Raw genomic sequence first — 288,358 nt, 5'->3', positions numbered from 1 at the left:
TAGAGAAATCTCAATCCAACAATTTAATGAAGCACCTTAAACTCCTGGAAAGAGAGCAACAAGCCAAACCCCAAGCCAATAGATGGAAGCAAATAATTAAAATGAAATCAGAATTGAATGCCTTAGAGTCTAAAAGACCATAGAAGGAATCAACAAAACAAAGAGTTGGTTCTTTGAAAAAATTCACAAAATCGATAGAACCCTAGGAAATCTGACCAAAAACCAGTACACCCAAATAAACAAAATCAGAGGCAAAACTGGAAACATTACCACAGAAACAACCAAGATTCAGAATATAATAAGAGAATATTTTGCAAACCTATATGCTAATACATCTGAAAAGCTGGAAGAAATGGATGAATTACTAGCAAAAAATGATATGCTCAAACTTAACCAAGAAGATTTAAACCTACTAAACAGACCCATATCCAGCAATGAAATGGAAACTGCAATAGGAGATCTCCCAGCCAAGAAAAGCCCAAGTCCAGGCAGATTCACAGCAGAATTCTACAAGGCCTTCAGAACAGAATTCACACCAATATTCCTCAAACTCTTCAACAAAATTGAATGTGAAAGCTTGATACCAAACACACTCTACGATGGCAGTATAACCCTTATCCCAAAACGAGGCAGGGACTCATCAAAGAAAGAGAACTTTAGACCCATTTCTTTGATGAACATCAATGCAAAACTTCTCAACAAATTTCTGACCAATCGACTTCAATAAGTCATCAAAAAAGTCATATACTATGACCAAACTGGATTCATTCCAGGGATGCAAAACTGTTCAATATATACCAGTCAATTAATATAATTCACCACATCAGTAGGAGTAAGGTCAAGAATCACATAATTTTTTCTTTAGATGTGGAAAAAGCATTTGATAAAATCCAGCACCCATTTATGATGAAAGCTTGAGAGAAACTAGGATTCCAGTGAACATTCCTGAATATAATAAAGGCTGTCTATGACAAACCCACAGCAAGCATTATTCTTAATGGTGAAAGGTTAAAGCCATTTCCTTAAAATCAGGAGCAAGACAAGTATGTCTACTCTCTCTACTCCTCTTCAACATAGTACTAGAATTCCTAGCCAGAGCAATAAGGCAAGAGGAAGATATAAAGGGGATCCAAAAAGGAAATGAAGTTAAACTCTCTCCCTTTGCAGATGAAATGATCCTGTATTTAAAGAACCCTGTAGATCCTACTCCCAAGTTACTTGAACTGATCTGAAACTTTGGCAAAGTAGCAGGATATAAAATAAATCCTCAAAAATCAATGGCTTTTCTATATGCCAACAATGGAAAGAGTAAGGCTAAAATCAGAAAGGCAACTCCTCATGCAATAGCCTCAAAAAACATAAAATACTTAGAAATAACATTAACCAAGGAAGTGAAAGACCTCTATGATGAGAACTTTAAAAACCTGAAAAAGGAAATTAAGCCAGAACTAAGGAAATGGAAAAACCTCCCATGCTCCTGGGTTGGGAGGATTAACCTTGTAAAAAGGCAATATTGCCAAAGGCTATCTACAAATTCAATGCAATACTCACCAATATCTGTTCCAATTTCTGAGCTGCTTCCTCAACATTCTTCTAATCTTTCTATTAAAATATTTGTGTGTGTGTGTGTGTGTGTGTGTGTGTGTGTGTGTGTGTGTGTGTGTATGTCAATCCTGGGGCTTGAACTCAGGGCACTGTTTCAGTTGTTAATCAAGGAACCTTCACCCTATAATTCTTCTTGGTTGGTCAGATATGCCTGGATATATTGCCTTGTTTGGAAGTTGGGAGTACTAGCTCTGAAGTGTTCTGGACATTCACTACCTTTTTGAATCCTACTTGCCAGGCTCTGTGTTTCTGTATTTCAGAGGAAAATTCCCAGGCTTCTGCTAAGATTGAGGTAGGAGTGGGGCAATGATCTTGTGTGCTTGAAGGGTCCAGTGTTCGACTTTCAACTTTTCTCTCAGTCACCTAATTTTAGGCCTCTCCTGTCACACTAGTTTCATACATAGCTAGTGGTATCAGTTCTAATCTATAGGAGATCCAAAGGTTATGATCAAGAATATCATATTTGGGCTGGGGATATAGCCTAGTGGCAAGAGTGCCTGCCTCAGATACACGAGGCCCTAGGTTCGATTCCCCAGCACCACATATACAGAAAAAAAAACGGCCAGAAGCGGCGCTGTGGCTCAAGTGGCAGAGTGCTAGCCTTGAGCGGGAAGAAGCCAGGGACAGTGCTCAGGCCCTGAGTCCAAGGCCCAGGACTGGCCAAAAAAAAAAAAAAAAAAAAAAAAAAGAATATCATATTTAACATCCATCTAGCCCAGATCTGCTTTTCCAACATTTAGTTTTTTGCTTGGCCTCTTGTCTAGCATTCCTGTCTTCAAGAGTTGGTACATTTTGAAAACAATCTTCATTGTAGTGGTTTGAGGAGGGAGAAAGAACTAGAAAGCTGCATTTGATCTGCCATCTTAACCCCTCCTCCCCCCAGAATGTTGGCTCTTCCCACTAAGTGCCATTGGTGCCTTCCACTCATTGGACAAACCAAATGCCCCAACTACATTCACAAAGTCGTTGGGTACATGTGGAGTTTTAGTGTCTGGTGGAAGACACTCAGGTCCTTTAAAATGATGCTGCTCAAAATTGCTACACAGGTGGGGTATCCAACTCATTATGGGCCCCTCAGAACCTTCAAATTCTAAAGAGTTTCTGATCCAACTTGGGCTGAACACAGCAATGCCTGCAAGAATTAGAAATTTTGCCTAAATCTATGCTTCTAGGCCAGAAATTAACCCCCAAATCTATTCAATTAAACTCAGTAGTGATATATTGAGTATGTTTTATGTACATTATTGGACTTAATGCTATGGAGAAGAAAAAAATGGTCCTTCAAAGAGCTTAGGGTCCAGGTGGAATGAATGAGATGAATGCATCAAATAGTAGGAAGCAATATGAGTAAAAACACAATTTTTTTCTTCCACTTATAATACCTGTTGAAATTTCTTCATAACTGCTCCTATGGCTCCTTTACAGCCTTCGGTCTTAAATGAAAGTACCCTAAGGCTAAAGAATACATCCATCCCTGTTTTGACAAAGAGAAAGAATAATTTTGATTGACTTAGCCCCCATCAGGACCCAGGCCATGATCAGGAGTGAATCTGTTTCACTAAATGTCAATTTTTATGACACTCAGAATCTCCCTACACATTTCAAAAGGCTTTAATTGCTTTTGCTTACGATTCAAGCTTTAGAATTACCCTGTCACTTAAAAAACTCCAAAGGGTACTGGTTGATCATGTCTGTAATCACAGCTACTCAGGAGGCTAAAATCTGAGGATCACAGTTCAAAGCCAATCCAAGCAGGAAAAATCGAATAATAATTTGAGGCTACAACTCCATTACAGTGTCATCACTTCTACACTGGAGGAGAGAAAACAAAGGCGCAGAAAGTCTAGGTCACTTCTTCAAAATAACTCTGTGATCAAAACCAAGTCATTTAACCTTATTTGTATTATAGAAATTTAATGCCATCAAAAAGTTTGCAAACTTAGTGTTTTATATAAGCTGAGCATATACATGTCCCAAGTTATGTGAGCACGTTTATACATCTCAAATAGTGTGATATCTATTCCTCTATGCTGAAATGCTGTGAGTCAGTGAATGAGTGGGGTGTGTGTGTGTGTGTGTGTGTGTGTGTGTGTGTGTGTGTGACAGAATAGCTTTTCCTGACTTACTTGTGGTCCTAAGTGGCCTTAGGGAAAGACAGAAGTAGCTCATTTGACATATGAATTAGATGTGATCCCCAAGGGTAGAATATCTGAGCATACTTAATAGGAAGTCAGCCTAAAGTCACATGAGCTCTGCCTCTCAGTCAAGTGAGCCTGAATTATCTCTCCTGCCCTGCCCTGGTAGAGATTCCTCTAATTGCCTTTCTAGCATCATTCTACTCATGCACAGCCTCTTCCCAAGACACGCCCAATATCAGCAAAGCCTTTCTCCACTCTCTGAGTAGGCCAGATATCGAAGACCTTATTCCCCAGGGGTCCCCACCTCCAGTGATTATTAGAAAAGAGAATGTAGTTTATTTACTGTGCCTAGCCCACTCCACAATCCCACAACTGCTAAAGGCAAATGTTTCCTAGAGAAAAGCTATTTTTTACTTGGCCTTTTTACCTCTGTCTTTTTGTCATTCCTTCTACAGGTAAGTCTGAAGCTGGTACAAATAGTGTCCATCATATCTGCAAAGTATTCCATGCATCCCTACATTCTTTATACACTCATTCATTGTTCACCAAACATCCCTGTACATAGCTAAGAGCCCTGGCCCTCTGGAAACACACAGATCAAGGAGGTGCTAAATAATTGGGTGCAATACCAGAAGGCACTATTTCCTAAAGCTGATATCCAATGTCCTTGTTTGTGGCAGGTAAGCAGTCAGGAAAAACTCCACAGAAGAGAGGTGCTGAGGCTGTTCCCTCGTCCCAGTTGGGCAACAGGAAGAGCACATTTCAGGAAGAGTAGAAAGCAGAACAATGGCAAGGCACATAGGCCACATAGTATCGCTGTCACTACACATTTGAAGCTGGGCTGTAAGTCTATGCAAGTTGGCAGAGGCCAAGTCATGAAGGCTTGAAATGGGAGTCCTTGAAACATGTTGATTTTCTTAATTTGTGTTTTCTTTTTTTTTTTTTTTTTTTTTTTTGCCAGTCCTGGGCCTTGGACTCAGGGCCTGAGCACTGACCCTGGCTTCTTCCCGCTCAAGGCTAGCACTCTGCCACTTGAGCCACAGCGCCGCTTCTGGCCGTTTTCTGTATACGTGGTGCTGGGGAATCGAACCTAGGGCCTCGTGTATCCGAGGCAGGCACTCTTGCCACTAGGCTATATCCCCAGTCCTTGTGTTTTCTTTTTAATTGATGGATAAAATTTTACATATCAAGTATGACATTACATAGTAGAATATGTATTCTTCTGTGGAGTGGCTAACTTGAGCTAATTCACATATATACCACCTTATTTTGTGGCAAGAACACTTGAAATATGTTCTCTAAGTGATTTTCAAGAATATAGTTTGTTTAAAAGAGGGATAGATGAGGATGCTGAAAGGAGTAAAATTTATCAAGATATACTTTATTACTGTATTCAAAAACTGCTTTGTTAAGCAACTCTGTTGTACAGCTACTTAAAGATTATAAAAAAAAAAAAATAAGGGCTGGGAATATGGCCTAGTGGCAAGAGTGCTTGCCTTGTATACATGAAGCCCTGGGTTCGATTCCTCAGTACCACATATATAGAAAAGGCCAGAAGTGGCGCTGTGGCTCAAGTGGCAGAGTACTAGCCTTGAGCAAAAAGAAGCCAGAGACAATGCTCAGGCCCTGAGTCCAAGCCCCAGAACTGGCAAAAAAACAAAACAAAAACAAAAAACCGTAAACTCGGGGTAGAAACGTGGTTTGTGGTAGAATGCCTGTCTAGCGAGCATAAGGCAAGTTAAACCTAAGTATTGTTTAAAAATAATAATAAATCCTGGGCTGGGAATATGGCCTAGTGGAAGAGTGCTTGCCTCATATACATGAAGCCCTACGTTCGATTCCTCAGCACCACATATATAGAAAAAGCCAGAAGTGATGCTGTGGTTCAAGAGGTAGAGTGCTAGCCTTGAGCAAAAAGAAGCCAGGGACAGTGCTCAGGCCCTGAGTTCAAGCCGCAGGACTGGCAAATAAAATAAAATAAACCCTTTGATCTTTAAAAAAAAAGATTATAAAAAAATAATACAATATGTGGCTATTGTTTATAGTTGCCATGCTGTACAATAGATTTCCTGTTCTTACTCTTTCTAACTAAAATTCTGTACCCTTGACTAACCTCTGAGGTATTTTGAACCAGGAAAAATAACACAATCAGATCTTGTGTCTGAAGTAGACATAGAACTAATGAAGGTGAAGAGCAGGGAAGATTTAGGGCCAGAATAGGCAGGCTAGGATGGAATGTGACCTCTGGAAATGACTGTGCAAGAGGAGGACATTAAGGAGAATTTTATGAGGTAGAACTCATAGATGAGGGGAGGGGAGACTTTCTTTCAGGAACACACAGATGAAAATACAGGAAGGTAAGTGGATTCAGAGGAAGGAAGGACCTGAGTGGAGTTTAGTGATGCTGTAGGCCATGAGAGTGGAGCCACCCAGGAAGAGTGGGGTCAAGGGTTCAGTCCAAGATTGTGTTAATATGAACACATGTGGGAGTCACACCCATAAAGATATGAAGGCAGAAATTGCAGAAAGCAATGACAAATTTCCCCAGGGAGAATGTGTGGAGGAAAGATAAAAAAAATGGACCAGGATGGAGTTCTGGGAACACACAAAGATGTCATCTACAGAGTCTGAGGCAAACAATAAACATGGCCAGCTTCTCCTTTGGATTCTTACATTGTTTCTTCACATGCAACATAGGTGTGGGACAAATCAGACCAGTAAAACCTTGGCCCTTAATATAGTGAAGAATCTAGTATATGTATACAGTCAAAAATTATAGTACATTAGGAGCTGGGGATGTAGCTCAGCGGTGAAGTATATGCTTGATGTGTGCAAGGCTCTGGGTTTGAGTCCCAGCATCAGAAAATAAAAGTGTACATTTTTTAGCTTCCTTTGTTCAAATCAAGGGATAGCATGTTTGCCCTGCAGCTATGTGTGCTATTTGCTTATCTATCTGTTTGGGCCCATTGCATTATTGTGCAAAGGTAGCATGAGAGAAAGACATACGGAAGGACTGGTCCCCTCCTCTAGAAATGCAGACTGGGAATGAATTAAGCTAAATGACACAGTTTCCATGCAAAAACAACTGAAGGCAGAATAGAGATCTTAGAGACATATGAAGAGAGATATTTCCCCCTCTTCGTTATAATAGTATTGTGTGTATGTGTACACAACTAACAGAACACATTTAAAACCCAATCCCACCATGTGATGACCTATAATATATGCAGATATGATAACTTATTTAAATCTTGATTTCTAATGAGGGAGCAAGTAACAAGTTAAACAAGAAATGTACTCACTGCCTTACATATGAAACTGTAACCCCTCTGTACTTCACTTTGACAATAAAGGACAAAAATGGAAAAAAAAATCTTGATTTCTAATACAGACTTTTCCATTTGTAAGAACCTCAAGAATAGATGTAATCTGATTATAGGTCATGATAACTGGTTTCATGTACAGAGTGGTTATTGTAAAAAGCTAGACAGAATGGAAATGTTCTTTATCTTGATTTCAGTAGTAGTTACATGGGGGATACATATGCAGAAATTCTCCAGGTTGCACATTGAGACTTGGGCATTTTAATATATGTAAATTCTGCATCTATAATGGGTGATCTAAAACAAACTAAACATAACAAATATTCTTACACATATACAAACACACACAAGCCAGATGGATACATCATTAGACCTATGTTGAAGGAAAGTGAAAAATGAAAGGAAGGAAAATGCAATCACAAGACTAACCCACAGGAAAGCCAAGAAAGATGCAGGACTGAAGGACTCAGTGGTGTCCTAGAGCTGATGTCATGATAAAAGGGAGGGACAGGATGAGAAAGTCAGACTCTGTGATCAGGGTGGGGTGATAGCAGAGTGAAGTAAACCTGCTCAGTGGCCAAATCCAAGGTGAAGCCTTTGATGGGAAAGACTAGATGAGAAGGAGACGAGGATCATTAACACTCAAGAAGTCTACAAGGGAATGGAACATTAGAAGCATTCCTTATGTGGCCCCTGAAGATCCTCAAGAAGATAGTAGGAGGAAGACCACAATATTTCTGGGGAAATGGCCAAAGAGGTGAATAAGAGCTGGAAATGATAGCAAACCACTAAAGTGATTTCTGACTGCTTTTGGTTTTATTTTGTTTTTTGTCAGTCCTGGGGCTATAAATCAGGGCCTGGGCACTGTCTCTGGCTTCTTTTTGCTCAAGGCTAGCACTCTACCACTTGAGCCACAGTGCCACTTCCAGCTTTTTCTATTATATGTGGTGCTGAGGAATCAAAGCCAGGGCTTCTCGTATACGAGGCGAGCACTTTACCACTAGACCATATTCCCAGCCTTCTGACTGCTTTTTGATATTAGTGAAGTGGGAAAATGAAGTAACTGGTGTACAGTAGAGAAATGGAGTCTATGTCTAAAAAGTTTAAAAGTTATGTTCTTGAAAGGGAAAGAAAAATTATTGGTTTAGGTCACTTCTTAGCTTCCATGCTATCCAGCCTTAACAACTAAGACTGTTCCCCACTTTACCCTATTAGGACTACCTAAAAGCAGTGTCTCTCATACCACCTGGGATACCATGAGTGTTTAGTGAATGGAAGGAAGAAAGCAAAGAAGACATTAAGGAAGGAACTAAATGCTAAAAAGAAAACCTTCTTGTAAAAAAAAAAAAATTACAAACTGGTACCACTAAACCATGTAAGAGTAGGATATGTAGGGCCTGAAAAGTTTTAATGCTATGAAAAAGTTTTAATGCTTACATAGTTAAGATCTATAGTTTAAGCCTTTCAATTGAAAGGCTATTCCAAAAATGATGTTTTAAATTTTTTAAACTTCTCTGTTTATTAGTTGGGTAGGCAACTAAGAGATGGACTGGCCAACTGTTAAGTGATGAGATGATCAGAAGGAAGTCACTATAGTGACAGATTGAAATGAGAATGAGAGCCAATTGGTGATTGTATTATATTCAATGTCATCAATTGTGGGTGGAGTACCCCAACTTCTACTGTAACAAGTAGAGTGGTGATCTAAAACATGATATCCTCATCTATCCTCTTTCTATCATCACACCCAACCTTGGCAAAGATTATTCCTCAAAGTTTGCAAGTGAACCAGGTGGAATCTGGAATCAACACATGTCCAGGCAAGAAGCAGAAGCTCAGTCAACCTGCAAGCATTTCTTCTAGGAACTTAGATCACTACTCAGAAATGGCTGTCTGGTTCAAACAAGGGGCAGGGTTGAGCAAGGCAAAGACTGAATCTTCCAGGAGTCTGGCTGGTAGAAACCTGTCCACCCCAATATGGTTTTGTACCATTTCTGGTTCTGCCCCTTCCTTAGTAATTCGTATCCCACTATCTTTCTCTTATGGGTCTCAAGAGGGCAGATTCTAATAAATAAAAGAATTAGAGACTAAACTAGTCCATTTAATTCTATCTGTTTAAGGAGTTGTGTAAAGAATACAAGTAGTTAGGAGATCCAGAGATGTGACTAACAGACACAGTAGCCCTGGTTAAGCAGCTCCAACGTTGCGCCTTTGAGAGTAACTTAGGAATCTTCCCTTTCAAAGCTACAGCTACAGACACCTAAACTCCACCCCAACCCCTATGAGCTGTGATTTCTGTAAGTACCCAATAACTTTTATTTATTAATTATCATTAGCATAAATTAATTGTGCAAAGGATTTCACTGATATTTTTATATATGAATATAATGTACTTTGATCGAATTCATTCCCTTTATATCATGAATTCATTCCCTTTATGTCATAAGTATCTGTTTTTGCAAAGGCACTGCATATGATTCATAGGAACATTAAAATTTGGGAGCTATGGAGTGAAAACTACATATGGTTCTCCATTTTTCGTTTTTTGTTGTTGTTGTTGTTTTTGGAATTACAGTCATTAATGTAACTGCCATTATTCCTATCTGTTTTTTTTTAATGTTTTTAGAGGGTTTTTTTTATGGTCATGGGGCTTGAATTCGGTCCTGGGTGTTCTCCCTGAGCTCTTTCACTCAAGGCTAGCACCCTACCACTTTGAGCCACAGTGCTACCTCCAGTTTTCTGGTGGTTAACTAGAGTTAAGAGTCTCATGGACTTTCCTACCCAGGCTGGTTTCAAACCATGATCCTCAGATCTCAGCCTCCTGAGTAGTTGGATTACAAGCATGAGCCACCAGTACCTGGCATATTCCTATCAGTTTGTTACAGTAAGGAGAAAAAAAAACATAGTTAAAATATAATTTATTGTCCTGTGGTAGCAATTTGACTGGAAATTAATTAAATTTGTGGGGTTTCTTTGAATTTTGGCCTTCTCATCTGAAAACTGAAATAATAATAACTTCATAGGGTTGTTAGAAGAATTGCTTCATGGAACAAATGAAGATTAAGTCATCACAAAATGGCAAATAGTTCCACCCCTGAGCAGTTACAACCATAGGGATATGGAATGGTTTTACATGGGCAAGGCTTTCATGGTTTTGCTCAGTGAATAATCTTGTTACATCACTGAATTTACAATGGTTGCCTCCACTCAACAGCCAATGATCCCAGTGAAAACTGAAGTAAGATAAGAATACTCAGAACTATTGTAAGCATTGAACAATCAAGATGTTCCATTGGTAATGAGATAAGTATCACAAAAGAGGCCAAAAAGGATATGAGAACAGTGTCTGCTTTCAGAAATTCCAGATGATGGGGGCTAGAGTGGAGCTGAGAGATCTATAGTCTTGAAAGAGAAGATCCTCTATCATTTTGAGAAATGGGAATTCTTATCAAAACCAACATAATTCCCTGCCAAGAGTTCTAACTAAGGTTCCATTTGTATACAGTACAGTGTCTTACATTAACCACCAAGCCTATAGTCACATCAAGAAGTATTCATGAATATAAATAGGATAGTTTAGCAAAGCAAGCAGTATGATATACACAGAATGTGGAAGCTTTCTTCATTATAATGAAAAATTTTAAGAGCAAAAATTGTATATATAACAGAGAAATATTCTATTCCAAATGTGCATCAAAATGTAAAATACACAAGAATTAACCTAGAGGGAAAGACAGACAAACAGAATATCTGTATATGTGTCCATCCATCCATCCATCCATCCATCCATCTATCTACATATACATACACATAAATGTAATATATACAGATCCTATAATTTAGTCCTGGGACTGGAGCTCAAGGTATAGTGCTGTTGCTGAGCTTTTGTTTTGCTCTAGGCTAGCACTTTGCCACTTGAGCCACAGCTCCACTGCTGGCTTTTTGGTAGCTAACTGGAGAGTAGTCTCATAGACTTCCTGGCCCAGACTGGCTTTGAAGCATGATCCTCAGATCTCAGCTTCGTCAGTAGCTAGGATTACAATCATGAGCCACCGGGACCTGGCTAACCTTTGTTTTTAAAATATACATGCTTATGTGTTTGTTTTTTGTTTTGTTTTGGCCAGTCCTGGGCCTTGGACTCAGGGCCTGAGCACTGTCCCTGGCTTCCTTTTTGCTCAAGGCTAGCAAGCACTCTGCCACTTGAGCCACAGCGCCACTTCTGGCCGTTTTCTGTATATGTGGTGCTGGGGAATCGAACCCAGGGCCTCATGTATATGAGGCAAGCTCTCTCACCACTAGGCCATATCCCCAGCCCCGCTTATGTGTTTTTTAAACACAATTTTTTAAAAAAAGAAAGAGCCTTGGTATAAAAAAATTGATTGAAATAGGTAAAACACTTGAGAAACAGACATTGATTTATTAAATGAGCAAGTCAGCTTTATTAAGCTACCAATCATTCTATAATAATTTCCATATCTCATGAAAATCTCAATTAAAAAACTTAAAATATTTTCTGAAATTTGAAAGAAAATCCCAAAGTTAATGAGATGAAAAATGAGAAAAAAGTAATAACAAAGAAGGCAGCTTCAGTGCCAGACAGTAAGATATATTTTAAAGCTTCAATAACTTAATATTAAGATTATGTGAATACAAAAAATGGAATAGACAGTCAAGAAACTGACAAGTATAGATAAGTAGTCATCATATAATGGAAGTTCTATCTCAAATAGGGATTGTTTAATATATAATGTTGGGTTAGAAAAGTATTGAGATTTTTTAAATTGGTGTTTTGCCTTCCTCTACCAAAATTAATTCAATGTGGATTGCATAATCAAATATCTAAAAATGAAAAACAAACAACCCCCTGGATGAAATGTGGTGAATATTTCCCTAGTTCTGGAATAAGAAAAGAATATATACATATATATGTATATAGACATATATATTACATTGTAGAAGAAACTCTAAGGAAAAAATTGATAAATTTAATTTGCAGACTTTTGAGGGTCAAAAACCAAATATTATACATAGTACTGAGAAAAACAGGGGAAAATATTTGTTGCATAAATGACAAAGGGTAAAAACCCTTCCTATATAGAGATCATCATGTCACTGCATATATTCATGTACCTATCTATGAACCCACACTGATTTATTTAATATTTCTGTGTGGCAGGCAGCTGAAGTGTTTTGTATAGGTTAAATAATTTAATCTTTACAAGCAGCCCTCTGGGTAGACATGATTCTTCATTTTACAGGTAAATAAATCTAAGGCACAGAATGGCTACATAACTTGCCTAGTACTACACTGCTATTCAGAATGCAGCCATAATATTCAATGCATATTCTAGGAAATTTAAAACTTTGAGAGGAGGTATTACTAGGGAAGAGGGGAAATGATGAAATGGGTGGCATTGATCAAAATGCATTATATTAATAATCTGATTTATTGAATGATAACTCCTTTGTACAATTACTTAAAGATTTTATATATGTATGTATATAATATACATATATATGTATGCATATAACATACATATATGTATGTATATCAAGACAGAGAGGGAAGGAAAGAGAGCAGGAGGGAGAGAGAGAAGTACACTGGGAGTTAGCCTCTGCCTCTAGGCTGATAAGTATTTTGTTTGTTGCCATTGAGTTAGTGGGGTTTATATGTCAACAATTGAAATAGGATGATTTGCTTGTGCCTTTACTGTGGCCTGGTTTGTGGTCCATTGGATAAATGCCCAGGAGTGGAATTGCCAGGTCTTAGGGAAGCTCTATGTTTATTCCTTTAAGGAATCTCCATACTGCTTTCCAGAGTGGTTGAACAAGTTTAAATTCCCACCAACAGTATAATATGGTTCCTGTTTGGCCACATCCCTACCAGCATTTATTAGTTTTCCTGGTAATGACCATTCTAACTGGAGTGAGGTAGAATCTCAATGTTGTTTTGATTTGCACTTTTTTTTGTGGCCAGAGATGTTAAACGCTTCTTCATGTGTCTATTGGCCATTTTTTTCTGCCTCTGAGAAGTCTTTCTTTAGGTCTTTAGCCCATTTATTGATTGGGTTGTTGAGGTTTTGAGCATTTTTTTTTGGGGGGGGGGCGTAACTTTCTGAGCTCTAAGTATATTTTACATGAGTCCCTTGTCTGATGTATAGCTAGCACAGCCAAGAGATGGAATCAATCTAGATGTTCCTCAGTGGACAAATGGATCAAGAAAATGTGATTGAAATATATAATTTAATTCTACTTATCCATCAAAAAATGATACTGTACCATTTGTAAGGAAATGGAAAGATCTGGAAAGTATTATAGTAAGCAAAGTAAGCCAGAGCCAAAGAATTATAGGCTGCATGGTTTCCCTCATTTGTGGAAACTAGAATGGTCCTATAAATCTATAAGTAAACACACTGAATGACTATAATAAATCAATAGCACTTGGACATGATAAATTTTATAGTGCTCTAGTCATTACCATATAGAGGACAAAGGAGGCTATGCATAGGAGTGTGCACAAAGTCTCAATTGCTATGGACAGATGATCATGTAAAATAATATTCTATGAAATAAACTCCAAGAAAAGGAAATAAGAGACATTTTACTCGCCATTGTTGCTGTTTTAGTTCTCGTTCCCTTTTGTCTTGTTTGTTTGTATTTGGAAGGGTAGAGGAAAGAAACATAAAAATTGGAACAAGGATGAACAAATACAACAGTGATACTCACTAGACACTATATGAAAGATGAACTGAATATCTTATGGGTGGGGACGGGAGGGAAAGGATGGGAGAGAGCAATGGAAGGAGAGCCATGGTTCAAAAAGAATTATACTGATTGTACCTGATTCGTGTAACTGTAGCACCTCTGTATATCAACTATACAAATACAATTTTTAAAACCTACAAAAATAAAAATAAACAGCTTGGATCTAGTGGCTCACATCTGTAATCCTAGCTACTCTTATCTTTAATCAACCAGCAAAATACTAGAAGTGGAGTTGTGGCTCAAGTGGTAGAATACCATCCTTGAGTAAAGAAGCTAAGGATGAGCAAGGACCTAAGTTCAAGCCCCAGCACCAGCAGAAATAAAGAAGAAGGAAGAAAGGAAGGAAAAGGAGAAAGAAAAGAAAGAAAGAGAGAGAGAGAAAGAGAGAGAGAGAGGAAAGAAGCAAGTAAATTGTCAAATTGAAATACATGTAAACATATTCAGACTCATGATTAAAGAAATACTATATTAGACATGAAATACCACATATAGCCTATCTGACCTATATTTACCAATCTGACAAAGATTTATAAAATGTCAGTGCACAGTCTTGGCCACAGTTCTGAGACATGGATGTTGCCATTCACAGCCTGTGGAAAAACAAACTGGTGGCACCTTCATGAAGGGCAAGGTGGCAAAGCTGACCGAAGCCTTAAAATGAAAGGTTGTGGGGCTGGGGATATGGGCTAGTGGCAAGAGTGCTTGCCTCCTATACATGAGGCCCTGGGTTTGATTCCTCAGCACCACATATACAGAAAATGGCCAGAAGTGGCGCTGTGGCTCAAGTGGCAGAGTGCTAGCCTTGAGCAAAAAAGAAGCCAGGGACAGTGCTGGGGCCCGGAGTTCACGCCTAGGACTGGCCAAAAAAACAAACAAAAAAACAAAACAAAACAAAACAAACAAAATGAAAGGTTGTGTAACCCTGTAGAGTTGCTTCTAGGAATGTATTCTGAAGAAAGTGTCTCTTTAATTATAGAAAAGATGGAAATAATCTCTGTTTATAAAGCTGAGGTGTATATATATATGCTGTTGAACGTATATTTTGACATGAATAGTAAGTGGTTAATATATCATCAGATTTTAAAGTGTATGGGACAGGAAGTACAGTATGATAGGCCTAGAAAGGCTGGGAGAAGACAGACAGACAGACAGAAAGATGATAGACTAAAATGATAATCATAGTGTAGTAGAATTAAGGGTATCATAGGGTAGTAGAATTAAGACTAGTTTTTCCCTTGGGCTTTTCAGTGTTTTCCAATTTTTCCCTATTGAGCATGTTCTGTAAATAGGGACAACGACACTCATTCTTAAGAAAATGAAGTAAGAAGCATGTTTGCAGACAAGAATAGAATTTGGTGTTAGATTGCCCCAGAAGAAAGAGATCTGAGCAGAACAGGGCTGTGTATATTAAGGGAGGATCATTTCTCAGTAACAAGAGTCAGGCAACAAGCTTCTCTAGTCAGGCAGTTGGCAAATACTGTGCAAACAGCTTTGAAAGAGTTCAAAAAGAGAGTATAAGAATGATTCCCTTTACTTGGGAGCCTGCTTATCTCCATCCTGTCCAGCATAGCATAAGAATTTGGCAGCATAAACTTAGTAATGCCAGTTGAAAGATCTGAGTCAAAGCAAGGAAGGAAAGAAGAGCATTCTCCTAATTATCCTTAGGCAAGGAGGAATGGGAAGTGGGGATCCTCACTCTACTAGAAATCATCAGTAACATGTTATACATAACTGTGTTGGTATTGACTGTACGATAAATTGTGTCAAGCTCAAATGCAATCACTCCTGCAGTCTGAACTGCTCTTTCACATTATCTTTGGGGGTTAGAAGAAGTTTCTGTCCTATCAGACTTCACATCACAATTCTGGTGACTGAATTGGTGGACTTTTGCAGTGTGCTATAACAGTTAATTTTTCTATCTTGAAGTCCTAAAAAACAAAGTCTGCTACCATGATGTCAACACTCACAAATCAGGTGGTAGTTGCTGGTGGCTAGTGCTTCAGATTGGAGTTAGAAATAGGACAGGACATACAAAGTATTTCAGTAATGACAAAACAAGCCAGCATCTTCCAATTCTATACCAGTATAAAATTGTGTCATATTGTATCATATGAAAAGAAAACCAGGACTCAAGGCTCTAGAGAGAAAAATTATGTATCATAGAGGAGGATTCTATTAACTTGAAGAAGCCAGGATAGAAGCTTGAGTGTTAGATTATGGTTAGGTTTTAGAAGAGTATTAGGTTATGAATAGTCACTGGTTATCTTTCCTTAACCATAATAGGACAAAAGAGGAAACTATCTTAATGAAGTAAAGTAAGAACCTTCTGACTCAAAGGTTTTCTGAAGATGGCCAATGAGCTCTCCTTCCCCCAGAAACATTTGAAGGGCTTAAGGGCAGGAGGATACTCAACCCTCTTCCCTTGAGTAGCTGAGAGGAAAGCTCCCAGTGATAAAGATATGTGTTCATAATGTTATGGGGGGGTGGGAATTGATGCTGCATTTCCATAAATAGTAAAGGAAGACTTATTTTTAGATTCTTAGCTATTGTCGCTCAGTGTTGACTTGTACCTAATAAATCTCCACTACCAACCACTCCACACCACAGACACATTTTTTCTTTATTTTTACACAGGTATTTTACTACTGACTTGGAGGCATAAAAGCTATTTAAGTAAGGTACTCTCAGCTGCTGCTCCATCACTTACTTGGCAGACTAAGAATGACTAGTCACACCTGCACACCTCCCTACTAAACCAGACACAGCTTACACTGGGCAAATCCTGTCTCTGCAGCAACTGTTCCTAAGCTACTGCAGAATAAAGAAAGACTTCAAGAAGGGGGAGAGTTGATTCATCATTTCTTCAGATGTACATAAAAGTGTGTGTGTGTGTGTGTGTGTGTGTGTGTGAGTGAGTGTGTGTGTGTCTAACATTCAGACTAGAAGAGAGTCAGGTTAAAGACAACTTAGGGAAACCTATAATAGAACAAAGAGATCAGAAAGCAGACAAAGGCCTAAGACCTAAAACTCAATTTGTTTCTTTCCATAAAATTACTTTTGACTCCAGCATAATTTTTCTTCATCCTAATTACTAGGCACCGGTTGCTTTGTTTTTTGTTTCTAAGCCACATAAAGTTCTGTTTATTTAAATGACTTCTTTGTGAGGCAGGAGTGGGAATGTCATGTGCCCTTAATCCACTACTCAAGAGGCTGCAACAGGAGGATCACAAGTTGTAGGCCAGTCTGGGGCTATATAAATGTTACAAAAATAGCCAGGCAAAGTTGTTCAGGTCTGTAATCTCAGCTTCTTGGGAAGCTGAGTGTGGGAAGATTGAGGTCCAAGGGTAGTCGGGGAAAAATTTTTTGTAAGATTCCATCTTATCATAAGAAGATGATTTTTTCCAAGTCCTTCCATTTCCTTACAAATGGGGCAATGTCATTCTTTCTGATAGAGGCATAAAATTCCATTGTGTATATGTACCACATTTTCCTGATCCATTTGTCTACTGAAGGGCATCTGGGTTGGTTCCATATTTTAGCTCTGACAAATTGTGCTGCAATGAATGTTGTTGTGCTGGTGGCTTTAGTGTGTTCTTGTTTGTGGTCTTTTGGGTAGATGCCCAAAAGTGGGGCTGCTGGATCCTAGGAGAGCTCTATGTTTAGCCTTCTGAGGAATCTCCATACTGCTTTCCAGAGTGGCTGAACCAGTTTAAATTCCCACCAACAATGAAGTAGGGTTCCCTTTTGGCCACATCCCCTCCAACATTTATTATTGTTAGTTTTCTTGATATAGAACATTCTTACTGGGGTGAGATGGAATCTCAATGTTGTTTTGTTAGTATGTTTGGTTTTTTTTACAGTCCTGGGTCTTGAACTCAGGACCTAAGCACTGTCCCTGGCTTCTTTTTCTCAAGGCTAGCACTCTGCCACTTGAGCCACAGCGCCACTTATGGCCATTTTGTATATATATATATATATATACATATATATATATATGTATATATATATACATATACATATATATACATACATATATACATATATATGTATGTATATATATATACACAAGTGGTGCTAAGGAATCGAACCTAGGGCTTCATGTATGGGAGACAAGCACTCTTGCCACTAGGCCATATTCCCAGACCCTCAATGTTGTTTTGATTTGCATTTCTTTTATGGCCAGTGATGTAGAGCACTTTTTCATATGTCTCTTGGCCATTCTCATTTCCTCATCAGAGAAGTCTCTTTTTAAGTCTTTAGCCCACTTGTTGAGGGGGCTGTTGGTTAGCACAGGTTTAGGCTAGTCACAGCAGAGGATCACAAGAGCCTAATAGCCATGCCCCTATAAATGCATAAGATAATGCTAAGTAAAATGAACTCCATGTTATGGAAACGAGTGATGTATCACTGTTGTAATTACTTTCAACATGCCATGTGAAACCGTAGCTTCTATTGTTGATGATCCTCTTGTATGCACTTCCTGTGGTTGTACCTGCACTATCACTGTACCTTATCTGAGTACATTGGAAACTGTATATACTGGTATTGGAACTAGGAAAGTGAAAGGGAATACCAAAATCGAGAGACACAGGATAAAAAGACAAATGACTACAAAAGCAATACTTGCAAAACTGTTTGGTGTAAACCAACTGAACAACTCATGGGGGGAGAGGGAAAGGGAGAGGGGGAGGGGAGAATGAGGGAGAAGGTAACAAACAGTACAAGAAATGTATCTATGGCCTTATATATGAAACTGTAACCCCTCTGTACATCACTTTGACAATAAACAAGAAGAAAAAAAATAAAGCAGGTACTCCATCAAAAAAAAAAAAAGATGATAAGCATGATAGCACATGCCTGTCATTCAGCTACATCTCAAAGTGTAAAATAAGCTTAGGGCCCAAACACAGCCCTGGGCAAGACTAACTCAAAAGCATCTGTGGAAAAGGCTGGAGGGTGTGGCTTAGCTCTAGAGAGTATCTGCCTAGCAAGCACAGAGTCCTGAGTTCCAACCCCAAACAACAAAATAAACAAAACTAAACTAAAATAAGTAAGTTATTTTCCTTCTACAATGTGTCTAACATTGTCTAACATGCTCATCTCTTTTCACATCAGATGTTTCTGGATTGATCTTTAGAATGACAAATACTTTGATGTGTACAAGTCTTAAGAATTCATCATGAAATTATGGATAGATTCTTACAGATCATTTAAAGCCTCCCCCAAAGGAAAATATCAAAGAACATCAAGAGATAGTCACTGGCCAATAAGACATTCCTGCCATGCTCAACTTCACTCACACACACACACACACACACACACACACACACACACACACAAAAGATGAAGGCTACAATTTGGTAATATTCAACATTGATCAAAATGTAAATACTGTGAGAGTTTAAGTTAATATAATTGTGTGTGTGTGTGTGTGTGTGTGTGTGTATTGGGGGGTTTGAACTCAGACCCTCCCAGTCTCCCTTAGCTCTTTTGCTCAAAGCTGGTACAACTCTACTTTGAGCTTTTTGCTTGTTAATTGGAGATAAGAATTGCCAGGATTTGTCTGGAGATTGGGATCCTCAGATCTCAGTCTCCTCACTAATGTAATTTCTTAAGAGAGAAATGATAAGTCTACTTTCATTACTCTAGTATATTTATCTTGCATCTAGAATAATAAAGATGTGTTTTAGGATGTGTTTATTGAAGTGATTCTTTCTAGAAACAATTTCAAGTACTTTTATGATTTGGTTATTAAATGACACCCTCCTCCAGGCCTGTGTGTTGGAGATATGTTCCTCAGCTGATGGGGCCACTGGGAGGTGGTAGAACCTTTTGAGGGGGGCCCTGTTAGAAGAAAGAGAGGTCTTTGGGGGCGTGCTCTGGAAGAGGACATTAGGACTCTGGCCCCACCTCTCTTTCACTCTTTATTCCTAGTGAGCAGCTTTGCTCCACCATGCACTCCCCATCATCTTGTGCTGTTCTCCAGGACCAAAAGTAACAGGGTCTAGTGATTGTGAAGTGAAACCTCTACAGGATTATCCAGAAAAAGCTGTCCTCCTCATAAGCTATTTATCATACGTATTTTGTTACAGCGATGGAAAAGCTAACTAACACAACTAATCAAAATACAAGGATTAATTAAAGCAATTTTATGATAACTTAATGTAGTGGGATATTACGTAGTTTCTTTAAATATATTAACTGGAAACTGTACACAAAATATTAAAATTAAGTTTTACCTAGTAGCCATATATACAGTTACTTTAAAAGTAAAATGATGCATAAAATGCTTAGTATAAAATATAGTAATTCTCTGTTTCATTCTGTCTCCCAGTTCCTTTTCCAGAAGCAACTGCTTCTCACCATCTCAGCCATTTCTTCTGGCATTATACTATCACTTGGTTTCTAAAAACAATATGGCTTCAGTGTACATGTGGTTTTACTTATTTAAATGATGTTTATTAAATACAAAATACAGACAGGAAATTCAAGCCATGTTGTAACTTTATTTTCTAGTAACCACATTTTGAAAAAATAGGTAAAATAGATTTAATAGAAATTTTTTTTGTTTTTTTTGTTTTTTGGCCAGTCCTGGGCCTTGGACTCAGGGCCTGAGCACTGTCCCTGGCTTCCTTTTGCTCAAGGCTAGCACTCTGCCACTTGAGCCACAGCGCCACTTCTGGCCATTTTCTGTATATGTGGTGCTGGGGAATCGAACCCAGGGCCTCATGTATACGAGGCAAGCTGTCTTGCCACTAGGCCATATCCCCAGCCCCTAGAATTTTTTATTTAATCCTGTATATTCAGAATATATCCGTGTAGCAAGTACTCAGTATAAAGATGTTACAGTGATTTAAATATCCCCCCTTGAAAGCTTCTGCTAATTAATTACCACTGTAATAGTGTTGAGAGGTGGAACTATAAGAAGTGATTATGTCCCTTATTAATGAATGAAGGCTGTTTTCCTTAGAGTAGGTTAGAAAGGTAGGAATTGAGTTTTGCCTTTGTCACCTTCCCCTCCCCCATGATTTCTTCCTAGTGTTATGACACAGCAAGAGGTCAATCCCTGGATCTTGGACTGCCTGGCATCCACGTCATAACCAACAAACTTCCTATTGGCCATAATATACCCAGTCTGATAAGAGCAGAAAATGGAATATGACATGTTGTATGGTCTTTGTGTACTAAGTCTCCAAGATTCAATGTGTAGGGGCTGGGAATGTGGCCTAGTGCTGGAGTGTTTGCCTAGCATGCATGAAGCCCTAGGTTTGATTCCTCAGCACCACATAAATGGAAAAGGCCAGAAGTGGTGCTGTGGCTCAAGTGCTAGATTGCTAGCCTTGAGCAAAAAGAAGCCAGGAACAGTGCTCAGGCCCTGAGTTCAAGCCACAGGACTGGCAAAAACAAAACAAACAAATGCCTTCAATGTGTAGCTTACCCTAACAGCATGCTTCCTGTGCTCGGTAACCCTCATAGGATCAATGACTCCCACACTGGATAGAGAGCATGGCTGTCAACAAAGAATAGTGCCATTTTTTTATTCCTTATTGACTGCTTGTTATGTGTAAGTGAAGATCTAGTTCTCCTTTACACTGTGACTTTTCTCATTACTTGTATATGTTATGCATTTGTTTTGGACACAGGGTCTTCACTATGTAGCCCATCTAGTCTGGTCTCAAACTCATAATCATCCTGCTTCAGACTTCTAAGTGCTAGGGTTCCAGGTATGCCCTACAACATTCAATGTTACTTTTTCATTAGCAATTAAGTAGTTATATTTTAAGCACATGCAAATATTAATCACAGCCAAACACTGTAGTGCTATAATAAAATTTGTATTACTTTCTTTGAGAATGAGATTACTACCAATTATATTAAATCTTCCACACTGTCCAATGACCTTTTAGCACAAATTTCCACAAAGAAGTGCCATAGATTTTCTATCCCAGTGATTACCAACCTTTCACTTGGTTTTTATAACCTCATTTTGGTTAAACTCAACATCTTTAAGGTTTTTTTTTTTCTTTTTTCAAGTGGCTGGATTTGAACTCAGTGACTTGTGCTCACTGGGCTTGCTTTTTACTAGTCTTGTTTTCTCAACTGGCATTATAACATTTTAGTCATGCCTCCAAGCTGACCATTTTGGAGACAGAGTCTAACACACTTTTTGAATCACAATCCTGCAGATCTCAGCCTCCTGAGATAACAGTGCAATGCTCATCCTCTAGTAATAGTTTTATGCAGTTAAAAAGATTGGTAAAAAGTCTGTAGTGCCTAAAGTAATCCACACAACACATCAATGTTACAATCCCCCTCCCCCATTTTTTGCAGAAATAGGAAAACCTCTGAGATTCACACAGAAACTTAAGGAGCTATGAAGAAACAAAATTATTTTGAAAAAGAGGAATACATTTGTAGGACACTCACTTCCAGAGTTGAAAACATTTTACAGGTCTATAGTAATCAAAACAATGTGGAGTAGCATTAAAAACATATATAGACAAGTAGGATAGAACAGAAAACTCACAAATAAACTACTGCATGAATGGCCAGATGATCTTTGACTATTGTGCCAAACAAGTCTTCAAAAACAGTGCCTAGAAACACAAATCCAGTTCCAAAAAGATGAAGTGGGAACTTTATCTCATACAATCTACAAAAATGAAAATAAAATGAATTATGTACCTAAACTTAAGACCTGAAACAATAAAGCTCATAGGAAGAAATATGGGGAAATCCTTATATAATTGAACTAGCCATGATTTCTTAAATATAAACATCAATAGCAAAACAACAACGGCAAAAGTAGTCAATGGGACGACATCAAACTCAAAAGCTTTGTGCATCAAATGATACAATCAGCAGAGCAAAAAGCAGAGCAAAAAATGTATGAGATTGATTAATATATTTGTCAATCATATATCCAATAAGGATTAATAACAGAATGTATAAAGAACTCCAGGACTTGTGAAGTTAAAATCGGACTACTATATGTCCAGCAATTTACTTCTGAATATATCCAAAGTAATTGAAAGTGGGTCTGAAATTGATTTTTGTCAATTCATGTTCACAGCTGGATTGTTCACCCTAGCCAAGAAGTAGAAGGAATTCAGACATTCATCCATAGATGAATAGATAAAACAATCATGTGGTAGATTCATAGTGAAATACTATGCAGCACTAAGGAGGACCATTTGTCATTTGCAGCAACATAAATAACCTTGAGGTCATTATGCTTTAGGGCCAGGTGTGTGATCCAGCTACACAGGAAGCAGAGATTTGCCATTTGAGGTCAGTCTTGGGAAATGGTTAACATGCAAGTTGCATCACAACCAATAAACTAGGTATAGAAGGTTTAGGAAGGAATCATGGTCTGAGGCTAAACCCCTTTACAAAAAATAAAAGTAAAAATAACTGAAGGAGAGAGACAGAAAGTGAGAGAGTGCTGAGGAGCTAGGGGTAACAAGTGGTAGAGTACCTATCTAGCAAATGCAAATCCTAGAACTGCCAAATAGTAGTTTAAAACTATTTTTAAAAGACTTGATCTTGACCTGTGACTTGGTGATGGCAGAACTCAGCCAGTCTCCTGAGTGGTGCTATCCCACTCAGTACTGATTGCCATCTGTAGCTCATGCATAAATGCTCCCCATTCTCCTGTCTCCAGGAGATTCCCTTCTATTCCACTCCTTCCCACAGTGACAGCTCTTTTTGTTTCAGTATCTTATGCCTTCCACTTTCTTGGCCTATTCCCTCATCTGTATGGAGGTATCCTCCATGACTTCCTGAGACATGCACTTTAAATTTTTATCTAGGGCCAGGATATAGCTTAGTGGTAGAGCTCTTGCCAGCCATAGGCAAGACCCTTGGGCTGATTGCCAGCACTAAAAATCAACCAATCAAACAAAAAAACAATTTCTTAAAAAGCGAACAAATAAAAAATAATTTTAAACATGTGTTTAACCAAAGGAAACTTCCTCATGTTTCACCTGAAAGTTTGGCATGCTTTAGAAATCTAGACTAGAAACAAATGTCCTTCATGTTTTTGAAAATACTATCTACAATGAACATAGTTGTGCTGGTTTTAGTATGGCCTTGTTCATGATCCTTTGGGTAAACGTCCAGAAAAGGGGTTGCTGGGTCATTTGAGGAACCTCCATCCTGCTTTCCAGAGTGATTGAACAAGTTTACACTCCCAGCAACAGTCTAATAGTATTCCCTTTTGGCCACATCTCTGCCGGGCTAAGCTCTATACCTCCATCCGTGTAGAGATCCTGGGCCTATCTGCCCCTCCATGTGGTCCCCTATCGCCCTCAACGCATATCCTCTGGCCAGTAGGAATTAACTGCGGAGGCAAGGTCCACGTGCAGCCTCGGTCAGAGTGTGGTTGCGAGAAGCCCTCCCCCTCCCTATACCTGCCAAGGAAGCAAGGCAGCATAGGCTCTCAGAGAAGCTTCAATGAGCATTCTTTTTATTCAAGGGAGGTGCTAACAGTCTTATAGCAGTAGTGACAAGCGAATGGGAGGGACTGGCCATGTGCTAGTGATAGGCTAATGAGCATGTACATCATGGTGATGTCACGGAACTTCCTGCAGAGGCCCGGCCTCTTGGCTCGGCCTTCTGGGTCAGCTGGTGCCATCGTGACATACGTGCTCGCTGCCGAGAGGCGGGGGCTGGTTTGGCATCTCTTCCGGCAGAACCTGGAAGGAGGTGGGATGGGCCAGCAACCAGCCGCCCCAGGTCTTAAAGGAATAGCCATCCCCTACACATCTCTGCCAGCATCTGTTTTTCACAGTTTTGATAATGGCCATTCTAGCTGGGGTGAGGTAGAATCTCAATGTTGTTTCACTTTGCATTTCTTTTATGGCCAGAGATGTTGAGCATTTCTTCATGTACCTATGGCCACTCTTATTTCCTCTTAAGAGAAGTCTCTCTTTAAGTCTTTAGCCCACTTATTCATGGGGAAGTTGCAGCATTATTTACCATAGCTAAAACATGGAATCAACCCAGATGCCCTCAGTAGATGTCAAGAAAATGTGGTATTATACACAATGGAATTCTATGCTTCCATCAGACATTGCCTCATTCATGAGGAAATGGAAAGACTTGGGAAGAAATCATATTAAGTAAAATGAGCCAGACCCAAAGAAATGTAGATTCCATGTTTTGCCTCATTGGTAATAATTAGTACATGTCTAGGATAGTCCTAGCAGAGGATTGCAATACCTCAGTAGTTATGCACATCTGATCATATAAGATGATGCTAAGTGAAATTAACTCCAAGATATGGAAACAAGAGATATTTTTATTGTTGTTGTTATTTTTAATGTACTATGTGAAATTTTTTCTTTTTTCTTTTCTATGGTTTATCCCCTGTTGTTACTGTATTTGATTTTGGTACCCTGGGTATTGTATACACGTTTATCTGAACTAGGGAAGAGAAGGGGAACATCAAAATGGTGAGAAAAAGGATAAATGGAGAACCAATGCAATAGTGATACTCATAAGACAATATGGTGGAAATTAACTGTACAACTCTAGAGGAGGCTTTGGGGAGGGAAAGGTGGGAGAAAAATGAGGGAAGGGTAACAAGTATGACAAGAAATGTACTCACTACCTTCTGTATGTAACTATAACCCCTATACATCACTCACTACCTTATGTATATAACTATAACCCCTCTACATAACCTTGACAATAAAATTACACTTTTAAAAAAGTACTATCTATAGGTTTTAATTTCCAGTTCTGCTAAGAAATCACTGCTACTTCATGTGGATCTGTCTTTTTCTTTCTAGTAGTGTGTAGAATCTTCCTGAGACACAATGTGTTGAAACTCAACAATCATGCCAGAGATGTCAGTTTATCTACTGCACTGGACAATCATTGATCTCTCTTCTCCATGTTTTCTGTCCTCACTCTAAGTCTTTTACTAGTGTGTAACGGGACTCATGGAGTCTGCTTCTAAATTTTTTCTCTTTGCTCTTAGTTTTCAGTTCTTTTTTGCTCTACTTCTGAAAGTTTCCTCATCTAAACCTCTCTTTTGAATATTATATTCCTGACATATTTCTATGTCCAGAGGCTCTGTTTCCAAACATTTCTTTTGTTGCAGCATCCTGTTCTTCATAGATAGAACATTTTCCTTGAAGATATTGAAAGGTTTTCTTATTCCTGAACAATGTTTCCTCTAAGTTTCTTCTCATGTATAAAAGAAGTGAAGGCATAGGTGGCTCACACCTGCAATCCTAGCTGTCTCAAAGATAGAGACATAAGGATTGAGGTTCAAATCCAGCCAAGGCAGGAAACGTCCGTGAGACTTATCTCCCAGTTAAACACTAAAAAGCCAGAAGCGGAGTTGTGGCTTAAGGGGTAGAGCAGTAGCCTTGAGTGAAAAGCTAAGGGACTATACCCAAATCTTGAGTTCAAGACCCAGTACCAACTTCCACAAAGAAGGAGGAGAAAGAGGAAGAGGAGAGTAGGGAGGGAGGTAAGAGGTTGCTTCATAAGTTTAAGCTCGAGAGTGGAGTTCTGCAACTTTGAATTTCACTATGGAATGAAGGACAATGTACAGTGCCCATATGTCTGTCTTTCTTTTCATTTTTAAGATTTCTTAGAGTGTACTCTTCCAGCCCCTACCTGGAGGGTGAAGGCTTGGCTGTGAACTCAGAGAGACAATGAAGGAAGATCTTTAACATGCATGTGTTCATCAAGCCCTTCATCTTCCGTACAGTGTGTACTCTACCTTCTGCCCTCCCATTCTAGCTATCAAATCCCCTGTCCCATTACTCTAATGCATACATGCTGGTCAGCTGCTGAGTCTTTGAACACCCTGTGTCAGAGTCAGTGTTTCTCAGCTTTCTCCTTAGCTAGCTTGATATCTGGTTTTTAGTCAGTCTGCTACACCTATTGTCACTCATCCATGTAACTTTCTGTTTCCAAAAAAACCTTTTTTTTTTAGACAGCGTCTATACATTTTATATATAACCCAGGCTGGCCTAGAACTTGCTATGCAGCCCAGACTGGTCTTGAATTTATGGTCAGTCCTCATGCCTTAGCTTACCGAGGGCTGAGATTATAGGCCTGTGCCATCACTTCTGGCTCTGCTTCCAAACTTTCAAGAGTTTTGCTTTCTCTTTTATTTGGTTTATCCTTCATATATACAGGCCTTAAGGAATCCTAGCATCTTGGTGGAATTTTGGGACTACAGAAAATTTTGTGTTCAGGCTACTGTATTAACCCAGAATCCTTCAAATAAATCATTCTTTTTTTCTTTTTTGGTGCTATTACTAGATTTTAGGTGCTATCCTCAGCTTTTTTTGCTCGAGGCTGGTGTTCTACCACTTGAACCACAACTCTATGTCTGTTTTTTGGTAGTTAATTGTAGATAACAGCTTCATGGACTTTCCTGCCCTGGCTGGCTACAAACTGTGATCATCAAATCTCAGCCTCCTGAGTAGCTAGGATTTCAGGCATGAGCCACTGGTTCCTAGTTCTAGACCTGTTTTTGAAAAAGAAAAAAATCCAGAACACATGGTAAAGTATGTTTCCATTATTGTGGGGGGGGGGGCGGGTGAGACTCTTTAGGCTGAAACAAAAATGGAGATGACACAACTCACTTTTCACTGCCCTTCAGTAGTAGCTGTTTTCTTTTTTGAAAGCTGTAATGAATAATTTAACCTAATTTTAAAAGACCCAATTTTTTAATTTTCTAATTTAAGGATATAGTTTGTAAAAATGAAAGTTGGGGACAATGGCTCAAGTGGTAAAGATCCTACCTTTCGGGGCTGGGGATATGGCCTAGTGGCAAAAGTGCTTGCCTTATATACATGAGGCCCTGGGTTCGATTCCCCAGCACCACACATACAGAAAACGGCCAGAAGTGGCACTGTGGCTCAAGTGGCAGAGTGCTAGCCTTGAGCAAAAAGAAGCCAGGGACAGTGCTCAGGCTCTGAGTCCAAGGCCCAGGACTGGCAAAAAAAAAAATCCTACCTTTCATGGTCCTGAGTTCAAATCCCAGTACCACCAAATAGAGAAAATATGAAATCATCTGGGTGGGTACAGTAGTACAAACCTGAGACTGTGTGTTAGTCAGGAGGCTGAGGTGGGAATATCACATAAACCCAGAAATTCAAAGTCAGCCTTGTCAACATAGCAGACTCCTCTCTCTCTCTCTCTCTCTCGTTCTCGCTCTCTCTCCCTCACTCTCGCTCTCGCTCTCTCCTCTCTCTCTCTCTTTCTCTCTCATATGTATATGCACACATATGTATTTACAAATAAGAACAGGATAAGTGTAGTGATTCATGCCTGTACTCCTAGCTATTCAGTAGCTATGATATGATCAAAAGGATTACAGTTAAAGAACAGTCCAGAGATTAATGAGATTCCATCTCAATCAGTAAGCTAGAGGTATTGGCACATCCTCCTACATTTTGAGATACACAGACAATAGAGGTAGAAGAGAGCAGTCTAAGGCCAGTCCCCACCATGTTACTTGTATAGAAAGCACACAATGTCTACATTTGATTTCAATAATCCTTAAAAACACTCCTCCAACACTTGGAGTGATTGCACAAGTGCTGTGACCTCAACAATGAGTAGGTTGAGATAGGAGAATCACAAGTTCCAAGCCAATCTGGGCTACATAGTAAAACCTTGTATCAACAAAACAACAATAACAACAAAGGTTTAATAAAAAATAAAAACCCTCTTATTTAAGCCATGCTATCTCTAGTTATAGAAAAAGTTAGAATTAATTCCTAATTAGAACAATAGGGAAAATATCACATGCTTTGCAGATCTCAACTCTTACAGAAACTCTGATCAAACTTTTCCACCCTGTTTACCAGATCCTCTCCTGCCCCATCTAACTGCTTACTCCCTGCTAGTTCACACACCATAATCAAGATGCTTCAGTTTGCTAAAACACTGTGTCTGTCTGAGTCACAGGTGTTTTACATAGCTAGAAATACTCCAAATCTGGTCCTATAGAAGCTTTCTTCTTTTCACAAACATACATTTGCAGCCCAGAAATGAGTGTGATGATTATTTTATCCACACTGAATTAAGTTCAAACTCTGGCTCCACTACCAACTAGCAAATTAACGTTTCTGAACTCCTCACTTATACAATGAGGATGGCAATGATAACTGCCTTCTGGGCTGTGGGGAGAACTAAGTGAATACATGAGAATGCTTGTTGAGCATATACCCTGCACCAGAGACAGTTCTAAGTCCAATGAACACAGAAGCCATCAAAATACAGATTCCAGTTACCATGGAGCTTCAGACTAACCACACCATATTGCCTAAAAAGATACTAACAGCAGATAATGGCAGATAGTGATGGCAATGTAGAAGTTATGTCCCGGGGCATGCTTCTTCACAAAATCTCACAGCATGGGCAGGAATTCAACAGTTTTGTAATAAAAATAATATTTTCTTAAAGAGCTCCCTCTTGGCCCGCATTACAGTATAGTATTGATTCTTATCCTTAGGAATACATTTTAAAAAGGGATGTTTTCCTTTTAAAGCTGGAACTGACCATGGGTTAGCTTAATAAGCAGGTATGCCCATTCACTAGAGAAAAGGAAAGCTGCACAGCTTTCCTCCTTTCCAAATTAATGCTCTCTACAATAATAAAAAGAATTGCTAGAATTTACTACATACTAGGGACTGAGGCACTGCATGCCTCATCTCAGATAGTCCCTAGTTTCACAATGCCAAATTTCTGGTTCTTAGGGACACTCCCATTTTCCCCAAGAAAGACCTCAGAACTTTCATACGCTACCTCAACCTTTGGCTGACAGTGTGTGTGACTTGTTGAGTAGATACCCTGTGAGATATCCTATATCATAGATCTCAGTTATCTGCCAATCTTAGATCCTTTCTGGCTGTAGGTTATGCAATATTCGGTTATGATTTTTAATTATGTGAGATGTTCAACCTACAGTCTCCAAGACCAACACACTGCTATGGTCCTCAGAGATAGAGGCTACAGATTTCCAACTTTTTCTCCTACCTTATTTAAGTTGAAGATCATGGCAGTCTATAACCTCCAGTCTGACTCAGTACTTGGTTTTCAGGGTTAGAAGGATTTCCCCAGAAGTTCAGTAAAAGAGAGGAAGGGGCTTTATAAGTACTTCCCTTCCTTACAGGTATGAGGCTGCTGCTATTTCGTCTCTGAGTCACTCAGAATATTAATGAAGATGGCCAAGAAGAAAAGTAGAAGTTACCTAATGATCAAGAGAAAAATGAAAGATACATAGATATTACTCTGTGCTCCACTAAGTGGTACCTGTATAAAAGATGGACTTTTTTGTTTTGTTTTGTTTTGTTTTTTCCTTGGCCAGTCCTGGGCCTTGAACTCAGGGCCTGAGCACTGTCCCTGGCTTCCTTTTGCTCAAGGCTAGCACTCTGCCACTTGAGCCACAGCACCACTTCTGGCCGTTTTCTGTATATGTGGTGCTGGGGAATTGAACCCAGGGCCTCATGTATACGAGGCAAGCTCTCTTGCCACTAGGCCATATCCCCAGCCCAAAAGATGGACTTTTGATGACTGCAGCTAGGTAAGGCTGACCAGGAAATAATTAAAGCAGAACTGAACATAGCAATTTCATTCATTCATTCAATAAATTTTTTATTGAGGAGCTATCATGTGTCCAACACTGTGCTACATTACGAAGAAACAGTAGTGTGCAAAATCATTCTTGTTATCAGCTCTTGTAGAACATGGAATATGAGGGGGGAAAACAAAATTAATGGAGTATTTACACAGATGGGTGTTACATACTGTGATAAGCAGACACATGAGGCAAAGAGTTCTGGGAGTGTCTGTAACAAGAACCCTAAAAACTGGAAGCAGATAGGAAAGGTTTTCTTAAGAAAGATCTGATGGTGGGGGGCCGGGGGAGAGAAAGGGAGTTAGGGGGAAAGAAGAGAGGGGGAAAAAGAGGGCAATGGGGGTTCCTAATATGATTAAAATACATTATATGCTTGTGTGAAAATATCACAATGAAACCTAAGAGCCTCAAAACATGGAAGGAGGAAGTGAGGAAAGGAGGGAGGGAGAGAAAAGAGGGAGGGAGGGAAGGTTAGAGGGAGGGAGAGAAAAAGGGAGGAAGAGAAAGTAAAAGAAGAAAGAAAACAAAGCAAGAAAGGTAGATAAGGAAGGAGGGAAGGTAAGAAGAAAGAAAGAAAGAAAGAAAGAAAGAAAGAAAGAAAGAAAGAAAGAAAGAAAGAAAGAAAGAAAGAAAGAAAGAAAGAAAGGAAGGAAGGAAGGAAGGAAGGAAGGAAGGAAGGAAGGAAGGAAGGAAGGAAGGAAGGAAGGAAGGAAGGAAGGAAAAAGAAAGAAAGAAAGAAAGAAAGAAAGAAAGAAAGAAAGAAAGAAAGAAAGAAAGAAAGAAAGAAAGAAAGAAAAAGGAAGGAAGGAAGGAAGAAAGGAAAGAAGGAAGGAAGGAAGGAAGGAAGGAAGGAAGGAAGGAAGGAAGGAAGGAAGGAAGAAGAAAAGCACCAAGCTTAATTAAAGAGGCAGACCTATTCTTACTGGAAAAGGGATAAGGAATAGAGAAGACTGCTCCAGGAAGATAGGTATCATGTAAAAAGTACCATGGAGGGGGAAGGGGGGGGGCAGGAATGTTGCTTAATGGTAGATTGCTTGCCTAGCATGCATGAAGCCCTGGGTTCGATTCCTCACTACCACATACAAAGAAAAAGCCAGAAGTGGCGCTATGGCTCAAGTGGTACAGTGCTAGCCTTAAGCAAAAGGAAGCCAGGGATAGTGCTCAGGCCCTGAGTTCAAGCCCAAGGACTGACAAAAAAAAAAAAAAAGTCCCATGGCAGGAAGGAGCTGACACGTTCAGCCAGCTGGGAAGAAGAGGACAGAATGGCAAGATATAAAGCTAAACATCCAGTCCTTACAGGTCAGGGGTCACCCGAGGCCCCATTATTTTCTAAGTCCAGCTTAACAGCACAAGAGCTATTTGTACAACTATAAAAGAAAGTCAATTTCCACTGCAAAAAAGTACATTCTGAAAGAAAAGAAACTTGTGCTCCCAACTGAAGATGGTGGAAACTTGTATTGTATGCTGGCAGTATTGACAGAGAAGGAAATGAATCTGGAAGATATTTACAAGGCAATATGGAGAGAAAATCCTGAAGATTTCATTTGGGGTAATGAAGAGGAAAGCATGACTTCTGTATGACTGTATGGCATTGAAGCTGGGAGCAGCATCAGTGGAAGATGTAAAAACAGTGAGCTGACGAACTCTGGAGCAGAACATCTGTCTTTCTGAAGAATATTCAAACCGTTTTATAGTGAAATGACTATTGCTAGAGGATCCTTCCCTTCCTCACTTCATCCCCAGTGGGCTACTGGACCAGATACAGTAAGAAAACTCCAGATCAATTGCAATTGGAACCAATACAGTAAGGAAACTCTAGATCAACTAACCTGCAGATTTATAGACATTGATCTCCCCCAGTGAAAAGACATGGATTTAACAGAGTGGGCTAAGTTCATTCTGGCAGTAAGAATCAGAACCAGGACTCAAATCCAGGTCTGACTCATCCTAAAACCATAAGATTGAGTAATAGAAGAGAGAAAGAAAAAGAAGTTCCAGACTGTCATTGATGTTATGTCATGATGTAATGTGGCCAAGTTTGGGGAAAAGCTGTAGCTTCCCTTTTGTTCCCAATGATAGTTTCATTATTTCATCATTTCCTCTATATTGACCCAGGGCAGGCCCTACCACATCCTCAAACACATGCAGGACACACATCGTAGAAAATAAAAAATTCTGAAGGCAAACTTAAAATTTCCCTTTGAAATCCACTGGAAGAATAAAATCTACCCAACTCTACTCTGAAGCTGTTGGTAAAGCTAAATACCTTAAAAATTCTTTTCAAACAATTGACTCTAGAAACCATAGCAAAGATGTAGTTGAAATTCCAGCAATTAAAGTTGGTATAGCAATCCTTGCAAAAATGAAGAGTTATTCAAAATATCAAACATCCAAAGGTAATTATTTAATTAAAACTTTTTTTAAATTATCTATATAAACAATCTCCAAAGTAGATTTGCAGAACATTTCCAGCCTGGGTAAGTCTTTAATGTTTCCTGATGGTTTCCATTTGACTCTTGCATTTTCTAGGTAGTCTGGAATAAGTCTTTACTTACAGTTCCTTTTACATTCTCATCAGTGTATAATACAGGTTCAACCTCCAACATACTAGCATAAGTATTACAGTAGTACTGAGAACAAGAATTTATTAAATGTGTTCTAATTTACCTGTATATCTGGTTTATCTTCACAACAGTCCTTGTGTGAGAACCAAGGAAAAGTGTAGCCCCCTGACTCCTAGAAACAATAGGGTTTGAATAATTTTACTGTCTTAGAGTTTACTCTTAACTTATATAACTCCATTTTTGTGACTACATGCTAGACTAGTTCCTCATAGTTTGACATTTAAAATATATATGTAGCCCTTGTTCTGCTCTGTATCTAGATAGCAACCATAGTAACAGATTGTGAAAATGATCATGGTAATAGATGATAGAAATAATCATAGTAGTAGTTATAGAAATGCATGGCGACTGTCAGGTTGGTCTTATGATTGACTACTGGATTGTTTTAGCCTGCTCATGCTTACTTAGTTGATAGTAAGGAAACATGGCAACAATTGTTAAAATAAAGTTGATATTAGGTCAACTTGACCTTGAAATTCTACTTCTATAAATGGCTTGCTTAGCTCGTTTGTGACTTTCTCTGACCCCCTGTGTCTGTGCTACATGACCACCTACTGTAGAATACATAGCTTCTACCTTTAAAAACCCAGCCCTGTGGTGGCTCATTGCTATTCTTTACCATCCCAATTGTGGAGAGGAGACTCTGTGCACAGCTAAATAAAGACCCCTACCCGGATTGACTAAGTGCTGGTGATTTGATTGTTGTGAGTTCGAGTCCTGGGTGCCCAGGATACTACATTTCTTGGAGGCTGCAGCAAGATACCAGCTTCAGGCCTTGGCCCTGGGAGCTCGGGCAAGGGGAGAACCCCTCCAGTTGTATGGGGTGGCCACCAAGAGAACACCTTATTCTCTACCCCAGGACTGGAACAATGACCCTGCACCCTGAATACTTCCCAGAGTCAACATTCACAGGAGTCTGTCTGGGAATTCTCGGGGGATGAGTAGGTAAGGGGTGAGTTGGACACAGCAGTAAGCCCCTGCTTTGGGTGGTGGCGAGGTGTCACCCTATCCATCTGGGATCCAGTGGGGAGAGTCATCTGGTTTGTGTGGCCACTCTGTTATTGTCTTTATCTGTTCTGTCTAGGGTGGTGGCAAGACGTCACCTCATTGGCCTGGAGCCCTGTGGGTCATCTGATTTCTGTGGCCAGTATTCTTTGTCTGTTACTGTCTTTGTTCGTTTTATCTAGGGTGGTGGCGAGATGTCACCCTGTCTGTCTGGGACCCTGTGGATCACCTGGTTTTTGTGGCCACTGTCATCGTCTTTGTCTGTTTTGATAGTATTGTCTTTATTGTCTATTGTCGTTTCTTTTTGTGGATTATTGCGTTATCTAGAGCTTCTCTCTTCTCAGACTTTTGACGACATATTGACTGTTACTGGTACCCTCGTTTTTCTTTTTATAGTGCTACTTCTCTTTTTCTGTGAGTGCTACCAAAACATTGACAGGCTGTTTTGGTGGTGGTGTCTATTACTATACTATTTCTGTGGGTTAGTTTGTCTCTACTCTTCCCAGTGCCGAGCAGGGGATCTGGGTTCCTTAAAGTCTCTGGCAGGTGGTCTCAGTCGGCTGATTCCCCCTGAGACGTTTCAGGGCCTCGTGGTCTTTCCATCACTCCGGCTGCCAGCTTGTCGACGCCGGACTTGCCATCCACAGAAAATCTTTTTAAGAGTTAAGTCTCTGTTTCTCTGTCCTGTTTTGTCTTGTCTGGTTCTGTTTTTAAGATTGGTACCAGTTTTAAGTATGGATTTTTATTTCCCGTGTTTTTGTTGTTCATTTGGACATCTGTGAGGGAAAATCAGAGTCTGCAATGTGCTGTGTCCCCTTCTGCAAGAAGGCAGTTGGGAGGGTGCAGGCTGCTGAGGACCTGGTTCAAACAGCTGGATAATCTTAGTCTCAAAGTAAATTAAAATGGTAAAATTCTCCTGGCTAAAATTGGCAAAAGACAGGGCACCTAGTGGGCTAAGAGATCAGCTTCAGGTAACTGCCTTCTTCCCCCAACTAAAGGTATTCAAAAGGTAAACTGATCATTTAAAATGCTCTAGTCAAAATTGGGCTAAAGTCTATAGTCAAGTACTGAGTGGGCTCAGTTTAGCTCCAGGGGAACCCACCCAGCTTTCTTCAGCAGAAAAGTATTTGAGGTGCTAAAATGCCTTGCTCAAACAAGCAAGCCCTGAAAAAAATGAGGCCCTGCTAGAGTGCTTTTTTTTTGTTTAAAAAAAAGAAAAGGTTTTATCTTAAATCTTGGACATCTGCAAGAGTAAGATTGGCAAAAATATTTCTTGCCACAGAAAATTGTATGGCCTAATGTTTATTTTGTGTGTTTGTATGTGAGTGTAAACATGTTCAAGATCAAAACTGTCAGCATGATGTAAAAAAATAATAAAAGAATAAGTTTAAACTCCAAAAAGGTCATGAGGTTTGGACGCTACCAAACATCTCAAAAAATTACATTGTTTTTAATAAAACTAGTTAAAAGGTATCTAAAGGTTCTTTAATTTACAGTTGTTGTTTTTTAAAAATCTAGTATCTTAATGCAAAAGGCTGTTTACACTGTAATGAAGTTATCTGGCTTAGCAAAAGGCATTGGGAACTTGAAATTTATTTCCCTCCACTGTTAAATCTTGGGACTAAGTATAAAAAATTTGGATATAAAGATTTATCACTGTTAAAAAACTGCTTTGGGTTTCTCAGTCAAAGATCAAGAAAAAAGGACAGGAAAACTTAGAATGGTCCTTCAAGGGTGAGGGGTGGTCTGGCAAAGGTGCAGCTTTGCTAGTCCATGCATGGTGGGACAGGACCTCGGGGGAGTCCATACATGGTGAAGAAAAAGAGTAGGCTGGCACAAAGGCAATTCATCAAGCCCCAAGGAATAGGATGGGCATATGTCCATTCTGTAGGATAGGCAAATGGAGGCCTTTCTTTGTCCTCTATCTTTTTCTTACAGGTGGACATTAAAAACCTGATGGCAAAATGGGTGATGTAATGATACGATTGGCATCTAAAACTTCGCCTTGGAATATATTTTAAAATGTTTAAGTTTTTTAAAGAGGGTTAAAAAGTTTATCTGTGGGCTGGGGATATAGCCTAGTGGCAAGAGCGCTTGCCTCATATACATGAAGCCCTGGGTTTGATTCCCCAGCACCACATATACAGAAAATGGCCAGAAGTGGCGCTGTGACTCAAGTGGCAGAGTGCTAGCCTTGAGCAAAAAGAAGCCAGGGACAGTGCTCAGGCCCTGAGTCCAAGGCCCAGGATTGGCAAAAAAAAAAAAAAAAAAAAAAGTTTAACTGTATGATGTAATTTGATTTCTATGCTATTTTTCTTTTTCTTTTTCTTTTTTTTTTTGGCCAGTCCTGGGGTGTGGGACTCAGGGCCTGAGCACTGTCCCTGGCTTCCTTTTTGCTCAAGGCTAGCCTCTGCCACTTGAGCCACAGCGCCTCTTCTGGCCGTTTTCTAGATATGTGGTTCTGGAGAATCGAACCCAGGGCTTCATGTATACGAGGCAAGCTCTCTTGCCACTAGGCCATATTCCCAGCCCCTCTATGCTATTTTTCAATTTGGATATATATGTATATATTTGTATACGTATATATACGTATACATATATACGTATATATATACATGTATATGTATGTATGTATATGTATGTGTGTATATGTAAAGACAGATGTGCTATCAGGGTTCTTAGTATAGTGCTGGTGCTTGTAATTCTTACATTAAGGAAAAACTGTCATTTGAATCCAAAGGTGTTCTAGGCAGTAACTCAGACTGGAAAAAAAAAAAAAAAAAAAAAAAGGCCCTTTAAAACAAGCCACCCTGAGGCAATGGGCTGTGACTAGTGCCTCCAGGTCTCAGAATTCTTCAAATACAATTGAAAGCTAAAGTATAAATGTTAAAGCAGAGGTTAATACTAAACTTTTTTTAAATCAGAAATGGATTTCTGAATATAAAATCTGAAAATAAAGTTGCCCTTAATTTTGTTTCAAAAGAACTAATTATGACTGCCAAAATGATTATTTAATTGTTATTCCAGTTTGCCTTGCAGGCTTTATAGCAGTTTCCAGGTAGGCCCGCAGTAAAGGACAGATGATTCTTACAAGTTTGTCAGATGTAACTTTGGCCCTTAATAAGTTCCAGGTATCTTATCTTAATACTTAAAATCTATTTCTATGTTGACCACCTTGTTGCTTCTAATTGGAGTACAGTGGCTTTTTCTAAGACTCATTGATCTGAAAGCTGAGGTTTAAAGCCAGCCCAAGTAGAGAAAGGTCCCTGTAAGAATCTCAGCTCTAATTGGCCAGCAGAGTGCTGGGAGGAGGAGGAGGTAGCAGAGCTGGAGAACTGAGGGACAGTGCTCAGGCAATGAGTTCAAGTCCAGCAACCAAGCAAGAAAAATGCCAAAGGTGCAGTTATCCCAGCAAGGAAAATACCCTCCTGGGACAAAAGCAATGGAACATCCAGAGGCAGTAAGCCACTGCTTGGATGGCAGAGATGGTGTCAGATCCTGAAGTCACTTGTGCTTGGCCCTTCAAAATTAATCAGAGCCAGGAGGTCATAGGAGAATAGTTTGCAAGCATGCCTTTCTAATGCCCATGTCTGTCTACTAAGTAACTGGGCAGGAACTTTCCAGTCATCTGTGGTAGTGAGTAGTCAAAAGCTAAGGTTGTCAAATGGGGGAATAGTTAAAAAAAAATCCAAGCCCCTTGCATCTGCTCAAAACCCTAACTGGCAGTAAATTTTGAGCTGGAACATCTGTTCAGGAAAGGAATTTTGTGGACCTGATGTACCAATTGAGATCTGTCTAAAAGCCTGCACAGATAACTAAGATATTGTTAGGGTCACCAGAGATCAGTTTCCCAGGCAGCCAGAAAAAATGCTTTCACTAACTAGAGTGCTAAAAATGCTACACTGCTGTGAAAAAGGTTTGTGAAGTTATTAAAAGTTAAATGCTTTATGTAATTTCCAGTTTAGAGTAAAACTAGTGACATCTGATCCTGGTAACCCCTTGATAAAATAGACTAAAGTTACAAGTTCCTGGCTAGGTAGGGTCAGCACCCCGAGTCAGATTGAAGAAGTTATAGAAGATGGATGATCTTCATCCATCAACTCCCCTTTAAGACCAAGAGACCAAAATCATTTTTTAATTTAAAAAGAGGCATAAAAAAACAATGGTAACAAGTGTACAGGTGTGTAACCTGCACTTATAAGAAATGGCTACAGACCCAAGCCTTCTATGTCTGCCTAAAAAATCCTAGCCTTATTTTAAAATATCTGGTTAATAAAAATGATTGCCCTGGAAGAATTACCAGGCTTAAAGAAATATTCAGTTATGACTCCCAACACTTATCAGCCTATTTATTACATGGTATTAGTCCTCACCAAAAGTCTCAGTACCCCCCACCTATTTCTTCCTCTCTTTCCTCCAAATGTATACTCATGATCTGTTTATCATCACCAGTTACTAAAACTATTACCTTAAGGAAAACTTGTAGCTGCATATTATTATATAAGTGATAAAATCCTGTTCTAAGTCTTAGATTCACAGTCCAGTTGGCTAAGTAATCCCATTACTAGAGACATGGTCAAAAGATGTACCCCACAAATATGAAAAAGCTGTATAGATTTGTATTTACTAGAGCAATATTTGTGTATAAAAATGATTATAAATGACAGAAATGTCTATTAAAACACTACTAAATAAATTATTTTACTTTTATGGAGTTCTATGTAGCTCTTTTATAAGAATAAGATAAGTATGTCTGTGTGAATATGAAAAGATATTTAAACTATTGAATTGAAATGGAAAGAAAAGGCATAATACAACTTTACTTTTTATATTTTGATTACCTATCATTATGTAGTATACAAAGGAATAATTTCATCTTTAATTAACCTAAATAAAAGATATAAATCTATAAGAGCATATCATTCTTAAGTTCTTCTCAATTCATTTTCTAACAGTAAACTTATTTTTCACTATAAATTTGAACTTAAAATTTAAACTTAGACACACCACTAGAATTGAAAGAGAAGCCATTAGGACACCGAAAGAAGAAAATAAAAGACCAGCTTCAGGCTCTGTGGGCTATGACACAAAGAGAGCTACAATGCAGATAAAGTGTCTGATCGGTGTTCAGAAAACAAAACTTCTGCCTCCTTAGCCAAAGTCCCAGAAGGAGATTGAAGGGAAAATGGAGGGCAACAAGGTGCTTGCTCCTTTTCCATTTGACCTACTAAGGAGACCATAGCCCAAGATGCGGGTGCACTGCATTAGTGGGAGACAAATCCTCTGTAATCTGTGATGAGGCAGGAAAAGAACATAAAATTTTAGTGGCCAGATAACATGATCTGCCAAATGACAAGGTAACAGTGGGCACAAAGGTGGAAGGTAGTGTTGGTTGGCCAGTTTGCAAAGCAGGTCTGCAGAGAAAGGATACAGAACAGTAAGATATAAGGGACTATGTTGCTGACTATGTTGCTGGAATTTGTAAATAGTCCAAATCAAACCAAGCCAAGAACCCAGTCTTCACACCATTTCACTGTAGCACTTAAGAGCAGATACTAGCTGGCTGATCAAAGGAACAAGATGTGGCCTATATTCTCATTACAAGTACCAGAGGAGTGAGTGTTAAAAGTGAATCAGTTCCTCAAAAGGAGCTGTGTCAAAATGAAAGAAGACTGAGAAGCAGAACTGGCTCCTGTTAATTAGCAGGAATAGACTACCTTCCACGCAGTAAGAAAAGACTCAGGAGAAGAAGATATCAGATCAGGTAAAGCAGAGACAAAATAAGATAATTAGTGATGCACACAAAAGTGTACGCATAAAATGTTCTGAACTCTTAGATTACCTCTAGGGCATGAGGTTGTTACCACCAGAAGAAGAAGGAGGCAAATTTTATTACTTTTGACAGGCATTTCTGAACAATGTAGTTTGGATTGGTGATAGAAACTTTGTCTCACATCTCATTTACTCAACTCAATCCACATTTTAAAAAATTTAAATGGAGCTGAGTGTGGTGGCTCATGCTTGTAATTGTAGTTACTTGGGAGGCTGAGAACAAGAAGATCTCAGCTTGAGGCTAGCCTGAGCAGAAAACTTCTCAAGACCACTTCTCAATACACAGTTTGGCACTAGGGTGTGCCTGCCGTCCCAAGGTACGTGAAAGGCTGAGGTTAGGAGAATCGTAATGACAGGCCAGCCTAGGAAGAAAAGTCTAGGAGCCTCCATCTATTTTGATGAAAGGGAAGCTGCTTAACATGGCAAAGGCCCATGATTCAAGCAATGACAGGAAGTCTGAAAAATGGTAGATGGCAGTTTAGGTGCCCAGCAGGATGGGATATAGAACTTCATTCTAAAAAGTAATCTGTGAAAAGGGATAGAGGTATGACTAAGTGGTATTGTGACAGCCTACAAGGATAAAAATCTAAACAAAAAGAAAAAAGTATGGCTGGGCACTAGTGGCTCATGCCTGTAATCCTAGCTACTCAGGAGGATGAGATCTGAGGATCACAGTTCAAAGCCAGCCTAGGCAGAAAAGGCTGCAAGTCTCCAGAAAAGCTGGAAGTGGCACTGTGGCTCAAAGTGGTAGAGCACTTCAGCCTTGAGCTGAAAAAGCTCAGAAACAGTGCCCAGGTGCTGTGTTCAAGCCCCACCCCACCCCCAAAGTATTATACCACAAACAAGGGATTTCTACTATTTTACTGATTACTGTCCTTTAATTCACTCCATAAATTTATGGGTGCTTTCATTACAGTAGTGAATAAAACATTTCCTTGTCTTAAAGATGCTTTTATACTAAAAGGAGATGGAAGATGAGCAGGTGTAATAAGTAAAAGAATCTCAGATAGTGGTAAATGATAAAATAAGTAAGTGATAAAAATAAATAAAAGGCTGGCCACCTATGACTGATGCCTGTAGATCCTAGCTGCTCAGGAGCCTGAGACCTGAAGGATGATAGTTCAAAGACAACCCCAGCAGAAAAAGGAATATGAGATGTCCATCTCCAATTATCCAATAAAATACTGGACTGAAGGCATGGCTCCTGTGGTAGATCACTGGCATTGTGCAAAAAATCCAAGTGAGAGCATGAGTCCTTTAGTACAAACATTAAATACATACATAAACACATACATATATACATACATACTACACTTATACATCAGAGTAAGGCAAAACAGATTGAATAGGGGTGATTAATTTGAATTTTTGCTATATTTTCATTTAAAAGTAACTTTAGAAAGCAAAATTACTTGCAGTATTGCTCTAATGTTTAGCATACAAAATAGTAACAAAGAATGTGATTGCCATACTTCCATAGTAAACAGATAGTACAAATCATAGGTGCTGAGGATAGTAAGTACTTATCTGATCCTCCGCTGCTCTTTAAGGCTAATGTGGCACAAAGCTAGTGCTCTTTTGTCTACCTCAAATTACAATGAGATAAGTAATTTGAAGTGCTGTTTCTTAAGACCAATAAAATAAGGCTGTCATGTGGCAGCTGAGGCTCAAACTCAGTTTCAAACTTCATCTTTTGCCCCAATTTGTGGTAGTGCAATATGAAAGTAGGGGTTATACTTAGGTTCACATATATGGAGTAAAGACAAAGGGATACTCTGATAGTAAAGTGAATGTCCTTTAATTTGGCTGGGACTGGTTTTACCTGCCTTGTTTTAAGATCTATGCATGAAAGATGAATTGTATAGGCCTACTTAATTTTTCAACATTGATTGATTCATTTGCAGAACACAAGAGGAAGCTACCTAAGAAGTTATATCTCTGGGAATTCCAAACATGGTGTAGTAAAAAGGAAGTAAGATTATATGTCTCTGAGACTGAGTTAATGCTCAATAAATAAATTGCTTATTGGAAGATGTAAGGATATTAACTTCTAGAACCTTTCCTAAAAGTAGGTTTTGAAGATCTGAGAGATCTGGGTTGAAATCTTGCCTTGCTTCCTTCTAACTGACTTCTCTACATTTATTATCCCTATCTATATAATGTATGTTACTGATACATGGGTAGATTTGTTCAATAAATATGTCTTGCTCTTTAGTACGTACCTAACCCTGTACCAGATACTGGATATATGAAGATAAATAAAAAGAAAGTTCTCTCCTTTCACAAAGCACTCACTTAAGCAGGGAAGATATGCACAACCATATTCTAATACCACAAAACAATTCCTATAGAAAGAATGATGGCATCTCCCATGTGGTTGAGGCTTCTAGCATTCTTCTATATTGAGCTCTTATTTCTTCTGGCGCCATGACAGACTTATACCTTCTGCCTCTTGTAGTCAGTAACAGTGTCATCCAGAAGGTTGAGACTGAAAACAACACAGTCACTTCTGAGCCAATATACTTAATTGCTAGCACAACAGCTTCTGGTATGCTCAACTCCAGCCACATAAACCAAAAGGCCAAGTGTTCCAAGTGATACAGTTACAGTGGGTTGAGCCTCCATCAGCTCTATCAGGCAGATCTCTGAGGGATCTGTTAAGACAAGACCCAAATCCTATGAGGACATTGATTGACTAAGTAAGAATTTATAGATTTGTAGGCTGTAAGTTCCTAGGTACATCTAGTAGCCTTACTAGCTCCTAAGTCACCCTGCATTCTCAAAGAGGCAAATACTGAGTGCTAACAGATTAGTAAAAGGATGGCCAGTGGAAGAGGAAGAACCACCAGAACAAAGCAAGGCAGAGCAAAGCTTTGGAGGGTTGAAATAGTCTGCTAAGATGGACAACTACAGGTAGTTCAGGTGTACTGAAATGCGTAAAGAAGGGAGAAGGGCAAAGACATATAGAAGTAAGCAAGAACATGTTGGTCCACGAAAGTCACAAGGAGACCATACAGAACTTTCAAAGACCAACATGCTCATCTGTGGTTGTCATAGAGGAAGGATTGGGTCAGAAGTATAGACAAGAGTTCAAGATGAAACTAAACAACTTATGGAAAGTACCTACTATAGTACCTGGAAGGCAGAAGTATGTGACTTACCATTTTCCTTCCTCTGCTCAAATATCAATGCCATTTTACAAATTAGCCAACCTTGGAGTTCATCAATATTTTTTTCATATACAAATAAATGCTTCAAGCAAGGTGTCAGTGATTTATGCCTGTAAGCCTAGCTACTCAAGAGGCTAAGATCTGAGGATCGTGGTTTGAAGCCAGCCAGGGCAGGAAAATCCATGAGATTCTTATCGCCAAGAAATTACTCCATAAAGCCAGACATGGTGCTGTGGCTCAAGTGGTAGAGAGATCTCCTTGATAAAAAGAAGCTCAGAGAAAGTGCCCAGGCCCAGAGTTCAAGACCTAGGACAAGAAGAGAGAGAGACAGAGAGACAGAGAGACAGAGACAGAGACAGAGAGACAGAGAGAGACAGAGACAGAGAGACAGAGAAAGAGAAAGGAAGGAAGGAAGGAAGGAAGGAAGGAAGGAAGGAAGGAAGGAAGGAAGGAAGGAAGGAAGGAAGGAAAGGAGACAGACAGGAAGGACAGAAGAAAGAGATGCTTTATAATATTAAAAGGAATATGCTAGGATATCTCCCGCACCCTTGCCTGCAAAGGTAGGAAATCAAAAACATCCTGGATGCCCATCGAGGGAGAATTAGTGCAAGAAATCATGACGTATAATATATCTACAAAAATGGATGTTATATTAACTGAGCTTAATGGTGTATTTATGGTATAAAAGAAGGTGAAAACAAACATGTTTTAATGTACATTGTATGATTTCATTACTATGGATATAAAGTAAGTGAATAATCCAACTATCTATATGTAATTATGATGCCAGTTTATACTCACTTGCCTGCCTATGAGCAGGTGTAGCAAGGCATTCAGGATGTTCACTGTCCCAGTGTGTCTCAATTACAATTGGCACACATTACTTTTAAAACTTGTTTTTTCTTTCTTTTCTTTTTCTTTTTTTGCCAGTCATGGGGCTTAAACTCAGGGCCTGAGCACTGTCCTTGGCTTCTTTTTGCTCAAGGCTAGCACTCTGCCAACTTGAGCCACAGCTCCACTTCTGGCTTTTTCTATATATGTGGTGCTGAGGAATCGAACCTAGGGCTTCATGCACACAAGGCAAGCATTCTTTCCACTAGGCCATATTCCCAGCCCTAAAACTTGCTTTTTATTATTAGAAAATTTAAAATAACCTTCTGGAGAACTGGAATTGAAGATGTTCCTACAGAGGGTGTACTAATTGCAAGGCATAAAAACCAAAACACTAATCTTTTGTCTAGAAAATTCCTCTTCTAACTGAAGTTTCCTTTTCCTGATGAATGAAATTGGTTTTTATTTTAATGTACCTCAAATTCTTTGTGAGTATTAAATCCAATGGATTGGACACAGACTCTCAGGGGATTTGAATGGATTCTAGCCTTCAATGCTAATTACTCCCTGAAAGGAAGTCTCCTTCAGTTTTAGGAAATGAATTGGCCTTCTCATCAGGATAAGCAAATTACAGTACTTTGGGTTGTGGGAAGTAAGTTTTCCTAAAGGAGCTCTTAGACTTAAAAGATCAAAACATGCAAATCAAACTGAATAATAAAAAGGTTTCTGAGGTAAGGGATCAAGAGGATCAAGGCCTAAAGTAGGTGCTAGTAATTTAAATGTAACTTGATTGAAGCAAATTACCAAACTCAGATATAGAATGCCAGCATTCATCCTTTTCTACCAGATACTATGAAGAATAATAATCCCCTCTTTCCAGACAATCTTACAGGCTTAATTGAAAATGTCTATAGAACACCCAAGTGGAAATATCCCTGGCCTGTCTAGGAATGCAGGAGAGTAATTGAAGCTCAAGAATTATGTGTATGAACTATTACCTCAGGAATTGCATATATAAAAGAAAAATAGGGTGATAGGAATGTGGCTTAGTGATAGGGTGTTTGCCTTGCATGAATGAAGCCCTGGGTTTGACTCCTCAACATAACATAAACAGAAAAAGCCGGAAGTGATGCTGTGACTCAAGTGGTAGAGTGCTGGCCTTGAGCAAAAAGAAGCCAGGGACAGTGCTCAGGCCCTGAGTCCAAGCCCCTGGACTGGCAAAAAATGAAAATTTAAAAAAAAAATAGGGCTGGGAGCATGGCTCAAGTGATAGAACACTCAAAACTGAACTCAAAACCCAGTATGAGAGAAGGGGCAGAGGAGACAGACAGAGATAAAGACAGAAACAAAAACAGACAGATACAGTAAAGAGCCAAACAAGGAAGATATGCCCATTGAAGGCACAAAGAAGAATGCCTAATTTAGAATAGTGGTTAAGATCACAGAGCCCTAGGTTCAAATCTTGACTGCATCTTTTTTTCTAGATAGATGTATTGGGTCATGTTACTAAACTCTCCTAACTCTAATTTCCCACTGGAAAAATCCAGTTGACAGCCATAGCTCCCTTACACAGTGTAGTCAGGACTAAATGAGATAAATATGCAGACTTACAATGCCTGTGTCCTAAGGAAACCCCATCTATGAAATTTCAGAAATTTTACCTATTGTATGGGTCAGCTAGGACAGTGGCCTGAGAGGAAGGAGGAACAGCCGAAAGGGAAGAAGGACAGAGGCCAGGCAGGAAGGAGTAAGTAGTCAGCAGCTTCAGATGGGCCCGATTAAGTAAGAACCAGACAAAAATGCTTTTACTCAGTTTAGCAACAAGGACATCATTAGGACTGTGCCATTGCTGTTCAGGGTAGAAACCAGACAGGCCATCTCTAAGACAGGTCGGCAACATTAGTAGACTTCAATAACTAGAAATCAAGATACTTAAAAGAAGGTTAAACTTTTTATGTGTTTGTATATTTACACCAGGTATGACAAGATATTTCATCTCTTCAAGTGATAAGAATAGTTTGTATAGTCTGTATTTGTCAAACATTTTGAAGTCTCTTGTTTAAAGATATCTGACGAAAACTAGAAGATTTTTCTTATGAGAATGGTACAAATAAACCTTTTAAAATAAGTCACAAAATCTAAAAGCCATAAAGTAGGAATACAAAGTCTGTTTCACAATACAAAAAAAAAAATGCTTTCTGCATGTAGGGAAACCCTACTGTCATCTAAGCAGAATGAGGAATGAGAAATTAAACTCCTTTCAGGAGTTTATCAATGGAGTAGGAAATAAAAACAGCTCTCAGATGCTCCCTCTTCCTTATAATAAGAGAGGTGCAAATAAAAAAAAAACTACAGTGAGGCATGTTTTTAGTCCCATCAAGTTGGCAAAGATGAAGACCGATAGCAGCTTGGCAAAGATGAAGAAGACTGATAACATCAGTGCTGACGATAATGTGGGGAGCCTCACAGGGGAGGGTGACAACATCTATCAGTCTCTGTCACTGCTGCCCATGCCCCTTGAGTCAGCAATTCCATTTCTAGGAAACTATTCTACTGATGCACTCACAAATGTGAAATTGTACATGGACAAGATTATTCATTACAGATTTAGTTGTAATAACAAAAGGTTGGAAACAACCTAAAATTCCATCAGTGGGGCACTGGTGAATTAAATGTAATACAAGGACTAAAAAGGAAGAAGCAACCCTGTGTTTCCTAATGAGAAAGGATTGCTAAAATACATTCAATTAAAAAAAGGCAAAATGTAATAGTACAATTGGTGCATCACCACATATTTAGAAAAATAAAATATACAATGGAGTATACAAATATTGTGCTCATAAATCTTTGGAATCTTCCTAGAAAGAATCATTAAAAACCAATAGTTGCCCTTGGTGACTTGAGCATGAAGTGACTTATTTTCTACCCACTACTTTTTGTACTTCATGTAAAATGTGTTATCTGTGCAAAAACTTAAAAAGTAAAATATAACACCTAAAACAAAATAAGCTGCATGAGCCACTTCATTTGTTTTTATTTTTGGTGGCCATTTTATTTTTAGTTTTTAGCTGCCTTTTCCTTTTTGCATTGTCTATTTTGGTCTTTTTCTTTCTTTTTCCCTTCTTTTTATTTCTCTTGCTCTACTTCCATTTAATATAACAACCAAATAACAAAATTTGCATCAAGCAGGTTCCACATGATAGTACATGCTCGTAATCCAAGCTACTTGGGAAGCAAATATCAGGGGGCTGGCCGACCTAGGTGGAAAGTCAATGAAACCCCATCTCAAGAAACAAGCCAGATATGATGGTACAGATCTGCAATCCTAGCTATTTAGGAGGATCGCAGTCCAGGATGTTCCCAAGCAAGAAAGAAGGAAGGAAGGAAGGAAGGAAGGAAGGAAGGAAGGAAGGAAGGAAGGAAGGAAGGAAGGAAGGAAGGAAGGAAGGGAGAGAGAGAGGGAGAGAGGGAGAGGGAGGGAGGGAGGGAGGGAGGAAGGGAGGAAGGAAGGAAGGAAGGAAGGAAGGAAGGAAGGAAGGAAGGAAGGAAGGAAGGAAGGAAAGAAAGAAAGAAGGAAGGGAAAGAGAAAGGAAAAGAAAAAGGAAAGGAAAGAAAAAAGGAAAGGAAAAACAAAGCCTACCTGAAAAATAAAAGGTTGTGGTGTGGCTCAAGTAGTATAGTACCTACCCCAGTTCAAACCCCAGTACTGATTTCCCCTGCCCAAGCTTTCTCATCCACAGACAATTTGGCTTGTTCTTACTATTGCTTAATGTGTATAACTTCATTTAGTTTTCACAACTACTCCAAGAAGGCAGGTGCTATTTGGCACCGTTGATAAATGAAGAAACATGGGCTTAGGATATTCATATAGCAGTAAAGGATGGAGCTGGGACTTAAACCAAGTCTGCCTCTGCTTTTTCTAGTAAGTCATATTACCAGTGATATGGAATATATATATATATGTATATACACATATATACACATATCTATGTCTTTAGTTTTTAAATAAAGTATAGTCTTTGTAATTTGCAGATCAAATAAACTTTCTCATATAGCTTTTTAAAGGGCATGAAGAAAGCTGTTCTTTACTTCTAAACATTTGTGTGTGTGTGTGTGTGTGTGTGTGTGTGTGTGTGTGTGCTGGTACTAGGGCTTGAATTCAGGATGTAGGTGCTCTCTCTAAGCTTTCTTTACTCAACACTAGTGCTATTATCACTTGAGTCACAGCTCTACTTCCTGCATTTTTGGTGGCTAACTGGAGATAAGACTCTTATGGACTTCCTGCCCAGAGGCTAACTTCAAACTAAGATTTTTTTAATTAATTTATTTATTTTAAATTTTCTTATAAAAGTGATGTACAGAGGAGCTACAGTTATGTAAGTAGGTAATTAGTACATTTCTTTAGGTATTACTCCCTCTCTCACTCTCTCCCACTTCCCCTCTCAATACCCATGGCCAACTTGTAAAATTCATTTCTAACATAGTGTTTAGTGAATATCACTGTTGAATGTGATTTTTTTTTATTTTTTTGTCCATTCTGGGGCTTGAACTGAGGGTCTTGGCACTGTCCCTGACTGTCTTTGTGCTCAAGGCTAGTACTCTACCTCTTAAGCCACAGCATCACTTCCAGCTTTTTCTGGGATAGTTTATTGGAGATAAGAGTGTCCAGAACTTTTCTGCTGGGACTGGCTTCAAATCTCAAACCTCAGATCTCAGCCTCCTGAGTAGCTAGGATTACAGGTGTAAGCCACAGGTGCCACAGCTACTTTCAAACTTTTGATGATTGTTTTCAACACACTTGTTACTAGGAGACATCCCTAATCATTCATTCATCAATTCTGGCACCAAGTGCTTGAATCTGTACTGTTCTTGGCATGGGGAAGATGAAGCCCTCTGACAATCCTCAGCAGACTGTGTAAAGAAATAATAACAATAGTTCACATCTATTTGGTCCTACTATGCACCAGGCAGATGCTACGCTTTCCAATAATCATGTGACATAGGAGCAGTGGCTGCCCCCATTTGACAAGTGAGAAAAATGAAGGGTATTAAAAAACAAAAGAACACATCATCCTAGTGATAACAGCTTAAAATCCACAGAACGAGGATTTGTACCCATGCTCTGACTTCAGATTCTGCTCCATCATGATATTGCCTGGAAGCGGCTTCGTTAGTACAGTACCCTACAGGAGAGACCAGTGGGAAACACATTACTATTCCTGGAAATGGAGGCTCCGGGCGGGGTGGGGGGGGGTCGGAGGACACGAAGCAGGATCTTAGTCTCGATAGTTCACATCAGAGAGGCGTCATGGCATCCGCAAGATGTCATTCTTCCCTGCCCTGAAACAGTTCCGAAAACACCGACACGCATTGGAGGGGAAAAAGTAATTGTAGTCTAATCTCACATGACCTGCCTGGGAGCTGTGCCATGTAATAGAAACAAGCTTCTTTTAGGATTTCATATTTTAAGTTTGGCTATAACCCAGCCAAGTATGTACCAGGCTCATGTCATCAGGGGGTACTACACAAAAGGGCAAGGGATTGGATTTAAGGTCATTGTTTGCTTTTCTATCACATCCTAGAAATGTCCAATAGAACTGTAGCAGAGATGAATCAGAGGAAGAATGCAGCACAAGATGCAATGCCAAAAATAATATTAGAAGTAATTCCCTGCCATTCTGGTTTAGCTGAGAGCTAAACTTATGATGACCCAAAACCAAACAATTCTTTAGGGACCCAAAAAACAAAACAAAACAACAACAACAACAAAAAAAAAAAAACACTTCAGGATCCTTCTCATTCTGTCTCATTCACAGCTACTAAGTCAGCCATTTGTTCCAGCACTGGTCAGATCAAGACTGTGACAAATCAGAAATCTTTAGTCCTCTGTGCTACTGGTCTTGATACGTCAAATTTCTTCTCTGTGTGACTAATCTTGAGTCCCTAACTTGACCCATGGCTCAGAAGAGCTGGGCTTGACGTCTGCACTGATCTACCAAGGCATGATCTGGTTCCTGGCTGGGAAAAATCCAGTTCTACCCCATACATTCTAAATCTTCCTTAATTCAGCTGATAGCTCATGTCTATATGTTTTTAAGTACACACTTCCACTTAAGACAGAAAAGCAGCATGTTTGACCTCCTTTCTCAAAGAGTTCCTAGTCTCTAAAATATCATTGACATAGCTTTTTCTTAAATTCAACAAGTAATATTTGTAGAGAAAGTAATCTCCATATTGAAAGGATTTTGCCTTCGAAGTATCCCTTTATTTCCTTGGGCTCACCGACCTATTAGGAGATATTTAACAACTTGCTTGGGAGTGGAGGAAAGTGAGGAAAAGGCTCTGATTTTCAACATTTGCCAATTTTTTTAAGGTGTATATATTCCCACATTGTCTAATTTCAAGTAACTATCAGTGGTCACTAAATGCTGAGTTTGGAAAATATATCTGTATGTATAGATATATCTTTTATATCTATGTCTATATCTATCCATCTATATCTATACCTATGTCTATATCTTTATCTGGTCCCTAGAATCTACGCCAGCCAACTACAGCACAGTCCTGCCTGAGATCCATCAATTCTTATTCTGAGATGATTATAACCACCTACAAGCCTACCTCCCTGACTCCAGTCTCTGGGCTAGAGTATGGCCACTTAAATTTGAATTTCAGATGAACAACAAACATTTTCTTAGTATAAATATGCAATATTTGGCATATATACATACTAAAAATTTATTTATGTGTATCTGAAATTTATCTAGTCAACTGGCTTTTATCCAGGAACCCTTTACCTAAATCCATCCACCACATTTTATCTCTTCCCCTAAGCACCAAAGTTTCTTCATGATTCTTAGACTCTACAAAAATCATATGTAAATCATTAAACCTCCCTACACTTCAATAATAGTAATAGCTACCTCTATAATAAATGAAAATAGCTACCTCTATAGAGTAAATTTTAAATGAATTTATGTGTGGAAAGCATCTAGCCCAGAAACAAATACCTGATTCTACATACCAAATCCCAGTTATTCAAAGAATTTTAGAAAAAAACAATATTGTGATTATAGAATCCAAGGTCTAGGGGTCTTCTTAGGATTTCAGCTGGTATGTCCAAACTATCCTAAGTTGATACCTATGACTTTTTTTTACAGAGGGGTTACAGTTACACAAGTCAAGTAGTGAGTACATTTCTTTTTGAACAGTGCCACCCCCTTCTCTCATTTTCTCCTAGTCTTTCCCCTCCCGAAGCCCCTCTCCCCAAGTTGTAAAATTCTATTCCAACATAATGTCTAGTGAGTATTACTGTTGAATTATTTCACCATTTCTGTGATTCCTCTTCCCCTCCCCAAACCAGATAAACTTATATACAAGACAAAGGGTACAGAAATTAAGAACAGTGACAAAAGTATTAAACTGAAGGAAAGAAAAAGAAAGAACTGTAAGCAGTACAATAAAAACTCTCTTGTTTCCATTTCTTGAAAATCATTTTAGGGCTGGGAATATGGCCTAGTGACAAGAGTGCTTGCCTTGTATACATGAAGCCCTGGGTTCAATTCCCCAGCACCACATATATAGAAAACAGCCAGAAGTGGTGCTGTGGCTCAAGTGGCAGAGTGCTAGCCTTGAGCAAAAAAAAGCCAGGGACAGTGCTCAGGCCCTGAGTCCAAGGCCCAGGACTTGCAAAAGAAAAAAGAAAATCATTTCAATAAGCATCATTTATAGTCATATGCACATAGCTACTTAGCCACTGTGATCCTCTTCTAAGAATATCCTCCTTTGTTCTCACTGTGTGAATGCTTAGAGTGCTGTTTAATTAATCATGTCCAAGTGTAATTATTTGTCTTTTACTATCCATTGATTAACTTGTAGATTTATAGGCATATTCTAGTTATTACAAATGAGGGAAACTATGTAGCCTATGTTTCTTTGGGTCTGGCTTACTTCACTTAATATAATTTTTTTCCAAGTCTTTCCAATTCCTTACAAATGGGGTAATGTCATTCTTTCTGATGGAAGCATAGAATTTCATTTTCTTTAGAAAGGACTTTAATATATTCCAGCAAATTTTAGTGTGGTACAGGATCATACTTTATTGCTATTAATTCATGAATTTTTTCTAGAGCATTATAGAAGTATCACCCAGAGAATTTGGAAAAATAACAGGAACTGGACTGGGTTCTATCCAGAGCAATTAAATTAATCTTCAGAGTGGGGTATGATTGTTTTAAAAAGTGGTCTAGGGGGAAATATATTCTGAAATATCCAGTGATATCTTATCTCAGCATTTTAGTCATCAAAAGTCCTAACCCTCTATCTTTCATCCTTATACTATACCTGACATTTTTCAAGGGCCTATAAATGCTTGCTATTTGCTTTATAGTGGATCTTACTTCATTTTCTTTCCTCTGGAGTTTATCTTTTGCAAGAACGTTATCACAGAAGATGAGTAGTCCCCTGAAGGAGACACAACCAGAACTGGAGTAAAAATGCTTCCACTATAAATTCCTTTCTCACTTTTTGCTTTGTGAAAGAGGATCCAATAAATAATTTCAGGATATTTGGGGTAATCAGCCACATGAGATGAGATACCCATGATCTCTATACCCTGCTACCAATAAAGAATAATGAGCTGCTGGTGTCCACAGTGAGGTTCAACCAAAGTATGGCTCTGTTCCAGGGCAGCTGAAAAACAAACTTCAAGTCAAATTGAAAACTCTTCATAATGTCAAACAATCAGAACAACTTATTAATTTAGAAATTAATTAGACTGTAAACAACTAGTAAATTATCACACAGGAAATGTGATTATTTTAAATGTATCATATCCCTGTGATAATATGAACTTCCCTATGCCTTATAAAGTGAAGAGTGTGCATGTCCACAGTCATTTATAAACAAACCTCACTTGTGGTTGTTTTTTTTTCCTGAATTCTGAGTTACCTCTTCTTTGCCCAGGGAGGTGCCTAGAATGTTGTGCATACAAAGAAAAAAAAAAAGTAAGTTATCAAATATTCTGCAGTGTGGGGACACAATACTTTTCACACAGACACAAATGGAAAGTTCATATCATAATAGCAATTATTACAGGTGGGTGGTCATATTACTTTTTAACTTTATTTCTGTTTCCTTCTCTATTTTCTCAGTTTTTCCCTTTTATTGTCAAAGTCAAGTACAGAGGGCTTAATCTATTTTCTCAGTTTCCTACATTATATAAATACTACCTGTGTGATTCTTTTTAGGATAAAAATATTTAGTATTATTTTCATATTGTTTCTACTTGTACAGTAACTAAGAAAGCTATTATCACATTGCATTAACATGCTTCAATGAAAGTGCTCTGGCTTCTCCTGAATCAGGTTTCTCATCTGTCTGAAGCCGCCAAGATCTTGAGTGAGTCAAAATGGACAGTACTCTAATTACCCAAAACAAATATAATAATTGCTCCTTTGGTGGGATGTAAGAAGACAGAATCAAACTTTTATGTTGTTAACTATTTCAACTACTTCTCAACTTTAAGCATACATACTGCTGTAATTCCATTGTGAGTAGATGCAGATTATTAAGTACGGCTAATGAGAATCCATGAAATCACAGAGCAACAACAGAATGCTAGAGGTAAGAAGGAATTTCAGGAACATCTCATTAATGGTTTCCTCAGATGGGAGAATACTTTGCCCCATATCCTCCACTTAGTCACCATCTTGGTGCTCATTTCTGCCAACAGTTGAACTCATAAAACATACAAAACCAAGGATTTGGCAATGTAGTAAAAAGAAAATCCAAATTCAGGGAAATGAATTCAGCCAAAACTTTTTGCTGGCAATGTATAACTACAATCTCCTTCTGAATTCTGTAGTTCAAATAAAGTCAATAAGATCACTGGGGCATTCCCAGCCTGGAGCCAACAGAGTAACACACAATACCAGACGGAAACAGTTCTAGACCCAAGTCTACTTCTAATCCTGACCTGCCCTAGACTATATATCTGGGATGTTCAGTAGATTTTGCTGGACCCATAGTTAAAAAAAAACAACAACAACTAAATACAGAGAAGGAATATATGACAATCTCTTTCTTGGTTGCTCTACATGCAAGAGATCTGAGGCAGTCTTAGCAGCAGTTTGTTATGCACAATGTCCTCAAACCAATCTTTTGGAATTGAAAGCCATTGCCTGCTTCTGATCACTTGCCAGGCTGACTCCTGAAAGCAAATGATAGCTTCTCTCTTATCACCACATCTCATCTGTTCATATCTCCACAGGAAAGTAGCTCAGAAGAAACATGGCTTCCAAATGAGGGATCTAGAGAAGTAATCCTACAGTATCCTTGAAGGAGACAATATCACAGCCCTAGCAACACAGGAGGACGAATAGGCCTTGTAGAAGAGTGACAGCTGACAGAGAGGCTAGGCTTCCTGGCTTTCTGGGTACTCAGATGTCTAAGGCTAACCTAACACAAAGCAGGCAGCACCCTATGTAGCTGTGTCCATGGTAGGTCTGTAAGTCAAGGATTCTGACCTAACACACACACACACACACACACACACACACACACACACACACACACACACACACGATACATAAAACAAAATTAAGTAGCCTGAAGAAATTACATATGATTCAATGACCTGTTTACCTGGGCCTGAATTCTCCTGTAACCTTTTAAACTACTCTGGTGAACCTATCTTCAGAAATTAATAATAATAAACCAATGTCTCAGAAGTACAGTGTTACAGTATTCAACATGTCCAAAGTTTTCATGGAAAATGTTTTACTGTATAGAATAGCGAGGCCTTGCCTACCTTCATGAATTCAGCTTGCAAGAACATACAGGAGACTGTTTTCAGAGGAACTAAGACAACATTCCTTATATCAATTAGCTAGGCAAAAGGGCAGTAAAAGGGGATGGTATACATCATAACCAGGCCAGCAGAATCCCCTGGTCTTGCCATTACATGTGATACTTTCAAATGGGTTCTTAGTACCTTAATTTTGAGGGAAAGAGTGGGGGGAAATAGCCAGTGGTTTGCATGTGTCCTTTCTATCTATGACACTAAACTCAGAGAAGTGAGATCTTTGGAGAAACCAGAGATGGTTCAAATGACTCGTGAGATTAAATGAATTGAAATTTCCTACTTGTAAAGCAGAATCAGCAGCCAGCAATATAGGAAACCTGACCCTACCTATGGGAAAGAGACAAAGCTCAAAAGCTCAGCCTCAGGGGTCTCCCTTGCCTTGGGCTGTATCAAATCACCACAATTTCTTAACACCTAAGAGCCTCAAAGAAGTCAGCTTATCAACATCTTATAATCAGATAGTCTCTTCTAGTCAGGTTCTGAGTTCAGATGGAAGGGTATAGAAGGTCATAAGACAGAAAGAGTCTGTGTTGTTGATTCAGGAGAGGCAACTTCCCTTAAAATGCCTGAACTTGGGCAAGAGAAGGTAACTCGACATACAGAAAAACTATGAGGATATAGAATAGATGAGACCCAGAGAATAAGCACCCCTTGCCTAGCCTTACAGGAGCTGGCTATACCTTCCTCCTCAGAAAAACTTAAGCCAGACCATGAAGTCACCAGGAAGTAGAGTGGGATATCAGAGCCAGAGCTCTAAGGCCAGGGCCACTATTGGATCAGGCTGGTGACAATCAAGAGCTTTGTTCTCTTAGCCTCACTGTCTTCCAGAATCAGCCTGCTATTTCCAAATAGACACAACATACAGCACCAATAATCTCTCATCAAGTAATACCAACACTTTTCCCAAATCACGATACTTCCCAGAGCCTTCAGCATGACATTTGCTCTCTGGGGCTCTATCCCAGAAGCTGTTAAATCAACCAGTATTTGTTGGTGAGATTTTTCTGCCTTTAGGACAATTGAAAACAATATTCTTTTTTTTTTGGCCAGTCCTGGGCCTTGGACTCAGGGCCTGAGCACTGTCCCTGGCTTCTTCCCGCTCAAGGCTAGCACTCTGCCACTTGAGCCACAGCGCCGCTTCTGGCCGTGAAAACAATATTCTAACAGCAGCTACAATTCTCTAGAACCCAGTGACTTCCCTTTCCTCTTTAGGATACTCCTGTTAATCTGCAGACCCACCCATCTCTAACCCTTAGAATATAGAACTTAGCTGAAGAGATGTAAGGAACATTTCTGTACCCAGTGGAAATTCTTTTCCTCACCTCACATGTATTTATGATTCCCCTGAACTGGACTCTACCGCAATGTAGGAAAGCAGATAGAAGCAAAGGACACAATCAGCTCTTATATAGAGGTAAAAGGAGCAAAAGACATTTCCCATTTACCCTTCCTCTCTCCGTCTCAGTTAGCAGTCACTTCAAGCCAGCAATGGTTCAATCCAGCAACTAAAACATTAGTTAGAAAATGCTGATAATCCAGTGGCCTTTCCAAGTCACTAATCCATACTAAAATGTGGCATAGACTTAGGAGCAAGGTGTATTTGAGAAACTTCTGGATCTTCATCTCAGTTTTGCCATGAACTTAAAGCTACTCAAAGAGAAATAAATCTTTACAAAATATAAGGATATTTCTCCAAACAGAAAACTTATTAAGATATAAAAGAAGGAAGCTATCATGGTAGAATTATGACATTGCATTAATGCCTTGCAAGAAGGAAGAGTCCATTTTTCCCACAAGGAATGCCAGTCCAAGGCATTGAAACCAACAAAACTTCATGCTGGTGGTATACAGGGGCAGATAGAACCCTCTTACATTCTTACAATCTGCCTTTTGCTGGCTGCCAGAAGCACAAGATCTGCATTGTCAGCCACTCCACCACCCCTTTGGTCAAGAGCCACTTTCAGGAACTTAAATAATAATGATGGCCAAGCATAGAGAAGATACTCAGCAGATGGTCTTGGGAAAGGACTATGAGCAAGAACAACTAGCTAATTATCTAAATCAAGGGACCTGGTTTGAGAATCATTATGTTCTCAAACTAGAGACAATTTTTCCTTTTAGTGTTTCACTCTGTGCCATAAGGAATTTTCAGCAGAACTTACCTAATGCCTTAATTTTTAAAAAAAATGGTTGGCAAAGTGGCCTGTGTCCTTCATAGTAATTTCCTACACAAGACATTAGATGATGAAACAGCTATGCTCAAAGAGGTTCCTGAGGCAAAAGTTCCAGTCACCAAATGTCTCAAAGATTTAACACCTGTTTCCAGGATTACTATGCCCCAGGGATTTTGTTTAACACCAAACCTCATTCAGTCTTCACAGCAGCCCTATAAAGGAAGAAATGTTATTATTTCAGTTTTATAGATAAATAAACAAGGTTACAAATTCTCATGGTAACTCATCCAAGGTCAGATAAGTATGACTTGGGCTTTTGACCCAAGCTATGAGATTCAAGAGCCTATACAGGTACATTCCAAAGGAAGCATCATATGGCATACCTAGACTATTGAAAATTACAGTGTGTGTCTATCTGCATTTGATAAAGTATATGCAGAAGTGAGTGCTGGGAGCTGACGAGACTAGGTCAGACTAGGTCAACAGAGGTCTAGGCACTTCCTCTGGGGAAAAGGCCAGGAAAGGATGGAGTCTTTTTTTCCCCTGAATATCCTGGTGTCTTTTCCATAGTTTTTTCATGGATATCTGTCTTCAATTTTTTAAAAAATGCTCCTTAAAAAAGGTAAATCTGAATGCTGTTTTGAGTAATTAAGTTCAAATATTTAAAAATGTGCAAGATGTTTAAGACTCAAAAGCACTAAAAATGAAACCACTGACCACCCTTTTCCATTTTCATTTTCAAAGTAAAAACTCCCCATAAAGCTAGGACTGCTGGGGCTCAGAATATGGCCTCGTGGTGAAGTGCTCACCTCATATACATGAAGCCCTGGGTTTGATTCCTCAGCACCACATATATAGAAAAAGCCAGAAATGGCGCTGTGGCTCAAGTGGTAGAGTGCTAGCCTTGAGCAAAAAGAAGCCAGGGACAGTGCTCAGGCCCTGAGTTCAAGCCCCGGGAATGGAAAAATAAAAACAAAACAAACAAACAAAAAAAAAAAAACTAAGACTGCTATCTTTGTTTAGACAAATAGGGAAAAAAATGGGTGACCTCACTTTCTTCAACAGGCAGGTCCTAACAAATTATATACAAAACAAAACTTAAGTATTATTTTTGTGCTGGTCCTGGGGTTGGAACTCATGTGCGGCCCTGAGCCTTTGTTCTCAAGGCTGGCACTCTTCCACTATAGCTGCACTTCTCTCTCTCTCTCTCTCTCTCTCTCTCTCTCTCTCTGTGTGTGTGTGTGTGTGTGTGTGTGTGTGTGTGTGTGTGTGTGTGTGTGTGTTTAATTGGAGAAGAGTCTCACAGACTTTGCTGCCTGAGCTGGCACAGAACCACAATTCCCATATCACAGCCTCCTGAATAGCAAGAAAACAATTTGATGCATGCTTTTTAAATGCCCTAGAAAAGGTCATTGTTTTGAAAATCTTCTTGAAGAGATCTCTGCAAAGCAGAGGAGATGGTTGTGATGCTAATACCATGCTTTGTAAATAATGCTTTTGGTGTCATATAAGGGGCCTAGTTTCACCCTCAATGCTATCTGGAGACTGGTAGGGCTACCATCATATGCAGGAGACCAGGAACCCTTCTGTAAGAGAAGTAATTCTAAAAGAGAATTTTTTCAAGCTTGATGGAGTAAGGAAGGCTTTCACGTTGGAGGGGAAAGCTTGACTTTGAGCCTAGTAATATGTCACCTTTAGATTCAAATCTAGTCCTACAGTGAAAAGCACAAGAATACCATAAGGTCTTCCTTTGACATCCACATCAAAGAGGTGAGTAGTATTCTTCATTTATGCCATGAGCCACATGAGCTTCAGAAACTTGAGGGCTCTAGCAGGCTGGTCCACTGCAAACATTGCAAGTACACTGGGGAGCCACACTGCACAGAAGCCAGAAGTGCAAAAAAAAAAAAACAAAACAAAAACAAAGAAAGAAAGAAAGAGAGAGAGAGAGAAAGAAAGAAAGAAAGAAAGAAAGAAAGAAAGAAAGAAAGAAAGAAAGAAAGAAAGAGAAAGAAAGAGAGAAAGAAAGAAAGAAAGAAATGGGCAAAAGCAGCAACAGGACAGACAGCATAGAACAACTCTGTGGCACAGAGATCAAAGTCCTCACCAGGTGGATCCCCAAGAAGCCACCCCAGAGACAGCAGGACTCTCTGAAGTGGGTGGAAGAGGTGAGAAAGCAGGCACATGCATTGGTATATAAAAAAAAAAGGAGTCATTTATACATACACCGCACACTCTACTCGAGACTGCTAAAAAAAAAAATAACTGTGCAAAATTTGGCAGTTTTGCAATGACTGGTATGGTGAAAGTCAGGAAATCAGAGCTCTGAGATGACTGGCAGGGTCACCTTCTGCGTAATCCCAGGTTAAGGGTCCATGATGCTATCTGAGAAAACTGTTATCTGAACATCTTAGATTTTTTTCACAAGTAGAATACTAAGTGATAGCCACTTAGTCTTGTAATCAACATCTGTGTTTTTAAATCATAGCTTTAGTTTCTTTCTTTTCTTCTTCATTAAAGATTGTGAATGATTACAGCTTTACTTTCTTTTTTCCTCAAGTATTACTGAAGTGCTGTGTCACAAAAAAAAAAAAAAAAAGGAAGAAGAAAGTAAAAGAATGATTTTGCTTCTCAGGGCTAACTTGAGGATGACTTAAGCCACACTTTTCCCCCCAAGTTGTGATTCTTTCAATGCTAAACAACGTCACTTGCACAATCATCGTAATAAGGTTTCCAATCAGCCCCACCCACTCTGGCCCCACCCCCCCCCACAAAGATTTTTATCAAATGTGGGATTTTCCCATGAGTCTCAAAATCAGAGTCTCAACTCCAATAAATATGAGACTGGGGATATCAGAGACTCATTCTGCTCTTGAGCCCACCAGGAACAAGAGAGATCCATCTGCCCTCCAGGAACAGCTATGAAGTTCCTCTCCACAAGTAAGTGAAGGGAATCCCTCGCCCTCTGGCGGGGCTACTGAGTGCCGGTGCGAGGGAGGAGTAAGGGCTGATGACTGGCCAGAAGCCAGCAGCGGGCTCCCAGCTGTGCTGTCAGCTCACTCATTGCTTTCCCTTTCCTCCACACAGGCGCCTTCCATCCACTTGCCTTCATGGGGCTGCTCCTGGTGACTGCTACTGCCTTCCCCGCCTCACAAGTCCTAAGAGAAGATGCCACAGACAATACTACCTCAAATGGACCAACATATGCCTCTACACAAAAAGCTGAAGACCAGATTTCATACACCCTACTGAAAATCAAGGAATTGAGAGATGAGGTGGGTAGGCTTGATGGTAGGGATACAGGGCATTCTTCTTGCCCCTGTATATGGACAGAGGCTCCTGCAAAAGTCTCTGTGGGGTTTGGAGGCACCTTAAATTTGATGCCAAAAAGTAGACTAGATTTTGTTCTACATTTCTTCTCTGCTGTGGGTCTCAGGAGGTTTTTTCTTTTTCTGGAAAATACAGAATGGGGCTGGAATCCGTATTTTCTGGGTCTTTGCAGCTCTACATCAGGTCATTGCTTCTCAGAGCTTCCTTTATCAATACCAGAAAGGCCTGTCAAGCTTCATTTTGTCCTTTGAACTTTGTGAACCTTAGCAAAGTGCCACTTTGAAATGAATGATCAGCCTCTCAAGGTAGTTCTCATACTTTTAGGTTATTTAAGCTTAGTGGTCAGAACTCTCCAGGGTCATTCCAGTCAAGATCTTCCACCATCAGATCTCTAGGGGATTTAGCTGGTTTTGTTTGTTTGTTAATTTGTTGTTTTTGTACTGGTACTGGGGCCTCTTGTGTTCTCATTCCTCAGATCTCAGCCTCCTAAGTAGCTATGATTACACGTGTTGGCCACCAGTTGGCACCTGTATTTAGGCTGTGTTTGACAAAAAGAAAAGAACATGGGGGGTAGGATAGGAAACCAGACTCCAGTTCTGGTTTTGTTGAACCAGCTTTGTAACCTTGGGATAATATTACCTTTGTATATTACCAATTTATTTGTAAAATTATGGATTTGCATTATCTCACAGATCATTCTAGTCAGAACATCCTATGGCTAAGTCATATTTGTCCTGAATTATCATCAACATTTCTGTCACTTGTTAAGTACTTAATTATATAAGGCACTTCATTTAAATGTTACAAGTAATCCTCAAATCAAAAATGGGAGGCATTAGATGCTTCCCAATTTAGAAAGAAGGCCACCAAGACTCGGATAAGTAATATGCCTATAGCCATAGATGATTTGGGACTGAGCCCAAGAGTGCCTAATTCTACTAGAAATTGCTTGCCAAGATGCCAATGGGTTGTAACTTCCTTTTTCTGGTGTGGTAGAACATGATTGGAGCCCTCTAGTGGTATTTTGTTTTTGAAATAAAATTTTTGGATTAACAATTCTGGTATTTTTTTCCAGATGTGTGGCAATGAGGAAAACTGTGTCGAAAATGACAAGGCAATGTCAGAAAACGATATGAACCTTCCAGAGGTTCCAGATGGATGCTCCCAATCTGGAAATAATAGGGTATGAACTTGTCTTATTTACTTTCAACTACTTCCTATCCAGTTCTTCTTGCATGCACTGCCTATATACAGATAGACCCAGGCTGGTAAGAAAGAATGGCACAGATGTAAAGAACTTCATATAAATTTCATGAGGCAGCTAGCTTAAACTTTTTTAAAAAGACAGTTTCTCTTTGAACAGGTGGGGCTCCTCTGTGTTGGGACTTTTCACAACTCTAAAATGTTAAAAATGCACAGTAACATGGTCCAGGACCATTCTTTCCCGCTGGCTGCCCCTAGCATAATCCAGGCCTAGGCCTGGTAGTATCTAGGCCCACCCTCCCGGCTGACGTTATTCTCCACACTCCTCACCTTCCAGACAGTGAGATAACCTTCACTGACATCTGACTATTCTATAAAATGGGTTTAGGCCAACCATGGCAAGGACAGGAGTGGAAGTAAAGCACTAAGAATTCCAAATGGACCCCACTGCCACACTCTAGTGTCTGTTGGGCCTTGGGTAAAATTAATTAAGTGGTGCCTCAATTTTCCAGATATTTTTAAAAAGGACAGCTGACTCTGTCCAATGTTGTAAAACAAAATGCTTAAATGCTCAAAACAGTCAGAGGGAGGAGATGGGGAATTTTAAGGTCTCAAACCGATTCTGTCTTCTAGAAATAACTGACTTTCCTACTTTTCTTCTTGTAGGACTCCTGCCTGCTGAAAGTCACCTCTGGTCTTCTGGAGCTTCGGATCTACCTAAAGCACATACAGAATACGTTTCAGAGTAGTGAGAAAAATAATAAAGCCGCAGATGTGGCAAGTGGCAGCGACACTGTGCTCAAACTCCTGATAAAAGAGGTGAGTGCTTCCCAGGAGGGATGAAGGGAAGAGAGAGGCTCAGAAGAACACCTAATAGCTCAGAGTTACCCACCTGCTTCAGCAACTATTGCTGCATGTGAATGAGAGATACTCCTCATAGTTTAACTTTTTTGTTATTATTGTTTTTGCTGTTTCTTTGTTTTTGCTTTTTGGCTCCCTTTGCAAAGAACATTCATAGCCATTAAAAACTATTTAAGTGACATGGATTTTGACATCATTTCCAATAGCTTAAGAGCTGAGAAAAAATAAATAGAAGAAAGCACATCTAACTATACTCAATGAACCATTATAAAAGAAGAACACAAAACTTTAAAATTAAGTGGTGCCTCAATTTTCCAGATATTTTAAAAAAGAACAGCTGACTGTCCAATGTTCTAAAACAAAACAGTCAGAGGAAGGAGATGGTGAATTTTAAGGTCTCAAACCTTTTTATTTTAAAAACCTTTTATCTTAAAAGTTAATTGCTTCCAAATTACATTCTTGCTACTGTACTGCAGAAAAGTAACCACAAACTGCAGACTGCAAAAGGGGGAGCGAAGGGCTTTGGTCATCACCACAATTAGGTATTAAAAGGCAGAGAATGGAGAGATAGTAGATGAGCAAAGCAAAGAGAAGATCCCTGTGCTAATAATCCTGCCTCTACCACTTGTAGTTGTTTGCCTTAAATTAAGGCTTTTCATACTTTAATCTGCATGGGAATGCCCTCAGGATTGTCTACCTGCATATTCTGATTTAGCAGGTCCAGACTGGGACATGAGATTCATTTTTCCAAAGAGCTCCCTGGTGATGTCAATGCTACATTATTCCAGGACCACACTGATAAGTTCAAAGCCTTACAGAAGTTACTATCACTATACCAGTGGGCCTACAGAAAGATGTTTATAGTCCTCTTTACACTACCAATCAGTTGACTCTCAACAGATGCTAGATGAATAGTTGAGAAGAAAACTGGAGAAAAGTACAATATTTAGAACTCATTATATTGCCTGTAGCTATTAAGTAATAATTATGTGCTAGATACTATTTTGGATAACACAGAGGAAAACAAATTAAGATAGTGGGGGGTACCTTCTGGATGCCTACCATCTAATGGAGACAAAGTGCAAAAGAATAGTTCAGTTGCTATGAAAGGGTCCTTCTCAGGGTGGGGTTAGAGCAAAAGTACTTTCCCTGACTTGGATGAGTCAGAGTAGTCTCTTTGACCCAAATTTGAATATTTTTCTACAGTCCAGAGCATATCTCCATTGCAAAGGATTTTCTTTATGTTTAAACAATCTTTTCCTTTCTTTTCTCTCCAGGTAAATGAAACTGAAATTGTCTTCCCTAGCCCAACTGCAAATGCTATCCTGGTGAACAGGCTACAGTCACAGAATGAGTGGGAGAAGAACATGACAATTTACCTTGTCCTGGGCAGCCTTGAGGAATTTCTGCAGTTCAGTAAGAGGGTTCTTCGGAAAGTGTAATGCAGGGCAGCTAAGGTTATGAGTATATGGGCATTCCTTCCTATGGTCAGGACAGAACCATCCCTGACCACTGGGGATCTACCTTATGTTGTTCTCTACGAAGAACTGACAGTATGAACATTAGGACACTATTTTAATTATTTTTAATTTATTGATAATTTAAATATGAATTAATTTATATGTGATTGCTATTTATAATTTTTATAAAGTGCCATTTGAATCTTATATGTGATGGTTTTGAAATGATAATCTGTTTCAGAACCAGATCATTTTTTGGAATGTATAAGCTTACCTCAATAAATTGCTAATTTATGCACATTTTAAAGTAATGTCTGCATTGTATTTTTAACAATATTTACACTGTACACAAAAGGTCATGTTATTTTTTTAATTAGCAATTAAGCCTTTATTGTGTGAAGCTAAATATAATAAGACAAAATGGTTACAGAATGACCAAAAAAGAATGAGCAACAATCCTTTCTTGAGCTTTAACAATTTACTGACAAAGGAATATTGTCACATAAAATCACGATAGAATAAATGTAAATATGTGAAAATGGAACTCAGTAATTTGAGGGGATACATGGAGTTAAAATAAATGGGAGAGAAAGATGGAAGGAGTAACACTGTATATCACTTTAACAATAAATAAGTTAATTAAAAATGCAATCAAGATGCATTGTACTCATAAACTGATAGTTGAATTGAAAGCTCATTGTACAACTAATTAAAGATAATTTTTAAAGTATAAACACCTAGAGAATGATACAATGAAGGACCTACTTGCATGCTAAATGCAATGCATCCATCACATCAGTCTTTTCTAGGTATAGGAGAGTAAGTTATCCATCTGAAATGAGCCCAGATTTGAACTCTTAAGTATATCTGCAGACACCAGTCCCGGGGCTTGAATTCAGAGCCTTCTTGCTCAAGGCTAGCACTCTACCAATTGAATCACAGCTCCACTTCTGGCTTTCTAGTGGTTAGTTAATTGGAAACAAGAGTTTCATGGATTTTCCTGCCCAGGCTGGCTTTGAACTGGGATCCTCAGATCTCAGCCTCCTGAGAAGCAAAGATTACAGACATGACCCAGATTCCTACTTTTAACCTTGTGTTTTATTACCACCCAGGGAATGGAAAGATATAGGTAGAAAAATCCCAAAACACTCTAACATAGGTAGTACACTTATGGCACAATGAAAGCCTTTGAGGTCATACAACCACTTAGTTAAGATATGGCAATGTTCAAGCTTCCAAACAATAACTAGTAGTTCTGCCTCCCTCCTCTGGATTCCTCAAACAATTGTAATACTTCTTTCTAAGTGTCTACCATGGATATTTCTTCCCAGCTAACACATGGATTCCTTAAGAAAACAAACACTAGTGCACCTGTCTTTGTATTCTAAATTCATAGGTCAGAAACTAAACAAAAGAGGCCCCAATAAATATTTATTAAATGAAGAAGCATACTTAAATAACCACTAATATAAGACATTTCAGTTCTTGGGGACATAGAGTACTAGGGGAAATTACACTTATGTATCATCTTCTTAAGGGAAATAAGAGGAATTTGAAAGAAACCTAAGAATTTCCAGAGAAAATTATAAATAACCCAAGAAGGTATACCTACCTCCATTTCCTTTCACACTGGAAATATTCTTTGTCAATCCTCTCTCCTCCCTCATCAGGAGTGGTGGCAAGAGAAGCAACCTCCACAACTTAATGCAGAGCCTCTGTGTATTTCAACAAAACATTGGGAAATTGTTACAGATTTCCCCTTTCTAGCCCCAGCAATATAAAAGTTCTCCCTTCTAACAAAGCCTTTCCCCATCCTAGCCACCTTAGACTTCTTCCAGGTCAGGAGTTCTGTTGTTGAGGGGAAAATCCACAAAGGCCCAGAACTGGAAGAACCATGCAAGAAAAGAACTACATAGTCTGACTTCTGGAGACTATGCATCACAAGTGAGCTTCCCAAACTTAGTGTCAAATGCAAGAACTAACAGCAGTTGATCATTACATCTATGCTCAAACAAAATGTGTTGAGCTGGGGCTGGGAATGTGGCTTAGTGATAGAGTGCTTGCCTAGCAGGCACAAAGCCCTGGGTTCAATTCCTCAGCACCACATAAGCAGAAAAAGCAGGAAGTGGCGTTCACTGTGGCTCAAGAGGAAGAGTGCTAGCCTTGAGCAAAAAGAAGCCAGGGATAGTGCTCAGACCCTGAGTCAAACCCCAGGACTGGGAAAAAACAAAATGTGTTGAATGTAATGTGAAGGAATAATAGACATAGTCCCTTGCATGCATATGGTTTACAATGTGGCATGGGAAGAAAAGACAATCAACAAAGAATATAGTGTGACAAGGTTTACAAAAGAAAAATGTGAGGTGTTCAGGAATCTGTCCTGGGGACAATAGTAACAGGACTATATAACTAAACCTGCATAGGGGCAGTTACAAAGGTTTTTAGGAGGCAGAGAGGTTTTGGCTGAACTATAATAAATATATAAACATAAAGCAGGCCAAGATAGTCAGAAAGAGGGAATAGCACATACAAAGGTCTGAATCAACAAAAAGCATACCATGAGTGAGATACTGAAAACCACAGTACATTCAATGCTGAAGAGCAAAGGGGATGGTAGCTGAGATGGGGGTAAAAAGGGAGGCTAGGACCAGACCATCAATAGCATTAAAAACCATATTCAGAAATTTCTATTGATCCCTTACATGAAAAGTAGTAAGATGGAATATGAGTTTTATATTTTTATATGATTACTCACAAACTTCATTGTGAAGAATTAGTGGAATAGCTATTGAAGGATGTTGAGGAACTTTCCAGAGGCCACAGAAAAGATTGTAGCTCACATATAAAGGTGATGAGCAACAACCAGGATATGTAAGCCTCAAGAAACTCAAAAACAATCCAAAAGATGTGAAATTCCTATAGTCTCCTTAGGATGGAGACACTGGCTATTGTATTTGATGATAAAGGAAAAGCTTGATGACACTTGGAATATTACCCAGGAATTTGTGAGACAGAAAACTGATAAGGAGAGAGCAACCACTTCTGATAACTTCAGAAATTCTGGTAGATTGAAGAGAGAAACAGAGTTAAACCAACTCTCCAAAATGACCACTTCCTATAAGAGGAAATTGGTAATCACAATGATGCTGAATGACACTTACATGCTAGCATGGTTCAGCATTCTGAGGCAAGTATATTAACTAAAGTTACAAAGTTGCTAGTTGTCCTCTCAATCTAGAGGCAACATTCACTACCCATGCTCCTCTGTAATTGGGTATGGCTATGCTTCAGAAACAACACAGAAGGCCTAAATCCGCCATCCTTTGAAAAGTCTGCTTACAAGCTTAAATTTTGGCTATATGATAAAACATAGTTTTCTGCATTGAAATAACACTTCCTAAATAAAGAATCTCTAAGTGCAACCAATCTCACTTATATTAATTGCTCTATTTCTGGGACCCTGAAATTTTAACTTTTGAAAGAGGTGGCCCTAATGAACACCTTGGACACTGAATCACTATTAACTTCCCTGCTGGACACATGGACTCATTGGAAGTGTGTGATAGAAAAGGATTCTTAAACACCTGTGCCTGGTTTCCTGTAGAATTTGCCATGAATTTGGATTTTACCCTTTCCATGCAATAAATCATAGCCATGAGTATAACTATATGCTAAGATCTGGGGTCCTTCTTACTAACTCACCAATTTGGAGTATAGTCTTGGGAACTGCCAATAGAGTGGCTATTTCTTTCACCAATGAAATGGTGAAAACTAAAACTATCTCCCCTGATTTCTAGCTTTTTATCTTTCTGTGATGATGTGGTGATTAACCACCTTCAGTTATATAAAATAAGGCAAACCCATAGTTGCAATGACTGTGGCTGGGCATAGTAGCCACATGTGTTGATTTAATTGTAATTTGTAATTTGAAGTAGGTAAAATGAATTAAATTGAAAGTTAACAACACTGTTGTAAGATATGGCTAGTCATCCATTGTAGTCATCCATTTCCATCACTGCAGGAATTTGTATTGAATGGCTTGCCCTCAGAGCAGAACCTTGATCACTAAATGATCTCATCACCAACCTGAGCCATCAACAATCACTGGACTGTTAAGAGTATGGGTTAAAAATGTATTTTTTATCTTATTTAAGCAATGTGTTTAGCATTGTTATGATAGCTCATCTGTGACCCAACTAACATAGCTTGAGAGCTATATTTAGTTTTAACTGAAGATCAGAGAGTATGTAGACGGCAAAGCAATCATGCAGAACAGAAAGAAAAAAGCACTGAACACACTGTCACTTAACACCTAGGTCTCAAAACAGGCCACAAGCTCATGTCTAACATTGTCCATATGTGGTAGAGACTCTCAGGATCTGAAACCCTCAATTCTTTCTCTAACTCTAACTTTTTACAGCCATAGCTTGGGAACAGCTTTAAAATCTATGTGATTATCCCTCCTCTTTTTGTTTCTTTTGTGGTGCTAAGAATTAACTCTAGAGTCCTGGATGTACTAGGCAAAGACTCTACTACTGACCAACAGCCCCAGCCTTAGGGTTTCTGAGGCAGGGTCTCATGTGTAGCTGCTGACCTCAAACTCATAATTCTCATGCCTCTGCATCCCAAGTCCAGTATTACAGGTATGTGTGCTTCTTTTTCATATAAGCATTAATGCCACAAATTTCCCTCTTGGTACTGTTTCAAGCTTTGTTAAACAGTTTTGATCTGTTACATTTTCATTTACATTAAATGATATATTAGATATATTTTTCCATTTCTCTTGAGACCTCTTTGATACATTATTTAGATGTGTGATGTTTACTTTCCCAGTGTTTGGACATTTCTCTATCTTCTAATAACCAGTCTTAGTTTGATTCCATTGTGGTCAGAAAACTGACTTAATATAATAACAATTATTTAATGTTGTTTTCCATAATATAGTCTATCTTGGTATATATTCCATGGGTGCCTGACGAGACTATATTTCTATAACTGTTATATGGATGCTTTCTATATCTGACCTTATTGCATTATGATGCTGTTGTTGAGTTCCTCTGTATCCTAATGCTTCCTATTCTCTTCTTTTCTCTTTTTTCTCTTTCCTTCCTTTTCTCCATAATTTGAAAACCACAGAAGACCAGTTAGATTTTTGCTTCAACAATCAAACATAATTTTAGAACACTAAAAAAAAGAGAATTCTCTCTTTTCTCTCTCTCCTTACCTTTCTTCCTTTTTTAAAGAAAATTATCCTAACCATTCTTTTAGGATAGCATGATGTCAACACATTATTTTCATTTTTCATTTCAATGTCTTGATTTACCCATTCATTCCTGAAAAATATGTTCATTCAGTATAAATTCCTGCACTAATAGTTCCTTTCTTTTAGTCCTTGAAAAATGTTGTGTCACGACCATCTGGCCCCCATATGGTTCCTAGTGAGAACTGTGCTTGTTAACATTTCTTCCCTATAGATAATGGACAATGTGTTATTTCTCTAGATACTTTAAATGTTTTTGTCTTTAGTCAAAGACTACAGTAGGGAAGAAAGTCTAGATTCTCCATTGCTCTCCATTTGTCTGTTGACATCCAGTCTAGGAGGCTCATCTAGTTACAGGTAGGCAGAGGTGGAAAGTCTGACTACCCACTAGATCTCCACCGATACCACCCAGGCTGGGGGGGAGGAGCACCTTATTACTGCTCCTCTGACGCAGTAGGTAGGGAGTGATCTTGTTGCCACCAAGTGTTGATGAAAAAGTCCTCACTTTCCCCTAGGCCTTCTGTGACATGATAGGGAGAGGAGGGACTTCCTCCTAATCAATAGATAGGAGTAGAAGTCCAGGCTCTCCATGTGGTCTCTATTGGCACCACAGGGAGGGGCCGGTGGTGGAGGAGACTCATCCTGGTCAGAGTGGGAAGCTGGAATTTTCATCCCTGCCAGAGCAAACCAGTGGGGCATTGGGATACCTGATTATAGCCCCTTCAATAGTTTGTAGACTCCATATTTAGAAATACATTTAAACTGTTGTTTTGTGTGCCCACCAACTTATAATTTGTAATAATGAAGTTGTATGAAATATAAAGACTAAGAGCTATAATGAGTAGTTCTGCAGACAGTGGACAACTCAGGCTTTAGAACTCTCTACTCTTTGGAAAAGAGCTATAAAAGAAAATGAAAATTGAGAGTTTTGCGGAAAGTCAAATATTCTGTTTAGGAAAAAACATAGTAAAGATTGTTAAGAGCCCAAGATATGATTCATTTATATGCTTAAAGGTATGGTTTCAGCTTAACTAGACACTGTTTGGACTACTGAATATACAGTGGACGCAGGAGTTTTTACACCTCTATGCAATGCAACAGATCCAGGGGTGAACAATGAGGTTGCACCTTGAGATGGGAAATGCTCTACTACAGTCGCATGTCACTTTTCTTTCCCTTCTTTCCCAGGTAGTGTTTCCCAGAGTGGGCCCTGATAAGTGACACCCATGAATCAGCTTGCTTCTTACAGGTTACCAGGTAATTCTGATGATGCCAAGTGTAGAGAACAAAGAAATTCTCAGATATGAAGTCAGGCTCTATTAAGTTAGCTCAATAAACACGGCCTCTGCTGTTTACTAAAATGTTTCTTCAAGCTCTTCTTCTCTCTGACTTCTCATGACCTATCTTCATGTGTCCAGTGGTAACTCTTCTCTAGATCAAAAGAAAACCTGTAATACCTAGTTTCCTCAAAGTGTACTGTTTTTTTAATAAAGATGATAGGATAATGATATTGTATTCTACTGCCTACTCTCAACTTTTCTTTTAAAAAATAGGGATTAAAATTTAAGCTAAAAAAAAAAAGGAAAACCACACTGTCAGTAAAACAAGTAATACATGCATACCACTCAAAATATGGGGAGTCTGGACAGAGCTGTGGGAAGAATGAAGCTCCTGCAGAGCACAGGAGTTACCAGCCATCTGAAGGTTCTCTACCTTTACAACCTTTCTGAGCAAATCTTTAGAGCAAGTCTGAAGGAGGAGTGGCTCACAGCAGTAAATTATATTGTCTGGCCTTTAATAAGAGGTAATCCAAATTCAATAAGCAACCATATGATACCAGTATTATATTCAGAAGTTGTGTAGGCTCACATGTGACCTTTCTCCATAATTTTGAAGCCACTAGGGCTAAGATTTCTCACAAAGTGAAAAACAAAAAATATACAACATCCTGAGGGAAATGTTAAAATGGTGAAAATACTTCATAACAAGTGTTGCCCAATTTACTGACTTTGAGACCTCTACAGTTTCTACTACATTAGCAATTCCAGAGAACTGAGAGTTCAGATGAAGAAGAAATTGGAACACTACCCCCCAGCCTGCCCCAAAAAGAAACACTTTGAAACAGATCTTCTCTCTTAATTCTCACAGCCTTTCTTAATAAGTTCCCATTTTAAATTATACTAACCCCTGGTAGAACCAAGTGCTCTCAATAACCCATACCTAGATCTACTGGATACAAATGCACGTGGAGATTTAACTGTACTTCTTGTGGTACTTCTTGTTTGCTTGGTTTTAATGAACTTTTCTGAGAAGTTTAGACATCAAAAAAGTTGGGCAGAAAAGTACACTTATCTTCATATATCTCCTTCCTCTACAAATGCACATCCTCCTCTATTGCTAATATACCACACAAGAATGGTGTATTTGTTACAAACAATGAGCTTACCTTAACACATCATCACTATAAGTCCATAGTTTGCATTAGGATCCAGTCTGTCTTATACATTTCATGGCTTTGGCCAAATCTATAATGGCATGTGTTCACACTTAGAGCATCATAAAGGGTATCTCACTGCCCTAGACATCTCTATGATCTCCTGTTTATCCTGCCTTTTCTCAACCATGATAACCAAAATGTCATAAAGTTGGAATAATATGGTATGATATGTTTTGCCTTTTCAGATTGGCTTCTTTTACCTAATATGTATTTTTCTCTGTCTCTCCGTAACTTGATAACTCATGTTTTTAAGTGCAGACACAGGTTATCTGGATGTACCATTTGCTGAAGGGCATCTTAGTTGCCTCCCCATTTTGAGAGTAATGAATAAAGCTAGTGTAAGCACCAATATACAATTGTTTCTATGGACATGAATTTCCAAATTCTTTGGGTAAATACCAAAGAGTATAGTTGTTCAATCATATGGTAAAAGTATGTTTAATTAAAAAAAAAAAAACCAAACTGGGCTACAATGGCTACAAATGGCTATGGGCACCATTTTGCATTCTTCCAAAAATAAATGAGAGTTCCTGTCACTCCACATATTTACCAGCCGGTGGTGGTGACCATGTTCTAGATCTCGGCCACTCTAATAAGTGTATAGTTGGAGGGTATAGTTCTAAATTGCATTTCTCTGCTAACATATGGTGTGGAATATCTTTTAATATCCTTGTTCTTTATTATGATTGTTCCATTTTCATAGTTGCAAACAATCCATTTTAACTGTATTCATCCTTTTTATCCTTCTTATAGCCCAATCCTTCCTGCTAGTACCTCCCTCCCTTAACAGAGCCTATCTCTATTTCCCCACCTCTTCTTAAAACAATTACAACATATGTCATTGTTCTAGTTTCATACATGCAAATAAGATATTTCTACTGTCATACCTTCATTCACTCGCCATTCATTTCTCCCCTCCCATTCTTTTTTTAAAACCAATATTAATTGTGCCAGTGAGTTTCACTGTGGTATTTTGCAGGTGCATATCTTACATTTTAATTAGAGTAATTCCCTCTATTGGTTATTCTTTTTCCATCCATACCACTATTGTTTCACAGCTTTCTGTAAGATTCCTTGTGCCATCTTCATACACAGACACAATGTGTTCACTCTCCATCACTCTTTCCTTCTTGTGCATCCCCCTTGTCCTCCCAAATAGTCCCATAGTTATAATCATGTGTGTGCATGTATCTTGCTCAATATGATGATCTCCAGTTCCATTCATTTTCCTTTTCCCGTTCATTGGTTGTTGAACACTTCAGATAATTCCTATGGCTACTGTGACCAAAACTACAATAAACATGGACATGGAAGTATCTTTCTTGTATGTTCATTTACACTCCTTTGAATATACTCCCAAGAGTGATATGACAGATATGTAAGGTATACTTTTAGTTTTTACAGGAACCTCTATCCTGATTTCCACAATGGTAGCACTAGTTTACATTCCCCCCAGCAGTATATGAGGGTTCCTTTATCCTCACATCCTCACCAGCGTTTATTGTTGTTTGTTTTCTTGCTGATTGACATTCTAACTGAGATGAAATGAAATATTAGTATAGTTTTGATTTACATTTCCTTTATGGCTAAAAATATTAAGGATTTCTCCATGTATTTATTAGCCATTTGTATCTCTTCTCTGAGAAATCTATTTTCTATTTAGCAAGTTATTCATAAGATAAAGAATTAGTATTTAGGGGCTGGGAATATGGCCTAGTGATAGAATGCTTGCCTTGTACACATGAAGCCCTGGGTTTGATTCCTCAGCATATATATGGAAAAAGCCGGACGTGGCGCTGTGGCTCAAGTGGTAGAGTGCTAGCCTTGAGCAAAAAGAAGCCAGGGACAGTGCTCAGGCCCTGAGTTCAAGCTCCACGACTGGCAAAAAAAAAAAAAAAAGAAAATAGATTTCTCTCATATTGTAGGTTGTGCACAAACTTCTTTTTTTTTTTTTTTTTTTTTTGGCCAGTCCTGGGCCTTGGACTCAGGGCCTGAGCACTGTCCCTGGCTTCTTCCCGCTCAAGGCTAGCACTCTGCCACTTGAGCCACAGCGCCGCTTCTGGCCGTTTTCTGTATATGTGGTGCTGGGGAATCAAACCTAGGGCCTCGTGTATCCGAGGCAGGCACTCTTGCCACTAGGCTATATCCCCAGCCCGCACAAACTTCTTTGATAGGTAACACTTTTTACTTTGATGCAATATCCTTGGTCTATGCTTCCTCTTACATCCTGAGCAATTTTAGCCTTTTTTGGAAAATAATTGCTTGTGCATTTAACAGAAATTTTTAAAAATTGAGGAAAACAAACAAGAATCAGATAGCCTTAGGCTTCCTTAACACTGAAATGAAAATACTAGATAAACAAGAAGGAATGGAGCAGAGACTTCTTGGGTATGACACCAAAAGACCCAGGCCACAGAGAGAGAGAGAGAGAAAGAGAGAGAGAGAGAGAGAGAGAGAGAGAGAGAGAGAGAAAGGAAAATGTGGAACAATAGAGCAGTATATTCAACAATCTCTAACTTAGCTGAACAATCAAGTACAAGAATAAAACAAAGATAGTTTTAGACATTCAAGGACACAAAAAACGTATATAACCTGCACTTTTGTTGAAATAAGTACTGAATGTTCAGTCTCACCAAAACGAGAGTAAACTAAGGAAAAAGAAATAGTTGACTAGGAAGCACTGAAATTATTCAAAAGCCAAAATTTAAGGAAGTTCCTGGGTTAATAACTGTGCTCAGGGTTAGCAGATAACAATCTAGATTAAAGCTTAGTGACCAAAGGACAGCCACATCATAGTTAAGACATCTGGACGCCTGCTGTTTTGAAAGAGGGCCTGTCTTTAATTGAGGGCCAAATGTCTAGGTGAGCCAGGATTATAACACCATCTGTACTCAGGGTATTTTGACTATGGGCAGATCAACTGACCTTCTGTTCTTTTCCTTCATGCCAGTCAACCTAGATCAATTGATATGTATAATGTGCGGCTTTACCCAACATTTCTCAGTCTTTAACATGCATCAAATCACTAAAGAGTTTATTCAAACATAGACTGTCTCCAATCTGTGGCTAAGATTCAGTAGTTCTGTGTTAGAAGTTAAAATATTTTGTAAGTTTGATGAGGAGGAGGAAGAGGAGGATGGCAATGGTGGTGGTGGTGATGATAGCCAAGAAACCATACTTTGAGAACTACTGACTTTTTTCTGTGGTCTTGAATGCTAGGATTTTCATGGTAAAAAGCAAAATCCCTCCATCCATTTTTTTTTCTCATTTGCCTATACTTTATTTTTTTATTCAAATTTTTATTATCAAACTGATGTACAGAGGTCTCCATCCATTTTTATCCTGACATCTTTGACCTATATTCCTGAGCTGCAAGATGTTGTTCATCTTGAGACTTGAATGAATTGTACTTGTTTAAGTCTTTGCCTACAAGCTGAGTCCCTTCCCCAGAAGAAATTCTTGTGACCATTGTTCAAGAAAGCCTGTTCAGAAGGAAGGAGTGACATTGACTAAAAACATTGAACGCACCAACTTATTTATGGAATTGTAAGCCCTTTGTACACCACTTAACAGTAACAATTAAAAATGGGGAAAAAAAATCGGAGGGCCAACAGCTCACACCTGTAATCCTAACTACTCAAGAGGCTATGATCTCATGGCCCAAAGCCAGCCAGAGCAGGAAAACTCATGAGACTCTTATCTCCAATTAACCACCAAAAAGGCAGAAGTGGAGCTATGGCTCAAGTAGTAGAGAGCTAGTCTTATGCAAGAAAGCTCCTGGACAGCACCCAGGTTCTGCATTCAAGCCCCAGGACCCATACCAAACAAAGAGCAACAACAACAGCAAAAACAACAAAGAAAAACAAGCCCTTACCAGAAAGTCTGTTCAGCTTACATTTTTCCTACAAGCCTTCTTCTAACAATACTGGTATCATTAGTTGTTTCATATAGGTCTATACTTACACAACAGCCATGGTTCCCTTAACAAAGAAGACCGTGTGTGTGTGTGTGTGTGTGTGTGCGCGCGCGTGTGTGCGTGTGTACATGTGCATGCATGTTACCAAAAACTGGGGTAAGAATGGAAAACTAATATTTAATAGATACAAATTTTCTGCTAAGGATGTTAAAAATTTCTGTAAAATGCATAGTACACACATAGTGAATGCATGTTAGGATAGTGAATTGTAAACTTAAAATAGTTTCAATGGTCAACTGATATATATATATGTGCATATATATACATGTTAGGTATATATGTTTAGATATACATATATATTATATATAACCATATCTGTATATTATATACTTAACCATATATATTATATATAAAACCATACTTTTCAAACATATTTAGTAGAATACTCATGCTCCAGACACTGTAAATACCAGGATGATTGTTACCAGGTTTGTTAACTAAACTTCCTGGCAACATTAGAATAACAGAAAAACTTCCATTTCCCCTCCCATTTGAAAATTTTAAAAAGTCACCCTAAGTTTACAGCTTCCTCCTGAAGACCCTGGGTGGCTGAGAGCCTTTGATTATGCCAGAGATCCTTGAGGGGCAGGCAGGAAGTAATTATCTGGCAGCTCAAGTTGGCCCACAGCTGGGTTCTATTGGACTATATTATGTTTCAATGTTTTAATTTGTACTAATATTTTAAAAGTTAAAAAATTCAAATCTATATCTGCCAACTCTCTCTCAAACTCAGAGGACTTATTATTTCTGGACTCAGCCATGCATTGAGAACTGACATTCTAAGTGCCTGCAGCTTCCTACTTTGAACTGCATGTCTCCTGGACAGTTTACCAGTCCTTCCCAACCTATTTCCTTGCTACACATTACAAGCTTGGCACTAGGGCACTTTAATTCCCAATCCTTTGTGAGAAGCAGCTAGAAATAGAAATAGAGTTACTCTAGAAAGCTATGTTGAAATGTACTAATTCTAGGATACCAGTTTTTAAACTTCCCATTTTTCATTCATGCAAGTAAGGATAGAATGTATTTTACTTATACCATGGTGATAAAAGTTATTAAGTATTTCGTTTTATAGTGACATTTTTATTAGAGTGATAGTGTATGACTTTTCTAATTGTTTCTTAGGATAACAACAAATCTAGAGGACAAAATTGACTCTAACACTTATTACATGACCATGAATAAATCAACTCCAATCTATTGGGCAAACAAATTTTGAAGAGAGATTATTCATCCACCCAGAACTGATCTGTCTCAGAAAATAGGTGGGAAGAAGTAGTAACAAATATCTACTAATAGGTAGTTGTGTATTTAGGAATTATAGATGTCACCATGCATTAAACTAGGAGTCCAAATACCTGAGGATTTTGTCTTGATTGCTAGTTCTCAGCTGTGGGAGATTTGACAGAATAAAAATATTCATGTTGCCTTACAATATTAAGGAGAGAATGCATGTGGCAATGTTCAGTAGGCTATAATGCAATTTTGAAATGAAAGCAATTATATCTTTGCAGCATTTTATATATTTGCAGTTTCTGTTAGCTCATTGCTACACAAAGCATAGTCTGTGAGCTGATGCTGGCCCATGAACACTTTGTCACAGGTCATCAATAAGACAAATACCAAAGTTGACTGAGTAATCCTTTAGAAACAGCAATTTGATACTGTCAAAATGCTCAACCATATGATCAATGTCTCCTTTCACTGAACAAGGTATGGCCCAGTTCAGCTTAGTGAGCTCATTAGTTATATGAGGCATGAGTTTAAAACAGGTCATGAGTAATGGGATTACTTATTTTAAGGCTAGTCTATTAATTAAAACCCAAAGTATGTAAAAATATGGAAAATGTAAACATTGTTAATGAGTTATTTTTAAATTTAACTTAACTGGTAGCCAGGTCTTTTTTGGTTTAAAACAATTGAATGGCATAACCTTCACTATACATTTTGCCCCAAAAAAAGACATTCTTATTCTAAATGTGAAAGTTTCACTTGACCAAATGATGACCATGAAAATTATTCTAAAGGAAAAAAAAAAGTGAAAAGCGTGCATACCATTAAATGAAAGCATGAAGAGGTCATCACTAAAACCTTTACTAGGTACAATTTTATGTAAGCCAAAAAAAAAAAAAATCTAGAAGAGACTGTACCTATTCTACTCCGAATATGATCACTCATATACTGGGTTTGTGCTTTGGTAGCTGTACTTAATGGTCAAGTGTGAAACCATGTGTTTCTTGTAGAAATTAAGAAAGCAATGAAACCACCTGAATTCCTAAACCTAAGTAATATTTCTATTAAAAATATATTTAGTTGAGAATTGGTGCCTTACACCTTTAATCCCAGCTACTCAAGAGGCTGAGATCTAAGGATTGTGGTTCAAAGCCAGTCTGAGCAGGAAAGGCCATGACACTCTTTTCTCATTATAACCACCAGAAAACTGGAAGTGAAGCCTGTGGCTCAAAGTGGTAAGAGTGCTACCCTTGAGCAGAAAAGCTCAGGGGCAGCATCTGGGCCCAGAGTTCGAACCCCATAACTAGACAAAAAAAATCATATATATATATATGTATATATATATATATACATATATATAACTGAAATCCCTTTGTACAACTATTTAAAATAGCAAAATAAATTATATATGTTTGTATGTATGTACATATGTATATCTTTTTAAGAAACCCCATACTAATGAATGAAGAAAACATTGCATATACACAACAAAATATTGTTTGTCTATAAAAAAGAATGAAATTATAAGATTTGCAATTATGGATAGAACTAGAGATCACATTAAAGTAAATAAGTCAAGCTGAGAAAGACATATCACATGTTGTCTCTCACATGCAGAATCTAGTCCTTAAAAATAAATAACAGTAATGTAGAACAAGTTCTTTATGGAATGGATATCAGTAGGGAGGGGCAGAGTAAAAGGAGATGATTGGAAGGAAATATGGTCAAAGTACTTTATGCACACATATGTGAGACTAGAACTATGAAACCTGATGAAGTTATTTTCAGAAAGGAGAAAGGAAAGAGAGAACAATAAAGGGGGTGAATTTGATAAGGGCACATCACATGCATATATGTCAAATCACAATGAAACTCCTAATAGAACTAATAAAACTCCTAATAGAAGCTAATAAAAATAGAGAAAAACACAACTCAGTTCAAAACCACAAAAAAAAGTCTTCAAAAGGAATTAAATGCCGACTATATCAAAGATAAAACGACCCCAAAATCTCTCCCAAATTTCTGGCTGAGGCAAATAGAAAGATGGTGGATAAACAAATATAAGGAGGAAAATACATTGTATTTTTTACATTTTAAGGTAGTAATATAAAGATATCCAACATGGGTAAGATTTCTTACTTAGAAAATACAAAGAAATATGAACAGGGTTCAGAATTCAATGTTTCACAAATCTTTCCTAAAATATTTTTATGTTGTAGGAAGAGCTGGGATCCACATATCCTGTATTTTAGAGCCAAATCTGCTACTAATTAGCTTTATGGGACTCTAAATATTTCACACAGTGGGACCCAATGAGGATGTTCTTAGGAGAGGCTTACAAGGGCTCAATAGCTATGTGCCTTTGATCTATAAAATGGTGTTTATTGAAATGAACTCGAAGAAATGGAAACAAGAGGTTTTTTATTGTATTGTTTGTGGTTCTTTTTCTTTTTTTCTTCTGCTTTTTTCCCTTTTGTCACTATTTTTTATTTCTGTACTCTTTGTCTTGTATGTAAGTTTATCTGATTTGGGGAGGGGAAGGGAAAGTCCAGAAATAGTGGGACAAAGGGTGAATGCATTCTGCAGTGATACTCACTAGAAACTATGTTGGAAATGAACTAACAATGGGGGGAGGGAGGGAAAAACTGGGAGAAAATGAGGGATAGGGTGACACTGTTCAAAAGCAAATGTACTCACTACCTGACTTATGTATGACTTGAAGGCTGCAACCAGCAGCCTGGATGGTGAAAATGGAGCTACAGGATTTAGTCTTAGTTTCTGTTTTCCTTATAGAGATAGGAAATCTTGACATACTTTATTAATAAGAAAAAGAATTCAGGGCCTGGAAATATGGCCTAGTGGTAGATTGCTTGCCTGGTATACATGAAGCCCTGGGTTTGATTCCTCAGCATCACATATATAGAAAAAGCCAGTAGTAGTGCTGTGGCTCAAGTGGTAGAGTGCTAGCCTTGAGCAAAAAGAAGCCAGGGACAGTGCTCAGGCCCTGAGTTGAAGCCCTAGAACTGGCAAGACAGAGAGAGAGAGAGAGAGAGAGAGAGAGAGAGAGAGAGAGAGAGAGAGAGAGAGAGAGAAAGAGAAAAAGAATTTAAAAATAAGCTCTTTGAAAATACAGGCAGGAAACCAATAGCCTATACAAGTCTAGATAGCCCTCAGGTATTTTTTACTTCTTGGTCTAGATAACAACCTTCATTTCACAGGGTGTAGCACACATCTCACTATCTCAAAATTCCTCCCCTGTGAGATAATTTAGTGATTCTGTTGTGCTCCTGTGTCTGCTCACTCCATCAAGGCTCTGGCCAAAAGTGCATTCCCTTACTTTTAGAAGAACTTTTAATTCTAAAATCCACTTTCTACATACCAGTTATGAAAGAAAAAACATGATTCTGCCAACCCTTCACTAAGCAATTAATTCTTAAGCTGGATTGCTTAAGGATCAACTAGAAGGAGACACTATGAAGGAGCAGTCTGAAAAAGGTGATACCAAACTCCTGACAATGTTGCCTGTTTAGCCAGCATCTGCCTGCCTGTTCAGGGATATAACACTTTCCTTCCAACAATTCATAAATCTTCTCCTAGCACCATCTTGACAAGCTCCAACATCAAGCCCCTATTCAAATCTCAAATATGGGGTCTGGGAATATGGCCTACTGGCAAGAGTGCTTGCCTCTATACATGAAGCCCTGGGTTTGATTCCCAAGCACCACATATATAGAAAATGGCCAGAAGTGGTACTGTGGCTCAAGTGGCAGAGTGCTAGCCTTGAGCAAAAAGAAGCCAGGGACAGTGCTCAGGCCCTGAGTCCATGCCCCAGGACTGGCAAAAAAAAAAAAAAAAAATCAAATCTCAAATATGCTATGCGCTAGTCAAAGCCCAACTACAGGTATAATTTTAAGCTTCATACATTTGGGGTGGGATGGTATAGGGGATGAGCACAGGGATTTGTGCAAGGCAAACTATCAATAGAGCCAGCCCATTAATTTTGCCCAGAGTAGCCTTAAACTCAAGATCTTCTTGCCTCCACCTCCTGAGTAGTTGGGATTTACAAGCATGCACCATGCCTAACAGAGCTTCAATTTTTTTTGCATCCTTATTTTTGCATCCTTATCCAGCTACTCTTAGCTTCCAATCACAATTTTTTTTTTTTTTTTTTTTTTTTTTTTTTGCCAGTCCTGGGCCTTGGACTCAGGGCCTGAGCACTGTCCCTGGCTTCTTCCCGCTCAAGGCTAGCACTCTGCCACCTGAGCCACAGCGCCCCTTCTGGCCGTTTTCCATATATGTGGTGCTGGGGAATCGAACCGAGAGCTTCATGTGTAGGAGGCAAGCACTCTTGCCACTAGGCCATATTCCCAGCCCTCCAATCACAATTTTATCCTTGCTATCCCAATACAATGTTAACTCTGGAAGCCTGCCTCAGTCCTCAAGGCATATAATACCAGTTGCCTGGTCATTCAGCTCCGCACTGCCCTCCAGGACCTAATGGCTTCAGAGCCATGACTCTTCAATGCTCGTCATGACTCTTCTCCCCTAGCCCACCTACACCATCTGCTTTCCATATCTTGCCTCCCAGAAACCCAGGTTTACCACGTGTAACATTCCAGGAAAGTGTAGTTACACTATCTAGTTACACCATCTCTCTGTTTTTATTTATTTATGACTGGCTTCATTCCAGAAAAGATTTCAGGTAACACATACTCCAATTCCCCTGAGTTTTCTCAGATAAATTCGTTAACTCATGTTGATTCTATTGGCTTTACGATACACAGTGGGCTCAAAAGTACTTCACTGGGCTTACAGTATTTCTCTGTGATTTCAGTTCCTGCTGCATCTCAAACAGGTCAACAGTGGTGGCAGAGGTAAGCTTCTTTATCAAAAGGAAAACAGGGCAAAGCACTGGTCTCCAACTACAAATCAGCCTCTGAGTTCAAATCCCTGCCCCATTACTTTATATGGCCAATGCATAGATCTTCCTTCAAATTAAACTCACTTCCCTTTTAATTGAGGATAAAAACAGATTGTTAGTAGGGTTAAGTAACCTGATATGTAGAAAAAGAGAGCACTATACTACACATAAGTAATCATAGTGGTAACTATTATTTGTTCTAAAAATAACAAAGAATGGAAGTATTAGTCCTTTAATGCCATGTAGAAACCCAGCACAAAACTCAATGGTTTATAACAGTAACATTTGTAGTCTCCGTTTCTACAGGTCAGAAGTCCAAGTGCAGCACAGTTTTTTGTCCTCTAGCTCAGAGTTTCTTACCAAACTGAAATTAAGGTGTCATCCAAGCTGCAGTCATCTCAAGAATTAACTGGGGAGGAAGTGGATTCTAATTCAGCTCCAAGTGGCTGTTATGGATGAGAGTTTCAGTTACTTGCTAGCTGGTGGCTTGAGGATGCACTCTGTTCTTTGAAAAATGCAAGCTCCTCCATAGGGAAATTCACAATAAGAAAGCTTACCTCACTCACAATGGGCAGAGGAAGAGGATTCAGGACACAAGTCACAGTCTTTTTATGTTGATATCAAACATGGTATATCATTTCTACCAAGTTGGATTGATTAGAAACAAGCTGATAAGTCTACGTCACACTCAAGAGGAGATCAGGCTATAGACATAACTCAAGTGGTTAAGCCCTTGCCTAACAAAACCAGAGGACTGACCTCAGTCATCTAAAGATTCCTACATTGTAGTTGTAGCCTCACAGCACCTTAGAATGTATCTATATTTGGTGATAAAGCCTTCCATCAGTCTTAAGATAATCTGATTAGGGCTAAAGACTTAAAAAGAGACTTCTCTGATGAGGAAATGAGAATGGCCAAGAGACATAAGAAAAAGTGCTCTACATCACTGGCCATAAAAGAAATGCAAATCAAAACAATATTGAGATTCTACCTCACCCCAGTAAGAATGTCCTTTATCAAGAAAACTAACAATAATAAATGTTGGAGGGGATGTGGCCAAAAGGGAACCCTACTTCATTGTTGGTGGGAATGTAAACCGGTTCAGCCACTCTGGAAAGCAGTATGGAGATTCCTCAGAAGTCTAAACATAGAGCTCCCCTATGACCCAGCAGCCCCACTTTTGGGCATCTACCCAAAAGACCACAAACAAGAACACAATAAAGCCACCAGCACAACAATGTTCATCACAGCACAATTTGTCACAGCTAAAATATGGAACCAACCCAGATGCCCCTCAGTAGACAAATGGATCAGGAAAATATGGTACATATACACAATGGAATTTTATGCCTCTATCAGAAAGAATGACATTGCCCCATTTATAAGGAAATGAAAGGACTTGGAAAAAATTATACTAAGTGAAGTGAGCCAGACCCAAAGAAACATGGACTCTATGGTTTCCCTCATAGGGAATAATTAGCACAGGTTTAGGCTAGTCACAGCAGAGGATCACAAGAGCCTAATAGCTATGCCCCTATGAATGCGTAAGATAATGCTAAGTGAAATGAACACCATGTTAGGGAAACGAGTGATATATCACTGTTGTAATTACTTTCAACATACCATGTGAAACCATAGCTTCTATTGTTGATGATCCTCTTGTATCCCTTCCTGTGGTTGTACCTGCACTATAACTGTATCTTATCTGAGTACATTGGAAACTGCATATACTGGTATTAGAACTAGGAAAGTGAAAGGGAATACCAAAATCGAGAGACACAGGATAAAAAGACAAATGACTACAAAAGCAATACTTGCAAAACTGTTTGGTGTAAACCAACTGAACAACTTATGGGAGGAGAGGGAAAAGGGGAGGGGGAGGGGAGAATGGGGGAGGAGGTAACAAACAGTACAAGAAATGTATCCAATGCCTAACATATGAAACTGTAACCTCTCTGTACATCACTTTGACAATAAATAAGAAAAAATAAATAAAACTATATAAAACAAAAACAAGAGTACAAAAAAAAGATAATCTGATTAAACTGAGGTAAGGTGGAAGGGTCATACTCCAACATGAGTGTTTTCAGAAAAAGAGGAGATACCAGAGAGGCATGTGCACATAGGAAAGGTGACATAAAACACAGTGAGAAGTCAGTTATCTACATGCCAAACCCGTCAATACTTTGATCTTGAACTTCCAGCCTCCACAACTTAAGAAAACACATGGATGTGGTTTAAATCACAGTCTGTGGTATTTTGTAATGGCTGTCCTAGTAACACAGGCATGAATACCAAAAGAGAGATCACAGGAAAACATCTCAGACAAGTCTATTACCATGGTCCCTTTATAACTTCTTAAGAAGTTCTACTTTTGCAGAAAAGGACACATTTCCTGGCACTCCCCAATATACAGTATATAAGAGTAACCTGAGGACTACTGAAAATCATAAAGGAATCTGTAATCCAGAACTTGAAAGCTCTATGATTTACAATCAACTACAAAAGTGTCAAGTGCTAGAATTAACATATTTAGGAATTTTTAATTTGTCTTACAACTCAGAATATTTAAATGTTTAGGTTTATCACATCCTAATTTGTCTTAAAATTATTTTTTGAAATTAGACCTATTTCATTTGTCATTATTTTTAGATCGATGTATATCATATAAGCATTCTTTGATCTAGTTGGACTCCAAAGCCACACTAAAATGTTCTTCCCCTGAGCTTTAAAAAAGAAAAGAAAATCCTAAAGAATGGGCATGTGCTGAATTTCTTATAGAGCTATAGCCTTTCAGAGAAGAATCTTGTTCTTTAACAAAAAGACACTAAACTAATTGTTTTAGGGAGATCTTTTCGATGTAAAATAACTCATGGGCATTATTTTCCAAGCACTTGAAATTATTCATAATACAGCTGCCCACCCACATCAATGGTTCATTAGTTTCTTTTTACTTAAAAGGCAAGATAACACACATTAAAAAATCAAAAGTTAACTTCATCTCTCACTAACAACTGTGTCAATTTTAAAACATAAAGTTGTCCTGAACTTCCAATTCCAATCACAATGTAATAGTTGGTCTTCAGGCCACTAGCTGGACAATATTAAGCAACAATTTCCATGCATTAGACAGGAATCAAACCAGAATTATGGTCCTTGAAAGGAAGGAAAAGCATGAAGTGAGCATCAAGTTTACCCTGCTTAGGAAGCTGAGTGAGAAAAGAGTTACATTCTCACCAGGCAGAGAAAACAGGTAGGAGTTTGAGGTTGACAGCATAGCTAGGATTCTTAGGACAGGTGAGAAAGAAGAAGGAATTGCACTGAAGCAAACACCAGAGAAATGAACCCATGGAATTTCACGAGAATTTTTCTCAGGTCCTTAACCTTAGGCCATACAACCATAGGATCACCTCCAAAATCTAGCAGGAAAGAGCTGCTAGGAAATTGGAAAGTTGAGTGGAATGTTCAAAGGTTGAATACACCTGGGAAGGTGGTAAAAGGATGATAATCAACTCACAGACTTTTTGATAAGTCATAAATCACCTTTAAAAAAGCTAAAATTACTAAGAACAAAGGCTATACTTTAATACTGAGGCTAAAATTAAAATAAACCAACTGTAACAAGTCCTAAAGCCAATTTTCATCCACTTTGTGAGATTTCAATAACTTAACTGCCAGTAAAAACAAATCTCAACACTTTTTGGAGAAGGATCCCATAATTCATAGTTTGTACAAAGTATTATCCATAGTTTCTAGCAGAAACAACTTACAGATGAGGACTTGGTTAAAGTGATCGGTAGCTAAAAGAAAGAAGTAGGTACAGAAATAACCCAAATACTGAGACAAAAAATTCCAAGTAACTACAATTAATATGTTAAAGAAAATAGATTAACAATATGATGGAGAAATGGGAAGAATTTGATTCTTCTAAGGATACTCTATGTTATCCAAGCTGATTGTAAACTCATGATCCTTCCACCTCAGCCTCCCAAGTATCTAGGATTACATGCCTTTGCCACAATGCCTTGCTAAAATATTTTTTAAAGAATTAAACAGACATTCAATTATTGAAAAATACAGTTTCAGGAAGTAATTAATTATCAGATGGGCTTACAATAAAACAAGATCAATAAATTTGAAGATAAGCTAACAATCTATTCAAACTGAAATAGAAAACAAAAAGCATCTTAAATCCACACAATTGGTCGGTATAGTCTTATTCATTTACTTTCTTATTTTTTTCCCTGCCAGTCCTGGGGCTTGGGGCTCAGGGCCTGAGCACTGTCCCTGGCCTCTTTTTGCTACCTCTTGAGCCACAGCACCACTTCCAGCTTTTCCTGTTTATGTGATGCTGAGGAATCGAACCCAGGGCTTCAGATAGGCAAGCACTCTACCACTAAGCCACAACCTCAGCCCTTACATTATTTTTTCTTTCTCCCTAGCAAACTATTTTAAAACAAAAGTAGGGTGGACTTGAGATTTAAGACAGTATTTATGTAGTTTCAAAACATCTTCAGAATAATTAAGAATTTGGCTTTGGAACAAAAATTGAACAGAATGTCTGGAAAAGTTAAATCTCACCCTTTTTTACGACCTCACAAACCAAACTAATGTGCTTTCAACAGTTGCTCCTTGGCACCTCAATCCAATTGCCTGCCCTCCCAATTGTGTTTCAGGCCTTCTATTCAATTGGTGGTCATACCATTCCCCGTTCCCTCAGACTTTGGGTACTGAGCAAAATGGATAATATAACTATCCATTAGCTCTTACAGATTTACATGTTTCATGAGAACTCTTGAAATATAAACACATAATTCAGAAAAATGTATCACTTTAGTTTTAAATTTTGACACTTTAAAACATGCCAGGCAACAATGCATCACACCTGTAATCCTGACTAAAAATGATAACATGCTTTAGAATTCATTAAATATGAAAATGAGTATAAGGATGGCAATGAAAATGGTAATCTTCTCATTCATTCTGCTAGTGTGGTACAAATTCTTAATTCATGTGGCACTTCATTCTTCTATTTCACTTCTTTCAATTTCACACAGAAGAAAAATGGTGAAGGAAAAATTAATTTTAGAAACCTATCCTTTAATGGCATTCAACATGTGATATCAAAAGGGGTCCTCAAGAAGGGTCTTATGGCTTAGGTATGAAGTGCTCCCTCCTTACAAGCTCATGTGTGAAGGCTTAGTCCTCAGCTGGTTGGTATAATTGAAAGATGATTAGATTATGAGGGCTTTATCTTAATAAATGGATCCACTGATGGATTAATTATCTGAGAGCATCATTGGGAGTGAGGTAAACTTTCAGAGATGGGGCCTGATTGAATTAGATTACTGGGTACATGGCCTGGAATGATGTACTTTATGTTCAGTCCTTTCCTAACTCTGACTCTCCCTCTGTTTCCTGGCTGCCATGACAAAAGCAACTTTACTTCTTTATGTGCTCTGCTATGATGTTCTGCCACCATGGCCCAGAAACAATGAATCTGGTTGACATTGATGGAGACTTCTAAGACTATGGGTCAAACCTCTAAGACTGTGGGTCAAAATAAGTCTCCTTTATATTCTCTCTCTCAGATATTTGATCATAGTGATAAAACAGCACTAACACAGTTGAGTAGTGTCAAAATTTTTGAGCAATAATTGTTAACAAAGCTCTCCACTATCTATCAAGACATATATATGCTTCCTTCTAGTATTCCATTGACTATTCATTGTCTGTTTCCATCTAATTTGGCTTCATCTCATTACAGCTTCCCTCTAGTTACAGCTTCTCACATCAGAGCAATGCTTTTGTTGCATATAACCTTCATTCGAAATTCATCCAATAATGCATCTTTGTAGAAATGCGCCTCAGATTCTCCTTGGCCCTAAGCTGTAGAACAGGGAAAAATTCCAGGAGGGCTAAGAGACCAGTCGCTGTGAAGCTGAGCAAAAATTTCAGAGATCTCACCAAAAAACGTTTCAGCAGGGAACATTCCATCATGTCTCCTTTGCCTACCAAATACTGAGTCACTTTGTGCCAGGTACTATGATCAGTATTAGAAATATAGTAAAGAAAACTAGATTGTAAGAAAGTTGAGTGGAGATATTTGGGGGAGAGAACAGAGATAGTGAAAAATCAGTAAACATTCATTGAATCCCAGGGGCAACTGAGAATATGGCCCTCACAAGAAACTAATTTGATCCTTTTGGAATGTATAACTGAAAACTCTTATTTCACTTCGCCCAAATCTCTAGTTGAACTATTAACATTTATGGGGCATCTACAACATGACAGAGTACCAGGCAGGTCTAAGACCCTGATCCCCAATGGGCTATATGCAATATTCATCAAACTGAATAAGCACTTAAGTCTTGTTCATTTTGCTACATAAAATTCATCTCAACTAAAATGCAGGCTATTTAAGGAAAAAAACAAACATGTTTAGTGTTCATTACAACTGGCAATTTCAAAAAAGGTATATTTATTATTTGAATTTGAATGTATGTGCTACTGTATACAAGGCATGGGATACTGAGTAAAGGTGAAATATTTACATTGGTTCTGTAATTTCTACAGCATTTCATCCTTTGTATAAATTCGTTCATCAGTTATATAAATTAGTAGCAAATGCCAATAAAATAAAAACATAATAAAATAATCTCACAGTGCTAGCCTATTTGGGCAAGCCTGTTTGATGTGCAAAATGGACATAATATCTTACTTAACCAGGCTGCTGTGGAGACTGAATGGAAAAAGGAACAAGTCACAGTAAACATTCCTTTCTTGTGTCACTCTCTTTCAACACATTCTTATGTCAAGTCTTTGGCCAATACCTAATAACCGATGACTACTGCAAGAAAAAACACTGGCCCATTATAATGAATCATGTTTTGTAGGTTTTCTGGTAACCCAGAATTTTACTTATAATCTCATTATCCATGTACCCATTTCTTATTGAAAACATGTTAATGTGCCAGTCTGTAATGGGCTCTAAATATATGAGCATTTTAAAGATGTGATATAGTTATGGAACTTAGATGTATGTATATACATACAGTAACTTAAAATGTAACTGGGTTGGTAAGTTATGTGAAGAAGAGAGGTTAAGGGAGACAATGATAGGTAAGACAGATTGAGGTTTGCTTTAACAGGTTAGAGAACCTTCAGATTAGAATAGAGGAAGTCGTCATATAAACCTTAGGGAGAACATTCCAGTGAAGAAGATACAGTGCAGACTACTAGGTGAAAGTATGTCTGGCCCTCTTAAAGGACAGAAAGATGCCAAAACAGCATTAGTGCAAATGATGAGTCACAGGCAACAGAGACCAAAGGCATGTAAAGCCAGATTCCATAGGGTCTTATAGGTCATAGAAAGGTCACTCTGGGTATTACAGAAGCAGGAGGACCACTGCAAGTCTATGGTAGTTCTCAAACCTGAGTTGTATCAAAATCACCAGGCTTTTGGGCTAAGACACATATTGATAAAAATAAAAAATAAAAACATTGCTTTAACAGCTGAATTGGAAACCTACACACTATCTATATATATTATAAACTACTATTTGACAATAAAAAAAGAAATCAACTTTTGTGTGTATATGCCAGTACTAGGGCTTGAACTCAGACTGGGCACTGTCCCTTGGCTATTTTAAACTCAAGGAGGGTTCTCTACCACTTACACTATAGTTCTACTTCTGGCTTTTTGCTGGTTAATTGGAGATAAAAGTCTCATAGACTTTCCTGCCTGGTCTGTGATCTTCATATCTTAGCCTCGTGAATAGTTAGGATTACAGGCGTGAGCCACGGGTATAAAGCAGGAATTAATTATTGATACACATAACCTGAATGGATAAAGAATTATGTTAAAGAGAAAAAAAGCCAGTCCAAAAAGTTAATGATTCTACTTAAGTAACTTCCTTGAAATGACACATATGAGATTCATCCTTGATTTTTCACTTTCAAATCTTAGCTATCCTTGTTACTATCTTTTAAAATAGGCAACTGCCCCAGCCTTACTTTCTCAACTCTAGAAATCCTGCATGACAAAGAATGTATAGCACAATACTAACTCAATAGGAATTTGTAAATAACACACTTAGCAAAAACAGGAATGTAGGGAGAGGGCCACAAACTTAAACCAATTCTGAGACTTAAAACCTGCTTCAGGGCTCAGAGCATAGTTCAAACAGTACAGTGCTTGCCCAGAAAACCAAAGCCCTGGAGTACAATCCCCAGTGCCACTCAGACACACAGGAATTATACTGGTTTTTAGCAAAATACTACATATTCAGAGATACTGAAGCAATGACACTGTTGCCAAAAAATGATTTAGTAGTTTACTCTCAAAAATTCCCTTTAAAATAAAATTCCCTTATGCAATCAGCTTCCAGTCTTGTCTCCATGGCAAACTTCTGAGGAAACAAAATGGTGCTATATTATAAATAAAAGAAACATTTTTCACCTAGGCCCAGATGAAGCTCCACATCCAAGAAAAAAGAAAAAAAAATAGTAACTGCTCTAGGTTTCTGAGATTACATTCACAAATAGTTGTTCTCAACTTAAGTACTACGTTTGAAACATACAACTCATGGGCCCTTCCTAAACTGTGTTATATTTTGTTTCAGGATGTATTTTAGTTCATTAATTATATATCCTAAACAAAGTAAGTAGAGCTATAAGAAAATTAAAAAAAACTTAATTTTTTTTTGAAAAGGTTTCAAATGCAGGTAAAGCTGGCCATAACTAGGTGCTAGTGGCTCACACCTGTTTTGTTTTTTTTTGCCAGTGCTGGGGTTTGGGACTCAAGGCCTGAGCACTGTCTCTGGCTTCTTTTTGCTCAAGGCTAGTACTCTGCCATTTGAGCCACAGTGCCACTTCTGGCTTTTCTATATATGTGATGCTGAGGAATTGAACCCAGGGCTTCATGTATGAGGCAAGCACTCTACCACTAGGCCATATTCCCAGTCCAGTGGCTCACACCTATAATCCTAGCTATCCAGGAAGCTGAGACCTGAGAATCATGGTTTAAAGTCAGCCCAGGTAAAAAATTCCACGAGACTCTTATCTCCAACAAACTACTCAGAAAAGGATAGAAGTGGTGCTGTGGCTCAAGTGGTAGAGCGCTAGCCTTTAGCACAGAGGCTCAGGGTCAGTACCCAGGCCCTGAGTTCAAGCCCAGAATCAGCAAAAGGAAAAAAGAAAAAGTTGGCCATGGTGGCACATACCTATAATCTCTGCACACAAGTAGAGGCAGGATGATTTTAGTTCAAGGCCAACTTGAAGGACAAAGCAAGACCCTACCTCAAGAAACAAAACAGAACTACAGGTAAAGGTTCCAGGAAAACAGTTACCTTGAACTGCCTTTTTTTTTTACCAGAAGAAAGTGTCACTATATAGTGTAAACCCTTTGGGGCTCTTATCTGGCTAGTAGTAAGTGCTAATACCATTGCGAAAAAGCATGGACTCACATTTAACCTACAAATTACACGTACAATCCCACACTGCCGGGCTGGGGATATGGCCTAGTGGCAAGAGTGCCTGCCTCATATACATGAGGCCCTGGGTTCGATTCCCCAGCACCACATATACAGAAAATGGCCAGAAGTGGCGCTGTGGCTCAAGTGGCAGAGTGCTAGCCTTGAGCAAAAAGAAGCCAGGGACAGTGCTCAGGCCCTGAGTCCAAGCCCCAGGACTGGCCAAAAAAAAAAAAAAAAAAAAACAATCCCACACTGCCATTCCCCTCCCTAGCAATGGAGACCACAAATCCTCTTTCTTGGGAGTCAGAACTTTATTTCAATGTATTGAAATGGGAAATGTGAGTCCACCCTTACTAACCTCAGATCAATTCTAATTCATTGCAAAAGGAAACAGGAATCCCTTCTGTTAAGTGATAGCCAGGAATCAATGTGGATGTGTTTTTATTTTTAAAGGCAGAAGCATCCAAGCATACACATAGACACTTGTTCTGAAAAAGTAGCAAAAGGTTTTATTTTTACCTGATAGTCTTAGTATGCTTAATTCAAAAAAGACTCAAAACATAACATTGTTGAAAATATTTATTTTGATAGTCTATGTATGATAAATAAGTCAGTAGAGGCTCTACTCCATCACAGATGCTTCTGAGAAGATCCCTGTGCCATCAAACTGAAGACTGGCCACCTGAACGATGTCCCATGTCTTATCCCATCAAGAGCACACACCTTCCACGGTGTCTTTGTTTGAGGATTGCTTCTAAGTCCAGATGACCAAATAGTCCTTTATCCCCAAAGTAGGCTAAAAGGTTTGTGAAGAGGAAAAAATACATTAAACCCTGAAACAAAATTATATAAGCAGAGCTGAAGAATTCAAGTACTTTGTATATTTATGTGTTTGTTCATCTGTCAAACTCAGTTACTAGAAGAATCAATTTTATTAAATAACAACAAAAAATCAAACATTCAGAACAATATTTAAAGAAATAGTTTTGTTACTTTTGTGTGAGATTACCTATTAGAAACAAAAAGGAAAGTGTATGTTGTTACATAAAAGGAAATCAATGAAACAAACAGTACAAGAAATGTATCCAATGCCTAACGTATGAAACTGTAACCTCTCTGTACATCAGTTTTTTAATAAAAACTTTAAAAAAAAGGAAATCAATGAAAAGGTAAATCATTAATAATTGCATTAACTGGAATAATGGGGAAATCTAGATAATAAAGCCTTATCAATAGACTCAGCATCAGTACTAAAATAACCCTGACTGAAGACCTTCAGTGAGTCACATTCAGTATGGAAAGCCCACTGAACTCCCAATTAAGATTCCTGCTTTAAAGCTGTGGAAATTGAGGCCTTGAAATGATTACATGTAACCTGAGTAGTCTTAACCTTGGTATATTCACATCTCCAGGAGAAATTAGCCTCCATTTCCACTTCAACTAATTCTTACCACAAACCTTCCTTCTACTAACGAGCTGCCAAAACTCCCAAACCATTTGTTAACTGGAAGCAACAGATCCAGGAAGGAGAAAGGTAATAACATCTCCCACTAATTCTGGTGAGATGTGAAAATAAACTCGAACTATGAAGACCTATTTCTCAGAAGTGAAGATGTAGTAGCTCAATGTTAGAACACTGGCCTAGCAAAGCTGTGAATTCAATCCCTATCATTGAAAAAAGATGATGCTTCTGACAACAAGCATCCAAAATAAAAAGGAAATCTTCCTTTCCCTTACAGATAATAGGAATAATTCTATTAGTTAACTTATTTTGTCTGAATAATATTTTTCTAATCTATTTACTTTTTCATTAAAATACAATATTGGAATATAACATTTCTTATCAACCAACAACTGATGACCACACACTATATTACACTGAATATAAAAAGTGGTTACTAAGATGAAGGTAGTTCTAATACCAAAAGACAGCAATTTGCCAAAAGAAAGAAAATATCAGAAAACTACTATGTTGTTTGTAAGTATTACAAATAATAAAATTACAGAGCCAGAAACTCATGCCTGTAGTCCTAGCTACTACTAGGAAAGCTGAAATCTTGAGAACTGTAGTTCAGGGCCAGCCCAAGCAAAAGTTTGTAAGTCTCCATATCAACCATAAAAAAAGCTGGGAGCAATGGTGCACATCTGTCATTCCAGATACACAGGAAGCACATATAAGAGGACCACAGTCCAAACTAGCCCCAGGAAAAAGAGACTAAACTAGTAGAGCACCTGCCTACCAAGTACAATGCCCTGAGTTCAAACCCTAGTACCTCCAAGAGTAATAACAAATGTGTACATAAACAATAAAATTTATATTAACAGGGCTGGGAATATGGCCTAGTGGCAAGAGTGCTTGCCTCCTAGACATGAAGCTCTCTCGGTTTGATTCCCCAGCACCACACATATGGAAAACAGCCAGAAGGGGCGCTGTGGCTCAGGTGGCAGAGTGCTAGCCTTGAGCGGGAAGAAGCCAGGGACAGTGCTCAGGCCCTGAGTCCAAGGCCCAGGACTGGCAAAAAAAAAAAAAAATTATATTAACAAAAAGTAAATTTTATATTAATTCTATTCCTTTCAGGATACACAGTCAGCAACCAAGAATGACCTCTCGGGGCTAGGGATATAGCCTAGTGGCAAGAGTGCCTGCCTCGGATACACGAGGCCCTAGGTTCGATTCCCCAGCACCACATATACAGAAAACGGCCAGAAGCGGCGCTGTGGCTCAAGTGGCAGAGTGCTAGCCTTGAGCGGGAAGAAGCCAGGGACAGTGCTCAGGCCCTGAGTCCAAGGCCCAGGACTGGCCAAAAAAAAAAAAAAAAAAGAATGACCTCTCCAGTCTCCCCAATGAAGCTAGCAAAGAATATGAAATTATACAACTAGATAACCCTTGCAGGCAATCAATTCTTTTCTAAAATGCAAGTATACCTTGGAAGGAAATTAGAAAACATTCCTATATGACAGAGATTGAGAAAGTCAGCACAAGAAAAGAGAAAGCACTAAGAAGACCAGTAAATGGAAAATGAAAAAAAAAAAAAAAAAAAACTTTCAGGCACTTGCTTTCATCTTTCTACAATTTTGAAGGTCCAAAAGTTGCTACAAGAATTGCAGCCATTCCATCCCCACCCCTGGGTCTGAGATCCCCAAGACACAAAGACCAAGAAAAACAGTCATTTAGTAATTCAACATTTGCTGAGCAGCTAAGTCAGACCTTTGCAGAAAAAAAAAAAATGTAATGTAATGTATATAAGCAGCAAGCATAATACAAAGCAAAAATGGCATACATGAAATAATACTATGGGAACACAGAAATGCAGTTTCAGCCAGCAGTAGAAGACATTTAGCAAAGAGCTAACATTTGAGGTTGGGCTTTCCTGAAAATAGCTTTTCATCAGATGGAAACAGGGAGAAGAGAATTCCAGATAGAGGGAGCACAACCAAATGGGCAAAGGCACAAAGTATTTTTTCTGGGTTTAGCATGTACTATTATGCTTTCCCCAAAGGACAGTTTTAGGAAGCCATGCCATAAAATGTTAAGTAGAGAGAAGGAAGAGAAGAAAGAAGGCTATGAGGATAGACCATTTGTTAGATAACTTTATTAGGAAAAACAGAATAACCGCAAAACTGGACAAACTGAGAGCACACGTGGTGGTACTCTTTGAAAGGAAAAACTTCTTCCAAAAAAAGAGAGCAGGTACACATGGCATGGTGCTAAGTAACAAGTAAGATTACTTGCAGAGACCATGTGACCAGTAAATGGAAACACTGGCTTGGAGAAAGAAGTACTCCATCATCCATTGTGTTTTGCTCTGAAGGACTAAAGTAGCAACTATACATAATGTACATAAAGAATCTGAAACAACAGCTTACACATTGTGACTATGGATATTACTATAGGTTGCCTACCTACAATATGAATATCTGAAATATCAAACACCTCTGGTCCTAAGCACTTTGAGTAATATTCAATCTGTATAATTTTTTAATGCCCACACTAGAGAGTGACTTAAGGGAGGTTTTGAAAAAACTAAAGACCTTGAGTATCATCAGTGAAGTCTGTTACAGAAATCTACACAAGATGTCTTGACACAGAGGATCAAGCTGAAATTCCATAGCAGCAGTGTGCAAGGGTCAGGGTTCTCACAGCACCACAAACATCAGTCCTTCTTCCAAAGAATATTTGCTTGAGATTCTAGTATATGTACTTTTTACACAGTGCTCTATTTTAGATTCTGAATGTAACTCAAAAGCCTTGTGGCCTGGTTAAGTAGCCTGTAAATCTACAAAGAGATGGAAGAACCTTTAAGAGGTACAGCCTTATAGAAGGAAGTTATACCACTGGGGACATGCCCCGGAAGACAGATGTACTGAGACTTCTGCCCTTCCTCTCTTTCTTTGCTTTCCTGCCACCATGAGTGAACAGGCTGCCTCTGCTACATGCTTCTGCTATTATGGACTATGCCACCACAGGCTCAAGTCCACAGGACCAAGTGAAGTCACTGAAACCACTGAAACCACGAGTCAAGATATTGTGGTTTTCTTCCCTGTAAGTAATCTCATTTTGTCAAAATAACAGAAAACTAATGGACAAGTGCGCATACATATACATGTGTATATAAATACACAGTGTGCATAAAGTTCCTGAAACTGCTTGTTCCACATCAGCAAGGTTGCTTCTGGGAAAAGAAATGTGATTGTATTTTCAGAATTATGAGCATTTGTATATTATGAATTTACTAATCTCCTAAGAATTTACTATAAGGAGGGGCTGGGACTGTGGCTTAGTGATAAGGGTGTTTGTCTAGTATGCACGAAGCCCTGGGTTCAATTCATCAGTACTACATAAACAGAAAAGGCCAGAAGTGGCACTGTGGCTCAAGTGATAAGAGTGCTAGCCTTGAGCAAAAGCAGCTCAGGGACAGTGCCCAGGCCCTGAGTGCAAGCCCCAGGACTGGCAAAAAAGGGAAAAAAAAAATTTCTTATAAGGAAATAAATCAAAGTCTATAGAAACCTATGTACCTTTCAATGATGTAAAACTAGGGGGTTGGCTCAAGTGGTAGATCACCAGCCTTGTGGGAAATAAGCCAAGTGAGAACATGAAGCCTTGAGTTTAAGCCCCAGTCCTAGCATATAAATAAGTAAATAAACAAATATATTTTTTATGTAAAATAATGAAAAGGAAAAATCAAAGTAATTGGCAACTGGAAAATATATAAAATAAAAACTCTAATTTTAGGTGAAAAAAAAACCAAAAAATCCTATGAACCCTTGTTAGAATGACACAAAAGGGCTGGGAATGGCCTAGTGGCAAGAGCACCTGCCTTATATACGTGAAGCCCTGGGTTCGATTACCCAGCACCACATATATAGAAAACGGTCAGAAGTGGCGCTGTGGCTCAAGTGGCAGAGTGCTAGCCTTGAGCAAAAAGAAACAAAGGAAAAAAAAAAAAAAAAAAGGAAAAGGGACAGTGCTCAGGCCCTGAATCCAAGGCCCAGGACTGGCCAAAAAAAACAATGACACAAAAGGCTATATTTACCTGAAAAAGGATGTGAATGTAAAAAATTAAACAGTTCATCTTGTGATATAGTTATCTTTCTTCTAAAATATGCTTTGCTATGCATATAACAATAAAAATTTGGAAGGAGTAAGTATAGGTACCTGGGAACAGGATAAATGGGTTCACAAACTTTTTCCAACAGCCCAAAACTACACTGATTTGTAAAGGTCCATTTTGGAGCTACCACTATTATTGTCTTGCTTCCCAATGACTAAACACTTTTATGTTTATTTGTAAGAAAAGTACCTTAAAACTGTTGGTTCGGGCATCCCAGGATCTGCACCCCTTTTAAATCCTGTGAAAGAAAACAACAAAAAAGAAATCAAAACACTAGCAGATTAAAAAAGGTATTATAAGACTTCCTTTTTAATGTAATCTAGTATAGCTAAAATGACATCTGCTCAACCAACACTATCTAGATTAATCTGTGCTTCAAAACAGATTCAAATCTTCACTACAGTATGGAAATGTCCAAGACTAATCAGCAGGAAGCACAAGCTATCTTCTTTCCACTATATACAAAATTAACACAATAGTTCTTAACTTGCTATACTTTTCATTATTAGTCCTTAGGTAGAAATAGATTAACACAACTCCAAATTATACTGGGAGACATGAAGAACACAAAGATTTGAGGGGTGAGAGGAGCCTTAAATACTTTTGAAAGCACAACTGAGGATCTGTAACTCCCAAACACTATTATTTTTATAAAGGAAAGACTAGTGGTAAAAAAAAAAAAAAGGAGTAGAGTAATCCAATAATTATTAAGCAACTAATTTAAATCAGCTCTTATCTCAATATGATTAGATATACCTTTTACTGTTTAAGATACACTTTTAAATAATAACATACATGTTAAATTGCCAAAGTAACAGATTAAGTATGTCAAGAACTAAGAAGGGTTGGGTGTGGTGGCTAGTGCTCAGGAGACAGGAGGAACTTGAATTAAAGCCAATCTCTGAATTTAAAGCCAATCTAGTTTACACAGCAAGACCCTATCTAAAAAAACAAAACAAAACAAAACTGTGAATTGTTAATTTTGAATTATGAAACTATAAATTCAAAAATTTTACTCTATTTTCAGGGTAACTAATACATTAAGGAAACTGGAGAGTAGTTTAACCATAAAATTAAATTTTATCTGCAGTGTAAGAGAATAGACAATGATAAAAAATACTGTAGAGAAGGCCTGAGCATCCATCTTGAGTTGGACACTAGAGTGAAAATCACCATAATGGCAGTCCTAGGAAAGGGAACCAGTGTGCAGAAAGGAGTTGAAAAGACAAAAACCCAAAAATTATGGGATAGGGACTGCAAGGAATAGGGAAAACACCACAGCCTGTGTAAATAAACTGTCATAACCACCTCTAATCCTTGATTCCTATACAAAGTCACTAAGATGTGAGAAATATATTTTTAATGATTTCAAAATAAGGGAGGAAAGGACATTTTAAAGCCCTTAATACAGAAGTATCCCCTTATCAGTAACTCAAGGGAAAATAAGAACCATCTCTGCCTAGAGAATGTCCAACCTACTCAAAAGCTGTTAAGGTGAAGATAGAATACGCTTTACACAATGTATGGCACTTTAAATGAATTGAAAGCAGCACATAGTTAAAGTGTGAAATATTGTTCAAAAAGAGATGTACTCATCACCTAGCCTATGAAACAGTAACCCCTCTGGTACATCACCTTTACGATAAAAATAAACAACAAGAAAAATAACGTGTGAAATGAGCTCCTAAAATGTCAAACTGTATCTTCAAACTGACAGGGCTGTGGCTAGAACCTATGCTGTTTCCTTTTCACCATATTGCCTGAATTTAAAAACAAAACAAAACTTAGAAACAGGATAAGGCGCCAGTGTGCAGCCCTAAGAGACAATGTTTGCCTCGGCACTGACAAACGCTCGCAGTACAGTATGTTTAAGAGCAAGGGCACTGGGGCCCCATGTCCAGGGTTAAACACCACCACCCATCCCTCCTTGCTTGGTCCAGTGTGACCTTGGGCAACGAACTAGGATTTCTCTATAGCTCAGTTTCTTCCCATATGAAAAGAACCGACAATAAAAGCCACCCAAACGTGTGAGAAGGCAAAGGCTTCCAACTACTGTAGCCAAGACCATGCTCCACAAGCAGTTCCTTTCCACGTTAGACCCACCGGGAGTGAATTCAAACGCCCTGAAAACCCAGCATCGTCGCCTGCTCTTACTTCCGTTCACCTCACAACCATCCTGGAAAGTAGGCCCTGCCTCCACTTTCACAGGTAAATACAGAATGGAGAGGGGCTGCGTGGCGTGCCAAAGACCACCCAACTGGGATAGAGAGAACTCAGGTCCAATCCATCCCAACGAGACCAGACACCGTCGGAGGTCGCGGGGCCCCCCCGGTTTCGGTTCCCTCTCCCGGAGGCTGAAGATGGAATCTGAGTTCATAGCGGTTCCCCTCTGGTCTCCTTGCAGGTTCTCGCACTGACCCAGGTAAATGACGAGAGGGATAAACCCCCAGCGGATGGCGAACTGGCCGCCCTTGAAGAGCTGCTGCAGCCTCTGCTTGGCCTCTTTGCTCAGCTTCACCATCGTGACAGGCGCTAGGAACACCAAGATTCCTCACAGCCGCGGCCCGAACTCGAGAAGGAATGCGCATGCGCACATGTACCGGCTTTACGGCAGGTGTCGTGAGTGTCGCCAGTAGAGGTCGTAACTCAGCTGGTTCTTTTCGCCCAAGGGGAGACGCATGCGCGGTTGATTCTCCTTTGCTTTCTTCCATTCACAGCCTCTCTGCCCTCTTCTCCCTTTCCGAATGTGATTCATGTTCTCCTTTTCTCTGGCTACGTGGGAAAAACTGGAGACAATTGTTGTTTTCTTGGGGTTATTTGAATTGTGGAAACCAAGTGAAAGGTGTAGGGGAACCCTCTTCTTTGAGTCCCTAGAAACAGGCTTGGAGAAAGTAGTGGGCCTAGGTAAGGGCAAACCTAAGCCAAATAACAGGAGCCCAAAGCAGCTTGACCTAGAGCTGCTTGACCTTGGCAAAAGAAGGGAATGAGGAAGACCACTCAGTTTAGGGGAAGTTACAAAAAGAGAAAGATTTAAGGCTAATTAAGACCAGTCACACCCAGAACCAAGAACTGTATTGTTTTGATTGCTTTGTTTACAGTTTACTGGAATTGTAATCACTAACAACAATTCTGCTTCTGTATGTCTTCCTGCTTGCTTTGCGAAGCTTGCCAGACCACCAGTGTGCGTTGTACCTGTGGTTCTTATCCCATGACCACCTGAGAGTGGTACAGGTGATCCTTGCCCTTAAAAGCCCAGCTCTATTTGGCCCTGGCACTGTTTGTCACCATCCGGTGGTGGCAAGCAGATGCTGTGCACAGCTAAATAGACTCCTAGCCCAATTGACTGGGTGCTGGTGACTATTTTTGTGGGTTTGAGGCCTACCTGGGTATCCAGCATACAACAGAATTGAGTACTCTCGTGCTCTCTTCCCATTATCTTAGCCATTTTTAAAAGCGCATCTCCAGTGTTCCTTTCTTAATACAGAAGGAAAATTAATTCGAAAGGATTGGGTTTATTCCTCACCTGGTCTGACTTGCTGTGTAATATTGGATAAAATGTGTGTGTGTGTGTGTGTGTGTGTGTGTGTACTGGGATTGAACTCAGGGCCTAGGCACTGTCCCTTGGCTTTTTTGCTTAGGGCTGGTGCTCTACCACTTGACCTACAACTCCAACCTAATCTTGGATAAATTCCATTATGAATTAATGCCTAATAGGGAAGGTATCCAGATTTTTTTTTTTTTTTTTTTTTTGGGCCAGTCCTGGGCCTTGGACTCAGGGCCTGAGCACTGTCCCTGGCTTCTTCCCACTCAAGGCTAGCACTCTGCCACCTGAGCCACAGCGCCCCTTCTGGCTGTTTTCCATATATGTGGTGCTGGGGAATCGAACCAAGAGCTTCATGTGTAGGAGGCAAGCACTCATGCCACTAGGCCATATTCCCAGCCCTCAGATTTTTTTTTTAATCCTCTACCTGCACTCCCCACCTCCCACTGCTCATCGTCCTTGTCTTGCACTACTAGCTAGCATTTTCAGATATGAGAAGTTTCATATTAAACTCGACTTTTTTTTTTAAGAAGATGACCATTGCAACAATTAATAGAGTTTATGTTAAATGTTAGCCCCTTTTGCCCTCATTGGGTAAAATTACAGTGGATGGGCCACTATTGGATAGGTTTAAAACTGTGGTTGTGCAAGGATCTACTAGAAATTCTAATTAGTTGGGGGAGAAGAGGGAAAGATAGCTATTTGTTTGCACATTAGAATTTCTTTTTTTTTTTTTTTTTTGGCCAGTCCGGGCTTGGACTCAAGGCCTGAGCACTGTCCCTGGCGTCTTTTTGCTCAAGGCTAGCACTCTGCCACTTGAGTCACAGCGCCACTTCTGGCCATTTTCTGTATATGTGGTGCTGGGGAATCGAACCCAGGGCCTCATGTATATGAAGCAGGCACTCTTGCCACTAGGCCATATCCCCAGCCCCATGCACATTAGAATTTCAAGGTGAGTAATCCAAGCTACTCAGGAGGCTCAAATCTGAGCATCACAGATTTGAAGCCACCCCATGCAGAAGAGTTTGTGAGATTCTTATTGACAGATAACCGCCAAAAGCTGGTTGTGGAGCTCTAGTGGTAGAACACTGACCTTGAGAGACAGCCTGGGCCCTGCATTCAAGTAGTAGCACACACACACACACACACACACACACACACACACAATCTCAAGGTGATTCTAATATGTGATAGAGTCCCCAAATTCTGGTATAGTGAGTAACTCCCTGGATGGTATCATATTTGAGCTTTTGACTCCAGATCTAGGACTTCTTGATTTCTAAGGATTTGATGTTGAAGACTTTCCTAGTTTGTTTTCAAGATTCGCAGCTATGTTTTATATGAAACTTTAAACACCCAGTGGCTCCTAAAAAATTCTATTTGCATTGTGGTAATTTTTATGTTTGGCCTGTTGTATACTGGATATGCAGGTGGGCCTCGAACCCACAAAAAATAGTCACTAGCACTTAGTCAATTGGGCTAGGAGTCTTTATTTAGCTCTGCACAGCGCCTGCTTGCCATCACCGAGATGGTGACAAACAGCACCAGGGCCAAATAGAGCTGGGATTTTAAGGGCAAATATCACCTGTACCACTCTCAGGTGGTCATGGGGTAAGAATCACAGGTACCACACACAGGTGGTCTGGCAAGTTAGGCAAAGCAAGCAAGCAAACATACAAATGGGGAATTGTTGTTAGTAATCATAATTCCAATAAACTCCAGTAAACAAGGCAATCAAAGCAATACAATTCTTGGTTCTGGGTGTGACTGGTCTTAATTAACCTTAAATCTTTCTCTTCCTAGAACTTTGACTAGCCTGAGTGGTCCTCCTCATTCCTTTCTTTTGCCAAGGTCAAGCAGCTCTAGGTCAAGCTGTTTTGGGCTCCGGTTACTTGGCTTAGGTTTGCCCTTCCCCCAGCCCACTACCTGGTCTAAGCCTGCTGTTTCTAGGGACTCAAAGAAGAGGGTTCCCCTACACCTTTCACTTGGTTTCTACAGGCCCATCTTTACAATAACAATGTATCTACTATATCTGTCACTGGACTGAGGGCTTCAAATACCATAGTGTATTCTAGTCATTACAAAAATCTTTTAATAGCTGGAGGTGTGTCTCAAGCAATAGTATCCTACCTAGCAAGCATAAAGCCTTATATAAGTTTAAATCCCAGTACTGCCAAAAAAGAAGAAGAGGAGGAGGAGGAGGAGGAGGAGGAGGAGGAGGAGGAGGAGGAGGAGGAGGAGGAGGAGGAGGAGGAGGAAGAGGAGGAAGAGGAGGAGGAGAGTGCTCGCCTCGTATACATGAAGCCCTGGGTTCGATACCCCAGCACTACATATATAGAAAATGGCCCGAAGTGGCACCTTGGCTCAAGTGGCAGAGTGCTAGTCTTGAGCAAAAAGAAGCCAGGGACAGTGCTCAGGCCCTGAGTCCAAGGCCCAGGACTGGCAAAGAAGAAGAGGAGGAGGAGGAGGAGGAGGGGGAGGGGGAGGGGGAGGAGGAGGAGGAAGAGGAGGAGGAGGAGGAGGAGGAGGAGGAGGAGGAGGAGGAGGAGGAGGAGGAAATAATAGACTCCAACCCCTGCTGAGTCAGGGGAAAATAGACAAAGACGAAGAAGCCACCTATGATTCTTAATGCTTTATGCATAGCATGCTTTGTTCTAATGTTGTGCCAAGTCGCAAGACCACCCCCCAAGAAGACCACCGAGATTCAGACACTCCGAAATGCAAAAGCAAGGCAAGGCTTTATTTAACGAGCTGCAACTTGGGCCTGTCCTACCTACCGACACAGCGGAGGTTAGGAGGGAGCCCCGAGCTGTGATTACACAGGGCTTATAAAGGCAAAGAACAAGGTTACAACAATCAGGTGTCCAAGCAAGCAATATTAGGACACAGGTGCAAATCTGATTGGCTCTAAAATGGGGTTCATGTGATCAAAGTCTGGCACCTCATTTCCCCCTTTTTCTTTTTGGTACCTTGGGAGCCAATCATGGCTCCATTCTGTCCATTTCAATGGCTTGCATGTCTAGGGGATGATATAGAGATAAGGCATGGGCCAATAGGGCCCAAAGTAGTAACCAAAGCCTGCCCTCAGCTTCCCAAAAACAACTGCTGGGGAACTGATCTCTGATGACCTAAAAAAATGCCTACATTACCTTTGCAGGTCTTTAACAGATAAGGACACAATCTCAGGTCTACAAGCTTTCTTTCCTAAACAGATGTATCAGCTTAAAATTCTTACTGCCAGTCAGAGCTTTGAGTAAATGCGGGGGGGTTGAGATTTTAATCTATCCTCTCACTTGACAAACTTCCCCTTACTAACCACTATCACAGATGACTGGCAAATTCCTGCCCAGTAGACAGACATGGGCATTGGAAAGGCATGCTTATGAACTATTCTTCTAGGACTTCCCGGCTTTAACTTTTGAAAGGCCAACAGTAGTGACTCTAGGATCTGACACCATCTCTGCCATCCAAGCAGTGGCTTACTGCCTCTGGATGCTCCATCACTTTTGTCCCAGGAGGAGTGACTTTCCACTGGACTTGGACTCAGGGCCGAGTGCTGTCCCTCAGCTCTCCAGCTCAAGACTAGCACCGAACCACTTTTGAGCTCCACACCACTCCGTTCCCAGCACTCTGCTGGCTGATTACAGACAAGTCTCTCACAGGGACCTTTCTTTGCCCGGGCTGGCTTCGAACCGCAGATTCAGATCAATGAGTCTTATAAGGGGCCACTTTACTCCAATTATAAGCAACAAGGTGGTCCACACAGAAGTAGTTTTTAAGCATGCTCTCTTACCTGGAACTTATTAAGGGTCAGTATTAGATCTTGACAAACTTGTAGGAATCACCTGTGCTTCTCGGTGGGCCTGCTGGAAACTGTTACAAAAAACCTACAAAGAAGCTGGAATGGCAATTAAACATTTTGGTAGCCATAATTCTCCTTTTCTCACTTTGCAATAATTATTTAGGACAATTTTACTTCCAAATTTCTTATCTAGAAATGTATTCTTGATTTCCAAAGCCTTTCTAACACTAACACAACACTTTAGCTTTTATCTGCATCGGAAAAACTGAAGCTCACAGGCATTCTGAAACCAGGTGCCGCCCTTTGCTTACGGGCTGCTTGTTTCAAAAGAGCCTTTTTTTTTTTCAGTCCCAGTTACTGCATGGCATGAAGACCTTTGAATTTAAACTTAGTTTTGCATCATACTGCAGTCTTGAACATGTTCACACTCACACATGCACACACACATACATTTTCAAAAGATCTTAAAGCGCGCTGAATAAGCATCGGCCGTACATTTTAAGACAAAAACCTTTAACAAATAATTTTAGCATTCTCCAGCCTCATTTTCCAGGGCTTGATAGTTTTAGTAAAACATTTTTAGTCTTAGTAAAACATTTTAGCGCACCAAATAATTTTCTGCTTAAGTAGGCTGGGTGGGGGTCCCCCTAGAGTTCTTTTTTTGTGGACATTCTCACTGATTGACTGATTGTGGGCTGTCACCTGTACATCTTTCCAATGAGCTATGCAGGTTTGACACAAAAGAGACAGACTTACAAACAACACAGAGATGACAGCGCAGCATGGTGAGCCACCTGTGGGTGGCTTGGGCTGGCCCTACGTCCACCCTGTCAGCGGCTGCGGGACTTGGGGTGATGCGTCCGTGTCCTGGGCTGTCGGCGCCGGCGAGTTGACTGGGCAAGACCCTCCGGAGCGGAGGGAACAGCTGAAACATTTTCCTCAGAGTCCTCCTCTTGTAGAGTTAATTGGGGTGGGGAGTATGGAGCAGGAAACATTTCCTCCTCCGTGCTTCCTCCCTGGAGGACAGGTGAGTACAATTTCTTCTCTTCCTTCTTGGTTTCTCTCTTGTCTGGAGGGGTGTAGATTAGGTGTTGCAAAGTCCTGATCTTACCTATGTCAAAGCTCCCTCAATTAGCTCCCTCAATTAGCTCCCTCAAAGGTGGGTCATTCTGAATTGCACAGGGTGATCCACTTTTCCTTCTTAAGGACCACACCTTGGTTCTGAGCTATCTCCTTAACCTCCCTCCAGTGAGCTAGGATCAAGTCCAGGGGAGTGGAAGGAACGTTCCCCATCATCCGTTTGTCAGTCAGGCACAGTGCAAGAAAGAAACACACAAAAATAATCACAGGCACAAAGACCAGACAACACTTACAGACAGACTTAGGGAGCCGCGGCTTACAGGTTTGACTGTGTCTCTCCTGCCCCTGTGAGGAGGCAGACCACACAATCTCACTGTGCCTCTCCTGCCCCTGTGAGGGGGAAGACCACACAGTCTCACTGTGTCTCTCCTGACCCTGTGAGGGGGCAGACCACACAGTCTTGAGGCTCGCTCTCTCCCGTTCCTGTGTAGGAGCAGACCAGACAACCCCGAATATAGAGTGGACTAGACGGACACCCATTAGAAGGGCCTCTCGGTCCAGTCCTTCAGGTTCAGGGTGGTAGTGGGAAGCCTGAGCCCCCTGTGGAGGGCTTGAGGTGTCCCCCAAGTCCCCCAGGACTGCCCATACGAGCATGTCCACTCCGGCTCGTCCTTCACTACCTACAGGTTCAGATTCAGGCGGCTGGCCTAAACAGAAAACAAAACTACAAATCACACAGACACAGACACACAGAATGAACTGCCCTATTTTCTTACCTTGGGAGTCTGGGTCTCGGGGGTCTCTGGGGCCATCCCGGACGAGTCCCCAAATGTTGTGCCAAGTCGCAAGACCACCCCCAAGAAGACCACCGAGATTCAGACACTCCGAAATGCAAAAGCAAGGCAAGGCTTTATTTAACGAGCTGCCAACTCGGGCCTTGTCCTACCCACCGACACAGCGGAGGTTAGGAGGGAGCCCCGAGCTGTGATTACACAGGGCTTATAAAGGCAAAGAACAAGGTTACAACAATCAGGTGTCCAAGCAAGCAAGATTAGGACACAGGTGCAAATCTGATTGGCTCTAAAATGGGGTTCATGTGATCAAAGTCTGGCACCTCACTAAGGGCTGTGTTATATGATGTACAGTGAAATGCAACTATTGATGAGAGTTTGGAAGAAAAAAGATAACTGTTCATGCCAGTAAAAAAAAAAAAAATTCAGTAATTCAACTAGCCTGCACTATAGAGCTAGAGGGGTACATCCTATGCTGCAGGAATGGGGCTCACTCTTCCTGTCCAGCCTCATGTTCCTGACCACATGGTTCCCTTAGTTGATTCTGCATGGAGGAATTGCTGATAACTGAGCTGTCAGTATAAGCCCCAGCCCTCATCACCACTGACAGGGTGCTCGGCCATCATCATGGGCTGCGCATCTCACCCAAAGATACTTCAAACTTCCACACCAGGTGCCTAAACAAACTGCACCACATGGAGGATGAGAAAACAGCTCACGGGGTAGTACAAATGCAGGAATGAAATACTTTCACCAAGGATGTTACATTTGTTTCTGGTAGGCTGGCATGAATCTAGAATTACCATTCTGAATCATCTATAGAATCTGAGATTCAGTAAACATCAAGTACTTTTTCTATAAATTAATCCTGTGCTGTAATATGGAGGTCAGATCTGGCCAGCGCCATCGCTGGCTGTTGAGGGGTGTCAGATTGACTCCATCTCAGATTAAAGAGAGCAGAAGCCAACTCCATCTTCACTAAGCTCTCCCCTACCCTATCCAGGGAAGTTCCCCTTCTCTGTGATAAGATTGTGTAAACTGCTTGACCACCTGAGTTGTGGAACATTCAAAGTTAAACCTGTGCCCTCCCATGAGTAGGTGTATCCACCTGCATCATGTGAGCCCCGTCAAATCTGTGCGCCAAGTCTAACTAAAATGATAGGTTGGTTCAAACAGTTGCTATGAGGAAGATTGTAACTCCATTGGCCACCTTGCATGTGACCTGACATGCTCTGTAAGTGTTGTAACCTCATTGGCCACCTGCGTGTGGCAAGCTTGACCATGTGGTATTTGCCTTTATAACCCGACCCCAAGCATGGACCTGGGCCCATAGTCCCAGCTCCCGAGTGTGGGCTGTGACCCTGGCCGATGAGTATACTTTTTACTTCCCCAGTAAATCCATCTTTTTACTTGAGATTGTCTCTGAGTGGTGGACTCTTGGAGGGATAGAGGATTTCCCCCCACCCCCTCAGACCCCATTACATTGTGGTCTCCTCCATTGGGGGGGCCACATTACAGTTCCAGTAGGACCTAGAAGAAGCTTTGAAAAATAATGCCAAGTATCTTCATCACTTGTCAAGATGTGTTTTTGTATTCACTCATCGAGCTTCATTAAAAGTTTATTTGTAAAATAAAATTTTACTGAACCAAGGGGGGAAAAAGAATGGAGTAAACTGGTGATTCCAATGCAATATGACTTTTAAGGTATGCATAAAACATAGGAAGACCCCTGACATTGCCTAGGGTAATCGAAAACTGGAGAAAGGGAATATATTTGACAATTGAGAAGATAAAATCCACAGTACTATAAGCTAAGATGAAAGTATGAGTCCAAGAATATTAACTCAGTTCTGAGTTTGTGCAATCTACTGAGCTAAGAATCACTCTGCTTGATCTCCACAAAGTGGCAGTTTTGTAGCATCACCTCAACATTGATTCCTGCATGTAAGGTTGGGAATGGTAGCAACACTGTAACAGTTGTAGATGATTTATTACTTACATATTTTTCTTGTTCAAAGGAAAAAGAAAACTTGAGAATCTTTGCTTTTTCTGTTGCTTTGCCCTCCTGGTTCCATCTGCATAGCTAGAATAGTCAGCAATAACTGGAAGTTAAGTGGCTTCCTAGTTGTTTTCTCCACCCTCATTATCTAACCTAGACACTGGAGTCAACCTTAATTCACTGAGTCCTGCTCCAGTAAACACTCTGCAAAACTGCCTGTAAATTACCAAGGATTACTTCCTTAAATCTGTTTACTCTTCTGAAAAAAAGTCTAATTACAAGTTGTGAGACATTAAAACAGTTAATGTTTATGAAGGATTTATTTGTAAACTGTTGCATACCGGATACCCATGTGGTCCTTGAACCCATGACAATAGTCACCAGTACTCAGTCAATTGGGATAGGAGTCTTGATTTAGCTGTGCACAGCGTCTGCTTGCTACCACCAGGATGGTGACAAACAGCGCCAGAGCCAAATAGAGCTGGGATTTTAAGGGCAAGTATCACCTGTACCGCTCGCAGGTGGTCATGGGATAAGAATTGTATTTACCACACACAGGTTGAAGTGCCAGACTTTGAAGTCAGGCCCCATTTTACCACGTGAACACCATTTTAGAATCGAACCCTGAGCCAATCAGATTTGTACCTGTATCCTAATCTTGCTTGCTTGAACACCTGATTGTTGTTACTTTGTTCTTTGCCTTTATAAGCCCTGTGTAATCACAGCTCGAGGCTCCCTCCTAACCTCCGCTGTGTCGGTGGGTAGGACAGGCCCGAGTTGCAGCTCGCTTAAATAAAGCCTTGCCTTGCTTTTGCATTTCGGAATGTCTGAGTCTCGGTGGTCTTCTGGGTGGTGGTCTTGCGACTTGGCACAACAAGGTGATCATGGAATAAGAATCCTATTTACCACACGCAGGTGGTCTGGCAGGTTGGGCCAAGCAAGCAAGCAGATATAGAACCAGAATTGCTGTTAATGATTACAATTCCCGTAAACTCTGGTAAATAAAGCCATCAAAGCAATACAATTCCAGTTAAACTCTGGTAAACAAAGCCACAAAAGCAATACAATTCTTGGTTCTGAGTGTGACTGTTCTTAATTAGCCTTAAATCTTTCTCTTCCTAGAACTTTCCCTAAACTGAGTGGTCCTCCTTCCTTTCTTTTGCCTATGTCAACCTGCTTTTGGCTCCTGTTATTTGGCTTAGGTTTGCCCTTCCCCCAGCCCACTACTTTGTCTAAGCCTGCTGCTTCTAGGGACTCCAAAACGGGGTTCCCCTATACCTTTCACTAGGTTTCCACATAAACCTTGGTGCTTAAAATGTAGTAAATATTTTTGCCTTTTGCATGCCTTTAATTTTATTGAAAGCTATCAGATAATAAAAATAAATAAATAAAATGTAGTAAATAATACAGTCAGTGATGACAGATAGTATCCAAGGATTTTTTTAATTAACTTAGGAGGAAAGAGGTGATCTTGTGAGCTGAGATAATCAGGAAAACATTAATGAACATATACTTAGCTATTTATCTAGCTTATATATTTATAAGCCATGTTTTTATGTGTTTGCTCCTTATGAACAATTGAATACTAAAGTGCTGATTTCTCTGTGCTATAAATTATTACAGTCACATGCTCACTTAAACGCTGAGACAAGTATATTAATTAATTATTGTCCATGTGAATAATAATTGGAAAAACACTAGCATAAAGAGGAGACTAAGTGCAAAGATCTGGGAGAAAGAAAGATTTGCATTTGAATCGTGGTTTTATGAGTTATGTCATCAACCTCAATCAACCTTTTTTTTCTTTTGCAGACAGAATAGCAATATTTTCTACTTCCATCAGTTACTGTAAACAAAGAAATAATCTGCTGAAATAAAAGCTTAATTAAATGTAAGCTGTCACTACTATTGTTTGTAGTTTGCATCTTATTCTTGGTAGTTTTATCCTGAATGATTAAGACTTCAGAAGGCAGTGAGTTGGCAGCTCACACCTGTAATCCTATTTCCTCAAGAGGCTGAGATCTGAGGATTATGGTTTGAAGCTAACCTGGACAGAAAAGTCAGTGAGACTCACCTCCAGTTAACTACCAAAAATATGGAAGTACAGGTATGGCTCAAATGGTAGAGTCTCAGCCTTACAAAAAAAAAAAAAAAAAGCCAAGTGAAGCCAGTGCCTTCACTCATGCCATGAGAGCTTACTCATGTCCTGAATTCAAGTCCCAGTGACACACTCACACACACACACACACACACACACACACACACACTCTAATTCTAAAGCTGTCACTGTGGAACCTTCTAGAACTGCCATATGCACAATGAAAAAACGTGGAAATATGCAACATAGAAGGGACTGGACTAGTCATTAAGATTAGATTTTATACTTTGTCTATTTTAGATCTTCATAAAGTATAATGAAGAAAATAGAGGCTTTAACATGTGATTCTGAGATCATGCCAAGATTATACTGCCAAGATTTGAATCCAGTAATGCCTCTTACTTAAAATGAAGACTTGGAGAATTATTTGATAACGTATCAGAAAAGCTAATTCATTTACCATAGTTACCAAGAAAACAAGGCTTATTTTGTAAAATGTGGCCAAGTTGATGAGCCAAGTGAAAAAGAGGGCAATTTTCATTATGCATTTTATTTTTCAGAAATGACATTTAAAATTACATCGATAATCAACCAAGTAGTTGATGTTTTAACTCTTGAGTTTTAGTTCTTTGTCATCTTTTTTTCTGCTTGGTTATTTGGGGGCAGATAAACATCTTAGTGCCTTGATTTCATTTAGAATTCTTCAGCACATCAGGCAAGCATGTGCATGAAATACAACTTTCACAAAGAAGAAATTAGTTAAAAAAAAATAAACATGGGCTGGGGATATGGCCTAGTGGCAAGAGTGTTCGCCTCTTATACATGAAGCCCTAGGTTCAATTCCCCAGCACCACATATATAGAAAACGGCCACAAGTGGCGCTGTGGCTCAAGTGGCAGAGTGCTAGCCTTGAGCAAAAAGAAGCCAGGGACAGTGCTCAGGCCCTGAGTCCAAGGCCCAGGACTGGAAAAAAAAAAAAAAATTAAAAAAATAAATAAACGTAAGTAAATGGAGAATGGTGCCCCATGCCTATAAAGCTAACATTGTAAAGACTGAAGCAGGAGGATCTCAAGTTTCAGACCAACCTGGGGTAGGGTGGGGGCAGGACTAAGACATCAAACATAAGGTTCTGCCAGGAAAAGGGAGTTTCAGAAAACAGTCACACTCAACCACTACTCCCAAGGAACACTCTGAGGTGCCAGACTTTGAAGTCAGGCCCCACCACGTGAACCCCATTTTAGAATCGAACCCTGAGCCAATCAGATTTGTACCTGTGTTCTAATCTTGCTTGCACAGCTGATTGTTGTAACCTTGTTCTTTGCCTTTATAAGCCCTGTGTAATCACAGCTCGGGGCTCCCTCCTAACCTCCGCTGTGTCGGTGGGTAGGACGAGGCCAGAGTTGGCAGCTCGTTAAATAAAGCCTTGCCTTGCTTTTGCATTTCGGAGTGTCTGAATCTCGGTGGTCTTCTTGGGGGTGGTCTTGCGACTTGGCACAACATTTGGGGTTTCGTCCGGGATGGCCCCAGAGACCCCGAGATCCCAGACTCCGAAGGTAAGAAAACAGCACTGTTCATTTGTCTTGTCTGTCTGTTTTGCTTTTGCTTATACTTGTAGGGAGCGAGTCAGTTTGGTTTTTGGCTGGAACTGACCAGGAGGGCCTCCTAAACGAGACTCAACCCGCCCACCTTGTACTTGGGTCTGCTCCTTCTGCTTATCTGGCAGGAGGTTGTGGGCCAACTCGGGTCCACTCCTTCTGCACCCTTGCAGGTGGTTGTGGGCCAACTCGGGTCCACTCCTTCTTGCAGGAGGTTGTGGGCCAACTCAGGTCCATTCCTTCTGCACCCTTGTAGGAGGTTGTGGGCCAGCTTGGGAGATCTCCAACTCGTAGCTTTTCTTAGGCCTGTGTGTTTTCCTCCTTTTGTATTACATCTGATCAGAGCTATGGATAACGTTCTATCTTGAGGACCTCCATCTAGCCCCCTAGACTTGATCCTAGCTCACTGGAGGGAGGTTAAGGAGATAGCTCATTTTTGTGTGTTTCTTTCTTGCACTGTGCCTGACTGACAAACGGATGATGGGGAATGTTCCTTCCACTCCCCTGGACTTGACTTTAGCTCATTGGAAAGATGTACAGGCGATGGTTCACAATCAGAGTGTGAGTGTCCACAAAAAGAACTCTGGGGGGACCCCCACCCAGCCTTCTTAAGCAGAAAATTGTTTGGTGCGCTAAAATGTTTTACTAAGACTAAAAATGTTTTACTAAAACTATCAAGCCCTGGAAAATGAGGCTGGAGAATGCTAAAATCATTTGTTAAAAGTTTTTTGTCTTAAAATGTACGGCCGATGCTTATTCAGCGCGCTTTAAGATCTTTTGAAAATGTATGTGTGTGTGCATGTGTGAGTGTGAACATGTTCAAGACTGCAGTATGATGCAAAACTAAGTTTAAATTCAAAGGTCTTCATGCCATGCAGTAACTGGGACTGAAGAAAAAAAAAGAGGCTCTTTTGAAACAAGCAGCACGTAAGCAAAGGGCGGCACCTGGTTTCAGATTGCCTGTGAGCTTCAGTTTTTCCGATGCAGATAAAAGCTAAAGGGTTGTGTTAGTGTTAGAAAGGCTTTGGAAATCAAGAATACATTTCTAGATAAGAAATTTGGAAGTAAAATTGTCCTAAATAATTATTGCAAAGTGAGAAAAGGGAGAATTATGGCTACCAAAATGTTTAATTGCCATTCCAGCTTCTTTGTAGGTTTTTTGTAACAGTTTCCAGCAGGCCCACAGAAGCACAGGTGATTCCTACAAGTTTGTCAAGATCTAATACTGACCCTTAATAAGTTCCAGGTAAGAGAGCATGCTTAAAAACTACTTCTGTGTGGACCACCTTGTTGCTTATAATTGGAGTAAAGTGGCCCCTTATAAGACTCATTGATCTGAATCTGCGGTTCGAAGCCAGCCCGGGCAAAGAAAGGTCCCTGTGAGAGACTTGTCTGTAATCAGCCAGCAGAGTGCTGGGAACGGAGTGGTGTGGAGCTCAAAAGTGGTATGGTGCTAGTCTTGAGCTGGAGAGCTGAGGGACAGCACTCAGGCCCTGAGTCCAAGTCGAAAGTCACTCCTCCTGGGACAAAAGTGATGGAGCATCCAGAGGCAGTAAGCCACTGCTTGGATGGCAGAGATGGTGTCAGATCCTAGAGTCACTACTGTTGGCCTTTCAAAAGTTAAAGCTGGGAAGTCCTAGAAGAATAGTTCATAAGCATGCCTTTCCAATGCCCATGTCTGTCTACTGGGCAGGAATTTGCCAGTCATCTGTGATAGTGGTTAGTAAGGGGAAGTTTGTCAAATGAGAGGATAGATTAAAATCTCACCCCCCGCATTTACTCAAAGCCCTGACTGGCAGTGAGAATTTTAAGCTCATATATCTGTTTAGTAAAGAAAGCTTGTAGACCTGAGATTGTGTCCTTATTGAGATCTGTTAAAGGCCTGTCAGCTTGCCAATGCCCCCAATCAACAGATTACTAAAGGAGCTCGCCTCTGTGGGAATAGGCCAGGTGTGTATTGGGAAGTAGATTTCACAGAAATTACAAATATTTGCTAGTTTTTGTAGACACCTTTTCAGGATGGGTTGAAGTCTATCCAACAAAGCATGAGACTGCGAATGTAGTGGCTAAGAAGATCCTGAAAGAAATCCTACCCAGGTATGGATTCCCATCCACCATTGGGTCAGACAATGGGCAGGCTTTCGTCTCAAAAGTAAGTCAGGGAATAGCCGCTGCACTGGGGACGGATTGGAAATTGCATTGTGCTCATAGACCCCAGAGTTCAGGACAGGTAGAGAGAATGAATCGGACTCTAAAAGAGACCTTAACTAAATTGGCCTTAGAGACTGGCGCAGACTGGGTGTCACTCCTTCCTTTTGCTCTGCTTAGAGTAAGAAATTCTCCCTATCAGCTTGGCTTTACTCCTTTTGAAATAATGTACGGGTACCCCCCACCCATTATCCCTAGCCTTCAGACTGAATTGCTTGCTGATTTGGATAATGCTGAATTTTTGTGTAAACTCGATTATTTGCAGCTCGTGTACAAGAATGTGACCCCAACTTAAGGCATTATATGATTCTGCTTCTGTCCCTACCCCCCATTTATTCAGACCAGGGGACTGAAATCCTAAGAACCACGGTGGAAGGAACCCTAGACGGCATCGCCACTTGGGTTCATTGCTTCCACGCCAGGCCAGCTGACCCCTTTGCCCTGGATGACAACTACCGTGATGGAACATGGGAGGTCTCCAAGCACCCAACTCAGCCGCTTTGCCTTCGCCTCAAGAAAAGAAAGTTAGACTGAGACTAAGGTTATAGGTTCCTGGCTAGGTAAGGTCTACGCCCCTGAGTCAGCCTGAAGAAGTTACAGAAGATGGATGATCTTCACCCATCAGCCCCCCTTTAAAATCAAGGGACCAGAGTTGTTTTTGGGAAGATGAGGCAGGATAAACTAGAGACATGCAAAACAGAGGTACAGAGAATATTCTTGTAAGAAATGGTGACAGGCCATTTGTTTACTACATTGGGCCCTACTGGCCCATGCCTTACCTCTATATCATCCCCTAGACATGCAAGCCATTGAAATGGACAGAATGGAGCCATGATTGGCTCCCAAGGTACCAAAAAGAAAAAGGGGGAAATGAGGTGCCAGACTTTGAAGTCAGGCCCCATTTTACCACGTGAACCCCATTTTAGAATCGAACCCTGAGCCAATCAGATTTGTACCTGTGTTCTAATCTTGCTTGCACAGCTGATTGTTGTAACCTTGTTCTTTGCCTTTATAAGCCCTGTGTAATCACAGCTGGGGGCTCCCTCCTAACCTCCGCTGTGTCGGTGGGTAGGACGAGGCCAGAGTTGGCAGCTCGTTAAATAAAGCCTTGCCTTGCTTTTGCATTTCGGAGTGTCTGAATCTCGGTGGTCTTCTTGGGGGTGGTCTTGCGACTTGGCACAACAACTCTTAATAACCTAATATGAAAGGCAGACTGTTCATTATTATAGGAATTTAGATAACTAAAGTGTGGCTCATATGGTAAACACAGGGCCTTGATTTCAAACCCCAGGACTGCCAAAAGAAAAAAATATATAAAGAGGAACTTAGAAGTCACAAAGTACTTGGAGATCAGAGTAAATGTCATAAAAGTGAGCTTAAATTAATGTGTGTGTGTGTGTGTGTGTGTGTTTTGCTGGTCTTGGGGGTTGAACTCAGGCCTGAGTGCTGTCCCTGAACTTTTTATCTCAGCATTAGCGTTCTACCACTTGAGCCACAGCTCCACTACTGGCTTTGGTGGTTAATGGGCAATGAAAGTCTCATGGACTTTCTTGCCCAGGCTGGCTCTGAACCAATCTGATATAATCCTCATATCTCAGCCTCCTGAGTAGCTTATAGGTGTGTGCCACTGGCACCCAATCTAAATTGATTTTTTTGATTAATTTATTAATGACATATTTACTGAGCAGTGCTAGGTGATGAACCCAGGAGAGTCACAGACAAGTATTCTACCACTAGGTTACCGACAACTGCCTGTATTCTCACCCCTGCATTCCCACACATCCCCATCTCTAGCAAAGCCATCCCCTACCCCTAACCCTGACCCTACTGGTTTTTCATAGCTGGGGAAGCAGAAGAGAAGAAGACAGAAATGTCAGGGCACATAAGATTATGAGGAGTGAAAGAAACAAACGGAGGAAAGAAACTGAATTGGAGAGTTACCAAAAAAAGTCAAGTTAAGAAATTTGGATTTTAGCCACAGAATAACTGGAAAGCTGCTGAATATTTTAGAAGAAAAACATTAAAAAGTGAAGGCACTTTTAGAATTTGGGATAGAGTTGTTTTTCAATTTCTTTATTTTATTGTAAGGGAAGTAAAAAAATTACATAATCTACATTTATAAGGTAGAAAGGGGTCTATTTTGGAAGGTCTCCTTCCCACATCTGTCCCTCTACTGCCTAATTTTTCTCTAGAAGCAAACCAGCATCACCAGTTTCTTATACATTCTTCCAGAAATAGCTATGCATATTCAAAGGCATATATAAGTGGGGTGTTTTGTAAATGAGGTGTAGTCACCATTATTAATCTTTTGGAGGTTCTTTTGTACAAATACCTTTAAAAGAACCTATTCACTTGTCTATAAATAGATGGGTTGGGATACAAAATAATATAGTTAAAATTCCCTCTACCTATTTTGTACTTTGCTGCTTAGTGCTCCCTGGAGGCAAATCAAATGTGTTTTTTCTGGGTCTTTCAAATGATATGATAGGCATATAGAAATCATTGAAACACCCACGCATGCACACATGCATTCATGTGTGCACACACATATTCTTGTCCCATCATTTTTAATATAAAGTGCATAGTATACTCTCTCATCTTTTTTATTTAAAATATATCCTCAGAAACCTTAATAAAGTCTCTGCATCACACCAATGTTAGTGTCCTGATTTTAACAATGTATTTGGTTGTGTAAAATGTTATCATAGGAGAAGCAGAGTGAAGGACAAACAGGGAGCCTACTACTTTTGGAACTTCCTGAGAGTCCTGGAATATGCCACATTGAGAAACACTATAAATATTTCTCAGTGGTTATTTCATATTAGCACATAGTGTTATTTTTACAGAAGTTCAAGAATAGTTGTAATAATTTATTTAAGTTGTATTCCATGAAGCCAAACTGTTCCAGTTATTGGCTCCATTGTTAATAGTTATCAGTGGATCCACAATAAAGATGCCACTAGGAGAACAAACGTCAGAGATCACCAGCATGCAGTTCTCATCCTCATCCCTTTGCTCACTGGTGGCTTGAAACTGAGCTTGTCAATCACAGACCTTCACTTCCCTGATCTGCAACATTAGGATTGCCAGTCTGTTTACTTCTCAGTTATTCTGAAAGCTCAATCACCTGATAGTTACAACAGTCCTTATTCAAATTGGATCAGTTTAACTAGTGTCAAGGACAGCTGAGCCCTAATCCATATTATTTTTCATTTAAAAATTTTAAAATGCCAAGTGCTACTGACTCATGCCTGTAATCCTAGCTACTCAGAAAGCTCAGACTTGAGGACTGAGATTCAAAGCCAGCCTAGATAGACAAATCTGAGTAACTTTTATCTCTAGTTAACCACTAAAAAGCTGGAAATGGAGGTGTCAGTCAAGTGGTAGAGGGCCTACCTTGAGCAAACAAGCCAAGTAAGAGTGAGAGACCCTGAGTTCAAGCCCAAGTACTGACACAAAAATTAAAATGGAAGAAATTTCTGGACAATTTCCAATTCAGTCACCATCAAAAGGTGTTCTGCATAGTAATAATAATAAATCAAATACTTGCACTTGATAGCTATTCTGTATCACCAAACCCAGCAGTTTAAAAATTCCATCCAGCAAGTGGACTTCATTGTAGTACTGAAAAAGGAAACCATTCTTTTGGACATATACAGAAGCAATTTTAGTTAAAATAGAAAATAACATTTCAGAAGGATCTTACTCAAGGGAGATATTAAAATATGGATTTCTATCAATCCAACTCACTCCACTATGAACCAACTGCATGACTATACTTGTTCATATAGGCTGGCTAGAAGGGCAGATTTTATTTTTGTTTTCTCCAAAAGGAACACCATATTGACTTTCTCTAAACATTTGTCCTTCAATGTTCCATGGCACAGAAATTGGAAAATTCAAAACCGTTTATGGAGCTCCCCCAAAGAGTTAGTTATTTATTGCGTATGGCTTGCCCAAAGTGAAAATCCACTGTCCTACAGGTAATAATATCTTGTTTCAATTTTCCACAGTGATTCCTTCATTGGGCCCACCAGTGGTGGCGTTAACCAGAAATGTGTCTCAAAATTTAACCTAAAACAATTATTGACACTCAAAGGAATGGTCACTTTACCAGGTCCTTGTTTGTTCCCCACTTCTTTCTTTTTTTCTTCCTTCCTCCTTTTCTTTTTTGTTTTGTGCCAATACTGGAGCTTGAACTCAGGACCTAATGCTCTGTTTTGGATTTTTTGCTCATGGCTGTTGCTCTATTACTTGAGCTATCTCTACTTCCAGTTTTTCACTGGTTAATTAGTAATAAGAGTTGTGTGAACTTTTCTGCCTGGGTTAGCTTTGAATCTGATCCTCGGATCTCAGACTTCAGAGTAGCTATGTTTGCAGGCATAAGCCACCAGCAATTAGCAAGCTCTTTCTTAATTGCCCTCCTCACCTGCAGATAGGGGTCCCAGCATCTTGGTCTAATGTAACTTTCTTTATGTTCCCATTGACTGACACAGCATGTATTCTTTGTCCAACCTTGTCCAACTGAGTGTTTCCCTCTGGAGAAATGTGGAACTGGGGCAAAGAAACTTCGCTACAATCATAAATGAGTTCTTGCGAGGAGTGGGGGAGAGAGAGAGAGAGACAGAGAGACAGAGAGAGAGACAGAGAGAGAGACAGAGAGACAGAGAGAGAGACAGAGAGAGACAGAGAGAGAGAGATCATATATAAGGAAGATTTGGAAATGCAAGAAAAAAATAAGCTATATCCACAGGGAAGTGCTCCAAAGAGGCTCAACTGACTAGAAAGTCCAGAAAGACCTATCTCTATCCCACTTTCTCTTTGATACTCTATTGCTGAAAATTCTCCAACTGGCTAAACATAAGAGTATAAGAAAAGAACAATAGAGGGGGTGATATTGATCAAGATGCATTGTACTCATAACCTGACTTCTGGAATTGAACCCCCTTTGTATAACTACTACTAAAAAATAAATATTTTTTGAAGTAGAGTGGGGGTTCACTACAATGAAACGGGGTCCCCCCCAAGGGAGGGGATTCCTGGTTCCCCCAAGAGTCCACCACACAGTCTCCAGCTACAAGATGACAAAAAGACAGATTTATTGGGAAGTAAAAAGTGAACAAAAAGTGAACCGACCGGCCTTGGTCGCAGCCCAGACTCAGGAGCCGAAACTGCCGACCACGTGTGCAGGGTCAGGGCCCAGACTCCGGAGCTGGAGCCGCCTGCACGTGTGCAGCCCAGACTTGGAAGCTGGAACCACGCACACCTGTGCAGCCCAGACTGGAGAGCTGGGACCGCGTGTCCGTGTGGCCTTCCAGCCTGGTTATAAGGCAAACATCACAGACAAACTTTTTACACGCAGGTGACCAATGAAGATACAACACTTACAGAGCTTGCTAGGCCGCACACAGGTGGCCAATAGAGTTACAGTCTGTCTCATAATATCTATTTGAACTAACCTATCATTCCAGTTAGAATTGACACATGGATTTGGCGGGGCTCACATGATGCAGGTGGATATGCCTACTCATAGCAGGTTCCCTTGAAGCTCCCAGGCCTCACGTAGTCAATCTACATAATTTACCATAATAAAGGGGAGCTTCCCTGAATAGGGTGGGGGAGGGCTTAGTGGAGATGGAGTTGGTTTCTGCTCTAATCTGAGCTGGAGTCAACCTGAAGTCCTTCCACAGTTAATGATGGCACTGGCCAGATCTGACCTTCCTATTACATTTTTCAAATAATGTAAGCAGAAGATAGCTTCTCAAGGTAATCATTGTGACAGGATCTGTGACTTGGAAGCAACCTTAATGTTTAGCAGAAAAAGAATCACTATCACTACTGATCTATACAGATGTGTAGACTTCTAAAATACATTATATAGTTCATGTAGCAACTGGGTTAAAGGTCTAAATAATAGGCACAATACAAAATTTCATGAGTGTTGAGATTACTACTACATAAGAATCCACTCAAGACTGAAAGAGAAGCATAGAAGGTAGAAGTGTAAATAAGAGATTGCAAGTCCCTGAACTTCAACATGGACATGGAAGTGAGGATATTATTAAGTAAAGCATTGATAGAAAGGCAGGGATGCAAATACGGCTCTGGGATTTTCTGCTAGGGTGCTTTGATGCCATTGTCGCAAATAGGAAAGGAAGGGAAAGTTAGGAAAACAAAGAGGATCATCATATTCTTAGAGCAAGTGCTCAACTATTTTGGGAGAGTTAACACTATCTTGTTAGACATAAAGTTAAATCTTCATCCAGTCATAGAGATATGGTTTTCATTCTACAAACAAAAAAAAAATGAGGTTCCAAGGGGTGAGATATGGGCTGGGGATATAGCCTAGTGGCAAGAGTGCCTGCCTCGGATACACGAGGCCCTAGGTTCGATTCCCCAGCACCACATATACAGAAAACAGCCAGAAGCGGCGCTGTGGCTCAAGTGGCAGAGTGCTAGCCTTGAGCGGGAAGAAGCCAGGGACAGTGCTCAGGCCCTGAGTCCAAGGCCCAGGACTGGCAAAAAAAAAAAAAAAAAAAATGGCCAAGGGGTGAGATATATCCACATCACCTATATAAGATTTAATAGATCCAGGACCTTTAAACTTAAGTCCAGTGTATTTTATACATACCATACTGATATGAAATATGAAATAATGTCCATTATTCCATTAAATTGGAAGTGGAAATCAGGCACCAGTGGCTCACACCTATATTCAGGAGGCTGAATTTTTATTATTGCAGTTCAAAGCAGAAAAGTCCATGAGACCCTATCTCCAATTAACCATCAAAAACCCAGAAATGGAATTATACCTAAAGTGGTAGAGCACTAGGCTTGAGTGAAAAAAAAAAAAAAAAAAAAAAAAAAAAAAAAAGCCCTAAGGAACAGCACTCAAGCCCTGGTTCAAGCCTCAGTAATGGAAAAATAAATGGGAATGAAGAGGATCAAGGCAAAATCTTTCCCACTAACCTAATGATAAAAAAAAAAAAAATCAGAGGTTTGCTTTACTAATCTCCTAAGCACTTTTCTCCTTTCTTTCTTTCTTTCTTTCTTTCTTTCTTTCTTTCTTTCTTTCTTTCTTTCTTCCTTCCTTCCTTCCTTCCTTCCTTTCTTTCTCTCTCTTTCTTTTTTCTTTCTTTCTTTCTTTTTCTTTCTTTCTTTCTTTCTTTTCTTCCTTCCTTCCTTCTTTCTTTCCTTCCTTCCTTTTTCCTTTCTTTCTTCCTCCTCCTCTTCCTCTTCTTCCTCCTCCCCCTTTTTCCTCTTCCTCCCCCCTGCCCTCTTCCTCCTCCCCCTCCTCTTTCTTCTTCTTCTTTTTTTGTTCATCATGGGGCTTGAACTCAGGGCCTGGGTGTTGCCCCTGAACTTTTTCACTCAAGGCTAACACTCTACCACGTTAAGCCCTAGCTCCACTTCTGGTTTTCTGGTGATTAATTGGAGATAAGAGTCTCATGGCCTTTCCTGCCAAGGCTAGCTTTGAACCTTGACCCTCAGATCTTGGCATCCTGAGTAGTTAGGACTACAGGCATGAGCCACCATCTTTCAGCTTCCTAGGCATTTCTTAATCCAACCAAGTTTACAATCCAGATTACCCATCACTAGTGGTATCTAGCAGATGCTCTACAAATGTTAGTCATTAATCAGAATATGCAACTATATACCATGACTGCTTGTTCTAGATCAAGGCAGTAAAGATGACTTAGGGACATTTGAAACAAGCATGGAGGACTCTGGTTAGGTATGCTAGGCCTTGAAGAGGTAAGTGGGTAAGTAGATCAGCAACATTTTACAATGAGATTCCAAGAGAAATTCCAGATTCCATTTAAGGAAGAGAACCATAGGACTGGAAAATAAGTAGAAAATATTCTGTTCAAGCCTATAGAAAGAATAGTATAAGTCAACAGTGGTGGTGACTGGTGAGGAGGGGGAGGAAAAGGCATTACCATGGAAAAAGTCCTGTTCAGAAGCCATGTAGAGCAATTGAAGCCACCTGGTTGCCTAGCAACATCAAAATGGAATGCCTCACTTAGGGTCTTAGAAGTCCCACATGTTAAGAACTGTGCAGAGTCTCGAATTTTTTTCTTACTTGTCTGTACACAACTGTTCACATAAACTAAACTAGAGAGTGGACTGAAGAATCCCTGAGCAGACAAATCTGGAGTAGCTAAGATTACAGGCATGAACCACTGGCACCCAGAAGCAGCTATTTCTTTCTTATAAATGCCAATATCAAAGTAAAACAGAACTTGAGCTCGGTCAATCAGAAGCAGTTTATAATAATGACTAGAGACTTTCCAATGGACAAGACCAAACAAGACAACTATCACTATGACCACTCAAATGGTTCCTTCTCACCTGAGCACAGCCACCCCCTGGCACTTCTTCAGTGGAGCTTTTGAACCCATTCTGGAGCTGCCCAATTCATGTATCTCTGTTTGCTAAGTAAACTCAAAAATTTTATTGTGCCTTAGCTTACCTTTGTAACCCAAGTTAGTTTTTCAAAAGACAAAGGGTGCTACTGTGTCAGAGACCGGAAGCTTTATTATATGTGGCAAAAAACATAGCTAGTGCTTTGGGTTGGTTTGCATTGGTTCTCCGTGCCCACCAAATTCCACAATGGGGACAAAAAGGACCCACAAGAATGACTATACACACAGACACTTTAGTCTTGGAAGAGGAGCTCTGAGGAGGTAAGATTGGCTGTTTGTACAGTAAGCAGAGGCAAATCTGTCCTTTGTCTCAGGGAAGACATTCACAGCGTTGCTTATAAGAAACATAACTCCAAAGAAATATAACTCTAATGGCCTGAGGGAGAAAAAAAATCAGGACTTTGCATTCATCCTATTCTCATTTCTGTGTGTATGTGTGTGTGTGTGAGAGAGAGAGAGAGAAAGAGAGAGAGACAGAGACAGAGACAGAGACAGAGACAGACAGATGAAGTCTCACTATGTAGCCTAGGTTGATCTTGAACTCACTATCCTCCAGTCTCAGCTTCCCCAGTGCTGATAGTTGAAAACTGTCATACTTGACTGGGTCCTTTGTCTCTTTGTTCTTGAAAAATGAGCCCCAAAAAAACAGAAGGAGAAGTAAAATGGTAAAGATTAATTGAAGGAAAAGATAAACAGAGCTCCTGCTTGACAGGAGGGGTCCCAAGAAAGGGCACTACCTATGATGCTTAATAAGATGTCTTTAGGAGAGACCTACATGGCTCCCAAGATCATTGGACAGCCCGTGTGTCACATCATTCCCCAGATCCAGCCAGAGGCTCTAGGCAGCCTACACAAGCCTCTTTGATACAAGTTTTAGCACACACACCTCTGGGTCCAATCCCATGTAAGTCTTCCAGGAGCAATGGGCCATGGCCTGATATCCAAGGCTGTGCATATACACAACTACTGAGGGCAATGGTGGTGTCTGGAGACCTGCATATAGGACTGTTCAAGGACATGGTGGAGAATGTAGAGCCTCAATTGGGGGAGCCTTTACCCTGATTGCCTTGTCAGGCTCTTTGTCTAACACAGTGGTTTAGGGCCCTGCCTTCCAGTATGCTCTGTAAGAATATTCAAGGATACCAACTACTCAGGGAAGAATGCTTCTCCCAGCCAGGATGAAATTCTTTTTTTTTTTTTTTTTTTTTTTGGCCAGTCCTGGGCCTTGGACTCAGGGCCTGAGCACTGTCCCTGGCTTCTTCTTTGCTCAAGGCTAGCACTCTGCCACTTGAGCCACAGCACCGCTTCTGGCCGTTTTCTGTATATGTGGTGCTGGGGAATCGAACCTAGGGCCTCGTGTATCCGAGGCAGGCACTCTTGCCACTAGGCTATATCCCCAGCCCCAGGATGAAATTCTTAAACTAAGATAGAAGTTTTCCTCAGGGTTCATTCAAAAGATGAGGCTAAACTAAGTGAAAAGAAAGGAAGGAGTCTCTAGAACTCTAAACACGAGAAGTAAAAAAAGTGGATGAGTTAGAGGCTGACTTTGTAGACAAGAAGAGATTGAAGATGGGATGTGGAGCGTAAACATAAGGTGGAAGAAGAAGTAGTAACAAGGCCTTCTAAGAAGAGAATGCAAGGTGAGAACATACCAGAAAAAGGTAGTACATGAAACACCCAACCCAGTGGGCAAGACAAAGTATTTGCTGAGCATGGTGGTACCTGCCTGTAATCTTGGCACTCTGTAGGCAGAAAAAGGACTATCCAAAGTGAATGCAAACCTGGCCTTCACAGTGGGGCCCCAACTAAAAGGAAGGAGCAGGTAAAAGAGGAGAAGGAGGGCGAAGATGAAAGGAAGAGAAGGACAAAGAGGAGGAGGAGAAAGAGAAGATAAAGACAGAGGTTGTCAGGTGAGTGGAATACACAGGCAGGAAGAGAACCAGGCTACTGTGCCTTTGGAAGTTGGAAAGTAGGTCATAATTCCAAGAGACAATTTTGTGGAATTGAAGACTAACAATCCATTCTTTAGGGACTAATGGGGTGCAGGGTGCAGATGAGATAAAAACCAGTGCAGTAGGCTGTTAGTCTTTATGTACCGTGCCCCCATGGTCAGGTGAAAGCATCAACTTTGCCTCAAACTGTCGTCTAATTTAAAAAAGTATTACACAGTAGGAAATGTACCTTATGCCTCAGAAGAGAAAAACAATTGAACTGCAGACTTTTTTATATCTTTGTACAAGAGAAAATCCTTCTCTCAGTGTTTTATAAAAGGAACCAATTAACTCATAATAAAAAAAAGTCTATCGAGGAGAAAGGAACTGCCTCCACCTCTGGCCAGACAGATCAAACACCAAGCCAATATTTGTGAACCAGCCTAAAGCATTGGGTGCACATGGGTGAAAGAACTGATTTGGTTCATTCTTTAGGCCAGGCACTGGTGGCTCACATCTGTAATTCTGTCTACTCAGGAGGCTGACATCTGAGGATTGCCATTTAAATCTAGCCAGGCCGGAAACTCCATGAAACTCTGAGGAAATTACAATGCAGAGACACTGCAGAGTGCACAAGGACCACTACTTTCTGCATTTAGGATACCAAGAAGCACACAGTTCAAGGTGGTGACACTTATGAGGCACCCCATCGACAGCACCTTGAGCCAGGATTGCTCTCAACGGTGTCCAGAGCCTCTTCTACCACATCAGTGAGGACTCTCAGCCTATTCCTGTAGAGAACAAGGGTAGAGGGAGGATGGAAGCCAACAGGTCAACCGTGGTTTATTCCTATCAGCACAGGAAGGTACTGAACTCTTTCCCTCCTCTGGACGGCCATGAGAAAAGGATAGAGGAGAGGCCTCAGGCACTATCTGGCAGAAGTCCCTGCACAGACAAATGTGAGGTTAAAAAAAAGGGCTCCCCACCAACAACTAGAAAACTAGCCAGAGAAGTGTCAAACACTCTACAAGGAATGTGTGAGGCAGGCCAGTGTAATAGGGAGGCCAGATCTGCCCAGTGCCATCAATAGCTGTGGAGGGACTTCAGGTTGACTCCAGCTCAGATTAGAGCAGAAGCCAACTCCATCTCCACTAAGCCCTCCCCCACCCTATTCAGGGAAGCTCCCCTTTACTATGTAGATTGACTACCTGAGGCCTGGAAGCTTCGAGGGAACCTGCTATGAGTAGGCATAGAATGATAGGTTAGTTCAAATAGATATTATGAGACAGACTGTAACTCTATTGGCCACCTGTGTGCGGCCTAGCAAGCTCTGTAAGTGTTGTATCTTCATTGGTCACCTGCGTGTGAGAAGTTTGTCTGTGATGTTTGCCTTATAACCAGGCTGGAAGGCCACACGGACACGCGGTCCCAGCTCTCCAGTCTGGGCTGCACAGGTGTGCGTGGTTCCAGCTTCCAAGTCTGGGCTGCACACGTGCGGGCGGCTCCAGCTCCGGAGTCTGGGCCCTGACCCTGCACACATGGTCGGCAGTTTCCGCTCCTGAGTCTGGGCTGCGACCAAGGCCGGTCGGTTCATTTTTGTTCACTTTTTACTTCCCCAATAAAACTGTCTTTTTGTCATCTTGTAGCTGGAGACTGTGTGGTAGACTCTTGGGGGAACCAGGAATCCCCTCCCTTGGGGGGGGACCCCGTTTCATTGTAGCGAACCCCCACTCTACTTCAGCCAGCCAACACTGAAAATAAAGGGAATTTGAGGGCCGAGGGTTAACTCAGTGGTAGTTCCCTAGAGGATGTAGGATCAAATGACTTAGTGGCTAAAGTCAAAAGGCAAAATATCAGTAGGACTGAATTCCCTCTGAAATCTGTTGGAGGAAATCCTGTGTTGTCCTCGTTTCTGGAGGTGGTGGACAAGACTGGGCATTCCTGGCTTAGCACCACTTCACTCAAATCTCTGCAACTGTCACATATGTTCTCCTCATGTGCTTATCTTCACACACTAGAGGTCCTGCGGCAGGAAGGTTCACCCAGTGATCTAATCTTAATTACATTCGCAAAAACTATTTCCAAATAAGATCGCACTCACTGGGGTACTTACAAGTCAGCACTTGAATGGATCTTTGGAGAGGGGCTACAATTCAGTCGCTAATACCCATGCTGTGGACACAGTGCTATCAAGCCATCCAGACAATAGAACTCTTTTGTTTTGTTTCCTGCCTTCAAGATTCGCCCCTCCTCCAATCTGGTGGCTGAGCCCTTTGGGGACAAGATATTTACAGACTTTAGCCATTGTTCTAAGCAAGCAGATCGTCACGGGGTTTCTAGGCACCTGTTACATAATTCGACCTAGCTATGGGTCTTAAAATGGACTAAGTACAAAGGGATGTGGCTGGAGACTTTAAGGAGCAAGAAGAAAGAGTAACTTTCAGAAGCAAAAGAAAAAGAAGCTAGAAGCTTCCCCTCCCCTTCAGCGAGGTGGAGGGCAGTTGTCACCGAGTCCATGGACTGCGCGCTTAGAGGCCCAGAGGCTGGCAGGGCCCGCAAAGGCCTGAAGGAGAGGGGAGGGCGCGGCGACCAGACACTGGGCGGGGCCATGGGCGGGGAGGGGCACTGGTATGAGAAGCTGGGCAGGGCCATGGGCGGGGAGGGGAGCAGGATGAGAAGCTGGCGGGGCCATGGGCGGGGAGGGGGGGGGGCAGGATGAGAAGCTGGGCGGGGCCATGGGCGGGGAGGGTCAATAGGATGAGGTGCTGGGCGGGGTGCTGGGCGGGGAGGGGAGCTGCAAGAGAAGTTGGGCGGGGAGGGGGCGCTGGGCGGGGTCATGGGCAGGGGGGACGACAACGGGATGAATTGCTGGGCGGGGCGCTGGGCGGGGAGGAGAGGGGGGGATGAGATGCTGGGCGGAGCCATGGGCGGGAGGGACACCAGGATGAAATGCTGGGCGGGGACGCTGGGCGGGGGCGCTGGGCAGGGAGGGGCGCCAGAATGTGAGGCTGGGAGGGGTGCCTGGCGGGGAGGGGCCCTCCAACAACTTTTTGGTTGGCTGCACCACCATCCGGTGCTGACAACCCAGGCCTGTTTTAAACTTGGTCTCGCGTGCGCCCTCCCCTTTCGACCGCGCAGCCTTCCTCGGTAAGTCGGTCTGCCTTTCCAGTTGTGGGGACCCTGCCACGTGGCCTCGGGCTTGGCCCACCGCCTTTTCCTCCGGACCCTGGAGCCGAGAGTTTGGCCTTGGCGCCCTGTGCGAAAGGCTCTAGTGAGGCCCCCGTACAGTGGGAGGCCACCGAGCCTTCGGTGGCCTCCGGGCCTTTGGCGTTCCTGGGGCTCTCGCCGGCCCCGGTATCCGGGTGGCCTAAGAGCCTATTTAGGCAGTGGATGAGATCAGAGGTCTGAAGCTTCTTGGAGTTTCCAAGCCCAGCAGTGTAATTGTAGAGTAAACAACTAAGCGGAGGTAATTTTCATCCCCCACAACCACTTCCACACCACAAGTGCCGATCACTTCCCACTTTGCACGGCAGTTGAGGTATTAAGAGCCTTGGGGGTGACTTTGGGAGCTGATTACTGTAGCAGGTCAGGCACTGCGAGGGATCGCATGACTTTCTACCCCAGATCCATCTTGGCCGGAGCACAGGCCTTTCCCAACGAGGAGCTGGCAGTGAACATGGCTTGTCTTGGTTTGCTGTCCTGGGGGAGTATCAGAACCATTGGGTCTGACTTGGAGAAAGACTTATGTCCTAGTTATGTCTACCAAGATGTAGCAAGGTTGCCCTAGTCTCGTGGAAGGTTCTCTAAGCCTGGGGATATCTGCCTTTTGCGCATCCATGAGCGTTGTGTTTATTACTCATACGAATTACACTGGAGTATGTATGTCCTTTCAATGGGGCGTGGGGAAGGGATCTTAAATTGACCTGAGTGAAGGAATGAAGGAATTGTGGCTGTTGTAACTGCCACTTAGTGGGAATGTGAAGGTTGAGGTTGTTAATGTGGTGTTTTTCAGCTAAGTCCACTTACAATGGAGAGGGCCTGGGAGGGATGTCCATGTTAAAGAGAAAAGGCGCAACGTTTTGCAGCCTGTGACCTGAACACAAACAACTGTCCTGAAAAGCACAGTGTCTGACCAACGGGTCTCCAGGTTACCACTGCTTTAGGTGTTTGGATCCTTATGGAGCTGAGTGCCAGGCCCAGACGTGTCAGTGAGTCAGGATTTATTTAAGGATTGTAGAAACTGTTCTCAACCCCTGGGCTCAGCCTCAGGGCAAACAAGTTTCTTGCTGTTTTATACTTGCAAAGCTGTAAAAAATGTTTCAGTTTTCACTGTAGTCAATAATGTTTCTCTTTCCTAAACTTGGTACTGTTCCATGTTAATATAAGAGAAGAGAAAGTTGGATGGATGGAACTCTTGAAGTGGATTTCCAGAGTATAGGGATCTTCGTTTGCTTCATTCTGCTCACAGTTGCAAATCAGAAAACTCCCAAGTGTCAGACATTTGGAGATCAGGGCATTATACAGAAGTTCTACTAAGGGGCAGCTATTTATTGATTCATTGAAGGCAACTAATACGTAGCCATAACAAAGGCCATTCTTTTCAAACTAAAGTTCTGACCCATTCTTTACCAGGTGCAGTGGAATTCAGAGGGCTGCTCATGCTGAGGTATGTGTGGGCCAAATGTAATGCTTCTTAATAGTAAAGTCAAATTCTTGGCCAAGGATGAGAACTGAAATCTGATTGGAAGCTTCCACACTGATGGGTTAAAGGATTTACCTGAGGCCAACTTGATATGCAGGAATTTACTAAACTAAATGGCATTTACTAAACCCCTTGTTAAATTGCTAAGACCTGAACCAGAGGGATATTGACTGCAGATCTGAATACCTGTTGTGATACTTCTTTTACAGGTCTGGTGCTTAAAAGAATTGAAGATTCTCAAGACAAGATATCTAAAACAGATTTGGCTTCACCCCTTTATGGGTGGAAGCAGGGCTGAACATCTAGAAATATATTTGAATATTTCATGCCTCTTCCCTGTAGTTGGGTTGGCTCTCTTCAGTTCAGTCAGCAGCCATAGTCTGAGATTTTGGCACAGAACTATTGGTGTTTTTACAACTGGGTTTTATATTGCTTTCACACTTTTCTATCTTAGATCATTTTAGTGATAAGATTTGACTCCCTGAAGCACATCTTGATTCCCAGAGGTAAGAAGTTGATTGCAATGGAGCCTAAGAGATTTTCTTTTTTAAATGAGTTTGCAGCATGACTGGTGGAGGTTGAATCATCAGATCTTAACAGAATCTATTTTACTGGATGAAAACTCATAGTTCAATAAATAATTCTTTTGAAAACATCCTTTCTGGTGTCTTATTTCCAGAGAAATCTGGAAGCTCATTTGGAAATATCATTTGCTGTTAGTGACTTATTAAAGTCAGAATGCTTCTCATTTTGAGAGTGTTAAGTCACATAAATGATTTAAGCACACAGGAAATGAGTATGTAAAACTAGTTAGAAACAGTGCTAAGGATTGGTACACTCAGATTTTTAAAAATTCACTGGCTGAATTACATCCCAATCAGTTGAGCCTTGGCCAATTTGGCTAGCCAGGAAAACTAGGTTCTATAAACAGTCTTAAGGTTTGAACTGCTAGCCTCATTCTAGCTAGGCATTCTGCCACTAGCTAGTCCCTTTTGTTTTTGAATTAGTTTCAAAACAATGTCCAGACTGGGCTAGGTTCCTCTATGTGCTCCCTGAGTTGGGATGAAAAGTGCCTGCACACTATTGGTCAAGATGGGATATCAAACATTGCCAGAGCTGGTTTCTAGTTTCGGCCATAACCATAAATCATCCCAACCACATTGTGTTATGTAAGGTGGAGATGGTTAAACTGCTTCCACAGACTTCTGTTAAGAGGGGTAATTTCACTGTATCTGGGTCAATGGCAGAAAGATTTTATTCTTGCAAACGAGGAAACCAGTATTTATGCCCCCACTATAATCACATCCTCAATCCATTTGCATGTTTGGTAAAGATACAACAACCACAATACAGAATTAGAAAATAAAAGCCCAGCAAGGAGAGTACAGAAAAGCCATTGGAATCTGGCTAACTCGACTGCTTCTAAGCAGAAAACTAGCTGCCAAAAATTGATTCAACATCACTTCAAAGTAGAAGAGATACTCTTCCCTCATGAGCTCAAGTACTTTGGAGGAAGAAGTGAAACAGGCATCTGGCAACTCAACAGGGATTTGGGAATGGTAGGAATTCCTGCATTTGAAGGAAATTCAGCTGATTAGATGATCTGGGGAAACCTGCTGGGTTGTTAACCAAAGCTAAGGTAACTTCCTGAGGAAACCTATGCCCAGTCTGTAAATAAATGGCCAGAGATAGGTTTGAAAGGTTCAATTTTTAAAATTTCATTCTTAGATTGTTGTAAAATTACCAGGTAATTTAGAAACGGGTTCTGATTCCAGTATTTTGGGATGCCCCTATGATTTACCACAATCCCCAATTGTGCAACCATGACTAGAAGGCCCCCTGGTGGAGCTTATCTAAACTGCACTGGGCCCTATTGTCCTGCCCCTCCACCACCTGTTGTCATCTGTATCTCCAGAATAGCTCCACTCCTATTTCAGAGACAACATGCTCAGTCTTATCTATTTCATACATGTCTTTGACATGTTTTCTGGGAGCAGAGCACACTGGTAGGTGATGAAATGAGGCTTAATACAATCAATATTGGATAACTGCTCTGGAATGTTATCCATTTTCCATGGCAGAATACTGCTCACCTTTAGGCCTCCTATGGTGGAAAGATGAGTGGAGCTTGGAGAATCAACCTAAAGCTTCCAATATGGCAGCTCCCTCCAACATGGCAGTTGCCAGCCAAGGCTGGCTATGCAGCATTTGAAATGTGTCTGCTCTAAATTGACATGTGTTGTAGACAGTTTTTTAAAAATCTAGAATTTAGATGTGAAGAATGTGAAAGAAAGTAAAAATCTCATTTTTATAATGATTTTAAATTGATAAGTGGGTACACTGGGTTGAACAAAATATTCTTTTAAAAGTATGTAAATATGAGTTGCTGTATAATTCTATTAGAACTGGTTTAAAACAGGAATAAAAATAAACATGAGATATGCAAATAGCAGTGCACAATGTCATAGAAAGCTGCTGTTCTCAAGAGAGCCTTGAAGGAAAGGAAGAGTAAGATTAGCACTCAAAATGCAGGATTTACAAAGAATCAGCTATTTTATTCAAGGGCAGAAGCTGCAGGGTAGGGAGCCAGCACTACTTAGAAAACTTGGCATAAATCCCACTCTCACTCTGCTGCTGGGGATTTTAAACACAAGGTTTAATGTATTTTTTAGACACTCTTATCCTATGTAGCTCTGCACAAACATTCATGTGCTTATTAGAGTAACCAAAAGCAAAGGATTTGGCATAGTAAGTCTAATCAGAATATGATTTCCTGAACCTGGTGTGATGCACTAGAGGCAGGAGGATCATGAATTCAAGGCTAGCCTGGGGTACATATAAAAACTGTCTCATCCCTTACCCCTAAGTTCAACTTCCTTAGTGAAGAATGCAAATGAATAGTTCTGGTCCCCTGATTAGTCTTCAGTGTGTGTGTAGTAATGTAGTTTAGGGGCTTTTTATGGAAGGACAGAGATTGGGGCAGTGGCACCATAAATGTCAGAATCTGTATAAAGTACTCTTATTAAAAACTACCTTATGTTAAGCAAAATGTTCCGTGGAGTTCTCTTCTTCCCTCGGTTTTATTCAACTGTTCTAAAAAGCAGCTCTGTGTAAGATTCTTTTTGTCGTTTTCTTGGACCTACTAATGAGGTTTTGCCTTCTTCTGAACTCAAGACCACAGACATGCTAGACAAGGAGCAACATCCCCAGCCTTCATAGTGAACAAAATCTTCCCTTAGTTTTCACATCTCTCTTCAACAGTGGTTCTTAGTTGAAGAGATACTTAATATTACCTGGAGACATTTTATTGTCACAACTTGGCATGCAGGTATGTATGTGTTGGGGGGTGGGAAGATTTATTACTAGCTTCTGGTGGGAAGAAACATGCTGTAAAAATACAGGACCTCCCCTATAACAAAGGATGATCTGGTCGGGCACCAGTGGTTCCCACTGTAATCCTAGCTGCTTAGGAGGCTGAATTCTGAAGATTGCAGATGTTGAGAAATGGAGAAGTAGATTGAAGCCAGATGATTTGGGTATTTAGCTGTTGACTAAAATTTCGCGGGTTTAATTCCTGCCAATCTAGTGAGGACTTAGCTTAATAAAAGCTGCCATCTTAGGAAGTATCATTCCCATCAATGCCCACCTGCTGAGGGTGCTGCTCACTATTCCCATCTGCATTGCCATGCAGATGAAGGGTCTCCAAGCTATGAGGCCTGAGGGCTTTATTGCTAACACTCTAGTTCTTAGTATTATTTTAAGACAAGAAATATGGATTTTTGTCTAGCTTCCTCATAAAGCTAGCTTTACTGTTGATTGTAAGTGACCAGAAACTCCCATTTGCTCATCACAAACTACTAGCATTCTTTTTTTTTTTTTTTTTTTTTTTTCATTTTTTGCCAGTCCTGGGGCTTGAACTCGGGGTCTGGGTGGTGTCCTGGAGCACTCTATCACTTGAGCCACAGCTCAGAATATGCATACGTGTGTGTGTGTGTGTGTGTGTGTGTGTGTGTGTGTTTATTTTTATTACTTTCTTTCTTGTATTGGAGATGAGTCTCACAAACTTCTCTGCTGGGGCTGGCTTCAAACCACAATCCTCAGATCTCAGTCTCCTGACCAGCTAGGATTATAAGCATTGGCCACTGGAGCCTGGCTCCATTTTTGGACTTATGAGACTGAGTCTCACTATGTATCTTAAGCTGGTCTCATATCCACAATGCTCCTACCATAGCCTCCTGACTCCTGGGATTTCAGGAACTAACCACCATAACTTGTTAGTGGCATTCTTTATCAGAGCTTGCTGAAGCTTGCCCAAGGTGGCTAAGGGACCATCAGATCTCTGGCCTGGCCCAAGTCTAGCCACACAAAGGTGATTCTCATTCTCTGTTTTCCCAGCGAATAGCTTTAGTCTTCACTAGGGGTCCTTAACTTGTCCAAAGTCCATTTACCAACTAGCTGAAGAAAAAAACCCAAAAACCCATGGCAAAGAATTAAGATCAAACATCATTAATTGTGCCCCGTCTCTAGGATTTTAACATCGACCAGAACATTCTAACTTTAGATTCCAAGGAGCAAGGCAAATCTGAAAATATTCCATACTACTGGCAAAATTAGAAGCAGTCTTGTCTGGTGCTTGGAAGTGAGTGACTCTGCCCGCAGTTCGTGGGTGTGACCCTTTCACACTCAGGAGAGTCCTACCAGGACAAGAACACGCTTAAGCAATCCATGCTGTCTGCAAAAGGTGATGGTACTTTGCTCTCAAGTGCAGTGATGGGGTACAGACAACACAGTCTTGGGGGAAAAGGGGTTAGTATTGCTAGAGCTGTGAGCCATTCTGCCTATCTCTCAAGTTGGAGGTGTCCAAGTGCTCTTTTTCATTGTCTTATTCACATGGGCATTTCTCATCTTACACTTCCTTGCATAAAAAAAGTACAGCACGTGACCTGTAGTAACAAACAGTATGGAGATGAAGACCAGCATGCCGAACTGCTGAGGCCTGGGGGCCAGCAGGACGAGGACAAAGTGGATGAGGTCCATGAGGTAGTTCAGAGAGCACTGCACACCGTTCACAGCCCCTCGCTCTGCTTCTGGAATGTTCTCCTGGAGAAGTTGGGTCACAGTGAGGTCAAATGACCAGAGACCTGTAGGATAGCAGTTCCAAGGAAGAATAAATGTGAGTAGGTGAAGAGGACTGGCTAGCTTGATGGCCTTGGGTCAGTGTAACTCTCTGGGGCTCATCTGGGGGACAGAAATACTAGATACTGGCTCCCTGGAGGATTCTGTAGGAGCACTGTAACGTGCAGCTCTGTGCCTGGCCTCTATGCATGGGAGTTACTTTCAACACATCTGTGTTTTGTTGAGACAAGAGCTTGCTATAGAACTTAAATCTTCCTTCAGATCTTCCTGCCCCAGCCTTCTGAGTGCTGAGATTACAGGCACGTGCTGCCATCCCCAGCTAAGTGATCTTTGTGAATCACCATCACAACCACCATTATTGTATAGGCTCCAACTTCATTTTGGATGAATTGATATATTTGTATTTATTATGTTTCCTGCTTTATTGGAAAATGTTTAGGATAGAGACCAAAGTCTTGGGATTCAAATTCATTTCAATTCCCAATTTCCCCCCCCCCCCCTCCCCCCCCCCCCCCCGTTTACTCCTGCCTTAGCAGAAGAGAAATTGAGCTACTGCCATCTTCCTTTTTATTTATTTATTTATTTTTTGGCCAGTCCTGGGGCTTGGACTCAGGGCCTGAGCACTGTCCCTGGCTTCTTTTTGCTCAAGGCTAGCACTCTGCCACTTGAGCCACAGCGCCACTTCTGGCCATTTTCTGTATATGTGGTGCTGGGGAATTGAACCCAGGGCCTCATTTATACGAGGCAAGCACGCTTGCCACTAGGCCATATCCCCAGCCCTTCCTTTTTAATTTTTAAATTTTATTTATTTATTTCTTTTACCAGTACTAGGGCTTGAACTCAGGGCCTGGGTATTGTACCCTAAGTTTTTCACTCAAGGTTGATGTACTACTACTTGAGCCACAACTTTACTTCTAGCTCTTTGGTGGTTAATCAGAGATAAGAGCCTCATGGACTTTTCTGCCTGGGCTGGCTTCAAACTGTGATCCTCAGATCTCAGCCTCCTGAGTAGTTAGGATTACAGGTGAGCCACCAGTCCTTGACTTCTTCCTCTTTTCAACCATGAAAGGCTACATTTTTACTTTTTTTTTTTAGCTTTAAATTGGTATTTATTTATTTACTTATTTGCCTATTTATCTACTTATTATCTTTTTTTATTGTCAAACCGTACATTTTTATTTCACTCATCCAGAGGGTACATGTTCATGTTTCTGAAGCAGTCACCAGGACCTGCTTTCCTAGCCAGGATTCCTCTAGATTTTCCCAAGACTTAGCAGTGGCTTGGCAGAGAAAGCCCTCCTGACTTCCAGAATTTAGCTCTGAACTTGAACCATTTAGAGGCAATGTGCTGTGCCCTCCAGTGTCCACCTTTACAGAGAGTTGGCTGGACCCTCTGTTCTTCCAGATTGTTCTGTTCACCCTGCTGTGACCCTCGCTGCATACCTTAACTGGCCCCCCACTTTCTGGGCTATCCTGACCACACTCACAGGAAGCCTTGTAGTCTCTCTAAATGGCTCTGCTGAGAGCCTTGTTCCACACAACCCAGCTTGGATTACAGCAAAGCTTAGCTGTAAAATCCTCACCCCTAGCCCTCAGCATGCATTGCTTACAAAGAGATGATTTGTACAACACTACAATGGTACAATGTGCAGTGCACCAGGAAGTGAGGGCTAATTATGCACTGAGAATTCTTTCTAAATCAAAGGCATAGAGTTACTGTTCTTAGATGTTAAAAAGGGAAGTGACTTTTAAGCAATGTGCCCCTGTTATAGGCAGGAGCAAGTTTGCTTCCATTAGAGTACAATCACTTAAATGAGCAAAGCCCTAGATGAGCCTGTGCCTGGAAGATACATGGTAATACAAGGCTGACCACAGGGCAGCATTTCCAATTGAGAGGACAGGCAATGCTACCAGGCGTGAAAGGCTGGACTTGCCAACAGAGGTATAACCACTGCATCCTTCTGGGCACCAGTGGATTTTTGTTTTTCTTTCTTTTCCTTCCTTCCTTCCTTCCTTCCTTCCTTCCTTCCTTCCTTCCTTCCTTCCTTCCTTCCTTCCTTCCTTCCTAACTTCCTTCCTTCCTTCCTTTTTTGTCCACAGCTCAACACCACACCACCAACCCCAAGGTCATTTGTAATCTTAATAGAAACACAAGTGTGTGGTCTTTCTGGCCTTGAGCATGTGGAATAGGAGGTGTCCACATTGCCATTCAACACTGTGGTTCTCTGTGACTCAGTGCCCTGTCCTGTCCTGCCCCCCTTCACCACAGTTGCCCTCGTGAAGCACCACAATCACAGCTAAAATACAAGGCTGACCGTGGTGACTGAAGATGAGAGTTGTAACCCATTTTTCTTTTCTTTTCTTTTTTTTCCCTTTTCTTTTCTTTTCTGCCAGTCCTGAGGCTTGGACTCAGGGCCTGAGCACTGTCCCTGGCTTCTTTTTGCTCAAGGTTAGCACTCTACCACTTGAGCCATAGCACTAGTTCCAGCAATTTCTGTTTATGTGGTGCTGAGGAATCGAACTCAGGGCTTCCTGCATGCTAGGCAAGCACTCTACCACTAAGCCACATTCCCAGCCCTGGCAACCCATTTTTAACAGGTAGCTTCTTGTGTTGTGTTACCCATGTTACCAATGAGGTAAGAGTCTCATGGACTTTACTGCCCAGGCTGGCTTTGAACCGTGATCCTCAGATCTTAGCCTCCTGAGTAGTTAGGATTATAGGTGTGAGCCACCAGCATCCAGCTAGTTTTTCATTTTGTCTTAGTAAACATTCTGATGAAAGCAAGTATGTTTGCGCCACTAGAAATGAATGACACAGCAGATGGCAAAATTCAGAGCCCAGCACTATGGGGAAGACAAGTTTGTACCTCAGTGTCAGGCACCCTATCTGTGAGAAGATTGTCCGGTCTCCCTCCCCCAGGCGGCTTCTCCCCTATGAAATTGCTCTTTCCTCTCTCCTCATCCTAGTTCCACCAATATCCAACAGATTCAGGTCAAAACACACCTTTCACATAGACAGCATCTGTAATAGGGTAGGTAGCATGTAGATATTTGATACCCAGCAAGTGCAGTCTTTCTTTGGTGTACACACTGGTAATGATATATGAACTCATACGGTTACTTTACTTTTTCAATCAAAACTGGCATTCTATCACTTGACCTACACCTCCACTTCTGGATTTCTGGTAGTTCATTAGAGATAAGGGTCTCACAGACTTTTCTGCTCAGGCTGGCTTTCAACCTTGATCCTCAGATCTCAGCCTCCTGAATAGCTAGGATTACAGGTGTGTGCCAGGATTATCTATCTTACATGCTTTGGAAATTCCAAAATCTCCAGCCTTTGCCCATTTCAGCTTCATTTGTCCACATTCCACTCTCCACCTCTGGAGGATCAATGCATGCCCAAGCTTGTCCTGCAGAGGCCTTTGATTGAGCCCCCCACCCCCACCATAAGAAGGCCTCTTAAACCCTCAAGATCCAATTTGGAGTCCCTTGTGTGTGTTTTCCTTTCACTGTTGTCCATCTTGCTAATTGTTGTTGGCTGCTTACTGGTCTCTAGTTCAGGTGGGGAAGCCCATAGGACTAAGACCTTGCCTACATCCCCACCATCTCGAGAGAATTCTTGTCATTTAATTGGTTCTCAATGGTGATGAAGACTCATACTGGCATAGTGGTTAAGACCATCACATGCACACGGATGATAAATTAGCAACATCACAGGCTGCACAATCCCCACCACACACAGGCAATTGCTCACCAATTCTTGCCAGGATCACACCTGAGAAGAGCAAAATGATGGAGATGTAAGACTCAGGCTGCTCAGGGTCCTGCTGTCCATCAAACAGAACTGTGCTGTTGGTCCAGTGGATGGAAGAGCGATCTGGAAGGATGGGTTGGTTCAGGTTTCTTTCAAAGGAGTATACATGTACCTGATCCTCTTTTAGTATCTCATGGTTTGAAGAAGAATTCTTGTTTAGTGGAAGTGAGAAGACAGCCATATCAAAAGGACTTCCAGGAGCAAAGACAGAAAACACACAGAGCATTAAACATCCTACATGGAGCCAGCTTGAAATGATGCCTGTGGTGACCAGACCGTAATGACCCCGGAGCCAGGTGAAGAGAATTGTGCCCAGCAGGCCAGATAATGCGGAGAGAGCCGTGAGGATGCTAAGCAGAGACCCTCCAATCCCTTGGGTGTAGGCGTAGCCGGTGGTGATGCAGTCAAAGCCCAGGACTGTCATGTAGAGGAATGCCAGGCCCAGGCCAGCCAGGAACACACTCTGCCTGCAGTACGTCTCCCAGCCCTCACGGCACGTGCGGAGCAGCCTACGTGTGTTTCGAAGGCAAAGGTGAAACCCATTGGCTATGTTCCACTGTCCTTCAAGGTTAGATTTCTGGTCTTTCGGTTTGTCTAAAGATCTGGATTTGTGGATGAATCCAGCAGTGGTTTCCAAAAAGTCTGTTTCACCTACAATAAAATCGAATGGTAACCCCTTTAAACAACTACTAAAAGTCACAAAAAATAAATAAAAGAAAATCAAAGTAAGTAAGCTTGAAGGCCACACGCTGCTGCATCCTTCAGCGCATCCCTGCCTCATCCACTTCTGTACTGAGCAGTTCCTATACATCCTGATGGCTTCCTGCCCCAAGTCTCTGTGTCAGTCTACCTAGAGAGCTCTTTGTAGGTGCTGGAATGCAAAGGCTAGGTATGAAGGGTCCATGATCACAACTGTCACATGAGTAACATAGGTGCTAGATAAACAGCCCAGCTTGCCAGGACATTGATGAGACAGTATTTCTTCTCTCCCTCTCTCTCTCCTCCCCTCCCCCCACCCTATGTGCTGGTCCTGAGGCTTGAAATCAGGACCAGGAGCTGTCCCTGAGCTTTTTTGCTTGATGCTTCCATTTGAGCCACAGCTCCACTTACAGCCTTTTGGTGGTTAATTGGAGATAAAAGTGTTGGGGACTTTCTTGCTTAGGCTTTGAATTGAGATTCTCAGATCTCCACCCCAATTAGCTAGGATCACAAAAGGAAGCTACCAGTACTTGGGGGATGGGACTATTTCTGAGCTCTATCCTGCAGTCACTCAGCAGTTCCCTTCATGTGAGAACTTCCATGTCCCTTCCCATTCCTCCACTAAGCTTCCTGGCTGGGATCACATTCCAAATAGACCATTCTCACCCCAAATTTCAAGAGGTGTTCTTGAGATGACCCAGATGAAGACACAGTACCCTATCAATAAAGCTGGCATGGGAAACCAAAGTTGGGTAGAGGGCCATGGGAAAAACCTGGTATGCTTGAAATTTGGGAACAAGCCCCCAGAAGCAGTGAAAGGTACTTCTATTCACTATTTTACAGAAGAAGCATATACTTACATATGGAGGTGTGTGTGTGTGTGTGTGTGTGTGTGTGTGTGTAAATGTCTCTCAGTCTTGTAGGATATGTCAGACAATGACTATAAGCAGGCTGAAAATATATAACCATTGGTGAGAATGACTCCACATAAACAAAGCTAACATCAGTAAGAGTCAAGAATCTGATGGGGGGGGGGGCTGGGGATATAGCCTAGTGGCAAGAGTGCCTGCCTCGGATACACGAGGCCCTAGGTTCGATTCCCCAGCACCACATATACAGAAAACGGCCAGAAGCGGCGCTGTGGCTCAAGTGGCAGAGTGCTAGCCTTGAGCGGGAAGAAGCCAGGGACAGTGCTCAGGCCCTGAGTCCAAGGCCCAGGACTGGCCAAAAAAAAAAAAAAAAAAAAAAAAGAATCTGATGGGAATCTGAGAGAGGAGAGACCACAGGCACCCAAATCTATTCCAAACCAAAAATGGGTTAGGAGGGGTAGATTTTTATTACAGGAATTTATTACCCAGGCAACTTGGAGAAAAAACAGCTAGTAAAATAAAAACAACAATGAAAAAAGTATCTAATGTTGACAAACTTTACTGCATGTCATAAGGCTTTGTGTAGACTGTCTTAGTAAATTGTCAAAGTATACCCATGCAGTTTTGTTGCTATACTTTATAGACAGTGAGATAGAGAGTCTGAATAAATTAATGTCACGAGGTCAGGTAGGCACTGCCTGGGCAGCTGAAAAGGCAAGGGCTCTACCCTCAACTTAGGTATCCATCCATCATCAAAAATATGTAAGTCTATCTATTTATCTGCACCAATACCCATATGTTTCATTCATGCAGTTGGGATTTGCTGGGCCTTAATTACAAAACAAATGGGGAGAAAAGAGAATTATATGTCCATAAAGAGAACTTGTGTTGGAAGCAATTCCTGTACTGTGTTGGACTATTAGAAGGGCAATGTTGATAGTCAGTGATGGGTCTTACATCGTTGAGAACAAGGATGCTCAATCATCGAATTATTCTGACTAAAGACTAGCACATTCCTCATTCCTTACTTCTTAACATACTTGCCTTTCTTTGCTCACATATGTGTGTGTGTGTGTGTGTGTGTGTGTGTGTGCGCGCGCTGATACTGGGGTTTGAACTCAGGACCTAGGCACTGTTCCATAGCTTTTTCCACTCAAGCCGCTGCCACTTGACCCACACTTCTACTTCTGGATTTTTGGTAGCTCACTGGAGATAAGAGTCTCATAGATTTTTCTGCCTAGGCTGGCTTCAAAGCGTGATCCTCAGATCTAGAGTAGCTAGTATGATAGGCATGAACCACCAACACCCAGCCTTCTCTTACTTTAGCATCTTTGATGAAGATGTTCATGGAGGAAATAAGAAAGAGTAATTTGCCCTCAAGGACCATGGAATATTGTATTCATTACACAATCCCTAGAGGTGTTACTTACATTCAAATCTGTCTGAGTAGACTTAGGCAGTGCATAACCTGTGTAATCGTACAAAATAGGGTGGCCTGCCCCCTCCAAAAAGATCAGTCCTATGACCTGTACAACCAATGGCATGGCCAGAGCCTTCTCATTTATCTTTGTCTAGCACATTTGCATACAACATGTTAAGCATGTGATTGGACACAAGCTCTGTAAAGAAAAAAGGAAATGCTTACAACAAGCATCAAGAAAGGAACAGGAGGTCTATCTGTATTTGCATTACCTTGGATGCCTACAGCTTCCCGTGGCCGTTCTAGGAAGTGGCCCCCTGAGTGCTGCCGGGGTTTTACAGCCAATTGGGGAACTAGTTGATAAACCCTGGACAGAAATAGAAACTCCACAAGAAGTGAAAGCAAGTTCCATCCAAGAATGAAGCCGCAACCAATTACATGTGATGCCCATGTCATCACCTGGCCCACAGACAGGGGGGCAAATATACTGATGACCTGGTCCAGACGCCGGACGGCTGCATTCATTCCTGCAATGGGGGGAGGAAACATGGCAACTCAGTGCATGCACACATCCACTGATGAATTTACCACCACATATTGGCCAGAGTTGCCATTACTACTGGATAAATGATAGTGATATACAGAAAGACTAAACATTAGGCTTCCAGTCTGAAAAATCAACTTTGAGATCAGCTTTGGTGGACTGGAACAATTGGCAGATTAGTAAACTGAGGAACAGAGAGGTTAAATTGCTTGGTGTTAATTTTATTGATTGATTGATTGTGCCAGTACTGAGGATTAAACTCAGGGCCTGCTGTCCCTTAGCATATTTGCTCAAGGTTGGTGCTCTACCATTTAAGTCACTCTTCTGCTTCTGGCTTTGTGCTGTTTAATTGGAGAAAACAATCTCATAGACTTTTCTTCCCAGGATGACTTTGAACCATAATCTTCAGATCTCAGCTTCCTGAGTGGCTCAGATTACAGATAAGAGCCACTGGTACCTGGCTAGAGCTAATCATTCTAACTCTTGTGGATAATATTAATAGCCACTATTATGCCTAGCATAGTGATGGGGATGAGGAGACGAGGGAAGAGGAGAGATGAGAATGAGTTGAATTATTGCTCTATGCCAGGCACTGAGCTCTAAGCCCTTGATGTATATTTACTCACTTAATCCTCACAGCTCAAAGAAGTCAATAGTATTTCCTCCTCTTTACAAGTCAGGAGGCTACAGCACACAGGGGTGCGTGCGTTTGCTCCAGGTCTCAGAGAAGGAAAATGGTAAAGCTGAGACTCAAACTCAGGTAGTCTTACTCTAGGGATTATTTACTTAAGTATTCACCATCATTTAACACTGTTTATAAGTTGGTTTAAAAATGAAAATGACCTAGAAATAGATTATGTGCTTTACCTTGTATTTTTAAAACAAATTAATTAGCAGAGGCTAGGAAGTTTTTCTTTACCCAGAGAAAGAGGACATAAGAAACATTGTCACCAGCTCTCACTCGTAACTGCTTTATTTTGGGTGATGTTATTTAAGCCACAGAACATCCACATCCGTACGGTTTAAATGAAAACATGATTATAATGGGCTTCTGCTTTCTGTGAGACATGCCCTTTCATCAACTCCCTCTTAATAGCTTCCTTTATCTTGGCCATCAAAACTAGCAGAGTACCAAGTGTTACAAATACAGGGTAGGGTGAAATCTTCAGCTTTAAGTGGGCAATTAGAAGATACTTCAATGTGAACCTCCCAAGTCTTGCAAATGGAATACAAAGTAAAGATGGTGTCATGCTATTCCATTGAACTCCTTTCCTGGAAAATAATTCTACCTCTACTGTCTGTAATAACTAACAATCAATCACTTTTAAGGATAAATTCTGTTTGAAAGGTAGAAGCTTATCACTAGCTAGAATTTAAAAAAACTTTAAAATCATTTTTTTTTTAGATTTTAACTTGCCAAGGAACTGGCAAATGAAAGGCTGCTCTCAGCCAGGCATGGTGGTGCCTGCCTGTAATCCCAGCACTAAGGAGGTTCAGGCAGGAGGATTGTAAATTGGAGGCCAGCCTGGGCCTCCTGAAATCCTGAAATCCTGTCTTAAAAAAAAAAAAAAAGAAAGAAAGAAAGAAAGAAGAAAAACAGGCTGCTGTCCTGACACACAGTATTACCTTTCAGTAATTAGCAGTATAAGCCATTTCTTACTCATTTCCTCTGTAGAAATATTGTTAAACACTTTACAAATACCAGAGGTCATATACTTCCTTCCTCAAAGTGAGCTCCAGGGCAAGAGGGGGAGGGTTGGTTAATATGCATGTGTTTGTGCAATACATGTGTGATATATGTGTATGTTGTGATCTGTGCATATTATATGTGTGGTGTGTATATATGTATATGTGTGGAATATGTGTGTATATATATGGGGGCATGTGTCTGTGTGCTTAGGTGTGTATATGTCTGGTGTGTATGTGTACATGGGTATAGTGTGTGTATGTGTGGGTATGTGCATTATGTGGGTTGTGTATGTGTGGCATGTATCTATGTACACATGTATATATGTGCATATGTGTGGTCCGTGTGTGTGTGTGTGTGTGTGTGGTGTTTGTGTGTATGTGGCATATGCTTATGTGCAAGTGTGTGTTCACTTGCCCTGTTCTTTGAGGAGAGTCAGGCCCTGAAAAGTTAGTAACTTGTCCCAGGTAAAAGGTGACATGCAGCTGTGAGATGCTTGGCTTGTTTTAGATGAATTCAAACCTAGATGTGGTTGGCTCCACATTCTATTCTCCAGACTATGATCCTTCCTCCTAGGAGGCAGCCACAGAGCTCCGAGTGGCTCCTCAGCCCAAGCCAAGGACAGGACAGGCCCAGGGTGGTTCTGCTCACCAGCCAGCTGGCCTCGGTTGTCACCCGTGAGGCTCACAATCCAGTCTCTCTGAATGGTGATGGTCAGCGCCGTGCCAGCCAGGTTTGCCACAGCTGCCAGGGTGATCACTGAAGCATAGCACACCACCTACCAAAGGAGGAAAAGGAGAATTTGGAGGCTTTTCTAGCACACTGTGGCACATTGTTACTTATCTGCCAGCTTGAGCAACATGTAAATGAACACAAAGACCCTTGAGAGAAAAGGCTCCAAGTAATTCTGCAGCTGAACATTATACTAAAACTATGCCTTCCCAGGACATCATTTCACCAGATCCCTTGCTAATTTGAACCCTGCAGACAGACTCTGCAAGGCTGTTCTGTTGCTTCCATGTCTGAGAGATTTGATCCACAAACTAGGGGTCAGGGGTAGGGGGACACTGCTGGAAGATCAGCTAGAACCCATGCCAGGGAGCAGGTGGTACAGAGATAATGGAGGTTTGATGTGCGTCTGACACTGGTGTTCATGGCACAGGAGGAGAGAGAGAAACTCACCGTCAGCCAGCCATGCCAGATTTGCTCCATCTCCCTTCTGTAGGAGAAGACAAGCATCAGGACCACACAGCAGGCCGTGACAGAGGCATTCTGAATGAAGAGCGAGGCATGAGCAACTGCAAATGGAAACACCCAGGGGCCCAAGATTTACTCTTGGTTTTAAGAGGCAGGTCACAGCTACATGGGTATCTAATAAGAGCCACTGCATTTAACCAGATCCCACTGTTGGCCCTGGCTAGTTCTTCCATCAGCAATCATAGACTTTGGTTCCAAAGCCTTTGCCATCAAGTAAAAAAAACAGCTTTGTAAGTGAATTAAAACAAACTTTGAAAGCTGGCACCAGTGGCTCACACCTGTAATTTTAGCTATTCAGGAGGATGAGATCTGAGTTTGAAGCTAATCTGAGCAGGAAAGTTCATGAGACTCTTATCTCCAATTAATTGGCAAAAAAAAAAAAAAAAGCCAGATGTGGAACTGTGGCTTAAGTGGTAGAGCACCAGACTTGAGCAAAAAAGCCAAGGGACAGAGCCCAGGGTTCAAGCCCCAGTAATGGCACCAAAAAAGAAAAAAGTCTTTTCAGAGAAAGATGATATGAGAAACTAGATTCAAGCAAAATTAGAGAACTTAAAATCTTCTACTGCCTGTGACCCTCCTGGATTTGGTTTGTTCTGCAGTTATCAATTGGGCCTAAAGAGCAATATTCCACATTTTAAATAAATAGGTGAGGTTTAAACAAATGGTGAGGTTCCAAAAAATGCCTTTCCTAGCTCCTGAGTAATGTAAAAACAAAACAAAACAAAAACAACAACAACAAAAAACAAAAAAACATGATAACTAGTAATCAAATGACTAGACCAGGACTGTGGCATGGCCCAAGAGAGAGAATTGCTTGCTTAGCAAAATGTGAGGCCCTGAGCTCAAATCCCATTATCATTCAAAATAAAGAGAAGATCTTACCCAAAGAAAAGGAAACATACATTTGAGAAAATAAGTATTAATTTTAGCTAGATATGCCATCTGGCACAAAAGACATGTTTTACACATAGAAAGTCTTAAGTTAAAATAACTCAGACATTATGCACAAGCAATGTAGGAACATTAACAAGAAAGCATGTTGCACCAGGTGTGGTATACACTCCTGTAGTTTTGCTTTGGAGAGTCTGGGGCAGGAGGAACATGAATTCAAGGCCAATTTGGGATTCATAGTGAGACTCTGTCACAAAGATATACATACATACAGACTAATACAAAGACACACAAATGTTTTTCAGTAATTTCATATTTAAAATGTTTACTTGGTAATAATCTAAGCAGCAACAACAATGATACGTCTTAAAGGCTAGGGTTGCAGCTCAGTGGTAGAACAACTGTTCTATATGTGAGGCTCTGGATTTAATCCCTAGCACCATAAAAAATAGATAAAAATTTAAAACACATTAAAGTATTTTAAATGGGGCTAAGAGTATAGGTCAAATGTTAGCAAGCTCAAGGCCCTGGGTCAAACCTAGTACCAAATGTGTGGGCATGTGCGTGCACGCGCGCGCACACACACACACACACACACACACAAAATCAAAATGTAGCACCAGAGTATAAATATATCACAGAGTTGTATAGTTCCTTTTATAGCATTTTTTGCAGGTCCTGGAGCTTGACTTTTTTATGCTTACTGCAATTTAGTTGAGCTCTATTATTTTGCTTCACTAAATAAAACAAACCCCCACAGCTAGTGAGGTCATAATGCTCCACATAATTACATGTCGCAAGAGGAAGAATATTACCTTTATTTCTCGGTTTCCTGTCGATCCAGTCACCAATTAAGACCCCAAATATTAACACAGATCCAGCCACCACTAAGCCAAACACTGCCGTTAGAAGGAGGTTTTGTCCGTACAGTTCTATCAGGAACACAGACATGGCAAAGTGCCACATTCGGTCTCCCTGCAAGGTGGCAGAGGCAAAGCACGCTGTCATCGCCAACTAACATACAGAAGCAAGCAAGTTAAAACCCAGAGCCATGCATTTCTTCCAAAGGACTCGAAACACAGGTCAAACCTATGTCTTTACGCCGTACAATTATGATTGACCTTTATGCAAAATATATATATAACTTTTGAAAGTTCTACTTTAACAAATACTTTAAAAAATCTTAAATGCACTAAAGGATCAACCTGCTAATAAGAAAAACACCAAACCAACAGATATGTACAAAAACAAAAGTAAGAGCAGGTTATCTAGAGAACAATCTGCTGATGATAAGAGCTATGATGTAGGCCTTCAGGTCTGTGGACCCCAAAAGTCAGATGAAACAAGCCTGTTTCACCTTTAGGATAAAGAGGGGATACTAAAAGAAAACACACCTTCCTAGTAAGATTACTTCATCTGCAGGGTCCAGGAAATCCAAGCCTTGAACTTGGACTAATCCTTGTTTTGTTTGGGTTGTTTTTGTTTGCCAGTCCTGGGGCTTGGACTCAGGGCCTGAGCACTGTCCCTGGCTTCTTTTTGCTCAAAGCTAGAACTCTACCTCTTGAGCTACAGAGTCACTTCCGTTTTGTGTGTGTGTGTGTGTGTGTGTGTGTGTGTGTGTGTATGTGGTACTGAGGAATCGAACCCAGGGCTTCGTGCATGCAAAGCAAGCACTCTACCACTAAGCCATATTCCCAGCCCCTGGACTAATCCTTGAGTTGAACAGCGTTATCATTCCCTCCACCAGCAATTAAAGTCCTTCCTTCTTTCCTTCCTCCCTCCCTTCCCTCCTCCCTCCCTCCCTCCCTCCCCCCTCCCCCCTCCCTCCCTCCCCCTCCCTCCCTCCCTCCCCCCTCCCTCCCTCCCCCCTCCCTCCCTCCCTCCCCCCCTCCCTCCCTCCCTCCCTCCCTCCCTCCCTCCCTTCCTTCCTTCCTTCCTTCTTTCTTTCTTTCTTTCCTTTTTTTTTTTTTGGTGTGTTGGTACTAGAGTTTGAACTCGGGGCCAGGGTGCTAAATCTTAAGGTTTTGGGGTTTTTTTTTGCTCAAAGCTGGCACTCTACCACTTGAATACAACTTCATTTCTGGCTTTTTGCTGGTTAGTTGGAGAGCAGAGTCTCAGGGATTTCCTGCCAGGTTGGCTTCAAGCTGCAATCCTCAAATCTCAGTCTCCTGAGTGGCTAGGAGCATAGGTGTGAGCAGCAGTGCCCAAGAGCAAATGCAGTTTCAATCACAGGCAAATGTCTGGTGCCTTCTATACATCTGAGGGCCATTATCATGCTCAATAAAGGAGGAAGCTGTTATTTTCAGCTTCAAAGTCCTCCAGCAATCATTCTAAAAAGTGAGGCCTAGCACGTAGTCAAAGATAACCAGTCATATAAGGAAATGGAGCACCAGGAGTAAAATCCAACTACTTAACAGCCAGCAGAAACTGGCCTATTATGAGCTCTGGTATCTGAATTATCAAACATGAGCTATAAAATCTTTTTTTTTTTTTTTTTTTTTTTTTTTGGCCAGTCCTGGGACTTGGACTCAGGGCCTGAGCACTGTCCCTGGCTTCTTTTTGCTCAAGGCTAGCACTCTGCCACTTGAGTCACAGCGCCACTTCTGGCCATTTTCTATATATGTGGTGCTGGGGAATTGAACCCAGGGCCTCATGTATATGGGGCAAGCACTCTTGCCACTAGGCCATATCCTCAGCCCGAGCTATAAAATCTTAATGCTTACTCTACCTAAAGACATAAATGCCAGCTCTGAAATTCTGAGCAGGGAATTGGAAAGTACAGAGTGACATGGCATTTTAAAAAATAGATACAAATTCTAGGAGTAAAATACATGTAACAATAAAAATTTAAAACTAAAACTTCAATTCATAGAAGCTGTGTGTGTTGGTACATGCCTGTAATCCCTGCATGCAGGAGGCTGAGTCAGGAGGACCATTACTTCTGTACCAGCTTGAGCTATGCAGTGAGCTCCTGTTTCCACGAAGAGTGTGGGAGTAAACACTGAACAGCAAATAAAACCCAAAAGGGTAGAAGAAAGACAGTAATAAAGGTAAGAACAAAGACTGAGGATGTAGCTCAGTGGTAGAGCGTTTGTCTAAAGCATGGGCAAGGCCCTGGGTTTGATCCCCAGGTCTGTACACATTCAAAACAGGTAAGAGCATCCAGAAAACGGAAACATGGGTTTTGTTGGTGCTGGTGTTTGTTTTTGCTTTTAGTGGGGCCAAAGGGTGAGGCACAGAAAGGGAAGGGTGAGCAAATGCAACCATGGTATTCAATATGCACTAGGTGGAAAATGAACTATGTAACTGTAGGGACAGGATGGGGAATTGGGGGAAGGTGAAGGAAGGGATGACATTGTCCAAAAGAGAAATGTACTCATTGCCTGATTTATGAAATGGCAGCCTCTCTATACAATACCTTAATAACAACAATAAAGTGATATATATGCTTATTTCAAGATAAGAACAAAAATTGTAACTAGAAATTGAAATAGAAAAATGAAGATAACAAAAAGAAGACTCGATAAAGTAAGAAAACAGAAAATCTTTGGCTCTTCAGAAAGATGAATTAAACCAGTTATACCATGAAATACTACACAGTACTGAGAAATAGCAAACCAGGGCTACTTACAAAACATGGGTATCCCATGCTGGGCAAAATACAAAAGACAAAATAGGATATATATGGATTTCCCTGATATAAAGTTCGAAGACTAAACTTTATCAGTAAAGGATGTCTACAACAGTAGTAAAACCAAGGGGAGGAGGGGGAGGGGGAGGGGGAGGGGGAGGGGAGGGGGAGGGGGAGGGGAGGGGAGGGGGAGGGGGAGGGGGAGGGGGAGGAGGAGGGGGAGGGGAGGGGGAGGGGGAGGGGAGGGGAGGAGGAGGGGGAGGAGGGAGGAGGAGGGGGAGGGGGAGGAGGAGGGAGGAGGAGGAGGAGGAGGGGGAGGAGGAGGAGGAGGAGGAGGAGGAGGAGGAGGAGGAGAAAAGCAAGGAAGCCAATACTATAAAAATGAGACCCAGGGGCTAGGAACATGGCTTGGTGGCAAGAGTGTTTGCCTCGCATACATGAAGCCCTGGGTTCAATTCCCCAGCACCATATATATAGAAAACGGCCAGAAGTGGCGCTGTGGCTCAAGTGGCAGAGCACTAGCTCTGAGCACAAAGAGGCCCAGAGACAGTGCTCAGGCCCTGAGTCCAAGCCCCACACTGACACCTCCCCCCCCCCCAAAGAGGCCCATGGTTACTTCTAATGGATGAGGAGGGCGGTAGGGTGTCCTGGAGGTTGGCTATGGACTAGCTCTTCACTGAGTTGGTTCCTTGACATCCACTTTAAAGTAGGTATTATAACCATCCTTCATATATGTTTTATGCATTTTTCCTGCCTGCTCTATACACAGAAACACACACATCTTGCATCCACTAGTTTGGGAAATTTTCATATCCTTAATATTACAGTTCTCTTAACCATCTAAAACTATAAATTGCATTTTCTTCATCTTACCCAGATCGATAAGGCACAGCTTACATAAATCAAAAATCTTGGACTCATGAGGTAGGTCAAAGTTGCTCCTAAAACACATATCCAAATCACAAGTGTTATTAGATTCTAAAATGCTGTCTGTATATATGTTTATTTACTTAAACAAAATTTTGCCAGTAACACAGAGAAAATAAAATGTGGTTTCATAAACTTTGCTTTTAGAAAATAGCCCAGTGCTAAATATAAATACAGGTGACAAAAATGGATAGTCTTCCTGACAAAGTAGAGGATCCTCAGGATTTTTACTTTGTTTGTCTTTGACTTGAAGTGGTCTTTATTCAATGCTATCGAGTAACTGCTGGGGAAATAAGTCGACCATCTTTTCTCAAGTGTAGCCATGGAGAGGTAAGCAAGCCATTACATTGTCATGCATGCTCCCAAGGAAGCAGCTTGGAGTGCAATGGGGGACCATCGAAGTGTCCATTGGCCCAGTGTGGGTAGCAGGACAAGGCCTAGGGGTGGAAGTCAACCCTGAGCACAATGGAATGGCCAAAGGGAAGAGCTGAGCTGGTGATGAGAACTGTGGTGGGCAAAGCTCTCTAGATTGGGAGAGAAGACAAAGAATAATTGCCAACAAGAAACCCAGAGGTTAGGGGTGTGAAGTCAAAAGGTAGAGAAGGATCAGAAACTGGAGGTAGCTGTGACCAGAATGAACAGGAAGAGGGAGAGCCTCAAAGCCAGTGTCTTGTGGCTTCCAGATGTTCAGACAAGAAAACTCTGGACCCTTTTCTCTTTTACACTCTGTACCTAAATCAGTCATGGTGTTGCCTGAATATTAAGCGGGGGGGGGGGGGGGGGGAGAGTGAAAAAATAGGGGAAAAGAGAAGAAAGGAATCTTCAAGCTGGAAGCCAGCAGCTCACACCTATAATCTTGGCCACTCAGGAGGCTGAGATCTGAGGATCATAGTTCAAAGCCAGCCCAGGCAAGAAAATTTGTGTAACTCTTATCCACTAAAGTACCTGAAAGCTGGAAGTGGAGCTGTGGCTCAAGTGGTAGAGTGCTAGCCTTGAGCAAAAAGAAAGTCAGGGACAACACCCAGGCCCTGAGTTCAAACCCCACAACCAACAGAAAACCAAAACAACAACAAAACCCCTAAATCAGGCCATGAAACTCCTCTGTTCAAAAGCTCTCATGGGTCTCATCTCACCCCCCAAAAATCCAGCCCTTCCAGGATCTGTCTCCTCTGTTATTTTTCTTACCCCATCTTTTGCTGTTGTGTCACTCCCACCGATTATGCTTCCACACATGTGCCCCATTCTCATTCCTGAAAGCACACAACTCAAACCCATTAGCCCCACCAACTCCCTTTTCTGTCAGATCTTTACTGACCACTCAGCCAAAAACTTGCATACTGGAGCTAGGCATGATGCTATTACCTGTCTGTAGTCCCAGCTATTCAGGAGGCTGAGACAGCAGGATTATTCAATACCAGCTAGGGCAACCATAAGAACCTTTCTAAAAAAAATGAATAAAATTATGTACCTTCTATCAACACTAAGTGCTGGAACTTTTTGCAATGGTGGGAATTCAGCCTCCATGCTGAATAGAGTAGCTGCTGCCTGGCCACTAGAGACAGTAATTGAGGAACTGAATTTTTAATTAAACTCTAATGTAGCCACACAAGGTCAGTATCTCTACTCGTTTACTCATATTAGCTCCTTTTTTACTAACTTCTTCCTTACCATTTGTTAACATACTATGTGATTTCTTTGCAATTCACTTCTGTATCTTGTTTACAGTTCACTCTTGTTGCTAGAAGGTAAACTCCATGAGGAGTTTTGTTTTGTTTCCTGCCATATTCCCAGCATGTAGGACCTCATGGTTCATGCTATATACTTGAAAATTTTGTTAGGTGAGTGAAAAGAGATTTGTAGAAAAACCTATAAATTCTACTCAAACATTGGTCCGGGTTGTTCTGTGACTTTTCTCTAAATCTTGTCTCCTTACCCAGATGCTCTACTGCTCTCTGGCCCTTTTCATTGGCTTGTCCCTCCTTTCAGACTCCTTTAGCTAGTTTCCCAGTCATGCGTCTGTCCCTTGACCTCAACACACAACTCTCTACTCTGGAGATTAGTTCATCAGAGACTCTTGAAAGCAGCCTTGGCTCCGGCTGCATCTCTTTTCAGTCGGGTTTATCTGAGGCAACAAATGGCCAAGAGGCAGGGCAGCTTGGACTTTTCTGGGCTAATCATCAGGAGAACAACAGCACATGTCACAGCAGCACTCACCGGTTAACTATTGTAATGAGGTAGACCTTAACCACCAAGCTCACGTACTAAACACCATCAGACAAATGGACTGGAAACAAGGGGCTTCTGGATGCTCAAGGACCTTTTGAGTGTAGTCATTCCCTTTTATGCTTTCCCAAAACATGCAACTGTGTCCGCTCCCCCTCCTTCCAGTGACATGGTTAGATGGCTATCAGTGAAACTCATCCGTATATATGTACAATGAGAGTGTCACACCTTTTGTAAAAGAAAAGTTACTTACCTACGTGTGCATGCCTGTGTGTGTGTGTGTGTGTGTGTGTTTGTGTGTGTGTGTGTGTGTTGCTACCGGGGCTTGAATCCAGGCCCTGGCCTTCTCAGCTTTTTCCACTCAAGGTTAGGGCTCTACAACTTGAGCTAGAGCTCCACCACTTGAGCTAGAGCTCCACTTTTGTTTTTTAGGTGGTTAATTGGAGATAAGAGTCTCGCAGACCTTCTTGCCCAGCTGGTTTGAACTGTGTTCCTCAGATCCCAGCCTCCCAAGTAGCTAGGATTATAGGCAGGAACCACTATGCCCCATTACACTTCCAATACTTCTGGCTTTTTGGTAGTTAATTGGAAATAAGAATTTCATGAACCTTTCTGCGACATTAGCTTTGAACCTCAGTCTTCAAATCTCAGACTCCTGAGTAGCTCAGCTTACTGACATGAGCCAGCAGTGCCTGACTGGTGGGGACTGAAGGGAATGATAGAAAAAGTGTAGATATGACTACTGTCAGATTAATAAGAACAATCCATTTTAAAAGCTGGGATGTCTAGAGTTTCCTGTTGTAGGTTCAGTCACACAGGCAGGGAAGGAAAGAGAAATTAGAGTGGTTATTGAAGCCTTTCAGTTTTCTCTTTCTTTATTAAGTCTGATGACTCAGACTTAATTTAGGGCTTTTTGTAACAACCAGTCCTATCCCCCTTTCATGAGGGAACTTGTACTGATTTTAGTACCTTGCACTTAGAGGACACTTAACAAACTATACTAACAATACTGACAGCAGTCGTATATATTCCACTCTGCTTCATGGAGCCCATCATATGGAGAACAATCTTGAAAGTACATTGAAAGTGGAGAGAGGGATAGTTTTCAGGAACAGTAAAATTTTCCATTTCATTAGGCTAAGAGGTTCTGCACACAAAGACAAGGAAGCCAAAGCCTCCTTTTGTGCCCTGTTATCTCCTGTTAAACATCAACACGATTTAGTCATGACTTCTGCCATCTAGAGAAACAGAACTATTTCCTTTCTAGAGGAAAAGACCATCTGGTTAGCAAAGGACAATGCGGTCATTTCCCCTTTTTCTGCTTGACAGGAAGTCGACTTGGGAATCAGTAACAATGCATCCACACCCCCAAGGAGAAGAATTGCAATGTATGTCAATCTTTCCCCATGGTTCTATTTTCAGACTCCCCTGGAGCTAGGAATTGCACAGGACTGTTCCAAGCCACTGAGAATTGAGCAGAAGATTTCTGTGGGCTGCTGGGAATGATTTGCTTTCTGGTGGTAGAGGCAAAGGCAGAGGAGAGCTTGCTTTGCTCTTCCTTACCACATCTAGTCTTTGAACACGGTCATGCTGTCTCAATGCCTGGAGCCACAGTGGCTGTCCTGCAATCACGGCCTGGACAAGCCTGAAGCCAGTCTGCTGAGAAGGCAGGGCTGATGGACAGAACCAGATGGGGTCTGCTTAGCATCCCGACCCTAAGGAGGACTACTGAAATTCTCAGTTAGTAAAGAACTGATGTTCTTAAGGTTTAATCCCTGGCCAGCTGAGTTTTATTTGCAGCCAGCAACATTTGCAAACTGACACATAAATCTCTACTTACTAGCTCTAAGACTGCCAAACATTCAGTATCTAAATCAAATGATTTCTGATACTACATATTTGCATTATCACTGAGTTTATATTGTATTTCCAATGTATGTGGAAAATGAATTTTAGGTACCATGACACACATCTCAGCACATACCTCCTAAAAATAAGAACATTTCTCTTTATAACTAGAGTGCTATTATCGTTCCCTAAAACATTAACAACTACTTCATAACAACTTAGAATTGGTCCATATTCAGATTTCCTTCTTGTCCACAAAATATGGTTATTGGTTTGGAGGGACTTGCCATTGAAATGTGGCAAGAGGAGACAGTAGTACAGCCCCAGCCTAGTAAGCATGAGGCTCCCGGTTCAAACCCCACCAGCACCCTCTCCCCCAAATTTCATTCTCTTTCTTCCTCCCTCCTTTCTCTCTCTCTCTCCCTCTCTCCCTCCCTCCCTCCCTCCCTCCCTCCCTCCCTCCCTCCCTCCCTTCTTTCCTTCCTTCCTTCCTTCCTTCCTTCCTTCCTTCCTTCCTTCCTTCCTTCCTTCCTTCCTTCCTTCCTTCCTTCCTTCCTTTCTTTCTTCCTTCCTTCCTCCCTGTATTTCTCTCTTTTGTGCTGATTATTAGGGCTTGAACTCAGAGCCTGAGTACTGTCCCTTAGTCTTTTTGGTCAAGGCTTAGTGCTCTACCACTAGAGCCACAGTTCCACTTTCAGCTTTCTGCTGGTTAACTGGAGATCAGAATTTCTTGGGCTTCTGTGCCTGGGATGACTTGAAGCTGTGATCTTCAGACCTCAGCTTCCTGAGTAGCTGGGATCACAGGCAAGAGCCAGAGTCCCTCCTCCCTCCTTCTGGGACAACCAAGGCTCACATGCAGCTCCTGATGGCTTCCGAGAGTAGCAGAGTCCCTGGGATGATGTGAATAAAGCTTTGGAGTTGAGACTAATCGCCCAAGTCCCCCACTCCCATCTTCTAAGAGGGCTATAAAAATTCCCAGTTGGAAACTTAGTTGAGATGGAGCTCCCATGACAGACAGTGAGGGAAAGGACTGTGAACCCTTTGTGTGGCAGAAGGCACAGTCTGTGTGGGGCAGGCTTCTTGTTTGGGGCTTTAACTTGATTGTTCCTCCATAATGACCTTATACATCACAACCCAGCATTTATACCTAACACTGGGAATTTACCCATAGTTGTGGTACTTACACTAGTTTTATATATGAAATAGTCACTGTGTATAATGAAGAAAAATTAAGGTATGCTCAAATTCTGGAAGAAAGAAATAGGCAAATAGAGCTAATTGCCTGTGACATTTAAATGAGTTAAAAATCAATTGCTTTTTTTTTCTAGAACTGTTACATAAAAGGAGAAATGTTGATTAATTATTTTTTTTCTTTTTTTCTAACCTTCCTTTTCACTTAATTCTGTTTTACTTAATTAAAGCCACTGTACTCAAAGGAGCTATGCACTTTCACGGTGCTGTGAATACAGATGGTTGCTCCAGACAGGAGACCCATTCTCAATGAAGCTCAGCAAAGCAGACCAACCAGAGACTTACCTAAAGGACTCCTCTGGCTCTTCACATGTCTGGTGCCTGTGGTTTTAGTCTGTTTCTCCCCGTTTCCAGAATTTTCAATATCATTCAATTCTCCCACCATTCCTATATGCTAAGAGAAAACTGTTTCAAATAATGAAAAATACTTTCAGATTCCTATGCTGTGATCATAAATAGGGAAGAGTCAATGCACCTCACTGACATTATTCTGATTGAATTCCTCTACATCATTTCTGTTGCATTTACTTCAACTGCAGAAAGCTAACTGTGTAATCCATTTGTAGTGCTTTATTGCACACTAATAAAGTCACAGCAATTATCCTAGACAGACAGAGGCTCGTTAGTAATGCTCAAAACCGATTATTTGAATTATTTGGAGAAACACTCAGCTAGCTATCAGTCAGAGACTCAAGAGATGAAACACACACACACACACACACACACACACACACACACACAGAGGTTAAAGGTCTGTTTGAACTAAATTATCTGTGTTGCCCTTCAACCCAAGAACAATGGCGTAAGTAATCTGTCCTTCAATGTATTATTTTTCCAACTTGAATTTGTCAGCAGAGCAAACTCACTAAGTTTGGCAACTTCTAACGAATATGGGTTATAAATACATCTTCTTTACAATTTCACTACCATTTTCTTGTTCCCCAGAAGAGTAAAGGCTTGTTTCTGCGAATACCTCTTTTACTTGCCCCAAACATTGCTGGTTTACTTACCGAACATGGACTGCAGGCCCGTCTGGATCTCTCCCTGGACTCCCAAAGGCTGAATAGAAAGACGAGTTACAAAGCGGCCTAGCACAGGGCTCTGAACTACACCCAGTCTTGCTACCGTGCACCGCTTTGTGTGGAAAGTGCTGGAGGTGCAAATGTGTCCTGGGGGTTGTGGAAAGAGAGGCCAGCAGTTTTTGCCACCCGTGACCGCCCAGCACAATATGCTCTGGCAGGGGCCCTTCTGGACCGGTAGGTCACTGCACTCAGGGGTACGGAGTTGGAGCCAGTCCTGGGGGCCTGGACAAGACGTGTTTAAAGGTCCTGGTCCAATAAAAACCTGGCTACATGAACCAACATCTATTAGTATTCTTTATCCTTTGAAGTAAGTCAGAAATCACTTTGAGGCGAATAAGAGCTTGCTCTCTACTGAGTGAAAGCAATGTGTCTCCGACATGCTCAGACTGTCCCCGCTGGGCCCCGGCTCCCCAGGCTTTTCTATAACAAAGCTGCCTAGTGCTTCTATTTCCCCTGAACCTTTGGGAAAGGTAGTAGACTCTCAAGTGCTGAGCCTCATCCCAAGGCTAACCCCACTGGGCTTTGACACACAGGAATCCTACATAAGCCACACATAAGCGTTAGCTGTTCTTCCCCAGAAGAGCAGTCAGTACCACCCTAATCAAAAGGATACCTTTTTCTAAATGAAGATCTCAGGGTCCCATGTTTTCATGATGTGTAAGATTTGGGGAAGACAGTGGGATGCGTCCAGGTCTTTGGCTCACAGTATAATAGTATATTATTTAGTGACAGCTGTGGCCCAACAAAAATCATTTTCTAGCTGGAGGTGCTAGTGGCTCTTGCCTGTAATCTAGCTACTTAGGAGGCTGATATCTAAGGATGATGGTGCAAAGCCAACCCAAATAGAAAATTCTATGAGACTCTTAGCTCCATTTAACCAGAAAAAAAAATCTAGATATGGAGGTATGGCTCAATTGGTAGAGCGCCAGCCCTGACTGAAAAAGCTAAGGGAAAATGCCCTGGGCCTGAGTTTAAGCCCCAGCACACACACACACACACACACACACACACACACACACACACACACACACACACACACACATCTTTCTGCCCCAAGCATTCAGTGTTGTGTAAAGGATACAGGAGGCTCAATACCAATGACCTGGGATATTTCTCTCAGATAGGCTCATAGTCCTGACCTTGCCTGGGAGTGGGAAGTGCAGAAATCGTGTTTGCAGTTAATGGCAGTTAGTTGGAAAAAAAAAAAAAAAAAGCTAACAGGCTTTCAGTTCTTAAGTGTTCTACAGAAGAAATCCAAAAAGATTTAATTAGGCATTCAATTTGATACATTCTAGATACATTATTTAAATTTTGCTGCAAATGCTTCAGCTTAAAATAAATGGCTTTGTGTGCAGAAATGGGTAGCCTACATTTGTCAAAACTCACCCATTTGGAAGTGCTGTAGTCCTGGAAACTGGGGAGCTGCGTGGAGCTGAGTCCTGCAAGCAGGCAGAGGTGACAGCACCCCCACTATGGTGGCCCTCACATTCACTAGGTCACCATCCCATCTCAGGTCCCAGCCACAGGGTTGGCACAAAGCAGGCTCTTGAGAAAGAACACTCATTTGCTGCCTTTACAAGGGTGAAATAAGACATGGAGAAGAAACAGAGCGTGACCCAGCTTGACCTTTGTTGTATACATGTGCCATCCTCCCATGAAAGGAGAAAGGATGAGCAAGAGATGTTCTTTCCAAAAGGAAAATATTCGCAAAGTGTACAGAATTATTAGTGCAACTCTGAAAATACAGGTGATTTCTCTAGGCATGTAGGATTCAGCAGGAGTCAAAAAGACAATTTAACCCTTGGCAAAAACATGGCCATATAAGCAGCAGCAGAATTGGAAAGTATTTCACCAAATGACTCTTAAGCCATACAAATTTGCCTAGTTAAAGAATAACATATGTATTCATTTTCAACTATATATGTATCTGCATATACATACACATATGTGCATGTACCACAGACTAACATGTCAGTAAAGGACAGATTGCATGTACAATGATAGTCCCCTAAGAAAATGCCAGAGCTGAAAGAAATTTTACTGCCCAATAGTCTCATAGTCATAGTTTATGTGAATAAACATAGTTTATGTAAATATTGTCTTTGGTATTTGCATTATGATGAAGTTACCTAAGGATGCCTGTTTTGGAACATGTCCGTCTATCACTAAGCAATATGCTACTATATATACAGACCCAGATTATAGTACATATGTACATATTAAAAATACTTCATCAAGCTAGGCCTGGTGGCTCAGACAGAGAATGGAAAGATAGTAGTTAGAAGCTACTTAAGGGAAAAAATATTCATCACCCCATCCCAACCAATAAAAAGCTGAATGTAGTACCTGCAATTCCAGCTATATGGGAAGCATAAATAGGAGGATCATGTTCCAGGTTGATCCAGTCATAAACATTAGACCCAATATCTACCAATGTTACATGGGTGCCAGTGGCTTGTGTCAGTAATCCTAGCTACTCAGAGACTGAGATCTGGAGGATCATATTTCAAGGCTAGAGCAGAAAAAGTTGCTAGATTCCATCTCCAAAATAACCAGCAAAAAGCAAGGCTGGAAGTATGACTCAAGAGGTAGAGCAGCAACCTAACAAGTGGGAATCCTTGAGTTCAAATCACAGTACTGAGGGGCTGGGAATATGTCCTAGTGGCAAGAGTGCTTGCATCCTATACCTGAAGCCCTGGGTTCAATTCCCCAGCACCATATATATAGAAAATGGCCAGAAGTGGCGCTGTGGCTCAAGTGGCAGAGTGCTAGCCTTGAGCAAAAAGAAGCCAGGGACAGTGCTCAGGCCCTGAGTCCAAGGCCCAGGACTGGCAAAAAACAAAACAAAACAAAACAAAACAAAAAAACCACAGTACTGAAAAGGAAAAAAAAAAAAAAAAACCCTACAAGTTCTGGAAATGAGGCTTAGGTGGTAGAGTACCTGCCTAGCAAGGGCAAGATCCTCCATTTAAACCTACTACCACCAAAAGAAAAAGCAAACAAACTCCAGCAAATGGTTCCCAAATTATGCAGACCTCCCCATTTAAAGCTATACAAAGCTAGATGTGATATTATATCAAGTTATAAATATATACATGCATGCATGCATGCATGCATTGAAGTAGAGTGGGGGTTCGCTACAATGAAATGGGGTTCCCCCCAAGGGAGGGGATTCCTGGTTCCCCCAAGAGTCCACCACACAGTCTCCAGCTCCAAGATGACAAAAAGACAGATTTATTGGGGAAGTAAAAAGTGAACAAAAATGAACCGACCGGCCTTGGTCCCAGCCCAGACTCAGGAGCCGAAACTGCCGACCATGTGTGCAGGGTCAGGGCCCAGACTCCGGAGGTGGAACCGCCCGCACGTGTGCAGCCCAGACTCAGGAGCTGGAACCTCGTGCATGTATGCAGCCCAGACTCGGGAGCTGGAACCACGTGCCCGTGTGGCCTTCCAGCCTGGTTATAAGGCAAACATCACAGTCAAACTTGCCACATGCAGGTGACCAATGAAGATACAACACTTACAGAGCATGCTAGGCTGCACACAGGTGGCCAATAGAGTTACAGTCTGTCTCATAGTATCTATTTGAACCAACCTATCATTCTAGTTAGAAATGGCGCATGGATTTGGCGGGGCTCACATGATGCAGGTGGATATGCCTACTCATAGGAGGGCACAGGTTTAACCTTGAACATTCCTTGAACTTTCTATGCTTCAGGTGGTCAAGCAGTTTACACAATCTTATCACAGCGAAGGGGAACTTCCTTGGATAGGGTGGGGGAGATCTTAGTGAAGATGGAGTTGGCTTCTGCTCTTATCTGAGCTGGAGTCAACCTGAAGTTCCTCCACAGTTAATGATGGCACTGGCCAGATCTGACCTCCCTATTACACATGTATGTATAATAGTGTTAAAGAAAAACTCTGGAGACAGATTTCTCGGAATAAAAGGACTAGTAGACTGTTACAGATGGTAGCCAGGAAAAGATTGAGGCCTAGGACAAGGTCCATAACTACCAACAGCAAGATGAGCTAGTGGTTAGAAATACATCACAGGACCTAGAGCCTACAGCATTTTTATAATGAAAATTTGGGGAAGGAAAATACAAAGTATACAGTGAGCCTCCATTGAGTATGAGAAAGGGGAAAGGTAAGACAGGGGGTGTGGGGGAAGATAGTCCCTAAGAGGAAGTGTTTGTTCCTTCTAGGCTGTGTAGAGTGTTTTTTCATAAACTTGCCTTGGTGGGTCTGGTGGCCTAGAGCTACTGCTCTAGGTTTCAACTTCCATCTCTGAGTATGGAACATTCCTTTGTTACCCTCCCCTTGCTCAGCAACTAACTGATTAACTTCTCTCATGTCTCCACTTTTGTATTCTCCAGCACTTGTAATGACACTTAGGGTATGTCAGAATTATTCTCTTATTTATAGTTACATATATATATCTAAATAAATATACATGTATTAAATATACATGCCTGCTCAAGTAAAGATGCTTGGGATCTAACTCAGAGATGCTTTGATAATGAATACAGAAGAGCAAAAATAAAAATAAAAATCCCAAAGTTCAGTCAGAGATGGGGATGGGGAGGGAAGGGAGAAGTGTTATGTGGCCTAATTTGACCAGCTTCTTGAAAAGGACAAGACTCTACATAGACTATAAAAATAATTTCCAAATTTATGCTTTTTGTACTCACAAGTAAAGTAAATTTATGCTTCTCCTATTTCTAAAGTAAATTGAAAATGAGAAAAATATTATTCATTGATCCCAGCCAGGAGAGCACTGTTTGTTTTTCAAAGATGTTTCTAGGATTTGTTTGTTGTGTCAGGACCAGGACTTGAACTTGGACCTCACTCTTCTCCTTAGCTTGCTTGCTTTGCAGCTGACACTCTCCACATCTCCAGCCCAGCATTTTGCTGTTTAAATGGAGTTGAAATCTCATAGACTTTTCTCCCAGGATTGACTTTGAACTACTGATTTTCCAAATCTCAAACTCCTGAGTAGCTAGGATTATAGTCATGAGCCACTAGTACCTGACCTGTTTCTTGCATTTTTATTTGTCATTTTTTTCTGTCGTTTTTAAGTTATACTTTCATTGGCTTGGTCTGTTGAGACAGGCTCTCACTATATCATTTGGGCTGGCCTCAAACTCATTATCCTGTCACTATCTCCTAAGTACTGGATTATAGGCATGAACAACCATAACCTGCCTCTGTGTCGTAGAGAAACTGGGCAATTTTTGTTAGACTTGTATGTGTTGGTAGATGAGGTTTTACTCTCCAGAGGAGAATCTTCTTCCCACTCCACATTTCCTGATAGAATTGAGATTCAACTTCATAACCTAGGGGTGGCAGAAACCTTAAGTAAAAAGGTTCATAGCAGCTCAGGAGAAACCACAGGGAAGCACATTACATGGACCCTCAAATTTTTGCATGGTCTGATTCAGACTGCATCCTATCTTCCAATCTATACTCTCTTCCTGTAGACATTGCTGGTTGGCATTTCTACAGGACATGCTTGCTTGTGAGTCCAGGTGAAGACCTGGATCGCTACCTGGGTCACATCCTGGCTCCTCCATCCACTGACCATGAGGTCACAGCTCCACCAGTTTTCCTTACACCTCAGTTTTCTGTCTCTGGAATGGGGATGGATAGATAATAACAGTACTGACATCAACAGTGAGGGGGAACTTCTGGACAGCACTGGAGTTCTCAGGAGAGCTTGGTGATGGGCACTGAGTAGCAGCAGTATTTACATACTCAATTATCAGCATTACTAGTATATTTAAGGCATTAAATAGCTATTGATGTGGCAAACGTGACAATAAACACTTTTGGGGAAGAGAGGTCCAAAACACCACCTTTTCCTTTCCTTGTATGGCATTCACAGGTCCTAGACACCTCCCTGGGAGTAGGAGAGCAGCGTGAGTCCCCCAGGCCATGGTCCATTAGGTCAGGAATATAGCCACTGGAGAGGTATGGAACCCCACAAGAAATAGAATTTTACACTTTGTAATTAATAACTAGGCAATGAGTGCACAGATTCTTCTTCTAATTTTTTAAAATAATGCAGATAAGGACAAACACTTTTGCCTACCATCTTCCATCCTAGAACCCTGCACTGGTTTCAAACACACACACACACACACACACACACACACACACACACACACACCTTTTCTAGGGCTTGATCTCAGAGCCTGAGTGCTGTTCTTTAGCTTTTGTGCACTCTACCACTTGAGCCACAGCTCTACTTCTGGCTTTTTTTTGTGCTGGTTAACTGGAGATAAGAGTCTCATGGACTTTTCTGCCTGTGCTGGCTTTGTACAGTGATACTCAGATCTCAGCTTCCTTAGTAGTTAGGATTACAGATGTGAGCTACTGGCATCTGCAAGTCAACTTCTACTCTACTTTGTAATTGCTTTTAGTTGAGTAGTATCTAGAGAAGTGTCGATGTTACTAAATATAGTAGTTTTACTTCATTCATGTTCTAGTTGTCTATTTCTAATTCAAAATGGTTTCCACAGTCTTCCTTATATCCTTCTGGAAGCCATTAATTTTAGGAGAAACATCACTAGCTTTGGCTAATCCTAAATAGAAGGTTAAGACCTTGGTCTAATCCTTAAACCACTCTGAACTTCAACTTCCTTGTGTACTAAGATATATGGACTATGTAGTTTCTAAACTGCCAAACAGCTATGTTTAGTGTTTTGGATGTGGAAACACAAAGGCTACCTCTTCCCAATGAGAGAATGAGCCTAGCAAGAGCAAGACCCTTAATTCTAACCCTAGTACTGCAAATAAATGAATAAATCTCTCTAAATATGAACAAAAAACTACAAAATTGTAAGAAGTAAGCAAATAATCTTGGGAAAGGACTCAGTGTGTACTGAAAACTGTTGGGTCATCCTGCTATGAACCCAGACTGAATTTCAGTGGCGTGTGGACCAGCCCATGTTAAAAAGCCCCCCTTATACCTTTGTCTCTGCCTCCAAACCCCATACTGGGTCTTGAAATCAGGGCTTCAGGCTCTCACTTGGCTTTTTTACTCAAGGCTAGTATTCTACCACTTGATCCACATTTCCATTCATGCTTTTCCTTGGTTAATTGGACATTAGAGTTTCACAGACTTTGTCCAACAGCGATCCTCAGATCTCAGCCTCATTAGCAGCTAGGATTATAGGTATGATCCACTGGGACCCAGTTCAATTTTTGTCTTAATTCCTACATGGCGATCTTAGATTGTCTTCTTTACATAAACCTTTTCTCCCTCCAACCAACAATAAGCAAACAACTTTGGAAAATCCTACTGAATGTTCCATCCATTGCTTCCTAGCTACTTGTCAGAATTTAATTTTCTACCCGCTGAATGGATTTCTTACATCCACTGTTGCCTTTCTAACCAATAGCATGAAGCAACTGGCCTAGGGCAAAGATAACAGCCAACAGCAGCAAGCTGAGGGAAGCTGTTTTATTGTAATGATTTTCTTCTGTGGTCCATTGTGTGGGACCCACTACATGAGCTATGTGGATTATATTCATCCAAGATGAAAAGGTTTCAAGTTTGCAAAAATTTGCATTTTCAGAGGCTGTCTTCTGGAATGCCTACATTTTAAAAACAATCTTCTGAAAATTAAGATCATACTTAAATCGGCCTTGCAAATTCCAGCAAGAAACTGTGTCCACATCACTGAAGGCTCTGTTCTGTCGAGTTCCCTTGCTTCCCCCTAGCCAAAAAGAGAAAGCATTTTTTTTTTAGAAAATAGTGTAACATTATTATAAAATAGTGTTCAAAGTGTTCAACATGTAGTTACCTAGGCTCCCTGAGAGTCATGGTCCAGAGGAGAAAGAGACAAAAAGGTAACAACGCCAAGAACTAGACAAAGAGAAGTGAAACACTGTATGTATGTATGTATATATATATGTATATATATCTATACTATATATATATCTATACTATATCTATATATGTATATATGCCAGCATGACTACTGCCCAGCTACTTTGTTTTGTGCTGAAGCTTCTTGCTTTGGGGTTTATTAAATCCTAGGAGCAGCAATAAGGGCCAGCGTGTCTGGGGTCTTGGTAGAATTCCTCTTCCCTGGGGTGTCAGCTGACCATTGGAATATATATATTGCGCTAAAATCTGGGTACTAGTGGCTCATGCCAGTAAATCTAGCTACCAGAGGATCACAATCCAGAGCAAGAGCATGGAGGAAAGACTCTTATCTCCAATTAACCATCAAAAAGCCAGAAGTAAAGCTGTAGTAAAGGGCCAGCCATCAGTGAAAAAGCTAAGGAATAGTGCCCCAACAGGCAGCAAATCATCATCATCATCATCATCATCATCATCATCATCGTCGTCGTCGTCATCATCATCATCATCTAAAATTAGAATAGAACAAGATGGGGTTTTTTGTTGTTGTTTTTGTGCTGGTCCTTGGGCTTGAACTCAGCACCTTGTCCCTGAGATTTTGTGCTTAGCGCTAGCACTTGACCACTTGAGCCACACCTCCCACTCCTGGCTTTTTGGTGGTTAATTGGAGATAAGAGTATCAAGGACTTTTCTTCTGGGGCTGGTTTTGAACCATGATCTGCAGATCTCAGCCTCCTGAGTTGCTAGGATTACAGGCATGAGCTACCTGTACCTAGATAACAACAAACATTTTAATGGGAAGTCTGCAAGGTTTCTGGTTATTTCTAAATTAACTTTGAGTTAACTTGCTCATAATGACTATCAGAGCTGTTTCAATAGAACAGGATATACTCACACAGAGTTTATTTTATTTTTTAAATGGCACCAGGCCATGAGGCTAAAACCCAACAGAACTATAGTACAGGAAGGGAAGCAGACTTTGGATCCAATTTACTACTGGCCCCAGAGAAACAGAAGTGTCTACACCTTGGTTTTCTCTCTTATACAATTCTCTTAGGTTATTGCATGGATTTTCAAAATCAGAACAAAAGAAGAGGTCCTTCTGACCATTGCCTGGCCTGGAAGACAGAAGCACCTCCTGCACTAAGCTCATCCGTTGCTTCCTAGCTGGTGGTCAGAGTTTCATTTCCTGCCCTTCGGATCTCTTGTAAGCCACACTATTTTTCTAACAATATTCCACAGAAACTGGAATAGAGCAAAGCAGCAGCTGATAGCAGCAAGCCTGGGGAAGACACAGAGGCCTGGAAGACAGGAACACATATCCTAGACTTTTTGCCATTTTTTTCCCTCTTTCCAAACAGGAGTCTTCCCTGCTGGGCTGGGAGCTCAGTATAAACCCACTCCTTACTAGCTCTGAATACTGGTAAATGGCTTCATTTTCTAAATCACATGTATTCAAGACGTACTCTTGAGCCACAATGTCTTTGTAGTTTTGTAAAGGATGGGGAACCAGGGGTGAGTAAGACAAACGCCTATTTAATACATTCACATTATTTCTGAAGGAAGAAGGAATGTGCAGCTGGATATAGTGACATGGCGTGTGCTGGCAGGTGGCACCAAGTTAGTAAAGGAAAGTAGGGCAAAGAGAAGATGCTGAAGAGGGAAAAGGATTTGTTTGGTTTTGGGATAGGAAGGCACTCGCTGAGTGATATAGTTGGATCAGAGACTGACTGAGGTCAGAGGAGAGTTGAGTCTAGGGAGTGGCACAGCCATAACAGACTCTGAGGTAGGAATAAGCCTGGCCTGTGCTGAGAGTGGCAAGGAACTGGTGTGTTTGGATTGACCAGTGTAGGCAGAAGGAAATGAAGTCAAGCTGGCCCATCGGGCACAGAGCTGTCCTGTGGGTCACTGGAGGACTTCAGAGTTTGCTCAGTGCCAGGAAGCAGCTAGAGAATTTGAGCAGGGAAGTGATGGGATCTGATTGTGTGTGTGTGTGTGTGTGTGTGTGTGTGTGTGTGTGTTCATATTTACTTATTTAAAGGCTTAGGTTGATGTTGTGGAAAATGGACTACATAAGGAAAAACACAGCAGTCAAAAGACCAGAGCTCCTTTGTTGGTAATGGGGGCTGCAGCCAGGGTGATGGTAGCTCAGGAATGGAAAAGAGTAATAGCAGCAATGGACTGGCACTGTTGGGAATAGTTAAATGAAATAAACTTATAAGAGGCTTGCCATAGTGCTTGTCAGAGAGTAATCACTGACTGGGTCATCATTACTCAGTACTGAGCATCATTACTGCCATCCTCATGCTTGTTACTTTGTGATGGTTCTTCTACCCAGCTGTAGAAGTCCCAAACTGTAGCTTTGGGACTTCCATTTGGGACTTCCAAGGGATCCCAAATACTACTCTATCCTCTCTGAACATTTTCTTAAAGTTCCTAGAGCAGCCTTGTGCACATGAAGGTTTATGTGCTTGCTCACAAATGTTCAGACTGCTTTGTGAAAGCTCTTTATTCCTGTGGTTGTCAACCCTGCTGTTAACAGCTAGGGAAGCAACAGGGTGGAGAGTAGTGATCAGGCATTGTCTTCATGGGGCAGAGGGCAATATTTGGCCTTTTCTGTAAGTCACAATGACGGGGAAGTGCAGGGATAGTACTCAGTGTGTGAAATCTGGGGGTGCTAACTCTGTAGGAACAACTCTGTTCAAGTAATTTCCCTACCCAAACCTCCCATGCTGTTGCTCTGAAAAGCACTTAGGTAGTAGGGTATTCTTTATACTAGTTGTACAAGGCCCAACTTCAGGGCACTGGTGCAACCTGAGGGTGCTTGGGGAAAATAACATGGGGTTGAGAATCAAGAAACAGTCCTAACAAGCAGAATGCCTAAAAAACAGAGATAGTTCACTCGTTGCTTCCTTCTCTATAAAATAGGAATATTTTCTTTCAGTATCTTCTGGGAGGACTAAGGGAATTCAATGAGAGGATATGTGTTTGTGCAGTTATTAAATTATAAATCATCCTAAGACTAAACAACCCATCCCTCTGCACATACAAGATGCAATGAGATAGAAAATAATCTCTGCCCTAGACATGCTAATTAAATCATCACTAATAAAGAGTTACCAGCTCCTATTAGAGAAGAAAGTAGGAAATATGCTTTCAACATTGTAGGCCTGTTTTTCACAAACCAAATATATTTAATTAAATCTTGCAAATGCCAATTCCTTTTCCCCTAGGGAAAGATATTTTCCAAAGCATATCTTTATTTATGAAAACATATTAAGTCAAGGATACTTAAAACTATTAAGCCTTTTTTGTTTCTTTGTGGGAACAGACACACATACACACACACACACACACACACACACACACACACACTCTCCATGCTAGGCAAGTGCTCTACCACTTAACTTGAGCCATGCCCCAACCCTTACTGATGCTTTTAATATCAAAACTACAAGTGACATTGTTCATAACACCCACCTTCTTATAAAAAAAAAAGATAAAGGGAACAAGTTGGTAAGCCAAATTAATCTTTTTATCTCTCATGCTTTTTTTTTTTTTTAAACACAACGTGATTGTCTCCTAATGGCAAAATAATCTCATTGAGAGCAATTCTAATCTATGGCCATACCATCCTGTATGTGCCCGATCTCGTCTGAGAGCAATTCTGGTCTGCTAGAGGAAAATGGAACTTATCCTTCACAACATTTCATTTTGGGGATTAGAAAATAGTTACAATTTATGCAGTCATTGATTAGTCAGTGACTAATAGACAATAACTATTACCTACTGTCTTAAAATTTTATTCTAAATTTATTTACCCAAGCCCAAATAAATAACAAAATAAAAATAGGACACACAGGAGCAACAAATACTAAAAGCTAGACTTTGTACAACTCTTATCAGAAAATAGTGTTTCTTAAACTAGTAAAGTGAAATAACAACAAAAATAAAGACTGATGTACTAAGGTTAGAAACTGGTCAAAGTATATTAGGCAGACACTGGCTGTTACTCTACATTCACTCTCCTTCCCAGTTAACACACACCAATTTCTTTAGGTGACAGAAAGAGATCCTTCTATTTCACTGTATATGGATTCCTTCTCCAATTCCAGAATAAAGATTTTTACTTATTTATTCCTGGTCCAAGGGCTTGAATTTAGGGCCTAGAAACTGTCCCTGAGCTTCTTTTGCTCAAGCTGCCATTCTGTCACTTGAGCCACAGCACTATTTCTGGCTTTTTCTGAGTAGTTTACTGGAGATAAGAGTCTTACAGACTTTTCTGCCGGGACTGACTTCCTGAGTAGCTAGGATTACAGGCCTGAGCTACTGGTCCCAGGCTCAGAATAAGGATCTTAAGTTTGTCTACTCGAGGCAACACCTATGGCCAGTAATTGAGCTAACGGTAGTAATGAGACCTAGTTTTAGCCAATGAGATGTAGACATCTACAAACTTCTTCCTACATAGCCTTCAGTGCACTGTATTAAAAAAGCAAGCTCTGGTTAGGGATATGAATTGTAATACAGCAATTACTAAAGTGATAATATTAAAAGGTACACCTAAAAGCCAATACATAAATTTAAATGGAGTACTAAGAGAAAACTTTTAAAGTCCTAAGATGGGAACAGAACCCAAAATTGAGGCTATTGCTGGACTCAAAGTATGGCTCAAGTGGTAGAGTGCTAGCTGTGAATAAGAAAGCCAAACATCTAGGTATTCACACACAGTGAGACCAAAGGAGGATACTTTTAGGAGAGGAACATAAAGGCACAATGCTAATGTGCACCTGATCATATAAAATAATATTTATTGAAATGAACTCCAGGAAATGGAAACAAGAGATTATTTTTCCTTGTTGCTAGTTTTGTTTGTTTTCTTTTCTCTCTGTCTTGTTTGTTTATTTATATGTGAAAGTAAGGAGGGACAAATGAAATGGAGGGACAAAGAGTGAACAAATGCATCAGTAGTTCTTACTAGACATTATGTTGAAAATGAACTATATAATTTGTATGTGGGAATGACAGAGAAAAAAGAGGAGAGAGCAAGGGAAGGGGTGACACTTTCCAAAAAGAAATGCACACTTTACCTGACTTACATAACTGTAAGTCCTTTGTAAGTTACCTTTATAACAACAATTTAAAAAGCACAAGGCCCTGAGTTTAAGCCCTGCTGCCAGCACACACGCGCACACACACACACACAGACACACACACACATGAGTGCACAAAATGGAGGCTATGATGAAATTATAGCACAGTAGACTTAAACTATATACCAACAATCACATTAAATGGCAACACTCTAAACATACTATTTATTTAATTTCAGCAGTACTAGAATTTGAAATAAGGTCTCCTATTTGCTAGGCAAGAGCTCGACCACTTGAGCCTTGCCCCAGTCCTTTTTTGCTTAGCTTGCTTAGGGATAAGGTCCCACATTTCTGCCAGGGCAGACTTCAGACTACGATCCTACTATGTCCGTTCTATAGGTAGCTAACATTACAGTCTGTATCACCATGACCAACTTGTTTGCTGAGATAAGGTCTCATTAATTTTTTGCTCAGGCTATCTAGATTTTCCTATCGCCAAGAAACATATCACTTCAAAGGTCAAGAGTGGATGGAAAAGTAAGCTCTAGTTATACCCATGTACATTAAATAAGGTTAGGCAAATAGGTTTTAAGGTATATGGAATAAAAAAGATATATATAAGCTCGGTAAAAAAAAATTAAGTAACCAAAGGAAGTCATAAAGGTAAAACAGATAAACAAAACCAAAACACTAACAGACTCAAGGAATTGATTCTCATAATTACATTAAGTATAAATGGAAAAGCACATTAATTAGAAACTAAGACTGACAGATTAAATGAAATACCATGATCTAGATATGTGTTATCCGCAAGAAACTCATTTCAAATATGGATTGTAAGAGCATTGCTATGGACAGGATATTTGTATCTTGCCCAAATTCCCTGGCTGAAACCTCTTCACCAGAGAGATGGTATTTGGGGAAAACCAGCATAAAGAGGCAAGAGGATATCAGATTAGGCACTAAGAAAAAGAAGTCTAGGATTGGAGGAGTGGCTTAGTTGGTAGAGTACCAGCCAATGAACAAAAGCATCAGGTACCAAGTTTGAATCCCAGTCTCAGACCTAAAAAAGAAAAGAAAAGAAAAAGGCTACAAGAGGCAAAGGGGAGCATGTAGCAGGGTTAAAAGAGGCAATCCATCAGCATGACATAATAATTATTAATGTGTTTATGTCTGAAAACAAGAGAACCTCAAAGTGCATAAAAAATAACAGAATTAAAAGAAGAAAGATAACATCCCACTCTAGAGGTAAGAGATTTTAATAATTTTCTTGTGTTAACTGGAGTTTGAACCTCAGGGCCTTGTGCTTGCTAAAAAGGACTTAAACTCTTAATTCATGCCCCCAGCCCATCTTATTTTAGTTTACTTTGCAAGTAGGGTCTCTCTTGCTTTTTATCTGGGCCTAGAGTCAGACCATGATTCTTCCACCTTTGCCTCTTGAATAGCTGTGATTATAGTTATATGCTACCACCCCTGGACTGAGATAGGCTAAATTTTTCCAGACTAGACTCCACTGCAATCCTCCCATCTCTACTTCTTCAGTAGATGGGATTACAGGTGTGAACCATCATGCCTGGCTCTGTTATAGTATATTTATTTTAGCAACTGGTAGAGCAACAAAACAAAAAGCATCAGGAAAGACAGATGATTTAAATAACATTATGAATTATCTTTATAATAATCAACACATATATTATTATCACATCCAATAAATGTAGAATAGGTATTCTCTATAGTGATAGCCTTGAGCAAACAATCTCAGGGACAGTGCTCATGCCCTGATTTCAAGCCCCAGGATTGACATATGCGTGCATGTATGCATGCACAAGCATGTAGGCATATGTGTGCACACGTGCGTGCACACACACACACAAAGAATAGGTATTCATTACAACTGCACACTTACCAAAATAGAATATATGCTGACTCATTAAAAATATCAATAAGTTTTAAGGAATTGATAGTTCATAGAGTATTTATGATTCAAAGAGAAATAAATTAGAAACAAGTAAAACAAGATGTCTAGAAAACCTCAGGTATTTGAAATTTAAATAACATGTTTCTAAATAAGCCATGTGTTAAAAAAAGAAACCAGAGTAGGGCTGGGGATATGGCTTAGTGGCAAGAGTGCTTGCCTCGTATACATGAGGCCCTAGGTTCAATTCCCCAGCACCACATATACAGAAAATGGCCAGAAGTGGCGCTGTGGCTCAAGTGGCAGAGTGCTAGCCTTGAGCAAGAAGAAGCCAGGGACAGTGCTCAGGCCCTGAGTCCAAGCCCCAGGACTGGCCAAAAAAAAAAAAGAAACCAGAAAGGAATTTAAAAATTATTTCATACTGAATGATAAACAACAACAAAACCTTAGCACATATGGTGAGACAAAGGACAAAGGGTGAATCCATACAACAATGGTACTCACAAGATACTATGTTGGAAATGAACTTTACAATTTGGGGGGGAGGAGATTGGTAGAGGAGCAAAAATGGGAAACAACAAGGGAGGGGCTAACAATGTTCAACAAAAAATATATCCATTATCTTGTTTATGTAACTGCAACCCCTCTGACATCATCCTTATAATAAAATAAAATTTAAAATTAAAATATATACATATATGGGAGGTTTAGGTACTGATGGCTCTTGTCTGTAATCCTAGCTTCTCAGGAGGCTGAGATCTGAGGATCGAGGTTCAAAGCCAGCCTGGGCAGGAAAGTTACTGAGGTTCTTACCTCTAACCACCAGAAAACCCAAAGTGGAGCTGTGGCTCAAATGGTAGGGCACTAACTAGCCTTCAGCAAAAGAGCCGTACACACACAAACACACACACACACACACACACACACACAACAAGGTAAACAGTAAAATGTAAAAACATGTCTCTTTAAATGCTTCTATTAGAAAAGAATTTTTGAAACTTTAAGCTAGCAGTAAATTCAAAATAAGCAAAGAGAAATAAAATTAAAAGTCAGCAAAATAGGAGACTAAAGGAAAACTCCATAATGCAAAAGCACATTCTTTGCAAACATCACCCTCGGGTCTGGGAATATGGCTTAGTGGCAAGAGTGCTTGCCTCATATACATGAAGCCCTGGGTTCAATTCCTCAGCACCACATATATACAAAAAAGCCAGAGGTGGCGCTGTGGCTCAGGTGGTAGAGTGTTAGCCTTGAGCAAAAAGAAGCCAGGGACAGTGCTCAGGCCCTGTGTTCAAGTACCAGGACTGGCAAAAAAAAAAAAGAAAAGAAAACATCACCCACAAAGAACTATTTTTTTTTTTTTTTGACAGTCCTGGGCCTTGGACTCAGAGCCTGAGCACTGTCCCTGGCTTCTTTTTGCTCAAGGATAGCACTCTGCCAACTTGAGCCACAGTGCCACTTCTGGCCTTTTCTATATATGTGGTGCTGAGGAATTGAACCTAGGGCGTCATGTCTACAAGGCAAGCACTCTTGCCACTAGGCCATATTTCCAGCCCCCACAAAGAACTATTGAAGCTAAAATTTAACTAATGCTGATGATGAGAATTTCTGAATGCCAGAAATCAATAACAGTTTAGTATTGACAAGAGATAAGCATCCAGATCCACAGAGCAGAATAGATCCCAAGAATACTATATATATGTATATATATATTTATATAGTTATATACACATATAACTATATATATAGCTGAATTTTTAAGTGGAAAAGCATTTAACATTCAATGGGAAAAGGCAAATATTTTGAGTTAATGGTGCTGGAATGACTTGATTTCTACATAAGGGAAAAATGCACACTGCTTATTCAAATCATGTCCAAATTGAATCAAGCTACGTAGCAGACAACTGCAGAACCTAAAACTATAAAACTTGTAGACGAAAACATACAAGAAAAGTTTTGTGACCCTAGAATATATGTTCTTACAGTGCTAAAATATATACTTAGGTATATATACTTAGGTATAAAATATATACTTAGGTATGACAGGAGAAAAACTAATGTATGCCAATAGATATTTTAATCTTTGTGAAACTAAAAGTGCTCACATTCATTAAGCTAGATCACAGTAAATATCAATCCCCAGCAAGAGAAGGGGAGACATAGTCCAAAAAGAAATGCACTCTATCTGACTTATGTAACTGTAAACCCTCTGTAGGTAAACATGTAATAAGGACTGGCCAAAATCCCAACTAATGTCTATTCAACATTAGCTTTTCTACTTTTTTTTTTTTTTTACAAGAGCACAGATTTATTTTATTTAATTTCCATTAGTTTAAATTCGGGAGGGGTACAGCATCACACGGATTCTGTGTCCAATGGCCTTAGCAGGAAGGTTGCTTCGGAATTTGGCATGGACCATGCCACTGTTTCCATGAGCACGAGTTACCTTTCCCCAGATTACTCTGGTTTTATTAGGTTTGCCGCCAGGAGTCACTGTGTTATTTTTTGCTTTGTATACATAAGCACATCTCTTGCCCAAGTAGAAATCGGTATCACCTCGGGCATAGACACCTTCAATTTTAAGGAGAGCAGTGTGCTCCCTTTGGTTCCGGAGACCACGCTTACAGCCAGCAAAAATGGCCTTGCACCACAGCCTTCCAGACATTTTGCCTTTTCGAAGTCCTGTTCCTAGAAGGCCTCCACAGGCTCCAAGATGGCGGAGAGAGCTAGCTTTTCTACTTGTATAAGTCAACTTTCTTTTAATATGAGAAAATGAGACTAGACAGAATAAAAGGTTTTTTGTTTCCTAGGCCTTGGACTAAGGGCCTGAGCACTGTCCCTGGCTTCGTTTTCACTCTGCCACAGCGCCACTTCTAGCCGTTTTCTATATATGTGGTGCTGAGGAATTGAACCCAGGGCTTCATGTACATGAGGCAAGCATTCTTGCCACTGGGCCATATTCCCAGCCCAAGATATACATATTCTTTATGTATGTTCATTCAATTACAAACCAAGAACTGGCAGAAATTATATTTCTATCAGTTATGTTTTATTACAGTAAAGTAACTAAATAGGATACATTTCTGTGTTTCTCTATTTTGAGTACTTGGGTTTTCCTTTAAATGACAGCTGGTAACATTTAAAAACAAGGCTAAAGAAATAACTGTGTGAAGTTTTTGTTTACAAGGGTTTTGGTTCCCAGAGTGGAGAAAATTACTTTCATGACCTTTCACTGTATGACAGCATTTGGAAATAATTACTCACACTGGATCATAATGATTGCCACCTGTTTGATGGCTGCTTTGAGGCCCTAATCTTAGAGGGAGCAAGGGAATGTTTGAGAACAGCATTCATTGTGTTGGTTTTGTTTTGGCTCAAGTCATCTATTGCTAATCATAAGCAATTATGCTGGTTCTAGATTTCTATTTTTTTTATAGACCTTAACAATCTATCTTTATGTAAATGACAAGGTATTTCTCTCTTAAAATCATCCAAAAGACCAATCACTTACTTTTCTCATGAAGTCAACTTAGAATCCTTAGATGTGATATATCCTTGAAGGACATTCTGACTGTTTCTGGTGACATGTTACTTCAAAGCAAAACAAAATCTCCACCCTGTTTTTCAAAAACCAGCATCAAGAGCTAGAAGAAACAACTGTATTTGAAGATTGACTATTGATATTATTGTAGAAGGTACTTAAATATTACTTTTAAAATAAGAGAAAAAGCTGTGTTTGCCAAGAAGCACCTACTACCATTTTCCATCAGAAATTTCCCCTCACATCACCCAGCCTCAGCAGCCAGAACACCACACCTCTTTGTCCATAGAAATAAAGGTAAAAATTGACATTGAGGAAACTGGTAGAGGAACCAGACACCTAGTACATAGAATCACAATTTTATTAACTAGGTCACTCTACTAGCTAGCCTCACTTGCCTGGTTGCTCAAGTCTAACCTTTCTTTCCCTCCTTGCTTTGCTCCCTTCCTTCCTCTCTCCCTCTTTCCCTTTCTTTTCTTTCCTTTTTATTTTTCTTTCTCTTCTTTCTCTTTCCTTCTCTTTTTCTCTTTCTCTTCTAGCTACTTTCTTCTCCTTCCCCTTTTCTAATTATGGGAAATTCAATATGTCCATTCTCACTGTCATCTACTAAGCTATCACCTGCTGGCCCATCATGCTCCTTACCTCTAGAGGAGACCTTTTGTTAGCCAGACTCAACCTCAGAAGTTGTCCCCAAGGACAGGCAGACAGACAGAAATGGACAGTAATAGGAGATAAATGATTCTGGAAGTTTCCAAGAGTTTTGGACTCTTAAAGACCCATCTCCTTAGAACAGGGGCAAGAAGTCAGAGTTATGCTTCAGAGGATTTCCTCGGGAGGAGAGCAACATTTAAAAGAAAATCAATAGTTAAACCACAGGCCAGGTACTTTGCCAAAGATCAAGGGAAATGATAGCTAAGAAATGTCTTCTAGGTGTCCGAGCAAGCCTCAAAGTCTGTCCTCTGAAAGTGCTTCCACCAAAATATAAAGGGGGCAGCCTGAGGAGCAATTTATTCCCCAGGACAATTTTGGAAATAACAAAGAAATCAGCTGGTAATTCACGGAGCTTTATTATATCTTGTGACACCACGTGAAGCAGACATCTTAACAGAGTTGGTGAGTAGTATTGAAACAAAACCAATCAAATAAAAAGATCTAGGCAGAGAAGAGAAAATCAGTATTGAAGTCCCAACAATATATAGCTCAGTTAAATTATAATACAGGCCAATAAAGAGGAAAAATGACCCATTCATGAGAATAAAAGAAACTTCACATGAGAGAAACTGGATACTAGATACATCAAAGACTTTAATATAGCTAATATTCATTTTTACCAAAAACTCAGGGAAAAATGCATTTGAAGTTCTTATTTTTTCTTTTCTATCCCTCCCCACCCATTGCCGTATTTGATGTCTGTACCTTTTGTGTTGTATGTAGATTTATCTGATTTGTGGGAGGGGAAAGGGAAGCACAGAAATGGTGGGACAAAGGGTGAACCAATTCAGCAGTGATACTCACTAGACATACTGTTGAAAATGAACTATACAACATGGGGAAAAGCAGGGTCAGGAGGGAAAAATATTGAGAGAAAATGAGGGAAGGGGTGACATCATTCAAAAGAAATGTACTCAATACCTGACTTATGTAACTGTAACCCCTCTGCACATCTTTACACCTTTACAATAAAAAAAAGATTAAAAACAAAAGGAAGAATGTAGAGGCTGGTGCTGGTATCTCATGTCTGTAATCCTAGCTACTCAGGAGGCTGAGATCTGAGGATCATGGTTCAAAGCCAGCTCCAGCAGAAAAGTTTAGAAGACTCTTAACTCCAATTAATCACGAAAACAAAACAAAACAAAGCAGGAAGCGACTCAAGTGGTAAAGTGCTAGCCTTAAGCATAAATCTCAGAGATAGGCCTTGACCACGAGTTTGAGCCCTAGGACTAGCACGAAGGAAGGGAGGAAGGGAGGAAGGGAGGAAGGGAGGAAGGGAGGAAGGGAGGAAGGGAGGGAGGGAGGGAGGGAGGGAGGGAGGGAGGGAGGGAGGGAGGGAGGGAGGGAGAGAGATGGGCCTAGTACCTTTTCTTCCTTTGCTCCCCTGGCACCCCGTGCAGCAGCACTCACCAAATCCAGGGCTGAGTGAGCCAGGCCCACTTCTGTGCTTTATTCCCTCCTATAACCCAGCTCACCAAGTCCTCCTTGAGGTGGGTCTCCCTTTCTGTAGTAATATTTCCATTCTTATGCTGATTCTGATATCTTACTATGAATATGGTAAACTCCAGAACCATCACTAAGGGAAACAATTGTTAAGTGAATTAAAAACATTATGGTAGACAAAACTTACATAAAGCAAAAGAATGAGTGTAATAGACAAATTTACAAAAAGACATGAGACATATAGCAAACAAACACCAAAGTGGCAAATGTAAATCCAACTATATCTATAACACCAAATATGAATTATGAAAAGATTCGATTAACAGTAGAGATCATCAGACTAGATTTATAACAAGAATTTTGTAATGTCTTCAGAATACACATTTCAAATTAAACGAATAAAAGCAGGTAGAAAGCAAAAGCATAGGTAAAGATGTTTAACACAATTAGCAAACCTAAGAAAGCTGTAGTAGCTCAGTTTATATCATATAAACAGACTTTAAATTTAAAAAAAAATGTTGCAGAGAAACTTATGATAAAAGGATAAACCCATCACAGCCCATAGCAATCATACACATAGGAAGCCCCATTGAAGGGCTTGCAGGGAGGACTGTTTGCGGTTGATTAGCCACTTCTAGAATTCCCGTCCACCTGGAACCTCGAGCTGGCATCTTATTTGGAAATAGAGTCTTTGCAGATCAACCAAGTTGAAGTCATTGTGGGTTAGAGTGGAACCTAAATCCAGTGGCTAGGGTTTGTATAAGGTTGTGTGAGGACATACTGGGAGGAAGCCATGAGACAACAGAAGTAGACACTGGGACAATGCAGATACAAGTGGAGATGTGCCAGGAGCCACTAGAAATTAGGAAGAAGGAGAGATTCTCTCAGCCTTCAACGGTGCATGCTCCTGATTTCAGACAGATTCCAGAAGCTGTTTTAAGCCTTACAGGTCACACTAATTTATTATAAAAGCTCTGGCAAACTAATATTCCACCTTGAATTATTGTAACTAATCTGTTTATCTTCTACATGGGTTACCACATCCATTATGAAAGTGGGAGATTGAGGTTTCTATTATCATTCAATTGTCTGCTTCTCCTTTGCATTTGGTCAATATTTTGTTTTATGCATTTTGAGGCTTTGCTGTTAAGTGTATAAACGTTTAAAATAGTTATATACTTAAGATATATTGACTTCTTTATTATTTTTCAATGCCTCTCTTTATGTAACATTTTATTTTTTGAAGGTATAATGGGCTGATAGTAGTACAGCCACCCTGACTCTCTCCTGGTTGCTGTTTGTATCTATGTATAATTTATGTGTGTGTGTGTGTGTGTGTGTGTGTGTATCTCACATATGGATATGTATATATAGAGAGAGAGATGATTAAAATTGGACCCAAGTCTTCACTTATGATAAGCATATACTTTGTCATTGAGCTTTATACTAGCCCCTCTTTGGGGGTATATTTTTACTTTTAACCCATTTAGTCTTGTGTCTTTGAATCTAAAGCATATCTCTTAAGGTCACTAAAGCTTTTTAAAATTCAGCCTGATAGTTGGGTGTGGTGGGACACACTTATAATCAGCAATCAGGAGGCTGAGGCAGGAGGATCACAAGTTCAAAGCTAGCCTAGAGAGATCCAGGTCAACCTGGGCTACACAGTGACACCTTGCTTTAAAAAAATCACCAGGTTTAAAAAGACAATCAGAACTTTTTCTCTCATAAGGGGAAGCTAGAGCTAAACTATGATTGGACGCGATGACATATACATTTACACACAGACTAAAGGATGGTACACTTAGGGAAGGAATCCAAAGGTATAACTTATCTGAACAACTAAAGGACTGTTTATCAAAAGGAGTATCAGGAGGTGAGAACATGTTTTGGGGGAGAGGGCAATGCATGGGGCATGTAAATGGAGGGAGGAAGGGTGAGCAGCCATTTTACCAATGTACATTTCGTAAAAAATGTACTATGTAACTTGAGGGTATGGACTGATAGGGGAGATGAAGGAAATGATGGAAGGGGTGACATTGACCAAGAAATACTGTACTCATAACTTGAATTATAGAATTGTAATCTCATTGTAACCTCAACTAAATAATAATATAAAAATCATCCACCTCAATGAAAAATAGCAAATCCAACAATTTCAATTGTTGGCTCTTTTTTTCTAATCTGCTTAAACATGTATTCATATTCTTAATTTCAGGATTTGGTTTTTTGGGTTTTTTTGGCCAGTCCTGGGACTTGAACTCAGGGCCTGTGCACTGACCTTGGCTTCTTTTTGCTCAAGGCTAGCATTCTGCCACTTGAGCTATAGTGACACTTCTGGCCTTTTCTATATATGTGGTGCTGAGGAATCAAACCCAGGGCTTCATGTATGTGAGGGAAGCACTCTACCACTAGGCCATATGACCCCAGGTTTTATATTTTTCAATTCTAGAATTTTGAATTGATGTTTTCTTTTCTGTGAGAGAATATCTGGCTATATTTCCCAGGCTGGCCTTAAACTTGAAAGCTTCCCAAGTACTAAGATTACAGTTGTGGGCCCAGCTTTAATTGGCTCCCCCCCCCTTATTTTTATCACTACTTTATCTTTTAAATTTTATTGACAAGGTGATGTACAGAGGGGGTACAGTTACAGAATAAGGTAGTTAGTACATTTGTTGTCATATTTGTTACACCCTCCCTCATTTTTCTTTCCCTTCCCTAGTTCAGGTAAGCATATATGCAATACCCACTGTACCAAAATCATATACAGTAACCACATGGGGTACGTCAAAGGAAATTCATCTAGTACATTAAACATAACAATAAAATCCTCCTGTTTCCTTCTCTTGGTGTTCATTTTGCTTAGCCTCATCTTATATAATTGTATGTACATAGCTGTCAAGCTATTGTGATCCTCTGATAGGTCTATCCTAGACCTTTTTATGTTTGTTTAGTAATTGTTTGGTCTTAGATACATAATGTAAGGTTGCTGACCCAAACATGTGGAAATACCATTTGAAAATAAGTTTGTTATTTTGCAGACCTGGTCTCTACTGTTCTCCCACAACACTCCCCCCTAAGAATATGTGTTCTAGGCTTGTCTTGCTCAACATTATTTGCTCAAGATCTGACCATTTCCCTGCAAATACCATTATTTTATCATTCCTAATCACTATGTAGTTTTTCATTGTGCACAGGTACCACATTTTTGGACCCATTCATCTGTAGTGGGGCATTGGGGTTGTTTTCATATTTTGGCTATTGTGAATTGTGCAGCAATAAACATGAATGTGCAGATGTCTTTATGGTCTCCTGGGACCTGTTGTTCAGGATAGATGCCTAGGAGTGCTATGGCTGGGTCATAGGGTATGTCTATGCTGAGTTTTTTGAAGAATCAAAGTGGTTGTACTAGTTTGTACTAGTTTGCACTCCCACCAACAGTGGAAAAGGGTTCCTCTTTCTCCACATCCCCTCCAGCATTTGTTGTTGCCTGAGTTCAGAGTATAGGCTATTCTAACTGGAGTGAGGTGGTATCTCAGGGTTGTTTTTATTTGCATTTCCTTTACTGCCAGAGATGTTGAACATTTCCTCATGTTTCTTTGCCATTTTTATTTCTTCTCCTGTGAAGTCTCTCTTTAGCTCCTTTGCCCATTTAATAATTGGTTTACTGAGTTTGGAGGTGGTTAGTTTCTTGAGTTCTCTGTAGATGATGGATATTAAGCCTTTGTCTGTTGCTGTGCTGGTGAAGATCCTTTCCCATATGGTTGGCTGTCTTTTTAGTTTAGTGACTATGTCTTTAGCATGCAGAAACTTTTTATTTTGTAGTAGTCCCATTTGTTGAGTCTCTCCCCTATCTGTTGTGCCCCTGGGACTCTGTTCAGGAAGTTCCGGCCTGTGCCTATAAGTTCTAGTGTCTTTCCTACTCTGTCCTTGAGTAGTTTCAGGGTTTCAGGTGTGATGTTAAGGTCCTTAATCCATTTTGAGTCGATCTTGGTGCATGGTGATAAGTTAGGGCCCATCTTGAGTTTTCTGTGTGTGGCTGCCGAGTTTTCCCAGCACCAGTAGTTGAAGAGGCAGTTTTTTCCATTGTATGTACTACTTTATCTTTTTGTATTAGCTTATGTTACACAGGGGGTGATATTGTTACATTGCCACATTAATGCTGTATTCCAATCAACCTCACTGCTTCTATCACTCACCATGTTCCCCACCCTGCCCCCTAAAACAACAACAACAAAAAGCCAGACAGGCTTGATTATTCCATTTTCATAGGTACCACTAATCTACTTAAATAGTATTCAACATCTTCATCCTCACAGCCAGTCAACTCCTTCCAACTAGTACTCAACTACCCTCTTAACCCCAACTGAGCAACAGTCCCATTGAGTATCTCCATGCTGCCCTCATCTAACTGGCTTTACAAATGACTGACACATTTCTCATGAAATTCTTCATCTTGATTAACCTTTTTATTTTTTTTTCTGATACTGGGTCTTAAACTTGGTCTGAACACTGTCCCTGAGCTTTTCTTCACTCGTGGCCAGCATTTGAAAACACAACTACATGTCTGGCTTTTTGGTGGTTAACTGGAGATAAAAGTCTCATGGGAAGAGGGATTTGTGGTTCAGGTGATGAGCACTAGTCAATGAGCAAAAAAAAAAAAAAAAAACAGGTACTGAGTTTGAGTCCCAAATCTCAGACCAAAAAATAAATTAAAAAAGTCCATGGACTTCCTGCTTAGACTGGCTTTAAACTGTGATTCTTAGACCTTAGCCTCCTAAGTAGTCAGGATTACAGGTGTCAGGAACCAGTGCCTGGCAATTAAGCCTAGTTTTAAGTCTATCTCTGCTAATACTAGTAACCAGGTCAACCAGTAATGTTTTTTATTTCATTTTCATTATTTTTAGCATTCTTGTAATTTTTGACTTAATGCCTGAAATTATATATGGAAACTGTATCCAGAAATGGAATACTTTATTTCCTGGTGGAAATAAGACAGAGTGGGGAATAGATCACGTTAATCCAATCAATAATTCAGTTGATTTGAACCAGGTTGCAATTTTTATAAGGCTTATGTGGATTCTTCTCTGTTCTGGAGTATCGCTCTCTGGAGTTCTGTTTTGTGCTTGTTTGTTATTGGGGATTGCTCTGGAGCTTTGTACATGCTAAGCAAGCCTTCTAGCACTCAGTTGTCTGCCAGCCTTCTCCAGAGATTGTAAATGAGATCTGGAATTCATTAGGTTTCTATCACTTTCTCAAGGTGAAGTCTTTCTGCTTCAAGGAATTTTGTAAATTCAGCAAGTACTCAAGGAGATAGGGATGTTTGCTTTCTCAAGTGCTGGTCGGTTTAGTAGACTTTAACTTTTTTGTCCCTCCAGTTCTGTGTGGTTGTCATAATCTGTTTGTTTCTCCGGTTCTTAGCAGCATTTTCTTCTTGGGCTATTTGCCCCAATTTGTGTCAAAAGCTGAACATAAAAGAAGTAGCTCAAAACTTCTGTCCTGGTTACCTTCTTTATTGTCTTTCAGAAAGAACCCCACCCCCCTCCCTGTGCCCATCAGTGATTTGGAAGAAGAAATTCACAGGACTCAGCATACAGTTTTTTCATGACTATAGTTTATTACTGCAAAACAATACAAAGCAAAATCAGCAAGGGGGAAAACACACATGGGGTGAAATCTGGAGAAAACTTGGCAAAAGCTTCCAATAATCCTTCCTCTGTGGAATCACACAAAATTCACTAAACCCCTCCAATATTGAATTGTGATATGTATGAGATCTGATCTGGTAAGGATACTTATTGAAAGCCACTTAGTGCCCAATTTGTGTTGGGAGCTAGTTTTGGAGGTGGCTTATGTCTAGCACATGACTTCAGACTCCCTAAGGCACTGAGCATACATAAGGTTGTTTGTATAAACAGTTGCACAGAATAAACCACCTGATCACTTAGGGAAGGATGGGAGCATTCTCATAATCCAGGTTCCCAGACACAAGTCAAAGCTCAGCCTTGAAAGCTGACCTATGTATTGTTTCTTATATGTTTGCGCTTTCTTGCACATTTGTTCTCTGAGATTTTAGCTCCTACAGTTGTAACTGCCTGGAAGTTCTTGAATAACTCCAAATAGGTTTTAGGCTATTTTATCCAATGTTGCTTGGTCTGCTGCAGAAGTCTGTTTATTTTTCCTTCTCTGTTGAACACTGCACTTGAGAAATGGTAGAACGCAAGGTTTAATGAGATGCCCCTTGCCCCCAGGGCACCTGGAGAATATCTTTAATACAATTTCATAAATTAAGATGATCTAAGGCTTCACTGAATTCCCTGAGTATGTTGCGTCTGTGGGAGAATTGTACTGTTGATTCACTTTTACTCCTGTGGTCAAGGTTCTTAAGGTCCTAACCCAAGCATAGACAATTCCTCAGTTCTTTCCCAGGAGTTCACCCAGTAGGCACTAGTATTCAACTTTTATCCTCCCACACTCTTGGAGCAGTTCAAAGCATAGCTTATTGGTTTATTCTTCTAGAATCAGCTATCTCCAGGACCTTCATCTAGAACCATCTTTGGGTTTTTGGGTTTTTTTTGTTTTGTTTTGTTTTGTTTGCCAGCCCTGGGGCTTGCACTCAGGGCCTGAGCACTGCCTCTGGCTTCTTTTTGCTCAAGGCTAGCAATCTACCTCTAGAGCCACAGCAACACTGTCAGCTTTTTCTGTTTATGTGGTGCTGAGGAATTGAACCTAGGGCACTCTACCACTAAGCCACATTCCCAGCCCCTAGAACCATCTCTCATGGGGTTATAAGAGCACACTCTATTCTTACCAAGTAACAGAACCCTGCATAGTGCTGCTTGAATAAACGGGCGCAGTGTTTCCTTCTTTATGGAAATGGAATGTAGATTGTTTCTTAGTGCAGGTGTAGTTTGTAGATTTTCTTTCTGCCTTGTTGTCTCCTTCTTGCAAACATTTCCTGCCTCTTCAAATCCAACTTGGTTGATATAAATGAATTAAAATCCTTAAGAAATATACATGGAAATAATGTACAGTCCCATCCATTGTCTCAGAACTAATGATTTTCTCCACACCAGTGCCAATACCAGTTTCAATCTTTATCAACTTGACAGGTTCAAAACTTAATTTCTAATACCATTTTATTGTTATTATTAAGGTATTGTACAGAAGAGTTATCATTTTTAATTTGCTTTTTAACCATATTTTTAGTACCTGAATAACTAGCATTCAGCTTAACAATGAACTGCAAAATAGATTATTCGTAACACTTTCGTTTTATTTTACTTTAAAACCTAACCCTATAAGAAATATGGGATGAATGAATTCCTGCTTGGTAGTGCTTATTTACTATCATCTTTTACTAAATGTTATTTTTAAAAAGTGAGAGTTCAGTGTTTTGAGGTTTAGCTTTGTCAGTAGCAACAAAGTGACCTCAAATGGGTCAGCTACCCTTTTGAAAGCTTCAGTTTCCTCTTCTGTAAATGGGGGTTCTATTCATTTTATAATTGTTTGACTGTGAAATGACTTCATAATTTTAGTTACAAATATTAGCCATTACTACCACCACAGTAACAATGCAAGGGAAATTATTGAATGACTAAAATGGATTATAGTCCTTCTTTATACCTATATAATAATAATAATGTTAGCAAAATTGTATAGTACTATATAATAAATAAGTTAAGTCAACTATCAGGAGTCCTGAAGCCACTAAGAAGAGTTTGCAATTAATAGAGCTTACACACTTACTATGAAATTTGGTCTGGGCTTGGTTTTCTACAGGCTTTCTCCTCCTATCATTATCTATTTTTATTTTCTTATATTTGTCAACAAAGGGAAGACTTTCATATTACAAACCTAATTTGTTCTATACCATGTGGATGATGCTTATACTGAATATTTACACAATAGCTTCTACAAGTCCTCTTCTAAGCGTAACACAGAAAATATTTACTAAATTACTTAGTTCTTTAGATTATGTATTATCCAAATACATAATCAACTGCTCACCAAAATTTTGACATGATCATGTTTTTAAGTATTTACAATGCAATCCAAGCATTGAAATTTCCTATTGCAAATAAATGAATTTCTAAACATTCAAAACTAGTTTTTGATTCCTTTCCAAGGCTAACACCAACACAACCTATTCACTTAATACCTACCATTTACAAGGTCCTTTGCTAGGCACTAGGATATATAATGTCCACACACAAGAGATAAACTCATATTAAAGTTAAAAGATCAAGAGATGTTATCTAAACTTGCCTGTGTTTCTGGTAGGACAAGTAATCAGCCATTGCTGTGTGGCCATGGAGCTCCTCTTCTTTGATGGACACTAACTTCTGATGCTCCTTATCTCTAGGCCATGTAAACCACAAAGCCGGGAATAAGATGTCACTGTCCTGAGCTTAGCCCCAGCAGCTCTCAATGGCTCCACTCATCTAAGTCTTCCTCCTTTGCTTTCTTTCTCCATACCATGACAATTGCAACTTTTTAGAGTAACTTTTTAATGAATAAAATAATCTGGAAAAATATTTTTACAGTTTTTATTTCAATAAAACAACAGGCAACACTTGATATATAAAGTACTACATATGGAGATCATTTACACAAATGTACAAAACTTCAAAAAAGCTAAACTACAGTTTATTTCCATAGCCTTAAAAAGGTCAGGAACACATAAAAATAGCCAGTCATGTTTATTCTTTAGGAATGTAAAATCTAGGAACACAGTTAGAAACAAGAATATTTGCTGGGAAAAAATATCAATACATGTCTGAGAAAGTAGGAAGTACACAAGATACCCCATATGAAAAGAAACAACAGAATGTGAACTAGAATCTTGACACTAGTAAAAAGCACATATTCAGACACAGGTGCACTAGCATCCTGTTATAAAAAACACAGTACATCTTGAAAATGTTCACTATTAGTCTTCCTAGATAAACACAAGCTACAAAGTACAAAGAAGACAACATACTAATGTGCTCTGATAAAAATTTAACAATATTTAATGTAAATCTCAATCACTGTAAATACTCAGTACAATTTCACTAAGCAATAAACCTAAAAGCATAAATTCATGCTAAAGAATTAGAGAGCTCTAACTTTTCATTCCAAGACTAGGAAGACACTATTATACATTATCCTCTATCTACAGTGCTTAATTCAAGTACCTACAAAATTATTTGTATTTTTTAATTTTGAAAATATTTTTCAGTTACTCTACTTAAAATCTATTCTTTGATGTTCTTTTCTTTAATATAGATTTACTGTGCCTTTAGACCCAAATATTCACCCCAAGTATTAGTTTAAAATTACATCTCAGCGTAGATTTTGTTTTCCTTTAAAATTTAACAGCCTAAATACTTCAGTTATATTTTTTCTGGGCTTCGCAAAATCTTTTATATTTGCAATCACTTTCACTTATTTTGGTTTAAAATATATACATTTCCTTTTAGTTCAACTTTTGAAAAAAATGAGAGTAATGTTTGCTGAGCAGTTGCTTCACAGTTAAAAAGGGTGATGGAATATTGCTTTTTCAATACAAATTTTAGTTATCATGTAAGTACTAAAATTTTATACTTGACATTTCTACCTTTAAAAGTTCTGGTGATGTACAAGGGACCTCAGGGGTGCTTACTTGCAGTTTCAGAGTGAGAAAGGCAGACGCTTGCCTTGAGTGTTTTGGAACAATCCCAGCTTGTATTCCTAGAAGCTAGTGCTGGGTCCAGCTTCACTGGAACACCCAGGCAGCTGTTTTAAGTGCCATAGGCTGGGTGATTTCAAGCATCCATTCAGGTTTAAAATGTGGAATGGAGCTGTGATACCTTGATAAAAAGTGTGATGATGCTGGTTACACAGATCTGTGACCACAGCATTGTTATAGGAAAGAGACCCACAAAGCCAGCCCACCATTCAAACTTGAAAGGTTGAGTGGAAAAATAGTAAGGATAAGAACAGTTTTTCCACAGTATACGATCTCCAATTTTATAACTGCTATAAAACTTTCAATGTGTAATCCCCATTGAAAATATTATCAAAGGTACTATACGTGGCTTTTATTAATATATTTCATGCTCCAAAAATCAATTGGTGCAAGTCATTTGGAGCAAAATTAGAATTACTCCAGTGAGTAACCCTCAGAGATTTTTTTTACAAAAAGAATACACGTGCACAAATTTGTTGTGCATTGTGCAGAAATTTAAGTACAAAAGGGATCAACTTTCATACTTAAACTTGTAGGCATTTATACCTCTGATTTCACGTATGATTAACAAGAAAAAGAGAAACTTACATTTTCAATGCAGAAGTAAATGAGGACCATTACAAATTCAGACTTAGAAGATTTAATAAGTCATGTATCATGTTATTAAAAAGTTAATTAGCTGTCAGAAACAGTGAAGATTATAATGATCTAGTATGTAATATATTTGATTAGGCATTGTAAGACCACTGAGAGCCTACACATTAGACAAGTAATTGGTTTGCACTCTGACACTCTCTTCTCAAATATTAATGTTCATGAAAATCAGTTGGCACCTAATTGAAGTGCCAATTATGACTCAACAGTCTGGCCCTGAAATTCTGCATTTTTGACTAGAAAAAGTTTTTTAAAATACCAAAAATGAGGTTTCAATACAGTGGTAGAACATTAAAATCTCTCATTTGTGCCACCTAATGTTTCTTCAAACTTATTCTTTGTCCAAAAGCACCTAATTTGTTTAAATGCCAATATTTAAGTATTTTCTAATAATATCAATTGTTAGTAGCTAAGCATAGGGGAATTAAACAATTGTAAAAGACAATAGAAAATTCACAGTAACATTATACAGATATTTAAAATTATACACAGGATTACTATTAATCCAATAGCAACTTCACTGTCCAGTTGCCTTGTAACATTGGTTTACAATTTATATCAATAGCTCTTATTCCAGTCTGTTACTGGTATTAAAACTCACCAAATTAGATTTTGCTAAAAATTACATGGTATTCATTCTAATATGTAATCTAGTTTTTCATGATTTCTGAAGAATGAGGTTTAAACTGGCAGGCAACAAAACAGTTATGGTAAAAACTATTCAGAGTGTAAATGTTTAGGACTCACATATATACACATACATACACATACAAGTTTTACATATATTGAGCTGTGCAAATGCAGGGTTAAGGGGAAACTTCTAGGATGTTATCCCTGTGAGAGACCACGAAAGACCATTAAGAGTCACAGGGTACAGGAAATGGACATCTTCCTATCCTAGACCTTCCTCCCCAAAAGTTGACTCTCATCCTCACTCCAGCTTTTCTCCTTAGATTATTACTCAGAATTACTTAAATATACTCACTTTACAGGGAAGCTCAACTCTGCCCTAAATGACCACCACCAGCAAAAACAAAACTTCTTCCTTTTACAGGTCATAGAGTTCCCTAGAGCTACATACTTGTTTGTTTGCTTTTACTTTGTTAGTGTCACTATTTTTATTTTTTGGTAGGGGTAACTGTTCTTCCTACAATATAACAACTTAAAATAGACCTGCACAAAAACAAGAAACATTTCTTTTATGTTAACCTTAAGGACACGATTATAAACCCTAAATTAATATACAAATGTCTCTGTCCATATCTCACTACCTTCAATTTTTTCATTACATTTTATACATGAGAAATTTATCTAATTTCCTTCATTCACATACACTTCAATATTATACAGGTGACACTAATATCTTGACAGCTGTGTTGCAAGATTTATAATGGTCTCCAGAAAATCTTCAGTGATGTGTACTCTGAATAACAGGCATCCAACCTAACTAGGATTTCCAAAATCAAGCAGCAAGGTCAGTCAGCTTTATGGTCTACTCTACCCTAGGAACTTGGAGATCTTTTTACCTGCTGAATACAGATCAAACACTTCAATATATCTACCATCAGTCTGATTTTTGACATAAAGTATGTTCAAAGATAACAACAGAAATGTATCAACTCATCTCCTGGAATCACACCATAGTTCAGGTACTGAATGTTAGGCATTTCCCAGCACTTTGAACACAAACTGTTCTAATTAGAACACAAACTGTTCTAATCTTAAAGATGATCTGACTACAAACATTTTTATCAGGCACTTTTCATTCTCATCATTTTTGTTTTCTCACATGCCTGTTTTTCAGGCCAGCTCTGGAATTCTGGGACTGGATCCTCTCCCTCATGCCTTATAACAGTTACCTTATATAGAGACCCTGCTTTGACACCTAAGGGCATTGGTATAACAAGCAAACTGACAATCTCACATGGTTGTAACCAACTTCATCAGACAACTTGACAAAATTTATTGTCACACTGACATCTTAGGGCAACAGTATCAAATAACAAATAAAAAGAAAAAAAAAAACAAGGACTCAAACCAAGGAGGTAAATATAACCAAGAAATAATAAAACCATATTTAGCTTGCTGTAAAGTAGACATTCCCTCATAAAGTCAAAGGAGCCTTTGGAATTTAGGACACCAGGGCTCCTGACAGTAATAGGCATGAAAGACCAGAGACACTTTCATAAAGAAGTAGTCACATTTACAGATTTACTGGAGAAAAAAATATGTTATGAATTAATCTGTGGACAGAGTAATGCTAATACTAGGAGGTCTCTGTTGACCTTCTTGATATTTCATTGGAAGTTCAGTCCTTTCTGAAACATAAATAAGCTTTTCTTCTTGGAGACTACAAGCAGAAAACCTATTGGCATCTGTCCCAGTGCCACAACCAGCAACAGATGCTGGGTTATGTGGAACTGTGACACCACTGACCTGTTCAAAGGATTTACTAAATACAGTTGCCGCAGTCTTAGCCAAACCATGGCTACTGGGCTTAGGTAGGGACTGGCTGGTGGTTAAAGTTAGTCTCTTCAAAGAGAGAAGCTCAAGATTCTCACTTTGGGCTCTCTGAGTCTGTTTTCGAGCAAAGTGATCTTTACAAGATTCCCCAGTAGTTTCTTTTTCTTTTACTCCAGTTTTGCTTCCTCCTGACCGTCTCTGGTTCTTTCCTACACTTGTCTTGTTACTACAATTGTGACTACTGTTTGATAAACCCGACTGGCTGGTACTAGACGCAGCCCTGGAATAAAATCCCTCGTCAACTTCAGATATGTCCATCAGTTCTTCTTGACCTGTTAATTCTGTATTTCCTAAACAGAGAAATGACAAAGATTAATTAACATTAAGTATCTTAAGCCATCCTCAGATCTATACCAAATCAATTATATTTGTCAATTATACTTTAAGCATAATTTTACAAAGCGTTAGATTATAAAAATCAAAGGATAAATCAAAAAATTTTATTAAATGTCAAAATATTTCATTGTAACTGAATTGTAACAGTAATGTATAGTGCATTGAACAGTAATTTATAGTGCATTGAACAAAATACATGCCATAAACCACATCCCATTGTGTTTTTAGAAAGTTTTCCTGTTATGCATGCAAAAGATCAGAAACAATTAGAAAAATTGCCATACATTAAAACTAGAGATAAATGCTCTATAATAGCAAAGCAGTATAAAATCAAAGCTCTTACCAAGAACTTTAAAAGAATAATATTACAATATTATAAAGTGATTTTAGAAGGTTGCATTCTCCACTCCAGATTATTTTACTAAAAATTTAAAAGACTATAAATGTTACAAAGTTCTATATACATTATAAAATTCTATATACAATTCTTTAATGATACTAATAATAAAAATAGAATTTTAGATACTAAAACATAAGCAGAAAATTACTTTGGAAGCAATTTTCTGCCTCATTTTCTGTATCAATTTACTTGGAGACAACATAGGTGTGACCATTCCAAAGAGCAGTAAGAATTCATTGAGAAGTTTTGTGATGCATAATTCATGCATTTTTATTATTAGATTACATGCAAAAATTTTGTGACTGTGACTGTTCTTAACATGCATCAGTGGCTCTTTGCTTTGAGATACCTTGGAGTGCAGCTATAAAGTGTTGTGCTAAAACTGCACTCTGCCAGGTGAGTTTATTCCATCCTCCATCAGTTTTCTTACAGATTTTTGCCTCCTGATCTCTGGCAAGCCTTTGCTCTCAGTTCTAGGATCTGTGGCTGTTTCCTGTACACCCTGCATTTGCTGAGCATCAATCTCTCCTAGTGTTCTGCCTTTTTCCCCATTCCCGGTTTTCTCTCCAGACACATTTGTGACACTAATCTCAGGAAGGACAAGGATGCCCAGTTCTGAAGCATCATTATTGTTGTCAGGTTGCTCTAGAATTGAAGATGATAAGACAAAATGATGGCTGAAACAAAACAAAATAAAAATGCAAAACAAGAAAACCAAAAGACTCCATAACACAAATTGGACAATTGATGTTATGAATTAAGTCAACTACATTGGAGGAAGTTCCACAATTTATAATCCACTGACAACACCAGAGACCACAGGGATTTTTAAAGGAAAAGCTTCACAGAGCATTGGTTCATGTTCTGTAATTTTTCACACACATATTTGACATGGAATATATAAAAAAATTGTAAATGAAAACAATTTCTATTGTTTTTAAAATAATGCTGTGGCCAATTGAACTTATGTCTTGCCTTAAGCAAATGCTCAAAGTGGAAAAAAAAAAAAAAAACCTCTAGTAGCTCTTGGAACCAAGTCACAGAAAATCATTAGGAAACATAACACTTAGAAATTTCCCTATGAATACTTAAAATTCTAATTTATTAGACTACATTGAAGCTGAGTCAATCAACCATAGAATTTGAGAAACTGCCTATCTACTTATGATATCATGATTAGTAATGCTATAGGTACAGTTTTTGTCTCACAGATCCCCTATCTTACATAGTGACATGACTGTGGCTAAGATGGAATTACGCAGTCCATTTCTTTTGACTAATATGAATTACACACATTTTAGGCCAGCTTTTAACAGTTTATTACTACACTGGTGAAAAATGAAAATGGATTTGGAAACACAAGTTGGCTTTTAGTCCTTTATTGCAAAAGGAGCCATTATAATGGAAACAATGAACACAACTCCTAATTAATATCTGTAGACATGACTTTGTGTTTTAAATCACAAAATGCATGGTTATAGCTAAAGCTGTGAAATAAATATCTGTAGCAAATGGGGGAAAATATCATGAATATAGAATGGACTAGTGGTGAAACTTTAAATTCAAACAACACAAAACTACACAAAACATTATATACTTCAAAAAACACAGGCCACAAATCTACTTGAGGGACATTTTCTTTTCAAATTGTTTTAACAACAGGGTTGTTAAACTCTAATAGTGCTAAAGCCTGAAAAACAATGTTAGGCAATAAAATAGTAAATGCCAGAATCATGACTTCCTACAGTAGTCTACCTTCGGAGTACAGTAGTTATCACCTGCAACTACCTGTACCTGGCCCCCGACCCCAAATATTTGGATTCACAGTTAATTAGTTAGAGGCCATTAATAGTTTGAAAGTTTGGAAACCACTGCTCTATTCGGATTGTTTTATATTTTAAAAACAATGCTGTTATGAGTCCCCTGAACACTTCAGATGGTCCTCTCCTTGAAGTCCTCTTGCCCTGTATTTTGCTGGTATAATTATCTTCCCTTAACTTCATCTTTCATGTGCATCTGACTAAAGGTTCTCCAAATGAACTTTGGAGAAGGATTTTGGTGAGGCCTGATGGAGAGCTCTCTAATAAAGGTTTAATAAGTCTGGGTGCTCTCTAATAAAGGTTTAACAAGACTAAAATGTCCAACCAAGCCTATTTCAACTGTTAACAGCTAACAGCTGTCTTGAAAGTCAGGGCAAATAAATTCTTACATGCCAGAGGTCACTGTAATGGAAAAATCACGATGGTGCTGTTGGGTGAGAGCCAAGACTTGTCCATTTACATTGCAGATGTCATTTCACACAAGAACATTAAAAGGACCTTCAGTCCAAAAGAAAATCATAAATAGTAAAAATTCTAGTCATAAGAAATAAACACTTGAATTTAGTAAAATTTTAAAAGATGTACATTGGCAGTCAGTTTGGGTTTTTTTTTTTTACAGCATTCACATATCAGTGTCAATATTCTCAAAACTATCAGGGAGCCTCTATAGTAGACCATTTGATTCCCATTTACAGAAAAGGAAACTGAAGTGCAGAAAGTGCTACATAAATATTCAGCAAAATAGTGAACTCTTTTGACTTAAAATGTTTATTCTAACATATTATAAATTCTAACTCCTCAACTCATTACCATTAACTTGAGTTAAATAGCCTCTCACATCTCCCAGTCAGATTTAATTTATTTGCTTAGATTCCTGGTCATTTTACAGGAAGTACATAAAGCTAGAGAAAATAAATTCTAGAGGAAATCTAAGTCATAACTCTTAAGGTTAGCTTATTTTTTATATTCAATTGGTGTTTAAAAGTTACTCATTCAAAATGGTGCTTCAATGGTGAAAATTTGTAAGAAAACCTAACAATGACATGAATATTTCATAAAGCACCACTAGCCACTGGAATTGTTAAACACATTTATCAGGAGAGTGGTAAAGATCTGCAGCCCAACAAGAACTGATACTAATTATTTTTTAATCCTGAAATTAAATGACACATCAAAAAATGAGATCACGTTTTTTTCCCACAAGAATATTTTACTAATTAACAGATGTATAATAAATATTAACAATGCAAAATTTTAAAGTGATTATAAATTCATAAAATAGAAAAGCACATCCTTCTGTGCACAGTAAACATGACCAGAACATAATTCCTGGGGAAATTACAGACTCAAGAAAGATAATATAATCCAAAGAAATATCTGCTATACGATCTTCCTCCCTAATGTTCTTTTTACTTCTTTCCCTACATAACTCTGACCCAGCCTCCCCACATACACCACCTCCTAGCTCTCCTCCAGAAATCATGTTTTCCTCTATATGGAAGGGATCATAATTCCTTCAGGTCTTTTCTTAGAACCCAGCAAAGTTTCAATACCCCCTGATTTGATTTTTCCTAGCTGTTATAACTCTCCAACTTACAATTGCTTTTCTTGTTTACTAGGTAAGTGTAACTTCCATGAGTGCAGAGATTTTTGTCAGGTCACTGCTGCCTATCCAATACCCAGAAAAGTAGCTTGAATATAGTAGACAATATATATTTTAATGAATTGAAAGAATCTCCTGTTACTGATGTTATTTTTTAATTTGAATAACAGTTAAAAACATATAGGACACATGAAAAAGGTAAACTAAACATGCTATTTTTTCTAGTTAAATAATATGTAGCATATTCTAATGAATATATCTTATGGCAAAGAAAAGCAAAGATTCTTTGTTTTGCAACAGTGAAGTAACCACTGTAATCCCTCTGTACAACACCTTTATAATAAAATAAAAATTTTTAAAAGTGAAGTAGCCACTGTAAATGAAGATTTGATAATGTGCTAAAGTAAAAAGATTAAAGACATAAAAAGATTAAAGTAATACTAAAAAAAAAAATTCTTTTATAAAATCTGGTTCTTGGCTCATTCCTGTAATCCTAGCTACTCAGGAGGCTGATATCTGAGAATCATGGTTCAAAGCCAACTTGGGCAGAAAAACCCTGGAGATTCTTATCACCATAAAGCACTAAAAAAGCTGAAAGTATAACTGTGGCTCAAGTGGTAGAGTTAGCTTTGAGCAAAAAAATCTCGGCACCTAGGCTCCAAGTTGAAGTCCCAGGACTAGCCTGCACACGGGCACGCACACGCACACGCACACACACACACACACACACGCACGCACGCACACAAAATCTAGTTCTTTTTAAATTTTTGTGTTGTTTTTTTGTTTTGTTTTGTTTTTTTGCCAGTCCTGGAGCTTGAGCCCTGAGCACTCAGGGCCTGAGCACACTGTCCTTGGCTTCTTTTTGTTCAAGGCTAGCACTCTACCACTTGAGCCACAGTGCCACTTCATTTTTTTCTATATATGTGGTACTGAGGAATCCAACCTAGGGCTTCATGTATACAAGGCGAGCACTTTACCATTAGGCCATATTCCCAGCCCTCTTTTTAAATTTTGTTTTCCACAAATATAGTTAAGGAGAGGCAGTAAAGTTCTTTTTTTAAAAAGCATATATAAGACTGTATAAGAGAATATAAATTTATTAACAATAGAATTTGTGCTGGGTGCCAGTTCTCACACCTAGCTACTCAACAGGCTGAGATCTGAGAATAGCAATTCAAAGCCAACCCAGGCAAAAAAAAAAATCCCTCAGACCATTACTTCCAACTAGCAAGCGAAAAAAGAAAAAACAAAACAAAACAAAAAAGCAGAAGTGGAGGCATAGGCCAAATGGTAGATGACCAGAACAAAAAAGCCAAGTGAGAGCTTTCAGCTCTGAGTTCAAACCCCATTTTACCCTATATTTAATGCTTGCATTATACAATTTTTGACATTGTGAGAAGAATTTTAGAACAAGTGTCAAGATAAGTCATACATATTCCCTTAAAATTTATAATATAGCCATTTTATTTGGTACAAGATGCCTAAACAATTTATGTTCCTTAATCCAGTAATTTTTATCATTATAATCAATTTTATTCAATGGAAGAAAAATGTATCTGTACTTATTAGGCTATTCTTTGCAGAATTACTTATAATACTGTGTATACAGTAATAACAAAGTTAAAAACAAATAGTATATAGTAAATGACAGTATTAGCTCAATGTGGTATTATGTAGCCACTAAAATAACAACTGGATTTACTAGGAAAACTTAGGGAAGTGTTTGGCCAAGTTAAACAAAAGTAAAGCGCCAATAAAATTTAAATATATCAGAATTATAAAAATACACAAATATATGAAAAAAAATAAAATGAAAAGTCTTTAAGCACTAGAATAGTGAATGGTTCCACTCAATTTACTATCATGTTGTCATACTGAATTTCAATAAAACAAGAACAAATAAATGTTTTTATTATTCATTCACTCATACATGCATTCAACTATAATTTGTTGAGTAGTTAGTTGAGTAAGACAGGGTTTTAGGTAGTGTGGGTACAACAGTCAACAAAACAGAAAAAGACTTTGCCTTCACTGCAGTGTAGGAACTGAGAAGTTAAGCAAACGTAAGTGGCAGAAAATGCAATGAAGAAAACAGTAATGAGAAAGAGTAAGCACAGTGGCTACAGTAGATGGGTAGTCTGGGAAAACATACTTGAGCTGAGATGTGGATGACAGAAAAGTCTGGCTACAGAGCAATCTGAATGAAGGAAAAGAGCTCAAACTGGTTTCTTTTCATGATTCAAATTTCAGCTTAAAGATCTCAAATAATGAGACAAAGATTATGACTTAGTGTGTTAAAAGGATGGCAAAAAAATGTCTACTGAATCTTTGTGGTCTTAAAGTGAGATCAAAGCAGTAGGCCACATATGATAGAATACAGTCTGGATTTCATGATTGAAATGGGTTGCCCTTGACAGGTACATGGATAAATGCTTTGCATTCTTTATTAGAATCAATACAAGTTGATACAAGTCACATGTGTAACACAAAACATAGAGCATGAAATATGTCTCAAGTGAGAAAGGATAGTACTGTAGCAATGTTCAACTGTAGCTAGTAATTTGCACAGCAGATAAGAGGAATCAAAACTGTCAGAAAAACACAAAATAAGGATCAGGAAGTTAAAGGGCTATATTCTAAGCAAGGACCAATACCAACTAAGAGGCAGAAATCTGGGTCCTGGGAGAGTGTGGTAAAATAGGCCTGTAATCTCAGCTCCACTTGAGGCAAAGGAAGGAGGATTGGGAGTTCAAGGCCAATTTGGGCAGAGTCAGAGAAACTCATAAACAAATATAAACAAAAGGGCTGGGGGAGGGAGGTGGCTCAAGTGATATGGAGTTTGTCTAGCCTAAATGAGGGCCTTGGTTCAATCCCCAGTGCCCAAAAAGAAAAGGTCTGGATCTGGAAGCCAAAAGTAGTTTTTCTAGTAAGAATATGAGTAGCCTGGGTACACAGAAAAATAGTCTGGACTAAAGTAATATTTTAGACTGTAGAGCCATTATTACCAGTTTTCTTAAGTAAAGACCAAATATTTTCCATTTGTTGTACATATAGTAAATAATAGACATTTATTTATTTATTTATTTATTTATTTATTTATTTATTTAGCAGTCCTGGGGCTTGGACTCAGGGCCTGAGCACTGTCCCTGGCTTCTTTTTGCTCAAGGCTAGCACTGTACCACTTGAGCCACAGCGCCACTTCTGGCCATTTTCTGTATATGTGGTGCTGAGGAATCGAACCCAGGGCTTCATGTATACGAGGCAAGCACTCTTGCCACTCGGCCGTATTCCCAGCCACTAGACTTCTTATTGAGATAGAATCAGACACCCTTTTCTCATATTTTTTTATATCTCTGGTTTGAAAAACTTTTTATCATCTGAATTGTTTACAAATTCCATCATATGGATGTTGCTCAGATGCATACTTTATGATAAATAAAGAACTTTATGACCAGAGAGGCCTAAAACAGATAAGCTACATTGACTATAACACCTGTTTATACATATCTACAAAATCCTTGTCTTTGTTGTGCAATGTACTACAAGTGCTTATAAAAAGGTCAAAGGAATAGTGCCTCAAAAATAAATAGTAATCTTCTTACACTACAGCAAGAATGATAAAAGGCTTCCTTAGTAAAATGTAGAACACAGTAATTTTCAAGCAAGGGTATTTGCCTCATAAGAACAATAATTATAAACTATCTTGCCTCATGTGTAAATTTTTTACTTTACTGTATCTAGAAATACAGTGAGGTTTGTTGTTGTTGTTTGTTGCTATAATCTTGGCTGAGCCAGGATTCTTTACTCAAATTTTCTTTTCTTAAATGGAATTTCATGTATCCAATGTAGTTTCAACATATTTGAGCTCTCTGCTTAACATATCCTTTTTCTTTATATCATATAATATTTCCTACTATTTAATTTTGCTCTCCAGGAATGTAAAGTTTTATATAAAAATGCTAGTAAAAATTCATAAAATGCTTGGTCAGAAAGGAAAGGCTCTTTTTTTGGTCTAAATGTTTTATCATCTACATTGAGACAGAAAGTTTTGTTCTTCAAATAGCATCTTGGATTCTGAAAGCAATAGAACTCCTCAAATGATACCAAAAATTTTAAGTCTTTTTATAAAACTGCCAGCTAGTTTTTACTAGATTTCCTTAGTAAGTACAAATTTTACAGTAACAACACAAGCATTATAAGTTCTAATTGTAGATACAGAAGTGATTCCAGTAGTTACTTAGTTTAAAATTACTACCATCTCTTTGTTTTTTTTCAATTTTTTTTGTAAAACAATTAGCAATTTTATTTCTCCTCAATTTAAGACATTTCTCATGAAGTCATAAAATAAAATTTGCAAAATAAACATCCCATCTGTATCTAGATTTATAAATTTACCTTCCTCAAAAACTGGAAAATTACAAATGTTTTAAATATCTATGTGCAAGTATTACAAAGGCCTCAGCTAAAATTTACCTATGATTCTTTAGATTTGTTCAATAGGAAGTATTTTCCTGTGTCATCCATTTTATGATAGAAACTTACCAACATTTTATAAATCACAAACCAGTTTTAAATAAAGTATTTCAACACATGATCATTTCTTTTTCCCCTTCATCTAATAAGTCAGTACTAAACTACTGAGCAAGTTATGACACTATGTTTTTGATTCATTTTGTTGTAGTAGTAACAAAAGCATAAGTGTCTCCAAACTCTGTTGTGACCAATTAACCTTATTTATTTAAAAAAAATTTTAAATTGATTATGGGGCCTGGGCACTGGGCACTGTCCCTGAGCTCTTCAGCTCAAGACTACCACTCTACCACTTGAGCCACAGCGTCACTTCTAGTTTTCTGGTGGTTAATTGCCTGGGCTGGCTTTGAACCATGATCCTCAGATCTCAGCCTCCTGAGAGATAGGATTACAGGCCTGAACCATCAATATCCAGCTGAAATTAACTTTATCTAACTGCCATAGAAGATATTAAACAGAAACCAATTTTCTAGGCCAAAAATACAGTAATATTGCTCTAACAACTTGAGGGGACATTTTCTTTGGGTTGATATGAGTAAATTGTGTTCACTTTGATTTTTATTTAAACATTCCATATGATAAAATATTGTAAAATTCCCAGGGCATTTATTTTACATTACTAAGTTAGACGGTATGTATTTTTTTCCTTAAAATAGGATTTTGTTATAACAAATATAGTTTTCATGTTCAAGTTTTTTTGTATTGCTTAATACTGTACTCTTGGACTCTCCTATGTAAAAACAAATGAAAAGCAGCCAGGTATGGTGGTATACACCTATAATTGCAGCACTTGGGATGCTCAGGCCAGCCTGGACTACATAACAAGTTCACTGGCTAGCCTGAACTACATAAGGAAACCCTGAGTACTTGCCTATAGGTGCAAGGCCCATACCTAGTACCACTAAATAGAAATGATGCTACCAAAATAAAACCATTTAACATATGCCTACCAAAATAAAACCATTTAACAGATGCCTATCAAATAGTATCTACTTTGTAAAATTATTTTTATTAATATAAACATCTGTTGCAGTTACAATCATATGTAAGTTTCTATTTTGACATTACCTGGAGATTAAGATAATAGATATTAAAACAATAGGTTTAAAACCATGACTCTAATAGAGACATAAGTCAGACAAACAAGTTGGAAGAACTATACTTCAGGGCAACAAAAATCACTAAGCTGATTTTTACTATTATGTAACATATCTATACTTCTGTTTTTGATAGTGCTCACAAACTGACAATTTTTTCTTTTATTAATTTCTTTTGCTTATTAGGTAGGATTTTCTGGCTTCAAATTCATGATCCTCCTGCCTCAAATTTCAATTATTCCAAATGAAGAAAATTTGAATTATAAATTTTATGAAAGGAGTAACCAATTACAAGATCAAATGGTCACATGGCCACTTGAGTGGTAAATTAGCTAATAAAAATTAACTGTAATTGTTGTATAGCTAATAAGATAAATTAAATAATCCTTAGCCTTTGTGTGGTGCTTTAAGTATACCAATGCCTTTCACTTACTTACCTAATCATCTCAAAAATATACAAGTGGAAAGAATGGTAGGTAGGATTAGAATGGATAGGGCTTTTTATTAGATACTAGTTGGCTAAAATTATAAGGACTTATTATTTGTAGCCATAATTTAATAAGAAACTTCCATACAACAAAAGAGTGGTATTTCAAAACTATTTTTAAAAATGAGAGAAAAACTGTTTAAGTAGATAATTTCTTAAAGTAAAAGAGTGAGTCACACTGGTGGTAGTAAATGTGGGAAACAAAAGAAATAGCTCTTATATTTGCTCTGAAAGATGTACCAGTAAGAATGAAAAGTACAGGAAATAAGCATAGCTTATATACTAGAATTTTGGTGTGCTGGAAAACCAGTCAAGGACTGAAGGAAATAGGCTCTTACTTTTTATTATAATTTACACATAAACATATATAATAAATATAATTTTATGTATAAATCAAAATTTAAGTCCATTTATAATTTGCGAATTGTTAGAGACAATAACAAAGATACCTATCTTTTCATACAACGCCAGAGCTGAGTAGAGAGCCCAGAAAAATAATGTATCCAGACAGGGAGCAGGATCATGAAGGCAGAAAATAGGAATGTTTTAATTAACTCAGAACATAGAAATTTAATAAAAAATATTTCTCTAGGAAGGTGCTATGTGTTTTAAATGGTTTGAGTATGTCTCCAAGAGTTCATGTGCTGGTGGCTTGGTCGTCAGTGTGATGTAAAAGGTGGTGGAATCTTCAGGTGTGGAGCCTCCTGGGAGGTATTAAGGTCATTGGGGGTACTTGCCCTTCGAAGCAATTGATGTAGGACTCTGCTTAGTAAGTGAGAGTATATGAAGCAAAGCCATCTCACACAGTTGATCGCTTCCTACACAGCTGTTTCTGTTTCCCTTTTCCCACTGCATTGTGATTTTGCCAACATTGTGACAAGCCAAACAGATGAGGTTGCCCAACCATACACTAAATAAACTTTGTTTCATTATAAGTACTCAGCTTTGTGTGTTTTGTTATAGGAACAGTTACAGAAGGAAAACCAAGACAACCCAAAAAGGGAGAACACAAACTATCTGTAGGTAAGTAATGATCACCATAGACATGGAATATTTTATAGCTCACTGGATAAAGGGAATTCCCAATATAGAAGAGGGCAAACATAAGCAGTATTATGTATCTGCTCATGAATGTGACTTGCTTTTTCACAGTTCATTCTCTTTAACATCTTCATTTATGACATTTTTGTTATCATTAGTAGGACTTTCTCAAGTGTTAAGAGTTGTGAAGAGTGAATAAACATAAAGGAGGTACTAAGAAGGGTATTTTATGAGACAGTAGCCCTATTACAAAGTGAAAACCTCTCAAGTGGCTGCAAAAAAGGAACCTAGAAGATATTTAAGAGCCTAATAGATAACCATATATTCAAGTCTTTAATTTTGGTAAATTTTCCCACAAAATATTTCTACAAAATAGTTTCCATTTTATTGCATGGTCTATATTTCCTTCTGTTAAATCCACACCTTGACATGCACATACACACACATACACACATATCCATACACATGTACAAATACACACACCCAAATACATACTCACAAATACAAGAGTGCTGAAATATTTTTTACATTTTAAACTACAAAACCTGTTTCCCCCACTAATTCCCAACATGTCCACTTAAACAACAAGAAGGGAAAGTGGAAAAGGAATTAACATTTATCAATTTCCAGAGGCAGTAGTTTGAAAGTTATTATCCACTAAACCCAATATAATCTAGTTCATTGCCTCTGCAACTATTTTTGGATGCCAAAAAAGAAACACTGAACTTTGAGTTATCACTATATCTAATTAAGTTGCTTTATACCTGCCATCTAATCTTGTTCAACAGCATGATTTTAACTGAAGAAATCAAAACATGAGTAGATATTGGATGTTTTGTTTGAATAGTAGTACAATTTGCCTTCCTAACAGCAAACATCTCCACTCCTCTTTTATGTTTTCCTTCTAAACTTTCAGCAACGTTTTTTAAAGAACAAGGCCAAGAATAATTATTAGTTAAACTGAGTCATTACTAGAGTAATAATTTCATCCTTAGTCTTTTTTTTTTTTTTTGAAGTACCATCTCCTAGATTCTGGGAGAGGAAAAAAATGTAAACTGTTCTCATATTCAGCTTTCTACATGACCTTATTCTTTTCACTTCCCCATTTCCTCTACAGAACCACAGAGAGCACTGAAACCAATACAGTATATCAAAGGAAGCTACCATTTTCACCACAGAAATATACACTGGATTTTGTTTTACCCCTAATACATATGTTTGCATGGAACAAAGAATGATTTTGCCTCCAATCCAAAGGTCACCTTCTGAGGAAAGTGCTATTAATCCTCTTCTTACACTGATCCTTGCCACTATAACCACTTCTAGGCAGAAGGAAGATATAAAAAGAAAATGCAATTAAATAAGGAATAAATTCAAAGACAAGAGAGGACAATGAGGGAACACTGAAAAGACCATGGTAAACAAAATTAACTTCCAGTATAATTTTAAAATAATAAAATGAAACAGATAAGAAGAAATAATAGCACAAAAAACAATCCTAAAACCTAAACAACAACAAAAAGAAATATTTAGTGTATTCTTTACCAGGAAGTTCAGACAAGATGCTTAAAGCCCTTAGTAGCTCTTCTACTTCAATATATAAGTTTACCTACTAATCAATTAAATAATATCTGAAAATACTTAACAAGAGAAAACCAAAATGTATGACTAACTTTAAAATGAATTTTCCTTCCTTTCCTACTCTATCAAAAGAAAACATAAAAGCCTAAACTTTTTAAACTACATATTTATGTTATATGTTATATGATACATATATATGTTATATATATGTTACATATATGTATACTCCATTTTCCTTATTATTGCTCTGGATAATAAGTTAGGAGTTAAGGGTGACTTGATAGTCTTTTCTTGCAGGCTACTGTAGTTCTGTTTACTACAGTTGAAATTTGCAGCACCATAAGCACAGAGAAAAATGTGAACAAACCAGCAGTGCTCTAATTTGAAGAATTATGTATTTCTTACCGTGTCTTTTCCACCTGTGACCTCTTATCGACATGCTGGTGACTGCATTTCTTGATATTCTAGAGGAGGTTGGTGTGATTTCAACTTGAATACACCTTGTGCCTTCCTTACTAGATTTCAGGGCACCATGAGGCAATGAAGCCTTTATTGCATTAGCAACCTAAAATGGAAAAATATAGTTTAAGACTGACATTAACATAATATTTTCCTCAGATAAAATATAAGGCTAAATGCTAACAGGTATAAAAAGATTTTCTCTCCAAGATATTCACAAGATGATACATAAGTCCTCTAAACAATAAGAGGCTCAGAAGAAATCTTACAGTTAAAAATAATGTGATGAAAAAAATTAAAATGTTTAATTAGGCTTCCCAATTTTTAATGATAATTAATGAAAGCATCTATAGTATGTTAAGAAATTCCTATAAACAAAAAGACTATTTTATTAAGTAACTAAAAAGTTAGTCTAATTAAAATTTTAAACTTTACATATACTCTTTTATAATTTTTAATTTTATTATCTTTAAGTAGTTGTACAAAGGAGTTGCCATTTAACAAAGCAGTTTATGAATATAAGGTGTCTAGATCAATGTCATACCTTTCAACATTCTCAGCTGTCCTTTGCAACCTACTCCTTTCCAAACTTTTCTTCATTTTGTAGGATATACATCAAATTCTTGACTGCTTTCCCTTCCTCTCTTCATTCCTCATTCCCTCTCCCCATCACCCCTCCCATCCCTTTCAAGTACCCCTTTCCTGGTGTTCATTTGGTTGAACTTTGACTTTGCCTTTCTAAGGGCTCACACTATTTGAATTCTCCCCTGGATCTGCCATATTTCAGCAATATATTTATATACACTTCCATACCACCTAACGCATTTACTCATTCGTTTATAGGCTAATTCTAGGTTCCACATCTGCAGAAAAACATGCAACATTCCATATACCTTTTAAATATAGTATTTCCTCAATACTATAGGAACATAAATCAGTGGCATATTAGTATACTATGAATGACTACTTCTCTACCTATCAATCTAAACTGAAATTTCATAAATTAAAAATTTACACAATTATGTGAGACACTTACCAGCAGTGGCTCTGGATATAATTCAAGCTGGGCTCTATATATAATATCATCCAATGCTTTCTGAGCTAGATCCCATTCTCCATTGTATCTGTTAAATTAAATGAATTAAAATATTGTTATTTTAAATAACTGAACGAAATATGAGGAATTTCTTCATTAAGGAAAGTAATTGACCATATTACCACATTGTGAAACATTCTACTCCACTTAAAAATGTATTTTTAAATCACTGAATTTCTATTATCTGAAAAACTATTTATAGCAAAGACAATTTTATAGAAGTGCATTTCTTTCCTAAAGAACATGACTATTTATAGCACAGAAATAAAAAAAGCTAGAACAATTTCAAGCATCTTATACTTTTAAGGCAAATGAAATGATTTTATACATACATACATACATACATACATACATACATACATACATGAGTAATACTCAGAACATTTTCTGGTCAAATTACTCTGTAATTCCTATGGCCTTTAATAGGAATCTACTACACTTTAGAATCTTGTATAGTTATTTTCCACATTGTTTTTTTCCTTTTTTTGGTGCTGGTCCTAGGGCTTGAATTGAGGGCCTAAGGCTCAGTCTCTGAGCTTTTTGGCTCAAGGGTAGCACTCTACCATTTGAGTCACAGCTCAGCTTCTGTTTTGGTTGTGTGTGTGTGTGTTTTTTAAGTAGTTTATTGGAGATATGAGTGTCATGGACTTTCTAGCCTAGGGCAGACTTCAAACTATGATCCTCATATCTTCAGTAACTAGGATTTTAGGCATGAGCCATTAGCAACTGGCTATTTCACTTCCTGATGGTCAGTCCAAAATGTACATAAGGTATATTGCAATTATGAGAGAAATATGATGAGCAAAGCGTGTAATATATATGCATAATTTTCAAACACATGCCAAACCCTTCCTAAATCAGCCAACTAGTAAAAGTAAACAGCATATAATAGGAAATGTACTCATTGCCTGCCTAATGTAACTACAACCCCTCTGGTTGTTTTTTTTTTTACCATTTCCAAATAATATTTTTTTTTAAAATAAACAGCTTGATTATATGTCAACAAAATTAAGAGATGTAGATTATATCAAAAGTGCATGTGGTGATGGGTCAGGCTCAAGTGAAAGTGCACCTGCCTGGCAAGCTCAAGGCTCTGAGCTCCTGAGTTCCAACCTTAATGCTACCAGTTCAAGTGAAGCTGAAGCCTAAAAGACTGGGAAGTGTAGTTCACTCATTCTAAAACCAAAATAAATTCAGTAATCTTCAAAATAGTAACTTGTTGTGACATCAAAGAGTTGGGGCCAGGGGGCAACCATGTAGCCTAAACCCTAAAGAGAGTGAATATGATACAAGTGAGTAAGAAGAATCCATTTAAATTTTTTAACAAATTCCTGAAAGGCAAATTCTTAAAGCTGTCTCACAGTGTACCAGGCAAGTACTGAGCCTCTAGGAGAACATATAAGAGCACACTTGTCCTAGACTTCTCCACAAACTTCCTACTTCACATGGAAGACAAAACAGCCAAGGACCAAAGAAAGCTACACTCCATGGTGCAGGCCTGAGGAGCAAAGTGCCCATTCATGTGAGAAAGGTACAGAGACACACACAGCCAAACCCTTCATTCATGTGCAACAAAAGTTTAAAGTTTTAGGGGAGAGAGAAAAAAATGCCTTGCACCCCTAGGAAATAGGTGAAGCCCAACTGTGGCCTTGAGGAAAAGAAAAAAGAAAAGAAATAGGAAATGTCAATCTCTGCCGACATCATTAGGGGTCTCTTACACCAATACAACTAGAGAAGGACTGGGGCCACTGGGAAACCACTATCTCTGAGACACAGGGAACAAGGAGACTGCCCCCAATGGGCTGGACCAAGACAACATGCCACTCCCCACCATCACCTCCAGGCTAGTGTATATATACCTAGAAGCAAGCAACAGCACTCAATGCTAGAAGAGAGATAAAAACACGGGGACCCTTCCTGAGGGGCAGGCCTGCAGGGAAAGCTGAAACCTGAGGATAGAAAAGGAATATTGAGGAAACCCTCTAACAATCCAGTTTCCACCCTAAATAAATGCCACAAAATAGCACTATAGGAATTTGAAGTAAATTGTGGCCTGTGAGTAACCACAGAAATAAAGAAACCCAACCCTTTGCTCTTGCCTGTTATTCCTCTAGCAGTGAGGCAAAAAAAAAGCAAGATTATTCTCAGACATAAATAATACTTATATCATTCTCTATTTTCCTAACTCTAAACAAAATTATTAACAATGAAAAATTACAAGCAGAGCTGGAAATGTGACTCAGTGATACAACCAAGCAACCAAGCAACTCCAGTGTTGAAAAACAAAAAATTACAAGGCAAGGCAAAATAAAGCAAAGAAAAAAAATCCATTGTTAAGAAAGTTAAAATTACTATGAGCCTAGCATCAGTAGCTCATATCTGTAATCCTTATTACTCAAGGGACTGACATCTGAAAACCACAGTTCAAGGCCAACTCAGACAGAAAAGTCCATGAGACTCTGAGACTCTTATCTCCAGTTAACCACTAGAAAGCAAGTGGAGCTCTAGCTCAAGTGGTAGAGCACTCTCCTTGAGGAAAAAAGCTCAGGGACAGCACCTGATATGATTGAAATATTAAATGTTCAAGTGGAAAAGGTAGACAACATGCACAATAGGTGGAGAATTCCTCAAAAATGAGAACTATGAGCAAATCAAATGAAAAGACTAGACCTAAAACAGTAATGGGTGAAGAATGCTCCCAGTGGCTTCACAGTAGACTGTCAAACCTACCAAATCAAGGAAAGGATAAGTAAATTGAAGACAGTTCAACAGATATTACTCAAAATAAAGAAAAAGGAGCATGATGTGTTTTAGTAAAAAGTTTACAAAAATATGTAGCAGGCTAGATTTGGCTCACAAGCCATAAATTCTGCCTTCAGTCAAGAAGCTGATAATGTTATAAACTTTTTTTTTTTTTTTTTTGCCAGTCCTGGGCCTTGAACTCAGGGCCTAAGCACTGTTCCTGGCTTCTTTTTGCTTAAGGCTAGCATGCTGCCACTTGAGCCACAGCACCACTTCTGGCCTTTTTCTATATATGTGGTGCTGAGGAATCGAACCCAGGGCTTCATGTATATGAGGCAAGCACTCTTGCCACTAGGCCATATTCCCAGACCAAGCAGCTGATAACGTACCAGGGAAAATGAAATGCCATCAAATGAGTATAATACAAAGTATAGTATGATATGTGTAATAAGTGAACTATGGAGGAAAAGATAAGCTTCAAACATGCATACTAATACATAAGTTATTACATAAGACAACACCACTGATTAATAGTAACAAATGATTTCTGGTTAAGGAGGCTCTAAAATGATTTTGCAGAGCAAAAAATTTCTGGAAACAAAGATATTCACTAGACAAAAATCCTTTTTGTAAGCTATAGTTAAAAAAGAGTAATGAGTAAAGAGAATGAATATATTTAAACATCACACACTTTCATTCTGTGCTTGAATTAGTGAAAAACGATCATTTTAGTTGGTTTCTAAGTGTTCACTACTTTAAAAGATAAAATTTAAATAATACTGTTATCAAGATCTTGATTCCTAGTCTCTCATAAAAATGCCACTACTACTGGGATTTTGTTATAGTAAAATAGATGAACAAACTATAATACTACAGAAATGACATACTTTGTATATCAGATAAACTTACAAGGCAAAATAAATTCCTGTTAACATCTGCACCATGAATCCTGAAGAAACCGGTATCCTGTTACTCATGCCTTTGTATTTTCTTACTTGTTGTCGAGGATATCCACAAATACAGATTCTATAAATAAATGCATTTGTAAAATTTATATAAATTAGGTAATTTTTTTTAAATTTTACAAGCCAATAATAACAATATATAGGAAACAAAGAATCGTTCCAAACAAAATAGTTGTCTATAACACTTTTCTCAATAAGTAAAACTGAAAAATGTTTATCAAGCTAGAGGCATACTGATATCTAATAATAAATAAATAATAAATAATAAATCACCCTGAGTTTAATCCCCAGTATCACAATCAAAGAAGCAGAATCTCTTACTCACTGGCTTACTAGCTTTAGCCAATTCAATTATTAACTTTTGGCTACCACAAACTTATCACATGGAACTTCTACAGTATAATTTCCAATTCAAAACTGCAGAATCAAAAAAAATGTTTACATACCTTCTCTAAATTTTCTATAATAAATATGTACTTCTTTTATAACAACAAATTTTCATTTTTACTCTATAGCTGTTATTATCTTCATATTGCTATATAAAGGGCTTCAATTTAACATGTCTATTTATGTGTACATGCATCTTGATCAATTTCATCCCTTCTACTTTTCTTCATCCTGTCTGTTCCCAATCCAAACTTTCTCCTCAAGTTTCTGAGTTTCATTTTCACATATGTACATTATTCACCAGCCATTTCCCTCTCCATTCATCCATCGCCTTCCTTAGGTACACCCCCACCCCAATCATATAAGTTTTACTTTTCTGATATTCAAGCTAGATATGGTGATTTATGCCTGTAATTCAAGCTACTTGAAGATGAGATCTGAGAAATTATGATTCTAGGTTAGTCCAGACCAAAACAAAACAAAATAAAAAACAAACCTCAAGACCTCATCACAATGAGAAACTGAGTGCAGTAGTACACACCTATCATTCCAATTACTTGGGAAATGTAAATAGGAGGACTAGCCTGATAAAAGCAAGACCCTTTCTGAAAAATACTGAAAGCAAAAAAAAAGCAAGAGCAAAATACTATCTCAAAAATGACCAGTACAACTGGGAGCTGGTGGCTTATGCCTTCAAACTCTAGCTACTCAGGCAGCTAGTATCTGAAGATTGTGGTTTGAAGCTAGCCCAGGCCAAAAAGTCTGTGAGACTCTATCTCTAACCACCAAAAAGCTGGAAGTGGAGCTGTGGCTCAAGTTGTAGAATACCAGCCTTAAGCAAAAAAAAGCCAAGAGACAGCATCTAGACCCTAAGTTCAAACTGTCGTAGCAGAGTGCACACGCGCGCACACACACACACACACACACACACACACACACACACACACACACTGAACACAAAAATGCACTGGAGGTCTACCTGCTTCTGTGGTAGAGTACCTGCCTAGGTACAAGGCCTTTCGTTCAATTTTCAGTACCACACACAAAAATAAACTTCTGGGGGGCTGGGAATATGGCCTAGTGGCAAGAGTGCTTGCCTCGTATATATGAAGCCCTGGTTTCGATTCCCCGCACCACATATATAGAAAATGGCCAGAAGTGGCGCTGTGGCTCAAGTGGCAGAGTGCTAGCCTTGAGCAAAAAGAAGCTAGGGACAGTGCTCAGGCCCTGAGTCCAAGCCCCAGGACTGGCAAAAAAATAAATAAATAAATAAATAAATAAAAATAATAATAAAATAAAAAAAATAAACTTCTGGAAAACGTTGATTCAAACAACTTTAAAGACTAAATACAAATTCATTTAATATTGAGAGGATCTCAAAACTCTTTAAAAACAAGAATAAAAAATAAGTAGGAAACCAGAAAAATTAGCTGCATGAGACAGTAAATCAACTCTAATTTTGTTTGCAATTAGAAATACATATTACACTCTAAAAGAGACTTATCTTACTTTTAGAATCTAAAGAACAAATTTAGGAAATTTTACTTTCCTATACCTTTCACCTTATGACACAATGGTAGTAAATAATGGAGAGCTACTTATGAAAAATGGATTTTAAAATTTATTCATTTATGTATGCAGTAAAGGCTTATCAGAGAGATACAGAAGAACAATGTAGATTCCAAAGGGATTCACAACCTGCTCATGGAGAACGTGTACTAAACAAATGCTTGCAATGAACAAGTCCCAGAGGTAGAAAAAGAAAAGAATGAAATTCATGTGGAAAGGCAAGGAGGGATTGCCAGAAAGATTCCTCTGAACAGAGCATTGAAGCATTAGTATTTTTAATATAAAAACATAGGAAAGTTGCAAAAGTAGAGAAGGCATAAACAGCACATTAGGAGCCTGAGAAATTTTAGTAGAAGTATTGCTGGGACTCTAGAAAATAAGGAAAGCTAGCTAGTGAGAGTTAGATCACCAAACATCTTCTAACAAGCTAAGTCTTATCATGTAGGTCAAAAAAAAAAAAAAAGCCCAGCAACAAAAGGGTTTTGTTTTGCTCTGAGAATTGTAAATCAATAAACAATTATCAGATTATTTATTTGATATCATTCTTAGATGGGTAAGAATAATACTTAGAAAAGATGGTTAATATCCTGGAATGGTTATACATGGCTATAAACCAAGAAATCAGGAGGCTGTTGTAGGAGGATCATGAGTTTGAGGCTAGCCTGAACTACGTAGCAAGACACTATCAGAAAAGACCCTGTCAGAAAAGGGAAGGGGAAGGGGAAGAGGAAGAGAACAGGACAATATGGTCATCTGCCAAGTAGGTAACATTTGAGCCGAGACTCAAAACATTCTAGACCTATCTGCATAGCTAGCTAATAATGGGACCACATTCCCTTCTTTAGTAATTAAGAATGATCTGATTTTCTTTTCAATTTTCTGATTCCTCTATTCAGGGATATGCATTTTCTCAAGTACACTTCACTTAATTTAAATAAAATTTAAGACAAAAACAAGTAATAATGCTATCTGCCATATGAAGTTCTGATTCCCCTGTCACAAAATCTAAAACATACTGACTAAACCTTACAAAAGAACAGCTGAGTGGCATAACTTCTACCTCTATGTTAAGTTTTCTCTGTAGTCACAGGTATACATTTGTTAAATTTTTAAGCTATGCTACAATAAAAACACTTTTGGAAGGTATTGGCAATACATTTCTGGGAGAAGTTATAGGAACTAATTTGTGAGGAAAACTTGCTGTGACTCTTATTCTCTGTTAAGAGACACTTTCATTCTCTAGTGAAAAGAAACTCTTGAGATTGTGTTAATATGTGTTCATTAGAAGGCTCACTTCAGTGAGACTATTTGGGAAATTTATTAATTCATGAATATACCAGAATCTTCTTTGAATAAAGAATAGTATAATATCAGAAATGCTGTACAACTGATGATATAGTAATAGCAAACTGGTGAGGAAAAATAGAAAGTAACACTGTACTACCACAGTCAATATGTGTTAATCATCATTAGGGCACAATAGTATAATTGTCTCTTTCTTTTTATTTTTTTTTCTTGAATTCTTGGACACCAAATCCAATCTCAGGGCCTTGGGCATGCTAGGCATGCACTCCACCACTGAACTACCTCTCAGATCTCAGGTAGCTATCATTAAATAGATGACACCAAAGTAGCTGACAGTGTGTTAAGACATATTGGGTATGTATGTATATATCAAATTTTATTAGTCGGAAAATTAATCTACAAAATGGCTTTCTCACACAAAAGTGCCTTTGATAGACAGAAAGCAAGAAGAAATCTGTTCAGGCCAGAAAACTGACTTACAACTGAGGTAAACATATTTGATAACAGATACAAATTAATAAATATACTATCAGAAAGTCAAAACAGTACACATCCAAGTGAGTCAGCTAGATGACACAACTCAGCAGCTAAACAAAACTCCAACTGGGTGCTGGTGGCTCAGCTATTCAGGAAGCTGAGAACTGAGGATCATGGCTCGAAGCTAGCCTAAACAGCAAAAACTCTGAGACTCTTATCTCCGATTAATTACAAAAATCCAGAAGTAGAGCTGTAGATCAAGTGGTAGAATGCTAGAAGACTTGAGTAAAACAACTCAAGGATAATGACCAGGACAGATGCACACACACACACACACACACACACACACACACACACACACACACACACACAGGGATTCCCTTAAAGGGGGGAAATTAAATGTAATAGCTTAGTAAGTCTTATCTTCAATAGTTATATTCCAAAATGAGGATGTAATTCCATGGTAGAGCACTTGCCTAGCATATGCAAGGCCCTGAGTTTGATCTCCAGCATCACAAGAAGGTAAACAGAATAACTTCTTTAATATATTGCACATCAAAAAGCAAGGTAGGCCAGCTAAACAGCCAAGTGTTGAAAAAAATTTCTGACTATAATAAAAAGAAACTATATTGAAATGAATACCAGGAAATGGAAAATAGGGTTTTTTTGTGTTTGTTTTTGTTTTTGTTTTTGGTCTTTTTGTTTGTTTATCTGTCTTTGGAAGGGCAAGGGGGAACACAGAAATGGAGGGACAAAGGTTGAACAAATGCAGCAATGGTACTCACTAGACATGGCTGAAAATGAACTACACAACTTTTGAGTGGGGACAGGAGGGGAAAAACTGGGAGAGAGAAAGGGAAGGAGTGACACTGTCTAAAAAGAAATGTTCTGCATACCTGACTTATGTAACTGTAAACTCTGTACATCACCTTTATAATAACAATAAAAATAAAAATTAGTAATGTCCTTATCTGAGTGAGATGACTTTGAACTGGAATTGATTCTAAGCAGTCCTGGCTCACTGGTAGTGATTTTCTAGGTCTTGAGAATGGGTTCTGCCTTGCATCTGGAATGGCAGACCCCTTGCACACCCCAGGCCACCCCTGGCCCTGTTTCCAGCCTTAGGAAGCTCGGTGGCTGAACAAAGCATTTTCTCAGGTGTGGATTGAGTGAGTAGCTCAAGATGAATCTCTAGGATCTCAGGGCTAAGATGAATGAATAATGATGACCCTGCACGGGCTTTAAAAAAAAATTAGTATTAAGCCTTGAAACCATTAACTTCTTTACTCTGCATTATCCATTGTCATTTTGCAATTTAGACCGCTGAGGATTGAAAAGGCAAAGTGAGTTTCCCACAAGTACACAGTAAGAGGGCAAGAAAGCTGGAGAGGACCTAGCCAGTCTCCCCAGTTTGCCATATGTGGAATATCCAATGCTAATAGGGGGAATGGCCCAGGCCAAATGGAATGAGTCACATGTAATGAAAAGCCGACAGTAAATTCATACGACTTCAGATTCTATATTCTCTCCACTGTTGCACACATTTCCCAGTTCCTTAGGTGCCCAAGAAAATTGTAACTATTAAAGAAAGCAATATGAATTGTGTGTGTGTGTGTGTGTGTATGTGTCTGTGTGTGTGTCTGTGTGTGTGCCTGTGTGTGTGTGTTTTCAAGGACTGGGAATAAAGATAATACTTCGGGAGAACAGGAGAAAACAGTAGGCAAGGAAAACTGGTTTTACATTCTATCTTGTTCACTTTCAAAAATAATTGGTGAAGAGAAAGAAAGGCAGGCAAGCAATTAGACTAGAGAGGCATTAAAATGAGAAAAGAAAAAGGAAGCCACCGATGGAAATTTGTATATATATTAAATGGCTTATAAAAGTTTTTTGTTCAAAAAAGAAAACAATGTATGGTTCCTGAAAAAATAAATAAAATAAAAGTTAAAACAAAGAGCAAAGGATGTTGCTAAAAAAGGAAAGAAATTATTCTTCAAATTCTTCAAATTTAGAGGACTGTAGTACATACTAACAAAATTTCTTTATATTATTGGTCAATATAAAATTTTTGTAGTCCCATATACAGTATTTAGCACTGACAAAGAAGAAAAATTTGTTGTCTATTACTAGATCTTGCCTTTCAGATCTTTTAAAAATTGTCCATGTACACACTACATAGGAAGAAAACACAGGCTACCAACTTGGCCATCAATCTGAACCAGGCAGACAAAGCTTAACTGAGTTTTGCTTAGTATATGTTTTGGGGTTTTTTTGTTTGTTTGTTTTTGTTTTTTATTTTTGTTTCAGTCCTGGGGCTTGAACCCAGAGCTTCATTTTGCTCAAGGCTACCACTCTACCAGTTAAGACACAGCTCTACCTCCAGCTTTTTTTTTTTTTTTTTTTTTTTTTTTGGCCAGTCCTGGGGTTTGGACTCAGGGCCTGAGCACTGTCCCTGGCTTCTTCTTGCTCAAGGCTAGCACTCTGCCACTTGAGCCACAGCGCCACTTCTGGCCATTTTCTGTATATGTGGTGCTGGGGAATCGAACCTAGGGCCTCATGTATACGAGGCAAGCACTCTAGCCACTAGGCCATATCCCCAGCCCTACCTCCAGCTTTTTGGTGGTTAATTGGAGATAAGAGTCCTAGGACATTCTGACTTCAAACCCTGATCCTCAGATCTCAGCATCCTGAGTAGTTAAGACTTTTGAATAATTTCTCCCAGTTGCATTTTCCTATAGCTAGTGAAAAATTATACATAATTAATTCTTCTTGGTAGCATAAATTAATCTAACAGATTTCTACTAAAATCTTTTTTTAATATATTTTTTTAAAAAGTATGGAACGCTTCACGAATTTGCGTGTCATCCTTGCGCAGGGGCCATGCTAATCTTCTCTGTATCGTTCCAATTTTAGTATATGTGCTGCCGAAGCGAGCACTCTACTAAAATCTTGAATTAAAAATCTTACAGCTACTTTTTAAACAATCTATTGTTTTTAAAACCAGTGTTTACTCCATTCATTGTTTAAGGATTGCTCAGTTCTTTCACCTGGTTAGGTAAAATTGGTATTTAGCAATTCTCTATCCATAATGTAAAGTGATTACATTAATGAGGGGCATCTGTGGCTCACAGATATAATCCTAACAAGTTAGGAGGCTCAGTGAGATGTGAGGACCTTGGTTCAAAGCCAGTACAGGCAGAAAAACTGAAGAGAGTTTTACTGCCAATCAACCAGCAAAAAGCCAGAACTAGAGCTGTGGCTCAAGTGATAGAGAACCAGCCTTGAGCAAAAAAGCCAAGTAAAAGTGAGGGGCTCTGAGTTCAAGCTCCAGTACACACACACACACACACACACACACATACACACGTGATTACTAAAAGGCAGTGTATTCAAATTATGGAGAACAAAATAATCATCAACCCATGTTATTTCCTAATTTTTTCATCAGTAATTTCATGGAAACATCTATGTTGGATCTCAGTAGAGCATTGCTTTAGAACATCTATGAAGGCTCAAATCTACATGTCTGTATAAATAACATGCACACGTGAACATACACACATATGCATTTCTGGATCCAATTACCTCAGATAATGCTTCACTCCTTAGCAGTGGGGGGTTTTGTTTTGTTGGTTGGTTTTGCGCCAGCCCTAGGGCTTGAACTCAGAGCCTGGGCACTGTCCCTGAGTTTTTATGATCAAGGATAGGATTAGTGCATTTTAAGTTCTACAGGTGAAAACTAAAATTGCTGCATCAATTTATTCCTAAAACTAGTATTCCAGAAGGGAGATTTTTGGTCTTTATGTTTCAGTCTACAACAAACTTCTCACTGAGCTACAGTGAAATGAGACACAGACAAACTGACCTTATCCCATCATTATCTTGTAAACTGTTTTCTCCTTCCATCATCCTCTCACTTGGATGTTAAAAAAAAATCTCCTTTGAACTCAAATAGTGTAATTCCTTAGAAAGTAGAAGTCAAAGTTCAACAACAACAAAAAAATACCAGGAAGTAGGTTTGAAAGCGGTGGAGTAGAGTCAAAGAGAAAGAAGTAGATGAATGAAGAGGAGAAAAGGGGGAGAATGAAGTCAAAAGTTCCATGTTAAGCTAGGTGCTGGTGACTCATACCTGTGATTCTAGCTACTCAAGAGGCTGAGATTGGAGAAATGTGGATCAAAGCCAGCCCAGGCATGAAAGTCCATGATACTCTTTTTTTTTCTCAAATTTTTATTATCAAACTGACGTACAGAGAGGTTACAGTATCATACGTTGGGCATTGGATACATTTCATGATACTCTTATCTTCCATTAATCACCAGAAAATTGGAAGTGGTGCTGTGGCTCAAAGTGGTAGGGCACTTTGCCTTGAGAGAGTTCAGGGACAGTGCCAAGCCCTGATTTCAAGCTCCATGACACATAGATAGATAGATAGATAGATAGATAGATAGATAGATAGATAGATAGATAGATAGATAGATATAGATAGATAATCAATACAATGTATATTCTACAAAAATAAGAATATGGGAAGGTCAGGTAAGGAAGGGATAGGTGAAAATGTTGAAAGCGGTGCTTCAGTAAATGGCAATTCCTTTGTACATCTATCTAAAGATACTTTTAAAAATGTAAAAAAAAAAAAAAAAGCTGGGCACTGGTGGCTCACTCCTATAATCCTAGCAATTCAGAAGGCTGAGATCTGAGGATACCAGTTTGAAGCCAGCCCAGGCTCTGAGACTCTTATCACCAATAAACTACTCAGAAAAGCCAGAAATGGCACTGTGGCTCTAGTGGTAGAGCACTAGCCTTAATCATAGAGGCTCAGGGACAACACCCAGGCGCAGAGTAAAATCCCTAAGGCCAGTAAAATAGTAATAATAATAATAATTTTTAAAGTGTCTCCATTGGAGTTAGTTTGTCATTCAGTAATTAGAATGATTGCCTAATGTGTTCAGGGTTCTGTGTTTATCCCCAGCATCTCAAAACAATTAAAGTAGAAAATCACCTCATGCCTGTAATCCTAGCTACTCAGGAGGCTGAGATCTGAGGACTGGCTCAAAGCCAGCTGGGACAGGAAAGTCCATGAGACTCTTACCTCCAATTAACCAACAGAAAACCAGAAGTGGCACTGTGGCTCAAGTGGTAGAGTGCTAGCCTTGAGCTAAAGAGCTCAGGGACAGCACCCAGAATTCAAGCACCATGACCAACAACAACAAAAAAAAGAAGGAAGGAAGGAAGGAAGGAAGGAAGGAAGGAAGGAAGGAAGGAAGGAAGGAAGGAAGGAAGGAAGGAAGGAAGGAAGGAAGGAAGGAAGGAAGGAAGGAAGAGAAAGTCTCAGTAATAAGAGGTGTGGCACTTGGTTCTATTCTTGAAACAGTAAGGTTTCCAACTCAGGAATCACCTGAAAGACTCTACTTCTCATCTTTTCTAACATGTACCCTTTTCTTGTTTTCTTTCTCTATGTGGTCCTCAAGGCTTTCTGTCCCATTTAGTGTCAAATTCTTCCTCTTTTAATTTTGTTTTAATTAATTTGATTTTTAAGTGTTGCTCAATGGATCCTTTGTGAGAAAAACTGTCTTTTTAATGGAAGCGCTTAAAAGTTCCTTAAGGAATTTTGAAATGTAAGGTTTTGCCTTAAATTGGTTTCCTTTAAAGATGGATTAAGACACACCTCAGACTGTTCGAGAAATAGCAGAGGGAGGGTATAGGTTTACTTTGAGACTATTTGTGTATTATTAATCTTATTTCAATGTCACTTTATGTAAATACATTTTACCCAATTAAAACTAGAGAATCATGAGCAGATTGTGAATCTGAGAATAACCAATCTGAACAGAGGGGCAGGGCCTACTATGTTAAAGAAAATAGGGGAGCAGCCTGCCTGCTCTATGTGCTTGCTTGTCAGATTTTTGGCTGATGGGATATCCTTCCCCAGGTTTAAATTTTGCCTTGCTGAAAAAAATTATTTTTGTGTCTATTGTTATGACTCCATGGTTCTTGGAGAACATATTTATAACACTGTCGTCTGGCTAAGTTTCATTCTCTAAATAAACTTTCCAAATATAAATTTCTTACAACTTCTGTAATGCCATTTAATTTACCTTATTTACTTGAATCATAAAAGGCAATAATCGTTTTGTTTTCTTTAAAAAAAAACAAAGAAAATGTAATATATTTATCACAGAATCAAAGTGTCATGCAAAGTTACAAAGAGAAAAATGTAAATAAATCATAATTCTACCAATTAGGCATAAGTACTGTTAATATTTTGGTCAGTCAATAAACACAAGTCATAACATACCATATGGTATATATGGTTAGTACCATACCAAATATGCTATTGAATGTTTAAATATTATTAAATACTTACGTATGTATTTATTTACATGTTTATTTTACTTGAAGTACTGGGTATTAAACCCAAGAACTCACACTTGCTAGGCAAGTGCTCTTAGCACTTAGCACTCAACCATACTATTAGCCCTTTTTTTTTTTTTTTTTGGCCAGTCCTGGGGCTTGAACACAGGGCCTGGCACTGTCCCTGAGCTTCTTTTGCTCAAGGCTAGAATTCTTTCACTCGAGCCACAGAGCCACTTCTGGCTTTTCCTATTTATGTGGTACTGAGGAACTGAGCCCAGGGGCTTAATGCATGCTAGGAAAGCACTCTACTGCTAAGCCACATTCCCAGCCCCTTAAGTGCTCCTTTTTAAAAAATGATTTAATGTTTTTGTTCATTTATTTGTTTGTGATATTAGGGTTTGAACTCCAGGTCTTGCACTTGTTAGTCAAGTGCTCTGCCACTTGAGCCACATGTCTAGCCTGTTTTGCTGTACTTATGCTTTAGATATAGTCTTGTGTTTTTGCCTAGGTTAAGCTGGACCACAATTCTCCTCCCTACAACTCCTTTGAAGCTGGGACTACAGATGCATACCACCATACCAAGCTTATTGTTGAGATGGGGTATAACTTTTTGCTCAAGCTGGTCTCAAACCAGAATCATCCAGATCTCTGCCTCCCAAGTAGCTGAAATTACAGGTGTAAATTACTGTGCCCAGGCCTTCAATTCGATTTTAAACCAATAAAATTTTAAGTGTCACTTAATATAATTGTAGTTTATTTAAGCAACAGTGTAGGACAATTTTTAAAGCAAGAAAAACTAAAAAGATGTATCTCTTATTTAGTTCTTGGCACCAAGTTAGAGCACAGTACAAGTAATAACTAAAAGCAAACAACAACAACAAAAAACTCAACCATATACCAAGAGATTAAAAGGACCCACAACCATTCCATCCTTTTATTTACACAGTATAATCTTTTTTGGATTAAAAAGTCCATTAAAATGTTATTCAGCTTCACATTGTTCATCATATTTTGGGGGTATCATTTATAAGGAGCTTTCTATGTGCTGAGTAGGCTAAGCTTTGTAGCAGCTTTGCATTAGTTAATGTTTTAAACATGATTATACTAAAGGAGCTTGGATTTGTAACTAACAATCTTAGATTTACATATTTCAGTATTAAAAGCATTTGAATTTGAATTTACCTTGAACAAATTTGACACAGTGATTGAAGAGAAACACTGGGCATATAGGTTAAGGCAGCATTGTAACACAATAAAAGGAATGTCAACACTTCAAACCTGAAGACAAATCAAAGAAACATTAACAAATCTTTAGAATTCTAAGACGCTAACCATAATAACAGAGAGGATAGTTTTAATCAGAAGATATTTTATAACAGAACAGGCTTGTACAATAAAGTATACTAATAACTAAAAGAAAAAGAAGATTTGCCAACTAACAGCCATACAAAGCCTCCTAAATATTCAATTTTCTAGTTGACATCTGAAGCAAATTACAGTGACAAATCTAGATGTGCTTTCCTGTCCTACAAAATGATTTAATATGCAAATAAGTTGGTTCGTATAACTCATCACACTATTATTGTAAATCTACTAAAATACTTTTTTAAATCAGTGTAATAAGATAGTAGTTGTATATGCAGAATATACCTGTTCTGTGCTGTCAGCATCTCCCTCTGAGGGTGAGGCCCACTGTACACGACTTTTGACAAACCATGCTGTGACAGCGCACTCTCAGTCAGAGCCATGGAGCCAATGCTGGATGGCTAAAGAAAAAGATATGTGAAGAAAGAAAAAGCCATATATTCTGCTGAAGATGTGATATTTAAAATATACAGAGCACCAAAAATGTCTACCAGAAACATCATACATCTTAGAAACATTCAGACTGCCTACCAAATTTTCTGTTCAAGCATCTAATAACAATTTAGAACCAAATCCTTAATGGTCAGTAAGTTTATTTTCTCAAATATTTCTATTAATTCACACAATTCACACACAGACACACACACACACACACACACACACTTCTCTATCACAAAAGACAGATAAGAAAATTCTAAATATCCAAAATGAGTATTTTCTTTGTATTGCTTTTCAAGGCAAGATTTTGTTATGTAGCTCAGCTTGGCTTCAAACTCAGTAAGTAGTGGAGCTGGCCTCAAACTTTGGAGACTTCAACCTCCAATTACCTCATGCTGGCATTATAGGTGTCTCCTCCTATACCCAGAAGGCAAAGATCCTTTCAGTAGCTCTCTTATCATCAGATTTCAGTTCAAAGTTTAATGATCCTCACTTTTCATTTAATTTGGGGAGTAGTATACTTTGTGTGGTACTTTATAATTTTTGAAGCACTAATAAATTTATTTTTTTCCTTTTGCCCTAACAAATAGCACTATCAATGATTAGGATACAATGAACTCACTTTGATAAAATGTCACTTACTTCATGATAGACAGATGGTTTGGATAAAGACGGAATCGTAAAACTCAACACTTTGCTATGACCCTGTTTGTCAACTATTTCCTATAAAAGTGAAAGAAAATATCTTAAAATGTTTACCTTTTCACATATAATATCACTTAAAAAATTAAATTGTTAGACCAGTTTTTTAAAAAAAAGACCTGAGTAGAAAGAAATGTTAAAATCAATTTAAAATCTTAAATACATATACATAATCCACTATTCATTATTCATAAACACCAGTAGTTAAATGTACATTGTGTTCCACCTTTAAATAAAGGAGAGACTGGAGGATGTAGCTCAGTGGTATAGCATACACTTGTGGTCTGGAGATTAGTCACTAGCACTGTTTAGAAAAAACACTAAAAGAAAACTAATGTTTTCAGTATAGCTTATACACAGAAACACAAGTTTACTAGTTATTGAACTTCATGTAAAAAGTTGTATTTTCTAAATTAATTAGTGATTTAAACATGAAGTCTCACAAGAAAAGGATACTAAATTTCCATCTTAAGTACAAATCTTAAGTATAGGACATTATCATAATTAATATACAAATAACTAGTAATGCAAAGCATACATTAAACAAATGATGCTAACTCTGGAGATAATCCAGATTTTATAGATTATGGTTGGTAAATATTAGACTCGATTTTCCCCCTAAATTTCTGTGAAGGTCAGAAAAAAAACCCTTATAGATAAGTTTAAATGGACTTTAAGTTTAAATTTTTTCAATACACCACTGCTACTTTTCATAAAAGTACTTTTATAAAAGTATTAAAATGGTTCTGATGTTCAGCCTTCAAACAGTCTAGAAGGGTATATTTACATAATTATATGAATGCCTTTTGAGTCTCCATAAAAAGTTATTCTCAAGAAAATGCATAGGAAACAAATATTAGCTTCACTAATACTACCTTTACTAAAATGAAAAGCAATTGCCAAAGATATGCATTTGAACTACAAACCAAATTGTAAACTCCTAGGAGAAGAGCTTCAATGCATCCACTGCTATGTACATTTCTGCTAGCTGAGACTGCAAGGTAGCACCAAATCAGTTCTGGGAGAAACTGCAGTGTAAATCGAAGCAACTGTTCCTCTCCACTCCGATAGAATTCAAAGAGCTGGTGACAGACAGGTTCTAGCAACTGGAAGAAAGACAAAATATTAATTCAAGAACTATAATATATCAGAATGATACTTTTACATAAAATATTAAAAAGTTTCTCAGATTGGTAACTATGTAAACATTTTCATCTTTTCAAATCAATCTATTCTGTGCTAAGCTACCTAATAAGCTTTTTAACCACTGGTGGGAAGACTGTGCCTATAAATATATGTGCATAATGTAAGTAGCTATAAGTACATAAAGAATATAAGCATATAAGTACTTACATATAAGTACATAAAGAAGTACACATAAGTATATAAAGAAGCATCTATAAACTAAAATATTCTATAACTCCACTGAATTAATTGATTTTTAAACCATGTCTTTTTAACCTGTGTGTGTGTGTGTGTGTGTGTGTGTGTGTGTGTGTGTGTGTGTGTGTGTGTGCACGCACTGGGAACTCAGGGCCTAGGCAATGTCTCTGAGCTTTGTGTGGTCAAGGCTAACACTCTACCACTTAAGCTACACTTCATTTCTGAATTTGTGGTGGTTAGTTGGAGACAGAGTCACAGGCTTTCCCGAGTGGGCTGGCTTTAAACTGCGATCTTCAGATCTCAGCCTCTTGAGTATCTAGGATTACAGGCATACACCACCAGTGCCTGGCTTTTTAACTTATTTTTAAAAATAGCTAAATTATGGCAAGTTTTGTCTTTAATTTACTTTCTTTCTGGAAAATTACCTGATAATCTATAAATGATTAGCTACAAGGTAAAAGAAATTGAAACCAGAAGTCAGGAAGGAGTTACTGTCATATCTTCTTCTAGAGCTTCCAATTTGGCATCATGTGACAACAATGACTGAAATTTAGCATGGCTAAGTAATTACAGAGTCCCTAGTCCTAGATCCCTATTGTAACCATGGTTAATTGCCCTTTGACAATCTAAGCATTGCTGTAATTTTATTTTAAAACATAATATGGAATTATCTTCTTTTCCTCTCCCATAACATAGTATATACAAAAACCAGTAGCTTTTCAACAATGAGAAAGAAATCAGGAAAACATTGTATTCACAATGGCCTCCAAAAAATATCTATAAATAAATTTAGCTAAGAACATGAAAAAGATTCACAATGAAAACTATAAAGCCTTAAAGGAAACATCAGAAGAAAGACTTCTCATGTTTATGGAATGGCAAAAGTAATATTATGAAATTGGCTTACTACCAAAAGCAATCTACAGATATAGCATGATACCTATCAAAATCCTAATGACATCCTTCACAAATATCAGGGGGAAAAAAATCAATCCTAAAGTTCATGTGAGAACAAAAAAGACCCTGAATAACAAAAGTCATCTTCAGACAAAAGATCAACATTGGAGGCATCATAAAGTTAAATTTTAATTTTTACTACAGTGTCACAGTCACAAAAACTGGCACAAAAATAGGAAGATAAATTGAACAGCATATATGACCCCAAAATGAGTCCACACACCTACAGTCATCTGACTTGTGACAAAAAAGCCAAAATTATACATTGGAGAAAAAACAAGCCCTTCAACAAATGGTGATGAGAAAAATGGTTATTTACATGTAGGAAACTGAAACTAGACCCATATCTCATGCTGTACAAAAATTAATTCCAAATGGATCAAAAATCTCAATGTAAGACTTGAAACTTAGAAATTATAACAAGAAAACACTAGATGATATAGGCATAAGCAATTATTTTCTGACTAGGACTCTAACTGCCCATATAATAAGAGCAAGAATTGACAAATAGAATTGCACTAAGTTAAAAAGGTTCTCTGCACATAAAAGAAACAAATATCCCAATCAAGAGACCACTTGCAGATGGAAGAAAACCTTTGTCAGCTACTCAACAGATAAAAGATTAATATTCAGAGTATACAAAAGTTAAAAAATGAAACAGCAAAAAAATAAATAATGAATAACAGGCAAATGAATTGAACCAATACTTCTCAGAAGAACTCTAAATGGTTAAAAAATATATGACACAATATTCAACACTTTTTGCCATAAGGAGATGCAAATCCAAACTACACTAAGATTCCATCTTACACCAATCAGGATGGTATTCATTAAACAAACAACAAATGCTGGTAAGAAAACAGGGGAAAATAAGCCGTCCTACACTGCTGGTTAGATGGTCAACTATGGAAAAATTAAAATGGACCCACCTTATGATCCTGTTTCAACTCTTAAGCATAAATTCCAAAGCAGTGTAAATCAACATACGAGAGATACTTGCAAACTCATGTTTATTTCAGTATTGTTTACAATAGTCAAGTTGTTAAATGGGCTTACATTCCCAAAAACTGGTGCATAGATAAAGAAAATGTGGGATATATAAATTATAAAATTATGTAAAGAATGAAATCATATTATTTACAGAGAGATGGAAGCAACTGGAGAGCATCATGTTGAGCAAGACAAAGCAAGCTCAAAAAGACAAATATTGCATGTTTTAGCTCATATGTAGAATCTAGGCCTAAAATAATAATAATAATCACATTAATGATGCTCCTCTTGGAGAGCAGAAACAAAGTGATCAAAGAAAAATGTATTTGGTCATGAAGAGAGTCAAACTCTTTTATATATAGCCAGATGCCAGTGGCTTACATCTATAATCCTAGTTACTCAAGAGGTTGAGATCCGAGGATCATAGTTCAAAGGGAGCCTGCGGGAAAAAAATCAGAGAGATTCTTAACTTCAGTTAACCACAAAAATCCAGAATAAGGGTGAAGTAGTAGGGCACTATCTGCGAGTGAATAAGCTGAGTGAGAGTACACAAGACCTTGAGTTCAAGCCTACATACTGATATAAAACAAACAGAAATATATGCATAACAAAACTCATCAAACATTAGAAAAAGCTGGAAAGCAAAGAGTTTAAGGGACTATAATAGAGGAAATAAATTTGTTGTATTCACAATGAACCCCCCTTTTACTATTAGAGTATGCTAATAAAAATAGTTTTAACAGTCTAACTATACATTCTAGACAAATTAAGCCTTGTAGAGGGGGAAAAGGCAAGCCAAATACAATTGCTTATTCTAGTTATAGTTCATTTCCTTGTCAATACAATCCCTTCAGCATCTAAAATTTACAATGTACTTTTAGTATAAATAGAATGTGGGCTATCCTATACCCTCTTCCATAAGAGATTAACTATTCAAATAACAAGACCCTTGTCTGCATAGTTTTGTTCTAGTTTTCTTTCAAAGGTTTACAGATCTATTTAGGCCTGTACGCCAGAATATATTACCCTACTGATGAGTAATGAGATTAATGGTATGAGAAATCATTACATCATCCACCAAACTCAACATACTGACTGGTATTAGAACTAGGAAGTGAAAGGGACTATCAAAATCAAGAGACAAAGGATAAAAAGACAAACAACTCCAAAAGCAATACTTACAAAACCATTTGGTGTAAACCAACTGAACAACTCATAGGAGGAGAGGGAAAGGGGGAGAGGGGAAAATGAAGGAGGTAACAAATTGTACAAGAAATGTACCCACTGCCTTATGTATGAAACTGTAACCCCTCTGTACATCACTTTGACAATAAATAAATAATTATTCAGAAAAAAAGTAATTATGCAACTCAGATCCCAACCTACCACTAAAACTCTCTCCATCCCTGCTCTTCCCACATTTAAGTTCTCAACATTTCCTTCCTAGGTAGGCTATTATCATAGAGAGCTCTTCCTGCTTTAAATTGTTCTATTCCCCAGCCTAAAACAATATTCTATTCAAGGCATTTTTTTTTCAGTACAAAAACGTCCAAACAGTTAAGACAGAACTAGTCACACCACTGTTAAGGTCCTAAGCCTCTTTCTAGTTCCAGTTCTTTCCAATCTTATCCTTTTCTTGTTATCTACTGTATTATCATCTTTTTTAAATTTTCCAAATGTTATGCATTTCTACTACTTCCTGTCCTTTTCTATATCTACTATGAATGATATTTATAAACAGATTATTACCTTCAAAATAAGCTGGTTGTCCTAAAATGAGGAGGAGGGAGAAAGGCAGCAGACAGACCAAACTATCTGCTATTCCTTAGAGTCTTTATACACTACCCCTACAGCTTGTATTGTTTTGTTTTGTTTTAACTTACTACCACAAATATATTTATTCATTTTCTTTTCTGTGTTGCTCTAACAAAGCATCACAAACTGGGTAATTTATTAAGAACAGAAACGGTTTCCTCAGTTTGGCAGGCTGGTAAGTTCAAGACCAAGGGATTTCTTCCTGCATCATTCCACAGCAGGAGGCAGAAAGGCAAGAAATACAGATAGATCATTTATATTTCACAATTAACAAATAAAAATCAATCAACTAATATCACTAAAACAAAACACTATAAGAGTACTTACCTCACTTTGTGGCTCCTGGATAACTTTATAGAGAGATGAAACTAATGAACTCTTGTCTTTCAGATTTGTGGCATAATTTTGTAAAGATGTTTCTGGTAGTGTCTAAAAAATTTGAAAAATTTCATTTATTTTTATGATATTTCAAAATACACAAATTAATACAGATATATCAGATAAGTTGGTGTCAGAGATTGAATGTGGAAGGAAAGATTAGAAATGATTTTAGCAGTAAAGAAGTTTCATTCCTTCTTTCCTTTCTCTTTCCTTCCTTCCTTCTTTCCTTCCTTCCTTCCTTCCTTCCTTCCTTCCTTCCTTCCTTCCTTCCTTCCTTCCTTCCTTCCTTTCCTTCCTTCCCTCCCTCCCTCTCTCCCTCCCTCCATTCTTTTTTTCTCTTTCCTCTCTCTCTGTCTTTCTCTCTGAGATAAGATTCTTCTAGGCTTTCCTGCCTGGCCTGGCTTCAAATCTCAGTCCTCAGATCTCAGCCCCCTAGTACAGGAATGAGGTACCAGTTTCCAGCTAAGGGGTTTCTAAGAGTTCTGGAAATGTTTTGGAATCAGATGTGATACTTTGAATTTACAAAAGCCAATATTGACTAAAAATAGTGAATTCATTGTGGCAAATTAGATCTTAGCAAGAAATTTAAAATATATCTCATCCTTTTATCCTCAACAGGGACAAAAATCAACATCAAAACTTCATTATCAATCATAGTTTGTGATTAGAAACTGAACATGGGTCACATTGGGGACCAGGAAGCTGAAATTTGAGGATGGATGTTCAGAGCCCACTGGTCAGATACATGGGAAAGACTCTGATCTCCAATTAACCACCAAAAGTTGAATGTTAAGGTATTGCTCAAGTAGTAGAGCACAAGACCCTGAGTTCAAGATCCTATGATGGCCAAAAGAAAAAGAAAAAGAAGGAAAGAAAGAAAGAAAGAAAGAAAGAAAGAAAGAAAGAAAGAAAGAAAGAAAGAAAGAAAGAAAGAAAGAAAGAAGAGAAAGAGAGAGAAAGGGAGAGAAGAGGGAGGGAAAGGAAGGAAGGAAGGAAGGAGGGAGGGAGGGAGGGAGGAAAGAAGGAAGGAAGGAAGGAAGGAAGGAAGGAAGGAAGGAAGGAAGGAAGGAAGGATGAGAATATATATAATGTATAATGCTAGAGATTTACTTTTGTAGAATCATGAGTAATGAATCTCATTAGCTATATTGATGCTGCTCATTATATGATGATCCAATAATACTTCCACCTTAAAAGCCACAGGAGATCACCTGATCAAGTAATCTCTGAGTTCCATAGTAAGTGTAAAGTCTGACGAGGCTATTCTATCTTATGAATTGTGCAGAAAACATAAACTTTCTCAGAACTGGAGAAAATGATATCCACATTACCAACAAACTAATTTTCCTAGTGCCCTTTAAAATACAGACAGTTAAAGCTTGGCAGCACCACCTATCCAGGCAGAAAACTATGACCAGAAAAGACAGAGAGGACTGGAAAGATATGAAAATGCAGTTGTAAGTCATACAGCTTTGGGTGGGAAAAAAGCAGTAATCTAAAAAAAAAAAAATCATCATCATCATTCCCTATAATTCTAAAGCATACCTCTTGAATAAAGATTTTGTGTCCTAATTCATTATTCTTTCTCACCCAAATTCTTTCTTGCCTTCAATTGACGTCATATTTCAAGATATTCCTCATAGTTACTATTTCTTATATATGTTATAAACTATTATTTCATCAGTTAAATGGGTTTGTACATAGTAGGCACAGAGAATTAAACTAAAAAGTGTTTTATTATATATATATATATATATATTTGATTCATTTTTACTTGGTTGTGAGCTCCTAGAAGGGCAGAACTGTCATCACCTCGCCACCCACATCACTCAGCCAAAGCCTCACACTCAAACTTTGCTGAGGAAACATATTATGAAGGAAGAGAAGAAGAAATAAAAACTGCCACTGTTTGCACTCCAGAAGATTCCTTAACAATAAGTCATAATTTACTTTAGGTTGTATAAGTGAATAGATTTTTCTAATATAAGAGTTCTGTTTGCCAGAATGGTAAGTAAATGTGAAAACTTTCAAAACCTTTCTCCATTCTCCAGAACAAAAAAGTATGTTTGCTGCACTATTTACATAAAGAATAGATTAAGCATTCTTCAATATTGCAAAAGCAAGTAACAAAAGATCTCCAGGCAACATTTCATTTCCATTATTTGATCAAGAGTAATGTAATACTGGGGAAATTTATATAAAAGTAAAAGTATGAAAGACAAGTAAACAGCAGATTTCTAATCCGTTGAATATAAATGAATCTAAATTATATGCATAAAATATATGGTCAACATAAACACGTTAAGTATATGATATATACAGAATGATCTATAAAATTTAAGAGTAAGTGAATTAAAATATAAATCTTTAAAAACTTACAAGTACAAAGAGTATTAAGTTGTATATATATATTATAGTATATAGTATATATAGTATAGTATATATACTATGTAAGCTAAGAACTAAAAACACAAATTACCATTTTAGTATATGTATGTATCAATTAATCTTCTTGAAGTAAAACATTTTCTGTGAAGTAGCAGAAGACAAAAGGACAGCTCTTTTAGCAAGGTCAAGATCTGGAAACTATCCTGGAATAATACTAAAGCTAAATGAGAGGAAGAGTACCTTAAAATTCAGTGTAGTAACTATTACACTTTAATCATAATTTTACCATTATTTCATTTAGTGGATGTGGAGTAAGTTATTTTTGTCTGTAGATGGGGAGGGGATATAAGAATTATGTTTGCAAATGATGTTTTGAAAAAACTTAAGATCTAAAAAGGTCAAATAAAACTAAGTACCTTTTAAATTTTCCACTAGTATACAAGTGGTATACTAGTTCCAAGGTATTGGCCTTTTTTATTACCAGCTAAGGTTTCTCAGGCTTTAGAGGCCAAAGTGGAGATAAAAAGTAATAATGGGAAATTATGTTGAAATGGTTCTTGAAAAAAATTGAAGACAGATGCTTCACATTAAAGTATTATTTGGGCAGATGGTTTTTTTTTAAAAATGTAGGGAGGTGAGATGGGTTCCATGAAAGAGAATTAATGAAGATGGACAGATGGGTGACAAATCAATAAGTAAAACAGTCCTGTTCAGCAATATCATACATAAGACTGGATTTTAAGTAACATATTGAGACACAGTGACTACAAGAAAATTGAAAAATTAGGAGTCTGGACACATGTTAGATATATGTGCACAAAGCATTAAGAAAAACATAATACAATCTACAAGATAATATTGTACAACTGAGTCATTGAAAAAATAGATATTGCTAATCAAATCTTAAAAGAAATATTAGTTTAATCACTGCTGGCATATAAGGTAAACAGTAATTGGAAAAACTAGCTAGTTTGAGAATTAATAGCTTTTCTATGGGTAAATATTTTTAAAATTTGTACAAAGCAAATCATGTTGTTTCTGTGTTTTTGAGAGACTGTTGAGTAAGATTATGAGGTTCAAACTGTGACCATGGAAAAATGTAAAGGTAAAATCATCTTCAACATCAATCTATTTCAATTTTTTCTGAAGGTACTGAGGCTTGGAGAGGCTATATGATTTGCTCAAAGTCAAAAAAACCAGGGCTGGGAATATGGCCTAGTGGCAAGAGTGCTTGCCTCCTACACATGAAGCTCTCAGTTCAATTCCCCAGCACCACATATATGGAAAACGGCCAGAAGGGGCGCTGTGGCTCAGGTGGCAGAGTGCTAGCCTTGAGCGGGAAGAAGCCCGGGATGGTGCTCAGGCCCTGAGTCCAAGGCCCAGGACTGGCCAAAAAAAAAAAAAAAAAAAAAAAAAAAAAATCTTAGTAAGAGGGCCAGGATTCAAAAGGTGGCTAACTCTTATCAGCTTAATTGATCATGGTGGTTTTGTCTTTATTAGCACCATGGTTATATTATTAATCCAAACAGGCCTTTGTACAAATATGTACATATCTCAACACATCCTTTCTTAAACTTTATAACTATATATAATTTTAACATCATGATCATTTCCAAAGTACTGAAGCAGATTTGTTCTCAAGCTTTTTTCTACCTTATGTTACCTCTGGTATATTGCTGATTTAGCCTAGATAATCATGTTCTCTTTATTAATAAACACAGCTGAATTCAACACACATTAACATGAATCAGAATTAACATTCAAAATCATTTTCAGGAAGACCTACCAAAGTAACCAAGAAATAGGAAGTACTTTTCCTGGAATGGGTTATAATATGACTTGAAGATAATTTTGAATTGCTGATTTTTTATATATCAACAGTGATTAAACTAGTTTTATATTAAGGTTTTGTAAATAATTTATATCTTTTCAACGATTTGTTGATTGAAAATTGAATGCAATTAAACCTGAGAGCTTAAGGCGAAACTAACTTTTTTTAGTTCCATGTAGCCTGTCATTTCATTTCCTCTTCTCAATGGAAAAGTGTCCTCAGCATTGTTATAATTTTATTTAAAATTTTAATAAGATATTGCTACCCAGATTACAATAATATATGCCTTATTGAAAAAACATTAGCTAGATAATACTTTCATGCATTCATACATTGGTTTCTTTAGTGGAAGATGGTATTTAGAAAACAAGGTGCTTGGAGCACTCATTGCTACTGGGATGCCAGTTTCTATGTCCTCTCTATGGATAATGCATATTTAGAACCCATAGAGTCATATTGGTTCTTTCAATTCCAATCTAACACATTAAGTTTTTCTGGAGAGTTATACCCATTCCTTGTTTGTAATTCTTTTCTCAGACAGACAGGAACATAATTCCCATCATCCTCAATATTTATGCTTATTTGCTCAATTAACTTGTTAATGAATATAACAAATCCACCAATGCAACCTCTCTGGGTAGCTCTTGTACCTGCCACTTTTATAGCCCCTCTCCCAGCTACCCACCCTCTTCCCTCAGATAAAGGATATCACTGCCAATATTGCTAGACTGTCCTTTTTTTCTTTCCACTGCACTTGCTAGGTATCTACATCCCAAGGCATGAGTGGAAAAGAATAAACAAACAGATGGACAGGAAGGGAAGTAGTTATGATTTTCAGTAATTTGCCTTTATAGTTAATCCCTTCCCTGTGACTGCCTTCCCCCACCCCACTTTTAACATATCTTCTTTCTATACCTCTCATCTTAAGGAATTAGTAAGTTGCTATATTTGCTTTTACAAATTTGACTTCACTATTAAACATACAAGTGCCCTACAAAGACATACTCAAACATTAAACTTGACAATTTCATCATCAACATGACACATTCCATACACACACAAAAATCATGAAACTGTGTAGCAAACCATATTAAATTCCTTTGAAGCAGGAAAAAAGGTTAAACATAAGTAGGAGAAATGCAATACAAAATTTAATCATACTATAGATGAGAACAGTTGGCAATATGTAGAAAGTATTACAGACAGTGCACCTTTATAGCATTACTTCATAATAACTTCTGGAACACATAGAAAGATGCTCAATTCATGACTAATAAAAGCTGAGAAAGTTTAAATCTACCTAACCTAGAAAATACTGCCTCTCCTAAGGACTACACCAACTGAAAAATGTCTTAACCACTTCTTTTTTTTTAAAAAGAGACTATTATATTATTTTTCACTGAGAAGCCTTGTTGTCTAAAATCATAGATGATCAAAACTCTGTTGTTTGCACATGTATTAGTAAGAATGAAACACCCTCCACTTGTCTGAAGGCTCTAAGTCACTCTGACACAGACAAGCAGGTTTGGTTTCCATTATAGCTACAAGGGCTTCAGATAAAGGGTTTCTGAACACAGAGTCCAAATCCATGTTACCTTTATATTTTCAGGATAACAAGATCCATGGTCCTCTTTGAAGTTCACCCTATCACCCAGCTCTGCTTTGTTTTGAGTACTATCCTTTGAGAAGCAGTACTAATTTTCTCTTTTCTTTGTCTGATGAAATATTCCCATTACAACAGTTGTGTGAAGTCTCTTTCATTTTACCACATCTGTAAGTCTGACACTATGCTGGATGTTTGCCATCCATTTTAGGCTGATTAGACTAGACAAAAATCGAAGTGACATTTGCTGCCCATTTCTTAATTTCTGTGGCCTATGATCATGAATTTCCCCCTAATTACATGTCACCATAAGGACAGAAAACAATGAATTGGTTGGTTGAAGAAATACAATTTTATCTATCATAGTGAAGTCATGAGGAAAAAAATATCTAAATTTTACTTTCTTCAGCATCGAATCAAAGGTTCTACATAGATAATATAGCTATTGAGGTGGCCATTGAAAGATTCACGAGTAAAATGTTGGGCAGGTATCTTCTCATCCTCTGCTAATTGTCAATTATGGCCAGTTCCATTGCTCTTACTCCCACCCTGGGAGAAATATTTTGACAATAAATCATTGATGATCACTCAAGAGTAACATCAACATTCATAATGATTCTTGGTGGTGCTGTCCAGAGAGGGAGAATAAACAAACAAATGAATAAACTCTTTGAACAATTTGGAAGAACAAGGAATTAATTTACTAGAAAAGATTACTAACATAGATCCCCATTCAGATATATTAGAACATTCTTCTTTCACAGCTAGTTTTTCAGTCAAAAAAATTAAAAGCAACTTTTTAAATACAATTACCAAAGTAAGAGTCAATATTACCTTAAACTCTGATAACCATTCCTCCACAATCCCTTTCTCTGAAGTGAACATCTTTCCACATCTGTTCCAAACCTTCAACCTGAAAATTACCATAGATCTGTTATACATCTGAGTACATTTTATTTATAATCAGATTACTATGCATAGAATTACTCTTTTGAAGTTATATTTTATTTGAAATTGACATAGTATCTAATACAAATTGCTATTTTCATTTTTAAACTAGTGAGCACAAACGAGTCAAATAAAAGAATTTTTGTATGCGTGTGTGTGTCTGTGCTGGGGCCTGAACTCGGGGCCTAGGTACTGTCCTTGAGCTGTCTTGCCCAAGGCTAGTACTTTACTACTTGAGCCATAGATTCACGTTCAACTTTTTGGTGGTTAATTGGAGATAAGAGTCTCAGTCTTTCCTGGCTTCAAACCTCAATCTCAGCCTGAGTAGCTAGGATTACAGACATGAGCCATTAATATCCACCCTTAAATACAAGAATTTTAACAAAAGTATAAATATCATAATATGATGAAAGTAGCTCAAAATTTTTTATTCAACTCTCAGGAATGCCAGCTTAAAAACACATTGAAATTTTATCCACACTTTTAATTAAATAATGTCAAAAGGATCATTCACATTAAAATTTCATAAGACATTCAGAACTATGCAAATATAAAAAGGTTCATCAAAATTAGTCTAAGCGTATTCACATTAAAATGACTTCATTTATTTTTTAGTTCTTCACCTTGATAATTATCAAAGCAAGCCACTTAGTTTTTTGGTAGATTCATATTAGTTTTTAAAAAAGTAAAAGAGACAATGCCTAGGATACTGATTCTAATCAACAATATTTATTCAGAGGGTTGGTGTTTACTAAAATACAAACATGAATAAAAGCAAACTAAAGGAAATATAAAGTATATGTAACTCAAGCAAATACTTTTTAAAGCATTGTCTTTTTTTCTTAACCAATCCATTCTATATGAGAGTAAACCTAGAAACTTTTTTATGGGGGGTAAACTTTACCTTTATCTATACTTCTTAACTTCTGGTTTAGGTATAAATTCTACATTAAGTTTCTTAATTTCCATCAGTATTATACTGTAGCAGAAACTATGGCAGAACTGCCAAAAATCCTGATACTATTGTTTACTTTTAGTATAATTTTGGACAAAGCAATTACTTTTTTCATCAGTGAAAAAGAGATAACCATAGAACCTATTTTTTTTAGAATTACTGTGAGGATTAAATTTTAAAATGCAAAGCAATACAATGATAGAAGTTATTCATAATTGTATATGTTGTAGTCACATATATTATACATGTGACAGTCTCATATTTAGAACATATAAAGAATACTTTCAAATTAAGAAAAAGGAAGAAAACACAATAGAAAAAAACAACTTAACCAAGTGGAAACTCAACACATAAAAGGTGATCACCTTTGTTAAAAAGTGAATAGACATACAATAAAATTCACTGTGCAAAACACACAAATGAACACACAAATACACATACCTCCCCCCCAAACCATGGCTGGAATAATAATACCACATGTTGAGAAAGACAAAGAACTATCAGAATATTTGCACATAATGAATGTAAATTGGTACAATATTTTGGAACTCTAACAGTTCATAGTCCCTAAATTTTCATGCATACTCTATGTACCAACAATTTCATCCATAAAAATATCCACAATATAAATGTATATTAATGTACTCTGAAACATGTTCAGGAATGTTCATAGGAAGACTATGTACATTTGTTGGAAATTCATCAAGGCATATACACATGGCTTGTGCATTTTTCTGTGTGTACATTATGCATTAGTAATGTATGCCTCTTGTCTTCTACCTGATAGAGGTTAACTGTGTTGCCCTCCTTGTATTCAGGGAGAGTTTTCATTCCATGAATGCACAAATGAATATTCACTTGTTTAGCATTGCTTGATTAGTGGTTTTGCAACACAGCAAAGGAATTAGAGAAGTCCCTCCCATCCACAAACTGTCAAGTTTGACTGCCATTTGCCTAAAATCCACTAGTACTAAAGTTATAAGTCCCTTGATCCCACTGATGTCAAGATACTATAAAAAGCTACAGACCCCCCTTGGCAACACCCCCATCTCTCATACACATATTCCCGTATCTCTTTGCACATCCTGGGATGAAGAAATATCTCCACTGTGTCCTCTGGGATTAACAATCTAGTGAAATATTCAATATCTTCACTAGTTCTGATTGTTAATTTCTTCTCAGAAGATACTACTTTCCCTGCATGCAGCCTTCTTAAAGAGATTGCCGGGCCAAGTACATTGGCTCAAACCTGTAATCCCAGCTACTCATGAGGCCATATGTACAAGGATCACAATCTAAATTTGGTCCTGCACAATAAGGGAGGTCCTACCTAAAAAAAAAAAAAAAACCTAAAGCAAAAAGGACTAGAGGTTTTTATAGCACTTGACTAGCAAGAGCAAGAGCTTTAGCTCAAACACCAGTGTGCCCAGAAAAACTGCTTTTTTTTTTTTTTCACAGCTCTGGAACAAACAACTGGTCCTAGAGGTAAAGTGATTGTCCTCCTCCCTCTCTATTATCATTCCAGAACATTCTCCCTCTCCCTGCTTCAAACTAATATTATTGATCAGTCCATCCCCCATCTCCTCTGTCCTTCATCTCTAAATGATCTTAGCTCTTTCATGCTATGCTTAGTTAAATCCTTGATGATTTTCTTTTTTACCCTGATCTCTTAATTCCTGGAACTCTCCTCCATCAATATAGTCTCCCTTGCTGTCTTATCTACTCAATCTTATGATCATAAAGTATCAAGTAATTTTCAAACATTTGTCCAAAGCTGAATAATTAGAACAAAACAAATAATGTAGTGTTGAATTATAGCCAATGTAATGTTGAATTATAACCAAAGTATAAAATAAATATATGAGCCTTCATAATAACTAAATAAATAAGAAACTGATCTTTACAAAATATAAATAAAACATGAATAATAAATGTAGGTACTCTCTTCAGAAGACAGACCTTAGTACTTCTCCATTGAAGGTGGGCTGGACAGTAATTCACTTCTAAATTAGAGTATGGAAAGGGAACATAGCAAGTGTAGAGTGGAGTAAACTGGCAAATACTTTTTTGATCAAAGATGCTGAAATCAGATATGAAATCTTATAAATATCACATACAATATATGAGAGGGGTTCTTCTATGATCTTCTTCCCAAACACCCATAAATCCAATATAATCACGAGAAAAACACTAAAGAAAGCTCAATGTGAGGAATGATACTTACACTTAACCAGTACTATTCAAAACTGGCTGGGTGCTGATTGCTCATACCTATAATCTTAGTCACTCAAGAGCCTAAGATCTGAGAATTTCAGTGCAAAACTGGCCCAGGCAAGAAAGTCCATGAGATTCTTATATTCAATTAATCAAAAAAAAAAAAAAAGCTAAAAGTAGATCTGTGGCTCAAGTGGTAGAACACTAGTTTCATGCAAAAAAGCTCAGGGTCAGTGCCCTGAGTTCAAGCCCCAGGACCAGCACACACACACACACACACACACACACACACACACACACACACACACACACACCTGACAGTCATGAAAAACAAGACCAAGAAGCCCCAGGACCAGCACACACATACACACACACACACACACACACACACACACACACACACACACACACACCTGACAGTCATGAAAAACAAGACCAAGAAACTCTCAAAGACTTTATTAGGACCTCATCAGGTGTTTCATTATTGTCCTTATTACATTTCAGAATCCAGACTAAGGTACAACATTGCATTTCATTGTTAGTGCATTTACAGGCATGTACACCTGAAACTCATAAGGCTGAAGCAGGAGGTTTGTAAATTAGAGGCCAGCCTGGGATACTTACATAATGAAATCCTGTTTGTCTTTGTCTTTCTTTTTAAGTAAGCATATTGGTCATGCCTGTAATCCCAGCTACTCCAGGGCAGAGATTAAGAAGACTGAGATTCAAGGCCAGCCCTTTCAAAGCTAGCCAGAACCCAGCTCAAAAACAAACAAACAAAAAACCCTGGACATGGTATTGGGTACCTGTCCTGACAGCTAAGCGGGAGGCATAGTAAGAGATCAGAGCAAGAAAAGGCAATAACATCTCTGAAGAATAACTTAAGGAAAAAGGGCTGGAGGTGTGGCTCAAGTGTTTGTCTGGCAAGTGCAAAGCTGTAAGTTTAAACCCCAGTATCCCAGTATCAAAGAAAAAGAGGAGGGGGAGGGGGAGAGGGGAAAGGGGAGGGGGAGAGGGGGAAGGGGAGGGGGAGGAGAAGGGGGAGAGGGAGGAGGAGGGGAGGGGGAGGGGGAGGAGGAGGGGGAGGGGGAGGAGGAGGAGGAGGACATAATAAATACAGTGGCAGGGCACCTGTGAACTCAAGTTTTAAGAAATCTGCAGTTATTTCCTCCCTTTTGGAGTCCAGCTGCAATACTTGATGAGGCCAGTTCACTATGGAAGGCTGCATGGAATCGCCATGGAGACCCCTGCTGAGAGCAGCACAAAGCACCAGCCACCAACTTAGACATCCCAGGCAACTCAAGCCTCCAGATGACTATAGCTTCAGCTACCAACATGAAACCACAGAGCTGAGCTCACTGCACCTCATACTTGTGAGAGATGTTAGTTGCTACTAGGACCCACCAAGTTGAGGATGGTTTGTCAGGCAGCAAGCAATAAAACATTCAGATAATGCTATCCTTTTGCCAGGTATTGTTAACTCCTATTGGAGGAGATTAAGAAATCAACAACCTAGTCCTGCCATCAAGGAATTAAGATTATTTTTCTGTGAAAACTTGCAGTCATTTTAAATGGTCACTGAATTGTCAAATAAATGAGATCACTTTCTACTGATGTATACTTGCTCATTTTATTTAATCATGATGTTAACAATGATAGACATTGTGAAACGGTTGGCTAGAATTCAAAATTTGGAGAAATCCATGACCACAGAGCAAAACAAAACTCATTGGCCAATAACCATCTATCATTAAGTGCTATACTTTTAATCAACAGAACAAACATACACACAACTGTCATTACTTTATATAAACATTTTTAACTCATTAAGTATAAACAGTCTTATTGCATATATCCTGATGCCAGCTCCACAGAATTATATTGGATATCAAACAATTTTATTTAAAGCCTTAGTTTAAAAACAATGTTTATCTTGATTTTTCCTGTTTGCTGTATTAAATCTTTAATTTTTATGTAACTATCATTAAAAATCTGTTCAAAATAAACAATAGAGCTTAGATTTGATAGAATAATAATCTTTATAACTGGGAATTTCAGTATAAAATAAGAGAAACTATGAAATCTCAAAGTTTTTTGATACTGTCTTAAATTTTCTCATCTATCTGAGATTGTTTAAGTAAAACTGAGGAAAATTAGCAAATAAATAATTATAAAGTCTCTGTTTATCTAACATTCTTACATAACATTATTCAAAAACAAGGTGAATAAAATGTGAAATATAAAATAAAATTTATTAGAAACATTTTCACAATGTAACACTTGAATATTGAAGAAAGAAATACATGTAGAAGACCATACAATCTTTATTATCAGTACTCAGACTGCCTCAATGCACAGGATGAATATACATGTTGCTTTCATAATGTTGATCTTTTCTAAAAATAAGACTTTTATTAATTTAGTGGCAAAATCCAGAGCATGCATGCTCAGAGCTGGCACTCGACCATTTCAGTTTCATCTCCAACTCAAGAAACCTAAAAACTGATCATTTTCCTTAGTATATGAGAGAAAGAGCTCATATTAGGCTTGGAATGAGCAAAATCCTCAAAATCTTTTTCATAAAAATGGTTTCTAAGCTGGATGTGGCTTAGCAGTAGAATGTGTACCTAGCATGCACGAAGCCCTGGGTTCCATTCCACATAAACAAAGAGAGAGCCAGAAGTGGCAGTGTGGCTCAAGAGATAGAGTGCTAGGGCTGGGAATATGGCCTAGTGGCAAGAGTGCTTGCCTCGTATACATGAAGCCCTGGGTTCGATTCCTCAGCACCACACATATAGAAAACGGCCAGAAGTGGCACAAGTGGCTCAAGTGGTAGAGTGCTAGCCTTGAGCAAAAAGAAGCCAGGGAGCCAGGGACCAGTGCTCAGGCCCTGAGTCCATGCCCAGGACTAGCCAAAAAAGAAAAAAGAAAAAAAGAAAAAAAAGGCTTTTAGGGGTTTTAGGGGATGGGAATATGGCCTAGTGGTAAAGTGCTCGCCTTGTATACATGAAGCCCTGGGTTTGATTCCTCATCACCACATATATACAAAAAAAGCCAGAAGTGGCGCTGTGGCTCAAGTGGCAGAGTGATAGCCTTGAGCAAAAAAAGAAGCCAAGGACAGTGCTCAGGCCCTGAGTTCAAGCCCCAGGACTGGCAAAAAAAAAAAAAAGGCTTCTAAACCAGGTTACTCTTGTAAACAACACAAATAACAGATATATAAACATTTATCCAGTGAATGAAAAGGAACATATTTAAAAATCAATGCTAGTTTGGTCCTGAATTCCAGCATTCATTCATTCATTCATTTATGTGCCGGTACTGGGGCTTAAACTCAAGGCCTGGGTGCTCTCCCTAAGCATTTTTGCTCAAGGCTAGTACTCTTGCACTTGAGCCACAGCTCCACTTCCAGCTTTTTGGTGGTTAATTGGATATGAGTCCCATGGACTTTCCTGCCCAGTCTGGTTTTGAACCATAATCCTCAGATCTCAGCCTTCTGAGTAGCTATGATTAGATGCATGAGCCATAGATGCCCGTCTTCATTCTGAATTTTAATACATATTTATCTCATTGATTATTTAACATAAAACCATGAAATAAAAGTTATCCTGGAAGCAAAGAATTTTGTATTAGAGAAAAAAGTAAGGAATTGGAGTTAAAGACATGCTATAAAGCCATGCATTTGTAAGTAATAGTGCAATAACAGAAAAATGACTTTTCCCAAACTGGATACAGTCTAACTGTAGGAGCATCAAACAAATTATATATAATACATGATAAAAATTTATTTCTTAACATACTTGTATAAGAAAGGAATGGAGGTCTATATTCTAAAATAGAAATCTATGAATTAGGTATTAGGAGGAATATCAAAGAGAAAAGCATTAAATGTGTATACAAATTATCAGAAAGAATCTAGTGTCCAGGAAGACAATAAAGAAAACAAAATAATTTCAATGAAACACTGAAAGCCAGGTTTTCACTAAGCTGTAATGGAAAAAAAAGCTGAAAGCAATGGTGTAGGTAAACCAAATATAACTTACAATTATGAGGTAAGAAAAATCCATTACCATTTATTGTAAATGAAGACAATACTGTTAATGGTGTGCTTTTCACATTTAACTTTCTCACCAACAAACTAAGGTATGAAATACTTGTAACATAATGATTGCCTTTATTCCAACATGCAAACTATTATATAGTAATCACCATTACTTAAGGAACACATTCTTATAAGAATGGCTTGTGTGATTCTTCAAATGGATTCATACCTAATTTGTATTTGGCTTTAACTAGAGAAAATGATGTTGAGCTTTTTAAAGTACTTTTCACTTTCTAACAACCTACTTTAAGCATTGCTTGATGTAGAACTCACATTTACAAGTTGTTAAAAACCTATAATACAGAGCTTGGAATATGGCCTAGTGGCAAGAGTGCTTGCCTCATATACATGAAGCCCTGGGTTCGATTCCCCAGTATCACATATATAGAAGACGGCCAGAAGTGGCACTATGGCTCAAGTGGCAGAGTGCTAGCCTTGAGCAAAAAGAAGCCAGGGACAGTGCTCAGGCCTTGAGTAGAAGCTCCAGGGCTGGCCAAAAAAAGAAAAAAGAAAAAAAAACAAACCTATGATATAAAGTGATAGTGCAAGATTAATGGCTTTTTTTTATGCACTAGAACTTTTGTAACCACCCATGGCTATAAATGCAAGTTTTCTTCAAAAATATAGCTCTTTCCAGTTGGGGGTATAGATCAGAGTACTTTTCTAGAATCCACAACATCCTGGGTTTGAAACACCTAGTTCCTGGCATTTCAAAACAAAACAAAGGATTAAAATTAAAGCCATCTGGTCAAGAAACTTCCATTTTCTTGCCAGATTTCTTCCACATATGATTAAAACCATATAACTATTATAAAGTTCAAAAGTGTGTTAGAGATTACAGCCAAAGTTCAGTTTAGGTATCATGATTATAAATTGCACACCCCATCTAATAAATAGTTGTTGGATAAGGGAATAAATTTCACCCTTCACAGTGCTTGTCAAACTTACCATCTGCTCTCCATCTCCACAGCAACGCTATGAGCCTGGACCTTTATTACCTCTGCTTGGGCTACAACAGGCAGCCTTCCTGCTGCTCTTTTCCTCCGTTATACAGTGCATCATGTACATTACTGACCTATCAATCTCCCTGAAAGACCACTCTTCTGTAAACATAGCACATCAGATCTGTCAGATCTACCACATCAAACTCCCCCTATCATATGGTCATAATCTATCTAATTTACCTAATGTGACAAGAGTATCACAGTCTCTGAAATACCAAGCCTCTGCAATCTCCTGTTTACCACACTTCTCTCTGCTATGTCTTCCTTTTGTTCCTTAGCTTATTAAAATCTACTCAAAGGTGGATACTGGTGGCTTGAACCTGTAACTATAGCTACTCAGAAGACTGAGATGCGACTATCATAGTTTGAAGCTAGCTTAGGCAGGAAAATCCATAAGACTCTTATTTCCAATTAACTAGGAAAAAGCCCATAGTGGAGCTGTGGCTCAAGTGGTACAGTCCTAACCACGAGCCAAATAGTTCAGAGACAAAGCCCATGTCCTGAGTGTAAGCCTCAGGTACCCTTCCCTTCCTACCCCCATATGAAAAGATCAGTCAATTAATATAGATAACCTTGTCCTAAGTCTAAACAGTCCATTGATTTAAGTTATGTATTTCACTAAATCTAAGAATATCACAAATGATTTTAAATGTATATTGGGTAGAGATCTAAAGAACAATTATTAACTATTATTACAATTTTATTAACAATTAAAGATTTTTCCAGAATGTTTGTCATCTTTTAAAATATATATTTATAGTATATGCTAAATGATTCAAATATTGCTTCTGCAAATCCAAGTTCTTTTCGTTCATTTCTGGCAAATAAGACACAAAGATTGCAAAGTTTATGTTAAAAGATTTTACGAAATTGCTATAAAATTAACTGTTAGGTTAGGTATAATGGTACACATCTGTAATCCAGATCTTCAGAGGTAAGTCTAGGATATATAGCAATACACTGCCAAGAAAAAAAGTACTGGGCTGGGAATATGGCCTAGTAGTAGAGTGCCTGCCTCCCATACATGAAGCCCTGTGTTTGATTACTCAGCACCACATATATAGAAAAAGCCAGAAGTAGCACTGTGGCTCAAGTGGCAGAGTGCTATCCTTGAGCAAAATGAAGCCAGGAACAGTGCTCAGGCCCTGAGTTCAAACCCCAGAACTGGCAAAAAAGAAGGAAAAAGAAAAAAAAAAAAAGGTACTAACTGCACAACAGCACACATCTATAATCCTAGCTAGTTGGGTGGCAGAGATAGGAGGTTCAAGGCCAAATAACTAAAATGAAATAGTTGAAGTAAAAAGGGCTAGAAGCCTGGCTCAAGTTCAAACTCCAGTACTACCAAAACAGTTTTTTTGAACTATAAAAATTACCTCAACAGCAATTATTATACAAATGCATGGCTACTACCACAGTGATTAAGGAATGCTTTTACTTATTCATAAGATCAGGACCTTAACTTGACAGACTTGTTATTTAATCCCTGTCAAATTCATACAGTTTATCCAGAGTACTGACTGGCAGAGTCAAAGAACTAAGTAAAAACAACATAGACTGGGAGGTCATATGAAGGGATAATGCATTCAATATTTTTATATATGCAAAGACAATTACTATATATTCAATAATCCATCAAGCCCTTGAGTGCTTATGGACTACAATGCAAAAAGTATTTCTATTATTCTGCACTATTGACAAAGGAACAGTTAAATATTTTCTGTGTCCTTAAGGAGCATATAATCTAGATGTTAAAGTAAGAGAGGAAAATACACAAGGAAAAAGTAAATCAAGGTGGTACTATACATTTTCTAGATCGCTATTCTCATGTTAAAATTGTGAGAAATAAACCAGTAATGTAGAGTTTAAAACAAGGGTTCTACCGAGTATACGATTATAAAATAGCCACAAAATTTCTATTGAAAGAGAAAATAAACACACAAAAACTACACATACTTTGGCAGAATATCTACCTTCCATCCCCACTAATATTTTTCCTTACTGGTAGTTTTTCTTTGCATGGCTCTACTTAAATCTTTTGCACATAATTAAAAGAAATATACAACCTTCTCATGATGTTATCCCAATTATTTTTTCTATACTAGCAGTAGTTCTCAAAAATTCACCATTAGAGGGGCTGGGGATATGGCCTAGTGGCAAGAGTGCTTGCCTTGTATACATGAGGCCCTGGGTTCGATTCCCCAGCATCACATATATAGAAAATGGCCAGAAGTGGCGCTGTGGCTCGTGGCAGAGTGTAGCCTTGAGCAAAAAGAAGCCAGGGACAGTGCTCAGGCCCTGAGTCCAAGGCCAGGACTGGCAAAAAATAAAAAAATAAATAAAATTCACCATTAGAAAGTTCTAATATGAAGCCTATGATGACACATTTCTGTAATCTGGTATTGGGGAGGTTGAGGTAAGAGGAGCTTAAGTTTGAGGCCAGCTTAGGCTACATGATAAGATCCAGGAAGGAAGGAAGGAAGGATGAATGAATGAAGAAAGAAAGAAAGAAAGAAAGAGAGCAAAGGAGAGAAAGCAAGAAAGAAGTGAAAGAAAAAGCAAAAAAGCAAAAAAGAAAGAGAAAGAAGAGAGAGAAAGGAAGAAGAGAAAGAATGAGAGAAAGAAAAGAAATCTAACTATGATTTTAAAAATTAGGGCTGGGGATATGGCCTAGCCTCTAATACATGAAGCCTGGGTTCGATTCCCCAGCACCACATATACAGAAAACTGACAGAAGTGGCGCTGTGGCTCAAGTGGCAGAGTGCTAGCCTTGAGAAAAAAGAAGCCAGGGACAGTGCACAGGCCTTGGCAAAAAAAAAAAAAGAAAAAAAAATTAGCTAAATATCACACCACCAAAAAATATTCTCAATGTATAATTTTAACACTGGTATGTACCACCATGCCCAGCTAACTGATATAATTGTTTTGTCTTGATTGAGCATAATATGCTGATGGCAGACAGGGTGAAAACTATAGGGTCACAAGAAGAACATGACAGGGTACAAGGAAGAAAAGTCCCCTATTCACAGTCCTGTCAGTTGTTTGCATCTGATTTTAAAGAAGATAGTTTATTTTCCACACTAGCACTGCAGTGCTGGGAGTAAATCTCATTCACAGAGTATGTGCTCAAGACCTAGATCAATCAATTAATCACTAGTACTTACCTCAGTGCCTACATCCCAGCAACAAACATTCTCCAAAAGTGTACAGATGCAACGTAAGTTTAAATCCCCAAATTAGATCAAAATTCTTGCTTCCTCATAATTTTTTGTTCTACTTTACTGGATGATAAACACAATTTTGCCCCCTCCTGGGACTTTTAATTCATTCTGTAGTTAATTCGGTTCCCCATACTTTCAAAACTTGTAAACTACCATCTAAATAATAAAATAACGGATGTCTTAACTTTTGTACATATTCAAAATATTCATATCTAGTAAAGTATCTCAAAACACTATAAGAATTGATTAAACACAGCACTATTGATATATGTGCCTCAATTTTTAGAACAACAAAAGGAAATCACTGGTAAAAATTGTGCATGTATTTAGCTTACAGCTAAATCATATAATGAAAAAATACTGAAAATAGCTATGGTGACTCAGTATGAGTATGCCTATCAGAGGGCATGAAAACAATTTTTAAAATGGGTATGAACCAACAATGGTATGTGCTACCACTGTTGATCTTAACACAGGCAGAATAGGATCTAATATTATGTACACACAACTATCCCAAATTAACATCATATTAAAATTATCTTATGCTGCTTTTTTCTATTTTTTACTTTCAGAAAGCTCTGTTACTACAGGAGCATCTTGAACACAAACGTCCACAAACACTTTCTCCTTACCAAACTGAACAAATTCAGTTGAACTGCTGTATTGGAGGAGGCAAACAGTTACTACTCTCTCTACTACTCAAATATCCATCTCCCATATTCTTTAGAATATGTAAAAAGTTTTTTTTTATTTTGGCATTAAGTTTGGCAATCTGTTATTTAAGAATAATCAAATAAATTAAGGGCATTGGAGATTTTGCTATACCCCAGTAAGCAAGCTATATATATTAGCTAAGGTTGTTGTAACAGACTGGGAAAATTACACACAGAAATTTATGCTCTCAGAGTTCTCTAGGCAAGAAGTGTGAGATCACAATATCAGCAGGGTTGATTCTTTTAAGCGCTCTGCTCTGAGATCTGTTTCTGACCTTCCGCCTTGTCTTGTAGGTTGCTACCTTCTTCCTGACTTCACTTCGTCTTTTTCTCAACCATAGTATTGTTCAAATTTCATATCCTTTCAATAATTCTAGTCATCTAGGATTAGGGTTCTCCCTGACCGATTTTATCTTAATTACTCTGGAAAGATCTTACTGCCAAGCACAGAAACATTCTGAAGTGCTAGGGTGAAAGAGGAGATACACATCAGCCCCTAATAGCATCAAAGCAACAATACAACAATAAATATGGTTTGGTTCTTCTTTTCTTTTTCTTTATTTTTTTGTGCAAGTTCTGAGACTTGAATTCAAGGCCTCAAGGTCTCAGTTGGCTTTTTCACTTACAGCTGGCACTCTGTTGCTTGAGCCATACCTATACTTCTTTTTCTTTTTAAATTATTTATTTATTTACTGTCAAAGCGATGTACAGAGGGATTACAGTTTCATATGTAAGGCAGTAAGTACATTTCTTATCAAACTTGTTATCTCCTCCCTCATTTTTCTCCCACCTTTCCCCCTCACCAGTTCCCTCCCCACTCCAGTTCTACAGTTGGTTTACAGCATATTTAGTCTTGTAAGTATTGTTGTTGCATTGGTTTGCCTTTGATGTTCCCCTTCTTTCCCTGTTCTGAAAAACATATATACAATACCCAGGGTACCAACATCAGTTACAGTGACATCACAGTTAAAACCATGGGGAAGAAAAAGGCATAATTTCACATGGTATGTTGAAAATAACAACAATGATAAAAACCACTTGTTTCCATAACGTGGAGTTCATTTCGCTTCACATCGTCTTATGTGTTCATATGTACTAGCTATTGAGATATTGTGATCTTCTGCAAGGACTACTGGCACAAGAATAGGCCTGAGGACCAATGGAATAGAAGAAGTGAAGACCCCGAAATGAACCCGCAAACCTATGGCCACTTCATCTTTGCTAAAGGAGTTAAAAAAAAAAAAAAACAGGATGGAAGAAAGACAGCCTCTTCAACAAATGGTGCTGGCAAAATTGGTTAAACACCTGTAAGAAACTAAAACTAGATCCTTATATGGCACCCTGTGCCAGAATCAATTCCAAATGGATCCAAGACCCTGAGGTAAAAGCAGATACCCTGAAAACATTGCTGGAAGTATTATGAGAAACACTTGGACTCCTTGGCACCGGTAGAAACTTTTTTAATAAAGGCCCTAGAACACAACAAATCAAAGAAAGACTGGACAAATGGGATTGCAAGAAACTGCAGGGCTTCTGCACAGCAAAGGACACAGCCAGAAAGATAAATAGAAAGCCCTCAGATTGGGAGATCTTCACTGGCCATACAACAAACAAGGGCCTCATATCTAAAATATACTTAGAACTCAAAAAATTAAGCTCCCCCAAAACAAATTCCCAAAGAAACAACTGCTCCCTTAATAAAGGGGCTAAAGACTTAAAGAGGAACTTCTCGAAGAAGAAATGAGAATGGCCAAGAGGCACATGAAGAAGTGCTCAGCATCATTGGCCATAAAAGAAATGCAAATCAAAACAACATTGAAATTTCACCTCATCCCAGTGAGAATGAAGAAAACTAATAACAACAGATGCTGGTAGGGATGTGGCCAAAAGGGACCCCTACTACACTGTTGGTGGGAATGTAAAATTGTTCAACAACTGTGGAAAGCAGTGTGGAGGTTCCTCAAAAGGCTAAACATAGAGCTCCCCTATGATCCAGCAATGCCACTTTTGGGCATTTACCCAAAGGATTACAAGCAAGATCACACTAATGCTGCCAGCACAGCTATGTTCATTGCAGCACCACTTAGCCATTGCTAAAATATGGAACCAACCCAGATGCCCTTCAGTATATAAATGGATCAAGAAAATGTGGTACATATACACAATGGAATTCTATGCTTCCATCAGAAGGAATGACATTGCCCCATTCATAAGGAAATGGAAGGACTTGGAAAAATAGTAAATGAAGTGAAACAGACTCAAAGAAACAAAGACTCTATGGTTTCCCTCATTGGTAGTAATTAGTACTTCTGGCTTTTTGCTGGTTAACTGGAGATGAGAATCTCTCAGATTTGTCTGCTGGGGATGTCTCAGAACTATGATTCTCAGATCTCAGGCTTTTGAATAGCTAGAATTATAGGCATGAGCCATCAGCATCCAGCCTGGCTCTTCTTTTCTTATACTAAACCTGCTTAAATGTCATCCACTTATTCATAAGCTATTAAGTATCTATGTAATAGATGTACAAAAAAGAATATGACCTAGTAGCTGACTTAAGAAATTCTCAGTCTACTAAAGGAGACAAGTAAACCTAAAACCAACAGAGCTGAGTGTCACTAAATCCCTATTGAAATGAATCAATACAAATCAGGGTACAAACAACAAAATAATTAAAATAAATGTTATATGGAAAGTGAGGAAGAACATAAAACATGGTTCATTTTGCTATTCATTCCTCTTTCCTCTCTCTTTCCCAAACATAATAGCATATAAAAATGTCTTTTCCAAAGTACAGCTCTACTTTAATTCCTTAAAGCCTTTTGCATTCTCAGTGGCAGTTTTCCGGGCTGCAATGTTGGGGACAAAGAAAAAGAGAAATGTCAAGAGAGCCAAATTCCAATTAACTTGTGGGTTGATGTTGTAGCATGAGTCACTGCCCTTTAATAAGCTGGAATGAACTTCCATCATTAAAGAAGTCTGCCAATAGAGATCGTTATGTTTAATAGAAAATGGTGGGCCAAGTTGGGGGGGGGGGTGCAACAACAACAAAAAAAGCAAGTGAACACTATTAATGGCAGCATTGCCACTATTAGGGCACAGTAATAACAGTATCAAATCTGGACCAATTTATCTCAGTAGTATATAGAGCATTTACCTAGTCTATGTGAGGCTCTGGGTTCAATTCCTACACACACACACACACTCACACACACACACACACACCCACACACACACCACAAATCTTGACTGAACAAACTTCTGTCTGATTCTTCCCAATCAGAAACTTGGTAGATCTCACTAATATGCTGTTTTTCTACATTTGAAAAAAAGATATAGTAATCAAAGAAGACAAATAGTATAATCATATTGAGTCATTTTAACTAGGATAATAGTCAATTTGTCTTACCAGAGGCTGAATTATAAAATTATATTTAAAGTTTTCAATAATATCAAGTCTTATACTAGTATAACAAAACATGTACCCTAGACATTGCTTTATAGTTAATTATGAAACTAAAATTGACACAACAAAAAATTCTGTTAGTTCTACTCATTCTTTAAAGTCCTGTAAAAATTGTTAATCTTTACAGTATTATATATTTCTTTTTCAATTGCACACTGTTACTGAAAAAACAGGTTTATTACTCCCCCAAAAAATGTTTCACTCCCTCCACTAATAATTCCTAATTGGTGGAATTCAAATTTAATATGCACATTGTATTATAGTAAACTCTTTGGAGATTTATGATGTGGTGACATCAAGAATATCTGTTGCGGGGCTGGGGATATGGCCTAGTGGCAAGAGTGCCTGCCTCGGATACACGAGGCCCTAGGTTCAATTCCCCAGCACCACATATACAGAAAACGGCCAGAAGCGGCGCTGTGGCTCAAGTGGCAGAGTGCTAGCCTTGAGCGGGAAGAAGCCAGGGACGGTGCTCAGGCCCTGAGTCCAAGGCCCAGGACTGGAAAAAAAAAAAAAGAATATCTGTTGCAATAACTATCTGTGGCCCATTCACAATAATTCCACAAGTAGGCTGACTCTTCAAAAGGACCTACTGTATATGACATATATGTAGTCCTCATACAGATAATAACAAGTTTTAATCTTATTTTCTTTAAATATATTTTATTGTTATTATAGAAGTGATATACAGAGGTAGTCCTATTTTTTATATGCTCTTTTTTTGTCTTGTCCTTTTCTTTTCAACCTAACATTATCACTGGTAAAAAGAATATCTCATTTTCAAGTAAGGGCAATTGTTTAAAAATTAGAAAAATATGATAGAGGAAGTTATTAAAGTGGGGGGAGGCGTACACGCACCAGTCCTGGAGCTTTTTCTGAGTAGTTTATTAGAGACCAGAGCCTCACAGACTTTCCTGACCAAGCTGGGTTTGAACCACAATCCTCTGATCTCAGCCTCCTAAGTAGCTAGGATTACAGGCATGAGTCACCAGCACCTGGCTGAAAAGACTCCTTTTATAAAAGTTTAAATAGAAGGCCAGGTACCAGTGGCTCATGCCTATAATCCTAGCTACTTATGAGGGTGAGATCTGATGACTGTGGTTTGAGGCCAGTCCAGGCAGACAAATCCAAGAGATTCATCTCTAATTAACCAGCAGAAAAAGATGTAAGCAGAGAAGTGGCTCAAGCAGTAGAGTACCACCCTTGTGTGGAAAAGCTAAGAGAAAATGTGAGATCCAGAGTTCAAGACCTAATACATTGTATGCACTTACACACACACAAATGCACAAAGTCAAAATAGAAAATATAGTGTATACAAAACAGTTATATCAAGCTTAACTCAGATTTCTAAATTTCTCTTCCCTTCTTTTATTTTGTCATAGCAAGAAGCTTCAATTCAACATGTCAATTTATAAGTACAATGTATCTTGAAAAAAAATCTGATTTTATGATTCCTCTTTTAACCCTCTACAGTGGTTAAACATGGTTCAGTAAGTAGAGCATGGCATAAGAAAAACCATCTTAACTATGGGGACCAAAAACTCAAGACACTTTCCAGCAAGTTATTTAACCTTTCTAAGTTTCAGCTTCCTCAGTCATGAAAAGTCATAACATCCACCATATAGGAATGTTTTTGGGATTAAACTTAAAAGAGGAATGATGGGTGAATACTCAATGTACATATATTAAAACAGAATTGAGGGGGAGGGTTGGCGGCATGGTTCAAGTGTAGAGTGCCAACCAATGAGAGAAAGTATCAGATACCAAGTTTGAGTCCTGAGTCTTGGACCAAAAAAAAAAAAAAATTGCATAGACAGGATGGGAGAATGATGAAGAGTGACACTGACTAAGATGCATTGTATACATAAATTAATATCATGGATTGGAAAAACAAATTTCTATCAAACACACAATAATAATAATACAAGCAAGGAACTGACACACTGTACTCAATGAAACATTTAATGATCACTAACTAAGTATTTATCATTTGGACAATTATGAATGAATTCAAGATTTTACCATTTCCAAAGTATGACATTAATTCTTTTTTTTTTTTGCCAGTCCTGGGCCTTGAACTCAGGGCCTGAGCACTGTCCCTGGCTTCCTTTTGCTCAAGGCTAGCACTCTGCCACTTCAGCCACAGCGCCACTTCTGGCCATTTTCCGCATATGTGGTGCTGGGGAATTGAACCTAGGACTTCATGTATACAAGGCAAGCACTCTTGCCACTAGGCCATATCCCCAGCCCTCACATTAATTCTATACTGATTAATCTAGTACAGCAGCCTCACCTACTGCTATGACTCCAATGGCTCATTACCTACTTGTTCTTTAACCCCCTCTGTAAATGTAGTTTTCATATACAATCTATGAATCTTTTAAATAAAAATCTATCAGTTTTTTCAGTGTTCATTCTTTAACTTTGCAGCAGTGTCTTCTCTTCTGAAACTCTACTTCTCAACCTCACTGGCTTCATTATTCTTGTTCTATAACCCATATTACCATTTTTCGAGTTTTCTACACTTCTGTAACATTCTGATTTGCATGTCTTAGTTGATGTTTTTGCTCTATACGTTCTGTCACCTTCTCCACTCCCTTATCAGAACCCATCTGAGGTTCTGTCCTTTCCCAAAACAGTCTCTCCCTCCTCTTTTCTTTTCTTCCTCCTCCTCCTCTTCTTCCTTCTTTCTTCTTTCCTCCTCTTCCTCCTCTTCTTCTACTACTTCTTTTTTCATCCTCCTCCTCTCCTACTTCTAGTTTTAGAAAGGATTTATTTTAGTATATTAGGGCTAAAGTAGGGAGAAATGGGGAAGGAGCATTTCCTGCTCCCTGTGAGGAAAATGGGAGTTAAACATGCAAAATGATGGTTTCTATCTGTAGCTTTTATACATGTATGTGCGCTCGCTCCCTCTCTCTCCCTCCTTTTCTCTCTTCCTCCTCTCCCTCTCTCTCTACTAAACTGGTAAGTATGCATTGCTCTAGGGACTGTGTTGTTACTTTTACCACAGTAACATCTATGAATGAATCACTAGGAATTTAGATCAATGTATGTATCTAGCAAGCTCAAAGAGGTCAGATCGCAATTTTTATGTCTTCAATGGAAGGAAATAAGGAGTATAGTGTATTGATTGAACCCAATATCCAATCTGAGTTAACTAAACATTATGTTTTAAAAAGGAAAAGAAGTCCAGGTATGGTATCAATAAACCCAGTTATCCTAGTTACTCAGAAGGTGGAGATCAGGGGGATCAGAGTTCAAGGCCAATCTGGGCAAAAAAGTTAGCAAGATTCCATCTCAACCAATAAACCAGGCATGGTAGTGATTATGTACTTGTACTCCCAGCTATTTGAGAAGTGTAAGAAGGTTGATCACAGTTGAAGGCTGACCTGGGCAACAAACATGAGACCCTATCTTGAAAAAACAACTAAAGCAGAAAGGGTTGAAGACATGGCTCAAATGGTAGAGTGTCCAGTAGGCTCAAGGCCCTGAGTTTAAACCCTCAGTACGAGAGAGAGAGAGAGAGAGAGAGAGAGAGAGAGAGAGAGAGAGAGAGAGAGAAAACAAAGAGTTCAAAAAGAGCCCTAATCAAATTATTTTAAAAGGGGGAAAACAAAAGTTTACAAAGAAAAATAGAGCATACTGCTTGCCCAATTTAGGCATTTTTATAGTTCATTATTCTTCTTCTCTTAAGTGCCCAAGCCTATATAGCTCTTTTCCTTATTCTTTTTCTTTTTAGTTTTTTGGGAAAGTCTCCTAAGTAAGTGGAACTAGAGGGATATGTCACTGTGTATGGCCTTTATGCATCATTCTCTTAAAAAAAGAGTAAATGTAAATATTCCAACAGCTGAAACCTAAATTAATATTCATAGTATAATTTAAGAACTCATATACAATGTTTTTATTAAGTACAAATGACCGTATATGTTTATATGAGAAAACAACTACTGTTTACCAACTAGTCAAAGGACTCTTTAAAAGGTTCAGGGTTGGGAATATGGCCTAGTGGCAAGAGTGCTTGCCTCCTATACATGAAGCCCTGAGTTTGATTCCTCACCACCACATACATAGAAGACGGCCAGAAGTGGCGCTGTGGCTCAAGTGGTAGAGGTGCTAGCCTTGAGCAAAAAGAAACCAGGAACAGTGCTCAGGCCTTGAGTCCAAGGACCAGGACTGGAAAAAAAAAAAGAAAGAAAGAAAAGAAATTTATGCACTGCCTTACATATGAAACTGTAACCCCTCTGTACATCACTTTGACAATAAAGAAATATTTTTAAGACTCTTTTTTCAATAAAACATACAGTAAACTATTATCATTTAACGGGCTGGGAATATGGCCTAGTGGCAAGAGCGCTTGCCTCGTATACTTGAAGCCCTAGGTTCGATTCCTCAGCACCACATATATGGGAAACGGCCAGAAGTGGCGCTGTGGCTCAAGTGGCAGAGTGCTAGCCTTGAGCAAAAGGAAGCCAGGGACAGTGCTCAGGCCCTGAGTCCAAGCACCAGGACTGGCAAAAAAAAAAAAAAAAAAAAGACAAAGAACTAATATCATTTAACATTCACTACTATGAGGCTATTCTAATGCAAGGCTCAAAAGTGACAAAATACTTGAATTACAAGGGAAAAGTACTATGTTGAAAAAACTTCTTAATCTCATATTTTATATGAATATAACATTCTTTATGACATATACAATCTCTAAATAAAAATTAATCTTGAGGAGCAAAATATTAAAATGTGAATTATATTCAGCACAATATATAAATAACACTGTTAAATCTCATCTCATTTCACCCTACTCCAGGATTATCTGCCATAACCATACTAGGCTATATTTATTAAAATAGAAGAATTCGATTCCCGGTCAGGAAACCAAAAAAATAAAATAAAATAGAAGAAGATATGATATAAACACAGAACCAACTATTAATTAAAATAACTGTGCAAGAGAAAAAATTAAACTATTCATATAAATAATCATATTCACTTCTGAGTGATACAAAGTGAGGAAATTATCCTAACTAAGAAAAACTTGGAAACTTATTTTAAAGTATGGACTATGTCGTCAGATATGAATTTGGAACTGTAAACTTAGGAGATGTTCATCTTGAACAAGCCATAACCTCTTCATCTCAGTTTCTTTATTATTTCTATAAAGAAATATTTTTGTTGGTGGTGGTAGTGGTCATGGGACTTCAACTCAGGACCTATGAGACCACTCTGACCCACAGCTCCATTTCCAGTTTTCTGGTAGTCAACTGGGGATAAGAATCTCATGGACTTTCCTGCCTGGGCTGGCTTTGAACCATAATCTCTATAACTTAGCCTCCTGAGTAGCCAGGATTACAGGTATGAGCCACTGGCACCCAGCTTAGAATCAATCATCTTTACGTCATAAAGTTATATAATTAAATAAAATTGTGCTATATACTAAGAAAGTAAGTACAAAAATCTCAATAAATTGTAATAAAAAGCTAGACATTTTTACAACTAAAATATTTCAGACCTCCAAGAAAGAAAGAAATTGCTAGATCACAGGAAGATGAAAATTGTTCAATTGTTCTCTCTCTCTCTCACACACACACACACATACATACATATATAAAGCTAGAAAACAAATCATTTAAAAAGGTAATATGGCTGGGAATATGGCCTAGTGGCAAGAGCACCTGCCTTATATACATGAAGTCCTGGGTTTGATTCCCCAGCACCACATATATAGAAAACGGCAGGAAGTGGCGCTGTGGCTCAACTGGCAGAGTGCTAGCCTTGAGCAAAAAGAAACCAGGGACAGTGCTCAGGCCCTGAGTCCAAGGCCCAGGACTAGCAAAAAAAAAAAAAAAAAAAAAGGTAATACAAAAGGAAAATGTAACACTATTATATCACTCTCCTATAGCTAATCAAATATACCACAATTTAAAGAAAAAAAATCAGAGTTTTGTTTTGTTGTGTTTTTTCCCCAAGAAGAACAATATTTGGTAAAATCTACTAGGAAATGGTCTGATATGATTCATCAACCAATAGGTTAAAGAAAAAAAAAGGTCATCTCTTAATGTACATTGTGACTCCATGTGATCAAGTTTAATATCTTTCTCAGTTCTAAAACAAGAAAGAAATAGAAGATTGTTTCCTTAATATACCATAAATAAAACTGTGATGGTTCACAACTGTAATGTCAGCTACTTGCGAGGCAGAGATAGGATGATCCAGGTTCAAAGGCAAGCTGAGCAAAAAAGTAGGGAGACCTTTCTCAAGAAAAAAAAAAAAGCAAAACAAAAAACAAAAAACCTGGGGCTGGGGATATGGCCTAGTGGCAAGAGCGCTTGCCTCATATACTTGAAGCCCTGGGTTCGATTCCCCAGCACCACATATACAGAAAATGGCCAGAAGTGGCGCTGTGACTCAAGTGGCAGAGTGTTAGCCTTGAGCAAAAGGAAGCCAGGGACAGTGCTCAAGCCCTGAGTCCAAGGCCCAGGACTGGCAAAAAAAACAAACAAACAAACCTGGGATAGCTGGGTGCCAGTGGCTGAAATATGGAATCCTAGCTTCTCAAGAGGCTGAGATCTGAGAATCACAATTCAAATCCAGACTAGGCAGACAAATCTGACTCTTAGCTCCACTTAGCAAAAGGCCAGAAATGGAAGTATGCCTCAAGTAGTAGAGTGCCAGCCTTGACCAAAAAAGCTATGTGACAGAGTACAAGGTTGAGTTTTGCTTCAGTACATCAAAAACAAAACAAAAAACCAAGGCATGGTAGTACATAATTCCAGCCACATGAGAGGCAAGGGTATTCATAGGACTAAAGACATCTCCAGGTGAAAACTTTAGAGCCTGTTTGAAAAATGACAAAGGCAAAAAAGACTGAGGTGTAACTCAACTGGTGGAGCACCTACCTAGCAAACTTAAGGCATGGAATAAAAAGCCCAATAGAGCAACCCTCCCACAAATTTTAATACACAACTATAAAACTCTCAAAGCATTCTTATTCAAATGAGAAGTAAGCCAAGTATACCTGTATTCATTGCTATAATATTATCATGAGTTCCAATAGTATATCTGTATTCATTACTATAATATTATCATGAGTTCCAATCAATGCAATTTAAGGAAAAGAATTGCATGTATCTGGGTGTGGTGGAGCACAACTATAATCCTAGTATTTAGGAGGCTGAAGCAGAAGTATTTTATGTTTGAGACCAGCCTGGGATATGTAGCAAAAACCTATACTCCAGAAAAGAAATCAGTGACTTACAACCCTACGTTAGAATACACTGAATACAAATAAGCTAAAGATGTTAGTGTTAAAAAGAAACTGAGACATTAATAAAAGAGAAGTAGGTATTATCCAATCAGAGAATGGGAAAAGTGCTTTCCAAGCAAGCAGAAACCATAAAAATGTGGTAGATATAACCATAGCAAAAAGGTTAAAAACTGTTGCTTATTGCTGGTGTCTCACACTAGAATCCTAGCTACTCAGGAGACTGAGATCTGAGGATCCCAGTTCAAAGCCAGCCCAGGTAGGAAAGTCTGTAAAACTCTTATCTCCAATTAATCACCAGAGAACTGGAAGTGGAGCAGTGGCTCAAAGTCATAGAGAGTTAGCCTTGTGCAAGAAAACTCAGGGACAGGGCTTAGTCCCTGAGTTCAAGCCCCATGACTGACTAAAACAAAAAAAAGGAGGGGCGTTAAAAAATTTTTAATATAGGGCTGGGGATATGGCCTAGTGGCAAGAGTGCTTGCCTGTATACATGAGGCCCTGGGTTCAATTCCCCAGCACCACATATATAGAAAATGGCTAGAAGTGGCGCTGTGGCTCAAGTGGTAGAGTGCTAGCCTTGAGCAAAAAGAAGCCAGGGACAGTGCTCAGGCCCTGAGTCCAAGCCCCAGGACTAGCCAAAAATAAAAAATAAAAACAATTTTAATATAAACACACATATGCAGACTAGATCTAAAATATAATGGGACATGATAAATTATGCAGGACTCTAGGCACTCACACACAGTGAGGCTACAAGGAGGATATTCTTAGGAGAGGAACACAAAGGCACAATGCCTATGTGCATATAAACCAATATTTGTCAAAATTAACTCCAGAAAATGGAATCAAGAGGTTTTTTTCTTAATTGTTTTTGTTTTCTTTTTGTCTTGTTTATCTGTCTTTAGGAGGATAAAGGCAGGCACAGAAATGGGGGGGGGGACAAAGGATGAATAGATACAGCAGTGGTACTCACTAGACTATGCTGAAAATGAACTATACAACATGTAGGGTGGGGACGGGAGGAAAAAACTTGGAGAGAGTGAAAAAAGGGGTGACTTTATTTAAAAAGAAATGCACTTTTTAACCTGACTTATGTAATTGTAATCCCTCTGTACATCATCTTTATAATACACAACTTTAAAATTTTTAAAGGAAAACACATACCAGTAGCAAAATTAGAATATAAATGGGTAAAGAAGATATGTTACTTAATAAATACTAATAATTACATATACAAAAGACATTTACAACTCAATTTGTTTAAAGTCTTCAATATCATAATAGACAAGAAACAATTCAAACACACACACACACACACACACACACACATACACATGTGCTTAATATAGAGAGGGCACTGGCATTCAAGCATAACTAACAAAGATAAATATTAAGCTTGTCTGATATGCAATCCACTAATATTTATTGAAATCATTAAAATGCCTGAAGCAACAGTTTATAACTTGAGGTCTATCCTAAGGAAATAAAAGATATAGAGAGTGATTAATCTGTCAAGAATCTAATTGCTATCTATTCATCCAAAATTATTAGAAGGAAAAAAAGATTATCCTAAAGAGCTTAAAATCTCAACATTCAATATGATGCTTAAGTAAACGATGGTAAATTCATATGCCAAAATATTGGATGCACTTTTGAATGCTATATTATAATGGATAATATTTTATTGACTTGGGAAAATATTACCTATTAAGTGAACATAAGCTAGTGACATAGCACACACAAATTTTTAATGCAAAAAATAAAATGGCTTGTGCTCAAAAAAAAATTTGAGTGCCCATTTTTAAAGGAATTTAAACTGACTTTCCCAAAAGCCCAAAAGTGCTCAGAATTATTTTCTCTTCCCAACAACTTATAAGACAATATCTACAGGGAAAGCAAGCAGAATCTCTTTGAGCAAAGGTGCTTTAAACAGGAAATTTTCAAGTGTTAAATGTTCTCTTTCCTCAGTGCGGATATGCTGCCTAACTCTGAGAGGGCCAAAAGACTCTGGCAGTACTTGGCTCTCAACAATAGGCAATAGACAAAATGTTGATTCCATCTGTTCCTCTAAAAAAAAAAAAAGACTAATTATTACATGGTGGAATTAGGGTGTCTTAGTCTCCATATAAATGGCTTTTCTGAGGGTCAGCTAGTTTCAGTATTCAGGTTCTAATTTTTTGGATTACCTAAAAGTTACTGTGAAGAATCAATGTTGATACTACATGTCAATGACATGGAACAATGACAACAAACAAGCTACAAACCTTAACAAATAATCTTTGTTAAAGATGTTGCTTCCAGAATTCTTTTTTGCATACTGGACAAAGCTCTAAATACCTTCTACTTCATCTCCTAGAGGACTTAGTTCAAATAATTATCTCATCTTTCCTAAATCATGTATCTCCTGTCTCTTCTCTCTCACTTTGTGAATATAAACAGATAAATACAACATACCTAATATATTCTTCTACAGTGGTTTTAAACCATTCCTGCACATTGCAATTATCTAGAAAACTGTAAAACAAATACCAATGCAAATAATGTATCAGCAGTTTTCCTGGAGATGAAAAGGAAAGATCACAAAGGACATACACAAACTTTAGGCTATAGATGTATTGTTTTAATTGTAGTAATAGTTTTACAAGTGTAAACATATGTCTACATTAATTGCACAATTTAAAGATGTGTAGTTATTATATACCGATTATACTTCAAAAAAGCTCTTAAACAAATATTTACGTCTGGGTCCGATCCTACCCACATTGGAACAGGGGTGAATTCCTTCTGGAAATCAAAATTCTTAAAGATTGTGAATGTGTAACTAATAATGAGAACCACTGATCTATAAATGTCATCTTCTTCCTTCTTCACTCAGTTTTCTTGAAAAGCCCCCCTCAAGCTCAGCTACTTTTGTGACTCCCATTCTTTAATCTTCTGAAGACTGGTTTCTGAACCACCTCTCAGCTCAAAGAGTACTTGGTAAAGTCACCCATAGATTCTTTGTTGTTGTTATTTTGGCCAGCCCTGGGCCTTGGACTCAGGGCCTGAGCACTGTCCCTGGCTTCTTCCCGCTCAAGGCCTAGCACTCTGCCACCTGAGCCACAGCGCCCCTTCTGGCCGTTTTCCATATATGTGGTGCTGGGGAATCGAACCAAGAGCTTCATGTGTAGGAGGCAAGCGCTCTTGCCACTAGGCCATATTCCCAGCCCCCACCCATAGATTCTTGACAGTCACAAGAGTCTTCTTATTTAATATTGCGTTACCATGTTCAAAATCGCTGGTTTGTTCCTCCTCCATTTGAAAATCTCGTTACCCTTATCAATTCTCCTTCTGTTCCTCCAACCTTTCTAACTACCAGTCCTCTGTAACTTTCAGATTATTCATCTATTTCTGCTATTTATCAGTCTGTTCTCAGGCTGCTGCATTTATCATGCCAAAAACTTTCTGAGTCAAAACCAAACCAATGGAAGTTAACTTTCCCTTCTCTTTACTCCTGATTTCCTTTATACATTCCACATCCATAGGTACGAACATCTCTCAGTATCTACCCCTGACTGTCACACTGATTCTTCAAGTTCAAAAAATAAAACTTAATCATCTTCTTCAACACTTAGTTTGCTCATTTCCAATCAATGGAACCAAGTCATATCGTCAAAGGCTTTCTTCCTTTCTTCCCATCATTGATCAGATTTACCTAACTCTGATAGAATAAGTCTAAAGTATAAATCTCATAAATGGTTGCTCATCCATCATCTTTAATTCAATCTCTTTAAGCTTTGGGCCTGGCCCCTACCACCTGCCTTATCCTCATCTTTTCCCTTTTCCCTATGAACCCTGAATTAAGCCATGTCAAAGTCAATTATACTGACTCTGTCAACTGACACTGCCAGTGAACTCTCTAACTGCCATGTTTCTTAGACCTCCTTGTCTTATTATGTCCTCTTCTTGGAACATAACTCACCTCTTGTACTTCAAAACTCCACCTACATCCAAAGTGAGCTAACCATCTCTCACCCTAAGCTCCTAAGCCTATTGCTGTTCACACTTAGTACATGGTATTATATATTACTATATGATGCTACTAACACCATGTACTTTATATGACAAATTCCTTAAAGAGAGATGTCATTTGTTTCTCTATCTGTAGTATCTACTTAGATTGGAAAAATGCATAGTAAATTTATGTTGGAAATAATCTACTTAGATTGGAAAAATGCATAGTAAATTTATGTTGGAAATAATCTCAAATATTTATAAAATGTAAGCCTAAAATCCCCCCCAAATTTTGAATACTAACAAAAATTGTTTAAAGACTTCTAAGGATTCATTGTAAAATAAATATTTATGCAACAAGATTTTTAATAAAATAGGTAAAACTTTTTAACTCATCAAAATATACCACTCTTTTTAAAAAATGCAAAGAAGAGCAGATTTCATAAAATAGAAAGGCAGGAACAAGACACTGACACTACCCATTCCTCATCTGGTGTCTGTAACCACATGCTATTAATGCTGATTGCTGAGAGGATTTCTAATCCTTCTCTAGTAATAATTTTAATAAGTTAAATAAGGGGGAAAATGAGCCAACTCTAGAATATCTTTTTCTAAATATGTGATGGGCTTCCTCCTTGCCACTGTTGAAATGAAGATTTGGATATCTAGCTTGGAAGCTACTTTTGATGAAATAGCTCTTTTATTTGTTTTGTTTTTGTTGCCAGTCCTGGGGCATGGACTCAGGGCCAGAGCACTGTCCCTGGCTTCTTTTTGCTCAAGGCTAGCACTCTACCTCTTGAGACACAGTGCCACTTCTGGCTTTTTTCTATATATGTGGTGCTGAGGAATTGAACCCAGGGCTTCAAGTATACGAGGAGAGCACTTTACCACTAGGCCATATTCCCAGCCCGATGAAATAGCTCTTAAAAATTGTTCTTTGTTATCTTTCCCTTCCAAAAATATGGTGCACTTTAATATTTATCTTGTAAACCTCGAAATTTGTTAACTTAAGGAGGGAAATAAGGCTTTAAAAAGATGGGGGAAGGGCTGTGGATGTTAGCAACAAAATGTTCTCAAGGTAAACATACCTCCAGGGCCTATCACATTGACTCAAGGTTACACCAATCCTTAGAAACTTTATGCAGATAAGATTTTTAAAACTGAAAACATCAAACTGTAAAGTGTCACATGAACCAAAATGTGGTGACATAGCTGCTCCCAACCGCACTAGGTGACCCAAAGGACAGATAATCTGGCCCTACTGCCTGTAGTGGAGTCAGAGGTAAGTAGTAGCAGTCAGTGGAACCAACTCCCCCTACCTGAAGAGCCAGTGGCTGCCAACGTGTGATAGTGTATCAGAGAACGGATTCTATGCGGTAGGAAACCACTAGGGCCAAATTAAAACCACTCAGGAATGTCTGAACTCACAAAACACACATGTGCACACCAAAGCGTGCAAACTTGTGTGTGTGTCTGTGAGGGGGTGTCTTTTTCAGCTTACACCCTGATGATTCTCGAGTATGCTTTAAAAAAAAAAAAATCAGCCTCCGAAGAAGAATAACTCGTGGAATGAAGGGGCTAAGGGCTTGACGAGAAAATCTTTAGTATCATAAACGACCAAGGAAAGAATCTGCTGGCACAACCTCTCCTCCCGGCGCGGGACCTAAGAGGAGCGGGGTCGCCAGGGACCATTTTGTCCACCAGAATGGACGGATGGCGGTGCCTAGCGAGGGTGGGAGAGGTCGGAGCACCGGCTGCGGCGGGCTGAGGCTGGGCAGGGCTCCCACCCTAGGCCGACCCCGCAGAGAACCCCCCCACCCCCAGGTCACGCCCGCAGGCTGGACCGCTCGTCCGGGGCGAAGGAGAGACCCGAGTCCGCGCCCAAAGCTGCAGCCTTCCACGCAGCTAGCGGGCTGCTCCCAACTTCGGGTCCAGCCGCCGCCGACCGCAGCCCACCCATCCGGTCCCGACGCCCCCCGCGCCCAGCGCCGCCTCGCGCCCACCCGCGTCGCCGCGCGCTGGAGCCGTTACCCCCAACGAAGCCGCGACCGGGGGAACAAAGTCCGGTCCGCTACCCTCCGTCGCCGCACCCCGGCTCCTCCCTGACAAAAAAGTTCTCGGTCGCTGGCCGCCCCGGGGGCCGGCGTGAGTAGCCCGCCCGCGCTTACCAGAGCAGCTCGGGGAGCTCCCGCAGCAGAACCTGCACTTGTGCGCCTCACGAACGGCCACGACGGCGGCTTCTCGGCTTTCTCTCAGTAGAAGCAGCCCCTACCCCTCTTCTTCCTAACAGAACGGGTCCTGGCGAGCCATCTTCCCCCTCCTCTCACTGACTGACAACCCAGCCCCGAAAGCCGCCACAGCCGCCAGCCACTCTGACAGGCACGACCAGGGACCCATCCCCTAGCAGCCAACCACCACCGCCCCACGCCAGCTCAGCCTATCGCCGGCCCCCGGGGTGGAACCAGAACAACTTCTCTGCCAATGAGAATCTAGCTCTGCGAGGCCTGGGGCGGAGTCATGAAATGGGCGGGAGGACAACTTGAGTGGGCGTGGTCTTGACAATGGGCGTGGTCGGGGCTTGCAGAGATGATTGACTGTGGGATTTGTGGTGGCCACAAGGCTACAGGGATCAGATCTGGCCTCTTATATAGACTCCGAATTCTGAAAACATGTAGTCATCTCGGAGGAAATAAGCCCTACTGGGTGATGTGAAATGTAATCAGGAAGACGAAACAAATTGGCATTTATTTATTGTGCAGGATTTACTTCTTAGTAATTTCAATTCACAAGAATTTATCAAAATCTTAGCCAGAGTGGCTGAGAGGTAAATCCACATTTTTGCTAGTGATAATAAAATTTTAAATCCTCTTAATTATAGCATTGCTTTTGGCCTTAACCTTGAAATTTTAAATAGATTTTAATAATTTCCTTCTCATTAACTACTTTTCTCTATTTTCCCTCTTTACTATCATACATTCTATATTCTGTATTAGGACTGGAATCTGACCTCATCTGAACCAGCTCTCCAACACCTTCCCACCTAGAAGAAAAGAAGCCATTGTAGTGTGATACTATAAATGGAAAGGATTTCTGTAAAAGCACTAAGTGATCTTTTCAAACATGCCAAACAAAAGAGAGAGAATGATATCAAAAGGGTATCAAACAATTTCAGGGAAAATTGCTAAAAAGACAGGATCCAAGAACTTTGTTAGGCTTTTTTAGGCTTTGTTGGTAGAGCCAAGGTTCAATGAGCAAGGAAGGGCAAGACATGATTGTGTTTAAGCGAGTCAAAGAACTTCATAAGAAGTTTGAGTCATTCCTGAAAAGATAAATAGGGACAGTTGTGCTATGACACCTGTAATCCCAGTTACTCATGAGGCTGCTGCAGGAGGGTTGCAAAGTTGAGGCAAGCCTGGACAATTCAGTAAAACCTTGTGTCAAGGAAAAATTTAATAAAGGGCTGGGGGTGTGGTTCAGTGGTAGAGCTAGCATGTACAAAGAGACCCTGGATCCAATCTTCAGTATCACCAAAAAAAATTTAATGAGTTTTCCAGGGGAAAAGGGGAGCAGTATCTGAAAGTACAGGAGTGATTGGATACCCCTAAGAAAAATGTGTGGGCAAATAGGTGGGGCCAAAAGGTGAAGAATGATTTTTTTAAATAGACTGTACTAAAAGTAAAAGATTGAGATGAAACCTAAAAAGCATCATGGGTTGATGTAAACTAACTATGTAGACCATCACCATCCAACAGTGCTTTCTGCAATGAGAAGGGGATAAAGGAGTAACACATGGTTACTGACATTGGTCATGTGGGCTACTGATGTGTTAGCTAGAGTATTTGATGGTGGGAGAGCCAGTCAGGACCAGGACAACATTCCATGAGCCAAAGATCTAAACCATGCGCATGGAAATGAGGATGGAAGACAGAAGGAAATGTGTTTCCTGAACTTTGCAAGGTTCTTCATTTGTAAAAGAAAAAACTGAAGGTTATAGCATGCATGGCTAATAATGAACAGGTGGAAAACTAAGCAAAAATTAATCATGTAATATAATAGTAGAAGAGATGACTCTAGGCAGAACATACTTGATTGATAGTTCAAATAATTTTTAGCAGAAGGAGTAAGCAGTCAAACCTTCCAGTTTAGGTTGATCAGGGAAGGCTTCATAAAGGAGATGTAAAACTGAGCTGGATCCTGAAACTGGGGAGGAATTGAGTCAGAAAAACTGATGAAGACAAGAACCTCTGGAATATCTGTGGATACCAATGTACCTTGCATGTAGGCACAACTCTTCAGAAGGAAAATATTCCTTCCTTTAGCCTCATGGCTCCCTGTCCTATCATTAAAATCACTTAGAATGCTTTCCAAAAATATTACTGCCCAAACCACATCCCACACCCAATCAGAATATTGAGAAGACGGGAAGGGACTGAATATACAGGTCTTTTTAAGGCTTTCCAACTGTGATAATGTACAAGAAGGATTAAGATCAGGGGTTGTTGTCTTTTGTAACAATTTACTAATACTAATTTAGAAAACTCTACATAGAATAGATCAAGTAGAGAGAAACTGAAATGTCCTAAGTATATTTGTAGATAATGTTTTCTTCCAGCAAGAAGACAGGAAGCAGTTTGCTGCTTAACTTTACTTCCTGTTTTGCAGTGGTAAGATAATATAAAAATCTGTCTCCCTCTAAGAGTAAAACCAGTGTACACATTCTTGTTTGCAATCTACTTCTATCATGATTTGTATGGAAATGAAATAACTTCTGACAATAACAGTCTGCAATTAACTGTTACACATAATCATTTATATTTTAGTTGCCAAATACAGGAAAATGCCTAAGAGGATATTCTGTTTCAAAAGACAATGCTTTTAACTTACTTAATAAAAAAAGTCAGCATATTCTATCCCTTTCCTATCCTTCCTTGTAAGCCTGTAACAGCTGAATACACATGTCTACATTAACTATTAAAATACATTTACTTTTTTGAAAGTAAGTTTATAAAAGGTCCGGTTGAACATCATGTGACATGAACATTTTCCCTAGATTAAACTTCAGGAAGTTAACTGGGAATGCAACTATTATAAATAAAACAGAGAAATTTGTCTTGAAAAACAAACAAAAAAATTCCAAGTATTACTTTAATGATATATTGCACATATTAAAAGGGGGGGAAAAAACACAATATGACTAAAAGGTCATGGAAGGGATTGCTGTGTGAGTGTCCATTTTAAAGGAACTATCCTGGCCAGAGCTCCCAGCTCAGAAAGCAGGACTACCCAAACCATGTTGTCTGGTCTACAGCCTCCTTTGTAAGCTCCGAGGGCAGCTCACATTAAAAGATGACCTGACATGACACATCATCCCAACAGAGGAAGCAGTGACTACTTACACCCATTCCCTTTTAACAACTTGAACTGGAAATGGGAAGAGAAAAATCAGTAACCAAATGGGAGCAAAAGCAAGTCAGGCAATACAAAGCAGAACTGAGAAAAGAGGTTGGCCAAAGAGGCACAGAAGTAGAAACAAAGTAGGAGTCATTATCACAAAAAAATAGAGACAGCAAAGTCCTGCCACACAGGAACAATGGGATGACCCATCTCCTGAAGCTGCACTAGATGGGCCCTGAAGATTCTCATCTCCATCATCTTAGGTATTCAACATGACTGCTGAGGTCCTTCATCCCTATAAAATCCAGTAAGTATATTTCCATAACTATGGGCTCTGATATTATACTTCATATCTTGGGCTGGTTTCCATCCAAGTTCCTGGCTCATAACTCTTATTCCCTAAATAACTGGAACAATAAAGTTAAAGTATTTGGCCCTTTGTCTGGTTCCTGACACAGCTTTGTCAGAGGGACAAAGGGAAAGAACACTCACTTGTAATGTCAAAGCCCTCTAAGTCTTAGGTACAGAATTTGCCTCGGAAAGCAAAAATCTCTCTTTCTGATTCTTCTGGTTACCTGTCCTCTACCCCTCCCACCCCCCATCAGTGGCAGGCCATAGACATTAGAAATATACTCTCATCTTCCCTTGCTTTTATGTCTTGGAGATGACCATAAAGAAATTCTCTGACCTACCTTGTCTGACTGTAGATCAGAAGACCATATTTCAGAAGGGGTCTACTCTCTAACCTTAGAGAAAGGAATGCTGCACAGACAGATCAAGAAAAATCTGAACAGACAGGCCTAGCTAGGTTTTCCATTCAGTCTGTTATTAGTATTAGATCATACCTTTTTGTCCAATCAAATTTCTACACAGTTATCCATACTTCAATCATGCTTATGCAATCAAGTCCCCATAAAAACCAAAAAGGACAGGGTTTAGATTGCTTCTGGACATATGAGCACATCAAGACCTGCCTCTGGTAAGGACAAGAAAGAAAAACAACTCATTCATGTTCAGGACAGTGGCACAGACCAACTACACAAGGACTGAAGCTCCTGCACTGCACATCCTTCCACATCTCCCTCTGAGAGTCTCTCCATCTTGCTTCTTAATCATATCCCTTAAAATACCCTTGATAAACTAGTAAACAAGGAGTGGTTTCCTGAGATCTATGAAGCCATTTTAGTAAGTTGGTCAAGTTTGAAAGAGGCCTCAGTTTGCAGCAAATAGCTCAGAAATTCCAGAAGTCTAGACTTGTGACTGGTATCTCAGTCTCTCAACCACTGGGATCAGATGCTACCTCCAGGTAGAGAGAGTCAGAATTGAATTGAATTAGAGGGAGCCCAACTGGTGTCCACTACACAGTTGCTTGCTGACTTTCTGGTGGGAGAAATCCCCACATATCTGAGATCTCAGAGTGATCTGTGCTATGAACATGTAGAAAGAGAAAGTGAGTTTGGTTTGTTTGGTTTTGGTTTCTTACATGGATGGAGTGAAAGAAAATGGATCAATTGTATTTTGTGAAGAGAACTTTATCTTTCAAGGCTGGTTATGGGTTTTTCTTTTTTGTTTCTTTGTTTTTGCTGGTCCTGGGGCTTGGACTCCGGGTATGAGCACTGTCCCTGGCTTCCTTTTGCTCAAGGCTAGTACTCTCTACCACTTGAGCCCCAGTGCCACTTCCAGCTTTTTTTGTTTTTTTCTGTTTCATGTGGTGCTGAGGAATCGAACCCAGGGCTTCATGCATGCAAGGCAAGTACTCTGTCGCTAAGCCATATTCCCAGCCCCTGGTTATGGGTTTTTCTAGAAATCAAATCCCTAGGAAAAAGAAAACATCTCCTCTCTTAAATTACATATATTCTCCATTCATTTAAGACTCTATAACAAACATTTGAAGAAGGAAGAAAATCTGCTTTCTTTTGTCTTTTTTTTTTTTTTTTTTTTGCCAGTCCTGGGCCTTGGACTCAGGGCCTGAGCACTGTCCCTGGCTTCTTTCCGCTCAAGGCTAGCACTCTGCCACTTGAGCCACAGCGCCGCTTCTGGCCGTTTTCTGTATATGTGGTGCTGGGGAATCGAACCTAGGGCCTCGTGTATCCGAGGCAGGCACTCTTGCCACTAGGCTATATCCCCAACCCTTCTTTTGTCTTTTAAGAGCTGGTGGCTCATATTTACCAGCAAGCCATGTAGATTGGTAGAGAATCCAATGATAAACTGCTACCCTCAAGTGATAGAAAATTTAAAATATCCACATATATCTTCTAAGACATTTTATTAACCTATGTCTTCTAGAAGAATTATGATTGGGGGTGAATTATCATGCATCTTTTATAAATCACATTTTAAAAATAGTGTATGATAGAGGAAAAAGGAATTTCTTTATCATGTTAGATGAAAAAGATGGATTAAAGATTAAAGATGGATTATTATATATATGCATATACACAGCAAAGTAACATTTTCACAAGTGTTTTTTGTCAAAAGGATGTATCAGTAATACGTAACCCTTTCTAATGGATGAATAAAATTCCATTGTTAGAGATATTTATGGACAAACTTTATTTTCTACTTTATATATTTTTCATTTACTAAATGTTCTACACTAAATTTTAGTTTTGTGATCAATAAGAGAGGAAGTACTCATTGTTTTTAAGATGTGGAAACAAAGTGTTATGTATATTGCTTATTGTTAATTCTGCCTAAGTGAAACTCAACTAAACATTCTTCCCTTCACTTTTTTTTTTTTTTTGGCCAGTCCTGGGCCTTGGACTCAGGGCCTGAGCACTGTCCCTGGCTTCTTCCCGCTCAAGGCTAGCACTCTGCCACTTGAGCCACAGCGCCGCTTCTGGCCGTTTTCTGTATATGTGGTGCTGGGGAATCGAACCTAGAGCCTCGTGTATCCGAGGCAGGCACTCTTGCCACTAGGCTATATCCCCAGCCCTCTTCCCTTCACTTTTAACCAACATACTTTTAACAATATTTTATTCAAAATTCTCTTTTAAATTAATTTTATTTTGTTGTAAAGGTGATATACAGGGAGGTTACAGTTACATAAATAAAGTAATGGTACATTTCTTATTGAACATTGTTACCACCTCACTCATTTTTCTCCCACTTTCCTTTCTCCTCAACTCCCTCCAATCACTATTTTGTTATTCCTCTTCCCTTCCCTAAACCAGAACTTCATACAATACATTAAAAACAACAACATCAACAACAATGACAACAAAAAAAACCCTCTTGTTTCCATATCTTGGAGCAGAGAACTTCCCAAATATCCAAAAAGATAGGCCCATTCAGATACAAGAAGCCTTTAGAACCAGACCAGAACAGGACATCCCACCATCACATTGTAATCCACACGGGATCAATAGAGACCAAGGAAAGGATCCTTAAAGCTGTCAGGGAGAAAAGATCAATCACCTAAAGAGGAAACCCAATCAGAATAACTACAGAAGAGCCTGGAATGAAGTTTGCCACACCCTAAAGACAAACAACTATGAACCAAGAACAGCATACCCAGCTAAACTCTCTTTCATGAGAGACAAATAAAAACCTCGCACGGCAAAGAAAAATCAAAATTCTTTATAATGTACTGCTAAATCCTCTGGATAAGTTCCTAGTTTTGTTGACAAGCAAAAGAGCTCACTAGAGAATATTTAGGATAAAACTATGAACCTGTAAAATACATTTGTTCTGCCAAATGAAGACTCAGAGACTTAAAAATAACCAAGAAAATACATTGGTAAATATGATAAATGGCGATAACCTCAGAGGAAATTGAACTGTAGTTTGTCATCTTGCTAACTCAAAGAGAAACTTCCAAAACACAAGTTAAAGGACTATACAAGCCAATAATAACAAATAATAATCACTTTTGACTTTTCAGGTTTGCACACCTATCCCGCAGCACATTGGCCAACTATTGGAAAATACGGTGTTTCAGAGTATGACTTTTCACTGTATTCATTCAAACAGTGTATTACAATAGGGATCAATTGAGCAGCCCCTTGAATATCTCCAAGATCATTTCCCATGTGTTGGCTCCTCTGTCAGAAAGCAGAAACAACAATCATGCCACACATACTTCCTTGGTTTCTTTGCTGAGTGGCATGCAATAGAATGAGCAAGCACAAACCCCAAAGAAGGGTAGATAAGTCTGAGACCTCAAAGTCCAGTAGCACTGAGGATGAAAGGAATGGCAAGACAAGATACATCCTTGGATGGTTCTGCCAGCCCACTGTCTCTGGTTTGTAAGGACAAAGGGAGTCCACCACATGAATAATACTTCCATTTTTCGAATTTGTTCTCATCTACTTAGTCATCATCACCACACCCTCATATTTATGCCAAAAAAAAAAAGTGTCAGTAAAAGAGCACAGCACCACCAAATGTTCAGTAAGAATGAGCCTGGCTTCCATTTCTTCCACCACCCTGCAGAAGTAACATAATCCATCACCAAAACAGCCTCTCTTGCTCCTATGATGCTGACAAGTCATAGCATATATTCTTCACCCTGTCTGTTATGTTAGTATGTGTATTTTCAGGGCCAGCCTACCTGTGTCGTTTAAAGGGTATTATCCACAAAACCTCTACCTCTGTGGAATGGACTGTGGTTCTAATCCTTAAAGTCACATTTAAGAATATTTTGCAAAGTCAAATTCACTGGAGGTTAAGAAGCCACAACAACCATTCATAGTAAGTCCTTAAGAAACAAGAGAGCTTTGGGGAAGCGAATGGGGAGGGCAGAGAAAAGGAATATAGATAGCTGAGACCAGATCAATCCATAAGGAAGACTTAAGCTCTGGAGACCATGAGGAGGAAACCATTAGCTGAGACTGTCAAGGTGCTGAAGGAAATTGAATAAATGCAAGGAGGTAGACACCAGTGGTTCACACCTGCAACCCTAGCTACTCAGGAGGCTGAAATCTGAGGATTGCCATTTGAAGCCAGCCCAGGCAGGCTTTATCTCCAATAAACTACTCAGAAAAAGCAAAAATGGTGCTGGGGCTCAAGTAACAGAGCACTAGCCCTAAGCACAAAGAGGCTCAGGATCAGCAACCAGGCCCTGAGTTCAAGCCCTTGGACTGGCAAAAAAAAAAAAAAAAAAAGATTGAAAAGAGCAAGGCTACATAGACCAGGGTCAGTCCTGTCAATTCTGCGAATACATACATACACACACACATATATATACACATATACATATATATGAATATATATCATTGTATATATACATACATATTACTAGCTGGGCTCCATTGGCTCATGTCTGCATCCTTAGCTACTCAGGAAACTGAGATATGAAACCAACCCAGGCAAGAAAGTCCATGAGATTCCTATCTCCAGTTAACCACCTAAAAGCCAGAAGTAGAGCTGTGGTTCAAGTGGTAGAACACCAGCTTAGGCTCTAAATTCAAGCCTCAGGACTGCATACACACAAAACATATAGTAGTACCCTTACTGGGGGAACATACATCCCAAGACCCCCTGCCAGGAGATGCCTGAAACTAAGTACAATACCAAATATTGAACATACTGTGTACAATACTTACTATATGTAAGTACTTAGGATAAAATTTAACTTATAATTAGGCAAAGCAACAGATTATCAGTGACTAATAATAAAACAGAACCATTATAACAATATGCTATAATAAAATTGCCAACACCAAAACATTGTACATTGGAGCCATTACTAAATAAGGCTTGCTTGAACAAATGCCCGGCAATATTGCAACAGTCCAGCTGAAACTAAGGCGACTACTAAGTGACTAACAGGCTGTAGCCTATACAACATGGATAAGTTGGATGAAGAGATGACTCATGTCCTGGGCGGGAAGGAATAGAACAGCATGAGATTTCATCATGCTATTCAGAATGGCTCACAGTTTACAACTTACGAGCTATTTGTTTGTGGAATTTTCCATTTAATATTTTTAGAATGCTGTTGACCATGAGTTACTAAAACAGGAGAAAGCAAATTTTTGATTGGAAGACTACTATGCAACATATGTAAAAAAGCAGAATAAAACAAAAATGCGATTAGCTCAATGTGTTATCACAACACACATACTGCAACCAGGACAATAAAACATAGTGGTTCAATTCAGAGGCCCTGTTGAACCCACTCTTCATCCTTCTTCCCAAAGATAACCTGTTTTGACTCCCAAAGTGTTAAAGTATCTATGCCTACTCAACTTCTTTAAGCAGAATCATATGGAATAGATACGTTTGTGTTTGGCTTTTTTTTCTCTCCATATTGTGTTTCTTGTTATAATTTTAAATTGTCCATTTTCATTGCTACATGATAGTTTACCATATGAATACATCATTCTACAGCTTATTGTATTTAAGTTTCTTCTAGTGAAAATGGATAGATGGGGGTGGAAGCTAGTACAAAGAATGCCTCTGACAACATTGTACTAGGCTCCTCAGAGCACATATGCATGCAGTTCTAGAGTGTATGTCCAGGAATGGAATTGCTAAGTTTAGGATCAGCACATGCTTTCCTTTATATCATATTGGCAAATCATTTTCTAAAGTAGTTATGCCTCTTACACCCACCATTTGAATATAAGAATTCCAGTTGCTCTACATGCTTGCCAATATTTGAATTATCAGTCTTTTAAATTCTAGCTATTCTGGTGGGTGTGTAGTGCTATCTCATTGTGGCTTTAATTTGCATTTCCCTGATGACTAATGCAGACCTTTTCGTGCTGTCATTTTAAAGTATCTCTGCATGTCTGTTTTATTGCAAATCACTACTCAGCCACATTTAGATTCAGAACCAACAATCATTTATTAAGTCCTAACTGTGAGTCAGAACCTACATGTGTTCTAATCCTATACATACTCATACTTCCATGTAATTTTTCCTTGGACTGAATAGTTTCTGGACAGTCCTGCTGGTTTAGCTCTATGATCTATTATCTCTGACATTCTGAACAGAGCACTTAGGGTGAAGAATATCCTAACAGGATTAGGGGAAGGAGTAGAAATGGGATTGACTATGTAGAATTAAAACAACACTGGATTTTCAAGGTGGATGAAAAAGAGTAGATGACAGTTCCCAACTAAAATCTAAGCTACCTGCCATAAAATAGGATGATGATTAATACTGTTAAGAGATAACACCAAACTTCATAAGTAGGAGCAAGGTGAACTAGTGTTAGATGGTATTGTGAAATAAAAAAAAAAAAAAAAAAAAACCTCCCAGGAAGATTTTTCCCCTAGATGACTCAGAGACTGAAGAGGCTCTCTGAAAGTGTGGGTGAACTTTTGTTAATACAATGTACTTTGAAGGCCAAACACAGGTTTACTTGGCCTCCTATTTCCCTGAAAAAGAATTTCATCCAGGGGTGGCAAGAGAGGCTTGTTCTATTTTAGAATAAGAGTTTCTGAATTTCTTTTCCATGTATCTCAGCCAGGAGGTGGTAGCAGCTGAACCTTACCTGACTGCTTCCAGTATGGACTGGCTGGAGTATATGAATGTAGTATTCCATCTGAGCCAACTGATCAGACGGTGATACCAAGGGTTTGGAGCATCTGGCTAAGAATGCAAATGAAAGAAAGGACTTGGGAAGGTTGCTAAGTAGCCGCCCTGAACAGTTTAGACATGCTTTTATTTAACAGTTACCCTGCTGAGATCTCACTGAAAGAAAGACCCTAAAGAATAGCTGCAGAAGATGAATGAGAGTGAATATGGTCACAGTACTTTATGTACATGTATGAAAATGGAACAATGAAACCTGCTAAAATTGCTTTCAATGGAGAGGGAAGAGATGAAGAAGAGTGATAGAGAGGAGCTTATCCAGCTACATTAAATGCATCTGTGGAAATGTCACAATGAAACTTCCTTGGTCCAATTAATACATTCTAACTTAAAAAAAAAATCTTTTAAAAAGAGAATAGAATTTCCTCTAGAGTATCTAGAAAAGAATGCTGCCTGCCAAAACCATGATTTCAGACCTGTTTTGATTTTTATAAAATAACCAATTACATTTTTAAGCCCAAAAAAAAGAGAGAGAGAGATGGGCCTATGTTGAGGGAGAAAGAAGAGTGGCTCCAGGTTTATCCAGAGGCTAGCTAGAAGGAGAGGAAGGAATCTTTGTAAGGAAATGGGGCATATAAACCATTTTTCCACTTTCCCTAAAGCTAGCCTTACAATCTAAAGAACCCTGAGTTCCAAGAAACTCTGAGTTCCTTGGCCACCACTGGACCCTATAAAACCAGCATTTGGGCCTCCCTCAGCAACCACTCACATTGCTACATAACATATCTGCTGCTGGAGTGTACTTGGGTGATCAAGTTGACCTCTCCTGGTGAGCCATGCACCTTGGCTGAAGGGATACAGATAGACTTCAACACAGGCACTGTATCAGTCATCTTTCCATCACCAGGATGAAATACCCAACTCAGGCTACTTATGAAGATGAGATTAATTTAGCTCAGTGTTTGGAGGTTCAGAGTCCAGCTGTCATGGTGCAGGCTCTGTAGTGAGGTTGATCCTCGGCTGTGTTGCCTATGACACAGATAGCAATGATGAGAGCAGGGGCAAGAGCAAGCAAGTGATTGCATCTCAGACTAGGAACAAAGAGAATGGAAGGCCTATGCCAGGCTTGCTCCTTCTATGGAAGCTCTCTCATAACATCTGCCAAGGGCCAGGCTCAGGTGGCTCACACCTGTAATCCTAACTACTCAGGAGACTGAGATCCGAGGATTATAGTTTGAAGCCAACCCAGGCAGTAAAGTCCCTGAGAACTCTTAGTTCCAATTAACCACCAAAAAGCTGGAAGTGAAGCTGTAGCTCAAGTGGTAGAGTACTAGTCGAGCACAAAAGTTCAGGGATAGCACGTAGGATCTGAGTTCAAGTCCCAGAACTGAAAAAAAAAAAAAAAAAGAAGTGTTGAGGGTTAAGGGACTACCTCACTTCCCCAATCACATCCACAATGACCTAAGGACCTCTCAGGAGGCTCCACATCTTAAAGGGCCTCCCACCTTCCATAAACCTTTGGAGGAACATAATCAGACCACATTTAAGCCATAGACGCTCATTTTAGCTTGGTGTAATTTATACCTTGTTACATTTACAGGAACTAAGAGTGTCTTCCTTGTTCAAATAATAGCCCAGGGTTGGGACATATGTCTGCTTAGAGAGGAATCTGCATTCCATTTCTCCTTCCCTAGGAAACAGGAGATCTGATCTTCTGCCTCAAAATTCATTTTCTCAGATCTCCTGTTTCCTAGGGAAGGAGCGATAGAATAAGCACCAGCATTTTGATAATGACATTTTCAGCTTTCAGAACTGGTAGCAAATGAATTTCTGCTTATTATAAATTACCCAGCTTGAGATACTCTGTTCTAGTGGAATAAATGAATCAAGACTTGAGGGGATTTCTCCTCTTCCTTCCTGCTTCAGTGTCCTGCATCTCTTAATCCAGCTTCTATAGAGTAGACCCTCTTCCCTCTAGTTAACCTTTGCTTTGCAACTTTAGCTCTTCAGCAGTAACAGCCTCCCAGCTCTGTTTGTGCTTGGGTATCTCAGTATCCTTGCTGACTTCTTTGTCTCTTCTTATCTCTGTCAATAGTCCAGATATGGAGTCAATTAAGTGTCTAGCAATAGATGAATGAATTTTTAAAAAGTGGTATATATATGTGGTATGTGTGTGTTAACATATATACAGAGAATAGACAAGTACTTGGCCTTTAAAAGGGGTGAAATCCTGTTATTTGCAATGACATGGATTAATCTGGAGAACATTATATACAATAGGCCCAGAATAGAAAGACGTACACAACAAGAAGTTGAGAGTAGAAGTAAATCTCTTAGATGATGAGAACAGTCAAATTGGTCACAAAGCTGGGGAGGGAAGAGGAAATAGAACAGTAAACAGTTGGTCAATGAATACAATATTACAGTGAATATGAATAATAAGTTTTGATATTCCATCACACAATCTTATGACTATAGTTGATAACATGTTAAATATTACAAAATAGGTAGAAGAGAAGATTTTAAATCTCTTTGTCACAAAGAAATGATAAATATTGAGAATCATAGAAATTCTAAGTATCCTGATTTGATTCTTATACATTGTATGCATATAATCAAATTATCACAGTGCACCACATAAATATCTACATTCAATACAATCAAGAGGCAGACTTGGTTTCTTAACAGGATTCTAGCTGATACTAAATTTTTCTTTTAGAAAAGGAAATTATGGCTGGGCACTGGTAGCTCATGTCTGTAATCCTAGCTACTCAGGAGGCTGAAATCAGAGGATCCCAGTGCAAAGCCAGCCCAGGCAGGAAAGTCCATGAAACTCTTATCTCCAACTAACTTCCAGACAATGAAATGGTGCTATAGCTCAAGATGATAAAGTGTTAGTCTTGAGCAAAAGAGCTCAGAAACAGTACCCAGGCCCAGAGATTCAAGTCCTATGACTGACCAAAAAGAAAAAAAAGGAAATGATGAATTATAATGCTCCATAACACACCCCATTCAACACATGTATATACACACCCACAGACACACCACACAGACACACACACACTGATTATTTTTTTCTCATTTCCAGGTAGTAATGAGGTGTAATGGGTTATATTCACCTGGAGAAGAGAAAGTCATTCAGAATTTTAAAAGTTTCCTTTTTTAAAAATTATTAGCAATATTATTTCCCCACCAGTCTCCATCAGGGGAGATTAATAACATATGCAGCTATACACATATTCAAAAGAAACCCAGGAGCAGAAATGGTTAGGATCTGACTACAAAAATGGCCAAACTACATGATCAAAAGACCACAGTCTCCCTCTCTACACTCCTTCCAACCAGAATAATTAGACTTGACTCTGAAGTCTATAACCAGATTAGACAGGCAGATTCCAACTTCTCTTTTGCATCCCAGCATAGACATGATTTATGACTTTAATTTGAATACATTTGGGGTTCATTTAAGAGCTGGAACTTTTTCAGAAAGAATGTGCCAAGTTTTTATTTCTATACTGAAATTTCCATTTCTGGTTGTAACCTTCTTGCTTATGTCCTCTGGTTCTGACCCATCCACTTGTTTTTTTTTTATGGAGGCCACTATGCCATTCAAGAACAAAAAGATTTGAGAAGCTAAATCCCCAAACCCCAGAATATCCCAAATTTGACTAAAGTACCAGTGATATCAACTAACAATGTTGTGTTGTGTTCATAAATTGATGAAGAGGTGAGGAGTTTGCAGTTTGGGGAAATAAAATCTGGAGCTTTCAGAACACTGAAGAACATAGAAGTGAAATGAAAAAGTTTTAAAAGCATGAACAGATTGAGTCTGTCTTTCCTAGTGTGTACCACGGAACCCTAATACTAAAACCCTTTTCTATGGGAGCAGTAAGGAAAAGGTTGGGAGGGGGGTCAAATTAAAGCCCTGAGAACTGTAGTAGAGAAATCTCTCCCTCTCTCCCTCCCTATTTCTCCCTCTCATCCTTTCTCTCTCTCTCTCTCTCTCTCTCTTTCTCCCTCTCTCTGTCTGTCTGTGTCTCTCTCTGTGTTTCTCTGTCTCTGTCTCTCTTTTGTGTCAGTACTAGGGCTGGATTCCCAGACCTTGCACTCTTGCTAGACTTTTTCACTCAAAGCTCTGCCACTTAAACCATAACTTCAATTCCTGCTTTTTGCTGGTTAATTGGAGATCAGTCCCAGAAATTTGCCTGTTCCAGCTGGTTTTGAACCACAACCCTCAGATCTCAACCTCTTGAGTCCCTAGTGTTACAGGTATATACCACCAGTGCCTGGCTACAAGTCTTCTTTAATGGCCAAATGTCTTGTTTCCTTTCAAAATTTTCAACCTTCAAAGTGACATGTACTATCATTATACACTTGAAATTTGAGGAAATGTATTTTGTAAAACATATATCAGAAAGTCATGGAAATATTTCCTGTCTTCTCTAGTCTCTGTCTCCTGAGTAATATGGCTCTTGCTGTGGAATCCAAAAATCAGGTGGTTGCTTTTTTCCATCCTAATGAGAAGTTCTGGCAGAAAACCTTCTATAGTATCATATTGACAAATGGTAGATATTCCTTAAATGCTTAGTGAATTAATTAATTGATGAAATGAAATGATGAGAGGCACATAGCACAATGCCTGGAACAAAGTAAAGTTGCCACTAATTGTTACTATTACTACTCAGCACATTCTTTTATTTACAGGAAATTGAAAAACTCAAAACCTATTAAGTGTCTCCTTGAAGATTCAGATAGGAAACACACATTCTGAAAGAAAACAAAATGATCATGTCCCAATCCAGTAACCTTTCACACAGAGAAGCCTTACATGAACCTGTATCAGAATCATAGGCAATGTTACTGTTTGCATAAGGTCAAGAACAATGAATGCCTGTTTCTGCAAGAAAGAAATGAACTGAGAATGGATGAGAATTCAGATACTCCACTTCTGTGATCCAAAAGTGGATCTAAGATATAATCTGAGAGTTTACTTTTATCTTTTCAATATCCTTGCCATCGTTGCAAGTATTATGGTAACAATATAAAAACAAAGACATTGAGGTAATTTATTTTACTTCTGCTCCTACCTAGACTTGCAAAACAGAAGAGAAACTCCAACAAGCTTACAATAGTTAAGATTATGTAGCTCAACTTCCTTGGAAGTGTATCTTGTCTGAGAATTTCAAGTGTTTCCTAATTTAGTAATGTACTGGAGTGTGCTGCTCACTGACAAGTAACTAATTACATTGAATCTTTTCAAAGAGAATTGTTTTCCTGCCCACAGTATATCAAGAAAGCAGAACAAGGTTGTGCTATTATTGAGCACTTTCTCTGATTTACTACACAGAAATAGATTTATACGTGTGTGTGTATGTATGTATGTGTTGTCTCATTAATGAAAGATAAAGATGTCAGCTACTGGAAGAGAAAAAGCTGACATTACATTAAAATGTTACTTACTTTGAATATATTTATTTACACTTGGCTAAGTCTTAGAAATTTCTCTTATTTTAAGTGGTTTAGTGTGGCCAAAAAAAAAAAATTCTGATGTTAACTAGTTCAACAAAGAAATTTGTGCAAGAGGAAGATGAAAAGGGCTCTGACTTGGCTCGGTGATGAGCCATCCAAGTCTTGAGCTCCAGTGGCTTGATGGTCCACAGCGCTGGCTTTTTCTTTTTCTTTCATTGTGGGGCTTTAACTTAGGGCCTGGGGACTGTCCCTGTGCATTTTCACTCAAGAGTAGCACTCTACTACTTGAGCCACAGCCCCGCTTCTGGCTTCTTGGTGTCTTTTGTTGTTGTTGTTGTTGTTTGGGTTTGGGGTTTTGGTGGGGTTTTTTTGCTGTTTGGTAGTTAATTGGAGATAAAAGTCTCACTCATACTTTCTTTCTGGGTCTAGCTTTCAACCAGCATCCTCAGATCTCAGCCTCTTGAGTAGGAAGAATTACAGGTGTGAGCCACTGGAGCCTAGCTAGTGCTGGCTTAGTTTTACAAGACTGATTCTTTTCTTGTAGCTATAATAAGCCACCAGAAAACTACACAGCAACATATAATTTTGGAAAAGTTACTTAACTTCTTTGCAACTTTGAGTCCATGAAATCTTGTATGTCGTATCTTGTAAGAATTAAAACAGAGATCAAAGATGGCGCCACCACAGTAGGAAGGCACCCCAACTTGCTCCAACTGAATAGTGAGCTGGGAACTCCAGCACCCAACACCCCATCAAGAATCCAGCAAACCCAACAACCAGAAGCAACAGAGGAACTCAGGAAATGAAAAAGAACAAAAAAAGAAGAGCCTGCACAGAGCCGGAAAAATCTCCGGGGTATCCCTCCCCCACCCGCCGACCCTGGCACAAAGAGGGCCAGGCTGGGAAAGGGGACCCGGCGCCAGCAAACTAACTGCCAAAAAGTCACGCCAGGAGCACAGAGTCCAGACAGCAGGAGCTCCATGGACCCCAGAACTGAGTGCAGATCGACAGAGACACCGGACCTGCAGGACCGAACGGCTGGGATCAGACGTAAGCAGCAGGGGAACTGGGCAGTGCATACAGGGAGAGCCGGGGCCACCACCACCAAACGACCGATCGCTGCACTCCAGCACCACAGCCCCAAAAAGCCCACAGCAGTGCGGGATGCTCACACAATCCAGGACCAGTAAGTTCCTCATTACCCCCCTCCCACCCCCACGGGAGACCAGCTCTAGCAGAGACCCAAAACCTACAAAGAAGCTAGAGCTCCCTCCCTCCCCCCCCTACCCTGAGGGAACAAAGGAGCCAGCCACAAATCAAGCGGCAAAAGGTCCCTACAGACTCTGGGAGGACACAGGAGCTAGCAGGGGTGGAGCAGCACCAAGGCAGCAGAGGAGCCTGAGCCAGGCCACACCGGCCCCGCCCCCTCTCCAACAGGGGCCCCGGGGACCAGTGGGCATTGGAAGCCCCACCTGAGGCGCCTGGTCCTCACAGACTTTTTGAACAGCAGTCACAGGCGCATGGGCCAGAACACACTCCCCCCACACAGCTGAGGCACAGAGTCTGTGGGCACCAACCCGTGCCCGGACACTTGGCCGGGGCTCACACATACTGCCCCCCACAGCAAACTCGCGAGAGGGCACAAGCACCCTCCAACAGCTCGGAGCAGCACACCCCCAGAGGAAGCACTAGAGTGCACACGCACGCACCCCCCTGAGGGCCAGCGTGGGCCAGCGTGCTAGCCCTCCAGCAAGAGGACCTCCTGCCCAAACTTCCGCAGGAGCTTCACACAGGTGGGCAGGGCACTGAGCGGCAGCGCCCGCTCTGGTAGGCACACTTCACACAGGTGGGCAGGGCCCCTCTGCGCAAGTGCCCACTTGGCTAGGCGCATCTCGCACAGGTGGGTGGGCCACCCCTCAACAACACTGGCCCCAGAGCAACCCACACAGGTGGGCAAACTACCTTTCAGCGGCAAATCTTAATCTGAGAGGTGAGCTCCTCTGACCAAGGTACCGAGTGGAAAAAAGAACCAAAGAAGAGAAAAGCCTCCACGCCACGCTGAATCAGCGATCTGCAAACCCCCACCAGGGGCACACTAGGTCAGGACAGCACAGCAGCAGGATACTATCCCGCAGAGAAAGACACAGAACCTACCCACCCCCAAGTGCAGTGAGGGTGACCACCCCAGCAACAACCGAGACAGTCACGCTCACCCATTGGGCAGTAAGGTTCAACAGCAAAACTCAAACCCAGAGCTAGGACACAAACAAGTCTCCCACTGATGGACCAGCGGGAACCAGCACAAAGCCAACCCAAGGAAACCACCTACAGATCCCCAGATGCGCAAATCACAAAAAAATATTGCAAACTACGTGAAAGGGCAAGCCAATTCGCCAGCTCCAAAAAGCAGTACGACAGAAGAGGAGATGGAGAATAAAAAAGCAACCAAGGCTACGATAGCAGAAATGATGGAAAGACTCAGGACTCAGGAATCAAAAAACAATTCCAGGAGTTTAGAATGGAAGTCTTGAAGGACCTTCAGGAAACCAAGAAAGAAATGGAAGCAAAAATGGATACAGTGCAAACCTCCGTTTAAAAAGACCTTAACATCCTGAGAAGCAAAATGCATGAAAAAATAGATTTAAAATACAATTCTTTAAAGGAAGAAATTTCCACGATCAGAGCTGATCTGGCAACCATAAATAGCTCCCTGACATCCATAAACACTACACTTGAATCCACAGCACAAAGAATTGACCATATTGAAGCCAGAATCTCTCTCTTGGACCATGGTGCAGCTGACAAGGACCAGAAAATTACCACACTCCAAGAAACGGTAAAGTTCCAGGGCAGACTAATCCAGGAGCTAGTGGAAAAAGACAAGAGTTATAATCTGTGCATAACTGGAATGGAAGAAGGAGCCGAATACCAGAGCAGAGGGCTTCAACATATTTTCAATAAGTGATTGCAGAAAAACTATAGGATGCCTGGCAGACCAGACCCTAAAAAATCTTCGCCCAGGCACATAATAATAAAAACTACAGATCTCAAGAATAAAGAGCAAATTTTGAATGCAGCTAAAGCGAAAAAAGAAATTTATTACAATGGGAAAAGGATCCGAATAACAGCAGACCTCTCCACACAAATCTACCACGAGTGAAGAGAATGGAAGAACACCATCCAAGTCCTACAGGCCAACAACTGCTAACCCAGAATAAAATATCCAGTGAAACTAGAGCTCATATTCGAGGGAAAAACCAGATCTTTCCATAGCAAAGAGGATCTAAAGGAGTATGTGAATAAAAAACCAGCCCTACAGCGAATTCTAAGAGGGGGAACCCCACCCAACAGAAATTGTACAGGACACACAGTCAGAAACAGAAAGAAATGACAATAGCCAGAACCCAACAGAAAAAACAGCTCACTAAAGACAAGAAAAAACAAAAACAGAGGGAAAACAGCCTAACAGGAAAATGGAAAGGGAAAAAACACTCTTATCCTTGATCTTTTTGAATATAAACAGTATAAACTCTCCGATAAAGAGGAGCAGACTGGCAGAGTGGATCCACAAAGAAAAAGTGGCCATCTGTTGTCTACAAGAGACCCATCCTACAGCAAGGGATAAAAACAGGCTCCAAATGAAAGGATGGAGCAAGATCTTCCAAGCAAACGCACCTACCAAAATGGCAGGAATAGCCATCCTGATCTCAGACAAGCTGGACTTCTCATTAAAATCAACTCTAAAAGACAAAGAAGGACACTACATTTTATTTATTTTTTTTTTTTTGGCCAGTCCTGGGGCTTGGACTCAGGGCCTGAGCACTGTCCCTGGCTTCTTTTTGCTCAAGGCTAGCCCTCTGCCACTTGAGCCACAGCGCCACTTCTGGCCATTTTCTGTATATGTGGTGCTGGGGAATCGAACCCAGGGCCTCATGTATATGAGGCAGGCACTCTTGCCACTAGGCCATATCCCCAGCCCTAGGACACTACATTTTAATACAAGGAAAAATCCAGAACCAAGACATCACGGTGATAAATGTATACTCACCAAACAATATAGTGCTGGAATCCCTAGCCATAGCAATAAGACAAGAGGAGGACATCAAAGGGATCCACATCGGCATGGAAGAAATCAAGCTATCCCTATTCACAGATGACATGATCTTATATCTGAAGGACCCAAAAAACTCAGTCCCCAAACTCCTACACCTAATAAACCATTTTGGCAAAGTAGCAGGATACAAAATCAATCCACAAAAGTCAGCAGCTTTTCTGTACAACAGCAATATACAAGCAGAAAAGGAAATTATGGAAATAATACCATTTACAGTACCCAAAAAAAAGAATAACGTACCTAGGGATCAACCTAACCAAAGACGTGACGGACCTATTTAATGAGAACTATAAAAATCTAATAAAGGAAATCAAAGAAGACACAAGGAGATGGAAAGACCTCCCATGCTATGAGTAGGCAGAATAAATATAATGAAAATGGCCATATTACCCAAATTATTATACAAATTCAATGCAATCCCCATCAAAATCCCAGCTACATTTTTTACTGAAATAGAGAAAGCAACCCATAAATTTATATGGAACAGCAAAAGACCTAGAATAACCAAAGCAATTCTAGGCAAAAAAAGCAGTGCAGGAGGTATCACAATACCAGACTTCAAGCTCTACTACAGGGCCATCATAACAAAAACAGCCTGGTATTGGTATAAAAACAGACCTGAAGACCAGTGGAATAGAATTGAAGACCCAGAAATAAAACCACACTCTTACAGTCAGCTGATATTCGACAAAGGAGCTAAAGACATACAATGGAATAAACAGAGCCTCTTCAACTACTGATGCTGGGAGAACTGGGCAGCCATACGCAGAAAACTCAAAGTAGACTCTAGCCTATCACCATGCACCAAGATCAACTCAAAATGGATCAAGGACCTCAACATCAGAGCTGAATCCTTGAAACTACTGAAGGACAGAGTAGGAAAGACGCTAGAACTTATAGGCACAGGAAGGAACTTCCTGAATAGAGTGCCAGGGGCACAACAAATAGGGGAGAGACTCGACAAATGGGACTACTTACTACAAAATAAAAAGTTTCTGCACAGCTAAGGACGTAGCCACCAAACTAGAAAGACAGCCAACCATATGGGAAAGGATATTTACCAGCACAGCAACAGACAAAGGCCTAATATCTGTCATCTACAGAGAACTAAAAAAACTAAGCCCCTCCAAGCCCAGTAAACCAATTAGGAAATGGGCAAAGGAGCTAAAGAGAGACTTCACAAGAGAAGAGATAAAAATGGCAAAGAAACATATGAGGAAATGTTCAACATCCCTGGCAGTAAAGGAAATGCAAATAAAAACAACCCTGAGATACCACCTCACTCCAGTTAGAATGGCCTGTACTTTGAACTCAGGCAACAACAAATGCTGGAGGGGGTGCGGGGAAAGAGGAACCCTCCTCCATTGTTGGTTGGAGTACAAGTTAGTACAACCACTTTGGAAAACAGTATGGAGGTTTCTCAAAAAGCTCAACATAGACCTACCCTATGACCCAGCCATACCACTCCTAGGCATCTATCCTGAACAACAGGTCCCAAGATATCAAAAAGACATCTGCACTTCCATGTTTATCGCTGCACAATTCACAATAGCCAAAATATGGAAACAACCCAGATGCCCCTCCACAGATGAATGGATCCAAAAAGTATGATACCCATACACAATGGAATAAAAATAGAGATTAGAAATGGTGAAATATTGGCATTCACAGGGAAATGGTCAGAACTTGAACAAATAATGTTGAGCAAGACAAGTCTAGAACACAGAAAACAAAGGGGCATGATCTCTTTGATATATGACTGTTAAGGTGGGGGGAGGGGGAGACAGTAGAGACCAGGTCTGTGAAACCAAAAACTTCTTGTCAACTGGTACAGCGAGTCTACACTATGTAACTAAAACCAAACAACTACTCAACATATAAAGGTAAAAAATTGACCTCTCAGTGGATCACAATAGCTCAAAAGCAATGTATGTACATTCATATAAGACTATTGTCAACATATTGTCTATTGTCGACATTACATTTAAAGCCCTAAGCAAATTTTCTTCGGCGTAGGCCACGTGGCTACTGTATATATTCTTGGTACATTGTATATTGTATATATGTCTACCGATCTAGGGAAGGGAAAGAAAAACAGGATGTAAGATATCACAAGTAATGTACACACTGCCCTACTATGTAACTGTACCCTTTTTGCACAACACCTTGTCAAAAAAAACTTTTCTTTAATTAATAAATAAATTACAAAAAAAAGAATTTAAACAGACATGTAAGCAAATATGAAAGGCAATATTGGCATAAAAGTTCTCAATAATTGGACAAAAATTAATATTCAATAATGTTTGTTTCTTCCCATGCCCATTGACCTATGGGAAATGCTATCTGCTGAATGAAAGGGGAATATTTTGGAACACTTATCTATCTACTTCCCAAAGTAAACATTTCCATACCTGAGTGATCTTATCAAGCACCACCAGAAAAGGAAAAATTCTACCTACGACTTTTTTGCTGAACTTTTCTAGACATAAAAACCCAGACAGAGAGAACTGGGAGTGTCACTCTGTAGTACACCACTGGCCTACCATGCACAAGGCTGTGAGTTCTATCACTAACCCTGATAAAGAAAAAAAGACACCGCTCCCATTTCCCATCCATCTTCCCATGTGCATCCTCTCCCCATCATCTCTTCCCAGAGTCTTGGAGTGGAATATGCAAAATGTACATTTGAATCTGGAGCCCCATTGGCAAATTTAGAAGTATCTTAAATGTGTTCATCTAGAAATAATACCTTCTCTATATGTTAGGAATTCAATTTTCTTTCACAAGACCCTCTGTGATAGAGGGATAACAGCAGCCACAGACAGTTGGCCATGGTTCTCAGGAAAGAATGTTCCCCTCAGTTACCTCAAGGAGAAAAGGGTTTTATTTCATGAGCTCAGAAGAATGTGAGATATAAATTTTTTGTGATTTCACTTCTGTGACTTCTGAAGGATTATTTAGGATAATTATTTTATAGCTCTATCTTTTCAATAGTGAGAAATGACAGGACTAGAAAACACCTTTCATTTTTATTTTATTTATTTATTTATTTATTTTTGGCCAGTCCTGGGCCTTGGACTCAGGGCCTGAGCACTGTCCCTGGCTTCTTCCCGCTCAAGGCTAGCACTCTGCCACTTGAGCCACAGCGCTGCTTCTGGCCATTTTCTGTATATGTGGTGCTGGGGAATTGAACCTAGGGCCTCGTGTATCCGAGGCAGGCACTCTTGCCACTAGGCTATATCCCCAGCCCTAGAAAACACCTTTTAAATTCATGTAAAGTAAAGAGCTTCTATGTTTGCTTTAAATTTTAATTTGATAGCTGGCTGTGAGGCTATTTGATCTTGTCATCTTGACAAATGGCAAACACTTTGAAATAAATTTACAACAAATGGCTCCTGAAATTATTGATTCATGGTTATATTTTCTTTCAACATGATTTGAGCAGAGTACACATTTATGGCCTAGTGTTTTCAAGGCTACACCTAGCATCCCTTGTTATGGTCAGATTTTGAAACAATTGTTTGACATTATATAATTCAAGAACATAACTCTCTAAATGGTGTCTATTATAACCAAGAGGGTAGCTACAGATCATGGATGTTATTACTCCTCTGGCTGGTAGAGAAAGCACAAAATAGCCAAGCACTATTGATTCACACTTTTAATCCTAGTTACTCCCAAAGCTAAGATCTGAGAGTTGTTGCTCTGAGATCTGAGAGTTGTTGAACCAGCCCAGACAGACAAATCTGACAGCTTCTTATCTCAGTTAATCAACAAAAGCCAGAAGTAGAAGCATGGTGAAAGTGGTAGAGCATCAGTCTTGAGTAAAATAGCTGAATAATAACCTGAAGCCTTAAGTTCAAACCCCAGTACTGGCACGTACACGCACATGCGCACACCCACACACAATGTTTTTCTATTCTAGGTATAACTCTATTCAGTGTGATGCATAGAAATATAAAAGGCTTGGAAGCCATATAGACACAAGAACACTGAATACTAGCTCTTTTTCCTAACAAGTTAGGAAACCTGGGTAAAATTCATAAGCTTGCGGAGTTCCTGTTTTCTCATCTTTAATGTAATGATACTAATTTGTATCTCACAGAACACTGAAAGTTAAAATAAATTATATTTCTAGAACCCTAGCATAGTGCCTGATAAAGAACAAACTCTCAGTAATAGCTGTTAGAATTGTAGAAGTTATTGAAGATGTAGGCATTTCAAACAAACTTGTGACAACTTGTCTTTAAGATTTCAATGGAAATCTCCAAGCACAATGAAATAATCTTAACAAAAAGGAAGAGATGACAGCCTGAGGTTAGAATTTCATTGCCTTTCAATGACAGCCTGAGGTTAGAATTTATCTGCCTAGGCAATAAGACAATTATTTGAAACCCAAAAGAAACAACTTTTTATTTATCTTATTTCTAAGATAACTGTTGTGTCACTTTCAAAACAGTCCAGGCACAAATTGGACACTGATTTCATTCTGTTAGAGTGTTTAAATGAAAATGACCAAAAAAATATATTCTTGCCTAAGGGAGAGAATGGAATTCAGAAAAGTTTTTACATTTTTCTTGAATTTAAATTTGTGCCATTTTTAGGTCTTTTATGTGAAAAATAAATTTTATTGGACACGTGTGTTTAAAATCTGCTCTTTCTCTAATAATTCAACTGGGTTAATGGTGCTTCCCTATCTGTCATATCAGACCTCCAGTAGTCAATCCCCTCATATCTCTGCCTAGACCTCTCCAACATACATTTACTCAATTATCAAGCCCAAGAGATGCAAAGTTTCATCCAGTAGCTCTTGAAAATGTCCCATAATCTGTATTTCATGGACACCTTAAGGTCTTCCTTAAGGTAGACACTCAAGACTCTGCAAATCAATTTTTATAGAAATAATCAAACTGTTTTTTCCATATTTAATTTCCTTTTTTTGTAGTACTGGCATGTGAACTCAGATACTCTACCACCTGAGCCATGCCACCAGCCTATCATTTCCTCCTTCAAACAATATTCCAAAACAATATCGTGTGTGTGTGTGTGTGTGTGTGTGTGTGTGTGTGTGTGTGTGTACCAATGGTGGATATTGAACTCAGGGTCTGGGCACTGTCCCTAAGCTTTTTTGCCCAAGGCTAGCATTCTACTACTTGAGCCAAAGCTCTATTTCAAGCTTTTTGATGGTTATCTGGAGATAACAGTCTCTCTTCATTTCTGACTGGGCTATCTTTGAACTGCAGGTCACCAGCCTCTGGCAAAATATCTATTTTAACATGTAACTCTTATCTTGACATTACCCTGAGTAAAATAACCCAGTAGCCTATACTTGTCTACATTTTCTTTCAAGTTTCTCAGTATAGCATGCAGACATATTGATTTTTCCTTATTTACCTTCCTAATCATATCTCTTCAACTTCCCATCCCTGAGCATTTTGTCCCTTGCTCTCTGGCCATTCTACATGACTTCCTTTCTCTAAAAGTGATGTTCTCTTCTGTTTGTAGTCCTTTTCACATTATTCCTTCTGCCTTGCTAGCTAATCCTACTTGACAGTCCTTGCTCATAAGTGAAAATTCTGCTCACATGTCTCTTGTGAAGTTTGACCCATTACAAAAGTTGCTCATGCTTCTGCCACCTGTAATCTTAGCTAGTAAGGAGGCTGAGATCTGAGAATCATGTTTCAAAGGCAGCCCAAGCAGAAAAATCCATGAGACTCTTAATTCCAATTAACCACCAAAAAGCCAGAAGTGAAGCTGTGGCTCAAGTAGTAGAGTGAAAAAGCTAAAGAACACTACTCAGGTCCTGAGTTCAAATTCCAGAACTAGTACCCCACACCCACACACAAAGTTTCCTGTAACCACCCTATCAAGTTAGACCTTCTATTCTCTGAACAACTTGCAAATATATACTCATGCCTCTGTTTTTAACATCTGAGTTTTCTGCATAGATTCTCTCACTCTCTCGCTCTCTCTCGCTCTCATGAGCTCTCTTAAAGAAGAGAAATCATGAGTTATTTATCTTTATGACCTTAAACTTCATTTAGTACCTGTCCAAAATACGTGTTCAAAAATATGTGAAGGGGGGCTGGGGATATAGCCTAGTGGCAAGAGTGCCTGCCTCGGATACACGAGGCCCTAGGTTCAATTCCCCAGCACCACATATACAGAAAACGGCCAGAAGCGGCGCTGTGGCTCAAGTGGCAGAGTGCTAGCCTTGAGCGGGAAGAAGCCAGGGACAGTG

General features: G+C 39.2%; 5 protein-coding genes, 2 long non-coding RNA genes and 2 other non-coding genes across 12 annotated transcripts; 4 read left to right on the top strand and 5 right to left on the bottom strand.

Moving 5' to 3' along the window:
• Positions 1–59,834: 59,834 nt before the first annotated feature.
• Il6 (interleukin 6) lies at positions 59,835–63,893 on the top strand. The gene is made up of 5 exons (XM_048337323.1): positions 59,835–59,886; positions 60,034–60,503; positions 61,352–61,459; positions 62,146–62,298; positions 63,552–63,893. Exons 1-5 carry the CDS (start codon positions 59,868–59,870, stop codon positions 63,780–63,782), a joined length of 981 nt encoding a protein of 326 aa, XP_048193280.1. The 5' UTR covers positions 59,835–59,867; the 3' UTR covers positions 63,783–63,893.
• Positions 63,894–91,724: 27,831 nt separating this feature from the next.
• Tomm7 (translocase of outer mitochondrial membrane 7) lies at positions 91,725–99,363 on the bottom strand. Its single transcript, XM_048339708.1, has 3 exons — positions 99,194–99,363; positions 96,965–97,013; positions 91,725–91,959 (listed from the first exon to the last, which is right to left on the bottom strand). The coding sequence occupies exons 1-3, from the start codon at positions 99,294–99,296 to the stop codon at positions 91,944–91,946; spliced, it is 168 nt and encodes a 55-aa protein (XP_048195665.1). The 5' UTR covers positions 99,297–99,363; the 3' UTR covers positions 91,725–91,943.
• A 27,949-nt stretch (positions 99,364–127,312) lies between these two features.
• Positions 127,313–129,589, top strand: LOC125345791. Its single transcript, XR_007209793.1, has 3 exons — positions 127,313–127,393; positions 128,879–128,912; positions 129,158–129,589. It is a non-coding gene; the product is annotated as an uncharacterized LOC125345791 (long non-coding RNA).
• Positions 128,961–129,032, top strand: LOC125347465. Its single transcript, XR_007210234.1, has one exon. It is a non-coding gene; the product is annotated as a small nucleolar RNA SNORD93 (small nucleolar RNA).
• Positions 129,590–133,793: 4,204 nt separating the features above from the next.
• On the bottom strand, positions 133,794–161,803 carry LOC125345066 (solute carrier family 40 member 1-like). Its single transcript, XM_048337314.1, has 11 exons — positions 161,698–161,803; positions 161,432–161,566; positions 156,159–156,452; positions 155,434–155,535; positions 149,773–149,840; positions 146,084–146,243; positions 144,303–144,418; positions 143,772–143,898; positions 141,162–141,416; positions 137,842–138,552; positions 133,794–134,089 (listed from the first exon to the last, which is right to left on the bottom strand). Exons 1-11 carry the CDS (start codon positions 161,801–161,803, stop codon positions 133,794–133,796), a joined length of 2,370 nt encoding a protein of 789 aa, XP_048193271.1.
• Positions 161,804–163,784: 1,981 nt separating this feature from the next.
• Fam126a (family with sequence similarity 126 member A) lies at positions 163,785–262,025 on the bottom strand. Of its 4 annotated transcripts, XM_048339705.1 has the most exons (12): positions 261,823–262,025; positions 232,624–232,702; positions 225,914–226,015; positions 221,368–221,547; positions 220,382–220,462; positions 219,587–219,702; positions 219,119–219,214; positions 207,788–207,904; positions 204,077–204,164; positions 202,987–203,146; positions 190,772–191,067; positions 189,845–189,976 (listed from the first exon to the last, which is right to left on the bottom strand). In XM_048339705.1, the coding sequence occupies exons 2-11, from the start codon at positions 232,672–232,674 to the stop codon at positions 190,799–190,801; spliced, it is 1,260 nt and encodes a 419-aa protein (XP_048195662.1). In that variant the 5' UTR covers positions 232,675–232,702; positions 261,823–262,025; the 3' UTR covers positions 189,845–189,976; positions 190,772–190,798. The 4 variants fall into 4 exon arrangements, with proteins under 4 accessions (XP_048195663.1, XP_048195659.1, XP_048195662.1 ...); XM_048339706.1 differs by lacking the exons at positions 189,845–189,976; positions 190,772–191,067 and adding an exon at positions 163,785–163,951; XM_048339702.1 differs by lacking the exon at positions 190,772–191,067 and having other exon boundaries at positions 185,739–189,976.
• Positions 173,400–173,803, bottom strand: LOC125346826 (60S ribosomal protein L35a-like). The gene has a single exon (XM_048339707.1). It carries the CDS (start codon positions 173,768–173,770, stop codon positions 173,438–173,440), a length of 333 nt encoding a protein of 110 aa, XP_048195664.1. The 5' UTR covers positions 173,771–173,803; the 3' UTR covers positions 173,400–173,437.
• LOC125347503 lies at positions 214,409–214,515 on the bottom strand. Its single transcript, XR_007210254.1, has one exon. It is a non-coding gene; the product is annotated as a U6 spliceosomal RNA (small nuclear RNA).
• On the top strand, positions 255,325–255,509 carry LOC125346827. The gene is made up of 2 exons (XR_007210041.1): positions 255,325–255,409; positions 255,455–255,509. It is a non-coding gene; the product is annotated as an uncharacterized LOC125346827 (long non-coding RNA).
• Positions 262,026–288,358: the final 26,333 nt, after the last annotated feature.

This window comes from Perognathus longimembris, chromosome 2, assembly GCF_023159225.1.
Source record: "Perognathus longimembris pacificus isolate PPM17 chromosome 2, ASM2315922v1, whole genome shotgun sequence".
Classification (NCBI taxonomy): Eukaryota; Metazoa; Chordata; class Mammalia; order Rodentia; family Heteromyidae; genus Perognathus; species Perognathus longimembris.
Note: the sequence above shows the minus strand (reverse complement) of the source record. Positions and strands in the feature narration are given on the sequence as shown.

What these genes read in the sequence shown, in the direction of transcription:
- Il6 (XM_048337323.1), top strand. An exon ending in TATCAATACCAGAAAGGCCT is followed by an intron (nt 60,504 to 61,351) that starts GTCAAGCTTCAT and finishes ATTTTTTTCCAG; the next exon opens with ATGTGTGGCAATGAGGAAAA. An exon ending in TCAAACTCCTGATAAAAGAG is followed by an intron (nt 62,299 to 63,551) that starts GTGAGTGCTTCC and finishes TCTACAGTCCAG; the next exon opens with AGCATATCTCCATTGCAAAG.
- LOC125345066 (XM_048337314.1), bottom strand. Translation starts at nt 161,803, where the DNA reads ATGGAGGAGCCAGGATGTGACCCAGGTAGCGATCCAGGTCTTCACCTG. An exon ending in GCTGTGCCTTATCGATCTGG is followed by an intron (nt 146,244 to 149,772) that starts GTAAGATGAAGA and finishes GCCACCTTGCAG; the next exon opens with GGAGACCGAATGTGGCACTT. An exon ending in GGAAGCTGTAGGCATCCAAG is followed by an intron (nt 138,553 to 141,161) that starts GTAATGCAAATA and finishes ATTTTATTGTAG; the next exon opens with GTGAAACAGACTTTTTGGAA.
- Tomm7 (XM_048339708.1), bottom strand. Translation starts at nt 99,296, where the DNA reads ATGGTGAAGCTGAGCAAAGAGGCCAAGCAGAGGCTGCAGCAGCTCTTC. An exon ending in CCCTCTCGTCATTTACCTGG is followed by an intron (nt 97,014 to 99,193) that starts GTCAGTGCGAGA and finishes TTTCTTTCACAG; the next exon opens with GATTTAAAAGGGGTGCAGAT.
- Fam126a (XM_048339702.1), bottom strand. Translation starts at nt 232,674, where the DNA reads ATGTTCACTTCAGAGAAAGGGATTGTGGAGGAATGGTTATCAGAGTTT. An exon ending in TCCAGGAGCCACAAAGTGAG is followed by an intron (nt 221,548 to 225,913) that starts GTAAGTACTCTT and finishes TCTTTCTTCCAG; the next exon opens with TTGCTAGAACCTGTCTGTCA. An exon ending in ATGCTGACAGCACAGAACAG is followed by an intron (nt 219,215 to 219,586) that starts GTATATTCTGCA and finishes ATTTGTCTTCAG; the next exon opens with GTTTGAAGTGTTGACATTCC.
- LOC125346826 (XM_048339707.1), bottom strand. Translation starts at nt 173,770, where the DNA reads ATGTCTGGAAGGCTGTGGTGCAAGGCCATTTTTGCTGGCTGTAAGCGT.